This window comes from Cyprinus carpio, chromosome A24 (genome assembly GCF_018340385.1).
Source record: "Cyprinus carpio isolate SPL01 chromosome A24, ASM1834038v1, whole genome shotgun sequence".
Lineage (NCBI taxonomy): Eukaryota > Metazoa > Chordata > Actinopteri > Cypriniformes > Cyprinidae > Cyprinus > Cyprinus carpio.
Window position 1 is genome coordinate 17,186,674 of NC_056595.1, and position 245,540 is coordinate 17,432,213.

General features: G+C 36.1%; 18 protein-coding genes and 1 long non-coding RNA gene across 23 annotated transcripts; 7 read left to right on the plus strand and 12 right to left on the minus strand.

Annotated features, from left to right (window-relative positions):
• The first annotated feature begins 14,587 nt into the window (after positions 1–14,587).
• Positions 14,588–20,386, plus strand: pcyt1ba (phosphate cytidylyltransferase 1B, choline a). 3 transcript variants are annotated; one of them, XM_042714431.1, is made up of 8 exons: positions 14,588–14,902; positions 16,846–16,945; positions 17,654–17,770; positions 17,888–18,039; positions 18,119–18,197; positions 18,277–18,419; positions 19,404–19,592; positions 19,722–20,386. In XM_042714431.1, exons 1-8 carry the CDS (start codon positions 14,864–14,866, stop codon positions 19,929–19,931), a joined length of 1,029 nt encoding a protein of 342 aa, XP_042570365.1. In that variant the 5' UTR covers positions 14,588–14,863; the 3' UTR covers positions 19,932–20,386. The 3 variants fall into 3 exon arrangements, with proteins under 3 accessions (XP_042570365.1, XP_042570366.1, XP_042570364.1); XM_042714432.1 differs by having other exon boundaries at positions 14,595–14,902; positions 18,304–18,419; positions 19,719–20,383; XM_042714430.1 differs by having other exon boundaries at positions 14,599–14,902; positions 19,719–20,381.
• A 2,682-nt stretch (positions 20,387–23,068) lies between these two features.
• On the minus strand, positions 23,069–30,257 carry pdk3a (pyruvate dehydrogenase kinase, isozyme 3a). The gene is made up of 11 exons (XM_042714433.1): positions 29,906–30,257; positions 28,701–28,842; positions 28,564–28,620; positions 28,101–28,300; positions 27,926–28,015; positions 27,273–27,350; positions 27,060–27,136; positions 26,807–26,908; positions 26,613–26,720; positions 25,437–25,550; positions 23,069–25,352 (listed from the first exon to the last, which is right to left on the minus strand). The coding sequence occupies exons 1-11, from the start codon at positions 30,006–30,008 to the stop codon at positions 25,209–25,211; spliced, it is 1,215 nt and encodes a 404-aa protein (XP_042570367.1). The 5' UTR covers positions 30,009–30,257; the 3' UTR covers positions 23,069–25,208.
• A 601-nt stretch (positions 30,258–30,858) lies between these two features.
• slc51a (solute carrier family 51 subunit alpha) lies at positions 30,859–35,887 on the minus strand. The gene is made up of 7 exons (XM_042714434.1): positions 35,700–35,887; positions 35,340–35,413; positions 34,041–34,199; positions 32,311–32,422; positions 32,074–32,220; positions 31,868–31,973; positions 30,859–31,468 (listed from the first exon to the last, which is right to left on the minus strand). The coding sequence occupies exons 1-7, from the start codon at positions 35,805–35,807 to the stop codon at positions 31,314–31,316; spliced, it is 861 nt and encodes a 286-aa protein (XP_042570368.1). The 5' UTR covers positions 35,808–35,887; the 3' UTR covers positions 30,859–31,313.
• A 4,684-nt stretch (positions 35,888–40,571) lies between these two features.
• zdhhc20b (zinc finger DHHC-type palmitoyltransferase 20b) lies at positions 40,572–47,336 on the minus strand. 2 transcript variants are annotated; one of them, XM_042714436.1, is made up of 12 exons: positions 47,101–47,336; positions 45,619–45,713; positions 45,271–45,391; positions 45,029–45,098; positions 44,850–44,882; positions 44,630–44,750; positions 42,763–42,895; positions 41,783–41,909; positions 41,270–41,362; positions 41,064–41,179; positions 40,937–40,984; positions 40,572–40,842 (listed from the first exon to the last, which is right to left on the minus strand). In XM_042714436.1, the coding sequence occupies exons 1-11, from the start codon at positions 47,216–47,218 to the stop codon at positions 40,941–40,943; spliced, it is 1,071 nt and encodes a 356-aa protein (XP_042570370.1). In that variant the 5' UTR covers positions 47,219–47,336; the 3' UTR covers positions 40,572–40,842; positions 40,937–40,940. The 2 variants fall into 2 exon arrangements, with proteins under 2 accessions (XP_042570370.1, XP_042570369.1); XM_042714435.1 differs by having other exon boundaries at positions 40,572–40,866; positions 47,101–47,314.
• Positions 47,337–49,339: 2,003 nt separating this feature from the next.
• Positions 49,340–59,048, minus strand: nup58 (nucleoporin 58). Its single transcript, XM_042714437.1, is given in 16 exon segments — positions 49,340–49,375; positions 49,378–49,502; positions 49,724–49,829; positions 49,950–49,954; positions 50,565–50,648; positions 54,068–54,269; positions 55,871–55,955; positions 56,058–56,174; positions 56,268–56,359; positions 56,442–56,616; positions 56,685–56,750; positions 56,831–56,993; positions 57,078–57,347; positions 57,999–58,031; positions 58,142–58,272; positions 58,654–59,048. Coding segments are annotated over 16 exon segments (1,770 nt in total). The 5' UTR covers positions 58,734–59,048.
• Positions 59,049–59,975: 927 nt separating this feature from the next.
• Positions 59,976–68,786, plus strand: mtmr6 (myotubularin related protein 6). Its single transcript, XM_042714438.1, has 14 exons — positions 59,976–60,186; positions 61,980–62,099; positions 63,722–63,884; positions 64,139–64,296; positions 64,438–64,566; positions 64,954–65,088; positions 65,175–65,307; positions 65,400–65,509; positions 66,049–66,174; positions 66,255–66,304; positions 66,385–66,585; positions 66,659–66,793; positions 66,884–67,010; positions 68,083–68,786. The coding sequence occupies exons 1-14, from the start codon at positions 60,163–60,165 to the stop codon at positions 68,401–68,403; spliced, it is 1,932 nt and encodes a 643-aa protein (XP_042570372.1). The 5' UTR covers positions 59,976–60,162; the 3' UTR covers positions 68,404–68,786.
• Positions 68,787–74,172: 5,386 nt separating this feature from the next.
• On the plus strand, positions 74,173–78,055 carry amer2 (APC membrane recruitment protein 2). The gene has a single exon (XM_042714439.1). It carries the CDS (start codon positions 74,661–74,663, stop codon positions 76,629–76,631), a length of 1,971 nt encoding a protein of 656 aa, XP_042570373.1. The 5' UTR covers positions 74,173–74,660; the 3' UTR covers positions 76,632–78,055.
• Positions 78,056–87,365: 9,310 nt separating this feature from the next.
• On the minus strand, positions 87,366–118,884 carry phldb2b (pleckstrin homology-like domain, family B, member 2b). The gene is made up of 19 exons (XM_042714441.1): positions 118,349–118,884; positions 115,839–115,958; positions 112,692–113,435; positions 112,316–112,619; positions 108,590–108,934; positions 105,672–105,804; positions 104,300–104,437; positions 102,502–102,630; positions 100,739–100,894; positions 99,913–100,023; positions 99,709–99,798; positions 96,913–97,056; positions 96,242–96,347; positions 93,775–93,973; positions 91,337–91,427; positions 90,857–91,003; positions 90,327–90,546; positions 90,148–90,233; positions 87,366–88,718 (listed from the first exon to the last, which is right to left on the minus strand). Exons 2-19 carry the CDS (start codon positions 115,891–115,893, stop codon positions 88,578–88,580), a joined length of 3,339 nt encoding a protein of 1,112 aa, XP_042570375.1. The 5' UTR covers positions 115,894–115,958; positions 118,349–118,884; the 3' UTR covers positions 87,366–88,577.
• A 3,649-nt stretch (positions 118,885–122,533) lies between these two features.
• LOC109089821 (pleckstrin homology-like domain family B member 1) lies at positions 122,534–130,335 on the minus strand. Its single transcript, XM_042714440.1, has 3 exons — positions 130,030–130,335; positions 123,014–123,082; positions 122,534–122,943 (listed from the first exon to the last, which is right to left on the minus strand). The coding sequence occupies exons 1-3, from the start codon at positions 130,051–130,053 to the stop codon at positions 122,725–122,727; spliced, it is 312 nt and encodes a 103-aa protein (XP_042570374.1). The 5' UTR covers positions 130,054–130,335; the 3' UTR covers positions 122,534–122,724.
• A 2,708-nt stretch (positions 130,336–133,043) lies between these two features.
• plcxd2 (phosphatidylinositol-specific phospholipase C, X domain containing 2) lies at positions 133,044–140,924 on the minus strand. Its single transcript, XM_042714945.1, has 4 exons — positions 140,529–140,924; positions 139,029–139,495; positions 136,462–136,703; positions 133,044–133,728 (listed from the first exon to the last, which is right to left on the minus strand). The coding sequence occupies exons 1-4, from the start codon at positions 140,626–140,628 to the stop codon at positions 133,548–133,550; spliced, it is 990 nt and encodes a 329-aa protein (XP_042570879.1). The 5' UTR covers positions 140,629–140,924; the 3' UTR covers positions 133,044–133,547.
• A 2,205-nt stretch (positions 140,925–143,129) lies between these two features.
• On the plus strand, positions 143,130–148,140 carry si:ch73-264p11.1 (uncharacterized protein LOC100000923 homolog). Of its 2 annotated transcripts, none has more exons than XM_019099064.2 (4): positions 143,130–143,520; positions 146,543–146,606; positions 146,768–146,948; positions 147,150–148,140. In XM_019099064.2, exons 1-4 carry the CDS (start codon positions 143,387–143,389, stop codon positions 147,191–147,193), a joined length of 423 nt encoding a protein of 140 aa, XP_018954609.1. In that variant the 5' UTR covers positions 143,130–143,386; the 3' UTR covers positions 147,194–148,140. The 2 variants fall into 2 exon arrangements, with proteins under 2 accessions (XP_018954609.1, XP_018954610.1); XM_019099065.2 differs by having other exon boundaries at positions 143,388–143,513.
• Positions 148,141–149,063: 923 nt separating this feature from the next.
• Positions 149,064–161,570, plus strand: cip2a (cellular inhibitor of PP2A). Its single transcript, XM_042714442.1, has 21 exons — positions 149,064–149,497; positions 151,778–151,925; positions 152,037–152,149; positions 152,496–152,590; positions 153,538–153,634; positions 153,742–153,864; positions 154,003–154,148; positions 154,230–154,305; positions 154,476–154,703; positions 155,986–156,145; positions 156,357–156,498; positions 156,772–156,871; positions 156,969–157,087; positions 157,897–158,086; positions 158,272–158,346; positions 158,428–158,538; positions 158,694–158,890; positions 159,017–159,130; positions 159,658–159,740; positions 159,840–159,958; positions 160,765–161,570. Exons 1-21 carry the CDS (start codon positions 149,396–149,398, stop codon positions 160,915–160,917), a joined length of 2,691 nt encoding a protein of 896 aa, XP_042570376.1. The 5' UTR covers positions 149,064–149,395; the 3' UTR covers positions 160,918–161,570.
• Positions 161,571–163,377: 1,807 nt separating this feature from the next.
• On the minus strand, positions 163,378–170,712 carry hhla2b.2 (HERV-H LTR-associating 2b, tandem duplicate 2). Its single transcript, XM_042714443.1, has 6 exons — positions 170,556–170,712; positions 169,354–169,659; positions 165,025–165,282; positions 164,567–164,851; positions 164,296–164,399; positions 163,378–164,070 (listed from the first exon to the last, which is right to left on the minus strand). Exons 1-6 carry the CDS (start codon positions 170,599–170,601, stop codon positions 163,990–163,992), a joined length of 1,080 nt encoding a protein of 359 aa, XP_042570377.1. The 5' UTR covers positions 170,602–170,712; the 3' UTR covers positions 163,378–163,989.
• A 3,388-nt stretch (positions 170,713–174,100) lies between these two features.
• Positions 174,101–177,339, minus strand: hhla2b.1 (HERV-H LTR-associating 2b, tandem duplicate 1). The gene is given in 4 exon segments (XM_042714911.1): positions 174,101–174,265; positions 174,268–174,485; positions 175,237–175,425; positions 177,183–177,339. Coding segments are annotated over 4 exon segments (729 nt in total).
• On the plus strand, positions 176,754–184,612 carry LOC109084330 (gamma-aminobutyric acid receptor subunit rho-3). The gene is made up of 9 exons (XM_042714444.1): positions 176,754–177,493; positions 179,859–179,971; positions 181,108–181,175; positions 181,530–181,753; positions 181,831–181,913; positions 182,298–182,435; positions 182,559–182,711; positions 183,174–183,367; positions 183,979–184,612. The coding sequence occupies exons 1-9, from the start codon at positions 177,354–177,356 to the stop codon at positions 184,276–184,278; spliced, it is 1,413 nt and encodes a 470-aa protein (XP_042570378.1). The 5' UTR covers positions 176,754–177,353; the 3' UTR covers positions 184,279–184,612.
• LOC109057429 (mucin-17-like) lies at positions 184,408–194,196 on the minus strand. Its single transcript, XM_042714912.1, has 17 exons — positions 194,050–194,196; positions 193,834–193,948; positions 191,246–193,338; positions 189,695–189,955; positions 189,254–189,473; positions 189,011–189,167; positions 188,754–188,915; positions 188,336–188,455; positions 188,200–188,245; positions 187,980–188,083; positions 187,020–187,141; positions 186,573–186,844; positions 186,396–186,492; positions 186,031–186,314; positions 185,787–185,888; positions 185,547–185,675; positions 184,408–185,468 (listed from the first exon to the last, which is right to left on the minus strand). The coding sequence occupies exons 1-17, from the start codon at positions 194,162–194,164 to the stop codon at positions 185,365–185,367; spliced, it is 4,503 nt and encodes a 1,500-aa protein (XP_042570846.1). The 5' UTR covers positions 194,165–194,196; the 3' UTR covers positions 184,408–185,364.
• Positions 194,197–194,215: 19 nt separating this feature from the next.
• LOC109057432 lies at positions 194,216–210,933 on the minus strand. Its single transcript, XM_042714913.1, has 21 exons — positions 210,749–210,933; positions 207,508–207,608; positions 204,180–204,767; positions 202,508–202,561; positions 201,204–201,248; positions 200,981–201,049; positions 200,093–200,551; positions 199,843–199,890; positions 199,661–199,728; positions 198,519–198,564; positions 198,337–198,404; positions 196,032–196,124; positions 195,900–195,937; positions 195,682–195,812; positions 195,272–195,389; positions 195,074–195,132; positions 194,939–194,983; positions 194,777–194,844; positions 194,586–194,629; positions 194,396–194,438; positions 194,216–194,289 (listed from the first exon to the last, which is right to left on the minus strand). The coding sequence occupies exons 1-21, from the start codon at positions 210,817–210,819 to the stop codon at positions 194,251–194,253; spliced, it is 2,295 nt and encodes a 764-aa protein (XP_042570847.1). The 5' UTR covers positions 210,820–210,933; the 3' UTR covers positions 194,216–194,250.
• Positions 210,934–218,338: 7,405 nt separating this feature from the next.
• On the minus strand, positions 218,339–227,867 carry LOC109082447 (patched domain-containing protein 1-like). Its single transcript, XM_042714445.1, has 3 exons — positions 227,520–227,867; positions 224,561–225,224; positions 218,339–221,660 (listed from the first exon to the last, which is right to left on the minus strand). Exons 1-3 carry the CDS (start codon positions 227,865–227,867, stop codon positions 220,009–220,011), a joined length of 2,664 nt encoding a protein of 887 aa, XP_042570379.1. The 3' UTR covers positions 218,339–220,008.
• Positions 227,868–227,879: 12 nt separating this feature from the next.
• Positions 227,880–236,618, plus strand: LOC122135369. The gene is made up of 3 exons (XR_006153474.1): positions 227,880–228,015; positions 234,297–234,450; positions 236,145–236,618. It is a non-coding gene; the product is annotated as an uncharacterized LOC122135369 (long non-coding RNA).
• The last annotated feature ends 8,922 nt before the right edge of the window (positions 236,619–245,540 follow it).

Here is a 245,540-nt window from a genome sequence, read left to right on the forward strand (position 1 = left end):
TCATGGCTTTATTCCCATGCTCATGGGACAAAAAACACCTCTGCATTTTCTTGCCCTGAGGAAAAGCTGTACGTGTGCATCTGCATCATAATGCGCCATTTGTTTCACGTGCCATGTATACAAGAAAATTACACACTCCAGCTTTCAGATCTGTTAACATGATTGGCAAATCCACACCTCCTGGTGAATTGCGTCACATCTAAAAGCAGTCGAGGCTTGAAAGTTCTTAGAAGTTGGGTTTTTAGAGCTCTGCTACAATGTGCATCAAGTTTTATAGAGCTCCAGAGTAATTAAAGTGTAGGTTGTCGATTTCTCATGATTATCTCTGTTCAGTGAGCTGCAACATAAACGACTCCGTTGGCAATACTGAGGGAAGACTTCAATAGCGGAAGTGAAGTCATGACTCATGAGCAAGAAATGCACTGTGATTTACACTGCAAACTGCATTATATTGCAAACAGTATATCGCCACAGGACTGATGGACTGTACATACACTGTTTTCCAATATATAGCAGTTTTCCTTAAAGGAATAGTTCACCCAAAAATGAAAATTTACTCAACCTCAGGCCATCCAAGATGCAGATGGGTTTGCTTCTTGATCAAAACTGATTTGAAGAAATTTAACAGTATATATTAGGGCTGTCAAATGATTAATCACGATTAATCACATCCAAAATAAAAGTTTTGTTTACATAATATATGTATGTGTACAGGGTATATTTATTATGTATATATAAATACACCACTATATATTTAGAAAATATTTACATGGTGCCGTATTATATATAAATGGGATTTAATATATAAACATAACATATTTTTCTTAAATAATACAGCATGTGTGTGTATTTATATATACATATATCATATACACAGTATGCACACATATTATGTAATGTAAACAAACTTTTATTTTGGATGTGATTAATCATGATTAATCATTTGACAGCCCTAGTATATATATATATATATGTTATATATATATATATATATATATATATCACTTGCTCATGGATCCTCTGCAGTGAATGGGTGCCGTCAGAATGGGAGTCCAAACAGCTGATAAAAACACCATAATAATCCAAATAATCCACACAATTTCAGCTCATCAATTAATGTCCTGTGAACTGGAAAGTTGTGTGTTTGTTATAAACAAATTCATCATTAAGATGTTTTTAACTTAAAACCATTGCTTTAGTATAAAATAGGAGTACTCATAATATTACATTCTTTAGCGAAAAAGTTGTCTCATCTCATTCCAGCCCATCAAATGATGTCTTGTGAAGTGAAAAGCTACAGTATGTGTTTGTAAGAAACAAATTCATTAAAAAGATGTTTTAATTTTAAACCCTTGCTTCTCGCAAAATTATGAGTACGTAACCCATAATCACGCTTCCACCAGTGAAAAAATTCCATCCCCTGTTGTCGTCTCTCATCAAAATCCACCAACATATTTGTTTAGAACCGTTTTGGACTGTTTTCACTTGTATTGTAAATAGTGCTTGATCTGTGACTTTTCCACTGGAGAAAGCAACATTATGGATATAGGACTCTTATTTTAGCCAGAAGCAATGGTTTGAACAGCTTTTTGCTTCAGAAGACAAACTTTGATGGAGAGTATAGATTATTGTGATGCTTTTTTCAGATGTCTGAACTCTCATTCTGATGGCACCCATTCATAGCAGAGGATCCTTTAATTATAATGATTGTCTTAAAGGGACAGTTCATCCAAAAATTAGGGTGAAAAAATTATCACAGAATTTTTATTTTAGTATAAACTTTCCCTTTTAGTTTAAAATTGTGGTTAAACATTATCAGAAAAATAAACCATCAGCCCAGCTGTGAGATGATGTTTAATTTAGTCTGAAGTTTAAAAGCAGTCAGCCCAAAACCCTGAATGAAGGAGCTGGAGAGAAATTAAGGATGCGTTGCCTATGGCCATCGCTGTTAACCACCTTTAGAGCTGTGCGACAATGTAAACCTGAATCCACCGCAGTGGCATTCCCAGGAGCTCATGATATCTATAAAGCACAACAGGAGTTGACACATGGTTCCTCTTAACACTCTTCAAAGCAATGACTCACCAGCTTTTATTTAGAGTAGATATGCAAATCAGATGCCGCAGCCATCACCACATTTTCTCCTGAACCCTTGACAGAGCATTAATCACACCATCCTCGAAACGTCGCCCGCCGCCCATCGTAACGTCACAGACACCTGGAGATCAATTCATTGTGTTTTTGCGGAGCCAAAAGAATGTGTTAAATACGTCTACATGCTGGTGTGGATGGACACAAGAACATGATGCATCATGTGCAACTGCTGTTTTTAATATAAAGACGCATTTCAGTTGAAGAAATTTTTCACAGTATGTCTGTCAGAATATTACATAATCATACTCTAATTGACATAGAACTGGGGTGGAATTAAGATTTATTGCTGCATACACATTATGTTGGAATGATCTCATAGTAAGAAGAATAAAAAAATCCCCAAAATACTGACCTGGGGGTATGTCAGTTAAAGATTATTGGTGGGAATTTGTATTGTTAGTAAATTAGAATTATAAATGTTGATTATACAGTTTAATTTAATGTAAAATTTCAATACATTTTAGTCATAAATTAGTATACTTGCTAATAAAAGATTAGCATCAAAACTTTATTTCCCATCATTCCCTGTGCTAAAAAGCTTCTATTTGTCAGGAAGTGGAAAAGAATTTAAAATTTCCTCATTTTATTCTAAATTTTTTGTTTTATTGTAAATCATATTTTTAATTTCAGATTATAATTTCTTATTGCAAGATCTTAAGGGGGGACTTGAAGAGGGGGTTTGGAGATGTTTTAATTAAATATTGAAATCCATAGTAAGAGTCTACGATAGTCAGGGAAGGGTCAAATGTAAAGTTCAGTTCAACGAGCAGCTCCAAATCGGAAAATCCAAAAATAGTAAGACAAGAAAGGATAAAATGAAAAAAGAGAAACAAATAAGCCTGATTAATTAATTTACTTATGGGTACTGTGTTATGCGCAGTTAAGTTTTTGAGACAATCACTTGAACCATAATTGACATGTGACTAATCACAGGCAACATGGAAATGGTGTCATTTCTACTGATTGGCTGATGGGACAACAAGAACGCTCAACCCTCCACGACTATTCTGAGCTATGACATCTGAAGCAGCTAAGAAATGAAAAATACAAATCCATTATAAATATAAATCCATTTTATGCTTTCAAAAATGTCCCTCGCTTTTATAAAAAGTCAAAAAAATAATATATATATATTGTCACTATATAATAATGTATATATATATATAACAAATGTGTGTGTGATGTATTGCTTATAATATATAATATATATGTATATATATGCTGCTGAATGTGTGTGCTATCAAATGATTACAAGGAAGGTTTTTGCCATATATGTGTGTGTTCTGTGTATATGTATTATGTAAATAAATACACACACTAACAGTAACAAAAAATTTCCAGTCTATATCTAAAATATCATATAAAATAGACTGAAACGGGAGTTATTGAATTGACTTTTTTTCATCTACATTTTTTAAAAAATTTTGATTAATTGCACCCTTGGTGATCTCTACATAAAAAATAATTCTAAAATCTAAAAAATATTGTATTGTGTTTCTTTATTTTCTTATTATTTTTTTTAAAATGCTTCATATTGCGTATATGAGACATAATGTTTATTTAATGCATAGTTATTTTTTTATCAAGCAGTAAACTTTATCACATAGTCTGGGGTAACTGAAATCCTTTAATTTATTTATTTTTATGTTTTTAGCTTTTTTTGTTTTTTTATGTTTAATGGATTATGAATTGTTTTTAATTTGTTTATATATCAAGACCTTTTCAGAAGCATTATCTTCCTGCTATAACTGTGATGACACTATAACTGATCTTCAAGTGCTTTTTTCTGAACTTGAGCTCAATTTTGTTGGAAGCCAATTAAAAACAGAACTATGGCATGGGTCAGTCTGCTGTTCATCCAAGAATTAAACTTTTCTTTAGCAGTAATGATATTTGAGAAATATTTCTAATTTTAGTAGTGTTTTGAATTTTTTTTGTGTGTTGGTCTTATTTTAGTTAAAGTCTTCAGTCTCTCACCAAGGGGGTTAATGAACACTAACTTTTCCCAAGCACTAATTGTTTGGGCTTTGACCACCATTTAAAGCAGGAACAAACAAGTGCACCCAAGCTAGAGACTTTTTAATGAGGCATGCAATCACAAAATTATAATTTTATATTCCAAAATTATATTATTAAATTAAATTTTTACATTTTCTGGAGGGAAAAAATGCAACAATGCAGGGTTGCTTTCTAAGTTGTTCTAAGTCACTAGGGTATTCAGGGTTGCTTAGTGGCCTAAAGCCCTCTTCAAGGTCTCTTTGATATTCAGGTCCTTAGATAAGACTGTCTTTTTTCTCTTTTCAATGTCATGTCAAAAGACTTTGGGATTTTTTTGGTAATTTGTTATTTGTTTATTTTTTATCTTTTGTGTGTTTTGTAAGTACACCTTTCCACCAGCGTTGTTACTGTCAAATGAAACTGGCAAATACACTGAAAAACATTTGGAGTGGAAAAAAATCTCAGAAATTGATAGTAAATTTCATGAACAATTACAAAGAAACTGCTCATTAAATTAATCTTTTAAAGGAATTTTAAAGTAGAAATACTGAAATAGCATTTTCTTGTAAACATTCTCTTTATTTCCAATTTAAAAAAATAAAAATAAAACTGCAAATGAAATTAAATGTTTAAGTACTAAAGTTACTAAAACTAAAGCATAAAATAAAGCTAAAAAAATTAATCAAAACGGCAAAAGCAGATGACAAAATTGCTTTAAATATTTTTATTACAAAAAAATTACTAAGTTTATATTAAATTACATGATACCATAACATGATGACATAAACTAAAATGAAAATACAAGCTAATACAAAATATAAATAAATGCTATAATAGTAAATATTACTAAAATAACATTGCTCTCTGCAACAAACAGCATCATTTGAAGTATCATTCATGTCTGTAGGACAAACTGTGAGAGACAGTTGTTCAAACCTTTAATCATAAATGTGAGCAACATTAATATTAATGCTTTTTTAGTGCTGAACATTGCACCTCCTTATTCTTTGAGCACTTTAGTGACCACTTTTTAAATCAATTACCACTGCATCTAGGAACCCACTGCTAATTGAATAATGTGTGATCTTCAACTATTCTTAGATTTCAAAATGAGGCATTAACTGCTATGTGTTCCACAAAAGTGAAGCTCACAGCACCTGACTTCTGCTTTTAGCTCTGTAATCCAATTTTGAATTATGAATTAAGTTGAAGTTGTCATTTGCATAACAGGATGTCTTGCTTGCACATAATCTAAATTATTTATGGCAAACCAGAGTGGCACTGGATTTCGCATAGTTCGGGAGCTTTCATGCTCAATGAAAGTGACGGTTCAGCAATTTAGTAAATGTGGCGGCTTGTCTGAGCCAAGAGCATTGCATTTTACATTAATCACTGCCAGGAACTGATCTGGAATATTTTGTGCCAGAATATCACAGGTGACACTGAAGTGCAACAATGCTTGTTAAGTGACAGTCACTGAGGATAATTGCCTCGTTCTGTGGTTTGACTGGCTTCTGAACTCTGACAGGTACTGACCATGCAACTGACAGTTGTTCAGTGGGACTTCTTTAAATGATTACATATACAGTAGCACATAATCGTGTTTGCATGTGGGCAGGTGCGTGCCTGACATGACAGAGAGACCAAAGCAGCTGAAAAAGGTCAGGTTTGTCACATAGCATTGCGTTTGCAGGGTTGTTGCCGGTCCATGTAGCCAAACTCCAGCTGTGTGGGAGTTTTGTGAAAATATGCTGTTTAATTAGCTCGGTAAGTGCATTAAAATAGACCATTCTCACTGTGAAGGGTTAAATTTCTTTGGGCTCAACTCCTTAGGGGCTTCTGTCTTAAAATTAGCTGTTAATGAGGTATCAACAGAGTCTTTCACATTTTGAGTTTTTTTAATTTATATTTTTCTGATATTAGTCACTTTGAAGTCACCACATAAATTAACAGATGGTCTAACAAGTGCAGAAATACAGCACTTTTTAAATCCTCAAAGGTTCATACATGAAAAGAGTTGCTTTTTTAGAGGACTGGAATGACTTAATGAAAAGTTGCAATCAAACTGTCTGCATACTTGATGCAACTTTGCATGAATTTGAATGTGGAGTGTAGGGTGAACGTCACTTTGTGAGCGGGCTCCTGGGGATGCGAGAACCGCCGTAATGGCCTCAGTACATCTCTCAAAAGGCTAATTTGTCACTTGTCAAATGCAGATTTGGTGAGAAGTAATTTCTTTCAGATTTGCCTGTTCCCAGTGGTCCTAGTCTGTCAGTTCACATAGTGTCAGAAGAGGGTGTGCTGAGGACCAATTAGATGTTTAAAACTCTCAAACCCCCCTCCCATTTAGATCGCTGAGTTAAAACGACATCTTCGCATGATTGATCACAGCTCAATCAAGTTTCTTTGGCTACTAACCAGGTGTTTAATATTAGAAGACTGGAAATGGTCAATAGCTTCTTTAGATTGCATCAACTGTTATTTTTGCATTCAGATTTTTTCCAATGGCAGCAAAAAATTTGTTTCTAAAAATAGCTGAATAGCTGGAAAAAAAAAATATTATTATTATAAATATTCTTACAAAACAGAGTGCAGTTTATATGGCATAAAGCGGTACTTTTAAACAAATACACAACAACTATACACTTTGTAGTTCAGGGTTTGGTTAGTATGGTCTGATACAGTGGATGCCATAACTACATCACTGTTTAATTCAATTTCATTGGCCAGATTACAATCTGATCATACTCCAATTAAACCGCAATTAATAATGAGAGCTTATGACGTCCTTCCTGGATCTTTGGTTTAGCATGCTAGGCACTTCAAAGGGAATTTCTGTGGGCTCTCTTCCTAGAGGCAAACACTGAATATTTGCATGTGTGATATTTCCATTTTGTCTTGCACTCTGGCTGAGATTATGAGAATATATAAAGAGTTTAGCCCCAAGCTTTTTGACAAGGTTGGGTAATAATAGTCTGATTTCTCAGCTTTATTGACACTGTGGAGATTAGTCACAGTGTTTGAGAGCAGAGAAAAGTGGGGGGAAAGTTAAAATTTGTCTTGTGGCTAAAATATTGAGCTTGGTGAATGATGTCACTGTTTTTTAATGAGGCCTTGAATGGCGGAGGGGTTGGGGATGACCTCTGTGATTAATGCAGCTTGCCTTTATAGTTAGTCCAGGCCGCAGCATGGAAGCTCATGACTTCCTGCTGTAGCAGCATGTCCTAGATGGATGAAAAAATGTTAGAAAAACCTTGGAATGTAATTTCAAGGACACACACTTGCATGCTGGGATTTTCTAGGATACCAGCCAGATTGTAGAGGATGTTAGCCATGGCAAATGTGGACAGAGACTCTTCCACTTCATATCTAATTATGTGAGAAGAAGCAGGTGCTGTAATACCCTATACCAAACACATAATCATGAGAGAGAAGACTGGAGCTTTCTTAGGAAGGATTCAGATGTTATTTTCCTCAGATCTTTCCATCAGATGTTACTTTCCTCAGCTGGGAAATTTAAAAAAATGCAAGTTTTAGTCAAGAAAGGAATGAAGGGGATTCAAATAATTGTCCAAACAACGAATTTGGTAGATTAAATTAAGCAAATGTTTTCTGATTTTATATTCTGGGTCTTTTTCAGGAAACTTTCAGCATTATCTATTTATTTGTTTGTGTGTTTTTTTTTTTTTCATTTATTCATTCATGGTTACAACTGAAACTTCTGCAACAAGTTTTTACAATTCCTGATGGACAAAATCAAATCCAACATTTTTTTTTCTCATTAAATAAGCTGTTTTACTCACAATAAGGAAGAAAAGTTGGCTGTGATTTTAACCAAAAAAATAAATAAAAATAAAAATGATGTTACTCTCCTAAATATGATGTCAGAAATATCAACCATTATTTTTAAAAGGTGAAATCTAAAAGCATGTAAAACAATGACATTTTAATTTTAATAAAGCATATTTCCTACATAACCCATTATAATGCAATGATGGTGAATGCAGACATACGAATCCTGGTATTCTGATTAAAAAAACACATTTTGGAATAAAATAAAGTCCTTTTGCATTACACATTAAACAGAGTTAAATCTATCATGTGTAACATTAGTATGTCATAGGACACAAATGGCACAGTTCCTGATGTAATCCAATGCACCATTTTTACAAAATAAATGTCAAATTTCCTTGTAAATGGTTTGTATAACCATTCTTACATAAAGCATTGTGTTCAATTCAATGCAACAATGCATTTATGTGCAATTCTGATTATGTTTGATGACCCAGTGTTTGCAGTGTGACTCTATTCAAAAATATTATTTTTGTGACACCTTAAACTGGTTGCTCCAATGAATCTGCTTAGTTGATGGAACAAATATGAGATATGATTCAGTGGGAAATCACGATCTGTGGACATCCTGACACAGTTTTTCGTTCCATGTGATTCCATTTAATTGGATGTCCCAGGACAAGTGGGTCGGTTTCATTTACATAACACTGGACTAAAAATACAAGAACACATCCAGCTGAGAGTCTTTTGTTATATGGTCACTTGGATTAAGTCAGACGGGCATGAAATCATTGCCCTTTTGTTTGCTTCTCTTCTCTGCTCATCATGCCCTCTGTTTGTGACAGGTCAACAGCAATCTCCCTGAGAAGTGGAAAGCCAACACAACAACACTTTACCTTCCATTTAGGAGACGTCGGCCCCTACCGTTTCATGATTCATGGATCACCGAAGGTGCAACCAGTCAGAAAGTGTTACAGGGAGAGCCTGATCGCTCCCACCACCAACAGAATGACAGCGTGACCTTCAGGTGTATGTGCATTCTCAAAACTGATCATGTTCTGCTGCGGAAATATACCACTTAAAGGAATAGTTCACCCAAAAATAAAAAACTGCTAAAATTTACTCAGTCTCAGGCCATCACAGATATAAATGCAGTAAATGGGTGCCGTCACAATGAGAGTACAAACAGCGAATAAAAACATCACAATAATTCACGAGTAACTCACACAATTCCAGTCCATCAATTAACTTCTCGTGAAGTGAAAAGCTGCATGTTTCAGGCATTTTAACTTTAAACCTCTTTTTCTGGCTAAAATACGAGTCCATACTGTATGTCCATATTTCTCTCCTGATTCAGATGAGACGACTATTTCACTGGAGAAAGCAATATTATGGATAGACGATTCATATTTTAGTTGGATATTCTTCACTTCACAAGATGTTAACTGATGGAGTTATGTTGTGGATTATTGTGTTTTATAGCTGTTTGAACTCTCATTTTCATGGCACCCATTCACTGAAGAGGATCCATTGGTGAGCAAGTGATGCTAAATTTCTCCAAATCTGTTTAAATGAAGAAACATATCTTGGATGCCATGTGATTGAGAAAATGTTTAGCAAACTTTTATTTTTGCGTGAACTTTTCCTTTAAAGCCATGATACATCCGATAAAATAACACTCAGGAAGCCTTAGGGAAATTTATTTGGCATCACACCTTGGGAACTCCTAGCCTGCAATAACATAAATTCACTAAACAAACCACATGCACATGAGTGCTGTGATTACAAAACAAGCACTCAATAACCCTTTGCTCAACCTTGCGTGCATCACCAAACAGTTGGTGGTGATGAAAACTCCTCAAACAACAGAACATGGGACTTCACACAAGGACCTAAACAAAAACAGTTTGCGACTTTAAATATTGCATTCACTTCTCATTAAAATTCTCACCGTCACTCTACCTGCAGGCATACGCAAGAATGTCACTCCTGTTCTCATTTCCATAGCTGTCGGAAGCTTCACTTTCACAGGAAGCATTCCATACCGGGTGTAATTAGTGATGCCCAAAATAAAACAGTGCCATTTGGTGATCTGTTGACATTGTTAAATGCAGAATCACAGCTTTGGGTGCTGTAACAAGATTCTTCACATACCTGTAAGCTATCTATAGTAAACAATTAGATGCTGTTCAGCTTTGGGGATCTCATTAAACAAATGGCATGTGATGCTTTGCTTGTTGCTTTTTCATATAATAATGCTTAACTACACAAGTCAGATGTTGGTCATAATTAAGCTACGTTTTCACGCAGAGCATGTGTGTTCAGGCCCTTATAATCAGGAAATTGCTCTTGCTGTGACATGAGTTTTATTTCAAAGGCCCTATATCGGGCATGTTAATGAATTTATTGCAGCTTGCTGAGATCTGTAACTACATCAGTTGTCCTGTGCGCACTTCCCCACAGAGCTCTTCAAACTGAGACAGCCCTTGGAATCCATGGCTTAAGCTTTATCGCTCTCTAAATATATAGCCTGAATTGCTATACATAGGTCTGACAAAACAATGGGAATCAAAGCACTCTATAGTTGACATGCATGTCAGCATGAATTCACATCATAATGCTCAGACATCAGCTTTCTCCTGATTTTTCCTGCAATGGTCTCCCACATTACCACACTGTTAAAAAAGAAGAAATTAAAGGAATATAGTTACAAAAGGTTATGGTTTATTAACAGCATATGTGGCATGTTTTTGACTACCACAAAAAGACTATTTCAACTTTTACATCAGTTTGTGAAAAAAAAAATGGCACAGAAAGTCTATGGGGCAACCGCTGTACCGTTAAGTGCATTTATGTATACACATTTTGGTAACACTTTACAATAACATCCCATTAGTTGATGTTAGTTAATTCATGTATTAACTAACAATGAGGAATTTTTTACAGTATGTATTCATTTTTGTTAATGTACGTTAGTAAAAAATACAACTGTTCATTGTTAGCTCATTTTAGCTCAGGTCTAATGAATAAATAATATTAACAGATATAACTTTTGATTAACTTAATGCTTTAGAAGTATTTTTAATTGCAAGTTCATGCTAACTAGTTAACTAATGAACCGTATTGTAAAATGTTACCGATAGTATTTTTAATTTTTGGTTTATTTTATGTTTTTGAATTATTTACCTTATTGTAGAGTTTTTTTTTATTTTTTTTTTTTAGTAATTGACAGTTAACCAGAGTTGCTGTCAATAGATAATTTAGTCATATGTTGATTGATAATAATAACTTGTGGTTCGTCAGTGAAGTTCTGTTATTGTTTAGTATGTTGATTCTTATTGGTGAGTCTATTGGTGACCAATTCTCTAGGAGAACCGACTCATTAGCAGGAGCGCTTGCAGCCTTTATTATTATTCATCAGTACTGGCGCTCAGGCTCCCCCATCAAAAAGTGTTTCCATATTTTGATATTCTTTTTGAAACCGTTCTGGATATGTAGATTTAAACTCCTGCAGTACAGAGTTTGTTGTTTGTTCACAAGCTGCGCGGGCACACGATGATTTGATTTCGTTTTGGATATGTTGAATTCATTGCAGGTAAATATCTAATGCACCGATATTTTTGTTTTATTTTTTTTTATAAAGTATCCGTTACGGTGAGAAACCGCCGCAAACGACTCACTGCGTCGAATGATTCAAACTGAACCGCGAACAATTTCAAACCTCTTTACAAACCCATTTGACCAATTAGATCAATAGTGATTCATTCGCGAGTCGCTAGTTCTGACTCTGAAACAGCTGACAGAGAATTATTATTTAAGCATTATCAGGGAAAATGACTCTCAGATCGGTGTAATCTCCACTATCAGACAAGGATTTATTAGATATATTTTACAGGGGCTCGTGAGTCAACGGAAAAAGGTATAGCAACGCCCCAATTCATAAGAGTCATTTGTTCGTGATCGAACAACACAGGACAAGTGCATTTTTGCGTACAGCTAGCAAGGAGAGCCGTTGAAAGCTGTGCAAAAAAGAAATTGAGCAACTTACATTTTTGACACAATGTCGACAGTTGCTTCAATTTCACAGTAGAATGACCATGGCGTGTCTCAGTTTGATTCCTGAATGAATCATTGCTTTGAATGAATCGGTTTCGTGAATGATTCAATGATTGACTTTTCGCCACCTATTGGCAGAATGATTTAACCTGCGGAAAGAGCACCGTATTTAAATGATGAATAAAAAATAACTTAATACACATATATTTATGCTTCAGAATAAAAGGAAAAAAAAGATTTTTAATTTTTTCAGTAAACTGTTTTTACTGAACTATTTTAACTATTCTAACTTTTAAAACTTGTATGTAGCCTGTAATATTCCTAAGATGTGCCTTGAATTAACTTTCTCATTAAGAAAGAATGCTACAGTGCTAATTAACATTTAGATTGATTAGGAAATATATGAGCACGCATTTTCCTTGCAGTGTATTATTTTGCATGTCTAAATGAAAAATTAATTAGTTTGTTTTTAAATGTTTGAGACCAGAATGAAATGAATGTCATTTAAGCAGATTGGGTCAAACAATACTCAGGAGAATCTCAGTATTCAAGGGAGATAAAAGAATATCCTTAACCTTGAATCAGCACACTTATGTCGCATTGCAATTGCCTCAAAAATTAGATGTTTTTTTCTTTTTTTTTTACTATATAATTTCTTTGTGAGAGTTGCTTTTTTATGTTTTATTGTTTTTGTAAATGATTTTTTTTTTTATTTTGTTATGTGAAGGTAAGATTTTTTTTTTGGAGCACAGCTGCTTCACAAGCCGTCAGAGGAGAATCTATTAATTACGGCCACACTGATGGAAATGCTATTCTCAGTACTGTTGCCTTCTGAGTCTCCGGGGATATAGCAGTCAAAAGTACATACCCCAAGTCTAAGAGGAAAATGAGACTCGGTCTTCATGCTGATGAGGAGAGGAGCTCACAGGAAACACATAAGAGGATATCAAATCTTTCTTGCCAGCTCTCCTGGACCACACTGTTCCTTTTTGAGGGTGGGGGGTTGCTCTTCAGAGCACTTCTTGTGACTGAAATAATTGCCTGTGCTGTATGAGTAGACTGAATGAAAGCAACAATGGAGATATGGTTCAGGGAAATGGCAGTCAAAGGAAAGTTTTGTGTGTGTGTGTGTGTGTGCTGAACGAAGCTGCGTGACATGGTTTAGTTTTATCACTGTCATTGGAATGTTATGAAATTTTTTTATGTAATTTTATGTTAATTTAAATCAAAATGGTTCTTTTTGTTAACTTTTTTAGCCAATGGGTTGACAGCAGAGAGTAAGCTTTATGGGAAAATATTAACAAATATCGCAGATGCTTCTAACATACTTCTATCTAATTTACAACCCTTATTTTAATACTGTAGCTTCTTTTAATTTTGTGCCATTTTCAACAATTATTTTTTTAGGTATGGTGTTGTAATTTTTTTAATACTGTAGGACAAAATGTTTTAGAAACCGAAATAATCCCTGTGGGGGCGCCACCAAATGGATAACAACAGTTCAGAACTGTTGTTCTATCAAAATGTTTAATGAATGAATGTTAATAAAATCTTACACCAAATGGATAACAACTGAACTGTTCTCAAAATGTTTTAGAAACCGAAATTTTGTTAATTTGATTTAAAAGTTATTTTATGTATATGAATTTTTTGTAATTCACCATTCCTCCCTCCCCCAACACTCCTCCCTAAACATTTCTTCCTTCCCCAAAAATTCTTCCTTAAAATTGAAAAACATTTTGGAATTTAAAATTTTTATGACGTTTTTTAAATAAATATTATTTAATAATTGCAAACCAGCAATTGTTTTATGTTTCTAACTATATATCAAATTTGTCTAATTTTAGCAATTAATTATTTTAAATATATATTTGTAATGTGTTGTTACTATATATCAAATTAAATTAATCTCTATTTTTCCTTTTTTTTTGTATTTTGTATATGCAAACTTATAATACATATTAAATATGAACAGGATATTTTTTTTTTGTTTATTATGGTTGGTTCTAATTGTTGTTGATAGTTTGGTTTGAATATAGTTAATATTAGCACATTTTTTTTTTTTTTTAAATGTGTAACCTGGTTGTTTTTATTTGGCATGAGAAGGAAGATAAAATTTTACCTAATAAATTCCTGAACATATCAAGTGGGATTTAACCCTACTGCACATCCTTGATGATGATGAAAAGTGACGTCACTATCCACTATTTGCAGAGGCTTAGTGAGTCTCAACACAAAACCATAGTAAGGTTAAAAAAGCTAAAAAGCTCTTCTTGTTTAAAGAAACGGCCTTAGAGTTTATGCTTCATTGTCATATCTAAATGTTTAGGGCTGATAAATAATTATCATTTTAATTTTATGTTACTGTCTAAATTTAAAAACAGTGTTGTTGTCTCTTTCAGCAAGCCTTTGTGATGCACCACAATGATGAAGGAATATGAAGAACAATCAGAGATGCTCAGCAGCGGGGTTCACAGTGATGGTGCTATAGCCTGCTCAGCCAATCAGACTCTGGTATGTAAATGAGATAGGAGAGCACGTTTTCTGATTGGTCCTCCCCAGACTTGCCATTGCCCTCATCAACAGGCTCTCTTCCTTGTTGTTGTGCCATCATTGAGGTCCTGTGTGTGTGGGCACAGGGAGGAGCCGAGCGCCTCTTTCTATAGGCGGCTTCACAGCGAGGGGAGTCGAGGAGGAAGAGGCTGAGAGGAAGAGAAGAGTGAGTGGGCGGGATCTAGACCCAGGCTGGAGTAGAGCATCCCTGACCGTGGCTCGGCTAACGGCTAGAAAAGCGTCTCCAGGCTGATGCTGAGTCAGGTACAGGTGGAGTCACATCCTGTTTGGCTTGGACCCTCCAGAAATCATGGAGGAGCTGGAACATACCTGCCCACTGCCACGAACGGTGAGATATATGTGTTTTGTTGTCATCGAGGGCATCTGTGAACCATTGAGGATCCCTTTCTCTTTGTTTTCAGTCTGTGTTTATCTGATTGTGTCTTTTTGTGCTGCTGTCTCAGTGACGTTGAGCTTGTGAAACTGCAGTTAAAGTGAGCTGTTTTGCACTGACTATATGCGTTTTTCTTCTAATGCCATGTTATAATGCTGATTTTAATCCTCTGAGTCTGCCAGATGGTGTTTTTAAGTGTGAGAGCCAGCACTGTGGTGGGATGGTGCTGAGCTAATGTTACAGAAACCATCAAGATTTATTAGCAGGTTGCCCTTCTATGAGGTTGTTTTTCATTCTCAATTTGTATTGAATTTTTGGGAAGGTTTCCATTATGTTTTTTTATGTTGTCCTCCGTTGCTATGGGAATGAATTATGCATTGCTCCATGGAGATTTTTTCCTCCAATGAGTAATCAGATATCCTGCCTACATTGCATTGGATATGTAAATGCATATGTACCAGCTGGGTCTGTTTCCGGTTGAACAGCAGGAAGGCGCTCTAACTGGGCATTTCCTGAACAGACAGATGGTCACTATTGTCTCAAAGGTCACTGGAATGTTAACACAGAAATTACATCGGTAGCATTTCTGTAAAGTGTTTGCCCAGAATTCATTTAAACACATCTGGTGCCTCTGCCCACATGTTTACTAAAATAGATCGGGGCTACAGTAGTTGTAACACTAGGAAGTTGCTACAAGGGTGATTTAAGTAACTGTAAGGTTTTAAAGGGGACAGTTCTCCACCCCCTAAAAAAAAAAAGACAGTTCTGTCATTTACTCGTTCCAAACCTTTGTTAGTTTCTTTCTTCTGTTGAACACAAAAGAAGATATTTTGAAGAATGTTGGTAAGCAAACAGTTTCTGGTAGCCATTGACTTCCATAGTATGGAGAGAAATAAATATACTATGGGAGTCAATGGCTACCAGCAACTGTTTGATTACCAACATTATTCAAATATATATATTTTTTGTGTGTTAAGGAAGATTATATTCCTACAAGTAACACAATAAAAGCATGTTTTTATCCATCAGATATTGTTACCTTTTCCATTTTTGTTGTTTCATTAATTAATTTTCTCTTTAAATTAAGCAAAAACCCATATATAATATAATATAATATCCATTCGAAGTGAAAGTTTAGCTGTTGGCCACAATAAAACCATGATTCAATGGTCTGATATTATTGTGTTTGCTATATTTGTACCTTTTCTATTTTTGTTGTTTTATGAATTTAGTATATATTAAATATGCACATGTATCAGCTGTTGCATTATAATATATACAGACTTGAAATGGACAATGTTTTTAACTAGATAATATTTCCTATTTCTATATTAAATTCTTTTGATAACAAACCCCATTCTCCACCATTTAGGATATGAGTGGATCTCTTTTTGCACTTGTAGACTTTTCATTATAAACTCCTTTGAGTATTGTCTATCTGTAATTTTTGACTTGTAAAATGCAATAAAATGAAATGTTAATTCTGAACTTTTTTTTGTTGAAGTGTTTGTTAGGATATTTGATTTTCTATTGTGCTATAAGCCACGAGGAGGTTTGAATACATTGAAATATCCATGTTATGTACGACTGTATCTATCTCCCACTTTGTGCTGCTGTGGACGAATGATTTGTCTTAAGTCAGTGACATAAGAGAACCTTCTACTGGACAAATCAATATCTGCTGTAAAGAGGCTGTTACACAGATTGTCTTGAAATCAGTACATCTGATAATAACCTCTATTCTTACAAAAACGAAAACATTTTTGAGAAGGTTAAATAGGATGTCATGTCAGCAGGATCTAGGCTTGTTTAAACAGTATTTTATTTGTAAAGCTGCAATGTCTATTTATTTCTCATAATTTCTGTCAAATTAATATATTCTTAAATCTTCTCTGCAGACTCTTATAGAACCAGCCATATTTACCCCGGAGACGAGCTGTGAGTGCCGGGCTCCACATGAGAAGCTGACTGTAGAGCAAGCTCGACTTGGAACGCCTGGTTAGTCTGTATTTTTTCTGTTCAGTTATCATAACAAAACCTTTGTAATAAGGTCATTCCTGTTAGGCTATAACCTAAAAAATTGAATATGCTCATTTCATAAACTACCAGATACTAAGAAATATGCACTTAAGCTCTTAAACATTAAACTTAACTTTTTTTTTAAAGCTTGTAACTTAAAATAAACAGGATTGAACCTAACCGGTCACACTCACACACACCCAACCATTCAAAATATTTGGAGTCAGAAAAAAAAACTGAAATTAATACTTTTTGTTATACAAGTATAATATTTTGCCCAATATTTTGCTCAATATATTAAGACAAAATTGCACTTTATAATGCACAATCAGCGTAGCGCCATTTTGACAAATCTGAGCAGTACGCAGACGGTGTACACTCTTCTGTGTCAGCCGTGCCACAAGGATACATTTTTTACGTGTATTTACGCTTTGGTTTGAAAGAAAACAGTCGGTCTGCTGCTTAGTCCGTCCCATAGCGCAAAGACACATGACTTTTTTGATACGCATGGAGGATTTTATTCGGTAAATGTGTTTACATCGTAGTTTATGCCCATTTTTTTATAATTTCTTAAAAAATAAAATAAACAACGGTTTAAATTGAACAACTTTTTTTGTGTGTGTTTTCAGAAAGCTTCATTAGATCTGTAAATGATTTCTAAAAGTCTCATAAATTTTCCTTTCTCAGTGGACCGGCCGGTGCGAATCTATGCAGATGGCATTTTTGATCTTTTTCATTCTGGTCACGCTCGTGCCCTGATGCAGGCTAAGAATCTGTTCCCTAACGGCTACCTTATAGTCGGAGGTATAGACACGTTTAATTTACTGATCCAGACTTATCAATATTCTGTAGATGTTGTTGAATTATGAATTCTGTGGTCCTAATCTGATGAATTATCTATGTGTGTGTGTGTGTGTTAAGTATGTAGTGATGAACTCACTCACAAGTACAAGGGCTTCACCGTAATGACAGAAGACGAGCGGTACGAGGCATTGAGACACTGCCGCTACGTTGATGAGGTTTTGCGAGATGCGCCCTGGACTCTGACCCAAGAGTTTTTAGAAAAACACAAGGTCAGTTATTTGGTCTCATCATTGCACAGTACCGTTCACATAATTCCCTGCGGTTAATCCTGTGGTTGGTGTTCTCTAGATTGACTTTGTGGCGCATGATGACATCCCATACTCCTCTGCTGGATCTGAGGACGTGTATAAGCATATTAAGGAGGCAGGTAAAGAAAAGCGGCTTTCGCTTAAGAGCATGTGTGTGTTTGTGTTTCAGACCAGATCTAACATATATGAGTGTCTCAGGTATGTTTGTGCCCACTAAAAGAACAGAAGGGATCTCAACATCTGACCTGATCACCCGGATAGTGAGAGACTATGACGTGTACGCTAGACGCAACTTGCAGAGGGGCTACACCGCTAAAGAACTGAACGTCAGCTATATTAATGTAAGTAAATGAACTTAACTCAGATGCCAGCTGTGTGTTTTGCTTCAGTTTTGCTGACTAGTTGTTCTGTTACTAGACAAATGGATATTTTCTGACAGGATCTGGTCTCTGGAGCTGGATCTGATATTTCTGACGTGGAGGCGTGATCTAACATAAATATACTTAAATGTTGAATTCATTTTCATTTTTTTTTTATAAATAAAATTTATTGTTCACCTAAAGGGTTATCACTATAACTTAAACTAGAACCATAAAAATGTATCACTTGAAGTAAAATAAACATTAACTGAAATAATATAAAATAAAAAAATTATTTAGCTATTTGTCAGCAGCTATTTGTCAGCACATTTCTAATTTTTCATTTAAAGTTCAATTACTAAAATAACTAAAAATTAAAATGTGATATAGACATATTTAAAAAAAAGAAGAAAAAAATAACAAAACACACAAAAAAAACATTAAAACCAAAACCAAAAATCTGATTCAAAATATTAACAAAAACAATAAGAAAATAAATGATACTTAAATAACACAAATTGATAAAACATATTTTTTCTTAACCATTATTCAGAAAAAAATATGATAGATATTTAATTATATATATATATATATAATTTATAATAAATATTTTATGTTTTTGCAAATATCATCAATTATTATTAACTTTTTTGGGTCACATCACGTGACATTTTACAACCCGAACTAAAAAAGAAAAATTCTAAATAAATTATTTATCATAGAAGTGATGTAAGTCACTGTTTAAAAACTTAATAACTTAATTTGAAATGTAGTTTTGAAAAAAAAAAAAGATTAAAAAACAGACCAAAAAAAAATTGTTGCATAATGTAAATAAAATCACATTTACATTTTGTTCTTCATTAAAACAATCCTGATTTACTTTGAAGAATGTCATATATAAACTAAAATGTGTTTCGTATAACATAAAAAAAAAAAATGCTTGGTGAACTAACTTTTTTTGGACAGGAAAAGAAGTACCGTCTGCAGAATCAGTTGGACAGGATGAAAGAGAAGGTGCGGACGGTAGAGGATAAGTCCAAGCACTTTGTGTATAGAGTGGAAGAGAAGAGCCATGATCTTATTCAGAAGTGGGAGGAGAAATCACGAGAGTTCATTGGGAACTTCCTGGAGCTCTTTGGCCCAGATGGGACATGGGTAAGCAAGGGTATAGGTAGAGTATATGTACCTATATAATTATAAAAAACAAAGACACAAAAGAAAAGATGTAGTTTTTTTGTTTGTTTTTGAATCTTTGAATATGACTTTTTTCATTTTTTCCAGAAGCAAATGCTTCAGGAACGTAGTGGACGTATGATCCAAGCGTTTTCTCCACGCGGCTCACCCAGCAACAGCCCACCAAGGGACTTTTCCCCATCCCGCTCTCCGTCACCTCCATCCCGCTGGGCCATGCCCCGAACCTCACCGCCCTCGTCCCCGAAGGGCGCCTCGGCCTCCATCAGCAGCATGAGCGAGGGCGACGAGGACGAGAAGTGAGGAATAAACCATCACAGACACACACAATAGACTGCACTTTACCCACAAACACACACACATTAGCAGCGATGACAGGTCAACTACCCTCATGGGAAAATTTAAAGTACTGTACACAGCACAGGGTTGTTGAAGTCCTGTTTAGTTATGCTGGTATTACAACAAATATTTGAAAGCCATTGCAGCCCTGAACAGATCCTGAGAGAAGATTTAACAAATTCACTGAATTAACTGCAGTCACTATTAGTGTCTGTTCTTTGCACATACTATTTGTTGTTTTAGCACCCAAATTGTTAAAAAATATGACCATCAACAGGAATGAGCAATATCAGTATTATAACGGCTATTGGCTGTTATATTTAATTGTTCATGATTGTTCAGTTGTTTGGTTTACCGTATTTTTTTTTATTTTAAAATCATCCAACATTCACTTAAAGCAACACTATGTAACTTTTTCTTTGTTAAAAATTTTCAAAATGTATATAATGAGCGAGTACGTCATAAATTCATCTACCAAACCGCCTTTTTGTCTTATCCCAAATCACTGCGGTACATTTATAATAAGTGATTATTTTTGGACTATTGTAGCCTGTTCGGGTCATCACTGCTGCGGAGTAACACATACCTGCGTGAATCGCCATAGACATCACTTGGAGAAGTAGCTCCGGTTAGAATGTTCTTCCGCGGTATGCATGCAGTTCTGTTTATTAATTGCTAGAGCACCAAAATTTACATAGTGTTGCTTTAAAATTCATCTTTAAACCCACTGATAATTTAACAACACTGTTTTTACCAAATCTAATAATTACCAAATCAAAAGAATTATCCTTTTTTTCATACCGTTCATTATAATGTTGTGATTTATTTATCAGTTATCAGCCATAACAAGAGAAATTATTATCAGGTTATTTAATTATTGGTGCATCCCCACAAATTAGGTTAATAACACAAAAGTGGTCAAATAAGTGTGGTTAGTAAAAAAGACACAGATCTTTGCACTGAAATATTGTGAATAAAAAAGTGGTGCAACTTGGTAGTGAATTTGCCCTGAAGTTTTAAGAGGATGTGGACTGATTCTGAAGTCCATTGCTCAGGTCTGAATGAAACATTGGGACTGTCCTATTGTAATATACTGTATGTGCATCAATCCCTGTTTATTGTTCTCAAAAAATGGTGTCTGATCCCCCTCATGAATGTGTGTCAGAGCACACATGAGGAGCTAACGCTGTCTGTGCATGTATGTGTTTAGTTCTCATTAAAAGTCAATAACCTGTGTGTTACTGCAGCCTTAACCTCAAATTCACCCAGAATTGAAAATTTGCTGAAAATGTACTCACTCTCAGGCCATTCAGTATGCAGGTGAATTTGTTTCTTAAGAATTCAAGAAATTTAGCATTACATCACTTCCTTAGCAATGGATCCTCTGCAGTGAATGGGTGCAACCAGAATGAGAGTCCAAACAGCTGAAAAAAAACATCACAATAATCCACACGACTCCAGTTCATCGATTAACACTGTGAGAAGTGAAAAGCTGAGTGTTTGTAAGCAACAAATTCATTATTAAGGCATTTAAACCATTACTTCTGGCCAAACTACCAGTCTATAGTCCATTGTAATTCTACCTAAAGTTTAGGACTGTTTTTGCTTAACATATTTCTCTCCTGATTCAGATGAGACAAACACATAGCTTTTTGCTTCACAAGGCATTAATTGATGGACTGGACTTGTGTGGATTACTTGTAATGTTTTTATCAGTTGTTTGTACTCTCATTCTGACGGCACCCATTCACTGCAGAGGATCCATTGGTGAGCAAATTATGTAATGCTACATTTCTCCAAACCTGTTGCAATGAAAAACTAACTCATTTACATCCTGGCTGGTCTACGGTGAGTAAAGGTTCAGCAATGTTTAATTTTGGAGTGAATTATTCCTTAAAATCTGTGCTGCTCAATCTACCAGCCCTACATCATGGAGAATGCCCTTCTGTCTAGTCTAGGTATGCCAGAGCCACTTTAATTTACATAATCGGTGCTCTGTAAAAATAGTATTTTTTTTTTTATATTGGTTTTTTTTTTTGTTTATTGTTGGCTTTTAATTTAAAACTTGCTTAAAATGTAAGTAAATTTGTATGATCCAAGATTCAAATACAAATTCATGAACACGTACTGATGGTAGTACTGGAAGATCTCTTTATTGTTCTTCTTTTATAGGTACTTCAGATGGAATGTCAAAATATCAATATCCTCATTATAATGATTTATGTGTCAGCATCATCTAACACATATTGTATGTTTGGAACAGCATTTACCTGTAAGCAGTACTGTTTAACTCGTCACAACAAAAAGAAAAAAAGTCCAAAACACTAAATGCCCATTTTGCAGATAAAAGATGGTTGCATGACAACACTAAAATATCAGGTTTTTCATTGTAGGTAAACAGATTCTCCTTATGTGTTGAACATTAACACACTGTATGCATGCAAAAACGAGAGTATACTTGCAAAATCAATGACTATTTGAGCTTGACGATGACAGAAAAGGTTGTGAAGGCTTGTTTTCACAGGAAAATGCTTGCATACTTTAGTCTGCTCTTCTGAATGCTTGGAGCTCAAGGCATCAAAGTGCATTCTTCATTGACTTATTTGAACATAAAAACTAATAAACCAAGTTACAAATATTTTAAAATAAATACTGAAATCTAAACTTCAATAACATGAAAAACTGTAAGGTGTCATCAAAAGTGACCCCCCCACCCAAACACACTCAAAGGTATCAGTAGACCCCCAAACACAACACCAATGAGTGTTTTTATATGTATAGATTGTGACACAAGGAAAAGTATAAGAAGATTTGATGATGATTTTGATGTCGGTCTGTATTAAACAACAGCATGCCCGCTGAGCTCCAATGGATGAATCTCATTAACATAAAAATGTACAAGATCATATTTTATCATCTCAAAATAAAAAAAGTATTCAATTATATTTTACATAAAGAATAATAAAATCAATTGTTGCACCATTAAGATTTTTTGACTGACATTAAATTAGAATTAAATTAATTTCTCAATTTTCAATACTGTAAAATCTCCTTCTAAAGAATAGGTTTAAGTTTTATCATGCACAGTAATATTTTTTTGAAAATATGATTTAGACATGTTCTTGACAGGTTTCATGAGATTCACCCTGGAGTGTTGCAGTAAAAACAAACTACTAACAAATGTTCATCTTATGGAGTTTCAAAAAGCGAAAATTCAAATAATAGACAAAACTCACCTGACTATAGAAATATCATTCAGGTTCGACTAAATATACTTGTGCGTACAAAAGAATCACTATTTTTGAGATAGGACACAGTGTAACAGACCAACAAACTATTCTGGGCAGACTTAAGCTTGTGGTTCAGCATTGGTTCCTGTAAACCACACGAGCTGTCCTGTATTTCATCTTCATAGACCCCTTTACACAATCACTGCACTCAAAGAGTCCCAAACAGTATCTGTGTTAGGAATTATTTTAAGATGATGTCCTCTGGAAAAAATTAATTCCATTAAAAGGAATGTCTGAGAAGTAGTGGTATAATAAAAATCAATCTTAAGCTAAAACTTTGATTCGAAAGTTAGCCAATTCATGAAGCTGCTTCTTTGAGTTTATTTCTAACTGGATTTTCTCTCAATGAAGCTGAACTAAACTTTCTGTTCCAACAATGTCTATATGCAAATATCTTTCTATCAACTCTATTAAACATCACCATGCAGGGGCTATAATGTCATAAAAGCAGTATCTGCTTTTTTTTTTTTTAAGATAAAAAAAAAAAAAGAATAATGATTGATTATAGCACTAATGCTATAATGGGCTATAATGGTACATTCTTCTTCAAAGTTTACCATTGTCTCTCTCCATTTACATTAGCAGGAGGTTCTACTGACCTATAAATGAATGTAGGTAATGTACTACAGCTCCTCGCACTCAGTCTGAATCCCAGCTCAGAATCAGCACAGCCCTACACAGATGCACAACTTGGGAGAAAACACCAAATAAATGGGGGTCAAATAAATAAATAAATAATATTTGAAACTACACTGATTTGTTTTAAAGTGCATTTCACCATGCTTGGAAATATCACTTTATCAGCATACTCCTCTGCTCCCAAAAAACGTTTGGGTGCATCTAACAAGCAAACATCTGTTCAGATTTCACCCAAAACATTAAAAGAAAAATAAGAATGATTTTGCATTAAGAAAACTGTTTTTAGGACCGTAAAAATTGTTTGCATTATGAATTATGCACATTTCCCCCCTCAAATTGTCATTACTGTCATACAGTAATGAAAATATTTTTTTCACCCAATTAAAATCAGTATAAATTAAACTCACAAATTATTATTGTTTAGCTGAAACACATTTTTTTTTAAATACCTTAAATTATAAATATATTATAAAAATATAAATACTAATACATTTATATAACAAAAAAAAATCTTGTGTTTATATACATGCAATAATTTTAATTATTAAATATAATATTTAAAAAGGCTTTATAATTCAAAATAATAAATTTTTCTTAATTACCTACATTAATAATGATATATTTTAAAAGTAATTTAATATAAAATGCAATACATTAACTTAAATTATGCCATGTCATAATGCAAAAATGACTAATTGTACTATAAATTAATTTTCTTTATGCAAAATATAATTTCATATTTTTCTTTTGATTTTAGGGTGAAAAATAACTAAACTTAATAACTAAGTTTTGTGTTTAACCAAATTTTTTTCATTTCTTCAGAGCCTTTTCAAATAATTTCTCCATTAGTCCACAGCCAAGAAAACAGGAGTTGTAGCCACAGAAACCCTCTCTCTAGTGCCTGTGAATTCGTGAATGGGGAAAAAAGAAAGTAAAAAAAGAAGTGCTCTTTGTTTTGACCATCTCAAACTCCAGGCATCCCTCTCTGACTGTTTTAGAAAATGCAACAGGGAGGCTACTGTGTCGCACAATTAAAAAAAGTATCTGACACCCCAGCCACAAACGTTCACTTTTTGTCCTCTAACTGCAATGGAAGACACTAAAAGGAGGTTCTGTATCTTACATCGATAGCTGCACAAAGGAGGAAACAGCAGAGACTTAATGACACTTACATCATCAGCTCTTCTGCTCTGGAAATGCTAACAAGTATAGAACACTCAGCATCGATGTGATGTTGCCATGGCAACTGAGGCTAGACTAAAGATGGTATGTCTGTAACGGGTGCAGTGGAACATGGATGGGATGAGTGCGATTATCTTTTGGCCTTGTATTTTGAAGCATCTCTGGGCTCTTTGCTCGGGTTGCTCCAGTCATCCGCTCCTGGGCCTCCTTGATAGTGTCGCCAAGCAGATTTGTTAAAGACGGGCAGACGCTCAAATGATTCGCTGGAGAGAGCCTGGTCAGAGAAGATGACAGGGTGGATGTCATTCAAAACCTAGTGGAATAATTATGTAAAGTGCAAACTGAGAGCTGTTTTTACCTTCAAGTAGATGACGGCATCGGTCCCTACACCTTCCATCGAGTACAGTTTCAGGTCCCCTTGAAAGTAGCGGGCGTACAGTCTGGATATCGGCAAACCATGTCCAAATCCAGCCTAGAGACGCGTGGAGATCAGGTTTCAGAGGACAATGCTACATTTAGAACTGTTGTTCAAGGTTAAAGTTGGGTGGTTCTTTCCTTTACTCACTCTAATGACATTCCATTTTAATTCTTTCAATGAATACAAAAAGAGAAGTTCAAAAAATAGGACAAAACAAAAAAAAACTAAAGTACCATAAATGGGTACATATGATTTTACAGTCCTGTGCTGAACAGTGTTATTTTAGAATTATTTACATACTATTATAGTAATTGAATTAGCTTTTATCTTCAATTTTAATTTTTTTGGAATTATTTATATAGTATTTTAGTTATTTTTTTTGTTTTTTTTTAATTTTAGCTTTAAGTTTTAGTATTTTTTATTTTGTTTTTGTTATTTTTGTTTTATTTAATTTAGTGGCCAGGGCTACCTTTCTTAATTTTAAGTTTAAGCTTTTCATCTAATATTTATATTTTATTTTTATTTTAATTAATGAGATGATTTTAATAGCATTTTTAGTTTTAATTACCAATAGCAACACTGGTTCTAAAATAATATGATGGCTTTGGATAAGGAACAGACCGAAATTTCAGCGATTAATTGATGAAAAATGCCAGGTTTGATGTCAATAATGAAGTGTTACATTATATAATTGCCACATATAATATATGCATTATGTATAATGCAATAATACACTGCAATATAATAAATTACTTTATAAATACATTACTAAATTAATGCCTTTTCATAAAATACTAATTGCACTGCAGAGCTTCATTTTCTTTATGCAAAATACAATTTCATATTTTTTTCTTTTTATTTTGGGAACAAAAATAACTTACATTCTTGACAAGTTTTATGAAATTTTGAGGTTCAACTAAAATATTTAAGTATAATAGCAAATAACTTAAATTTGGCTCTGTTTGGCTTCAGAAGACTGGAAAGTCATTTTAAATACATGTTTTTTTTTCATACTGGCGGTTTGTAGCCATTACAAGTGATTAAGTGATTATGACAGGATGAAGTTTTTTTTTTTTTTTTTTTTTTTTTAAGAATATTGTAGCCACACTTCTTTACCAATGGCACTCGTTTCGAGTCCAGACTGGGTGTTGGTGCAGTCGAGTAGGTGTAGTTAAACAGCCTGTCAATCTTCCGTAAAGCCACACCCCCTCCTCTGTCACTGATCTATGAGGAAAAACACAGGAAGATTGGGATCAAGGCATGCCATGTGTACATGTTTGCAAAGAAAACCGATTTTTAAATAAACTGACCTTCACAGAGAGATCTTCCTTCCCCAGGGTCACTTTTGCTTTTATAAGAGGAAGGCCCTCCTTACTACCCTCGTGGAGCTCATTGGTGGCCCGCATTGCGTTCTGAAAACAAAAACACAAGCTATTACAACAATACGTCAGGGCCTTGGGAAAAACAAAAAAGATAAGAACCGCTAAATATTGAATTGCGTAACACATGCCGGTACTTTGATATATCAAATTCAATATGTATCTGCAAATTTTAGAAACATACCTTAAACAGTTCAAACAGCATGTGGAAGAGGTGTGAGGGAACGTACACAGCCTGGATGGGTTTTTGAGGAGCCTTTGCTACATAAAAAAATAACATTTATACTACTTTGAAGCTCTAGACGTTTTACATGAATTAGACATTAACTCTGAAATAAACATTATATATTGAGATTTGTGAGAGAATAAGGACATTGAACAACAAGGACATAAGTACCATTGAATTCCTCTATCTTGAGTTCAGGGGCAGCTGAATAATATTGCTCACACACCATCTTAGCGGTCTCATATGCATCTGAAAACAACATCAAGCTGAATCAGTGGAGCACAAAGTTCAAACTAAAGATAAGGATGGTTTTTCTACACTGCCATTCAAAAGCTTGGGGTTGGTAGGAGTTTTTGAAAGAAGTCTCTTATGCTCACAAAGGCTGCATTTGTTTAATCAAAATACAATAAAACCAGTGATATTATGAAATATTATTGCGATTTAAAATAACTGGTTTCTATTTGAATATATTTAAGAATGTAACTTATTCCTGTGATGGCAAAACTGAATTTTCAGCATCATTACTCCAGGCTGTAGTGTCACGTGATCCTTCAGAAATCATTCTAATATGCTGATTAGCTGCTGAAGAAACACTGTGCTGCTTCATATTTTTGTGATACATTTTTCAATATTCTTTGATAAATATAAAAGTTTAAAACAAGAGCATTTATTTAAAATATTAATCTTTTTAAACATTTTAAATGTCTTCACTTTCACTTTGGATAATGTGTGCATGTTGAAATGAAATGAAATGAAATGAAATACCCCAAACTTTTCTATGGTAGTGTATGTGACAGAACAAAAAATAAAATCTCTGAACTTACCAGTCACCACTTCAGTAACATTGCAGTTGGGATCAATACTGCCAATGTGTTTTGGATGGGCTGGGTTGATGTCATTGCCAAAAAGGAGAGCTGTAATAAAGAGGAAAGGCAGTTATTTTAAAACTCTATGAAAAGCTATGGTCCAGTAAGTGGTGTCTTTTTTTGCGTGACGTACTGTGCTGGTTGATGAGCATGCGAAAGGAGATTCGGTTGGTGTAGAAGCGGTCCAAAAAGTACTGGATGTTGGAGCTGACGAACGGATCGAAACCAAACTTCTCTTTATATTCGATTACACCCTGGGCCATAGTTGGGACCACATCATTGTGTCTATTCCTGATCTCAATGAGAGTCTCCAGAAAGCTAGAAAAATGTTGATATTGTTCAAATTAGGGAATATATGTTTGTGTCTTTTTTTGTTTTCGTTGATTTTTTCTGGATAGCCATTTTTTTTTTTTTTTTCAATTTTAGGGGAGGTTTTAGTTAATGTTTTATTCCTCTGGTCTCAACAGCCTGAATTCACTTCACGTGAAAATATAATAGCATGCCGTGCAACTGCCTGCAGAACAAGAACGTTTATCTGGCTCACAAAAAAAAGAAAAAATAATGAATAGTGTAATAGTCATTCTTTCTGTTTATGTGGGTCTTCTGGTTTCCTGTTCTCAAACTCTAGAAGTTCGAAAAAACTTTGCATGTACCTGTGGAGAGATTTGACAGGGCTCAGGCTTCATGAAGGATGTGTATCTAACATCCTCCGTTTCAAATTCAGTTATATTACCATTTCTGCACCAGTTTGACTGAAGGCTGACTGAGGAGCCTGTCAGGCAGCAGGTTGACCTCTCTCATAGTGTTAGCCAGACGCACTGGCAGCTCCTTCCGCAGGAACATGTAAGACGTCTTCTCACATGCATTATCCCTACCTACAAATCCAGCAACCAGAAACATAAACAACTGAGAAAACAGGAGGGCCTGTCAGTGTTTACAGATGGGAAAGTGCTGAAAAATGCTTTATCGTCCATACCTGACACCTGCAAAGTACTGCACAACTCATTAATCAGGCTCAACTATAAGCCTTGACGATAATAAGATATTAGAAATATTAACATTATGTAAAACTCCTTTGAAACTATTATGCATTCTGAAACGTATTACACAAATAAAACAAACTGGTAAATATTCACTCTTGCTGTAGGCCTTCAGAGCACACCAATATGATTTCAGCTCAAACATCACAAGAAGGTTTAACTATCCCTATAATTTATTTAAGATTGTAACTAATATCGTAATTAGCCTTGTTGCATAAGCCTTTCTTCTGACTCATGTCATTATGACAGTCCCATTACTCCTATTGTTCACTGGTCTGCTCACTCAAAAATGACAATTCACAAACCTTTTATTTTTCCACAGTCATAGGTTTAGGATGATATATGATTCTGTGCAAGGATTGTCGTGTTTGGGTTAACTATCCAATTAAAAACCTTCAAATTTATTATGACTAACGTCACCTAGGTGTAGTCATAATAAATATCAGACACTTCATATTATAAAGAGCCTCTCCCTCTTATTAAAGTACTTAGAGGGAATTTAGTTTTTTTTTTTTTTTTTTGACATACACAGCATCAATGATTCTAATGTGTGACTCTTCTGTTTAAACAGTATCTGAGTTTAAACATCTTTAAATGTTAACTTTGGAAATGATTAAGTGTCATGTCTCCTACTGTCATAAAAACAAACCCAACTTCCTCAATACTATAAAACAAAGACGGTGAATGTTTTCTTTCCCAAATGCACAAAGTTCTTGTTTAGCAGATTTGTCGCATTTACAATCAACGGATATGAACACTAAACATACACTAGAACAATGATGGGTTATAAAACATAGTCATTTTATGAAGCGATCAACATAATCATGCTGCGTCAAAAGTAACAAGTGCCGCTGTCAGCGACTGTCAGTTTTCACGTGATGGATGCTCTCGCACTCACCGAATTCCAGAAACTGTTTGATTGACAGCGGCGACGGTGAAAACCTTGAATAATATTCTATTTTCGGTAAATGGTCCTTCAGAAGAAATGCGTACAGTCTCATTGTGGGGGGAAATGTGAACCGACTGAGGCCAGGCTGTTTATGAAAGAAAAAGATATCTTTATATTGGGATCATGGCTGGGATCGTCCAAAGAGTAGAGCTGACCGCAACATCCGTATCCGAAAAATTCACCTCCGTTTCATGTTATTTATATTATATATTTATATAACACCGCGTTATACGTGTGTACCGTGTTTTCCCGCACGGCCACTGCTGCGCTAAACAGCACGTACACGAGAGCGAGAGCACAACCGACCGTGATTTAAACAGCGAGCGCTGTTGTTGTTTGATGAGAAGAAGGAGGGAAGCCGTAGTGCTTTGCAATTGGTCCATTCATTTACCTGAACGAAACGCCTCTTTGTAAAGTTAGGTTGCAGAACAGCGGTTATGTTTGTTTGTTTGTTTGTTTGTTTGTTTGTATTAATAACATTTTGTGTATTTCATCTGTAAAACCAGCATTTTTGCGTTTATTATTAATTCTGAGAGCCACATGACACGGTTCTTTGTCCATAAAAGCTTCAATTTGTTGCTTGCTTGCTCTGAAAAAGAAAAGTTCTTAATTGTGTGCAGATAAGTGTTATTTTAGTATCATTTATATATTATTATAGCTGTTATAATATTGTAATATTTTGGGTCAGCTTTTATTATTATATTTTCAGTTTCATTTTAAGTTTAGTTAAATTTGATGTGCTTTTGTCATTATTTTGAAATCACTTTTTAATAAACAATTTATTGGTTTAGTTTTATCAATTTTAGTACTTTAGTACTTTATATTTTACTTTACTTCACCTTTATTTCAATTACCTATTTTAATAGTTTTAGCTGAACAGTAACAATATCAGACAAATGACATGCTTACTGAAAAAAATCTGTATTCAACAGAAGGAAGTGACAGATTTTACAGTACAAAGGGTAATATATCAACATACAATTTAGCAACATAAATGAATCCTGACCTTTATACAGTTGTAAAACTCTTTAATGCAGCCGACCATCAAGCCTTAGAAAAGATTTTATCTCACTTCATCAGCAATGTGCACCATGACTCACAAGATCTACTAATGCTTTGTAGTTCTGATTCCCCAGACTGATGGACCCAATAAAAAGTGTAAACATCAATATCAGGGCCCTCAAAGCAATGGCTGACTCTACAGTCAAATTCTGCGGCCCAATAACTCGCAGTGACATCAATAAAAAACAGATCTGGCAAAACATTAGATACTAGCATGTACATACATATTGAAAATGCAACGTTAATGACCGTCATTGTTCATCAAATCTCAATCACATGCAACAGTCTGTTCTTCTCAGGCAATATCTACAACTTTCATTGAGGTGAGGACAGTCTTTGTCTCTTCATCATCATCCAGATCTGGTATGGGGTCATAATGACGTCTATATAAAATACGGGTCACTAGCGTGATGATGAACATCTCCACGATCAGTAGCTGCTGACTCATCACTGTGAAAAGAAATTGAGGGTGTTTTAAGGAGCCATTAAAGTCTGACATACTACTTAAGTGGGTGTAGGCAAATTAACCAAGAGTTAAAGGAAAATTTTGCCCCCCAAAAAATGAAATGTCTTTCAAAACCTGTATGACTGTCTTTCTTTGTGTTGCTTTTTGTGTTTCTTTACTTTAATGGATGTCTTTATTTACACTTTATGATACTTTTATGCTGCTTTTTGGAGCTTGGCAGCTGCTCATCCACTTAAGAAACTCATACAGGTTTGGAATAACATGAGGGCGAGTAAATAATGACAGAATTTTAATGTTTAGAATGAACTATCCCTTTAAGTCCTGTGCTCTGTGATAATTTAACAGGATTGTTATGTTACATTCTGCCACATGATGGTACTCACAGTATCCACGGGCCTGGGACGTGTAGGGTGGTGTGCAGGCAATAGTCCCGTTCATTGCCAGTATGTTGATGACAGCAGTTTGCAGCTGGCTGAGAATCAGCACCAACTACGTGTAGATGTAATAATTGTTGAATCACTGGTAACATTCATTCCAGCAATACTAAACACCAAGGATGTTCTAAAAATTGCAAGGAATAAGTACAAACCTGATACATGGCATATTTAGGGACCATTTTAAGGGTGCGTAATGCCTCTCGCACATGCATGAACATGATTGCAACAGGCCAAAGGGCGATAATGGTGAGAACGCCTATAAAGGAGTTTATCCATATGGATGCTCCGGTGGACGAAACCTACAGACCAGAGAAAGAGACACTCTGCAAATCTTTCTCAAATTTAAAAATAAAATTATGTATTAAAATAATTGCACAGTCTGTACTTACTTCAGCTAAACTGAAGTTGCCATTCGACCAGAGGACTATAGAAAGGATGGTTAAGACCAATTTCAACAGCGCAAACTGGTAGGACCCCAGTTTCAATATGAACAGAGATTTTCTGAAAAAGCAAAGCACAATATTTGAAGAAAATTAAAGAAATTTTGTTTTGTTTTTCAGATTAGACATTCCACGTCACATGAGCCCACCCACAGGTACAGCGTTCAGCTGTTTATGTTGAGTTTGATAATGGAAGTTTATAATGATTCCAGGAGCTGCAAACTGCTCCTTTCTTCCAGATAGCAAAGAGTGCAATGGCCCTGATGTGCACATTTTAGGTTACACATTATGAATGATTAATGTTTGATGTTTGGTTGAGTGTTGAGTGGAGAGGTGTGCACTCATCCAGTCAAAGATATGGGCAATTAATGGCAAACTTCAGATGTCAGTTCAATTTAGTTAATATAAATGATTCATTTATTTCTATACAGGCTCCTGTGCAGGATGTTATTATTGCGAGAGGAAAACTTGCCCCCTGACTGAGTCTCGTTTCTCCCAAGGTTCTTTTTGTTTTTTGTTCTTGACTATAGTCACCTCGTGGAATATTGGTTTCTTGCCACTGTCACCTTTGTCTTACTCAGTCGGGGTTTAAAAGACATTGACTGCACTGACACTATTAGATGTGAACAAAATTTGAACTAAATTGAACTGGATAATGACAGTTAACTTTCATAAATGAGCTATACAACACTGACACTGTTATTGAACTGAACTGAATCAACATTTAACTGACTTGAGCTGAATAATGACAACATTGCCTTCTGTAGAGCTGCTTATGGCTGAATTAAGCTTGTTTTGATTAACTTTACATTATTTTTGAACTAAAGTGAGTTGAGTGGATACGCTATTGCCTTTTTAGAGCTACTTTACAGCTGAAATTGTATCTGTTTCATAACTGAAGAACTTTAATTCTGTTGTTTTCCTGTTTATAACTGTGAAGCTGCTTTGAAATATTATTTGTATGTCGAATTTAACATGGAAAATGAGGCTCACAACTTTTAAAACACTTCTATGGAGTTTTTGTCTATTTAAAAGTTTTTTTTCCTCAAATAATTTTTGTCAGCTGAACAATTGGTGTGTTGTTAAACAACAGAACAATCCACTGAATGTACCATATTTTATCCCTCATTCCTGTAAATATATATATATATATATATATATATATATATATATATATATATATATATATATCCCTCATTCCTGTAAATATATATATATGGTACTTCCCTGACTAAGGTCTATTGTCCACATCAATATTTTTTCTAAAACATAAAACATTTTTAAAATCATTGGCTAAAAAAAAAAAAACTTTCTACCTAAGAAAATATTATGGAACTTTGATTTTTTTAATTGACTTAACTTTTCCAGGTCTAGAAATAACAATTAAAATCAGGTAACAATGTTTTCTTTTTCTTAAGCGGTGAGGTGAATTAAAATAAGTTTTTAGTTATTTTAGCTTTTAATAGTACTTGTTTTTTATGACGTTAAATCATTTTAAGTCCTCTTGAGGCCACCTTGGATGTTTGCTAAGGCCCTGAAGTGGGCCCTAGTCCCCAGTCATAGATACAAGAGGGTGGGCTATTTTGATTATTTGAGTTTTATAGCAACCACCAACAAATGGCTCACATTGTGGCAGTGATTTTTGATGGCGAGACAAGCTCACGCTTAGGTTTGCTTACCGTGTGATGGGGACGTTTGGCAGACACGGACAGCAGCAGCAACAAGGTCCCGTGCTGATCTTAAATGACTTATTCTCTGAGCGCTTGAGAAATGCATTGTCTCCTCCGACCTCCTCAATCATGAGAATCAGGAATTTGAAGACCACAATTGCAAAGTATCTGCCAATTAAGTCAGAAATATGTTCATTTGTGTCACGGTTGCACACACACCCACAAATTCTTTCAAGCAAATCAAAGTTCTGTACACTTGAAAATATCCGGGACAGTTATATAGGAGTGAAAACAATGACTGACCACTACTGAATAACATTTAATACATGTTGGCTTGAGAAAGCCAACTTACTGAAATGCTATTTAAGATCTTCTTCTACTTCTGAGACTAAACTTTAAAATGTATCTCCTCCTAGAGCTTTCAAGCTACCACCACCAAACTTGTGTCAGACCTTCAGACGGGTCTGACACGGGTTGCTGGTTTTAGGTGGTTTTTAGCTGTTTTTTATATAAATCAGCTGGATTTTTCATTCATGCTAAAAACATGCAAGCAACATGCTAAAAGCATTCTAATCATGGTAAGAACATGCCAACAGTTTGCTATCAACATGCTAGAAACATGCCAGAAACATGGTGGAAACATGCAAACAACATCTTAACATTCTAATCATGCTAAAAAAATGCTAGCAACATGTTAACAGCATGTTAAAAACATGATAACAAATGTTAGCAACATGCTAATCATGTTAGAAAAATGCTAAAACATGTTAGCAACATGCTAATCATGTTAGAAAAATGCTGACAGCAAGCTAATCATGGTAAAACATGCTAGCAAAATGCTAACAGAATGCTAATCATGCTAAAACATACTAGCAATATGCTAATCATGCTAGAAACATCCTAGCAACATGCCTATAACATGTTAAACGATTAAAATACTGCTAGCTTATTTTAACCTATGTTACAAACATGCTAATAACATGCTATTCATGTTAAAACATGCTAGCAACATGTTAATCATGTTAAAGCATGGTAACAACAAGCAAACAACATAATAATCATGCTAAAAACATGTTATCAACATATATCTATTCTATCTAAAGTTTCAAACTTCAAGCTTTTACAACTGCTTCAAACATTCAGGTTTCACAAGCCAACATCAAAGTTTGATCATAAAATGTACTTGTTTAGTTTTAGAGTTGGGCAATATACTCTAGTTATATCGTCCTATTGTCTATTGGCACAACCTAGTTTATACTTCATTTTTTCATGCATTCCACACTGGGGAAAATTTAAGAGTAAACTCACGTGGCTGATGTCATATCAGTGAACATTGTGGCCCTTGGAACCCACATGCCCAAACAAGACATGGTAGCAATGACCTAAAAAAGATAAAGATAAACATAATAGAAGAAGATGAACTTGAGACTCATAATCACTCAACCAGGCAGTAATGCACTAGAAATAACTAACTGTACCATTGCCTTAGTTGCCGTCTGGGTGGGATAGAGATAAAGCTCATATTTGACACGTCAGTTCTAATTAGGAGTGATGAATTATTAAGAAAACTAACAGACTGTAAAATAACAAGAGGCAGGGAGGAATATAAGTAATAACCATGAATAACAGAGCAGACAAAAGGACAAACGTTTGAGTGATAGAACTCACCGGTGCTGCTCCGGTTACCCAGATGATTACACTTTTCTTATTTGGAGGTACTTTCTTATAGATGTAGATGCATTCTTCGATGAAAACCAGCATGGACACTGTGGCCATTAAAGTCAGTACAGAGAAGAGGACAATGCCAAAGATATCCAGCTCTGAAGAACACAAACAGCACCATCAGAAGATCCAAATGGCTACATCAGTCATACTATACTTTAGCGTTATATTAATGCCAGTGTTGTTATAAAACTATTACTATTTTAAATAGTTTTTGGCTATATAAATAAAGCTGAAATAAAATTAAAATCTAAATATTAGATGAAAACTGATTTAAATCAGTTAGTTGCAAAGGCAACATTTAGAATTTTTGTTTCAAGTTCAATGAAATGCACACATACACACATTAAAAAAAAAATTTACCAAATAAAACTCACCGCATGCCATTCATTTATCAATGCTTTTATCTGAATAATTATGGTCTGGCCATCAAATGTAAAATTACCTGACATTTACTATCTTAAACTATCTTAAATACCACTGCTTAATGTTTTTTTTAGTAGTGGAAAGACTACAAATAATGATAGATGATTAAGCTTAGGTTTCACATTTTACCAGTTGTCTTAATCACCTTATTTTACAAATTTTGGAATCAATGAAAACACTGCATAATCAGTTAAAGGCATACAGCGTGAAATAAAAGGACAATTCTAAAATTATAGAGGGAAATTTATAGAAACCTTATAAACTATCCATGTGTTTTCAGTCTGAATGAAGTACGCATGAAAATTCTAATCAAAGTTAAATTGAGAATTTCAGGAATAATGGTTTCACAACCTCGCAAACAAGCCATTTCAGATTACATCACTTATTATCGGTCTCATTTTAATGATACTTAATGTCTGGCACATTGTGTTTAACACAAACCAGGTGTCTGGCTTTTTATTCTGTTCACTGATGTGATGTTATCTAACTCCCATGTCCCAATCGCTCTCCTAAAGCTTTAGTCACAGTGCATGCACTTTCTTGTATGTTATTTTAACAAGAACACGTACTGTAATTGTGCACGTACACAGTTCTTCTAAGGAAAAATTCAACCCTTGCATTTACAGTCACAACTGATACTCTTATCCCTCCCTCTACTGCAACTATTAAAACAAGAATCAGGGTTTGACACAAAAATAGTCTTCTACAGTTGAGGGTGGCAACCTGGAAAGAATCCATGTTAGTGCCATTCAACATTATCATATGCAAACTCAAGTTCAAGAGCACTGAACCACAGAACAATCACTTCTTATCAGCAATGAGTGAGTAGCAGTCGAAGATATTAACTATTAGTTTGAATGGGATTTTTGATGGAATTTTTTTTTTTACACTTTTACACTTTTACACTTTTAGTTTTTTTTAATGCCATCCATTTATCAATCAGTGCTTTTATCTGAAAAATTAAGGGATGTCAAATTCAAAAGTAACTGTAAATAATATAAAAGATATCTTAACATAAAAAATGCCTTGCTAGAGTACATTGAATATTATATTCTGATTAATATGTTTGATTATACAACTCAGAAGAGTTTATGTAAATGCTGTTTAACGGTTTTTGGGGAAATAAATAAATGTGATAATACATATAATTCAAAATAATACTTGAAATACAATATTCAAGAAAAAAAAATCAGAATAATACTTAAAATACAATATTCGAAAAAAATAAAATAAAAATAAATAATGTGTGTGTGTGTGTGTGACCACATTAACATATGCCAATCTGGAGACGGCTGCATTATTTACATAATATGAAAACTAACGTTTTATGTTTTCTATTCAAATTGTAAAAAATCTGTAACTTCCACCATTATAGTTATTGTTAATAAAGTAAAATAATAATAATAATAGATTATGTTTTCACTGCTGTTTTAAACACAAGTTTCACGGAGAATAATTTTAGGGAACAACTTGTTTGTAATTGGACATTTCCATCTTGACACTCAGCGTTTATTTACAAGATCCAGGGCAAACTTTAATCCGTGAAAACCCCACTGTCCTCACCACAGGTTAGTTTCAGCATGCATGAAACTAATAAACTGAGAGGAAAGCAGGCTGGTGTTTTGTAGACTTGGTGTGCAGAGGAATCAATCCCTGCACTTGTTAAAGGGGCCGTCCATGCAAGGGGTAAATATTGATGGATCACTGACCAATGAAAATCCTCTTTCATCCGACTACACTGCGCCTGCGCAATAGCGTCAAACTCATACATGAAGAACAAACAACTCCAGAATGCTATACAATGATTCAGTAAAGTAGAGGATAGGAATTTTATTAACTTTAAAAAGACATACTATTGTATAATACAATCGCGTTTATAGTTGTGCCTATACACGTCAGTGTATAAAAAATAAAAATAGTAACAATTGTGGAATTTTTGGTTTCCATATTTGTTTCTTACTGTATTTCTAATGGAACTAAGGTTAAATCGGTTCAGAGAAGGGATGAATAGATAGAATGTCGGCTAGAAAGATAATAGTGCTATATACAATTCTGAGACTTCAAAACACGTGTGTTAAACAGGCAAGAACAGTAGTGAGGTTTTAGGTTACAACTCAAGACAGACCAAAGTTCACAACACTGACAATACACACACACATTTTGACAAAGATTGTTAAAGGAGTATGAGAAGAGTATGTTTAGTATGTTTAACTTGTTGTTTTTGTGATTTGAATGGGTTGAGTGGTATTGGTGTTGAGAGAGTTCAAGGTAAAGAACAGCCCTTGTGTGTGTGTGTGTGTGTGAGAGAGAGAGAGAGATTGTGATTTAGAGAGAGGTGTTTGTGTGTGTCTGGGGATAGAGAGAGAGAGAGAGAGAGAGAGATTGTGTGTGTGTGTGTGTTTGAGGTATAGTTGTTGAGGTTTATTATTTTTGTTGAGGTTTTTTTTTTTTATTGTTGAATTTTATTGTGTACTTCATTCACAAAATATCCATGTTAAAATTAAAAAATGTCTTTGTTTTTACATTATCTGTAACATATGCATTTTAAAAGATGTAATTAAAAAAACAGACTTACACATCAGTAGATCAAATAAGTAACTGTTCTTGACATGCATTGAAGCATAAGGTTTTTATTTGATTGTAACAGAAAAAAAGAAAATGATACAGGACACCCACACCAAATGTTCAATAATAATTTCATTATGGCTTCATGTTTACTTTTTCCTTATTAATAAAGTATAAAATGTAATGAATGCCAAAAAAAGCAAGAAAATATGAACAATATTATAAAGGCTGTGTAATTCATATAATATTCATATAAGAAGGCTGTCCAAAAGACAAAAAAAAAAAAAACATTAAAACATTCTTTACCAGTATACACATTCCTTAACACCACAAAAAGAACTACAACATTTCACATACAAAATTACTTCCTGAAATCTTATAAACACCAGCAATCTTCGTAACTGTGCTGAAAGTCAAAAAAATGGTCACTGATGGTAAAAGTGATTAAGAGATAAACAGATGTTCTCGGCCCATAAACAGTCAAAGATGTTTTAAAGAACAATAAAACTCATCTAGTAATACTTACAAGCCATTCAGAGTCAGATCTGAGACAGTGAAGTTTGCCATAAAATGCTGTATGTGTATAAATAAAACTCATCATCTATCTAAATTCATGAAAGACTCCTTTATTTTTCTATATGGAGATATTTTGTCTTTTTACTGGTTAATTTACTTGTTTCACCCTAATTACAACAAACATTCCAGAACAGCAACACTCAGATGCGCACTTGCACGTCTTGATTTGTCAAGGCATTTCTTTAGAAAAGTCAGAACACAAATGAAGCAATCACCGCAGTTCACTTTGTAGTACATAAACACATCTGGATTTCCACACATCAGTTCCACATAAGCTCACGCTACAGTCACATAGCTGATGGGCACAATTGTTATTCCACACTGGACCAAAGTATACAAATAATAACTTGCAACAAATATAAATACACAATTTTCACCGCTTTGCAAAATGGCTTAAAAATAAGTACTCTGAATCTATAGAGCTATTCACAATGCTAATGTATAAAAGGAAAAAGGGTAAAAACATAATTTAATTGAGACTAATAAAGTCTGGTGGTACAATACCAAAGACCATTGACCACATAATACAATATCAAGCAGTGTAAATGCCACCTACTGGCCAGTTCTGATACTGCAGGAGGAACCTACAATGATTTCAGTTTGGTTTCCGAGATGACACTGGCTACACTGCATGAGCAGAGAGGTATTACTGACATTTTGTAAACACTCATGTAGAGTTCAGAGCTCTGGTATTAAGCCCTTTATTTGGCATATGTAAAATGTGCACAACATTTCACACCAGAATCATCTCAAGATGAAAAACAAAAAAAAAAATCACCATAAGTGGAGCAGCTTAGGAATACACAACAAAGAAATTCAGTCATTTGCAGGCATTTTTCCTCCACCTGGACACAATCTGTTGCACTTTGTGAACATGTGTGTGTGTGTGTTTGTATGAAGTTAAAAAAAAAATAAGTGGAGCAGCTTAGTATATATATATATATAATATATATTAAAAAAAAAAAAAAATAAAAGTGTAAATGAGCACCTTGCACTCTGAGGTGTCTATTAACTCTGGAGCCATCGACACACAACGCTCAGTCACACCGTTGACTTGGTATGGATCCAGAAAATAAAACATTTCCCATCTTCCCCTCCAGAAAACAGCAGTTGGTACCAGATGTGGCGCATTTCCTGGTTAACACTTGGAGAACAGTTTTGAAATGTCTAGCGCCTGTATCAATTCACATGCACATGGAATGTGTATGTTTAGTTGAGGATTGAGTATGCATGTCTCGTGAAGGCCTGAGCAACATGGATGTAAAAGACATGCGTGCAAATCTCTTTGTTAAAAGAGTGCAGCTACTATAGTTGAACGGAGACTGGGAGCATTTTTACAGATGTGAGGACAGATTTGGGACACTTCAGAAGCGATGGGCAAAGGAAAGTGTTCAGGAGCTTTCAGAGAAAAAGAGCTGTTTAAGGCATCAGCTTTGATGGCTGTGATTCTCCTCAACAGCCCCCAATACTGGGAGTCGAAGGCACGAGACCGCTGAGGATTCACCCCTCACCAGCATCAGTCCTATTGAAGGGAATGACATCATAACTACAGTGGGGTCAGTAAGATTTTTTTTTGTTTGTATCAAGGGTGCATGCTTTGTGTGAAATCACCTTACCTGGCTATGACTCGCTCTCAATGGAGATAGTGATGGCCTCACTTTCATCTGAAAGGCAAGATGATGTTTTTCTTAGAACTTTTTTTCTGTCATTCCTTGCTAGAATGGTGCAAAATATGTAACCTACCAGACTTTAAGATGTCTGTCTCTTTGTGATCTTCTTCAATGTGGTAATCGTTGCCTAACAGACGGTTTTGGGACTCACTGAGGGGCGTGGTTTGCTCAGCAGACACTTCCACAGCACTGAGGGAAAGAAGCACATTGAGAGTTACTGCTATTCATCTGGTTTTGGTTAGTGCCAACCCAATAGTGAAAGAAGAAATGGCTCCTCACCCTTTATCCAGCCCGCCAGGCTGGAGACAATCAGTGGGCTGCTCTGGATCAACAGTAACCAACCGTGTAGGAAAAGAAAAGCCATCTCCTTGACTACAGCAGAAAAAAAAATATCTAAATGTATGTTTTAATGGATACTTTATCCAATTTTAAACTAGATTTTTAGAGGAAATTGTCCTATTTGACCATGCAAGTAGCCATTACTCCAGTCTTCAGTGTCACATGCTTAACATATTTGTGGAAAATGCAATAAATTTTTCCCAAGAATTAAGAGAAACCTTTGTAACATTATAAATGTGTTTTGACCAATGTAATATATCCTTGCTAAATAAATGTATTGATTACTTTAAAAAAAAATTGATTGCACTGTAGGGAAAAAAAAAAAAAAAAAAAAAAAAAAAAAAAAAACCCAATTTGTAATACTTTGGGTTTTCAAAGGCATTAACCCTAAGTATAAAGCAAAATATGGCCTTAGAAGGTGCACTAATGAAACAAGTTAATATTTAGACTCACCTGGTAAAGACAGGAAGTAGCCAGTACAGCTTCTGGTCCCCAAACACTTGAGCAATGTTCTTGCTGAAGCCCAGGGAAAATCCATTTTTATCAGGGCCGTTTCTGAAGACCGGGGCTCTGAACGCTTCTGAACATAAATAACAACACAGAAGTGGGTTAAAATGCATACGCTACTACCTTTTTAAAAGTTTGGGTTCAGAAGTTTTTTGTTGTTGTATGTTTTAACTACTTTTATTCAGAAAGGCTGTATTAAATTTACCAAACGTGACAGTAAAGACACTAATAATGTTACAACAACTTAACATTCCACAAAAATATTCGTCAGCACAACTGTTTTCAACATTAATAAAAACATTTCTTGAGTACCAAAATCAGTATATTAGAATGATTTCTGAAGATTTGTGTGATGCTGAAGACTGTGAGAATGATGCTGAAAATTCAGCTTTGCTATTATATAAATATTACATTTTAATATATATTTAAACAGTAAACAGGTATTTTAATTAAGAATAATATTTCACAAGATTAAAGTTTTACTGTATTTTAAATGCACTCTATGTGAGCACAGGAGATTTTTTTAAATCATTTTTAAAAAATCTTACTGACCCCAAACTTTTGAATGGTAGTGTAGATGCATGGCAGACCACAACATGAAATCATGAGTTCTTGTGACTGAAGCTGACTGAGTGGATTTATGCTTTTTCAAAATAAAATTACAGGGCCTGATGGAAATAACAAGCAGGGAATGCTTCAAAGACTGCTGGACTGATCTGGTCAACACAAGGAAATTTGAATGACCAGTTTACCAAAATAAATCTGAACAAGGTTTAGCCTGTGCACAGCAAGTCTACTGTTGTTGCTATGGTAACAAGAGTGAGCAAGTTGCCTAGAGGCATTACAGCTTTGTTAGAAACATGAATCTATCTGTACAGTACATGTAGACAAATATACAGAGAAGTGAGTATGGTCAGGTGTGTTACCTATGGTGGACCTGTTTTTTCCCACAAGCCACAAGTGGTAAGTGAAGAGTGAAAGAATGCTGATGCAGAACATGGCCGCCACAAAAAAGAGAAACAAGACATGGAATTTGGCGTGAGACTCTGGCAGGTCACTCTGAGAGAGGGGGGAGAGAGAAAGGAGAGCTGTGAGACAAAGATCAACAATGAGCAAGACATGGGCAACAGGTCACTCTGAAGCAACTTGACAGGTAAGTTAGGGTCACAGGGTTAAAACGACAAAAAACAGTCAACGTAACTTAAACTTAAAAGTTTAATGTTTACTATGAGGTGTTGGATTTGGTTTGTTCTCTGCCGATTTCCTCCGGCAAAGTTAGTGCAAACAGAGACAGACTGTTAGACACAGGAAGAGCAAAAGCTTCGGGTGCAGAGAGACACGGGCAAGAGGGGACTACAACAGCAAACAACTGCTTGTCGAAACATGTATACTACTGTTCAAAAGTTTTTTTAAAGTTTTTTTTAAGATTTTTTAAAGGGATACTCCACCCCAAAATGAAAATTTTGTCATTAATTACTCACCCCCATGTTGTTCCAAACCCATAAAAGCTCAGTTCGTCTTCGGTACACAATTTAAGATATTTTGGATGAAAACCGGGAGGCCTGTGACTGTCCCATAGACTGCCAAGTAAATAACAGTGTCAAGGTCCATAAAAGGTATGAAAGTCATTGTCAGAATACTCCATCTGCCATCAGACGTGCAATCTGGGTTATATGAAGCGACGGGAACACTTTTTGTAAGTGAAGAAAACAAAAATGACGACTTTATTCAATAATTCCTTTGTCAACGGTCTCCTCTGTGTCTCTCCATATCACCGTATGCTGTATATGCTCTTCTGTGTCATCCGCGCCACAAGGATGCCCTGTTTTCTTTCAAATCAAAGCTAAATACACGTAGAAACAGCGCATCCTTGTGGCGCGGATGACACAGAAGAGCATACACAGCATACAGTGATATGGAGAGACACAGAGGAGACCGTTGACAAAGGAATTATTGAACTATTGAAGTCGTTATTTTTGTTTTCTTCGCTTACAGAAAGTGTTCCCGTCGCTTCATATAACCCAGATTGCACATCTGATGGCAGATGGAGTATTCTGATGATGACTTTCATACCTTTCATGGACCTTGACAGTGTTATTTATTTGGCAGTCTATGGGACAGTCACAAGCCTCCCGGTGTTCATCCAAAATATCTTAAATTGTGTTCCGAAGACGAACGGAGCTTTAAGAGTTTGGAACGACATGGGGGTAAGTGATTAATGACAAAATTTTCATTTTGGGGTGGAGTAAGCCTGTAATGTTTGAAAGACGTCTCTTTTGATCAAAAAAGTAATACTGTTAAATATTAGTTCTATTTTAATATATTTTAAAATTTCATTTGTTCCTGTGATGGCAAAGCTGAGTTTTCAGTATTATTACTCCAGTCTTCAGTGTCACATGATCCATCAGAAGTCATTCTAATACGCTAAAGAATTTCGAGAAATATAAATCTTTTATATCATCATAAATGCCTCTAATGTGTCTTTTTTTTTTTATATTTTATATCTGTTGTGTATAAGAGTTTTTGTTTTTTTTTTTAATATATATTTTCCTGACTTTTGAAGTAGTCTAAACAAACGTATGATATGTGAAGGGAAGTATGTTTGGTGGTGGGAGTGTGTGAAAGACAGAAACTGATGCATGACTAGCACGTGGAGGAAATGCAGACAGGAACCTGCTGAAATCTCATATCTATCTAAATAATGACCTACCTTCGTATGACACAATATGGCAATGAAAATGTTTGCAAAAATTTTCACAAATGAGTATGATGAAAGGTGGGGGATCTACTCACTGTCCAGAACTTTATGAAGTACTGGAGGACAGAGGCGGCGATGAATAAGCAGTATACAAGCGAGTAAGTCAGGAACAGGATGAAGAACTTGTAGTTGGAGAAACCCACACAGTTATTCACCCTGTGGAAGACGGAGGGAAAGAGAGACGTGTGCAGGGTGTTGTTCAATTGGTTTTCAACAAATTACATTTCAGTGCCAAACAACCTGCATCTCACTCACCATGGACAGTGATGATCCATCTTTAGTACACACCTGTCAGTGACAAGAACAAGCACTGAGTTTAAAGCCCATTCAAAAAAGACAAAAAAATATGGTGTACTGAGTAGCTAAAATGAAACAAATTAAACATGAAAGCAAAATGTGAAAAGAACTATTCATGAGACACTACAGTAACTTACATGTCACATGCAGAACAATGATGACATCTGTCTGGCTTGATGACCTGGCAGCGGTCACAGTACCGGATAGCTAGAAGATGAGGGGGAAAAATGCCTATTTTTATTGCAAAATCCAGAATAAAATATACAATAATGAGAGTAATAATAAATTGATAATAATAAAAATAAATAAATGTGTATGTACAATCTTGTGGGTAATTCCTTAGTACATCTTATTTCATGGGTTTGACAGTGTCTCTAACCTCCTGCCCCGGTGCGGGTGTAGAGGGGCAGACTGGTGGCCACTCTCTTCAGGATCTCCTGCTGAGTTTCTGGACGCTGTTCTTTTTCATACTGCTCTTTCTCAGATTTGGGTAGACAGAACTGATGCACAATTCAAAACAATCAGCTCACTGTATGACAAATCAGCAGCATGTTCCATTTTAACAATAGTGTGTAAAATGATACGTATAAAACACTAACTCAAATATTGTGTGCATTTATTCATAATGCCTGGATTAACATGTTAATATGCATATCACCTGTGTGGCATGTTACCATGGGATGCATGTACAAAACAAATAAAACTGATTGTATTATACCCGCTGTACCTCTTTGGAAGGGGTGCTTGGTCTTGTAAAGATGGTTTTCCAGTACGACCACACAAACATGATGAACGACACATGAAACACAGCCAGGTAGACAACTGCATGGAACAGAGAGAGTACAGGCATTAACAACAAGACTGCGTGAGCCCGCAGAGAAAAGCCTGCCAGAATCAGTCCGAGTATAAATCAGTCACGTTTGTGATTGCTGATGCAGTCTGACTGAGCTGGAAGGCCGAAGTCAGCACAAGCTCGGACCAAATAAACCCGTAATAGCCTGACAACTGTGCCAAAGAAACCCTGTCCCTTTCTAAACATATATACAATTATCTTTAACTCTTGAAATAAATTAATTCCATTGGTGTGATACATTGAATAGTTATTTGGTTTGTGAATTTAAGAAGATTTTTACAAGGGTCTTTTAAATAATTGATTCTGATTGGCCAGTTGGTGGTCATTGGTCAAAATTGTTGTCCCAATTTATGCCACTTTTATCATTCCACGCATTATTTTTATTATATAATAAAATAATTTCAACTCAAATCAATATTTTCTATTCATTTATGTATGCATTAATTTGTTTAATATGTACCTAGAATGCAATGTAAACTGCTTTCAATAAAATTGTCTAGCAAAATGCAAATGCATAAATGTATGTATGTATATATATATATATATATATATATATATATATATATATATATATATATATATATATATATAATATTAATGAAAAAGAAACTGGATTATATACAGTTAGTTCATAAACACCTTAAAGGTGATGCAACATCATGGGTTTATAATTTGCTTAATTTCTTTTTTTGCTTTTTAATTAGTGAAGGTTTAGTTTTATTTTTCTTTTTTGATGGTAATGGTAATTGTAGATGATATAAAACAGAAAGAGAAAAGAAACTGTTTAGCAGATATGACTGCTATGATATGATATGATCTGCTTTATCACACTTCTACTTCTATGGACACTGCTGAAATATGAAATACACTTTACCTAGACACGTGACAGAAGACTTTTGTGAACATGTTTGTTTATAAACATATAATAAGCATCTTTTCCATAATAAAAATACAATTTGTGCTATTATTTCTCGAAGAAATTTTCAACAAATCTGATTTCTAAAGAAGAACCTGGACGCGTCACTAAACCTTTCACAGGTTTCCTGCTGTAACACTGTAAATATTATTTTATAATAATATAATGCTGCATGACTAACGTACACATAAATATTAATTTACATTAAAATGATTAACTGCAAAATAAACGAATACAGTTGTCACCACCCAGCTTATAAACACTTGCTGATCTTGAATATTTTGATTAACATTATTAACTGTAAAATTATAATCCTTGTTGTTTGCTTCCAGTTTAAAATAATTAGCCAGCTCATGTAAACAAACCATTCATTGATGTTTCAGTTCAGTGACTTCCGGTAGGCGCCTGCCCCTCAGGTATGAATAATAAAGCGCACTTACACAGACACAGCTCCACCACGTATGCATAATACGACCAGCACACCACTAAGGCAATAAATATCACCGGTATCCACGCCAGACCCCTCTGGCAACATCTCAGTACATGTGTAGGCGCCATCTTTCTTCTTCCTTGACTACAAAAGACGGGAAAGGAGGGATGTAATCTGTCCTTCCGTGCCCCACCAACCCCGCCGGTTAGGCTCCGCCTTTGCCCCGCCTCCCATTCGCTGTTCAACGGTGAAAGGTCCACAGAGGTGCCTTGTAAGACACTCTTTGGTTGTTCGAAGTTGTAAGTCCGAACGGTAAATCCTTTGAAGGGATTAGGAAATGGTGAAGGGAGGTTAGATTGTATAAAAACAGGATTTAAACTATTGGATGGTATGGGTTCGAACGTAGGGTTAAGTTTGGAATGAAACGGGAAGTTTTAGAAATATTCAATAGATTTTTGTTTATATTTGCTTTGGTCTTGGGTGTTGGGCTGTTGAGGTTTTTGTTGCCAACACAGCCAATAGCGTTTTGTTTATATTTGCTTGGGTCAGAGCCGTTAAACAAAACAGTGATATTTGTTCAAGCTGAGGCTGTGTTTTTCGGTTTTAAATATATGGCAACTAAATAAAGAATTTTTTTGATACGAAAGAGTGGTGTTTATAGTTCTGTGGCTGTGTTTTTTTGTGAGTGTTTAATATGTTGGAGTTAGAGAGTTTTTTGGATACGCACGATCGCGTCTCTAGATCACTCGAAAAAAAATCGTATTTTACACCGTCTTAATCGTTCCCTTCTTTTAATAACTAACACATTCTTTCCGTGTAGTGTTTACTTTTTTGATAAAAGTCTGTTTTTTTAAGTTGTTTTTTTTCTTTTAGTATGATTAAGTTTTTTATTTTTTTCACTATTTGGTAACAAAAGGAGACAGAAACAAAAATGGGTATACAAGTTGAACATTCTTATACAGGTTGACATCTATTTGGTACAAGTAACCAGAAAAGCAATAAACATAGGTCATCTTAATGGGATGTGATGACACATTTACAATCACAGAGCATGTGGTTTAAAAATAAATCCACTTAGACACAGGTAAACTTAATTCAAGAGTATCTTCAATACCGAGAGCATCTACATTGAAATCCCTTCACGGGTATTCTGTGCATCACAAAATATGCTCCATTAGATCTTACGCAATTCAGACAACGATAAACCCTGTGCATCACAAAATATGCTCCATTAGATCTTACGCAATTCAGACAACGATAAACCAAAGAAACTCCATTTTGAAAGCCGGTGACGAAATAAACGCTTTGTATGCTTTTATTTTTCTGAAGCCATTTTCAAAAGTGATTTTATATTTTTAAAAATACTTTTATTGTATCAGAGAGAGTATATATGTACACATACACATACATGTTTATATATAAAAATAAAGATCTGAGACACACACTTTACCCATATATCAACTTAAATTACTTCTTTTTTTTATAATAATTACACTAGTTTTGTTTTTTTATCTTTTTTTATTTATTTGCTGTTTTATTTCTTGCTGGTGTTTTTTTGAGCTGTTGGATTTTTGATCTTTTGCAGTGTCCATGATTTTGATATTGTCGTTACTTTAATAAGACTTTTAATTATCTTAAAGTTGTTTAATGTTTGTTTGTACTTGTTTTTATTAAGTATAGAATTTTTTTCAAACACTTCTTTCAAGTCGATTTAAGCAAACACAACTATTTGGTAACAAAAGGAGACAGAAACAAAAATGGGTATATAAGTTTATATTTGTTTATAGTGGTTGAAATGTAATTTGGTTAGGTAATGTTGATGGAATATGTGATGTTAATTTTACATATTTGAGATGACATGTTTTTTTTTATCAATGAACATGTGGTTTAAAATAAAGCCACTTAGACACAGGTAAACTTAGTTTATGAGTATCTTCAATATTGAGAGCATTTACATTGAAATCCCTTCATGGGTATTCAGTGCATAAAAAAATATGCTCCATTAGATCTTATGCAATTCAGACAACAAACACAGCATAGTCACAGGGGTAAAAGGGAGAACTGAACAGAATCTCAAAAATCCTTTAATGGTATCCAACAGAGAAAATATATATGTACACATACACATACATATATAAAAATACATATATATATATATAAATATAAATGATTTGTGAAATTTTATTTTTATGCTATATTTTATCTCTTGCCCCTAACTTAAAAACTGCCGGAACCTTTACCGCTATATTTTATCTCTTGCCCTTTTTATTTTCTGGGGGTTTTTTTGTGATGCAGCAATGGTCATTCTGGCTGATCCTGTCCCAAATCCAGGAGTTTGTGTGTTGGAAACCCCAAAGGTCAATCCAGCTGATGCATTGATGCCGGGGTTACTGAAGTTGAAGCCAGAGGTGTATTACATTGATTGAGGGGTTAATGTGTTTGAATGTGGGGGTTTTATATGTTTAAGTTTTTTAGAAATATAGTTCTTATTTTGTGTTTAGTTTATATTATATGCAGCGTTTGCCCTTATGCAGCATGATGTTGATGCATTCTGGGGGAAAGGATGATTATAATTAAGGGGGGAGCTGTTAGTAACGGTTAACTTTGTCGAAAGAGGGTAAGATGGAGGAGGGTGCTAACGAACACACCTGCGCTCAGGCTCCCTCCAGATGGCTTGCTAGAGGAAAACCCAAACGACAAACCTCCTGTTGCCACGCCCCCAAACCCAGGGCCGCTTCTCTTGCTACAGCTGTTCCAACCCCAGGACACTTATGAAGGGCTGCCAGGAGACGCAAGGGCGGGATTTAATTTTTGCGAGACGAATATGTGTTTTATTTAGTTGTTGCGAGTGCATATTTTAAATGCTGCCGAGACACTAAAAAAACTGATGAAGGAAAAATACGGTTAGGGAAATGTGAAAAATACAAGTTCTATATACAGTACAATCTAACTAATAATAAAAAAAAAGTCTGCATTTTTAAAACAATAGTGCCAAATCTTAGATCTACAGGAATTTGCCATCATACCATATCTTGTATTATTTATTTTCTGTAGTTTTCCAGTACAACTATTATACAGAGCACCAAAATGCAAGTTGTTAATTTTTCTTAGAATATTGTGAATCCAAACGATAGTTTTTATGTGAGGAAAAGACCAACATTTAAGATAATTTTCCTCTCATTTATTATTTTATGAATCTTATGAATATATGCGAAAGTCATGATTTGATACATTTTGAAATGGACATGTTTCAGAAAAAGAAGTAGTTGTTTATTAAAGATAATTTTGATCTGGTTTCAACAGAGAAAATCAGTTTATGGGTATTTGCTATGGAATTTTTATTTTTTTTTACAAAACTAAAGAAAAAAAAATAGATTTTTAATTTTTGGGTGAACTGTCTTTTTAAGATTGAGACTTAAAGACTTAAGAGTGCAGAGATGGAAAGGGAGAGGAGAAGTTTATCACAGGAAGTACCTCCGAGGCTGGATGAGCCCATGCTAGTGCCAATACCCGAGGAAAAGGGAGTGCCAAAACTTGCCCCCAAGGGCGCCTGTGGTCCTGGGACAAAGAAAGAGAGCAGAGGAACTTACTCTCACACACTCTCATATATAGATCCATATTATCAATATGCATACACTAAAAAAAAATTGATCAAACAGTCATGTGAGAGAAGCACATGCTTTGAAAACATCTTTTGTCCTTATTGAAAGTAACTTGCACAAGAGCTACATAAAAGCCATACCAGCATTCTCTAAAAGATTGCTCATTATGATGTTGGAGCAAATGCAATATAATTGAACATCAAAACAATACGCCCTATTGGCAGCAAATATATATTTTTTCTATTTATTGTGCTAATCTGCTTCTAGTTACTTACCTTGGATCAATACTTTATTATTTTGATGGATTTTCTAAATCACTTAATATGACGAAAGGTACTTATTTCCTAAATGACATCTGCAGACCTGCTGTTACTTAATGCATTACTAAATTAAATTGTGCTCCTGTCTCGTTTCCTTTTAGCTGGTTTGAATTTGATTAGATTATTAATTTAGAGATGTGGTAAATCAGCATCTCAAATGCAGTCTTTTAATCCAATTCATTGAGAAAAAAAATCAATGATTTATCAGTCAAAAAGAAACAAAGACAAGGGCTTTTCTTTTAAGAAAAACTGATTTATTGTCAATTCAAATTACATTAAACATGACAAACAGTTGAGGACAAACTGATTCCTAGTAGTAGCTATGGCATTAACACCGTTTAAAACGATTATAGCCAACCTGTGCCAAAAATGCATTTTTTAAACAATGGTTAAGACTAATGCTGTATCTAATTCAAAAGGCACACCATTTCAAATGCATCAACAAGCATCATCTAAACAAAAATAATAATTAGAAAAACAATCGATTTATAAGTTAGATTATAGAATTCACTATGTTACTATTTGTAAACAACCAAAATAATAAGCCCCATTTGTTTTCCAAGGATTGGAAACTTATACCAAGAACCAGACATGTCTATAAACAGACATCCTGTTTAAGAGCTTTGATAAAGTACCAACACACAAAAGCCACAACTTCCTAAAAGCGTTTTTTTAAAAACGTGACATGCATTAAGATCATTCGTTTGTATAGTAGATTTGCAAATAAAAGCAAAAGAAAGCCTGTAAGATCTGAGATTAGCAATGGCCCATAGTGGAAGTTCACTGACGGTTTGATACATAGCTTTCCCATAAAGCAGAAGATGTGTTGCTTTCGTCTTTTGTGAGAGAAGCTTTTTGAAAAGGGATTACCGTCTCCACTATCACTCAAACCTTTGAATTATGACAGCTATGGTAGAAAAAGACGGATCTAAGCATGAAATAGCAGCTCTGGGCCACCAAAAAGGCCAAGAATCACAAAAACTGCATTCCTCAATACTGAAATTTGGCACAATCCTTCACCACGGACTCTCAACAGTCCAATAAAGCAGCATGTTCACTCAAACTGAAGGCTTGAACAATGTAGCCCTTAAATAAAGTAAAAAAAAAATGGATAACTAACATCTGTGTAGGATTTTCATCATTAACAGACTTTACTGCAGTGTGTTGTGGTTGGGCTGGTTCTATAAAGAAATGCCAGCAATTGTATCTCACAACTTGTGTGTATATACATACAAATACTGTGCAACTAAATAAGCCATGCCGTTGGTTTAGCGCACTACATATTTACAGTTAATTTAATATGCAAAAGCACCCACAACAGCCTAGACTTTCTTAGGCACAAAGGCACAGTCCATTTCCAAGAAAATATTATAGTACTACCGATAATAAAAACTATTAACTGGGGAAAACAACGAAATGTGAATGACTAACAGTCAAGTTTTCAATCAAAATGATTTTGGCTTATGGATCACACTGATACAGCCCTTTTGTTGACTTATTTCTAGTAAAATCCCAAATTTAAAATGTCTGTAATTTGATCCTACTCTGTAGACCGAGAAACTAGAATAAGACAAATGCAAATCAATTCTGTACCATATAAGTGGAACATCTAACACCATCTCTCACACCTCCGACCTGCTATTATTGCCAAGAAATATCCATGGGAACCATAAATGCAACCATGGTTACAGACAGAAGGAGGGTGTCTCCAAAGCAAAGAAACCTTTAATCGAGAACAAAAAAGGACACATAAATTGTATCATATTCACTGAGCTGTCCAATGAAATACAGTAAATGACCTTAATGCACCTCAGAATCAGTAGCTTACACACGCCCTTCTACATATGCAAACCCCATGGAAATCTGGTTAATCAAATCATCACGACCACAAAAAGTATATATTTTGGAATAAAACAGTCTTTCCATTTCTAAACCAAACATGCATGGTTTTGATGCAAGACAAAATGCTGAAAATATTGATGTAATTGTATATGTTGAAAAGATAATCTAAATAAAAATACTTGCCAAAGCTACCAAGAAAAACAACTGACATGCATACTTGTATTAATACATATTTAAATGAAATTCATGCTATTAATTGTAATAATCTTTATACTTTTGATTATGGTGATTATTTTTATTTAGCAATTGAATTTGTTTAGTATGTTTATTTTGAAATTCATGTTAGCAGTATGGTGCCACCAACTGAGAAAAATATGGATAGAACCAAATGTGTTTCTATCCTAAGGTACCGTACAACGACCTCTTTCCTGAATAGCATGTTTATCATTTCCCAAATCACTCGGCTTTTTTCTGTTTTTTTTTGTATATTAAAATTTGAATATTGATATGTTGGTTTGAGTGATTGCGGTCATAGTGGGTCGTACTGAAAGTGTTTTTTGGCATTTCAAATTTTAAATCTTTCATGTATGGGATACAGGTTTAGTTGATTATGGGTATAAAAACGGAAATAAATGTGAAAGCATTTCAGTCCCGTATGTTTTAGTTGATTATGGTTTTTTTGGTTGATTTGTGTGTTGACGGCTTTATGTGTGGTATTTTTGTTTTGTTATGATTTTAGATGCCACTCAAAATAGAAGACCTGTCCCTATAAAACACAGACAGACCACCTCAAGATGACAACCCCCTTTCTAAACCTCGAATAGGTTTGGAATGTGCCCGTAACCCTCGAATAGGTTTGGAATGTGCTTGTTGCTTTTGGTTTGTATCTGTTTTTTATTGGATGATCTTGATTTAAGTATAGTTTTTTTTTGTAAGACAGTCAGCATCTAAAATCTCACAGTACACTAGTTGGCACACATAGAATCACATAATGTATGTTAAAAGAACCCTGTTGCTCCATATCTCCAAAAGAGACAAGTTTTGAAAAAATAAAAAAAAACAAACAGACATGGCCCTGGATTTCTTCTTGAATTTGTCAGCTCTATCTGGCCCTCTCTGTCATTCCCCCTCCCTCTTTTTTTCTATTTGTCCCTCCCCTCATCATTCTATCAGTCTAGAGGTCAAGAGGTCTAGAACTTGAAGACGGTCAGACCTGGAGCCGGCTGCTGCTGCTGAGTGAGAGTGGCAGCCATGGCAACGGCTGCTGCGTTGGGAACACTGCCAAAGGGTGCGGGGCCAGTGGTGACGTTCGGAGAGCTCTGCCATTTCTTTCCAGCAACACGTTTTGACTCGAATATGTCAGTGGAGTCGTCGAGGAAGGCTCGTCTGTAGCCCAGATACTGATGTTTGAGAGTCTACAGAGAACGAGAGAAGAGACATTTCAAACATAATAATTGTGCTTTAATTCTGTCATGAAATCTAAAGGTACTGATGTATGTGTAGGTGTATAATATACAATACTAATAAAAGTTTGCTTTGAAGAAATTAACAATTTTACTTAGTAACTAACAGTGACGGTTAAAGACATTTATATTGTTACAATAGTTTTCTGTCTCACATAAATACTGTTGTTTTGAATTTTCTTGTCATCAAAGAATCCCCAAAAAATGTATAACAGTGTCCACCAAAAATATGAAGCAGCAGAACAGTTTTTAAAATCAGTTATTATATTTTAAAATATAATAAAACTGACACTAGAGCAGATGTGTTCACTCGCTGATGAGTCTCGGTTAAACATCACTGTGAGATCCAGTGTGAAGCGCATGAATTCAGCGAGGAACACAAATAACTCTGTTTACAGCAAGCTGATACAGCACTGACAAACACTGTGCGCAACGATACAGTCACGGTTTTTAATCTACAAATCGCCATCATTTACCATTGATTGGGTTGCACTAACTGCATGGTATTGAGGTGCTATATTTATGGTTTTAACTGTGATTATTATAATCTAAATGTATGCTACTATGGAAAACCAATGGTTATATAATAATAATTAAATGTATGCTACTATGGAAGACCAATGGTTATATAATATATATCTATATATATATATATATATATATATATATAATATATATATATAATAATAAAATTTTGCCATATAAAAATGAGATTACTACAGTTTTTACAGATATTACTGATTTTAATAATGAACATAAATCTACATCTGTATCCTAACTCAAGCTGCTATCAAATGTATATTTCAAAAATGTTATATTATTAATATTATCAGGCAACACAAACCTGTTTCTTGATTTGAAACAATATTACTCATTAGACCATGCAGAACTAAGAAATTATTTTTTTCTATTAGGAAAAATGACCGAAAGTGTAAATTCAGTGTTTGACCATAAGAATACTTTAAAACTACAATTAACCGTCTGGTTTTTCAACTTTCACATTGGAGCAAAAATCGGCCTTGTCATTAATTGTGATAATTATCGATATCGGCTGATATTACATTTACATTTAGTCATTTAGCAGACGCTTTTATCCAAAGCGACTTACAAATGAGGACAATTTAAGCAATCAAAAAACAACAAAAGAGCAATGATATATAAGTGCTATAACAAGTCTCAGTTAGCCTAAACGCAGTATACGTAGCAAGGGCTTTTAAATAATATAATAAATAAAAAGAAAACAAATAGAATAGAAAAAGAATAGAGCAAGCTAGTGTTAGAGGTCTTTTTTATAATTGTATAATAAATGAAAAGAAAATAGAATACAAAAAGATTAGAAATATAGTTAGTTTTTTTTTTTTTTAAATAGAATTAGAATAGTGAGTGCAAAAGTTAGAGGGTCAAATAAAGATGATATGAAAAAAATTATTGTGATAATTTTTAGGTCATATTACCCAGCCCTAATATATATCTCGGTGTGGTGCGCAGGTGCTCATTATCAGTATTCATATTTAAAAACATTATGGTTCATATAAGAAATGTTCAGAACTTACCTTAACATTCTCATGAACTCCCTGCAACTGCGCAGCAAGTGCAACAAACGTCTGGTAGAGCTTCTGCATGGCCTGGGACAAATCTACATGAGAGATGACATCATACATTCAAGAGGATACCCAAACTATCTTTCTATCATGTGAATCAAGGCTGTGCTTTAGCTGACAGAGAGAGTTTGGTAGCATTGAGGGGTTGTGTGGTGATGTGGTGCTCTGGGTGGTCAGATGATTCTCCAGTTCTTCAATCTGCTGACGGTACTGCTGTAACTGCACCTCAAATTGCTCCACCAGAGCCCGGAAATAACTGGAGAGACAGATGGACAGCGCATTGGCGGACAACAATTAATAGTAAGCAACTTTTACTGCTGATTGTTGGAATTTACGAGTAGAACCACACAGGTTTTTACAAGTAGAACTGCATGTGTTCTCATGTTGGAGTCCAGGAGGGGTCTTTTGGGTGCGAAGTGCGATATCAGCATTCTTCAATTCCTGCATGAAGAAAAGGATGGATTACAAGATTGAACAATCCTTGAACTGTATAGGATTGTCTGCGTGACATTTTTTGCCTAACCTGAGAAGTTTCCAACTTCAGTTTGTCTATGGAGAGTGAATTTCTTTGCAGCCCACTGGCGCAGACGGACAGGAGCTGTCTGAGTGTCTTGATGTCCTCTTGCACTTTGAGAATGGCTTTGGAAGACATCCTGCTGATCTCTTCTTGGACTTGCTTCTGTTCCTTGACAAACTTCCTGTGGAAAAACACATATTAAGCACTAAATCAAATTCATGCAACTATCACAAAATGTGGTAGACTTACTGAAAGTTGTCCACATCTTGACAGATCGGACCTGGCAGGTTTTCATCTTTGAGGGCTTTACTGTCTCTGTAGAGAGAGAGAGAGAGAAACAAAAGCAGGGTAAGAACAACTCAAATGATCTATAAATGAAGTCAAACGGTTCTTACTCTGGTCTGGTGCTGGATAACTTGTCAGTATTTTTTTCAGAGGAAGTACTGAAGTCTACTCCACCCAGGCCGAGACTGGGCGCAGGTGCGGAGGTGGTCGCGATAGAGGTAGAGACTAAACCACCCAGACTCAGAGGTCCACCTAAAGTGGACTGTCCCAAACCTGAAACACATATTAAATGAGTATGAGAGCAATACCACAATTTTAAACTGAATGTAAATTGATTACAGTGGAAAAAAGGCTGACCTGTCAAGGAGGGATTGGAAAAGAGACTGGAACCAAAGGAAAAGCCTGAGGCAGGAGCGGAGGAAGTGGTGGCAGCTCCTCCTAAGTTGAGGGAGAAGCCAGTGGAGCTGGTCTGAGGGGCTGTGGAGGTCAGGATGGATCCCAGAGTCAGGCCTGTGCCTGTAGCTGCAGAGGTGGTGGCTGTGAGTGAGAAAGGTGTAGCGGAGGCAGCTGGCTTTCCGAAGCCCAGGCTGAATCCAGTGGAAGCAGCGGTAGAGGTGGTAAGACTCCCTAACAACACAAAAAACTGGAAATCAGTGGTGTGGTGGAGGTTGCTGTATTTACACAAAAAACTGGAAATGATTTTTTGATTGTCTTAGGGTTTTGTGCAGTTTTTTTTTATTTTAACGTTAATGTGGAAGTCAGTGGGGACAGACAACTATTTTGTTATCCATATTCTTTAAAATATCTTCTATGTTCAACAAAAGAAAGAAACTCATACAGATTGGAAACAACTTGAGGGTAAGTTAATGATGACGATTTTTATTTTTGGGTGAACTATCTTCTTAAATTTTAATAATGAATATGCATATACAATTTGTATACAAACGTATAAACAGTTTTCAACAGTACTTTCTCCAATAATTATTTTACTTACACATTTGGAAATTAGTTTTTTTTTTTTTTTTTTTGTGTAGTTATGTCAAGCTCTAAAATATTTTTTTTTTACAGTGTAGTTATGTCAAGCTCTAAAATAAGCTTTTAGGTAGAAATAAAAAAAAAAAAAAAGGTTAATATATATATATATAAGCTTATATAAAAAAAATATATATATATATATATATATTTTTACAGTGTAGTTATGTCAAGCTCTAAAATATTATTAGGTAGAAATGATTTGTTGAAAACTGGACTAGATTGTTTTCTTGAAGAATTGCTTACCTAAAGTAAGGCCTGTAGTGGATGCAGCAGCCCCTAAGTGTTAAATAGACAATGAGTTAAATTATGTTATTGTTATTAACAACAAATTATGTGTCATAAAAGCAGCCAAGTAAAAATGATTAAATTAGTGTTTGTCAGAGAACCTGAGGCAGCAGGTGTGTTAAAGGTGAATCCAGTTGCTGGTTTTTTTGAGGTGGTACTGGTGGCGGCCGGTGTGGATGTTGGCGTGCCAAACCCTCCAAATCCAAATCCACCCGTACCTGCAGCAGGTGCACTGGAAAAAGATCTCAGACATTAAAAATCGTAACATTAACCCGAACGACATTAAAATTTATCTGCATTTTAAAAAATAATTCACACACACAATTTTTTTTTTGTAATTACATAATATAATGTATATATATATATATATATATATATATATATATTTATAACTAATACATTTAGACAACCATTTAGTAAATACTTTTTTTTATTATGGTAGGCCATTGAAAATGAATGTGAAACTAAAATATGAGCTTGAATTGTAAACAGCAAATTGTTATTGACCATCCAATTAAAGTTAGCATTATAAGCTGTCATTTTAGACGTGTTTCTGCACATCTCATTAAAAAATTAGCACACTCTTGAGAGCTGCCATGATGTGTCCTCATACCTGGTCGCGGCTCCCAGTGAGAACCCTCCGCCGGTGCCGGTGGAGCCGAGGGTGCTTGAGCCGAAGTTAAAGCCGGACATTCTGGACTTAAATTTACAAAAACTGACAGTCAGAACAAAGCGGGAACGACCTCGTGGAGGCCCTGAAGCCACTTCTTATGACATAAGTTGGATAATAAAAGTAACCATCACGAAATTCTGATGCGTATAAAGAAGATATTAATAAAAGACTCTAAACGAGGTAATCGAGGTTTGGTTTATTTTTAAAATTCCTGTAGGTTTCGAAGTATTGAAAACGTTGCAGCTCCGTGTTTCCGCGCACAATCTCTTCTTCTTCTGTCTCCTTGTTTTTTGCGGGAAAATTCAAACGTATTGCCACCTACTGGCTTGGAAGGTCCATGCAGGCACATTTTATTGCGGTGTGATTTATTGAACTAAATAATCTATTATTTATCTACTCTGATGTTTGTTTTGTTTCTGTTGTTGGGCTTTCTATTAATCTATTCTATTTCTTTCGACCCTTACAGACATATTTTCACTATTTAGTTAATGTTAACTAGTTATGATGATATTATTTTAGTGGTGTTGCATCCATGAAGGAATCTGTTTTTGAACGAATCTTTTAAAGACACAGTTCACCCAAAATAAACCTTCTGTCATTTTTTTCCCTTATCATTTACCTCAAGTTTTTCCAAACCTGTATGACTTTCTTCTCCTGAATACAAAAGAAGATATTTTGAAGAATGTGGGTAACCAAATGTGGGTCCCCATTGACTCCCATAGTAAAGGAAAGAAACTTATTTTATATTTAGTATATTTTCAGCTAATTTTAATTTCTATTCCTTTAAATGAACCAAGTGAAAGAATTATGATTACCATACACAATTAATAAAACATGCAAAACACAAATACGTAATTTAAAGATCAATCAATCAAATAATCATGCCGTGCAGTAATATAGGCTATAGTAAGTAGAAAAAAATTATAATTTAATAATTTATAATGTAAATGATTAGGCTACTCAGTATCAGAGTATAAATATTACACAGTGTCAAGGTATAAATGTGTCTTTATGCATATATATAGCTGCATTATAAATTTAAGGATGACGGTCTTACACAGTATTGATTTTTTTTTTTATTCTTATGTATATGAATTATTGAAAACCTTATAGTTTATATATTATGAAATGTTAATATGTTAAACGCTTTTTTTATTATTACCAACATTAGGTTACACTGAAAGTCAAATGAAAAACTAAAAGTATCAAGACGCGTCAGAAAACTACATTTCCCAGAATGCACCTGTCTGTTTTTCACACAGACACGCCCCAAGTAGGAAGTGCTGAGTAGAGCAGCAGAAACTGTTAGCTGCTAGTAGAAGAGATGTTTTGAACGTGGCTTCAAACGGAGGCGGATTTATTCTTCACCTATTCATCCGATGTGTGAACGCATCTGTTTAGGATTTTGTCATCCATTCCTTGTGCTGACCACGCTTAAACAGCGACACCATGGAGCACATCCGGACACCAAAGGTAGAATTTACTAAATAGCTTTTTGATTGCTTTGCCTTACCATGTTAAAAATGCAGCACAACTGGTTAAATGCAATTTAATTTATGCATCTATAAATGTATCTAACACATGACGTGGTGTCACCATATAGACAGAACGCGCAGCTATCAGCATTGTTTATGTTCATCTATATCTGCTGGCCTTATATACATTTTATGTTCATCTATATCTGCTGTATATATATATATATATATATATATATATATATTATACTATATCTTATGTATTTATATAGGCTAACATTTGTTTTTTACCTAACATTTTATATATATATTATATATATATATAGGCTAACATTTGTTTTTTAATTTATGTTTTTGTGGCCATTTTGACAGATTTCAAAATCTGTGCTGAACTGGTCTGTCCTGAAAGCTTTGGGCCTCAGAGGCTGATTCTGCATTTTTATGTTGTCTGAAGGAATTAGAACAGTGATGTAATGAATAAGGCTCCCAGAACAGCATTTGAATGTATACTGTAAATGGTCTTATTTGTTGTGACATCATGAAGTAGTTTATTGTTATAAAATGTTAGATAAAAAACAAATGTTAGCCTGAATGCACTGTAAGTCGCTTTGGATAAAAGCATCTGCTTAATGCATAAATGTAAATAAAATGATACTAAGCTTTATCTTTTTCTATTTTCATCATCTCATCTTATCATCTTCATGTCAGGGTTTTCAGCCAGGGGTCAGAGACCCATAAAGGCAGTCAAGTGGGTCTTATAAAAACTTTTTTTTTTTAAAGACCCACATGAGTGCCTTTATGGGCCTCGGACTCCTGGCTGAAAATCCTTAAAAAAGTATATATATATATATATATATATATATATATATATATATATATTATATATATATAAATATTGTATAAATAAATAAATATTGTATAAATAAATTTCTTTATAATACAATATAATTCTAAATAATAAATATAATAAAAAAAAAAGTTATATATATATATATATGTTAAAGGTATATACACTGATATATAGACTGTATCTGACTTTTCCTTTTTTAATACCTGAACTAGTGTCCTTTTAAGAATCATACTCACTGTTTGATTTCTGCTGTCTGCTGATTTTATTGCAGTCACAGGAAGTGTGTTGCTTAGCTGCAGGCCAGTTGCTGGGATACAGAGGCAGATCTTTTTGTAATATACAGTAGTTTTAGATAATATGAATGAATGTCTATTGATGTCTATGTTTGGTGTCTCTGTTGTTGTTGTTTTCTTCACTAAACTGACCCTCTAATAATGTTTTCCGTCTTAATGTGAAAATATGTGGTAGGATAGCATTTGTGATATGATGTCGACTAATATGACTTGCACTACCATTTAATATGATTTTAGTTAATGTAATACAAAGCCTTTTAACTGTAGGAGTCTGTTGTGCCATATCAGCTAAAAAATGACTCAGCATATGTATGCGACACCCATGAACACAAACTCCTCTACATTATTTGTGTTTGTTTATGAAATATTTTGAAATATGTGATTATACTTGCAGCTCCAAATAAAAGTGTAGCTTCATGTAACACATTTTTGCCATGTTTAAATAAATTCCTCAGGTTTTCCCTTAAAATATATGCAACCAGAAAATGTGAAAAACATGAGTAGATCTTGCTTGGTCCTGCCAGTGAAAGTCCATTTATTTTGGATTAAGCCCTAATTGCTCATGGTTAGGTTCATATTTACAAGGTAGAATATATATATTTAATCTTAATGCATAAAAAAAAATGTAACGTGTGCTTTCCTTCACAGGTAGAACAAGTGAAGCTGCTAGATCGCTTTAGCAACAAGTCTGTCACGGGAACCCTCCATCTGACGGCCACACATCTGATTTTCGTGGAGAGTAATTCAACCAGTGCACAGGAGATATGGGTATGAAAAGCCCCTCTTAACGGTCTCTAAATGATCTGTTATGACGTGATAAAGAATTCCTGTGTGACCGACAGGGTAGCTTGGATATACAGTACCACCCTTTTTGTTTACAGGATTATAGTGAAGTAGATCATGGGAATGAGGTTACTAGTTCCTCACGTTGGCAGTAGGGATTGTTGCTGTGGAAACCTGTCAGCTGAGCTTGCCCTCGAGGCCAAGTGAATACAAGAGTGTAGGGGAGGCCAGGAGAGGACATGAATACCAATGACCCACATAGCTCAAGACGTGATCTACCACGGTTAGAGTCCACTGATCGCTCCGTCTCTGTGTGTGAGCGTTTGGGAGATGATTAACTTTATCTTATAATCTTCTCTACAATGGAAGAAGTTGGTATGTGAGTGTGCTGACTGACACTAACCAACAAAGTTTATCATTATAATACTCTTGAGAGGTTTTATGCCTTTAATTCTCTAATTGATCAAACTTCTTATTTTTGCCTGGGTTAAAGTTCTTTTTTTTTCCTTTTTTAGAGATGAAGTTCAGTAATTTTTTTTTTTTAGGAAAGTTGTTAATACTTTTATTCAGTAAGGACACTTGCTCATTAAATTGATCGAAAGTGATAAATTGATTCACTTTCTAAAAACTAGCTGGCTGGTTGGAGTAACATGTTCACATGAGTCTGAAATAAATTCTGCACCCTCACGTGTAGCTTCTTCACTCTCGGGACTGGCTCACACAAAACGACTCTCTGTCTGCCTTCTGTTCCCTATGCATTATGCATTATGTACACACTTCAGTGATCAATAACAACAGCACACTGAGTCACGAAGATGCAAATGGAAATGCAGATACATGCGCGTTTTTTTTTATTACACCCCATATTTTGACCTTCCAAAAGTGCTGTGTAGTTCATTTGAATATGGTAATAGTGTATGTGTATGTGTGTGTATTAGATTCTCCTTGTCATGTTCTTGCACATTATATTCCTCTTAAAGATAGAGGAACACAAGACGAGGAAGGAAAAAAAAACCAAGAGATTTCAACATGTCTTTAAAAAAAAAAACAGATGCTTGAAGACCAATCTGACTAGGCATTGTGGCAGGAAATATATTTAGAAAAACAGTAAACTATAAAACATTTGACTAGCACAGAGTGCCTTTTTTTTTAATAACACACATTAGGATGGGACTATATATCAGTTACCAGCCGATTTTAGAATTTTATTTATCAGTATTGATCGATATTGGATATTTAATTATGCATGCCTATTTCCCTATTTTTATATTTAAATTGCCTTTTCCATTGTCTAACGCTCACTTAAAGTTAATCTTCAAAAACATTTGTTTTTCACTTTAATAATTTAATTGGAGGCTCACTGATGTACAGCCAGTGTTTTCTAACGGATGCTCGATGAAGAAGCGTGCTTTAGAGTAGTTTGTGAGGATCAGTGGTGTTTATGTACAAATGGGCACCAGACGCTCCAAACTCAGACACAATCACTTGATCAAACAGAGAGAACTGATGACGTCGAGCCTTTATGTACTTGTAAGTACTTTTAAGTTGAAAAGAATATCAGCTGAATTCTGTAAATGAGTTTTGTGTTTATGTGTTTGTGTGTTCAGATCCTTCATCACCACATTGCCTCCGTGGAGAAGCTGTCCCTCACAACCAGTGGCTGCCCGCTCCTCATTCAGTGCCGGAATTTCCGGCTGGTCCACTTTGTGATCCCGCGAGAGCGTGACTGCCATGACATCTACAGCTCTCTGCTCAGGCTGCTGAGACCAGGTGCGTAAACTCACATGTCTGCCCTCATCAAGAATAAATAGACTGCAAAAGTTTCCTGAAAGTCACAGGGGAGACCCTTAGGTCATGGCCACCCTCTGTTCTGTGACTTAACAAGGGATATTGGGGTCATGTGTTGTTGGCTGGAGGTCAGGGACATGTGAGCATCAGTAGCAGCTCCAGATGGTCGCCTGAATACTTTGACTTTCATTTTCGCCTTTTGTAAAGTTTATTAACTCGTTTATTTTGTACACCAGTGTCCTACGACGAGCTGTACGCGTTCTCCTACAACCCAAAGCAGAATGACCAACAGAGAGAGGAGGGCTGGCAACTCATAGACCTCGCAGCTGAGTTTGAGCGGATGGGAGTGCCATGTGATCAGTGGCAACTGACAGATGTTAACAGGGAGTACAAGGTATGATGGGACGGAGAATTTGTCAAATATGTTCAACATCACTTTCTCTTTCTGTGATCCAGCAAAGGTACTGCATGTTTTTATGTTTTCTTTTCTTTAGTGTGTATTGTTAATGTGACTGACTTTAAATTGTGTGCTTAGGTGTGTAAGACATATCCAAGAGACTTATACGTACCCATTATGGCCAGTAAACCAATCATAGTCGGAAGCTCCAAGTTCAGAAGCAAAGGCCGCTTTCCTGTCCTAACATACTTCTACCAGGAGAAGAAGGTAAGAATGGTTTAATCCATCTATACTAATAAGAAAAGAACGCCAGCGACTGATAAGAAGGATTTAGGCCCTTTGTTAATCTTTAGAGTTCATTCAAACTATTTTATGTGCAGATGTCTGGTGACACAGTAATGGGCGTAAGTTGTTTTTTCTGTGCTGTATTAGATAAATGGAGCAGAATGGTAAACAGGTAATGGCTTGTCAACACACAGAGGATGATTATGTTAAACAGTAGTTTTACTGGCAAGTCAGGGCTGTATGCCAACGGCTTCCTCCCAACATCTGCATTGGTCTTGTTAAGTCTGTCGTTCCTCACTTACTCTGCTTTTCTAATGTAGCCTACTTCAGGGTGATAAGCATTTATATTTGTTTGTGTCATGTCTCCAGGCGGCGGTGTGTCGATGCAGTCAGCCTCTCTCTGGCTTCAGCGCTCGCTGTTTAGAAGACGAACACATGCTTCAGGCCATCAGCAAGGCCAATCACAACAGCAGATATATATATGTGATGGACACGCGGCCTAAGGTAGAACATCATGAAGTTTTTTTGTGTTCTTCAAGCTAGTTGGGTGATCATAACAGGTTCCTTAAGCACTGTTTGTGTTTTTGTAGTTGAATGCACTGGCGAATCGTGCGGCAGGGAAAGGCTATGAGAATGAGGACAACTACCCTAATATCCGCTTCCAGTTTGTGGGCATCGAGAACATCCATGTGATGAGAGGAAGTTTACAGAAGCTTCTTGAAGGTCTGAGACTGCTGACATATGGGAATTTGGTTTATTCTCATTTCATTTTGTGGATTGTCAATATCTCTGTTTTTTTTGTGTGTCTCTAATAGTGGTGGGAACGCGCTCACTTTCCATGACTGATTACCTGGTTGGACTGGAAAACAGTGGATGGTTGCGTCATATCAAAGCCATCATGGATGCTGCTATATTTCTTGCTAAGGTAAAACTGTAGTCTTCTTGCATGCAGTATTATGCCCCTGATTCTTCAGTATCCAGTATTATTTTAGTATTATTTATATATTTTTGTAGTATTTATAAATTTTTTTGAATTAGCATTTATTTTTATAATTTTATATATATATTTTTTGTAATTTTCATTTTTATTATTTATATATATATATATATATATATATATATATATATATATATTATATTATATTTCTATTTACTTTTTTTACATCAGTTTTAGTCACTTCAGTACCTGAACTTACTTCAGTTTGTGTCCTAGACATCATTCCTAATTTTTTATTTGTTTTTAATTTCTAGTTTTAGTTTGTTACGTTAGTACATCAAAGTATTTATAATTTTTTATTAGAGTTTCAGTTAAACTAGTATATATATATATATATATATATATATATATATATATATATAAAACAATTAAAATTTATTTTATTTCAAGTAACAAAAAGTTTTTTTTTTTTTTTTTTTTTAGTTAACTAAAATAGCCGTTTCTTATAAATGTTTTTGTAATACCAGGCTGTGACTGATGAGGGCGCTAGTGTCCTAGTGCACTGCTCAGATGGATGGGATAGGACAGCTCAGGTCTGCGCTCTAGGTTCTCTGTTGTTGGATCCGTACTATCGCACCATTAAAGGTTTCATGGTAAGAGCTTTTCATTTGTTCAAGCTGACATTGTTGTTTATCTCTTTCCACCATCTAATATATCTTCCTCTTGTTCTCAGGTACTTATTGAAAAAGACTGGATCTCTTTTGGGCATAAGTTTGCAGACAGGTTAGCATCATTCACTGTTTAGTTCTTGACTCTAGATGCTTGAAGAGTCTGGAATAACCTTGAGGTCTGTTTCCTTGCAGGTGTGATCAGTTGGACCCCGACCCAAAAGAGGTGTCACCCATCTTCACACAGTTCCTGGAGTGTGTATGGCAGCTGACTGAACAGTTTCCTCAGGCTTTCGAGTTCAGCGAGTGGTTCCTCATTCAGATCCACGAGCACGTCCATTCTTGCCAGTTTGGCAACTTCCTGGGCAACAGCCAACGGCAGAGAGAGGACCTTCAGTGAGTAAAACTAACATGCATTCGCTTCCTTCCATCATCTCAAACCCCTTACTTCATTTGTATATCATTACAGGTTGAAGGAGAGGACGTATTCATTATGGGCTCACCTTCTGAGTGAAAAGCAGAACTACTTGAACCCTGTGTACAGCCCAAGCTTTGCAGAATCACACCCGGTCTTGGAACCGTCTACCCAAGCCTACCACTTCAAGTACAGATGACTAACCTCTTCTGTTTATAAATTACTCCTCATTTGTTTAGACTCTGCAATGGTTTAATCAGTGAACGGTTTGTGTTGCAGGTTCTGGAGAAACATGTATCATCAGTATGACCGTTCCATGCACCCTCGGCAGTCCATTCTCAAACACGTCCTCACCTTGAAAGACAGCAACCGAGAGCTTGAGGGCACAGTGCAAGCCCTGAAGACTGTGAGTTCACCTCAGGAATTTGGTTATCGGTTAAAAATTAGGCCTTGAACACTCATTTCCCATGAAAAAGAATTAGTCATGGATTTGTGTGTTGCAATACAACTGAGTTTCCCCTTAGGGATCAGAAGATGTTAGTCAGAACAAAATGCGACTTTGAAGGACTGATGTACAGTTTTCTCAGTGTGTTCAAAAAGAATGTGTAAAATTGACAGCCTTCTGTTTGAAATGCTTTTTGGAGTTCTGTGTCGTCCCCCCCCAAAATAAATCTACACTCCATACACCATAATGGTAAAGCAAAAAAACAGGTTTTTAACATCTTTGCAAATTTTTGCAAGATTCTCTGGTCTGATGAACATCAATTCTAAGCATCATGTTTGAAGGAAACCAGCTCTTTTTGTACCATCCCAAAAGCTTGCTGGGAGCAGCCTCATGCTGTCTGTTTTTTTCAGCCTCCGTCTCCGTGTGGACGGGGCCTCAGTGGCAGGGACTGAAGGACTCATCAGAGTGGTATTGAGGTTGAATTGATAAAACATAGTCCAGAGCATTCAGAAGCTCAGACTGGGCAGAAGGTTCACCTTCCAACAGGACAATTACCCTAAGCACAAAGCAAGAGTGGCTTATAGACAACGCTGTGAATGTCCTTGAGTGGCCCAGCCAGAGCCTGGGATTGAACCCAGTCAAATAAAATGTGCATCTGCCCCCATCCAACCTGACAGAGCATGAGAGGTGAAGAGATGAGGAGAAGGATGGCAGATAATTGCCAAATGCTGATAAGCAAAGGTTGTACAAAAATTTAACTGTAAAGGTGCTTAAGCTAAATATTTAGTTCATTACAAGAATACATTGCAAGTACTTATTGTGTTTTTTTTTTTTTTTAATAAATTTACAAAGTTTTGACAATTCTGTTTTTGCTTTGTAAGTATGGTGTATGGAGTGTAGATTGATGTGGGAAAAAAAGTAATTTAAAGCAGTTTAACAAGGCAGCAACATAACAAAACATGCTTTTTTTTTTCATTTGCTTCATTAATCTGAAATGACACATGCTTTCCTGTGTCTTTGTGTGTTTCCACAGAAGCTCCAGAAGTTCAGTGTGAGTACATCTCCACTAAAGCCCCAGACACCTCCAAGAGAGCGTAGTCTCCCTCCCCGACCTCAGTCTCTTATCCTGGGAGCTCCTCTTCTCAGTAGGAAGGAAGTGCAGCAGGAGGAAGATGAGGAAGTTTTCGGAGAGGAGGCCATGGAAGATGCTCCAGCCATCACTGGCGGAGAACGGACTGTAGAGGGTAGCAGTGCCACGGAGAACGGTTACGGAGAGCTGAAGGGATCGTTCGACTCCAAGAATGAGCCGGCCGTGGTCACCTTGGAGTTTGGAGTGGCCAGAATGACCTGCTAAGGACAATTGAGAACTTGATTTTGGAAATTTCATGAATCTAGTGGGACTGAAAAAAAAAAGATTTGTATATTCTGATGTGAGAAAGAAGTATGTTTGCTAATGTGTGTGTGTGTGTGTGTGTGTGTGTGTGTGTGAGCACGCCCAAGTGCGCAGTTGTTTACTCTACGTGATGCCACTGTACTCATGTACGATAGACAAAGAAATAATTGGGGGGAATTCAGAGATGGATCCGTTAATGTAAATTCATTGGTATATCTGTCAATTCAAATGTTATTTCTGTCATCAACTACATTTAAAAAAGCTTGTTTTTTGTTTTTGTTTGCTCATTTTTTAAATAATGTCAATAGCACTAAAAAGAAAAGATTAAACAAAGAGCTGATGGACTTGTGACTCAAATCCTCCATTTTTTTAGGTGTTCCGATTTAAAACATAATTTATTCGATGTCACTTGCTGTTATCTTGAAGGGTGGAAAGATTGATGCTGTCCAGAATGAAGGATGACTTTAGAGATGCCCTACACACAAGTGTCCTATGTGCAGTCTGGTTGATTATGGGGGTTACGAGTCCAGAGGTTTAATGTGCAGTATTGTCGTTTGTGGGGTATGGTTTATTAGGGGGGTTGGTTAATGTGATGTAATTGTTAATGGAAAATTTTATTTTTTGTTTGTAGGTGGTTATGTTTGTTTACAGTTGATTATGTGTGATAAAAATAAGTTACTGGTATGAATGGATAATTTATAGTAATCTGTATGTGTTTAAGTTTATTTGTAGGTGTTTATTTGATATTACAATTTAGGTATTTTCTATGTTAATATTTTAAAATGCAATTTATTCCTGTGATCCAAAGCTGAATTTTTAGTAGCCATTACTCCAGTCTTAAGAGTCACATGATCCTTCAGAAATGATTCTAAATTCTAATATGCTGACAAAGGATTTCTAATTCACATAAATGCTGTTATTTTGTTATATCTTTTAATTAATCAAAGGATTCCAAAATCAGTAAAACTTTTTACTCAAATTACATTTTAAAACAGTATATTCAGCTTGAAACTGCTCATTTAAACGCTACAATATTTCACATTATTATTGTTTTAGCAAATAAATGCATCCTTGGTTAGCATAAGAGACTTCTTTCATAACATTTAATTATTCCAAGCTTTTGACCAGTAGTGCATATTAATAAAACAATACTGATATATACAGTAGTTTATTTGTTGATTAAAAGTATATTGATTTATAATAAATTATTGTATTAGATAGTTTTATAAACCTGATTTGGGATGGTTATCTGTCTCATCCCAGTTAACTGTTTTCAACATACTTTGATTTGGGACATAGTATAATTCTAATCTGAGATAATATTTAGAACAGATAGAATGTGAATTTGGCATACAGTACTAAAGTTAAGGTGATTACAAAAGTCTTATATTTTTTCATACGTAGTCCACTGAGGGGCAGTTGCTTCTTTCTGTGGAGAATCATCTCATTATGGTGAGAGGCTTTCTGTGTCTTACAACATTTCCAGATGTAAGTACTCGTCCGTCATCCATCTTGCGTTTGTAAGCATGTCCTAAAAGTGATTATTGGGCCCGAACCCTTGGGACTGTATTACTGACTGGAAGAGGATCACTAGGCGAAATGGGAATTAGTACTAATCCCTGCAACCGTGGGTGTAGATGGATTATGTTGTGTGTGTGTGTAGAGATATAAACAAGATATAGAGTGTGTGTGAAATGTGTACACTCACGTATTTTGTCTTTAATCCAAACAGGCATTACTCATTGAACTTGATTTGAATAGTCAATTGAAAAAAAAATCAATGCAGGAAGAAACAATGGTGAAGACAGAATAAATGGTTGTGTTAGATTTAATTAAATGTTTTGTATTTTATAAATTATTAGGTTAATTATAATTACCCTAGTTTTATAAGAGGCATTGTCTAAGTAAGTGTTTATGGTGGTTATGGACCTGTATGTGATTCTTTATGAAGTCAGACTATTATGGAACAACTGAGATGGCTCAGTAAACAAACTTTGTCACTTCCTTTGATTTCCCCACGGAATATCCCTTTTCATGTTCGTTTTAAATGTTTTGGGACGTAAAAGCTTTCTATATCCGTCTATATTTCTTACCAATCTGGTAATTATTGTAAGCTTTATTGTAAAACTCACCCCTACCAGAGGTCACAATAGGATGTAAAGCTGTGTCACGTGACTCTGTAAGCAGGGTTTGTTTTGCAAATCTGAGAACCGGTGATGGGACGCGTGAAATACATCCGCGGGACAGACTGTATTATTAATGAGAAGTTTTAGTAGGTCATATATTAGTTCAGGTATTATTGAATTATTGTGGGAGAGCGGGGCCTTATAAAAATGTACCGTGACATATTTCTCAACGTTTATGAGCCACGGGTTTCCTCGGGAATTTCCTATGGGTTTTTTTTACTATGGGTTTTTCAGTTTTCATAATCATTCATATTGTTGAACACAGCGTGAACATTGTTTCAGGAAACGTTATGCACAGACCTCATTGTAATCAAAGACGCTTTTCTGAAAACCACTGGGTTGGCCTACTAATTGACGTAATGACAACGGAACAGCACAAACATTAGTAACTACCATAAAAAAACACGCAGATCACATATTAATTTATTATTATTATGTACTAAAAAAAAATCTGGTTTTGGCTGTAATGCGACATGTAATTGTTTTTTTTTTTGTTATAGATGTGTATTTTATTTATTTTTTATGTTTTATATGTCACTTTTTATTTAATCTTAATTGTTACCTTATTTGGATTTGGTTATTTGTTGTAGCCTATTTTTAATTTTAAATTATATCTCATTTTTAATTTATTTTTATCTTTTTTTTTTTTTTTACGTTTATTTTTTTTGTTGTGGTGTTTTTATGTAGAAAAATTAATCTTAATAGCCTATACCAAAAATATGACTGAATTAAAGCTGGGTTTTCAAACAGACATTGATTGGTTATCATAGAAAAACAAGTCCCTGTAAGTACACAACACAGTCTGAACTTCATGAAAATAAGCTAATTTAAAAAAAGAAACTGTTCTAAATTGCCAAACCATCTATCTATTTTTACAACAATGGTACATTTTTGTGGTTTCAGATGATGATGTGGATACATATGACACGACAACAATGTTTGAACAATCCCTTTTTCAATTGCATGTTAATCTTGTCTGTGGGAAGGTTAAACACAGTTTGAGGCTAAATGGTTTATAGCACTCTTTGTCTTCTATTTGATTGCCAATTGCATTATGTCCCAGTTCATGAGAAGATTGGTCTTTGGCTTAAAACACTGCCATTATTGATGTGACTTGTCCATTATGGATTTGGGCTTTGATAATTTATGAGATATTTGATTTGTATGATCTGAATTTTGTTCTTTTCATTTTCAGCTGAAGATAATGTGGGGGAAAGCAGCATTGTAAAATCTGGGCAACACACCCTTATCAGCAAACAGTCCAGCTTTATTCTGTTCAAATGTCCTAGTTTGTTTCTAAGGAGAGTTTTGTCCTTGGCAGCAGCAGGGATGTCACACTAGGGGTGGATGATGTGAGCACTGTGTTTATCCACCGAGGTATGTTCAAATGTTGTGTTTTTCCACCGAGGTAAAAGCCAAAGTTTTGAACTTTCTTTTTCTTCCTGTTGGTCTCCTAACTTTACTCATGTGGTTCTGGTTAACTTTTCTCCATGTACCCTCAAGCAGACAGGCCTCCCATGGCCCAGAGAGAGAAGAACGAGTATACAAACCCACACTGACCCAAAGAAACAACGGGTGTGGTGGCACATTACATTGTGACAGAGATGGAACGGGTGTGGTGGCACATTCCATCCTGACAGAAATGGCAAACACAAGTTGGGAGTTGTGCTCCAGTGAGGCTCGACCTTGCTGAAACGGCTGCATGGTAGCTTACCTTCACACATACACACACTGCACACTTTCGCCCCCCTGTACATTGTGTGAATGTAGACATTGTTTCATGCCAGTGAGGTGGAAGAGGAGGCCTGTATACAGATAGGGGTGGATGGTTTCTTCAGGCTGAGGAAGCCTGTATACAGATAAGGGTGGATGGTTTCTTCTGGATGTATTGGGAGGGTTTCAAATAAATAAAGATATAGGTATTATTATTATGCACTTTGTTTCAGAGTTGTTATATGTAAATATTCTCTAAATGTAAATTTATAATTGTGATTTGTGTTCTAGGCCTGTGATTTGTAGACCTGGAAAAGTCTTAGAAATTATTAGAATCTTAAATAAGTCACAGAATTTTTTATTTATTTATAGTAAATAGAATATATTTTTGTATTAGTTTGTTTTTTTTTTTAGTATGTGTATTTATTTTAGTTTGAATATCAAACAATAATTTGATGTAATTTTATTTAGTACATTTAATATTTGATTTTAGAATTAATTATTAATTTTATTTAGTTAATATGTTTAATATTTTATGAATTTTTATATTATTTATAATTTAACTATTAATAAATGCTGCAAAAATGTTTATTGTTGGTTCATGATTCTTGAATTGAGCAAATTTAGGTAAAATTGAGTTCATGAGACCATGAACTGAGTTTATGTTTCATGAATGTTTGTATTTAGTTAAAATCTGCTTTATTTCATATACAGAATTGTGTGTGTGTGTGGGTGCAATCTATATAAAGTTTTTTTTTTTTTTTTTTTTTAGATCCATATCATGAATATTAATTAGGTGATGTAAGTTTCACTCATAGTCCTAAATGAAAGGTGAGGGCTAAGTAAATTACCACTTGCTAATTGCAAGTTTATGCATTCTACTGCCAAAGCGACTGTCTGTTGGAGACCTTTGCTTCATTCTTATTTTCATGGTGGTTGAAATCTTTGACAAATAAGGATTATTTCACAAAAAGTAGGGGAGGCCTGTCTCTTCAGTTATAATGGTTGCACCACCCTCATCCATTATATATGAACGACTAGATAAGTTATGGGAAAGTCACTGAAATACATTGGTCAAAAGGTATGGGAACACAGTTTATTAGCTCTGCCATAATATTTATAACATATAATGTTTCTTACCAAATGTCACCCCTGATGTGTATATTCAAACCACTAAAAAAAGAAAACCCCAAAGCTTTCAGTTGTTTAGCTACTATTGCACACAATTGGACTAACTAATTGGTGTTGTGTAACAGTGGAGGAGTGTGGTAACTGGAGTCCCCCTGGGCCCATATGCTGGAGGCAGATGGACTGCATGTTATTAAGGGGTAAGTTGAATATGATCAACCACTCCAGACGGCCTGAAACAGGTGAGGACCACCAGCGTGAGCTGATCTAATCTCATTTAAATTTCATCAGCCATTTCTCTAAACAAGATTCATGTGTTTTTTGTTGTTGATTTATTTATTATTGGTGGGAGTGATTTATCTTAATCTGCCTCATGTCTTCATACTTGCAATTTCTCTAATCAACAGCTTTTGGTTAAATCCTAAATACAGACGCTACACACAACTTGGATGTTTTCTTGAGCCTTTTCATCTGAGGGGGATTTTCAGTGGCTTATTTTCATTTATACTTAGAGGTTTGTGCACATTCCTTTTATTTCCCCAACACACTTGAATTGTTATAGCATTTCTGGACATGTTCAAAACCATGGTACTTTGTATGTTCCATGTGATTTTTTTTAAAAAATGGTTCTTTGTTGTTATGTAATTCCATTATGACCCCCATAAAAACATGAGTAAAGAATGCAAAAACTTTCTGTCTATTATGTATACACACACATACATATTTGTACACTGTTGCACTCACATGCACATGACGACAATCATGATGTCAAAAAGCAATACACTCATTCTTCACAGCCCGCATGTAGATGCATATCACACCTCTTCAGTGAGATAGAGAGAATAATTGAGGCAAGAAAGAGGAGAAGGATATGTGATGTTTGCAGTGCTGGGGGATGAGGGTGTGTTTGTGTGTACGGGGGGGGTGAGATGTGGGGGCGGAGAAAAAAGTGCTGGCTCGCCTCCAGCACTGACGAAAGCTGCTTAACCCTCCCAGTTACCATAGAGACTGTCAGGCACAGCCACCAGTGAGAGAGAAAGAGAGCGAGGCAGGGAGAACACCAACAAGCGAAGGCAGCGGATAGAAGTGAAGAGGGAGAAGAAAAAGAAAGAAGCAGTTAGAGACAGGGTAAAATAAAGGGAGAAGAAGAAAGAAAGAAAAACAGAGGGTGCAGTAGAGATAGTGGCAGAGATGGAGGTTCAAAACGAATGCAGTGAACCGCCTCCATGTGATCCTCAGCCACCAGGAAAGCTAAACAAAGCCGCCTTCAAGCTGTTCGGCAAGCGTAAGTCCGGCAGCAGCATGCCAAGCATCTTCTCTGTCAAGAACAAAGGGGAGTCCACCGGTAAAGCCACTGGCAAGACGCTGGAGCTTGTTAGGAGCAAAACCCATGATGGCTTAATAACGGACACTGCTTCAGAGCTTGACAGCCACCGGAAAGAGGAATCTGCCAGTAGCGATCAGCTCCACGCCGGCACGCCAGATGGTGTGTCCGCTGCCCCCCTCCGCAGCTCCATCACCAAGTCTTTCAGCTTCTTCTCTTTACTGCGCCGGAGCAGCAGCCGTGCAGGGGATGGAACTACTACAGTGGGACGGCGAGGACGAGGACTTAAGGGGCTCTTTAGCAGCATGCGTTGGCGGCGGAAGCCCCAGGTTCAAGAGGACTCCTTAGAGGTGGCCAAGGAGGTGAAGGAAGGAGACCTTATAGTTTCCTCTAGCTCCGGCAGTGTGAAAATGGAGAAGGACATGACACTGACTCTTGAGCCCCTGCCGCAAGTGTTTGAGGAGACTCCTCTCCCAGGGGAAGCTGAGAAATGGAAGGCGATGTCTGTGCAGGAATTACAGGGTACTAATGAATTGGAGTGTGGTAACTTTGGTCCTCCTCTTTCACAACAGCATATAATCACTGAGGAGTCTCCAGCTCCATCTCCTTCTCCACTCCGAGCCCAGACAGAAGGGCTCCAACATGATAAACACAGCAGTTCGACAAACTTGTCCTCTATTCCAACCTGCGCTTTGACCCCTCCAATGGAGCACAGCACAGACGAACCACAATCTGAGCAATCTGTGGATCGCCTATGTTCCATGTTCACCGATGTTACTTCACTAAAGAGTTTTGATTCTTTAACAGGCTGTGGTGACATCATTGCTGATCCAGAGGAGGATTCTGGGAATGGGGGAAGTGCCACAAGCAGTGGAACCGGTAGCAGTAGTGGGGGATGCATGGGTCGCAGATTAAGTGGTGCGGGGACAAATTCAGAGAGATGCTCTCCTGCCAAGCCTCCACTTCCTCCTCAGGTCAGTAGTATTACATCTATCCATGCTTCTTGCTACATGCCAGCCCACCAAAGACCACGTCCAGCCCCTAAAAAGCCACAAGGTAGTGGAGTTGTTGCCTACATGGGTGGAGGGGAGGAAATGGCTAGTCCAGAGGCGGTTGATGATGCTGACATGCAGGGTCTATGGCATATGTTGCCCCAGAAGGGTGAAGACTCCCCAGCCCTACGACGTGCAGAGCCTGTCTTGCATCATGCACCAACCCGCCTTGAGAAGAGGCCACCTCAAGTAAAGGTGCTTGGTCTCAGTAAGATCCCTGTGAGTGGAGGTAGCAAGATGGGAAAGCAGCAACCCTCACTTCCCTCACCTCCCCCTGTCGATAAAGAACTCAAGGATGCCCCACCAAGTGATGAAGGCTACTGGGATTCTCCCACACCTGGCCCAGAGGATGAGGATAGCACCTTCCTATGTCGGGAAGGTTTGCTAAGGGATAGCTGCTCTGGAGATGCACTTTATGACCTCTACGATCCCGACAGCCCTAGCGCTGCTGGCTCAGACGATGACGTGAATTCACCAACAAAATCTGCAAGTGATCTAAAAATGAACTTGCCTTCCCCGAAATGCTCGTCTTCTGCCACTTCCTCATTCCGTTCCATGAAAGGCAGCACCAGCCTACCTCGAGATTCCAAGATCCCTATTAGTGTGAGGCAAACACCACCTTCCCATTCTTCCAGCCAAGGTGCACTGTCTTCCAATCTTAGCCCCACTTTAACCACCCCTCCTAAAAAGTCTGATGCCCCACCACGCACTCGAATCCCTGTTTCGAAGGTTCCTGTCCGTCGTTCCGGCAACAAGAGCACCCCCACTTCTCAAAGCAGGAAGTAGAGAGCTTGGAGGCCCATCATGTTTTTGACAATACAAATCTATCACAAGAGCTTTAGGCCAAAACACAATGTTTTTTGATATAAAGCAATCAATTTACAATTCTTTGATTTCACCCATCTACTGAGGACTATATCTTTACTGTGTTTTTATATCTTCAAAATTAATTTTCGTTATGTGTCGCATATTACAGCCTAATGTAATTAAGAGTTTTGTAGAATGCACTGCAATATGTAAAACGACATTCATAATAATGTTATCTTGAGGTTTTTTTTTTTTTTGTTTTTTTTTACACCAGACTTTCACAGAGAAATAATAAGGTGAGAATGCTGATCCTAAGAAGAATGTTAAATATCACAAAGCTTCTCATTCCCTTCCATTGGATCAATGAAACTGTGCTAATTTCTTGCTTTGTCATCCCACAAGCACTGTGTAAAACGCAGCTGCAGTCTTTTATCTCTCCAGTATTTTACATGTAATGAATTCGGAGAACTGTGTGAGATTAAACCAAGCACTTCAGACAATAAAGCTGCGTGGAGTCTTGTACATTTAAACTGGATCAGGGAACAGCCTTTTGTTCAAGACACTTTCGTATCACACAAATTGACTTCCTGTTGATATTGATGAAAAGTAAAACATTCTTTTTACTGAATCTTCACTTTTCTTACTCTTTTATATTGGACAATGACCTCCCTGTGACCTCACTGTGGATATGTGTGCACTGCTTGTTTTGTCTTTTGGAAAACATGACTTGCAAAAAATAAATCCCCGGATTGTGAGTATCCTCCTTTTTCACAGTGATTTGTACTACTCTCGCTAACCTGGACATATTGAGCTGGATATTTTTGAATGTAGCATGACATCACTACACACAAAGGTCTGTTTTAATTTGCCTGCTCACTACTCAATAAATAAAGGAGAGAGATATATGGAGAAGCTCATCATGAATTAACTGTCTTCCCTCATGTGACCATTCTTCTGGAGATGTTATCATCCTTTGGCTCTAAGATTTGGACTGGGCTTCCATAGGAAGAGTTTTCAAGTGAACAATCACTACAGAAATTGTCTTCTTAATCAGTATTTTTTTTTTGAGTTTTCCAGTATAAAAATGACAAAAATAACCTTAAAGCAACATAAATTGACATTTAATTAAAACAAATAAAAAATAAAAACATTTTATAAGAAAAATAGTGATTAAGAAATAGATTTTATGCAGTATTTGGCTTGATCCACCAGTCAGTAATACAATTTTTACTCTGTTTTTCTTAACCACTAGGACATTTTATTTGTAAACTGTAAAACACTTTTCTCTTCAGAAGGCCCATGACATGCCTTCTTTCTTTTATATACTGTACGTCTGTCTTTAAATTGTTCTTTATTTAATAAATAAAACAACTCTCTGTGTATATCCAGGAAGTGGACATATATTCAAGTGTGAATGCATGCAATTTTCCACACACAAAACAGGGCCATGTGGGCAGCTTGGATGTTAGCTTTTGTATTCGCAAAGATGTAAAGAGCATCATGGTTGTCTTTTTTTGCAGCCAGCAACAGTCTGCTGGGATTTAAATCCCATTCGTTAGGAAGGAAGAAGAAAGGTCTGGGTTCAGCTGTTGGTGTGAATCCGGTTGACAAAGGGAGGTGTTTACTGAGGGTTATCGGGGAGAATTATGGGCTTCCATTCTCATGGATCTGTTATTGATGTAGTTTTGGGAGAGTCAGGGTGAAAGAAGGAAGTGTGTGTGGAGTGAATACAGATAAGAAAGAGCTATGCTCGATTTAGTGCTTGTTCATTAAGGCCAAGTGGATAGAGACATGGATGTGTGTGAGTGTATGTGTGTGTGTGTCTGAAGGGGGGATTTGGTGCAGTCCCAACAGTAAGGGTGCAGCAAAAAACATTCACTCCTGAGCAGCTCTTGCTGCAGTGTGGCTTCTTATGTAAAAGCCTTATGTAACACCATAACCCTCTGATATCATCCATACACATGAGAAAACTGCTTTAATGTGTGTATGTTTGTGTATGTTTGTGTGTGCAGATCTATTAACTGCAATGGTCTAAATAATTAGTTAGCATTAGCCATGACTGAGCTGTAATTGGGTCAGCTGGATTTACCCTTTAAAAATGTGTTTTATCTCTCTCTGTGTGTATAATAGCAGAAAATTAGACTTTACTGCTGTTTGCATATGCAGAGATGACTGATTGTGTATGTGTGACTAATGGTTGGATGGCCTAGTTTTAAAAGACCTGATTCTGTGAATGAGAGAGAGAGAGAGAGAGAACAGGGTCAAAGGGAGAGAGACATGGTTTATTTACAAAAACACTGGCACTACTATACTACAGTGATGGTAAAACCATGGTACTTTGGTATACTGTGATATTTTATATTCATATACCACATTTTAACTGTGGTATGTGTGCTTCAATGAATACTATGGTATGGTGGAATGCCCAAAAAACATGGTAAAACAGTGTTTACAGTGGAAAAAAAATGCATTGTAAACATTGACAGCAGGTCTACAATAAGCTACATACTGGTGGTTGGGACATGATGTGTTGGCATATCACTGCTCAGTAAGACAGTTAGCATGTGGCTGACGGAAGGGGGTGGCTTAACCTGATGATCCCTTAGCTCATATTCTCATTAGCTCTCATCGTACCTTGGAGCCGGATGGGATACCCCAGGGCTCTATCCTCGGTTTGACACCTGCAGGGGCTTAGAGGGCCTGTTTAATAAGCTCAGAATCTGTTCCAAAACTAGGGCCAGAGGCAGAATAATTAGTGTGGTAATTCAGCAATCTTGCTCATGGTATACCTTGAGTGTTCGGAAGTCTCTTAGGCTCTCCAAGGCTGCAATTATTTGATCTAAAAATCTGTAAAATTGCAATATTCTGAAATATCATTGCAATTTAATATAACCTTTTCTTTTTCGAATCTATACAGTATTAACGTATTTTAAAATGTATATTTCAATTTAATATAGTCTTTTCTTTTATTTTAATTTAAATTAATTTATTCCTTTCATGGCAAAGATGAATTTTTAGCAGCCATTACTCCGAGTCTTTTGATCCACATGATCCTTCAGAAATCATTCCAATATGCTGAACTGGTGATTAAGAAACATGTCATATTATTGTCAATGTTGAAAACAATTGTGCTATTTTATATTTTTGTGGAAGTGATTAAGAAACATGTCATATTATTGTCATTTTTGTATATATTTGTGTTTTTTTATATTTTTGTGTTTATATTTGATTGATTTTGATTATATTTTATTGATTTTCTTAACAGTAGTTTATAGTATTTTTTTTTAAATTACTTATTTTGATCACAAACAGACAAATATGTACATTGTATGGGTAAAATGGCTATAAATATTGTTAAAAATGTACTATTGTATAATGAAATATCTGTGCATTACTGTACATGTTGCTTTTGCCCACATAACAGTGTAGTTATGGCATCTCCTTTTTCCATGTGCTTGTATCCTGTATCCTGTGGCTTTTGTTTTGCATGTGCTAGTGTGAGAGAGGGGTAGAAGAGAGAGAGAGGAAGTGAAGACAAAAAACTGTTATGGAGTGAGTGTAAGCAAGGGGTCTATTTAGAAGGGGCTTTGCTTGGGTGGAATTGTATTGAATTTGATTACAGTGAACAGAGAGAAGATACATAAGAGTGCATTTATACAAACAAGTGAAAGAGAGGGAGAGAAAGAGTGCTGTATTTCAAGACTGAGAGGGGGATTGTCTGATGTAAACCCAAAATGTCAAAGGCTCTAAGAGGTGTATAAGAGGTGAGAAATGCAATAAGTTTGTGGTATGTTTTGGTCATGATATGATCATAAAAGCTAAATAATTAATGTATATACATTGGTCATTTAGGGGTTATCCTCTGAACAGCTCGAGTTAAAAGTCCATGGACGGTCTCACTCACGCCCCTCTTTTCTCAGAAACACTCTTTCCTTCATTTCCAGGGGAAACTGGAAGTGGTTGCTTGAAAACTTCTCAAGGGTTTTCTTGCTGTCCTAGACTGAACTTTTGTTTTGTACTTGAAGTGCTGTGAGTGAAACGCTCCCTGTTTTTCCTGTTTAACTGCTTTTAGTTGACAGATAACCTGATACGGAGTAAACATAGACATCTAATATCTTTCGCTTTCTCTGCTTCCTCTCTTTCTCCCCTTTTCCGTTATGTTTCCTTGCTAAAAGTGTCACACAGAGGAAATTCCTGATTTTCAAGCCAAGTGGTTTCTTCCAAAGAACATTATTTGTATCTTTAATAAGTTAAATGAATGGCCCAAGTGGTTTCTTCCAAAGAATATTATTTGTATCTTTAATAAGTTAAATTTATTGTGTGTATATTTGGTCAATCTATTTGATTTTATTTTAACTGATCTCAGCCTCATGTTTAATAAAAAATCTCCTCCCCTGTGGAACACAGGTTTACTTACATACAATATAAATGCATGGTGATCACTGGATGTCAAGTTGAATCCAGGTAGATTTTCTGGAATTTATATATATATATATATAGCATGCTAAATGAAAATTGCATCACTCAACAAACATGTCTTAAACAAACAAACAAAAAAAAGTTTTTTTTTTTTTTTTTTATTTGTTGTGTTTTTGTGAAAAGATCACTTCTCAATAAAGATCAGATCATGCTTTGGGCCACCAGGAAGAAACAAGAAGAAGAAACTAACTGAGATGTGGCTGCATCACTGCATACATACTAGGATTGCGTGATCAGAAATGTGTGTCTGCGTGCATATGAAATTATAACACAGGGGGTTTGGCCATTCAAAATCTGCACCCTTCATTTCACACGCTTGCCCTACTACACAAATCTCCATGGTAACCTCAGTAGGTCATCCAATGAGAGGTGGAGGTGGGGCCAGGGGGCGGGGGGTATGGGTGGCTCACGGAGAGTTTTGAGGACACTGATTGGAGTGAGAATGGTGCAATGTGAGTTTGTGCAAATTCGTACACACTTAGGAGACTCAAATCTCATTTCTCACACTCGCACTCTTTCATTTGCTGCAACCTTGTTAGAATATCACACCCTTTAGTTACTCTTTAGTTTCATGATTTGAAAACAATATTTTCTGGTTGACTGTGTTGTTCATATTTCTTCATTTTTACACTAACTCTGACATTCTCTACTCAATGGATGATGTCATTTGCTTACAGCTATTTTTTTTCTTCCCAGGCTTCCATCAGCATCAATAATAAATACACATCAAAAACTGTCCATGTATAATTCATTCTATCTGAGCCTCCATTTCTGAAACAAGAGGAACAAAGTGACATTTTTCAAAGAGTTTGCAAGTGAAAAGTGTTGTGAATTTTGTCTTGTCTGTGGTGTGAGATGCTAATATACACCACAGTCACTCAAGTGCAGTCTGAAGTCAAGCATGAAGATGAGGAGGAGCCTCCTGAGGAGGATAAATTTAACAAAATCCATCTAATCAATATGCTATCAATTAGCCTCATCTGCCATGTCAACTTAACATTGTTAAATCCTTCGTTCTGGAAAGAGAGAGAGAAAGGGCAGGAAACAATTAATCTCCAACCTATTTGTGCTGAACCGTCAATTTAGCAGGCACCATTGCTGACATTAATGTGATGTTCCTTTGACAAAAGAACCCTCAGTAGTGTCACTGATGGATCCCTGTTCATGGTTCAATGAATATAAATGAACCATGGAACAGTAATTCAGTCATGATTGCTCAGCATTGTGTTTCCTATCACTGCCACTGACATGGAGACTTGATCTCAAGAAACAAAAGTTAGAAGGGATCATAAAACTATAACCTATTCGTTCATACTGTTTGGTAAAATATTTTTTTTTCTCCTTCATATGTGACATTGATAGTTGACAGCAAAAATATACACACAGTTAGTTACGGTCCTTGAATCTGACTGGATGATATCTTCTCGTTATTTAGAAGAAAGAAACATGCAGACATTTAGTCTACACTTATTATATTGTGAATATACATTACAATAAGGATAAGCAGAGTAAGCACTTAATGTCAAAACTAGCTGAGTTATCAAGTACGCTGTTGTTGTATCTATTTGCAGAATGAACGAGTGTGTCCTCCTGTCCACGGACATTTGCATTCCTGAGTCAACCATTCCAAGTCCAAACTACCAGGACACCAGTACCAAATAGGTTGAAATTACTTTTAAAGGAACTCTCCACCGTTTTTTGAAATAGGGCTTATTCACATTATTTCCTACATTTAGATAGGTGGGCAAATGCATTTTTGTGTCAGTGCATGCATTGTTTTAGTTTGACTGGGTCGGCGTTAGCTTAGCTTAGCACAATGAATGGAATCCTTTGTTGCAAGCTAGCATGGCCTGAGTAAAAGTGATCAAAAAATTAAAAAAAACCCCACCTAATTACTTCTTGTGGCCTGCGTATTCACAACGAGTACAAATAGCGATCCAGATTAACACTAGGCGATTTCCTAGGCAGATATTGACTTGGGACTATATTATGGGGAAGCACAGGTGAAGCACTGCTGCTTAGGCGAAGCACTGCTACTTCGGCGCAGAGATATCACGCAACACATGAAATCCCACGACTTCCGTCAACATACCGGTGTGCATATGTTGGCATATTCCCCCACATTCACACCACCAGTTCATGTTGGCTCTCATCCTCACGTCCTCAGGCTGTTGAGCGATCGCAACCTCCTCCTCCTGTCGTTCTATTTCCAAAGCACGCAGCTCGTCTTCTGTAAACTCTGGTTCAAATAGGTATGGTTCTGGTTCTTGACTGTCTGAGAAGTCACCCTCTTCGTCTATCTCAAAATCAGCCATGTTCATCGCCATTCGTGTACTGTAAGGAAAAATAGCCAGGCAGTTACTATTCACGCCGGTATGTTGACGGAAGTCGTGGGATTTCATGTGTTGCGTGATATCTCTGCGCCGAAGTAGCAGTGCTTCGCCTAAGCAGCAGTGTTTCGCCTGTGCTTCCCCATAATATAGTCCCAAGTCCAATATCTGCCTAGGAAATCGCCTAGTGTTAATCTGGATCGCTATTTGTACTCGTTGTGAATACGCAGGCCACAAGAAGTAATTAGGTGGGGTTTTTTTTTTTTTTTTGATCACTTTTACTCAGGCCATGCTAGCTGGCAACAAAGGATTCCATTCATTGTGCTAAGCTAAGCTAACGCCGACCCAGTCAAACTAAAACAATGCATGCACTGACACAAAAATGCATTTGCCCACCTATCTAAATGTAGGAAAGAATGTGAATAAGCCCTATTTCAAAAACGGGTGGAGTGTTCCCCTGAGTCAACCATTCCTAGTCCGAACTACCAGGACACCAGTACCAAATAGGCTGATATCTTTATGTCAATTTCACATCCTCCATCGGTATAGAGGTGTCTCTTCCTATATATTTATTATATGAATTTTGTTCTTTGGCTTGTGGTGTGAACACAGCTTTATGAGTGTTTTTGAGGGAACGATGCTGCTTGTCTGCTGGTGTTGCATGTGCTTAATCACTTTCTCTACAGAAAAGACCCACTCAGCAGACACCAGTCAAACACAATCAAAGTGACGTGACGTGTAGCCAAGTTCGGTGTCTCATACTCAGAATATGTGCTGTGCATTTCACCCATCCAAGTGCACACACACAGCAGTGAGTAGTGAATACACACACATACACACACTGTGAGCACACACCCGGAGCAGTGGGCAGCCATTTTTAGTGTGGCACCCGGGAAGCAGTTGGGGGTTCGATGGCTTGCTCAAGACTCTCACCTCAGTCATGGTATTGGGGGATCACTCCCCCCACCTACAATCCGTGTTGGTACTGAGACTCAAACCCCAGACCTTTGGGTTACAAGTACGACTCTCTAGGCCACGATTTCATGGTCGCATTCAGGTCAGGACAGGGAAAGGCTTATTTGACACTGCAGCTGGACACCAGCTGGGCCCCCCACCATATATGCGGACCACCATGAAAACATAAAAAAAAAAACAAAGGTGGGGCTAAATTACACTCCATCTACACATACATTTACTAACTGTAGTCCCTCCCCCACTGAGTCAAACCCCTGAAACGGCTGCTTCACAAACAAAAGCTTGAGGTCAAGTTCACTTGCTGATGATCTGCCTCAAGTTAGTAGACAAGGCAGTCACAAAACAGCAGCTGTGACGCCTGTGACATTGAGTCATTACAAAGCGCAGGTCTCTAACCTGTAATTTCACCCGCTAAAGCGTAATGTGCTTTCTTCCATTAACTAAAAAAGCCAGATTAAATATTTATGATTTGTGTGAAAGTCAGAGGCTCAGGAATGATGTCATTTCAAGTGCTCACAAAGCTGTCAGTGTCCATCCTGACGTTCAAGAACATAGTCAAATAAGTATGCAAATGCAAATGCAAATGCTAGCAAGTGTGTGGTTTTGTTGTTCACACATAGCATGTGTTCTTGCGTTACTATAGAGGTAACAAACTCCAATACTCAAGCAGGCAATAGAAGTACCTTTAAATGTCTGTGCCATTCAATTGCTTTATGATTCTAGTAACCAGCTACTGTATAAATATGTCAACTAGCAAGATTTAAGTATCTGATCACAAAAACCTTGTGAAATGGTTTGATGAGCAGTTTTGTTTACTGTATTGGAATCCTTTTGAAATAAGTTAATAAGGGAAGTATCTAAGAGTTTACCTCTTTCTTTAAAAAAGCTTTTTGGAAGCCCAAAGTATAAGTCGGTTTTTAAGCGTATGGCATATGTGTACATTACATGTGATGTAAGTTTAATCATCATGTCGCAGTGATGAGCTCTTGAGAGAGGGGGTTAACACATACTCTCAACTCTAGTTTAAATGCGCACAACAAAAAAATATTTAGATTGTTTCGCTTGTGGGTTGAGGTTGGAAATTGAATGTATGATGTCTGAGGTTTATAGTTTGTTTGTTTCTTGTGTCTGTGTTATGTGTTAGTGCATGCTATCAATCAAAGTATACTTTGAAAAGCTGATGCCGGACATAATGCCGCTTTGACTGTTGGGTAGAAGTCTGCTGCGGAGCTCGCCTCAATGCAGGCTCGGCAGAAGTGTACATCGAGGGCGCATTGCAGCTGCAAAGGGGGGTGCTCACGAGCACCCTGCTAAAAGTGCAAATGATGAATGATGATGATGCATTTATATTTGATGAATTGATATAAATGATGAATTGGACACCCTATGGTCTCATGGACTAAACGGAAATTGCACACGGCGGCCAGTGTAAGTCTGCAAGACTGCAAGTGCACATGAAGTGTGCCATTTGGACAGGGTGGAAGACCGTGAGGGTTTAGTGTGCGATTTAGGACAAGGCCTTTGTTTTTTCGATTGTAAGTGCATCATCCGGCTGTTTAAAGTGCAGTGTGAGTGCACTGCTTGCACTATTTATACTACAAAATGTCATAGAATACTGCATACGTATGCGATTTGGGATGCATCAAGTCTTTAAAGTGAGGCTTGCTGAGAAATTAATTAATAATTGAATTCTGATACATTATGTACTCAGTGAGGCATTTCAAGTACAGCTCTATTTCTGAACATGAATACTAACGTAATAGACAAGAAACAATGTGAAATGAGTATTTATGTCCACAAATTTGTAATGTCTGCAAAAAATAAAGCGAAAAAAACCCAGATGGCCTACTACTTTTACAGAGATGCTGAAGCGTGCATCAATTACACACTTAATATTTTTGTGTGGGTATTTGTTTCATTTGGTGGAGTTGTGTTTTTAGGAATAATGTAGTTGGTGAGTATGAATGTGTGTGTATAATCCCTCGGGATCAACCCTAAGGAAAATGACATGTGTAATGTATTCTTTGAGGACATACGTCACCGAGTAAGTGCATTTGAGCGAGAATCTCTCCAGCATCAATTATCCTCAAACAGACAGGCCGACGCTTGACAACGTGGGGTCCAATTGCTCCTTCCCCCTCTAATATATTAGGATGCATTCAATTCATTAAAATGATCATGCCAGAAGTGAGGGCACACAAGTGTGTCCACATGCATCTCACTGCAGGGAGAGCTATGAAATAAATTTTGATAAAACAACGGGAGGGAGAAATTGGGGCAAATGAAAGAGGAGATGATGGACTACTCAAAGTACGTAGAGATGGAGACAGGATGTTTTAGTGGGAACACCTCAGCCCAAACACCTTTCTGAAAACACGGTTTTTAATGGGAACTGAGAAATCGAGTTTGCACCTCCTCGTGGGAGAATCTTGTGCACACTGTATTCGCTCAAAAAGAAGGACAAGGGCGGTATTCCCACAAATGGAAACCAAATATAGGACATTAATCATAGCTAGGATGATGTCAGACAACCTAAAACCCAGCATTCACATCCTAACAAGGCTGTGCATGAAAAATTAGAGCAGGCCTGCAGGGCTCGATACTCACGCACACGCCTGCTTGGAGGATGTTTAGGCTGAAATGATAATGTGCATGTAAATATTAGAATTTGCAGAACGTATGTTTATATAGCATCTTTGGGAGAGCGAAGCGAGTTATCAGACCTGGAAGAACACTCAATCTATGCAGTAATCCTAAACAAACTGACTAATCTACTCACCATCTTGTTATTACTCAAATCCTTAATTTGATTTCTGTCCAGTGTGTCTTGTTTGCCTGCGGGAAACGAGGTAATATGTCTACATGGACTGCTATACTCACAGTACATAATCAAAGGTTTACCAAGGTCATCAAGTACATTAGACAGAGATCACAGACAATATAATACATCTGCTTTATTTTGTGGTATGCAACAATAAAGGTGCATGCATGGTAAACAAAAGTATAAATATACATCTCAAATGAGTATTAACAATATTTAAAACAAACTACTGGCTAATTCACAGATGAAAGCTTATAAGGCTAACTTGTTCAGCACGTGTAAATGTCTCTGGTGGCTGTCGCCCCCTGCTGGTGATAATGAAATTACACTTGAAATTCAGTCTGATTGGACTTGTACTAATAAAATCGTACTAACACAAAATTGTATAAACACAAACCGGAAATTAAGGACACGTTGTGTTGTAGTACTGGCTTAACCTGAAGCTTAATTATAAGGATAATTTTTTTCATCTTGTTTTCTGATGACGTCAAAACATATACAAGTCATGATAGCCTAAAAAGGGCCAACAGCATTAAATACGGTTCATAAAAAAATCAAATGCTACATATGCATTATGATAAAATGATCAAGTATTATAAAACATACAAAAAACCTTGTCTTTGTGTAGTATAATACAAAACAGGATGCTCTGTCCTTTAGAATCTGTGTAATACCTGAATGGCAAGCAGCTTTAGGTGTTTCGGAAGTGTTTCGAAATAACTGTAGTGTTAAAATAGACACAAATGCGTGTCTTATGGCACCTTTGATTAATCTGAATGTTGAGTATAAAGGCATCAGTATAATATAGAACTGAAGGCACTGGTAAACACCAACACACGCATCTATACATAAACTCTATAGCGTGTGGTCAGTGTGCATTTCATCTTTGGCAGAACAGCTGACAGCTGTTTATATTATAATGTGTGTGTCCCTGAGGCCCTGTACACAAGGTAGCAAACAGACCACACACAAAGTGGCACCATTGGCACTGAATATCATTTAACAAGTCTTTTTCTCTTCACACAATCAGACAGACGAAATTCCAAAAGACATATGCACAAACATTTACATAAAGTTATAGGGTATGTGCTCCATTCCATCATCTGGGCCAACAAGTAAAAGTTCATGTTGCATATACATATAGTTTCAATACTGTGGATTCAAATCGAAAAACAGATACAAACGCAAAAATAATAAGAGCAGTCCAGCGTTTGGGGGAATCAATACTGAAACCAGCATGTGAAAGACGGCAGATCAAGTCCGGTGGTTTTTAATTCCACACACTGCACATATTATTCCTTCTCTGCTGGCAGAGAACATCTAAATCATGAACTGAGTGTAGCCCTCTGCCCCCGTTACGATAACGTCCATCCATATTCTCATAGCTTCTGGAGAGGGCGCCACCATGTAGTATACGCGGTCATGAGTCTTTACACTGAAGGTGAGTGAAGGGTTTGGACTCTGAGAGAAAAAAGGAGAGAGGGAGGGGTAAGATTACAGTTTGCCCTTTAGGGGGCAGCACTGCAACATTAAAACAGGGGTGTCCACTCTTGGTCCTGGAGGGCCAGTGTCCTGCAGAGTTTAACTTTAACTTGGAGCTAAACTCTGCAGTGTATTGGCCCTCCAGGGCAAGATTTGAAGAACCCTGGTCTAGCATGACTAACAAGACTTTGATTAGCTGGTTCAGGTGTTTTTAATTGGGGTTGGAGCTAAAATCTACAGGACAGTTGCCCTCCAGGCGCAGGATTGGACAAAAATGAAACTTTATTCTTTAATTCTTGTTTAATAATTACTAAATAACAATAATCATCTTATTACAGACTTTAAATTTATTTTGTAAGTCAGTAAAGCATCACTGAACTATGGAAGCCTGTTTCTTCCACTGAGTTATTGCGACTTTTTATCTCACAATTCTGACTTTTTTTCTCAGAATTGCAAGATATAAACTCATAATTCAGATTTTTTTTTTTTATGATTTGTGTGTATAACTCACAATTCTGATTTTATTTTCACGTAATAGTTATTTATTTTTAAATTTGTGTTTTGTTGAGTTTGTATTGCGATTTTTATATTGTCATTCCTGAGATTTTTTCTCGCAATTGCAAGTTTATATCTCGCAATTCTGACTTTCTTTTTTCTCACAATTGCGAGTTCTAAATAGGGCTGCACAATTAATCACATGTGATTGTCATGCGTGTCTTGTCAGTAAAGCCAGTTCTGTTCTGTTCTGTTACAGCTGACAAGCTACGCAATATCGCGTTCATATACGAATGCGATTCATCTGAGACTATGACGCGATATTGAATAGCTTGTCAGAGAACTACGGCTCTGTGTAGTAAGTGCCACTCCATTTGAAAGCAGGTGATGGACATTTAGTATTAATCACAGAACAGGCTTTACTGACGAGACATGCATGACAGTCACATGTGATTAATCGTGCAGCGCTAGTTATAAAGTCAGAATTGCGAGATATGAACTCGCAATTCTGAGAAAAGTCACAATTGCCTTGTTTTATTTTTTATTTAGTGGCAGAAATGGGCTTCCATACTGAACAGTAGCCATTTATAGAAAAAATATTTATAGAGATGTTTTTTTTTTTCATAATAAATGTCATGGGCAAATGTTACCTGTTATTAATTATTTTAAATGTTTAATAAATTACATGTTATTAATAATTAATGTCAATAAATTATAAAATCAAAATAATGTTATTATGAAAAAAAAAATGTTAAAAAGCTAAATCTGAATTGACATTAAAATTAACATTAAAATATTTAAATTGTTATAATTAAATATTTAAATTATTTTAATTTATTACTTAATAAAAGCTAAAAAATACTGTATATAATGCTTATTATCTTGATAATTATTAGTTGCAGAGGAAAAGTACCTTGTGGGCGCTCTTTAAGTGGTCGTAATATACTTCCTCTATGGCCTGGAAATAAATCACTCCTTTCAGTTTGGCCTCATGTTTATCTGAAACCGTACAAAAAGTACAAAAATCAATACTGATATCATTTCAATCCACCAACTTCATGAGTGAATAGGTGAAGTGAAGGGAAAAATCACCTGCATAGTAGCTCAGTGTCCTGCGGTTACGGTCGAAGACAAACCAGCGCTTCTTCCAGGTTCTGATTTTGCCGCCCATTTTGACGAGGAAGCCCCTGCAGGTTTTCTCTGTTATGGAGACGTGGTAACAAGTCTCTGTGTTGTGGCCGGCTGAGTCGATGTGGCCACGAAGGTCGAAGTCGTCCTTTCTTACAGGTAGGTAGCGTGTGAGGGGACGAGACTGTGGCAGGGTCACATACAGTATAGAACATTAAGTATTTGTCCATAAATCAATCTAAAAGTAGATGTGTGTTTTAGCATGTTTCCATGCAGTTTCTAGTGTGTTATGTGGTTGATAATCTGTTCTGAGTGTTTTAGTATGTTGCTATGTGTGTAAGCATATTCTTATGTGGTTTTAGGTTTCAATCATGCCTGACGTTACGAGGCAAGTTAAAAAACAAAGTTATGACTTAAAGTTAGGTGTTTGTTCAAATCTCTAACCTAAATATGAGCACTAATTATAGCGATGCATGTCTTAGCACAGAACTCACCTGTGCTCTCTGTTTCTCACGAAGTTTCACCTCTCTCTCGATGAGTTTCTGCCTCCTGCTGGTTTCTTCCTGCAACCGTTTTTCTAGCTCTTCTCGCCGTCTCCTCTCCTCTTCAAGAGCCCTGCTCTTATTCTCCATCTCTCTTTCCTGAGACACATACAAATGACACTGTTCTGTACCAAAACAAGTTGCTTTTTAAAGCTGCACACAATTAGTACTCTCAGTTTAGCATAAACTCCCATGAATGACATCAGAAACAGGAAGAACGACTCGTTTCCCACAGCGTTCCTGCATTTCAAGCCAAATTGGTTGCCGTTTATGGTTCACCGAGAAACTTCTAACAGAGCAAACAAGCTCACGGTTTAATATCCATGCAGCCAAATGGGGATAATTTGGTTTTATGGTGTGCTGAAAGACTGGATTGTGAAACTGATGCCAGCTCTAGTATGAAGTGGCAGGTTTGTGTGGCCGTTTCATTACCCTGTGTTCCAGGAGCTGGTGCTTCTCTGCCTGAGCCTCCCGGAGAAGACGTTCCATCTCCTCCATCTTGGAAACATTGGAGGTGCTGGCGCTGCAGAAAAAAAAAAAAGTGTTATTGATTTTGGTTTTATTTTAGGTGTTGGTGCTGTGGAAAAATCATGTTAAAATTAGTTATAAGAAGGCACATAATTTTTATTTTTTAAGTGTCGTATGTGCACTGGCATGTCTGTATATCTGCTGGAGAACACAGAAGGAACCAATAAAGCTGGTCAGCACTGGAACACATTAACAGTCCAGGCATAGAGAGCTTGAGAGTGCGGCCCACAGTCTGACGTCTGATGCTTTCCATTTAGACTTCAAAAAGAACACGTGGAATAGATCTGACCAGCCCCTCCTTTCAGTAAAACTTCAAATTTCCCCCTAAAACCTATTTGGCTCCTCAATATCATCCCTAAAACCTCCACCTGTAAAATTCCAACTTTTTTTTTATTACTTCTATTTCAATACACATTCCTCCATCTGTAAATGGACAACGGCTACAGCAGTTCTTGTTAACTGATAATGGACAACGGCTACAGCAGTTCTTGCAAACTACAAAAGAACAAAATGCAGTGCCATCATCATGGCAATCAAAACGCATAATTTTCTGTAGATATGCATAAGAATCAACACATAGGAGTTGTAAAGTTGGCTACTGATGGTTAGACGAAAAAAAACAAAAACGGCTACAGCAGTTCTTGCAAACTACAAAAGAACAAGGCAAAGTTTAAGTTTAATTAGTTTCGCATTTATGAATCTAAAGCTGAAATCGACTGATTTAGTTATGGAATCTGACAGCTGTCAATTATTAACAAGATGCCTGTGCATGCATGAAGTAGTCATCTTTCTGGTTCTTAAAGCATAAAAAAGGAATCTTTGCTTAAGAAAGCTTTTTTTTGGTTCCTTGTTGGTTAATTCACAACTTTTTGTTAATTTTTTTCTTGGTTGTTTAATATAATGGAATGGTTTTGTAATTTGTCTTCCTTGTTTCCATATTTTCCATTCCTCTTCACACACTGTATTCCTCTCATGTCCTTCATCAATCAGTTCTTTCATCTTTATGGTATCTTACCAGTGATGCCGGAGATGTACAGAGGTCATTCCTGATTTAGAACCCAATGAACCAGTAGAGAGAAGTGGAACATAACGCACAAAGACCCAAGAACAGCCTGAACCCGCGCTCTGCGGCTGATTACATTCAAACTGGGGGGAAGAAACCCTGAATCTGTTTCCTCTAACTGTTCCTGCTGTAACCTGAGTGGATCCATCCCTGGAGCAGAGGAGGGGGTACCAACGGTCCTTCTCAGGCCCCTCAGAACTCACATTATTCAAGCAAACTACTCAAATTACATCAGAACTCACATTATTCAAGCAAACCACTCAAATTACATCGGTTTCATACAGAAAAAAACACACTCATAAAGCCAAAACACACATCGCTCTGAGTAATGACCTCATGTGGTCTCATCTGTCAAAGTCTTTTCACTAAGGTCTTCAACTAGTCACTTTCAAACAGACTTGAGGTTTATGGTAACCTACATGAAACCAGTCAGCAGAGCATTCAAATATGGTTCCTGGATTTCAGTTGCTCTGTCTTTCTTTCTGTTCTTTCCTCACACGTTGCCCTTGTTCTCAATATTTCATTCATTGTACACCAGACAGAACTCTTGGCTTGAACTACAATAGGAGTTGTGGAAATGTTTTCAATTACAAAGAAATGGTATGTGTCATGGGTTTATATGATCCATCTGTAGATCTGGAGAAACACACTACGGTTTGAATCTAAGTGGGGACATACAATAGTTTTCTACTGTTTTTATATAATATAAATACTCTTTATATACATTTTTTTTCTTTATAATTAAATTTAAACCACCATTAAATAGTTTGGGGTAACATTTTTTGTTTTTGAATAAGTCTCTTAGACTCACTGAGGCTGCATTTACTTGATCAAAAATACTATAAGAACAGTAATATTGTGAAATTATACTATTTAAAATATCTGTTTTAATATATTTTGAAATGTAATTTATTTTTGTGATAGCAAAGCTGAATTTTCAACAGCCATTACTCAAGTGTCACATAATCCCTTAAAAATCATTCTAATATGCATTTGGTGCTAAAGAAATAGTTATTATTATTATCAATTTTGAAAAAAAGTTGTGCTGCTTAATAATTTTGTGGAAAGTGATTTTTATTCAGGATTCTTTGATGAATAAAAAATCCAGCATCCTTGCTGAAAAAAAAAACCTTAAAAAATAAATAAAATAAAGCATACTGAAACTTTTAAAAGAAAGTTTATACACCACATAAATAATTTTTCCAAAAATCCCCAGATGCCACCAAAAAGTTTTTGTCAGACCCAGATAGAATCAGTGGAAAAAAAATAAATCCCTCACCTGGAGAAGTTGTCGGGCGAACAGGCAGAAATGCTGGTTTCCATGCTGTCTGAGCTGTCCACACTCAGTGTATCAAAGGCACGGCCGTTATCTTGGTAACCAAAAGAGTCTAGGTAGACGTTGGTTTGTGAGGATGAGCGGCCACCGAGATCACTTAACCTCGTTCGGTGCTCCTCGCCAATGTGCTGCTGACTGTGCCCTGAGAAATATGCCAACCATTCAAAGAAAACATGGATTTAGCAATAATGAACACTATTAAATAACACTGTTTATTATCAAGCACCACATGAGTCTTCCTGTCTGTTTTCAGGGCTCTCTCAGCTTTACCTGAGAGTGCAGCATCACTCCCAGGAGCAGATTCTCCATTCTTGCTGCCCAGCTCAGTTTCCTCTGGCAAGGCACTGCTCGGGGCGCCCTGGGGCCCTTTACTGTGCTCACAAAGACCAGCCACCGTGCAATATTATCCTGACAACATACACTACTGTTCAAAAGTGAGCAATGAGTACTTGAGCTTCTGTTCAAAAGTGAGTGAATTTGTGATTGATCATGTGATAATGAAAGATTGATTTATGATGCTGAAAATTCAGCTTTAAAATGGAGTGATTTTGTTGCATTTTACAATCAATTAAGATGAAAACAGTTGAAACATTTTAAATGGTAATAATTTCACTATATTTCTTTGTTTTGATCAAATAAATACATGCAGCTTAGGTGAACAAAAGAAACTTTAAAAAACACAAAATCTTTCTGAAGCCAGACTTTTGAATGGTAGTGTATGTGACAGAATGCATTGTTTGTATTAATTGAATTGTTTGTATGAAACTAATGACACCCTTCTTCAGCCACAAGTCAATAACAAAGAGATGGATCCATATATTTGAGCTTAATATCGATTTAGGAGCTGTATCCTGGAGATAGACTGTTTAACTTGTTGCCAGAACAACTAGTAGTGCTAGAATTAGCTCAGTGGATATGAGACTTGACTTCACTACAACTTTGATAACATCAACCACATCGAGAAAAAGCAGAGACCCGCCTCTCTGATGATCCTACCCAAGGGAACCTTCAGATAAAACATCTGACAATACATTCAAGCTTTTCATCTACAACAGTAAACTCATAATGCTCACATAAGCCTTGTTATAAAAGATATTATTTTAATATAGATTTTGTGGAATTAAAAAGAAAATGTTCACAAACAAGCTGATGAGGTTGAAAAGAACACAGAAATTTGTTGAAAATATAATGGAAGCCTTTCCTGTCCTTCATCTTCCCAACATTCTTTCACTATCTTCACAAAACAAATAAATAAATGCTTAAAGTTTCCACCCAGATGGGATAAATGCTTCTTATTGGAGGACATCAAGTCCTTATAAGTAGACTCATTTTAATTGGTCTTGATTTGCTTGTTTTGATGGTCGAGAGCCTTAATGTGGCAATGGTTACAGAGTTACTACACAAACAACTGCTAAAACCATGAGTGACCACGGTGTTGTTGCATGCTTGGTAATACTTTAATTGGTCTTGATTGGCTGCTCTGCAGGCATCTGAACAGTAATCTACTCGATAGGAAAATTCACTTGAGGGTTAAAGACTTCCCTAGGCAGATTTCGCAGTGGTTTCAGGTTGATCACACAGAGTCATCATGTTTCTATTGGAAAGCTGTTCGGATTGAAGGTGATTCTGTGTGAGCTGTGCTTCATACATCTATACACTACTGACAACATACAATTGACCTTTTTTGCCTGCATAATTTTGCTAAAATTTCACTAATGTGACTGCACCTAAACTTCATATTCTGCAGAGGAACTTTGAGGAATTTAATAGAAGCCATGCCTCATTCCTGTCAAAATACCCATAAACACCCACCATCAGCTCTCTAGACCATAAACAGCAGGGTGACGACATAATTAAAGTCTATGAATAAAAATACAACAAAAACAAATGACTACAGACACACCTCATCATGCAGGACTGAATTACTAGAATAACATCACACCATTGTATAAATTAAATCATCTCATGCTTTTGTAATGTGTTTAAAATAGCAGCCATATTTTTTTATTTATTAAGAGATTTATAATAGTACAGTTAGAAGGATAATGGTGAGTTGGTGAGTGAATAAGTTTAAAGAAACACTACAGGTTTCTCCATTTCAGAGAGTCCAGACACATTAAAAGCAACAAGAGTGGGGTTGATATCAGCCAGTCACCAAGCAATGAATGTCTCCCAAAGGAGGACATTCTATGCCAGAGAGGACACGCTAAGAGACTTTGACGTTATTTGAATGGAAATGATCTTACAGGCACATTGAGACTACTGTAGGAAGACTACTGTACCTTTCTTAGATTTGCCTGCAGGATAGAGAATGTATGACTTATGAAGCATCACTTTTGATGTGCATGATGTAATGCTACATAATAAGACTGCATATTTTAAACTGTGTGTTTGAGGTGGAGAGCCCTACCTTTGAGCAGGCGGTGTGTATCCATGTGTGTCTCTTTAGGGGAGATGGCAAGGGCTCGGTTCAACACACTCCCACAGCTGGAGCTTTGAGCTAAAGGTGGATGGGACTAAACACAGGGGGTGATGTTAGAGTGAGCTTTTACTTCATACAGACACTGTCGTTCAAAAGTTTGAGGTCAGGAAGAAGGTTTTTGGAAAATTATTAATGTAAAATTTTGTAACATTTATTGTAACTTTTGATTAATTTTGTTTATTTTTGCTTATTTAATGTTTTAATTTATTTATTTATTTATAATATTATAGTATTGTGGTGTTTAATTTTTTTTTAGATGTTTACATTTTTTGACAATAGTATATTATATTATATTATATTATATTATATTATATTATATTATATTATATTATATTATATTATATTATTAATGAAGAAGATATTTAAATGAGCTAGAAATAAAACAGAAAAATACATAAAAAAAATTCAGGAAGAATTATATGTATCAATGCACCAAAATAATATAATTTAATAATAAACAGCAACATTTACAGATATATTTTTAATAAAACATTGTAAAGCATGCTAGGACAAATATATATCAATAAATGTCATAATGTATATAAATGTCATAAAATGCACATTAGTGACTTCTATGTAAATGTGTAATTGATTCTTACTTTAGAAGGTATGTTACGGCCCAGGGTGGCACAGGTGAACTGTGGGGTTATGGTGGGCAGGGTCTTCTTCCGAGGAAGAGTGTCGCTCAGATGAGCTCCGCCTTCCTTACCGTACCGCTTCCTTTCTTCTAGGGTGCGGAAATGCTGAGGAACAGAAGGTTAAAGGTAAGAAATGTCTCTAATAATTGCACTTACACCATACATACATACATACTCGCAAGGTTTACCTGTCTGTAATGGTGCTGTTTTTTGGCAGGTAGAGGAGTAGGAGGAAGAGAAGAAGGGTTGAGGAAGGTGACCATGTCTTCAGGCCAGTAGGCAGAGGGAGGTTTAGGATTGGGATGAGAACATGCAGTAAAAGAGGAAGAAGGGATAGAGGAGGACAGTGGACAGGAAGAGAGAGAGTGCTTTGGCAAAGAAAGGAAAAGAGAAAATCAGAAAATAAGAATGCTAGAAGTAGATGGGCTGATAAGCTAGTTTGTTTAAAGGGGTCATATAATGAAATACTGAAGTTGCCTTCATGTTTTACACTAAACTACTAACACCAAGATAGTAATATGAAATTACCTCTTAAATTGAAAAAAATCTAAGAGGGAAATTAATATAAAACAACAAAATAATATATATAGTATTAATATTAAATTATTTAAAAATTATTAATATTTATTATTTTATTAAATTATATAAATATTATTATTATTATTATTATTATATAGTAGCATAATATGACATCTAATTAAAAAATAAAAGAGAAAGGGTAATTAAATAATGATAATAATTATAATAATATTAATAATTATTATTATTAATAGTATTAAATAATTTAAAAAATACATGAAAAAGACACAGAAATGGTACTCCCATTTAACTTGAATGTGATAATAAATTAGTATAATCCTGATTAATCAATTATTATTATTAATAGGACTTATTGGGGAGGGGGGGCTGGGGTATCTTGTATGTATGTAACATATGAACCCCTTCGGAAAATTTAGGAAAAAACATACATTCAAGATGTTAAAAAATGATTAATGACAAGCATATATAATCAATAAAATAAAATAAATAAATACCATCAAAAATAAAATCATTAAAACAGTGACCATGTAACATGAGAATTCACTAATGTTTCCATAAAAACAAAAATGTGCACACTAAGCACTGATAAAACTAAATCCTGGAGGTTATTTTAATTCCTAACACATGTTAGGAGGTAAACCATCCTGATCAACACACATGTTACCTCACCCTCATTACCCAGCATTTTTGCATAGGCGGGGGCAGTGCTCTCAGCAGGTCAGCAGGGAAGTGGAGACAGGGTTTGGGGGCATTCACTATGTGTTGGGGTCAAGTCCTGTGGCACGGTGAGGGGCAAACAACTAGAGTCAGGATTTAATCGAGGAGTAATGATGTCGTTGCTAAATAATTTTGGGTGGGGAGGGGGGCGGTGACCAAAGTGGGGTGAGCCACCGGATTTTACCCCCCAGCTGAGAATACAGTTCATTGATCTCATTGACTGTAACATAGCCCTGGAACAAACCATATTGGTTTAGTTTACTGTTAATTGGTCTTGTTGAATGTAATTTGGAAATTGGGGGGGAAGTTTGGTGAATGGGGGGGCAGAGGGGTGCCTTCAAAAAAGAAGAGTACCTGTGTAAAAAATGTTTAATGCGGCAAGCATATCCTTAAAAACAGATGAATCATTTGGAATGTTGACCTTTTTGCACTGCAATGCAAAGTTTTCTCAAATAATGAGTGTGAATAAAAAGTCGAATTCCTTCAAAAGGCATAAGCTGTTTTGTAAAAATTTTATCGCTTTATTAAGTTTTGAATTTTGCACTGTTAAAAAATATTAAAATGAAAATCATGTGCAAAGATGTGCAGATCTAGTACAATGTTGTTGTTGCAAATGTTTAGTCGTAAAAGCTGATAACATTGCTTTTTAACAATTCACATTTAAAGCTTTGTCGTTTTACCAGGGATAAATGAGAGAGGTTAAAAACCTCCAAGGACTTTTTTTTCTAAGTACACTGCTCTTTTTCAAAACAGGTTTTTTGTGTGGGAATTATTTTTCTGGACAACCTTAGATGTTATTTTAAGACATAAATTTTACTTTAAAATGTGAGTTCCCTTCAGGTTCATGCCATTGGCACTTTATTCGAGAAGTGGCATGTCACAGCATAAGAGGTAAAGCTGTTTCCAGGAAAGCAGCTGTGTGCAACAACAAAAATTATAAAATGCATTTACTGCACATGTTTTATTCTTATTCTTTGTGAAAATATGTTCTAAGATTTCCTAATAAGCTTTTTTGACACCTCAGAGTTTTTGGAAGAGATGGTCAGATAGGAAGGTAACTCAGCGTTTTTGGTGGTGAGAGGGGAGGGAAGAAGAGAAGAAAACATCAGCAGGTCAGCAGGAAGTGGAGACAGGGTTTTGTGGGCATGGCAAAATTCACTATGTGTTGGACACACATCGCAATCCTGGGGAAAACAGGGAATAAAGTACCCGTTTCCACGGTGCTTTTTACGATTAATCGATTAGCAAAATAATCGTTAGTTGCAGCCCTACAAACAACCCTCTACAACTGGTGATTTTGAGGGTCATGGATGAAAAAGCTATCAAAGTGAAGACTTCCTTATATACTATAGTTCCATTCATGATGTTATAGTAACCTTTTGGGGCAGCCACACATGGTTGAAGTGCTCAGGCCCATAACACATGTGCAGTCCAAGAGAGGATTCCATAGTCCATGTCAAGAGAAGATTTGCAGAGAACCCACAATCCTGTCAGACTTACCCCCTTCATACTGATGGGACTGACAGGGAAACCCAATGCCCCAGTGAGCTCAGAATATTTCTTCTCCAAGTTGGCGAGATTCTCTTTTTCCTGGGAAAACACAAGAAATTCTGTTATGATTCAGAAGCACCAATAACGGCTTTCAATGAAGGGTGCAAAAAAGGCAGTGTAGCATGGATTTGTAGTAATATGACACAGACATACCCGCTGTAGCATCATCTGAAGATTGTTCTTTTCCTTCACAAAGTTGTTTTTGTCCCTCTGAGCCTGCTGGGAAATCTGGGTGTGCTGTTTCTTCAGGGCCAGGAGCCTCTCCTAAAGGTGTCACACATATAAACGTGTTGGAATGATCATATTTACATATTTTCTTTGAGCCTCAACTTTGGAGACGAGTCAAATAGACACTTTAAGAGGCTTGTGCTAAAACGTTCCCATCGTTCTCCGTGGCAGCACTAGAATGATGGTCAGTAAGATTTTTAAAATAATTTTATTTAGCAAGTATATTCTTTTAAAGGCTGTTCTTTTAAACCTTCTTTTCAAAAAGAATCCAGGAAAGAATGTATTATGTAAAATATTAAGCAGTTAACTATTAATAATAACTGTTTTCAACATTGTTAATAAGAAAAAAAAATGTTTCTTAAAGCATCAAATAAGCATATTAGAATGATTCCTGGAGGATCATGTGTCATATGAAGATTGGATTAATGGAGGCTGGTAATAATATTTCACAATATTACGGTTTTTATGTGTATTTTCGATCAAATAAATGCAGCCTTAAGCCTTGGTGAGCATAAGAGGCTTTTTTCAAAAACATTTTAAAAACTGTATCGAACCCAAACGTTTGAACTATAATATTGATAAAACATAAGTTACACTTAATTCACATATTTTGCTTTTTATTTTTCTGGACTAGTGCTTAAAAGCTTTCCGTCTTTGTAAGAAATGAGAAAAAGCCTTCTCATAAGTAAGAACTTTCCAGGATGACAAGAAGGCACCAACAGGCTGATGAATGCATATTCAGGAAACTCACCTTCCGTGTGACGGTGCTTCTCTGGTATTCTGCGATCTCCCTGAGAATATGTTGTGTCTGAGTCTCTTTCTCCTCATCCTGACGACTCTCTCGTTCCAGCTGTTGAAACTCTAGGTCTTCGAACCGCTTGGTCTCCACCTCTAGTGTCTCTGCATCCTGATACACAAAGACATGATGCTCTGAATTTGTGCTAGTTCTATATCTTTAAACTGAAAAGGAAATGAAGTCGTAATACTACCACAGTTCAACAAGCCTCAATCAAAGAAAAAAAGTTCAGTTCAAACCAAATCTGCTCTGGTAGAGTAGTCTGTGATGGATGGAGACAGGGGTTAAGGCTTAACCCTGCTGGAAGCAGGCCAATAACTGCTATAAACATGCGCCGCTACATGCCAGTGAACAGAGGACCAGCCACAACTTTCACCCGTCACCACTGACCTTTAGAGATCAATCATGTCAACACTCATATAACATGACCTTCTGTGACAAAAAGAAGCTCTGCAGCCATTCCATTCCATTGCAGAAACAGCTACTGTACTCCACACTTTCATTCAAGGCCTGCCAGCTTTAAATAACCTCGTCCCTTCCTATAACTTCATTTACATCTTATGTGGTCACTATCAGAGACTGTGTACCAGCCTATCGGGGTGAATCTCATGAAACGTATGAAACATGTCTTGGGCAAAGAAATAATAATTTGGATTTGGATTTTTAGCACTGTGACATTTATTTATTTATTTATTTTTTGACAATTAAGCACCCCCTTCTCCAATTTCTCAATATTGTAATGCCAAAAAAAAAAGAAAGAATGAAAGAAAAAAAAAAATCACCTTTATTAGGGTTAGGGTTAGGGTTAGGGTGTGTCATCATAATAATACATCATCATCATCATGATTATTAATATATATTTATGAATATATATATATAGATAGTAATTCATATAAAGAAATAATTATAGAAATTGAAAAATTAATTTGGTGATTAAGATAATAATGATTTTTATTATATAATTATTTTATTAGATTTTGGATTTATGTGAAGAATAAAGATTGTTTTTTGTAGTATAATATTTAGATTTTTTTTTTTTTCAATATCACATTTATATTTGTTTTAGTTATATTGATTTATTTATTTAAAATAAAATTTTATACAAACTACATAAACATACTTAAACTATTAAAATGATAAATTAAAGTTCAAATGAAAATGGGAAATATAAAAATAAAACTAAACAATAGATCTCAATGATGCTAAAATAACATAATAATTACATAATAAATAATAATATCAATGCATTATAATAATGAGGATGAGATTTTTTGGATTACAGTAATGTGAATTTGGGGGAAAATATATTTAATATTTGCACATGAACAAAAATCTGTAAATATTTAGACTTAGAATTACTGTTAATTTTTTTAATTAAATTAAAATTAAAAATGTAATAAATTTATTTCACTTAATAATTAATATTTAATTTTTATTTAAAATATTTTTAAAAAATTATTTACAATTTTAGAGAATCAAATATTACCCAGTGCCAGGAGCAATATTTTGATTATACCAAAAAAAAAAAATTATACTTTTTTAAAATTCAAAACCATCATGCAATTCATAACAAACATACAGAAAGCGCACGCGATACAAGAGTAGGAAGCCAGCTGAAATGTCTCTCATGGAGGTAAGACAGATGCAAGCACTAGGAATGAAGAGAACAAGGACATGGTTATGAGGAAGAGGTGGATGAAGGCTGTGTGAGTACTGACCCTGCAGAGCTGCAGCTGAAGTTGCTCTTTCAAGGCTTCAGGGCAGGTGTCCAACTGAGTCTTCTGCTCTGCAAGCAGATGCGCCAGTCGCTCTAACTTTACACGCTCCGCATCTAGCTTGGCTTTTTCCTGCATGTACGTGCATATGATGCAGGGAGAGAGGAGAGAAGGGTTAGTGCAGGGGCAGGTGGGGTGGGCAGGGTTAGTTACTACACAGTCAGTAACAGCACGAGTGAGGCATGATGGATGTGAAGGTGTTGAATTAAATGAAGAACATGAAAATGCAGGAAAATGAAAGCTAACATTATCAACACTCAAACAACTGTAAAATACCTCAGCAATCAGTTCGAATTGAACTGAATTTGACAAGTGGCCACTTTGCATGTTAACAACACTGCAAACAATGGCCTCAATAGCAATTTGATAACAGACACCAGTGTTCAATGCAATTCTTGCATCAAGTAGTCCAACCATAGACAGTTTATGGTTGTCAAACAACAAAACGCAATAATATCACGAATCTTGCATCAAGTGTCAGAAATGGACCCCGTCAGCTAAAGGTTTTGTATCTCAAGTGTCTCAGACTGAGAGGCTGCCACAGTGTGTGTGTGTGTGTGTTATGCAAATGAATTTAAGGCTCAAACAACAAAATTGTAAATGTAACATTCTGTACACAAAGGTGCTCTGGCAAAGATACTAATAAGATATTTTGAAACCATAGCTTAGCATAACTAATTAAAGCTACCTTTTTTTTGAAACCATAGCTTAGCATAACTAATTAAAGCTACCTTTTAAAAAAGCCATTAGCAACACGGAAGCATCAAAAGCATCCTAATCGCAATGGAACATCTCAATTAGGGTAACACAAATCTACAATAAAAATTAATAATGAAACGTGCAAAATTCTATAACAGACTCAAAACCAATGATGAACAAAAGCAATTGGCTACAAAATACATCACAAGGACCTCTAGGGCCTCAAATCAGTGTTTCATTTTGTTGCACTGAAGTTTGGGTCAGTATGATTTTCTTTAAAAGAAGTCTCTAATGTGCACAATGGCTGCACTTATTTGATCAAAAATACAGTAACATGATAAATTATTATTACCATTTAATTTAAAAGAACTTTAACTGTAATTTATTCCTGTGATGGCAAAGCTGAGTTTTCAGCAGCCATTAGTCTTTAGTGTCACATGATCCTTTAGAAATCATTCCAATATGCTGACATGATGCTCAAGAAACATTCTATTTGGTATTATGCTTTATGGTATTATGTATTATGGTATTTGGTATAATGCTGTGTTTTTTTTTTTTTTGGAAAGCGTAAAGCTACAGTGGATTGGGAACATGCTTGTTCTTAAAACTACAGTTGTACTGGGAACATTCTTGTTCTTAAGGCTATCTGGTTTCTGTTAGAAACATGCTTATGAGATTTTCGCTGTCAGTTTGTGTTGGGGGATATCAGCATATGGTTTTGTTTTGCGGGGTTATCGCTGCTCTTATCAATGCTAGCCTGCTTGGATGCACAGGGAGTTCTTGCCAAGAACAGAACCAAACCGCCAATCCAAACTGTATGCTAATTGTCAATCATCTTTGACGAAAGTAGTCCTGACAGAAACAAAGTAGTATACTTTTGATATTTATATGAACTGTCTAAAGGAACTAAATCCTTAAAAATGAATCTGACTACTGAACTACTGTAAATACCAAAAGAATGGACAGTTTAGGAGTGCGCATTTGAGTTCATTTAATAACTTCAGTGTTAGGTACTCCCTAACACTGATATACAGGCACATACCTGAGATTTTTCCATCTGTGCTTTGTTCTCAGTGTCAGCCATCTTCTCTTTCAGTTGCTCCAGAGCGTCTTTCTCCTGCTGTAGCTGAGCCATCTCCGAATCCTGCTCACCTTCCAACAGAGCGCGCTCCACTTCCAACTAAACACACACACAAACTTAATTGTACTTAATTTTTTACTCTAACTAAAGTTCTGTTTTAAAAAAAATCCATCACAAAAATTCACTCTCACTTAGAGTAACTACTGCAACAAATTCAATGATTTTGTGGAGAACAGTGATGTCATGTCGCTACGATCTGGACCACCAAGGTGCCTCATTTCACACAAATAAAAAGGGGCCCACATTCTAAACCCATAAAAGCCCAACCTCATAAAACTACAACACTACACTGACATTTTGGGTTTACTGAACAGAGCTCTAATGGAACAGCTGACACAAGACCAACCTACCTACGTATCATTAATCAAGACACAGGAGTTTCTGTTTAAGGCCAACTTAGGCCAGCTTTCTCTTGTGCCTTGGACCTTGGGCTTTATGAACAACTTTGCAGTGTCTAAGAGGGCATAGAAATAGGATACATTCTTATGTTCAGAACCAACCTGACAGAGTGAAAAACAATGGAACAGAAGCAGTTTGTAAGGATCAAGACACCATAACGTTGGCTAGATGGAAATACTGTTAGCTACACACTTTTAAAAATAAAGATACTTTCCTGCCATCTATGGATCCATGAAGAATCTTTAACATCCATAGAACTTTCCATTCTCTATGTATATATTGAGAATATTTTTCTTTAGAGTTTTAAAATGTTCTTCACATTAAGAAAAATTTACAATTACAATTTTTTGAGAACTGTTGACTGAAAGGCTATTTGGGGAGCCAAATTTGGTTCTTCTATGGCATTGCTGCGAAAACTTTTTGGAACCTTTATTTTTAAGAGTGTACAGCTATTTTTTACACCACTACGAAGAGACTACTAATCTAATTATTGTTAATTTTAGTGCATGATTGTAGCATCCATTCTCTGACATAGATAGACACCACTCTAACTCTAAGTGCAAATTTAAACATCAGTAGATCGTTAAGGAGAGAAAGGTACAAATAGGAAAAATGAGGATGACAGGAAGGAAAAGTGCATTACAGTGGAAATACAGTGAAATCAAATCAGAAATGAAGAGCATAATTTAAAGGGAAAAACAGAGAAAGTAAAACAGATTTAGTCTTGGCAGTTTGGACCTCCTTGTCTAGCTGTGGTCCTCATCACAGCTCCTGATTACACATGCACAACTCTCCCACATAGACACTCTCCCTTCTCTACTCCCACCATTCCTGATCTCTCCTACTTCCTCCGTGACCTGTGTGTCTACTGTACCTCTCTGATGGACTCCTCCATCTGGTTGTCAAGGTCTTTGATCTTCAGCTCTAATTCTTCCATATTGTTCAGGACCTGGATCCTCTCCTCCTCTATACGTCTCACGTCCAGCTTCAGCTGTGTGTCATCCTCAGGCACCTGCTGAAGACAAGATAATGTAAGTAACCTCCAACTATACTGAACAATAAAATAAAAAGCAAAACACATAAAAGACATTAAGTTGGCTTGGTTTAAAATTAAAATGACTTAAAATAGTTTTTTGAAATTCATATAAAGCTAAAATAATAATTTTAAAAATTAGATGAATGACAAACTTGAAGCACTATAATTACTAAAACTGAAATAAAAATAAATTAAATAGAAATAGAAATATTTGAAAATAATAAAAATGACAGAAGCACATAAAATTACTAAAACTTAAAACTAAAACTGAAATGAAAAATATTTTTTTATTATTATAAAAACTATTTTAAAATATTAATAAATACTACAATACTAATGTAACACTAAACACTCTAAATGTTAATTAAAATAAATAAATAAATAAATAAAATTCAATTACACGTCACTTCCCTAAAACTTAGAAAGGTTGCCTTAGCAACTAACTGAAATAAAATATGTTTAAAGTACTAAAACTACCGAAACTCAAACTTAAAATAAAAATAAATTAAAGCTAAATATAAACATTTAAATAAAAACTAATAAAAAAATGACAAAAGCACATAACAAAATAAACTTAAATAAAAACTAAAACTATCAAAATAACATTAAATTATATATTAATGAATATTATAACAGTATATAAATAATACTGCAGCAAACTTTGAGTGGGAAGCACCAGAGCATTTCAAAGCAGTCTTTTATTAGGTTCTGTATTCGTTACGATTCTTATTTAGAAGTTAGCTGCCTATGTAGACAGCAAAAAGCAGGGCAGTTCACTAGGCTTTGAAACAGAGCTATCATGTGCATTTTGTCCCCTCGTTCAGGTATGTACACATTTATCAGTTGCTATTAGTGAATGTTTAACGTTCTAAGCTAAACTTATTAGTAATGCTTGGTTTTGAATTGATTCCTAATGCTACTTTTACAACTGGGCTAAATGTCAATGCAAATAGTGTAAAGCACTTTAATGCAAGCCATCTATAGCCTCTGGCAGCTGCGCTGATCTTTAGCTCTGAGAAACAGGATTCACTGAATGAACACTAACAATGAGTCCAACGGAAACTTCAGGGAAAATTGGGGTGGAATTACACACTCCATTTCCTAAACCAATTATTTATCTAGGTTTTCAATATCCGTGGAAGGAGATCTGCTTATTTTGAGTTTTATAAGCAAAAAGTTGACCTTTGACCTGGAAGATTCCACATGTAGGCCTTCGTGCATATATGATTAGGGCAGCACATATGGGTGAGAAGACATTTTTCCACTGTGTGAGGCAAAGATCGACCAAACACAATGCGCATGACCCTGCTATATTTGGACAGTGATGTTTATATCTGCTCATCACAGTTTATACTATGGAGGGCACATCTCTGAGCTGCTTCAGCTGTTTCTTTGTGGGCTAAAAGGGAGAAAGAGGGCCAATACAGATTTATAGTTTCTATAAAATGGTTTCCAAGGCTATTTTGTGTTTTATAGCATATCTGTAAATGCATAAATAACAGAACCAATGAATGACTTCTACTCCTACGCAGAAGACTAATTAGATTAGTCCATACAGGAGTTAAAGGGAAGACACCCCCGCATTCCTTCTTGGATTAAAGTGTGCGTGAGGTTGTGTGCATGCCAAGGAAGGGTGGTAAACTCTTATAACCTCTTAGGAATTAGCAGTATGGAAAAGGACTAGCTTTACAAATGATTCAATTACCTAACAAGATTAAAACACACTGCATGCAGAAAAGACTTGAAAATATTCATATGTGACCCTGGATCACAAAACCAGTCTCAAAACGCGGGGGTATATTTTAAAAATGTTATTTTTTTTATAATTTTATATTTTTTAACACTTGTTTATCTGAAAAACAATGCTACAGTCAGTTTTGGTTTGTCAAACCCGCCCACTGCCAGTTTACCAAACTGTATTTCAGCACCCCGGGTTGCCAGTTGGCGAACAACAAAGCATATTTAATTTCATTCATCGTCAAGTGCGCTCGTTGCTGTTTGTGTCGTCAATCTGGCAACCTGCATGTGAGTCAAGTCTGAGGAGGAGGGGCCGGGTGAAAAAAACCCTCTCCAATATTTTGAATTTGGACTGCAATACCTAGTTCAACCACTCGGTGTCAGTCCTACATACAGCACCTTTAATTTTTGATTAATAATATGCATTGCTAAGAACTTCATTTGGACAACTTTAAAGGCGATTTTCTCTGTATTTAGATTTTTTGCACCCTCAGATTCCAAATTTTCAAATACCTGTATCTCAGCCAAATACTGTCCTGTCCTAACTAACCAAACATTAATGGAAAGATTATTTATTCTGCTTTGAGATGATGTATAAAAAAAAAAGACCCTTATGACTGATTTTGTGGTCCATTGTCACATATATTACCATTTCACCCATTAATAACAAAATATCTGCAATATATAATATAATATAATATAATATAATATAATATAATATAATATAATATAATTTAATTATTATTTAATATAATTAAATAATTTTTTTTTTGATATAGTTTTTTAAGAGTAGTACATTTCCATTTCAGCAATTTTTATTTAATTTATTATAGTGTATTTTATTTAATATAATAGGAGTCATAAAGTATTTTTTGGTTTTTTATGTTTTTTTGCAATGCAAATGCAATGACTGTTAACCAGACATTCGTAAGATGGTGATTTTTAGTATGTGTGTGGTGTGTTTTTCTCTTTTTTATACTTTTATGAGTGTATTTTGTGTGTTTTGGGTGGGTTTTTTAATTTTATTTTTTGTATGTGTGTGAGGAGGAGAAGGGGTGGGAGCGGAGCCAAGGACAGCTGTCTCCACCCTGGCTTCTCTGTGTCCACTATTCTTGCGCTGCCGTACCTGTCTCTCCTTGCTGGCTTGGGTCTCCTGGGCTTTAAGCCCATAGTCATTTTCAGCAGAAATGCTGGCTGACAGACTTGCAGAGTCTGAGAATGTAGACTCATCATCTGACACCTGTAATTTCTCCAGCTCCTTGTTGATCTTCTGCAAGTCTGCAACGGCCAAGCCAGTTTTGTCCTGCTCTGCACGGCCCAGCCCAGAGCACAGATTAAGGATAGTCTCCAGACGCTGACGTTCCTATAGATCAGACAGAGACAGTATGAAAAAAATGCATATTTGGACACATGCAGTATCAAAACTCACAATCAGACAGCTGGAGGGAATGATAGTTTAGGACACCTTTCTCAACCTTTGAAATGCAAACAGATTTATCTGCAGTAGTGCAGAACATGTTTGTTATTTGGAGAGAACTCTCATGCAGACATTTCACACTAATAGCCCATGGTTAACTTGAAGAACATTACTGCTATTTCTTCTTACATTATCGAGAAGGTCCAATATATAAACATCTTTGATTTCAAAAGCACTTTTGACAGTCCCAAACTGCGATCAGAGAAAGACCAGATGAACACAACCAGGAATATACATCTAAAAACAACCCGGGCCATGGAGGAGTGCACTTGGCCTGAAAAAAATCCCTGTATTTATCGACTGATATGGAAATGCAAACAGCAAGTTCAGGCGAGCATTTCCAGAGCCAAGAAAAATGATCTCACAGGTTCATGTAGCTGAGAATGAACAACCTGCCCTGCATCACAGGCATATTAACAGTTATTAAATCTATAATGAAGATATTTCCTTGAGAACTGAAACCTAGTCCATAAAACAAGCACAGCATTTTTATGCATTTTTTATGCATTATTATTTAGATATTTTTAATAGTGATATCAATTGTTTTTGTGGTTTGGCATGTAACTATTGGTGACCTCCACCTCACAGGATGAGATCATGACCTCAAAAAAATGCCAGTTTTAGTTACGTTCCTTAGCACAGCAAGTACAAATTACTGAGAGACATGAACTCATCTTCAGCACCACACTAAGCTGGTGATAGAAACACAAACCCTCTGATGGGAGGTTGATGAGTCGGTAGGAAGGGAGATTGCAAATGGAACAGAGAGAGAGGGAGCTCTCAGAAACTGGGCAGAGGAGTGAAATTAGACCCAATAAAAACACTGCTGGCACTGGACAGGAAAGTATATACAAATAGGAGCAATGTGATTCAATCCTTCCGCTTTTATTCATTAGACACGCTACCAGCCCCTGTGCATGAACGAAAGGGAAAACTTCACTGGATCCCCTCCCATAATCCTAATCAGTTTCTAAAAACTCTCTGTATCAATGATAGGATTGATCTGTCAAATGATAGTTATTGCTTGGTGGTGTATTTATTCTCGAAAATATAAACATGTTGATGTTATTTAAATCACTCTTCACATTATATAACCAGTGTTATTTTTAAAAATATTTATACTGATAGAGTCATTACTAAATAGTTTCAATTTATTTTTATTTCTCTTTATTCTTAGTACTTAAACTTATTTCAGTTGGTTGCTAAGTAAACATAAAAAAAAATCCTAGTTTAAGTTTTTCTTCTAATAATTGTATTTTATTTCAATTAACAAAAATGTTTTTAATAGATACAATTACTGCTAGCTTAGCATAGCACTAACGTGTGCTAGAAAAAGTTCTAGTTAGAACAAGCAAATAGAAATTTAATGGCACTACATTTGTGATCAGGCATTCAGGAACTGGAGCAGGATTTTCCATGGGAATAAAAGCGGGGAAAAAACATCTATATGCACTTACAACCATTCAAAGTCATTGGCAAAGCAATTTATATCTCTGCGAGCGACATATAAATTACCAGTAGATAAATAGAGTATATAAGTATATAAATAGATATCAAATGCATGCAATTAACTTTTTCACAAAGATTTTTTCCAATGCTGCTGCCATTTGGAAATGCTATTGGATAGTTTTTCTCCCAAAATTTTAGACCTCTGAAAAAGAAAAAACAAAACATGCTACGCAACTGTGAAATGAGTGTGTGTTTTCTGGAATGTACAACATGGCTAAAGTCTGTAATAATATGTTTTTTAAAGAAACCCAGTGAAAGTCTATGTGTGGATATATTTTTTCATTTTTTGAGGAATTGTATTGAAAGTCTGTGTGGATACGATTCTCCACCTGTATGTGGTTTTTTTGCTAACTAATGAGTGGGCGGCCTACGATGATGGTTTGGCCTCTGCCCAGCAGGGCGGCGCCACAGGTGGCCTCCCTTAACCACAGTGTACAAAAACTCTGTTGCCTTTCATTTGAACCCCATTGAGAGCAGCTGAGAAGCAAAAATGGGGCATGTTAGTATGGGCAATTTGCCAGGATCATCTGCAGCTGTGAGCGGCCTCCCAGAGAGAGTGTTTTCGAGAGGCCTGGTTCAGTAAAAGTGGATGTGGTTCTGGGCTGTCGAGCTGTCTATTAATAGGAGGTTTATGCAGCCACACCTCTGCTAGAGTCTTCCACCGCATCCACTACAGAGAACCAGAGGGGCCTTCCTGCACATAGTCTGTTTGTTATAGCCAAGTGAAATGCCAGAGCGCAAGTTTGGCAGGAAGATTAATTAATCTGCATGTGTGGATACCCCATATCTGAGGTCCCACAAGATCCAATGTTGCAAGGAAAGTTGAATATAATGTGATACCCCCTTCAAAATGAGAAAAGAAAACAGGGTAATGGAGGAGGAATTTTAAATATTCTAGATGAAATCAATCATCAAAGTCATTCGTTTTTTTATATTGGGTGAGTCTTAAGAAGAAATATGCTTATAAAAAATTATAATAAAAATGAAACAGTTGATTGGAAATGCAGATGTTTGAGTACTTCTATAATGATATGCATATTTTGTGTTAAAGTCAACATAAAACAGAATTTAAAACCCATTTTACTTATGAAATGTGACATTTTGAGCTAACTAGGAGATTTGATGAGAAAAAAGTAGGGTGGGATTTGAGTCATTGGGAATTGGTTAGATTATGAAAGGTATGGCAGTCACAACTTAATTAAATCAACTAAAACTAACTGTCAGTAAGTTATGGTTAACTATAATCAAGAGTTTGTAAAGATTGTAGTTCATACAAATAGTAGTTAATCCAAATTTGGCTATTGGTTTACTTTAATGCACCTAGCCTAGGTGACATCAGCAGAAAAGGAAAGTCAACTTGGAGGTAGAGCAAGTTCTTGCATTTGAACAGGATACAAGGAACATGTACAAAAAATAAAAAGTTATGATGTAATCAAAGTATTGGCAGATATTTTCTTCCATATCGTGATGTACAACTAAGTTAAACGGATTATCAAAAAAAATGAAGGGTGGGATCTTGGTTCAGTCTTTTGGTTGTTGATTGGATGGAGGCAGATCTGAATGTGAGCTTGCAGTCAATTGAAAGACAGGGGCAAGGTTTAAGAGGACAGCAAAGTCCTGCATAAGTCACCAAAGAAGTCTGTTGTTTAACTGTAAGATCTATAACATGCATTTAGAAAAATGGATAGGGTGAATTTTCATGTATTTCTTGCTTTATTTAAATAAATGCATGAACATAATGTGGTTATTGTATTTTATCAGTATTTTTTCTTCCTGTTCCCGCAGTCTTTCATCCCTCTGTCTCTGATGGTAGTCTTGAAGCTCTTCCTTTCCACTGAGAGAGCTGATGCTGCCCTTTCTCTCCCTGAAGCCACTCGGCGGACCCAGGCCTGCCTTTCCAAATGACTGCCTTCTCTCCCCGAGACCAATCTCTAGAGCTGGTGAGGGACCACGCATGGCTTGCCTGTCCAATTCCGAGTAGCAGCTGGTGGATGTCAAACTCACCTTCTTGGCTTGGCGGGGGCTGGTGGCTTCTCCCGATGTCATGGTGACATCTGGAGGGGCTACGGTGTGTTTGATAACAGGTCTGTTGGACAGTGAGATGGAGACTACCTCAGAATGACCATTCTGGTTGCTGGCACCAGTTGGACGAGAAAGCTGCCTGTCAGGAGACCGATAACTTGGCAGGAGGGTAAGCTGAGTGTCAGCAGGTCGATAGAGGCGTGGTAGGGAGTGACAGTGTGAACTCATTCCAGTAAGTGACCCAGCGGAGTACTTTCGTTGCCGTGGAGCGGGTTCGAGTCCTCCATTGCGGCCTGCATCTGGAGTCTGGAATCTACGAGACAGACGAGGACTAGAAGGCATGCTGGCTGCACCACTACCGCCTACTGGTGTTGGTGGGAGGGAATCGGTCGCAACAGTGGATGAGCCATTCCACATTGAGAGTGCTGAGCCTGAGGTCCAGGCACGGCGACTGTCTGATGTATTGAGGAGCAGACTATCCTGAGATTGGTTCCGGGTCATGGGTCGGGAATAAGGAAGTGGTGTGTCGCGCTCTCGGGGGTCGGAACGGCGAGGAGATGGAGGCATGCTGCTGGATGAATGTGCTGGTACTTTGGCAGCAAGTGGTGGCCTTTCGGAGCTGTACAATCGGCGGGTTTGTTCTTGATAGGATATTGGGGAGGGTGTGGTGGGAGGAGACTGCGTCATGCTAAAGTAGGAGGGGCTTGAGTCCCCATTGGCTCGCAAGCTGTTTTCTAATGCCTGCTTCTTTTTTTGTAAAGTGTCCATCAAATCCCGCAGTTCAGAGACGGAGCGCATCCCTCTAGAGCCAGAGCCACCTAGACAATGACTGAAGTCACTGCTGAACTTCAGATAATCTAAAAATAAACACAAGAAAGGTTCTTCAGAAGAATAAATGAGAGTTTATTACGAGCAGTTTCGTTTTTGAAAAGGTCAGACTATTACAAACATGAGAAAGTGGTTACAAGGAGTTATATAACTGTCTGCTTGGTCCTTGTTAACTCCTGGAATTGCTTTAATTGTTTGCAGGACTATGGGGAGCTCGGACTGCTATACCTGAGATTCGTTTGACCTGCAATGAACTGGAACCAAAAGATCATCAGTTTTCTCTCAGGGGCCAATAAATTGGGTGAGTATGGGTTGCTGTGAATTTTTTAAATGTGTCTCGTCTGCTTTGATTTCCAATTTTTTAGTGTGTTAGTATATTTTGTTGAAAACAGAAACTGACCAAAGTCCAGAATGTTCTAGAAACAGAAACTGACCAAAGTCTACTCTACACAAAACACTGCACAATGGGTTGAACCAGGAATACAAAAGACACAAAACTTCCTTAATTAACGTAATTTGTTTAACTTTTAAAATAACTGTAGATGATCCAGGCTAGGAAGAGATTAGACAAAAGATGTCCATTTTTAGTTTGGCCTCTATGTCTGCTCTTCTATCTCCCCCCTTCAAAGATACACTTTTCTCATTTGCTTTCTGGGCGAGAGGTAAGCTTCGCTCTGCCACGTGCCAAGACTGCGAAGATCAAAGAAATCCCACTTCAGATGACTGACGTGAATGCTCATAAAACACATAAACCTGCACATGCCAAGAAAAATCCCTTTATCTCTTTAAGGTGCATGTGTGTACATTAGGCTGAAGCAGAACTTAAATCATGAAAGAATCTCTCATGTGAAGGTAACAAAGGAAGTAGATAGGGAAGTTGTTGGATGTTTTATAAGGATGATGGGGTGGTGGGGTGATATGTTTGAAAGATCACACAAACTTTAACCATACATGGGGAGGTTCTGGCTAACCATTTAGTGACAAGCTTCACTTTATATGGCTTCTGATGCATGCTGGTGTATATACCACACTGGTAAGGCCCTCACCCCATAAACTAACTAGACAACAACGTAAGGGTTAAAGTTTAACTTATACTAGTATACTGAGCACAGTGAGGCCAAGAGTGTGTGTTTGCTATGTACAATGCACTTTGAGTGTGTGGGTGCACATTTGTTTATGTGAAGATTCATTCCTGGAGTCTAGCAACACAGTGTGAGTGAGAAAAAGACTGAGAGGAGGTGGCAATGATTTATGTTACTCTCTACACCTCACTCAAAATGTTCAATCAATCAACAGGGAGAATCCAAACCACATCTGTGTACAGATCACACATTCCATGAGACAGACTGGCTCCCTGAGTGTGTGTGGGTTTACTTAGATATACTCTATGTTAAATCGGGCAAAACTACACTTGCGGATGTACTCAATGGTAAACGTCATTCATATAGATATATAGTTAAATTATTTTTTTTTAGGTTTCACTTTGGGTTTAAGTTAGTCCAGCAATTCATACCCTTAGAATTATAAGGTTCTATCTGACATTTTTGTAAAAATTGAGTTATTCACATATTTGTTTTCTGTGCCAACTTATTTACATCATGTGATGTTTTTTTTAAATTGAAAGTTGTGTACATTTTTTCAGACTTTTTATTTATAAAACAAAAAGGTTCTATCTATTAAGTATATGAAACGCAAAAACTTTGAAGTTCAATATCTCAAAACCGCTCAGAATGCAGATAGAACAACATAATTCCAAGCTGCCAAATTGCAATGAACTTAATAATAAAAAATTATTAAACATTATTCATTAATGCTTTATTTGTGGCACTTAAGCTGCATATATACCATTATAAAATGTTGTTAATAATAATAATAATATTTTTTTGTTTTTTGATGCTGAGAGGAGGAGGCTTAATCTATATTCAGTTTAAGAATATGGAAAAAACTAAAAAAATCTGAAGTTATAAATAAAAATATAAATGCACATTTTTATATATTTTTAAATCTGATACTAGAGGCTGAGATGAGTCAGAGCTGCCTTATTTTACAATGGCTTTTAAGTGGCATTTTTATACAGAAATTGGAGCAGAGATTGCTCTGAGCAGACTTGTCTGTAAAGTAGACATTTAACACTCTTAAAAGAATTCTGCTACATCAAAGGTTTAGAGGATCCTATTTCAGACTGCAAAAGAGCTGTGACAGATAACTGAAACCATGTATTACACATACACACACACAGACAGAGAAGATCATCCATGGAGGTTGAGCTGGAATGTTGTGATATAGGTTACACGCCGTGTGTGTGTGTACAAAAGATTTGTGGTTTCTGTTTTTGAGGGGGTTTGGGTGAATAAGATGGATAATTAAAGTTTGAGGGGGTTTGGGTGAATAAGATGGATAATTAAAGAAAGATGTTAAGGAGTAAAGGTTACCTGTGCTGTAGACCAGTGGAGAGACAGGACTCTTCTGAGGCAGCATGCTTTTCATACGGTTGGCCTCCTCGGGATGGTTAAAGCGAAAGATATAGGATTTACCCAGACAGAGCGTGTAACCTGCAGAGAGGAAAATAAACACACGGATCAATCTGAGAAGGACCAGATTAGTGTTCACGTTAGTTATTTACGTAGTTTATTTCAGTATTTAATTTAGAATTTAAAATATCTCTTAAATCTACACTTTAAATGCATCTTTCAACCTCATTATTCAATTACTCTGGTTGTCAGTCAGCAAGGCTGTAAATTCTGAATAAGAAAAGCTTGATTCACCATAAAAACTGATTTATACATCAGTTTTTCCTTATTGTCTCTTTGCAGAAGACTACATCCTGAGGGTCTGGGTCTGCTCTTTCCACTAATCTGAAATCAGAGACCACAGAACGGCAGATGGATGCAAGCCCGGAAAAAAGTCATAGAAAGCGGAATAACAGCTCATGGAAAATATGTAGGACCTCTTTTTCCTCCTCAGTAAAACCCCAAAATATTTGCCTCTGTGGTCTTTTCATTGTGAGGGTCTAGGAGCTGGTGTGAGCAAAAACAATTCCATCAAAACAAGAATTTTGAATGGGAACTGTCTTTGTTCAAAACAAGAATTTTGAATGGGAACTGCCTGTAAGTTATCAGTGGATTCAATGCATGAGCAGCTTTACAGAAGCCTGTTTTAATTGAATTAGAGTATTTAATGTGTATTATTGAAAGAAACATCTAAATTATTTAACCAGCTTGATGTTTTTGATTGTTAAATTAGGTAGATTTTCTTACAGTGCATATTATTTTCCAGCACTTTAGTCACTGACTGAACCACATGCTACAACAATGAAAAGCTCACTGAACGTCCAGTCGTGTGTGTCATTAACATGCCAGACCCTTGACACTCAGTCTTCTAAATCTGTCTCACACATTCCTGGCTTCGGTACACTGGCAGTACATTTCTTCAAAGCTTTCTCTGGACTTCCCTTTAATGCATCACAGAACAGACAAATACAGTTTGAGCTGCGGGATGTGCTGATTTCATAACAGCAGATGGACACAATGTGCAGGAAAATAAAACCAGTCAGTCAACACACTTCCATAGGCATAACACGTCCAGAGAAACACTCATGAAACAGAAACATAAACAGGCACACGTGTGTGTGTGTTTGTGCACACTCATAAGTGTTTAGTCTACACAGCTGTGCTCCTAAGGCTAAATAAATACACTTTCAAAAGAACAAAGATGTACACCTCTAAGCCTGGCACCAAAGGTGACTGTATTGCAGTTCTGTTTCATGTACTTCAATGCAGAATACATTTGTGTATGTTCATAAAAATGTTTCCTAGACTTTTATAAAAAGAGTTTACACTTGTAGTTTATTGCAAGTCTTTTCCTGCCCTTCTGCCCCACAAATGAATCCACAAACACAGCTGCTGCGTCTTATAAATGCTCTCTTCTAAAGTCAGGCATGGATTAAAAATAAGAGTCCTTTGATCACAATCAAATGTGCATGTTACTTTATGAACAGTGCCCTGCTCAAATTATTGGATTAACCCAGCAGCACAAGGAAACAATCTTCTGGTACAAATAAAACATTTAATATCTGTTTAGTGTTATAAATTAGAGGGGAGAAATAGTTAAGATCATAGCACGGATATTAGGTAAATGTTATTTGATAGATAAGAAGAAAATCATATCTGGCCTTTTGCTCAGGAAAAATGATGGTCACAGTTCATGTGCTGACATATGCAAACACTAAGAAAACAACAATCACATACTACAGTCAACCATATGACACTCTTAACAATTTGAGGAAAGTTAAATTATAATAGGCCTATATGCATGCATTTATTATTAAAAAAATAATGTTTATCATTTTAAATTAAAATGAGATTACCAATTTAATTAGATTACCACAATAAATCTAAATCAGCCAAAACATTATATTTTAAAATATTTATTTTATTTTATCATATTGTTACAGTCCACCCTGACTAACAGTGTAATAAGTTGTAGCAACAGCAGTCTTTGTACTTGACAATCATTTACATACAGAGATAAGCTGTGGATTTCTAAACGACTTGTAATTTGTAATAGACAAATGTGGGAATATTATATAAAAGTTACACATGGCAAAAAAAGTGGTTTCCCTATAGCCTTATATGACGTCACGCACGTCAATAAAGTACCATAATATTGACATTTAATTTAAAAATTATACAATTAAGAAAAAAGCAAGATAAAAACTAGTCAGCTCACTCAAGCATATTCAAAAACAAAGTTTTAGGCTATTATTAAAAATTAAGTGACACTATGACGTGATACAACAAAATACATTACTGTATTAACAACGCTGTGAGGCGGCTTCAATGATTGTAATAGAAACGTTCGCGTCCTTGACTTGCAATGTAAGTCTAAACCACATCTCTAATCAATTTGCTGAGGAAACGATAAGAAAGAAAGGAAAACAAACCTTTTAGGAAGTCCCATTGAGCGAGTACCTCAGATGACCAACGGAGCTCTGCAGTCAATTAGTGTTTGACGCCGAAAGCTATGACCCGCGTGCGTTTCACTGTATGATAAACGTACTCGAGTCTCACGCGACCGCTTCACTTTCCTCTCCTGTCCTGAGGTAAATGAGAATAACCCAAACGCTCCACACCCAACCTAAAGGGGTGGTGCTCTTTACATACTCAAGTACAAACGGGCGGGAAGTAAAGCTGTTTCACAGAAGATGTAGCTCGCTGTTGAAAGTAAGTCAAAGCGTTTAGTTTCAATGATGTGTTACTATGAACACTGGTAATCTCGAAATTTACCTTGTTTGTTATAGCAAACACTTTAAAAGTAAGTGAAAGGGGCGATTTAACCCCACCCCTCCATTTTCTTTGTCTACCTTCTCAGAGATAAAGTTACCTGAGAGAACCCCCAATGAACGACTTGAGGTGAAGAAACAACCTACAAAATGTAGATTATAGAATCAACCAGGTTTATATGAGTTTTTATGAGATTTTTGTAAGGTATTTTTAAGGATTTTTGTGTTGTTTGATAATTTGTTAATATTTTGATGAACTCTGGCTGAAACCAATTGAAATCAATTGTAAGACTGAGCATAATCTCAGTTTTCAGTTTTCTGACCTTTCCACATCACCAATGTCCAGCGTCCATCAATCATGATGCTATACATGAGACAATGAGTAGCCTAATCTGATTTCTGTCTGGTTCAAAAGTCAACAACATTGAAAGTAACATTGAAAATCTATCTATACACAATTTCTTCCCCCAGTATTCTTTCAAAGCCAGAGTCTGTTTTCAATAGCAGGATTTCTGCTGTTTACATACCACACACCTTAGTCAGTATTAGATAAACAGACTCGCATAGTCTGGAATTGTCTAATAATGGACTGAGTCTGACACCAGTCAGAAAATTTGCCAATCAAATGAAGTTTTGCAATTGCCTGGGGTGAAGTGACGTCCCTTGTTGCATCACAGTTAGTGGAGGAGGTGGAACAGACCTCTAACTGAGCTCTGCTGATTATTACCAGCCCTGTAGCTCACGTGCTCTCAGTTTTAATCTAATTGACTGAAAGCATTTAGTGTCAGGGGAGGTTAGCCTCAAATATGCCTCTATTTCTCATTAACAGAGCATTCTTTTTTAACTAGCATGTGTCTTCTTTTTGCAATACAGATGTATAAAATGAGTTCTTTCAAAACTGGTCTCTCTGTAGTTTTCTAAAAGCATTCAAAAACAGAAATAAATTTGTTTTCATTTGCATCACAGTCGTGCCTATTGGCAGTTCCTCCCATAGAAACAAAGACAGAAGCGGATGACACATTTCGCAATCCTGTTAATATTTGCACTTCATAACTGAAAAGTGTCAGAATAAGTCTGGTCAATGTTTATCTGACTCGCTCTCACTGAGATAGAAAATAAGCATAGAGAATGAAGGATCGTTCGTTGAGGAACTCAGTGAGGCTAAAGAATGCAGGAATTATGGGAAAATACAACCTTGGGGGAAGAAAAGCTGAGCTCGGTAGCTCACTCTAACACTTCTGGAAGCTCTGAGTCACAGCGTCGCATTAAGAAAATATCCAAAACCACTCTAATTAAACTCTGTGTGACGTCCAAAACCAAGACCCTGCTGGAAAGACACATTATGCATTTCCAATATATAATGCACTTATTTCCCAGGTCATAAATCTCTTCCCCTTTTCATTTACTCAGACACTGTGTTTTCCAAAGTAAACAAACAAAAAAAATGCATGCTGTAGATGCATTTTCACTGAAGCGCTATCATAAAACAAAAAAAATGCATGCTTGTGGCTGGCTCAGTCCATCGAGTGAACACATGTGTCCGCATGGGTCAAGAGTGACGACCCCTCCTCTGTTCTCAATCCTGCAGTGTTCGGCTTCAATCCCGGGACCCTCAATAGTGATGTCCTGAGGTACAGGAGCATAATAATGTGTGTTGTTTGTGTATTATGTAGTAATTAAAAAGTTTTTCAATTTTAAGTTGTAGGTTTTAGTGCCGCAGATTTAAAGAATGTTGGCGGGAAATGGACTGAGTGAATGTGGTTATCTATATTTAATCAGTTCATCCATAAATCCTGCATATTGTGCTACAGTTAGTTCAGCCAACATTTGGTTATGTATATTTTGTTAGTTTTTGTTTAGATAATGGGTTTTTTGCTACAGTTAGTTCAGCCAACAGGTTCTTGAAATGCTTTAGAGTTTCAGTGTGTGCAATGTGTAAACTGTGGATGGGTCACTAAACATTGCTAGGGAAAAAGCCACGCTATATTTTTATTTTGTTTCACTTTAAACACGGTTGGCGCTAGGACATTGTCGGGGGGGTTATTTCTTAGGGGGGCGTGGGAGGGCTGTGTGGGTGTGGGGCGTATGGGTATTAACTAGGAACTCAGTCAAGTTAGGTAAGGTATTTAGGTCCGCAATGGGTAACTAAAAGAGTGATGACTTTAATACATCCCTAACATTGTTCGAACCATATTGTAAAGTGTTACTTATTTTGCTGTACACAAAGACACTGGGACCCTTGTTATTAAAGTATATATTTTTTAATGATTTGGTGTTTTAGATTAATAAGAATAGTAAACGTTTGTTATGTTTTTGTGTTTAAAGTGCATTTGGACCAGCCTCGGTTGCAGAATAATATGTGCTTCTGAAATTATTATCTTTTTCTTATAGTGTAGTAGTTAGTTTGTCTGTAAATTAATGTGGCGGCTTGTCAAGCATGAAAAACATAAGTTTTATTTCAACTGAATATATTATCATATACAGCATGCAAAGAGTGCTCCCTTGGTAAAATCAGTCACTCATTTCACAATTTCACAAAGTTCCACCTACGAACGTGAAATCCTACACATCTTTTTGATATCTTGTGCAAAAAACAGCTGTTAGTTGGATTCCAACCGACCTCTGATTGGTCTATTTAGAAATCAAAAAATTCTGTCATTGGCTACATTGCTCACCTCTGCGAAAATGCATTGTAAAATCATTTGACGCTTTCCAAAGCAGAAAGGCAGATACACTGGATTTTTTGCCAAATCTATTTCGTTATGTTTTTATTATGAAGAAAACAGATCCTAGACCAGGGGTTGGGCAGCTTTTCCATGTCAATGGGCAGTTGTATGCAAGCAATGTTAAGGCTAAAAACCGACTGGCGAAAGGGCCCCCCCCCCTCTGGTGCCAGGCCTGCATGGTACCTAGTCTAAAAAACGTATTTGAATATTGTATATTGATAAAGGTTGATTTTATTTGATTTTTTATAATAATAAAATAAATAATTCTTCATAATAATTTAGATAAAACTGTGTTGTGAACATATATTTTTAATTACATGGTGTCATATGAACAACCAGTCAGTAAATACACTCAAACCTGTGACAGTAATACTTGTGAAGTAATAGTTCTGAATGATTTTAACCTATGAGTTAGAAACCATTTTGTGTTGTTTTTTGTTGAATGAATTGAACTCTACGGCTCATGCTTGTGTGTTTGTGTGATTTTATTGTTTGAGTTTGTTTATATTTTTTGTTATTTGAATTAATTTGTTTTGTTGAATTTGACTAATGGTCATCAGCATTTTTTTTTTTTTTTTGATTTTGATTTTTTGCATTTGTGACATTTTTGTAGAGTTTTGGATTTTTTTTTTTTTTTTTTTTTTTTTGTTTTATGTTATGTTTTGTTTTTGTACTCTTCTCTGACCTCTGCTGGCTCACACACTCAACCAGTGACGCAAATCAGCCCCTTACAGCTTTACTTACACAGTCTATTACTAACGGATATGGTCAAATATTTTCTCTTTTTATATCAAAACATGATTAGACTGCCTTGAAATAGCAAGTTTAAATCAGTCTTTGTGTGTATTCAGTACTGTGGCGGTACTGTAATACTTGTGACTTTATTACTCCATCCCACTGGGAGGAAGTCAGCTTGATTCTTTTTGTTTGTTTGGAGATAGCTTGAGTTTGACTCCTTGTCCTGTCTCCATTCTCAGATTGCATTCCAGCGTTTACCATGGTGACCGTGATGAGAGGGGCGAGGTATGAGCAAGGGCCATATGCACAGACGTGGTGTCATCAGAACAAGTCTGACACCTGTGTGTAATCAGAGACAGGTGGAACTTCTTATTGCTTCTTTAAGGTAAAGATTAAATAAGATTCACTGGGTTCTGGCTTTACAACAGAAAATCCCCATCCATCCACCCTCTTCCTCTATGATAACCCAAGTGCACTAACAATAAAAGCCACATGCATCCAGTGTTTCATGAAGGCACAAACAGATAGATGGTCTTATTTAGAGATCTATTCTTTGCAGGCTATTGTTCATGGTTATTTGGGTTTGTGTGTGAGGGAGGAAGATCGGGAGATAGACAGACTCAAACAAAGAGAAAAAAAGCTCAAACAGAGAGAAAAAATCACATACCCTCCTTTAGAGGTAAGTAGAGTTATGGCTACACTGAGTCTTCCGCTGCCCAGGCTGACTAGGTGAGGGGTCGTGGTTTGTACTTTCAGTCCTTTTCCTGTGTCAATCAGGTCCAGTGGTGGACTCTAAAACAGTGCATTACAGCTCATTAACAGTTCCTACCTCAAAAAACAGAAGAACAAATGGTCCACTAACCTTAGGAGAACCGAGGCTCTGATCTGACTCTGGTTTGAGGACACTCACCGGGGAATTTGGCTCTGTATCCTGTACCACACAAGAAGAACAAAGAGCTGATATGTTTAAACATATACATACTTGTTGTATTATCATCAAATTTTTAGCAGCCATTACTAGTATTCAGTATCACATGATCCTTCATTCTAATATGCTGATTTGGCACTCAAAAAATTTCATAATATTATCAGTTTAAATTTAATGTTCTGCTAAATATTTATGTGGAAACTGTGCTACATTGTTTCAGGATTCTTTTACAACAATTTATTTGATGTGGAAATCTTTTGTAACATTATAAATGTCTTTTATAATGTTAAATTGAATGTATGGGAAATTTAATGTAAAAACTGACCTAAAGATTCCTTCTATATTCCATGTGTTAACCATTGCAGTATATGTGAATAGGTTTTATTATTGCTCTGGTGGAGGAAAATATTTTTCTGTAAATAATGAGATACATTTGTGGATTCACAACACCTGCAATACAGTGCATGAGTACTTTGATACCTTTTTAAAGTCTAATGTATATTGTGCTTTTTTGTCTTTATTTATTTATTTTTTTTAGAGGCAAACAGTGCCTGACAACCTTCAACATTCACTGTATGGAAAAAAGCAGAAAGAACATTGAATTCCTTCTTTTGTGTTCCAGAATGAATACTTTAAGAGTATGGAAAAGCATGAAGGTAAAGTAAATAACGACAAGAATGCAATTTTAGGGTTAACTAACCCCTTAAAATAAACATAATAAGTTCTAATCAATTGTCCTTCCACTATGTCTGTATGATGTTTAGAAAATTATACTTTAATATTCACTCCAACATGATGGTTTAGTTCATGTAAAGCCAACATTAGGAAACAATTGCTGGTTATCTATTGGTATCCAGATAAGAAAAAAGCTATTATGTTTAATGGCACTCTAGTAACAAGATAGGTACAGCAAAGACACTCACAAACAGCCCCTGAGGGCCGTAAACATCAGAGCAAACATATCACACTCTCTAATCCAGCTGCCACACGTAACATAGGTTGGAATGTGTGTGAAAATGATCCCAAAGGAGTAAAAAACAGAGTGGGAGGAAAAGGCAGGAATGTTCCATGCCTATTATTTCCCATGAGTCACTGGGAGTGTTTGGCATACCATGCCAATGGAGTTATGGTGAGAAATGGCCTTTGCTTTGGTCCTGCCACCCCAGATTTGCAGTTACCATAGAGATTTGCAGTTACCATAATCCTGCTCAGATATATACATATACATAGAGAGAGATGGAGCGAAAAGACTCTAGAGTTAAACTCTAATAATTTCATTGCATTAGAAACCCAAAATATCAAACCATGTGCTTATAAATGCTAAATGTTGTTGGACTGCAGAACTAGTTCCAATATGATTTTTAATGGAGTATGTTTGACTCAGTTTAGGACCTTTTTGTGTTAATTGTTTCTTGAGTGTCCACATACTTTTTTTGGGTTCTCCAGACCTGAAAGCAGGAATTGCATGTGCCATTCCCGCTCAGTTATATCTTGAAATGTGTCATTATATTTTATTTGTTTGTTAAGTGTTTTCATATTTTTTGGGTTTTACTTACCTGATGAGTTAGTTGATATTCATGAACCATATTTTGCATTACGCTTTCCATGGTCCAATCAGAGTGCACCTACAACCATGCTTCTATACTACTGTTTGCCATGTTAGTAACATGTTAGCAGTACAGTTATGCTTGTACATTAATACACTCGGAATTTGTAACTTTTATATTTAAAGTGATCATAAAAATGGTATTTGATTTATTTATTTAGCACTGCCCTAATATAGATACTGTATGTGTTATCATTATTTAATAAACAAACACACAAGGAATGGGAAATATGTACAAATTTTTAGGCCTGCATAAGTGCACTATTTTGTAAAAAATGTTTGAGGTAAGTTTTATTAATGCTTTTGAACGAAGCATCTTTTGCTTACCAAAGCTGCAATTATTTAATCAAAAATAGGTATTTAATAATTTTAGTTTTAAGTATTAAAAATTTTTTTTTGTGATTTATATTTTTTTATGCAATTATTTATTCAAAAATAGGTATATAATAATAATAATAATACAATTTTAACAAATGGAATATTACAATTCTCAACATTAAAACTATGTATTCTTGTGATAACAAACCTGAATTTTCAGTACAATTACTCAATTCTTCAGTGTGGAAACTGTGATACTTTTTTCCATTATTGACCCAAAACTTTTGAATGGTAGTGTATATAGACAAGGTTATTTAATAAATAACTCTATAAACTCTCTTGATTTAAAGTGAACAGAAATTAAACAACACTGCATTCAATTTAAACTGAGGATAATTTACTTATGTAAAAAAGTTCAACTTTAAGTTCTATAAGTCCTTTTAGATATTTAAGACCCTAAGTTCACGTCTGGCCATATCCCAAGAGGGCACTTGACAATAACATGACCTACTTTACAGCTCAACAACAACTGCACATGAACCATAAACCCCTTACTCAACTTTCTTTGTCCTCTTTCCTGACAGGTAGACAGGCATGTTCCTGCAGGAATGTCCCAGTGTTTTGTTTCTGAGAGGTACTTTGGTATGTCACCCCAGGATCAAAATATCATCTACATTCCTCTCTAGCACCTCTCCATCCAATCTTGAGATTATAGATGTGGGCAGCTGTGGGGTGATAAGGGCAGGTTTGCCGTTTAAACACTGGCTGATCTTTGTAAGATGACCCTGACTATGACTTTGGTTATCAAGACCTCTTGATTCAGGTGGAAGCTGCAATTTTCAAGGCATGTTCAGACATCTACAGAAAACAAAGAAGCCAGAGAGTTCATAAAGACTGTGGAGGGTTATTTACATGCAGGGAAGGAAGAGGGGGAGAGTGTTAATTTGAAAACAACATTTATTTTATGAGCCACTGAGACAGGATGAAAGATAAGACTGTGAAGACAGACTCGGAGAGAAAGACAGGAGTGTTACAAGAACATTGAGACTTTATGAGCCACTGAGGATATGTTTTAAAATAACATTGTGAGTTTGGATGGCCAGAATTTGACACAAAGGGGTTTTTGAGTCCTTGTGCTTTACGCAAGACATGATGTGGGAGGACATTCCTGGCAACTCTATCGACTCAGCTGTAACGCACATGGATGATCAAAGAAGGATCACACATTCAAATCAGGATGGGTGGTGATAGCCTCACACAAGGTTAGCGTTTCAGCGGACGGGTAGGAGATTTAAAAAGGGAAACGGTCTGTCAGCCTCCCCCTGTTTTCATTCCTTTCCCTCATCAGATCTAACAAGAACACTGGCAGAAACACGGTCGCTTTCCAGGTCATTTCCAAATGCGTTTGGCGTAGGCTGTGATGGTTGCGTGCATGTTAATTTTTCTGTCCTACATATGGGCTGTGTTCAGAATGGAACACTAGCTTACTATTTACTGTATACCGCCACTCTTCAAAATAAAAGTTCTATATTGGCATCTACTGTATGGTTCCATGAAGAACCTTCAAAATCCATGAAAACTTTCCATTGCACCAAAGGTTCTTTGTAGTGGAAAATATTTATTTAGATTGTTCTTCACCCTATGAAAAAGATTTGCAACAAACTTTAAATAAAGGGATATATATCTATATCTCTGTCTATCTATCTATCTGTCTATATCTATATATATATATATATATATAAAATATACATTCTGAACATAGCCTTAGATACAAGAAATGTCATGAATGCAGGCTTTGTTGGCTCTGAATTTATAGTGTCATGTTAAAGAGACACTTTGACATGTTTGCCTTTTATTAGGGGTCATAATCTTTTGACTAAAGGTCACGCACTCACCTCTTTAACAATATCATCATAGAAAACACATCTGATCTCTCAAAGGTGGCAAAGCAGCGCTGCTTATTTAGTCCAGTCTGTCACATGTGACAATGATGTCATTGTGCCTGGACCTCAGCTTAATATGGGATTCCCTTCATGGCATGCAGCTCATTTACGAAGGGTTGAAGCAGCCCCCTTGCTTCCCCTGGACACACTCAATGATGCAAGATCTTTTAGGTAGACAAAACCCTCTCTGTTCTGAGTTTCCTCCCCTTCTAGTCTTTCAGGCCACTGAAAATCATTATGTGGCATAAGGAGGGTTGTATTAATGATGTTATGTTTAAAAATAACAATAGTTAACTATAAAGACCATAATTATGATAGCAATTTGGAACAGTTTGCAGCGGTAGGGCGAATGTGTCTTGCAGATATTTTGTTTTTAAATTAAAGGTGCGAGGAACTGAATAAATAATTGGCTTGCACCATGATAATGCAAGATTCAGAAAATTGTCTGAAAAAAACATATTAAGAACTTTTACATCATTAACCCCAAATTCCAAAGTTATCAAATGAAAGTGTGTGGAATGTTGTTACAGCTGCATCTGGCTGCAGGAATAAGAACGTAAGGAAATCCACATTAGGCTGCAAAACCTTGCGTAATGTTGTTCTGACAGTTTTCCTTTAAAGCACAGATTTCTTTTACCTTATTATGTAGAGCTTTTTACACATAAAGCCAATTTAAAAGGTCAGTCTATTTGAAAACTTGTCAAACTTTCTATACTGTACAAGTGTATGCAGTTTATTTCAACAAAAAGTTGGCATTACATTAACTAAAACCACTTGTTTATTATTAATGGTATAGAATTTTATATATGTAGAATATATGTAATTTGTGTTCAAAGATGAAAGTAATGTAATATATTTTGTTTCAATATTTAATTTTATATATTTTGTATTATGCAGCATTTAGTTAATTCTATATATAAAATACTACAAATGTTAAGAAAATTATTTGACATTTTACAGACATAATTACTTTTAAAGATTTATATAATCATCAAAGAATTTAGCCTTTTCTAATCATCCAATTTTTGTTCATATCCACCATATTTTTCCCATAAGAGTGGGTGCGGCAATTTGTAAAAAGTATGGGTTTGGCTTCCAGTGTCATCTGCTTCCAGCTATTTTTAGCTGTTCAAAACAGCTCATTTTGCTGCTGGATATTGCAAATTGGTGTGTCTTACCATATTATTTTAATGTGTCATCTTCATTATGAACACACTGGTTTGTATAGTGCAAACAGTTTTGCCGTATACTGTACATTGTTATTCTTCTCGCTATTTCCCTACAGCGGCTAATGAACAGGAAGTCTCGCACATTCACAGAAAACGGCTTCCACGTTGAAAAATAAGGTGGACAACAAGTGCCACAAAAGTCACTAAGTTTCATACCATTCAGATGAAGTAAAAAAAAAAAAATGAAAAATTGGAACAACAATTTTCCATCTGAAATGATTGAATGTCACCAGAGGGTTCACCAAATAGAGGTTAATTATTGGCATCTATGTTTCCATGAAGAACCTCTAACTTTCATGGAAACTATTTCATTCCACAGAAGGTTCAGTGGGACACTCAAAATGGTTCTTCTATGGCAGTTTTTGTTCACTGCCGCCATTATCACAAAGGGAATGTTGTTGGCAGTCGCCAAACTTGTTCCTGGAGGGCCGTTGTCCTGTAGAGTTTCCTCCAGGACCAAGTTTGGAGACTCCTGTTCTATGGCATCACTGTGAAACCAAAAGTGTATGTTTGGTCCATAGTAAATCACCTGACTCTGAGTTGTTTTTGGATGTTAACAGACCTCATGCAGATGTTTTTTCTCACTGCAGGGGTTATGCTGATTGCCAGAATCATCACTCAGCACAAGTGATTACTATCTTTGTAACATCTGCACCATCAACAACCTGTCTGCCAATGAGGACTCTGTGAGTCAGCTAGATCATAGGTCAACACACCTGAGCGCAATTGTGTGTTGAGTGGCAGGTCCAATGTTTTCACAACCATAGCATCTGCTTCACTTACAGCATCTAGCATCGCTCTCTGTGTCTGTCCACGTGTTTATTTCTTTTCATCCCCTCACACTGACTCATGAAATAATTGCTGCTCTTATGCATGTAACTAACAATTGTGCTCTGAGTGTCATAGACTGTTTTTACAACCTTAACATCTGGTTTGAGGGTGTATGCAGTTGTTTGTGAACAGATGGGTCATTTAAGTGAAATAAAACAAAAACAATGCACAAAAAACACAACTGTAAACCTCAAATTGTTTGTTTGGTTCAGTTTGATTATTCCTTGTTCAGTCAGGCAGCACTGTTTAGTAAAATCGCACCACATGGCACTGTTTGCTTTCAGGTTGTCTTAAAAGTGTCTCTGGTATTTGATGTTTACTGTATAATGCCTATCTCTCAGTTCAAGGTCATGATTCACTGCCCATGATGAATTCAACAGTCAAAACACATCTAGACCAATGCCATGACTTGTGCCAAGAGTTGATCATAGATTAAGTTAATTAAATACTGTGACCAAAATAAACCTTATCAATCATATTTATCAGTATTTAACTTACAAAACATTAGACATAAGCAAACAGGAGTGATTCAACAATTAGGAACACTTTTAAAAAGCTCATTTTTCAGTTAATTTGTTATTTACATTAATAATTTGGTTATTTTTTCTTTTAGAGAAGACTGACTGAAAGCTTTTACATTATGATATAGAAGAAGAAGAATTTTAGATGTCATAACCAAACTCAAAAAAGGAAGCCTATTTGTGATTTTAAATTGAGAAATTATTTGTGTAAGTTTTATAACTTGTTGTGTAGTGAGTCCAGCTTGATGAAAATGTCATTACCATCACACGTCACTATCATCAAAGGAATATTAAAAACCCACACCATCCCATATGTGTTCAAATATATCAACTTATGAATCATAGACTGATTTTCCAATATTTCAAATAAATATTCCTAATTAAAAATTGCACAGTTAGATATAGACAGACACTGTACGCTTATTTCGAGTAATTAAAAGAACAGCTTTCTATTAAATAAAGTTTTACTTTAAGGATTATTTGTGCAAAACATAAGTCTCACCATTGCCGAAACGACGTCTGTCATTTTGAATGGCAGCTCCAAAGGCACTTATACTGAAGGTGCGCAGCGCTCTTCCCCAAATATCCTTTGCGGTTCCAAATGACAGAAAGAAAAAGATCAAGCCAATTCAATATTTCTCTTTATTTGTAAACTCCACCTCGCTGCCGAGCGTTATTGATAAAGCTGATACAAGCACTCTGTTATAAATAATTATTTCCAAAGAAATGAAGCAAGTCCCGTGGCTCTTTGGTGACCTAAAGGCGCTGTCCTTGCGCTCTCGGCCAGCGGCGACTCCGCTGTGCTCTATGGAATGCACAACAGCTGGAACTAGATCGTGCGCTGATGTGCGCATGCGCACTGAAGACGGCGGCGCGTGCAGTTCAGCCAGCACTGACAATTCACTGGTTCTTGAGACATGGAACAAAACATTCAACCTGCTTTTCTTTTTTTACAAGCAAGAGTTCGAAATTAACCAGCGATTATTGATATGTATTCTTAACAAAGATATAGGCTGTTTTCATCTTCACTATTTATTTTATCAAAATGTTAACATTATATTAACATCTGTGTAAGTTAGGCTATAAAGTTTACAAGTTTACTTTTCTTGGCCAGTTCTTGAATTTTCATTCGAATAGATCAAATACCAAAAAGTTACAAACAATTGATAACAATCAGCCAGTTTTTTTCCTCTCACAAATTTGGAAAAAAATAAGCTGCCAAATAAAAATATCCACAGTAAAACTATTTGTTTATTTAACATACATAGTCTACAACGTGTGTCATAAATTTACACCCACCGCCGTTCACACCCAACATCCAGTTTGTGATTAGAGGTCAAGTGTGGCTGAAATCTTTTGGTAAACAGGATGCTCCAGTGCACACTCCTCCAGTTTTCTTTATCTCCGAAACAAGACGAATGCCATTTTGGATGAATTCTTTTGTTAAAAAGACACCAATGCTGCATTTCTAAAATTCTCCGAAACAAGACGAATGCCATTTACTAAATAACTAAATTATTGCTTGGTATCACCTGCTCTATGCATGTATACTCTAAATGAGCTGGACAAACAGAGGGAATGGAGAGCTGGATGACCTTTGGTCAGTTCACAGATGCCCTGTGTTCCCCATACAGCCTCACTTCACCCTGGAGACCAGGGGAACCCAGCAGAACCCTCAAACAGAGTGGCAGAAGCTACGAGCGTTAAGCCAGTTAGAGAAAACACTGGAGGAAGTCCACTGTACCCACAAGGCAACAGCTGCAGGAAATTACACTGCAGTTAGTGTCCTTTTATACAGTATGTTACTGCACTGGTGCCGACATGAAAAAAAGAGAAGAAAAACAACAACCCCTGACATTCTTTCAGGATCTGGAATGAAATAAAGAGTGCAGGAGTGAACAAAAGGAGAGGCGAGAGTGTGAGAGAGATGATGGAGAGAAGGAATATTGTTTGTCAAGTGAAGACTTTCATGGAACGAACAAAGAATGTCATAGTTTCAAAATGCAGCTGACCAGGTCTCTATGCCTTGAGCTTCTCAAAATTTTGGCAAGATGTTTTTTTTCCTTTTATTTGATATTTTTGGATTGCATATGACTGGTTTTATATGATTTGGGAGTCTGACCACTAAAATTCAGGTATTTAAAGCACAGGCTTTGTATTTCTTTTTGGAACTGATTGATGGTAGGCCTCATTGATCTGAGGTGATGTATTTCAGTTTTTGAGTGAAAAAAAAATTGCCTAAATTATCCACAAATAATGCTTTTACCACTCTGAAACTTAGGTGCATAAGCTAATGATCAACCAGTTCCAAAAAGAAATTCAAAACCTGTGCTAATTGAAAGTTTTGCATTATTTCTTGGTCACTTATCAAATCCGCAAATTTATGACACCTCGTGAATCCTTTGTACAGACAGATGTTCTTGCTTCCATTGAAGCTCATTAGATCATCTCAAATCACGCTGGAAAACATGATCATCAGATTTTACACAGACTTAAAGGATTCAGAGACTTTAGTTTCAATGCAACTTTTCCCTCATGTTGTTATGCTGATAATATAATTTATAAAGGAAAAAAAAGAGAAAAATGCAAATGCATAGACGCATTCTTTGGACCCTTCGGTATTTCTTCTGGTTCAAATTTTGGATGCATTTCTCATTTGAAGTTCACTATCAATATCCAAACTGAAAAACCGAAGGGGAAATATTCCCTTTGTGATAATGGCTTCAGTTTACGATAACTGTGGTTTTAAAGAAATGTAGTTTTAGAGCAGCTGTGCTGATTAGACCTGTCTCTATTTTCTTTCTCTCTTCCTAAATACCTTCATGCTTTGAGCACATAATTGTTTCTTCATTGAATTCAAATGCTCTGTGTGGACTGGTTCACATGATCCTGATCATTATCTGATGGCTTTCCCATCCCAGAGACCACAGAAAACATTCACTGGAATGTGGACATGGTCGCAGGGAATTGCAGGTGTGGAAGATCTGCAGACGCTCACATTGCTTCTATGAATACTGGTAAGAACCTTTTTTTTAATACTGAAAAGCAATAAAACAAGTTGAGATTTAGGGAAAAAATACAGAAGATGATTACTCCTGATTCTATTGCAGCATTTCATTTAAAGGGATTAGGTAAATTTCTAAAAAAAAATAAAAATTGAAATTGAACTGAAATAAGATGTTATTAAAACTAAAAATGAAATAAAAAAATATAAAGTTATAAATAAAAAATATAAGATGTTATTAAAATAAAATAATATTAAATAAAATGTTATTTTATATTTATAAGTTCATAATTTAATTTATAAATTGATTTTCTTTGTATCAATAAAAATTTATAGAATGTATTTACTAATAAACAACTCATTCTTATTATTTTAATGGTATTTTAATTGTAGATATAATTAATTATATATTAATTTATTATAAAAGTATTTTGTATTTTTTATTATTTTTTATACTGGCAAAATTCTGAGAAAATCGAGGCAAAGGAAAATCTGTTTATTGTTTTATTGCACTGGCTGTCAAAATAAGGTTCCTGCCGTGACCGTGTCCCACATCTTCCAAACACAAATAAAGACCAGAAACTGTTGATCACATCAGGAATACTTTACATACGAGTATTTGCTAAACCTTTTTAAAGTGCTGAGATATTATATAAAATATGGGAAACTTTATTTTTCAAGATGTAAGAAAAAAAACGCAATGACCCTGTTTGTTATTGCTCTGATATTGTGATGTAGAATTAACATTTAACATTTCTTAAAATGTTAAAAATATTATAATTAATCATAAATAATGACATTAGTTTCTTTTCAATACATGAAGTGTAGGTGAACAACAGCTGATGAAAAGATTACTTTTGAGTTTGAGTGAAATTAGCAAAACATGGGTATCAGATTGATGGCACTCAAAGCTGTAGAATTAAATATAATAATGACCAATTTAGAGCTCATATGGCCATTGGTATCTATCACGTTGTGACCCCATGTCATTCCAGGTCTTTGTGGTCAGCACACCTTCAGTCTTTGTTGCGGTCACTGAAAAGGTCATGGCCTGGCCGATCCTGAATGAAGAGGTTATTTAATTTAATGACATTGTTTGCGAAGTCCACAAGTTCTACAAAGTCTGAAGTGATAATATTTACCCCATCTACACCTGGCTTTTGTGCCTCCACCCACGTCATTATAGTTGGAAGGTTCCTGTGAGAGAAACAACAGAAGCACATGTAAGAATAGACATGTAGGATGCATAATTCAAATAAATGCTGTTCTTTTGAACTTTCTATTCATCAAAGAATCCTGAAAAATATATATATAACGGTTTCCAGAAAAATAAGCAGCACAACTGGTTTCATTATCAATATTAATAAGAAATGTTTCCTTAGCAGCAAATCTGCATATTACACTAATTTCTGAAGGATCATGTGACACTGAAAATTGGAGTAATGGCTGCTGGTAATTCAGCTTACATTTTAAACTATATTTAAATAGAAAACAGTTCTTTTAAGTTGTAATAATATTACTGATTTCACTGTATTTTTGATCAAATAAATGTAGCCCTGATAAGCATAAGAGATACCAACCCCTTTTGAATGGCAGTGTATAAAATTTGCATAAACGCTTGAATAATCAATGCAACAACGCTTACTTGTCTACAGGGAACTGTTAAAATATTAATAATTACTGTGTTAGTTCTATTTCAGGTCAGCTGAGTCAGCTCCGGCTAGAAATAAACTTCCCAAGCTTGACAGTCATCCTGGACAAAACCAGGAAATAGGAAGCTCAGACTGCGTTTATCCTGGAATAATAAACAATCCAACTTCCACACTCAGGCAGAATTAAACAGCTTCCTCCGAGACAGTTGTCTGATTAGGATGTCTGCTAAGACCCAGCACAAGGCTCCATACTTCTGTGTCGGTCAGTATATGTGCTACTCTGTCCTATTAATTCAGACAGCCTAAGTTCATAGAATAGGCTATGCCCAAAAGAACATACAATATATAGTTTTTATACTATATGCATTGCACAATATGCAAATGTTCTGTACGAATAGATCAAAAGCCAGCACTTTATTTCAACAGGCCTGGGAATTTTTATGAGGGGCGCCTTCAACTGGGGCCCAATGAGTAGGCTGGGACCTTAGTGCACAAACCCCACCCCCCAGTTGTGTCCTCAAGAAAGGTTCCTCAGAGCCCACTTACCAAATTTGGAGTGTTGCCGGGGCTGCCACCTAGTGGACGATTTTAACATTTTTTTCAACACACAAGCTCTCTGACTGATATCTCATTTAAAAAAATTTAATTAGATTTTCTCCTTTTATGTTAATTTTAGGTAAAGTTTTTTTGTAATTTTATTGTTTTTGTAATTTTTTTTTTCGTTTTTGTTTTTGTTTTGTTTTGTTTTTATTTTTTTTTTTTTTGTTTTTATTTTTTTGTTTTTTTAGTTTTTAGTTTTTTTGTTTATTAATGTTAATGTATTTGAATAAGCTTTTTAAAAACTTTTTTATATTTTATTTTATATTATTATTATTATTATTATTTTTTTTTTTTTTACACATTTTATGTGTGTGAAGCTATATATAATGTGTGTATATCAGTGTTGTTTTAGTATCACCAATATGCTGCCATGGTTTTTGTTAATATTTTGAACTAGATTTTATTTTAATATTTTATTTATTTAGTTTTAGTTATTTTAGTACTTCAACTTAAACGAAAACGATAAGCTAAAATAAGTTTTTAAGTTTTATTTTATTTTATTTTATTTGAAATTTTAGTGTATTTCAGTTCATTTTAATTATGAATTCAGGGCTGTCATCGATAAATCATGATTAATCGTATCCAAAATAAAAGTTTGTGTTTACATAATATACTATGCATAGTTATATGTATATATATATATATATATATATATATATATATATATATATATATATATATATATATATATATATATATATATATATATATATATACCCACATATATATATATATATATATATTCATATTTATATGTTATTTATATTATATATAAATATATAATACATACATTTCTTATATATATTTACATTTATGCATTTAGCAGATGCTTTACAGTGCATTAAGGCTACACATTTAATTTTTTTTCCTCAGTATGTGTGTGGGAATTGAACCCATGACCTTTTACGCTGCTAACGCAATGCTCAACCACTGAGCCACAGGAACTGTGCTAACTAAAACTGAAATATATACAGTTTTGTATGTACAGTATGCATGTGTATTTATGTATACATATAATTAAACACAGTACACACACATATGTGTGTGCCGTATTTTGACTGGACCACAAAACCAGTCAAAAGTTGCACAGATACTGTAGCAATAGGCAACATACATTGTATGGGTCAAAATTATATAAAAACAAAATGTTATGCCAAAAATCATTAGGATATAAAGTAAAGATCATGTTCCATGAAGATATTTTGTAAATTTGCTACATTAAATTTTTAGGAATAGTAATATAAATATTGTTTTGCTTAAATATATAAAAAAATTTATCTAATTTGTATAAAAAATGTAATACAATTAGTATATATATATATATATATATATATATATATATATATATATATATATATATATATTAGCACCCTCACATTTTCAAATAGTTGTATCTCGGCCAAATATTGTCCTATCACTATCATAACAAACCAATGGAAAGCTTATTTATTACAAAAATTGACCCTTATGACTGGTTTTGTGGTCCAGGGTCACATATATTATGTAAACACAAACTTTTATTTTGGATAATCGCAATGAATCGATTTGACAGCCCTAGAATTTATTATATATAGAGAGTGAGAGAGAGTGAGAGAGAGTGAGAGAGAGATTGAAGACAGCAGCCATAAAACAAAAACCAAAATGACAAAAAAAACTATTCCTCCGCTTAAATACTCACTTCTCCACCAGGTAGTTTCTTAGACCCCGTACCAGACCCCTGGCGATGGTCTTGACACGTGGGGTTAAAATGGCTTGAGACACATGAAAGCTGCCGTATTTGGCTCGTTCACCCAGAGTCGTCTCCAGGAACTGGATGAGCTTGGTGGCGTCTGTGGTATTGGCCCAGGGGGCGGGAATTTTACTACCAGGCCAAATCACAGGACAGCTCTCAGCAGTTGGATGGTGGTAGAACACTAGGACCTGAGAAATCAAACACAAATGCCAGAGACTGAACGAGCCATTATTCTAAAATTACATGTTGGGCACTAATAATAATAATATTATTAGTGGTGCCTCCAAAATACTTGCAATAGCTCATATTTAAGGTTAGAGAACAAACTGTATTGAAAAATTAAACTTTGGTGCACATCTCATACAGTCATGAATAATAACTTGAATTATCCAAATTATTAATAATTTATAATTTAATAATTAATAATATAGTCCTCCCAAAAATGAAAATTCTTTAACACTTTCTTTTGATGGTCCCCTTTAGAGATACTGTTGACTATAATTGACTTTGCCGTCTACTAATACTCTACTAACACTCTACTAACACTCTGATGAGAATTAGTTGACATGTAGTTGTGAATTCCTAAAGTGAACCATCAAAATAAAGTGTAACCGAAAATTCTGTCATTATTTACTCAACCTTATGTCATTCCAAATGTGTATGACTTTCTTTCTTCTGCTGAACACAAAAGAAGATGTTTTGAGAAATGTTGGAAACCAAAAAAAATTAGTTCTTATGGACTTCCTTTCTTTTATTACATTTTCCACAGAAAAAGGAAAGTCATAAAATTTGGGAACTTAATAGTAAATTATGACAGAGTTTTCATTTTTGCAATGAACTATCCCAGTTGGATAGGTGTGGAGAGGTGTGCTATTGCACTTAGCAAGTTAGCATATGCATTTAGTAACAAAATACCATAGAAAACATGGTACAATGTAGTAAAACGATTCAAACATCTTAGCAACCACATAGTAGCCACCCACAATTCCCCAAAAAAGCACTTCTCAACACAAGAAGAACACCATGTTGATTTGCATGTCAATATTAATCAGTTATGTCCACAAAAACATGAGAATCTGTTTAACCGAAGGTGTTCACAAAAAGAGTGCTCAGCTGGAATGCTGGTGTTGGGTTGTCTGTTTTTTTTTTTTTTGTATTTGTACATTTGTGTGTATGTGTGGGATTAATGATGTGTGGTTTTTATGGTATGTTGATTGCAGGGGTTTATTGCTGAGCTGTGGTGGATGAAATCTGAGACACTCAAAGAGACATCATTACCTAATTCAGACACAACAAGGGATATTATTCCTAGTTTTCAGTCACGGGACTGGCTCGAAGACCTGGCGGGCAGGACAAGAACTGCAGCACAAGCCTGTCAATCTGTTCCAATCCAAAAATATTTAGATCACCTCTCAAACGAATAAAACAAAGATATGTGCCATTAGCAATCCATATTGGAATTGAAACAATGATATTAAAGATTCAGTACTCACCTTATTTATGATTGTGTGATTTATACAGGCAAGCAAATGAGCCCGGAATATGAACGCAATGCATAAATAATAAAGTGTTTTCTTTATTATTTATGTTTTCTTCTTTTAAAACATTTAGTATTAAACTTTGTGCATTGCGTTTATATTCTGGGTTCATCTGGTTGCCTGTACAATGTATGCATTATCGATACGGTGTATACTGAATTTGGCCTTAAAATATCACAGTCTTACTACATTATTACTTAATGTAAACCTCATAAAACTTACTGGCAGTCAGTGGAGGAAAGCCTTGTTTTGCAATGTAAGGGTGGAAAACTATGAATAGTTCACATATACTGAAACTGAAACTTAAACCCAAAAATAATTTCCATGACTTCAAAAAAAAGTTAACTGAAATAAAAAATAAAATATATTTTATTACAGCTAGTTGCCAGTGTGACATTTTTCATTTTAATTTAGTTTAACTTGATGTACTAAAATAAACCAAACTAAAATTGAATACTGTAAATGAATAAAACTATATATAATAAAAAAAACCATGCAAATATAGATCAGATACACACATTTCTCTGACAACAAACTAGCAATTAAAAAAAATATTTTCATTGATTTCAAACTCTTGAGCTTTGCATGTATGAGTTTGTTTATTTGACGCTTTGAGACAGAACTAGCATTTGTTTCAGTAACAGGAAAAATGTTGTTTTCCAGTATTTGACAGCTGTTTTAGATAGTTTCAGTATGACTGATCAACTAATCGTTATGACGAAGGCTCTGCAATAATGAGTGTCTCTGTTTTTTCCTCTATCTAAAGGGCACTAACTGTTATCTCAAGTTCTCACAGAGATATTTTTATAGTATTGTTTATTTAGATATCATGCATATTAATCACTGATCTTAAAACAACAACACTTTCCATCAATTTTTGCTGCTTTTCTTTTCATCAAATCACATTTTAGATTTTTATCTTTATGTAAAACCATTGCTGTTATCATCAGATAGGTTGTGACATCCTGAGCTCACCTGGTACCTGTTCTCCCACAGATAGTTCAGAGTGATGTCCTCCACCACGTCAATCCTGCAGAGCTTGTGACCAAACACATCCTTCAGCATCTTGATTAGGTAATGATGATGCTCCTCGCTCATTGCATAATGATGGTTAAAGTCTAAAAAAACAACCTCCTTCTTGTGTATGTTCAAAAAATTGTTAATGTCATTAAGGCCATCACGTACATTGTGTCCAAACAGCCCATGGATAAAGTATATCTCGTGGCCTGGTTCCCCTGGTTTGGAGGAAACACGCAGGTCGAAATAGCGTATTCCTCCCTCAAGCTGTTCCCTGAAGGTGAGGTTCTGGGTCATGGACCACTTCTTCATCACCTTCTTGGCCAGAAAGCGAAATATCGCCACCAGGTGCTTCACATATGCTTTCTGATCTGGACCGACTGGAGCTTGCTCATCCACCCAGAAGCTGAAGGAATCATGAGAACCTACAGAAAGAGCATAAAGGCAGCATCAAGACAGTTATAGAGTTCATTTAGCCATTATGTCTTGATACTACAAGTTGGTTATTATATTATTAACAATATTAAAGATTTATTGGAAATATCCAGCTTTTAATAATTTTTTGGTTACTACACAAACTCATAGGAACAGGTTTGACCATGTAGGACTATCCTAATGAAAACCTAAAAAAACTAGATTGACAAAATTGACAAAGAGGGGGAGACTGTGTTTGTTCTTAAAGAAATAACATCCCGAAAGGATAATGATGTTATGATGACATCATTTTATTTGTTTGTTTTTTACATTACATTATTTTAATAAGGATGGATTTTAAGTCTAAAATTATATAAATTATTATATTAATATTAATACAATATTTATTTAATATATTATACAATATAATATATTAATATAAAATTTATAAATATATAAAGTATTTATTCTGTAATAACACAGAAAATATATACTTATAAAATAATAAAAATATATATAATGTATTGAAATATAATATAATATATATATATATATATATATATATATATATATATATATATATATATAATGCATTTTTAATTTACATATAATTCTATATTTAATTAAAACGAACAATTAATGTAATTATTATTACATACTATACAGTACTTCTACCACTAACAACAACAACAATAATAATAAATTATTAAAATAATAATATAAATGTTGTTATTACAGCAAGAAAATGGAAACAGGACTAGGGACAGGCCAAAAAAAGAATATTAAAAGGGAAAGAAAATGAAAATGATATTAAAAATAAATTATAAATAAATTATAAATTATAAATAATAAATTTCCGTGTTACGAAAATGCGTGTATTAACACATACTGTATAAGTTGCTGTTTATACATTATCCTATGTGCTGTATGTGCAATGTAACAAATCGTATAGGATTCGAATTACCTTGTATTTTGCTTTTACCTACACTTTAGTATTTAATTTAATTTCAGTTAAATGTCCAAAAGAAAAAGACATTCTCTTACCGGGGACCGCCAGGTGTTTGAGGGGCATGGATGTGAGAGCAGGGCACAGGGAGCCCATCCAGTCGGCGTTGGAGGTGTTTCCTGTGGGTCGCGTCTTCATTTCCTCTGGTAAACCGTTTCAGCTCTAACATTCACGATGCCAATTCAATACAGATCCAGGCCAAGCCAATCCAGCAATGCTCGTTATCCCCAGCGAAATCATAACAGTCATTCAGGTCATCAGCGCGTGATTTGAATCAAGATAACAATTATTTAGTCATCACTGGATGTGTGAGGCAGACTGCAGATGGAGAGCGAGCTCTTCTACAAAGTTAATCTTCTTAAACTGAAATTACAATCCTTATCCTCCTCCCTGCTTCCCTGCTGGAGTTTAAACGACTCGGTCAGTGCTGATTATCCCCGCCCTCTCCCTCTCCATTAGACAGGTAACAGATGGGACACTTCACCTTCAGTACTGCAAGTGGATATTGTCATGTTTAAAGAGCATGGCGGCCTAGACATTCACTTACTGACCACACCAATGAGTGTGATCTGTGGATAATTTCAAAATTTGCAGCAGTCAGGGCAGAACTTAGAGGAACAGGGGCCCCTGGGCATGAGGTTATGTTTGGGCCCTATACACTACAAATGCCCTCAACTAGAACATAATTATGGAGTAACACAAAATACACAATTGTATTTTATTATGGTACTGTTTATTGTACATTTCTGTTCGTGCAGATATTTAGAAGAACAGAACTCTTGTTTGTGTGATAGACTAGAACTCCTATATCATAGGCATATGTTATAAAAACAGAAACTCATTAAATGGCTATTTTTATTTTTTTTAATCATTTTGATGATATTTCTGCCCCACTATGTGTGATGGCAGTGAGATGGTAGAGAGTGCTCAGACATTCATATAATGTAGAATCATCTTCTGTACAAAAATGAGGCGTGAACGAGAATTTAGCATTATTTTTCTAAACGTGCACTCTTTTGGGCTAAAGGGTTAATGGAGCATTTTAAAGTAGCCATGTGATGACAAATTAATGTAGGCTTCTCCTACCATTGCTATGCTGATGACACACAGCTCTATCTTTCATTTCAACCAGATGATCCAACAGTAGCTGCACGGATCTCAGGCTGCCTGACGGACATCTCTGCATGGATGAAAGAATATCACCTACATCTCAACCTGGCAAAGACTGAGCTTCTTGTCTTCCCTGCCACTCCAACTCTTCAGTATGATTTCTCCATCCAGCTAGGTTCTTTACAATTATCGCAACAACTTCGGTCAGAAATCTTGGTGTAACCTTTGATGACCAGCTGACCTTCAAAGACCACATTGGAAAGACTGCTCGATCTTACAGGTTTCAACATCAGAAAGATCATGACCTTCCTAACGGAGCATGCTGCATATAGAACTGCCACAGGCTCAGCACCCGCCTATTTCCACTCACTTTTATGAATCTACATCCCCTTCAGAAGTCTGAGACGGGCAAAGGCGGGGCCCCCCTACAAGGTGGGGCCCATGGGCTGCAGCCAGTCAAGCCCAATGGTAAGACCGGACCATGGCAGCAGTGAATAATTAAAATATGTACTACAAAGAAAATCTTTAATTAAATCCTGTCTTCAGCATATTTTGATTTTTGGCACTGCAGTGTGCACCCAACGTAGTGGTTTTGATTCCCAGTGACTTGAATATTTTGAATCATTTCACTTAAAAGATTTAGTACACCAGAAGGAGGCAAGAAGTGATCGTGTCATTGAATCATTCACTCAACGATTCATCTCAGAGCGGATTGAAACAATGCGAGAAATCTACTGACTCAGAGACTCTGAAGTAGAGACCTGCGCAGGATTTTTCAGTCCCACATCCGCAGAAATATACGTTATCTTGTCCTGCTCCCACCCACAATTTTTTTTTTCAGTCCATCCATTAAATTTACATGAAATAGTAAGTTCCGTGTCGCCTAGACACAACATCCCAGCATAAACGCTCCCAATAAAATATTTATTAAATCATCAACATTCACAAACCACTGTTGTTTTCAACAGAAAATGTCTCTACTCTGTGCTTAAGTGTTTTCATCATTTTCAGCCAATCTATCTTTTTCACCTTCAGTTTTCGCTCATCCTTCAACTTGAACTGGAATTTATCAAGGTACGGGAAAAAAGATTAAGAGAAAAACAATTATAGCCAAAGCACTCACATGCTTTGCAACAAAGATTTGTTCACTTAAAAGATTCGTTCAAAAACACAGATTCGTTCATCTATGGCGTCACAGAGGCTGAAAAGCGCAGGTGTTCCTTTAAATGACTTTTAGTGAATAAAGCGTGATTTGTAAATCAACTGCGATTTAAAATAAAAGCTTTATCATACGAATGTTTACGTGACTGAAAACTTAATTTGAATGTGAAACGCAAAAGGTTTTGCATTAAACTTTTTCATTTTTTTTAATTTTTTTTTAATTTTGCTATAGCTAAGGTAAAATCGAATAATTTCAGTTTAGTTAAATTTAAAGAGGATTTTACAGAGCTTCAGTCCTGAACTTATGGTTAGCCTACTTAAAGATTTTGACATATTTACACTCCCTTTGACCACTAACCTACTAGTAACCAAACGAACGCACGCAAGCGGACTTCCTGTGTGACATTAGTAGGTTTGCGCATGCAGTATTTTTCATAAAGTCAGACGGAAAGATGCTTAGACTATCTCGCTGTGTATCATAATTTCTGAGTGTGGGCATAAAGGAATATTCCCTCCACTAAGTTAATTGTGGTCTTGTGGAAGAAGACGTGACGTATTAGTATCCTTTGAGCAAACAACAGTGACTCGCGCTGACAGCACGCTCCTCACACGTGAGATGTGAAACATGGATCATCCAGCGTATCATGGGCCGATAAGCAAACAGAGATGCGAGGAGCTGCTCGGCAAGAAAGGACGGGACGGGACATACCTCATTCGGGACAGCGAGACCATCCAAGGAGCTCTCTGCCTCTGTGTGTAGTGAGTATTTTTTTTAAGAAACTGATTGTTGTTGACTTTATCAAGGAGTCATTTTGGAATGAGTGTGTTCTTTATGGTGTAATCTCTCGGTTCTTCTAATTTCCTTGCCACCATCCGATACAAGATGGATAGATGGTTAAATCTCGTATACACTTAATTGAATGAATTGTTACTAAAGGATGGATCAAACTGATCTTATGCTTTATTATTAGTTTAGTAGCTACTACCACCAACAGAAAAAGTATTGTGAGCAGATAGTGTTGAAAAATAACTTGTTGCTGGCTACTATTAGGAACTACTTAAAGTATGTAAATACATATACGTTCCAGACATCTTGCTCCCCATTTTTGGGACAGAAAATATATGCATAATTACTTAAAATTATTATTATTATAATAAAACAGCAACACATACATTTCACAACTGTGGAACTTATTTCATAGCAGATCAAATATGGAAAGAATGAAGACTGATGTTGATAACGATTGGAAGGCCTATTAAAATTTTTTAATATGTGACAGTGTCGAAAAAAAAGCCAGGAGTTTTATAAAATCTCATAAACTGATGTGTAGTTTTAGCAGTAGTCAGTGATAATGTAATGTAAATTCTTTTTTTTCATATATATATATATATATATAAAATAATATCATATATGGTTCAGTTGTATTAAGAATATCATACTAATAATCTCTAATTAAATTGGACATTTTAATTACTAAGGGTAGGTTCAGTCTATATCAAAAATCGTTGACATTTTTTAATATTTTAATAGTTTTTTATCTTTTATAATGGGAATATTTATAGTAAATTAAGCAGTGAATGTTTAATTTGTAAAAAAGTGCATTTTTCATCCTAGTATTATTTCTAAATATCTCCAGTTTCTAGCCCTGATATTATGTCGCAGTCCAGTTTGACCTGGTTCAGTTTTTGAGTTGTTGGTAATGCTTTGAAACCAATGATGTTTTTCTTGAAATTTTGGGTCTTTTTGTCATTTAGGGTCATGAAAATGCCTGCAAAGTGTGGACAGTCTGATGTGTTGTGGAATGTGCATACAAAATTTAGATTTAGATTTTGATGTTAGTGGGTCAGTTTGAACTGCGTATTTAAGGCAGCTGCACAGACCCGAAAAAAAAGTGCGTATGTAAAATGTGTAAAGTATTTTGTGATGTCAGTTTCTTAACTATCCTCTAAAAGGTATTTACACTTGGCAGACGCTTTAATCCAAAGAAATTGACACGACATTGAAGTCATACATGTTATCAGTTCATCTACGTTTAGTACGCTGGGAATCAAACACATCATCTTGCAACTTCAGGATAACCACGACAGTGCTTTCCACACTTCTTCTTTTTAAAATCATATGTTCTCATTTATTTTTTTGGAATATGTGAAGTGTTAATGTTTAAGGTTTGCTGTTTTGTTTGTTTCTCAGAATGGTGAACCCAGTTATGGGTCAAAACACAAACACAATAAATACTGTATTTAGATATTTCTTCCTCCAAATTGTGGACTTTCTGAAAAAGAACAGCTGAATTTTGTTCAATAAAAATGCCTTAGGCAAGATAGGGTGAAGCATTCAGCAAATGCAGATTAATAAAAAGAGGAAATGTGCAGCTTGTGTCAGTGGAAAAAGAGAACTGTTAGATCTGGTAGATAAATTCATGCACAGTAGAAATGACAGACTATCAAGTGAAACTTTGCTCAGATTTAGAGTATAAATAGGAATCTGCAGTAAAAGTGGCTACTGCATGTTTACGGGCCATTCTAGTGATGTTAAAGTTGGAAATAATTCAAGGGGCCAAAGCAATATGCTGTATAGTCAAGAGTCATAGAATTCTAAATTCACAAAAAAAACGTGTTCTTGCATTCTGTTTGCATCTTTTAATTGTTTAGGTAGGCTCATATGGACATCTTTGGCCATTGCATTTTTTCATTGTTTCATGTCCTGAATGGCGCACATTTAATATGCTATTTAGTTAGAAGTATTTCAACTTCGAAAAACGTGGCTTAAGACACTTGCGTTATGTTATATTCTACTGCGATTAAATAACGAATCCTGTGCGATTGTATATTAGTTTCATATTAGTGATCCAAGTCTTACAGTTTCTAATTTCAGTGTATTCTGGATGTTTTCGAACAATATGCTAATACTGAAATTATCTCCAAATAAAAGTCACTGAATGGTAAATAAATGTTGCCGTATATAATGGAACTCTAATATAAAGCTATAATCTATATGTATTACTGTTATTATCAGTGATGGTAAAGTTGCCTTATTTGTTGATATTTCTTTTTGGCAGCATCTTAACAGTCTGTGTGTAGAATGAATGTGTGCAGAATGCACTGTAGATAGATAGACGAAAACAAACAAACAAAAATTAAAGGCTAAACTAAAAATAAATTCTCAGTTGTCCTCACATAACAGTTAATAATAATAAAAAACTTAATGAAAAGAGTACTAAAAGTTTTATCAGTGAATCTATGATCAACCCAAACATAGCATGATATTTCCTGAAGGTCACTTGATAAGAAAGTGTCTTCCAAGAATACACAGATTAATATACAAAATGATGTCAGAGTATACCATAACCATGTCATTTCATGTAAAAAGCTCTAAAAATATCATTTTTTAAATGCTAACCATTATGTATGTATATTTTCAGTGTTTTCATACAATCATTGGTTGTTTGAAGGTTTTATGCAGATAAATGTAGGGCTTTTAAAGACCTTTTTAAAATGAAGTTAAGAAAATTTAAGTAATGGAAAACAATACATCAATATGGTCTCTAGATGTAACTGCCTTGTATAAGCAATACTTCAAAGTAAAAAAAAAAAAAAAAAGAAATATTACTTTATGAATTTAAGACATTTTAGAACTTTGTGGAAGGGCTATTTAAAACTTTTTAAGACCCACATATGCCCTAACTATCAAACCCCAAAGGTCATGGTCTGACATAATTCAAGTTTTAAAGTTTTAATGTAAATAGACTATGTTCACTTATTTATTTATTCATTTTTACAGCAAAAAAAAAGTGGTCTATACTTATAGGATCCTCCAAACCCACACCGGAAACTTCACTCTACAGGTAGGATACACTGAAATAAGTATTCTGTGCTGGATAACTTTGGCACCTTTATTCACTGCCATAATCTTATCTGTTTGCATTGGTTTGTCAACAAATATGAATAAATATATAAATATAAATGAATGAAATTCATTATAATGTCACAACACAAATTGTTTCAGGCCAGCACAGGTGTAGAGGAGAAGTTTTTCAAGACGTTGAAGGAACTTATTCGCCATTACAAGAAAAAAAATCAAGGACTTGCAACACACTTATGCCGTTCGCTGAAAAGAAAAACGCTGCCAGATCAGCCTTTGCAACGTGCAGAACCGGTAGTGCCTAATGAGGACAATGACTATGAAAGTGAGTGTCGACTGTTACAATATAAGAGATTAGCAATCATGAGACATTACCAATGTCATTACAGTGACAAAACATTATAAAATAATTACAATTAACAGGAATCAGCTTTACTGATTTAAGTGCTTCTCTTTGAAGGAGAATCAAAACTGCTCCTTTAACTAAATTAACTGTGAACACTTTTATTTTTTTTGTCTCTTACAGATGTTGATTGCTCGGGGGACTATGTTGTTGTATTACCGGACTGATATAGTCACATTGTGACGTTCTGACTGGATAACTGGATCAGACAATATGAACAATATAGATGTGCTATTACAATTTCCAAGAACTTTCTGGGCATTTTCACCACAAATATAGGAATTGCATGTGGAATCCCATGACTTGAATTACATTTTATCATAGGTATGTTTTTGTGCATGGAAAATGCATAAATTGGGGATGTAAATTTTAATGCTGTAATGGTGTGAATTTTATGGAAGCCTGTTTCTGCTATGGATAGGATAGGATTTTGGTATCATTCGTTCAATTATGGTATCATAATCATTTAAGTGAAATGCTGAATTGAAAAATTAATTTGCCATTCAGAATGTGTTAGTGTTTGGTATTGCTTTAATGAAAAAAGATTTAATGTACAGAGGATTTCACATGGTCAGTGTCACATGTTTGATTTAGTGTCCTAGAAATAGTCCAAAATATTAAATATTGTTGATTTATTTTACAACAGTCTAGATGTTCTAAAACTTGGTTTTTAGATTTTTAATGTGGCCTCAGACTTTTAAAATCCATTGTTTGTCATTGACCAATAAAGTCTGGTTGAAATTGTAATACTAATCTGGATAGGAGAAAAATATTAGGTTTGTATTTTATGCTTGATGTTAACTCAAGGACAAGAAGAGATTTTTGATTGTATATATATGTTGTTGTTGTTTGTTTTTGGTAAAAAAATGTATATCTGTATATTGTATGTACAGTTTATAAATATAATCTAATTTTGTGTCAAACAGAGTATAATAACGTATGCTGTGTAAACATTATGTTCCATGAATGTGCTTCCTTCAGGTTGTAAGGGAAAGTCGTGGCCTAGTGGTTAGAGAGTTTGACTCCTAACCCTAAGGTTGTGGGTTCGAGTCTCGGGCCGGCAATACCACGATTGAGGTGCCCTTGAGCAAGGCACCGAACCCCCAACTGTTCCCCGGGCGCCGCAGCATAAATGGCTGTGCCGGGTGTGTGTTCACTGCTGTGTGTGTGTACTTTGGATGGGTTAAATGCAGAGCATGAATTCTGAGTATGGGTCATCATACTTGGCTGTATGTCACTTGACTTCACTTTGTAACATGTAAATATATAATTGATGGGCCCACATTAGACAGTCAAACAGGTTTTGTGACGCTCTTCCATGTGGTCAAAGACAGCAAATGATGTAGCCTGATGTTACTGTATAATTTTAAGTTTGGTTGGTATCTTTAATAAATCAATTCAAAAAATAAAATGACTTGATTGGATTGTATTTCTACAAGATAAATGACCAAATATTTTAATTTCTTTAAAAAGAGTAGAGGCCAGTTGGATAGGCACAGCCACTAGGTTAAAAGGCGTTTTAAAAACTAGTCTGACCTACTAGCAGTTAACCAAGGGATAATCAATCTTACTATTAAAATTTTTTGTAACTATAATTGAAAATTGAGTAACGGGAGAGAAAAAAGAAGGAAAAAACTTTACTTGTAAGACTAGTAAAAAGTAGTTTCTGCAACTGGAAAGGTTTTTTTTTTTTTTTTTTTTTTTTTTATCCAAATAGGCTACACTAAAATGCAAAACAGCAACTAATGCTTATGACGTACACGAGTCAGTGCTAAATAATGAATGATGAAGAGTAGATGACGTAGTTGCATAAGTTCGTCATCGAATTCTGGCTCTCAACATTCTTAGAAAGGGGGGTTTAAGCATTTCCAAGAAGATTTAAAAAAAAAGAGATTAACATAAAAGTGCAAAAAAACCCACTGAATCAATATTTAAACGACTTGTTGCTTCGTAAAAATGCTCTACCCTATGTTTGAAACGTAAATATTTAGACATATTTGTAAATGTTTCCATTGTCCCCCCATCCCATTTTGGATAATGAACACTTCCGGGGATTCGAAGTGTTAGCGGGAGGAAGTTGCTGTTACTAGCGGACAGTGGGGAACTGTCTTATACGTTTTTGAGTAAATACTACATAAAATAAAATACTAGTAACTATCAATATTAAAATAGAAGTCACCTCCATACTTGATGAAAACGTTGTACGGGAGAGAATACGATTTATCTGTTATTTAATCTCAGTAACTGCGTTTATTATCAACTAGCATAGCCTACTGTATGTTTACAAAACCTACCGAGAAACTGTTAAGATAGTTTCCCCATTCAGTTATTTGATTATTTTTGTTCATTGATCCTCCTTGGGTGCAAAGATGGATGTATCGACCTGTCTGAAGTCTCTTCTGTTGGCCATTCGTCAGTACAGAAATAACAGAAGCACTGTAAATGCATCCCAGCTGCAGAAACACATTGAAGTGAGTAAACACATTTTTTCTGTGGGATTATTGAAAACGAATTATTTGTGTGATCTATCCAATGCTGTCATTATTTAGTCTCCTTCAAGTTGTTCCCGAGTCCAAAACTTTTTAATTCTTATGTGAAAGTGAAACACAAAAGCAGATGTCGGGGAATGACAGTCAACATTGACTTCCTCTCATCATTTACATACAATGAAAGTGAAAGGTGACTGAAGCTGTCATTCATCTCCTTTAGTGTTTTGGAAGGGGGAAAAAAAAGCTGTTTCTTAAATATTCAACATCATTTTCTTCTGTTTATGGTCTAAATTTTGTTTATTTAATTATTTTTTAATCTTTTGAATGCCACAAACCCCAAATTATTATCATCCTCATGCGAAAGACCCCCATCCTTAAATTTTAAAAGCAGCAAAATATTATTTTATGTATGAAGACTCAAAATTAATATTATAAATGTTTAAAAAAAAATAGGAAAATATTTTGTTTCTATTGTTAATTTGTTACATTAATTTTTTTTTTTAAAACCAGAATCACTGATTTGGAAAAAAGATCACCCCCTTTTGTCAGTATTTTGTTGAACCACCTTTTGCTTTAATTACAGCTTTTAGTCTGTTGGGATATGTCTCTACTAACTTTGCACATCTAGACATTGCAATATTTCCCACTCTTCTTTGCAGAACAGTTCAATTTGATAGTGACCGTTTGTGGACTGCAGTGTTTAAGTCATTCCACAGATTTTCAATGGGCTTTAAGTCTGGGCTCTGATTAGGCCATGCAAGAACATTTACCTTTTTCACCTTCAACCACTGTGTGCTCAGTTTTGCTGTGTGCTTTGGGTCATTGTAGTGTTGGAAGGTAAACTTTCTTCCCATTGATTTTCCTCAAGAATTTCACAGTGATTTGCCCCATCCATTTTTCCTTCTATCCTGACAAGTGCTCCAGTCCTTGCTGCAGAGAAACACCCCATAACAGGATATTTCTGCCTCCATCCTTTACTGTAGGAATGCTGTTATTTGGATGGTGAGCTGTATTGGATTTCCGTCAGACATATCGTTTGGTGTTGAGGCCAAATAATTCAATTTTAGTCTCATATGCCTCAGAATCTTCGAGGTGCGTTTTGGCAAAGTGCGTGTCGTGACTGCATGTGTCCTTTCTTGAGGAGTCACCTTTTTCTTGCAACCCTCCCATACAAGCCACATTTGTGAAGAGTTTGTGATCTTGTTGTCACATGCACACAGTGACCACTCTTTGTCATAAATTCCTGCAACTGCTTCATAGTTGCTGGAGGCCTCTTGGTAGCTTCTCTGATCAGTTTCCTTCTGGCTCTTTCATACAGTTTGGAGCGACATCCTGAACCAGCGAGGGTCTGTGTTGTTCCAAATACCTTCCACTTCTTAAGCTGTTAGTGTTACACTGCTTGTTTTTGAGGGTTAACTTCTTGACTTCGTGTTTTTCCAGCTTATAGCTCCCAGCTATAGTCATCTGCAGGCATCTTATTACAAAAAATGTAGGCTTAATGTTTTTTTTTTTTTTTTTTTTCAGTGTGTTCAAATTTATATTACTCAATACCAGAAAGACTCACAGTGACACACTAAGGTCAAACCTCAAAGGGTCATCTTTCAAAAGAGACCAAAACCATGCATATACTCCAAATGGTTCAAGAACAGCATGCAATTTACTTTTGGTACCATATGCCTATTAGGCACATTTTACTGGAACGCTAAGGGGTTAATATTAGACTTCACCGTGCTTCTAGGCATTGATAAAGCCTTTAATTTTTTGTGTTTTTACTTTATTCTGGAGCTCTTTTGACAGTATTTTGCCACCCACAATTGATTGTTTGATTCAGTTGCTCTACCAAGGACTGAAATGATCTAAGAAAGCTCTTTTCATGCTGAGCCATTGTGAAGGTGATTTGTGGCCATTTTTTAGGAGCGGGTGATCCTTTTTTCAACTCAGTGATTCTGTTTTTTTTTATTTATTTTTATTTTTTTCTGACATGTTTGTGTTATATCTTTCAATTGGAAGTTATAAGTTGCACTGAGTAGTAAATACAGCTGATTAAAACACAAACGGTGTCTTCATTTCAGGCTGCAAAGCAACAAAATATGATTATTTTAAAGGGGTTGATTCTTTTCTTTACCCAATTCATGCATGTCCAAGATGAATTTCCCTCAAACGGGACAATAAAGCATATTCATTCATTCATTCATTCATTCATTCATTCATTCCCACTGTATAAAATATCCAATATTTTAATTGCTGTTTTTAATTCCACAGGATGTTTCAGGGCTGAAATGTGGCGGAGTGCTGTTTTCAGGTCAGGTGCTGCCCAGCGAGTGTCTGAGTGGACTCATGGAAGTAGCTGGAGATCCCAACACCAGTCACGCACTGACAGGATCCATTATATTCCTGCTGGCACAGTTTGGTATTAAATATAGTTAATATAGTTACACCCTTTAATATAGTTACACAGTCAGTTTATAGTTACATCACCAGTTGTTTACCCATGCATGTACACTTTTTAATGGCCCAACAGTTTCTGATGGTGAGGCTAAAGAGGCTTTTCACAGCAGCTACAACTTCACCGGCACATTGGCAGCCATAATCCACTGCAACAGAACCACACCAGAAGAGCCTCTTGTGCTGCAGGTGAGAGTCCTGCAGTTTAAGATTAAGTCTACACTTCACAGTTTTAAGTGCACATTTTTACTGCTGTTTATATATATATGTGTGTGTGTGTGTGTGTGTATATATATATATATATGTGTGTGTGTGTGTGTGTGTGTATATGTGTTTTATATATATATTTTTTTGTGTATGTGTGTGTGTATATGTGTGAGTATATATATATATATATATATATATATGTGTGTGTATATGTGTGTGTGTATATGCTTATATATTTGATTCAAAGTTTAAATTAACTTGCTTTTTATTTTAATATATGTTAATAATAATATGCTTAATATATTTTAAAATAATATGCTCTCCACAGTGCCTTAATGTGCTGCAGCGACTGACCTACAATGTGAAGACTCTGCATTGTGCCTCACACATCCATGAACTCATCAGCTTCCTAATGCAACATGTGTAAGACCCACGACATTCACTTTTCTGTTTTATGTATAGATGCTTGTTTGATGTAAATGCTACTTTTTAACAGAGCAGTCCTCATGTTAATAGAGATAATGTATATTACTGTACAATACCATTCAAAAGTTTCAGAAAAATTCAGAAAGATATTAATGCTTTTATTCAGCAAGGGTGCATTAAATTGGTCAAAAATGACAGTAAATACACATATAGTTTTAAATGAATGCTATTCTTTTGAACTTTTTATTAATCAAAGAACCCTTAAAAAAAATTTCAGTTTCCACAAAAATATTGAGCAGCACAACTGTAGTCATCATTAACAATAATAATAATTAGAGGTGTTTAATAAGCACCAAGTCATATTAAGAAACATATATTAAGAAAAAAATAAGAAAAGTTATTTTAAATTGTAATAATATTGTAAACAATATTACTGTTTTCAATGTACTTTTGATCAAATAAATGCAGCCTCTGTGAGCATAAACTTTTTAATTGTATCATGGAAAGTTTAATTTTTCTGGCCACAGTGTAAGAAATATAATAAATACTAATACTGTTCATATTTGAGGGATATAATATTCATCATTGAGGCCTGTAAATGCAATAATGATATTGACAAGTTATCTCAAGTCCTGCATGCAAAGCTCTTTTTAGTATCTTAAGAGGAAGCAGACATGCTAGAGGTTGTGTAGTGGAAAACCACAACACTTAACTGAAGCATAGTCTTTGCCTTTAATCACAGAGGCTGGCTGTATAGCAGTACTCTTTGATAGATGTGATATGCATTTAAATATTACACACCAATGGTTATGCATGCAGAAGTTTACAGAATTGTGAATTTGACACAAGTATACTTAGAAGAACAGCAGTTAGTTAAAACAGCCTGTATTTATAAATAAAAACTAAAATGCATAAAATATAACGCTTGTTATGATTGTCTTTAGCCAGTCATGTAATGATGACATTGTAAAGGCCTGCTTGGGCCTGATGGCCAACCTCTGTCGACACGACATCTCTGTGCAGTCACACATCAAATCTCAGGTCAGAATCGGCATCAGCTCTGCATGATGAAGTCTCAGTACGAACTCTTATACGTTTTATTAGTGACTAACCTGCTGATGACTATAATGCCTACCCTTTTTTTTCAGAGTAATGTGAAGGCTTTCTACAGAGCCTTGATTAATTTACTGGGTCATAACTGTCTGACTGTGGTCGTCTTTGTGCTGTCCATTTTATCAAGTTTGACTCTTAATGAAGAGGTTGGGCAGAAGGTAGGTTTGAGACATAGCGCTAATGTTGGTTAGCTCACGTATCGTTCTCGTCATCTTGTCTTGTGGCTGGAAACTTGTGGCCCTGTACTTGTTTTCCATTTGTGGTTGTTGATACAAAAAGTGTTTTTTCTTTTGCAGCTGTTTAATGCAAAGAACATTCATCAAACCTTTCAGCTAATATTTAATATCACAGTCAACGGAGATGGCACATTAACCAGGAATTATGCTGTGGACTTGTTAGTGGATCTCCTGAAAAACCCCAAAATTGCTGATAACCTGACCAAGTATGTGTTTATCGGAATCTGATGGCGCTGTTGTAAACGGCTTTCTTGTGGCACAGTCTCATCATTTTTTTCTCACGCTAGATATAAACATCTCTCAGTTTGTCTTTCCGAGGTTCTTGGGCTATTACACACCAAAGATCCTGATACTGCATCAAAGGTCAAATACATAATTTTTTCAATACAGTATTAGTTTTGTCAAGTAATTAATTTTTTAGGCAAAATATTTATTTAATTTCAAACCTTCAAACATTAGCTTCTAGATCAAAAGGTCTTGAATTCTTGTCCAAAGTTTGGTGCAGGCGAGTCATGAGCTCTTTGTCTGTGCAGGTTATGGAGTTGCTGGTTGCTCTGTGCTCAGTCCCTGTCCTGCGTAAGCACGTCTGTGAGACGGTGCTCCGACCTCCAGCCGCTCGACTGCAGCCTGGTACTAGAAAAGGTGTTCAGGCTCGAGGGTCTGAACCGAGTTTAGCACTTGTCCACTGGGTTTTGTCACCTCTGGATGGTCCAGAGCAGTGCTACATGCAGGCTCTGTCCCTGCTGGCAGAGCTTTTTGAAGTATGCTAGTGTTTCAATTTAGTTTATTTGAATAATGCTTTTCAAAATACAGTTCCAAGACAGTTTTAAGTCCGGTTCAGACTACACGATTTTGCGATTTCCATCACAACGAGTTCCGTCACATCTGTTACACTGTCCAATAGGAGCACAGAAGCCCCTTCGTGCATGTTTTGAAACAAGCCGAAACGAAAGAGAGACAATGGTATCGGTCCTGCTATCCAGATTTGTGTCCACTGTCAGGTTTTCTTTCTTTTTTGGGGCTTTTCTGATGGCAAGACAGGGTAAAACACGATGTTTGCTAGCCATTGTTTGTTTATGCTAATGGCACGGCAAGCGATGAATGGTTGGGTAGCAGCGTGAAGTCTGACATGTTTCTTGTTCATGACACCACAAGATTTTGGGAGTCAAAATCACAGAATCTGACACAGCTACTGTCTTTACAAAAAAAATCTTGTAGTCTGAACGGGGCTTTTAAACATGCTAGTCTTTCTGGGGGGACGTTGTGAAGCGTCGCGCACATGGCAAAATCGGGCTAAACTCGTGTAGTTTGAATGGGACTTTACAAAGAATAGTGCCTAAAAACACCCCACTGAATAAGCTAAATGTGAGAGTGGCAGGAAAAATCCCTAAGATGTTTTGTGCCCAAAAAAGGGATGCACAAACATCACAAATCTGGACAATATTATAATTATTTTATGTCTTATTTTGTTACCAAGTTTGTGGCTAATTACTATTATATTATGTTAGATATAAATATATAAATATATATATATATATATGGATAATTACTAAAAATTTATATACATTTTGGGATTTCATAAAGATTACATTTAACTGTAGTATAGACTTTTTTAAAAAAAAGAATTTACAGTTATTTTATTATTGTTTTTAAAGATTAACTAAATGAGAATTTGATGTCTTAAAATGTAATTGTTAGCTCAGGTCCATTAAATAATATTAACAGATACAACTTTTGATTTTAATAATATATTAGTAAATATTGAAATTAACAATAACGAGTGGGGGGTCGTGGGCTAATGGTTAGAGAGTCGGACTTGTTACCCAAAGGTCGCGGGTTCAAGTCTTGGTACCTGTGTGTGCACTTGGATGGGATAAATGCAGAGCACTAATTCTGAGTATGGGACACTATACTTGGCCATATGTCACTTCACTTATCTTAACTAATGTAGTTAACAAATGGAACATTATTGTAAAGTGTTACCATTTTTGTATTAAATATTCTCCCCTTTTAATACATATGTTTATGCTTGTCTTCATCTAGGAGGCAATTGATTCCTCTCTGTGCAGCTCAGCTCAGTCGTTTGTGGAGCTCCTTCTACAGGAGGTGTTGGTTTTGCTGCAGTCTCCAGACTCCACTGAAGGAGACCAGCTGCTAAAGAAACACTGTCTACGTGCAGGCCGTGTCGTTGACTTTCTATTAGATATCCTTAATTTTAAGGCACAATAATCACACTTCAGTACACCTCACAGGACAAGCTGTTTTTTGATGAGCTAGTGTTAGTAGCCAATCGGTATCAGCAAATATCAGATAATTATTTGGCCTGGCTTATATATGAATTGACCAGTAATTTGTTGTAGTATTGTGATTGTCTGATTCTACTGTAATGGTATTGATGTCCTTGACTCTTTCACTGCTTTGCGGCGATGATGCTCTGAGGATGCTGGTGTCCCAGAGGCTCAGTCCTGAGGTGTGTGTCTCACAGGTGGAGCTTCTGCTGTCCTACAATCAAGACCTCTCTGGGTCCACCTGCTCTACCTCCAACTATCAGCTCAGGTTATTAAATGCTTTGGAAGTAATACTGTTTGTATGAAAGCATTGACACTTATAGTACCAGTCCAATTTATTACCATTTCTTTATCTACGGTGCTCACCAAGGCTGCATTTATTTGATCAAGACATACAAATACAGTACTATTGTGAAATATTACACTTTTCTGTAACTGTTTTCTATTTTAGAATCTAATTTTATTACAGTGATGGCAAAGCTTTCATGTGATCCTTGAGAAATTGTCCATCAAAAAGAGTTGTCTCCTTGTGCATCTCTAGTAAGGTGTGCTCTCAGGTGGTGCTGAAGACTCTAGAACTGATGAGCCATCTTAGGCAGCAGATGCCAGAAATGGAGACGTCCTTCTACAGGATCTTACAGGTACAAGACCTACGCTGCCTTCCCCCAGACTTTGTTCATTCTGTATCAGATATATATAGCGCTTCCCTTTCTGTGATCTCTCTTCCGTTGTGTGCAGGACCAGCGCATGGTGACACCTCTCTCACTAGCGTTGACCTCTAACTGCAGAGAGTATGTGCAGGTTGCCCTTCGCATACTTGTTGAAGCAGCCCCACTCCCCGATTTCCCTTCTATCATGTGAGTCAACAGAACACACAGCCACAGTGTGACTGTTTACTCTGAGGTGTCAAAACATTCAGCTTGACAGTCCAAGCTGTTTATATGAAGTACCAAACATTCTGATTCTTGATGACTGAGTGAAAAAAAAATATTAATTTGAAAGTGTTTTAATTTTAATATGTGTTGCTTGCTAAGGCATTACTGTTGCTCATACTTAGAATTATAAATGTGAATAAACTGCTAATCCTACTATTAAAATTGTATGCATAACTAAGCATTTTTAAATCATGATTTGAAATGATAAAATGTGCAGAAAATTCCCTTAATGATTAAATATACATAAGGAACATGCTAAGACCACTCAAGCAAGAAAGGTTTCCACCTTAAATGCAGATATGTTGCATAATTGCAAAAAACTGTACACTACTGTTCAAAATTTAACATATTTTAAAATGTAACATATCCTTGTGATGGCAAAGCTGAATTTTCAGCACCCATTACTTCAGTGTCATATGATCCTTCAGAAATCATTCTGATATGCTGATTTGCTGCAAGAAACTTTTCTTAGTATTATCAATGTTGGAAACAGTTGTACTGCTTAATATTTTTGCATAATATGATGTGTTGATAAATAGAAAGTTCAAAAGAACAGCATTTATTTGAAATAATAAACCTTTCGTAACATTAAAAATGCCTTCATTAGCTCTTTTGATTAATTTAAAATAAAATAAATAAATAAAACCCCAATATTAGTGCCTTTATTTATTTAGAAATAAATATTGCCACTAAATCGGAAAATAATTGTTCTCTGTCACTCGTGTTTTAAGTCTGGGGGACAGTATTGCTGCCAATAACGCATACTGTCAGAGGGATGGTGAGCTGTCGATCCGGAGCAGTTCTGCTAGTGAAGATGTGTCTTTCGTGGGGAAGAGTTTTCCCATAATGCATGCTGAACCACCTGGTTCTGCTTACCAGAGTATTGATAGCCTCATCGAGAAGCTTCAGAGCGGAGTGGAGGTATTGCATTTGTCTGGGCATGAGAAGCTGACAGTGACTCAGTTCTGTGACCACATTGCATGCAGACATTCCATTGTGGGTTTGGGTGCATGTAATTCCGTACTGACAATAGAAACATGTCCACAAGTGGATGGTAATGCATGCTTGTTTTTTTTAAATTTTTTTCTAATGTTGGGGTGTTGTAGTTACAGGAGAAGGTCAAAGATGTACACATGTCAGAGATCATAGATGTGTATGAGCAGAAGCTTTCTGCACTAGCGGTAAGCTGTCAACAAGGAACTTCCTGTGTATATATTTAACATATGCAGACTTTGTAATTGTATTTTCTTTTGTGTATGTAGTGTAAAGAGAGCCGTCTGCAGGACCTTTTGGAGGCCAAAGCACTCGCGCTGTCACAGGCTGATCGACTCATTGCTCAATACCGCTGTCAGAGAGCTCAGGCGGAAGCTGAGGTTACACAGTTTTTTTTTTTTTTCTTTTTTCTTTTTTTCTTTCTGCAGTAAAAACTGACTACTTTCACATGACCGCTGTTTATGCATATTTGTTTTTGGGTTGCTATTATTGAGTTGCTGTTATACAGCTGTTTTCTGTTCTTTCTCCATTCTAGGCACGTAAATTGGCATCTCTACTCAAAGACACGGAGCGGAAGAAAGAGGATCTGCAGACAGAGTTGAATGATCATCTGTTAGAGGTTGAGAGACTGAAGTCTGACAGCCAGCAGCTCCTGGAGCACAACGGCCGTCTGCAGGCAGTCGCTGACCAGCATCAGGAGCTGAAGGGCACCTACAACCAGCTGCTCAGTAGGTCAGTTTTCCACACACACACAAACACACACACTCGGAAACAACATTTTAGTCCTCCAGGAATAAATACATCACATGTTTCTTATAGATAAGCAACCTCTTCTTTCTCCTCATCCTTTATTTTTAGGTATGACAAAAATGAAGGGATGCTGAAGGAACTGCAGGCTGCCCATATCTCACTTACCCAGCAGGCTGAGGGGCTGAGAAAGACCAATGAGGGATTAAAACTCCAACAGGAGAGGTCAGTGTTTGAAACGGTGGATTGAATGTCAGGCAATTTTGACTCATGAAGGTGACATGAAGTATAACCCAACTCTAATAACTATTTGCTTATGCTTCATTCCGCCCTTGACTGAGTCAATAATAATAATAATAATAATAATAATAATAATAATAATAATAATAATAATAATATTTTTATACAATCATGAAATATTATTAATAATAAAATATTATAATTGTCATTATTATTATTTATTGGAGTTAGGTTATGCTTGATGTCAATCTCACAAAATGTCAAAAAATTATATTGTAATTATTATCATGGAGAAAAACCCAACTTAATTTAAAAGAAGTAATAATAATAATTATTGTTATTAAAGTTATTATTATTTTATTTTTATAATACTACTACTAATAATAATTATTATTATTTATTGAAGTTGAAGTTTGCTTCATGCCACCCTTGAATGGGTCAATAATAATAATAATAATAATAATTATTATTATTATAATGGAAAATAATTGAATGACCTTTTATCTGCTCAGGACTGTTGCAGAGTTGACAGAAAAAGAACAGCAGATAAAGGGCCTGAAGACAGATGTGCTGAATAAAGAGCGAAAAATAACAGGTGAGCAGTGGAAATAATTTCACATTGGTTTTATGCTGTTTCAGTCATACACACTTCCATTTGGTATAAAGTGTACAAAAAAGCCCTGTTCTGTACCAGGTCTGCAGAATGATCTGAGGAGACAAGAAGAGCAGATCCATGAGATGGAGGAGAACGTTTCCATTCTCAGGAAAGAGCTTAATAAGACAGAGCAAGCCAGGAAGGACACCAGCATCAAGGTGCAATCAACATTCACACTAACTTACATTACATTTCCATTTAGTCATTAAGCAGATGCTTTTATCCAAAGCGACTTACAAATGAGGACAATGGAAGCAATCAAAATCAACAAAAGAGCAATGATATGCAAGTGCTATAATAAGTCTCAGTTAGCTTAATGCAGTACACATCACTAGTTTTTTTTTTTAATTGTATATTAAATAATAATAAAAAAAATAGAATACAAAAAGATTAGAGGAGCTAGTGTTAGTTTTTTTTTTTTTTTTAAAGAAAACAAGCAGTTAGTAAATAAATAGAGTGCAAGTCTAAAAGGGGCAAGTTTTTAAAAATTTTTTTTATTAAGAATATAATTAGAATAGAGAGTGCTAGAGTTAAAGGGGCAAATAAAGATGGTGTTTTTAGCCGATTCTTGAAGATGGCTAAGGACTCTGCTGCTCGGATTGAGTTGGGCAGGTCATTAAAAGGTTGGTTAAATTTTGTTTTGGGTTAAGTTGAAGTGTTTTTGTGAGTATTTGGGGTGAACCAATAAGGTGGTGTTCATTTGAATTAAAAGTATGTTATAGTGGTATTTGAATTTTTTGATAGTGATTTTAGGTAAAGGGGTGCAGGGCCAGTGGTGGTTTTGTAGGCAAACATTAATGCCTTGAATTTTATCAATCAGTCCTATCAGTCTCAAATCATATTGTCTCATGATTAAGCAAAACAGTCATAATTTAGCTTTACCAGTTTTCTACCAGTTATATAAGAGGTCAGGTAGGCTGCATAATGATCCAGTGTGTTTTCTGTTGTTGTACTCATCTTGCAGGCTTCCTCTCTGGAGCTGCAGAAATCCCAGCTAGAGGCCAAGGTGGAGAAGATGGAGGAAGAGCTGAGCAAACACACGCAAATGATCGCCATGATACACAGTCTCAGCAGCGGCAAACTCAAGGGGGAGATCACCGCCAGCCTCTCTCTGTGACAAGCACACATTCATGTACATGCCATCAAGCCATGAAATGCTTCACATGCTTCATGAAATGAAAATAACTTATTTTATCTATGTTTTATCATTTTTAGTCCGTACACTTTGTATGTTGTCTTTAATGTTTTTATGAATAAATGAATAAATTTAAATAGAGAATAGAATATTAACATTACATTTCACATTTACAACAGCGTGTTTTCTGCTTAAAATTAAGGGTCGTTTTTGGCTTTGGTCTAAACAAAGAGCAGAAGGGCTTATTGAAAAATGCTAATTCATTCTCGGACAAATGAAGCTCAGTACCTTATTTTGAAACTTGCAGCGCTCATATTTAATCAATTAAATAGCATTTTGAAGTGTAATCTAAATCTCATTATACATTTATATTTAGGTTTTATATAGGTCTTCTCCTCTCATTTCTACCAGTGATCATTGTTTCCTTCACGCGGTAATCCCTGCACACACATCAATAGCATCATTGGGCTGTAGGTTGCCAAGTTGAGGGGACAAATGGGTTGAAATTTGTATGCGTCGATCGTGTGAGAAAGATGCGTTTCTTACTAGATCTGGCAACTGGACAACCTTGGACAACCTCTAATGAGGTTTGGCCCATACAAATTACGGGAGTTTTACTGTGGCAGATTGTAGAAAACATAGGGTGTGATTTGTTGGATTTTTTTTTTATAGAAAGATTAAAAATACGGGAAAATATTTAAACGGGATGATAGCGGGATAGAATGGTAAGATATGGGAGAATCCCAGGAAAAAAGGGAGGGTTGAAAGAATCTGTGGCCACCAGAGGGCACTGTACAAACTGTTTTTTTTTTTTTTAATAAACAAGAATACTTGTCTACTCTCCCTAAGCGAAAATGTTCAGTGATCATTCCTTCAGTTTCACAATGATAAGGATGTGGTTTTTCAGCTCAGAGTGTGTGTGATTTATTATGGCCTTTCATGTGAAAGGTAATACTTCCTTGTTAAAACAAAATCTTTTAGACCCTGTAAAAATCAGTTTAAATCATAGTTTCTGTTTATTTAATGCATAAGTGTGTTTCTGTATTTAAATAATTTATTAGTTGGAAGCTATTAATGCTTTTATTTATTTATTTTTTGAGAACAAAAGAGTGAGAGACCTATATAAATTAATTCAATCAGGCTTGTACAAAATGCCATTATATATTATTTGATATATTTGATTTTTTTTTTTTTTTATGTCATGTCAATGTAAATTTACTCTTAACATTAGTTTCAGTATTTTAACCTGATTTGCTACATATTTTCATAGTTCTTTTGGCAAGTTGTCAGCCAATCAGATGGATGTGTCCCAAATATTCGGTGTGGACTGTAACTCTGCATTAGACATTGGCTCTTTTTTTTTTTTTTTTTTGATATCTTGAGTGTGAATGTTTTTTAAAGAGACACCTGTTAATCTTCACCTGTCTGTTTGAACATTCTCTCAAGATTCTCACAGATTGTCAGTGCAACAATTTTCAGGGGCAGCACTTTTTTTTGATAAATCAGTAACCACAAACAGCTGACTGAAAAGTAATTGCCGAATCATTTTCTTAATTTAAAGATGTATTTTGAGTGAAGCGTGATTCATGGTTTTGTTATACAGTTCAGGAGATGTCTCAAAACGTGTTAGACAGGCTGCACTAGTTGTAAGAAGTTTTTTTGCAATTCAGTACTGCAACAATCAGACCAAAAGCTTTCATATGTTGAGCAGTTATCTTTGTTTTGTTGTTTTACAGCTGGAGGTGTGCCTCAGTTTCAGGTTAAAGGTATGATTTCCTTTATGAGTTGATCATTGAGAATATGTGACTCAGAGTTTCTCATATTTTGTTCATTTATTTTGATCCACCGAGCCCTGATATGGAATGAGACAGCTCATTTTAATCAATATTTATTTACATCCTTCATAGACAAGCCAATCTTCTTTAAAGGGATACTCCACCCCAAAATGGAAATTTTGTCATTAATCACTTACCCCCGTGTCATTCCAAACCCGTGAAAGCTTTGTTCATCTTCGGAACACAATTTAAGATATTTTGGATGAAAACCTGGAGGCCTGTGACTGTCCCATAGACTGCCAAGTAAATAGCAGTGTCATGGTCCATAAAAGGTATGAAAGTCGTCGTCAGAATACTCCATCTGCCATCAGATGTGCAATCTGGGTTATATGATGCGACTGGAACACTTTTTGTACCTTTGTCCCGTTGACAAAGGAATTGTTGAATAAAGTTGTTATTTTTGTTTTCAAAAATACAAAAAGTGTTCCCATCGCTTCATAAGGGTAAGTGATTAATGACAAAAATTCCATTTTGGGTGGAGTATCCCTTTAAATTGAAGAACACTGCTATTTATAGTAAAAAAAAAAAAAAAAAGAAATTGAAAGGTTTTAGAATGGTTTGAAAATAAATGTAGAAGAACATGATTGAAACTTGTTTGGCCCTGTTGGTTAGTGTTTTTTTTTGTTTCTCAGGGATGGCCTCTGCTGTTAAGTTTATAAGTCTTTTTCTCTAAGAATGTGGTTTCAAAACTTGTTTTCCTGATTACTGTGGAATCCGCTAAAACTGGTTTTCTGCACGTCATGGCCCTGAGACAATAGATTAATGAATGGAATCTGATCTATTCGCTTCTGACAGAGCCAAAATATGTTAAAAATGAGAAAGTTCGAAGAAAAGCTTCTTCAGTATACAGAAAAGATTGTCTGTAACATTTGAGTCTAGGCAGTGACTGCTTCAGTGATGTTCACTTGAAATGTATCTTCAGACTGAAAACAAATCCAAAGCTTGAAAAAAAATTAAATGTGTTTCATAACCGGTTTTTGGGCTCATTGCACTCGCTGGTTCCTCCTGGCATGCTTTCACCTTCAAAAGTCTTCTTCATCTTCAGGCTTACCCTCATTTAATAAGTCCTGAATAATAAATATAAATACTAAAGATCAGGTAGTGGATTTCCTTGTCAGTTTTCATCTATAATATGTTTCATTTAGAGTTTGTAAGGTTTTGTTAATCCATCTCCATATGACTGTGGGCTTGAAGAGATTAGCCACGTTTGCTCTTTTTATTAGTCTTTGCTTTTATTCAACTCCTCCATCTCCTGGGCAGAATTGGATGTTTCTCTTGAATTTTCAGCATCATCAGGTCTCTGTGTGAAAACATATGGCAGTTTAGTTTCAGGTTAGCATACTGAGGTAAACACATACAGTTTCAAGTTTAAATATGAGAAAGTGAGGAAGGCAGATTCATTCAAATAACATGAAAACTATTTGAACTCTCAGTTTTTTTTGCATGTTTTTTTTTTTTTTTTTTTTATTAATTTAAAATAAATAACATTATGATACAACAACAAAAGAACAATAAATGAACTTACCCTTTTCTTTCTTTTCTTTTTTACAACACAAACAATTAGAGCAATAAGAAGAATGGCTAGGACTATACCAATGCAGATAATTATGTAGATTTCATTTCCCAAACCTGTACGGAAAGAAATGAGGATCAATTCTCTTTAAATGACATCTCAGGTGCTATGACCACGTTCAACACATTTTTGTCTGCTTTATAGATTTTCTTTTGCATCTGTTTGATTGATTAGTAGATACACCGAATTTAAACCATTCTAGACAGTAGAAATGTTGATATACCTCTTGATGACTGGACTTTGGTTTGTGTAATGTATCTGTACTGGGCTGTGGTGCTTTCACATGTGTATGTTCCCAGTTGCTCTTGATTAAGATGAGAGAGTTTAATGCTTCCATCTTCTCGATGAAAGGTAACTTTATCCCTCCACTGCTCAGAGATTTCTTCCATAGAGGTTTTGCGGTCATATGTCAGGATGGTGTTGGAAAACCTCAAGGTGAGACTGTAGTTGAAATCCTTAGTGACTGGACATTTGAAAATGAACTCATTCGCTGAGAGTTCTGAAGCAACTAAATACAAAAAAGGTTAAATTATGCATTAAAAATAGGAATTTGACAAAAAAATCTCTGTACTTTAAATGTAACTTTAGAATCATTTTAAATGTATAATTGTTATCTTACAGAACATTAGATATATATTCTGTGACACTGTAACAAAAAACAAAAAAAATCAGTGAATTTACCTTGTTGTTTCAGACTTGCTGTATAGCTATATTTATTAGTAGTTATTGAACAGTTATATGTGTAGGTATCTGTGATGGCTTCCACATTCAGTTGACTTGTCACTGTAAACAGCTGATCTTCTGTTTGGCTGACGTTGTTCGGCAGCTCCTTTGCTGGAGGGTCTGAGGACCACAAGACTTTTGGTTTTGGATAAACTCCACTGGTGCTGCAGATGACTGTATCATCATTTAATGTGATGTTCACAGATTTAGCTGGAGCTAAAAAATTAAAACATATAGCAAAACAGTTATAACAATTATTTTGTGATGTTTTCTCTAAAAAAAGAAAAAAAAAGAATAGATGATTTTAAATCATCACCATATTGGTGCTATAATTTTGTTTTAATAATTTTTTTTTGATGTTTTATTATGCAATTGAGATGTTTTCCTACAATATCTGTGTAGTTATATATTTGTGTTTGTGCCTGTATGTATGTATGTATCACTACATATGATATATATATATATATATATATATATATATATATATATATATATATATTATATATATGTATTCTTATAAAATTAAAGTATATTGTTTCTGTAGTTACAGCAAACAACTTTAAATGAATAGTTTTAAAGTGAAGTGAAGCAGCTACAGCAAAAGAGGGACAGGCTAAAGGCACAACTGGCAACACTGGGTTCCCAGTTCTCACAGCAGACACAGAGCCACTGGGCCCTGATAACAGCCCTTAAAGAGGAGATGAGAGAAAGAGGAGAAAGGCATCCATTGCAAAGACCTCACCCCCACAGAAGACACCCCCCACACTGATCACAACTCGCAGAACACAGTGGCAGAGCCCAGCCAAAACCTTCCTTCCTCACCAAACCCTCTACCCAGCTCACGGTCAGCCTCAGAATCAGACACTTCTCCAGCACCCACGGAACACACACAAAAACCAGAAATTGTTCTCCTAAATGGGAAGTTTATAGATACAAACACAGAGTGGCCAAACACACAAACTGCTGGACGTGGACAAACTTGGGTCACCAAGCCACATAATAATTCACACCGGCACAAACGACCTGAGAACACAACAGGAAAAAGTGGCGACAGCACTACAGAGGGTGGTTGAAAAAGCCACAACCACCTTTCCTAGTGCAAAAATCACCATCTCCACACTGCTGCCACAAATGGACTTCCACCAGATACAATTCAGCGGGTGAATGCAAAGCTCTCCAGAGCCTGTGAACTCCAACCTCGCGTACACCTGGCACATCACCCCTCCCTGGACATCACATGCCTCTATGGCCAGGTCCACCTGTACAGAGCAACTGTTCTTGCCTTTGCAAAGACACTAAAAGATGTTGCACTAAACCGTAGCATCCACACCACTCCCAGAAGCAGGAGAGCTAGGCAGAACCCAACCAGACCGGGAAACAACCATACAGCACCAGAAGCATGCCAAAGACCCCCCACAAAAACAAAGTATCCTCATCCAGCACTTGATCAAAGACTGCGATCAACTCTCTACCCCATCCACAGTCAACAGATCAGAGCACAGCCTCTCCTGCCTACACACCCCTCCCAGCACATGGAGCAGAGTCCTGGCAACCTCAGCTATGCCCAGACAGTGAGCAGAAACCCACCAGCATCCGCACAAGTCCCAACAACTGAGCTGAAAGACATTCACCAGATGCTCAACCTGATATATATATATATAGAGAGAGAGAGAGAACTCATCATCCCATCCACCAAACTGCCTGGAGTGGCTTAGGGAAGAGACTCAGGAGGAATGCTTATCTTGTATAAATCCAGTTTAGCACACTCTATTAATATTGTTAAAACAGGCCAATTTTATATATGGATAGAAATGAACAGGGCCATCACCTCAACGGAGAAGAACATCTTCCTGTGTGCAACTTACATACCTCCAAAAGAGTCTCCCTACTTCAACAAAGACAGTTTCCACACCTTAGAAGGAGAGATCAACTACTTCCAGTCACAGGGCAACATACTGATCTGTGGAGACTTAAATGCCGGAACAGGTGAAGAACTGGACACACTTCATTCCCAGGGAGACAAACACATGCGACATCCTTTCATCACCAACACAAACCTCAAGACTCAACCATGATAAAACAGCAAACAAAAATGGAACACACCTTCTACAGCTGTGTCATGCACTGGGTCTGTACACAGTCAACGGCAGACTGCGAGGAGATTCGTACGGTAGGTACACTTATAGCTCAGTGCTGGGTAACAGTACAGTACATTATTTCATCACCGACCTAAATCCAAATTCTCTCAGAGCGTTCAGAGGACCTCCACTGTCAGACCACAGTAAAATCACCCTCTATCTAAACGGATCAACAAACCTAACTCAGATGCATCAAAACAAACCCACCTCCACACCCTCAAACACACACATACAGATGGAAACAAAACAGTGAAGATACATATCAAACCGTAATTTGTGAACCAAAAATACAAAAGCATTAAATAATTTCCTAGCTACGGCATGAACACTGAAGGGGTCAATTTAGCAGTAGACAGGATGAACCAAATATTTGCAATGACTGCAACTCTATCTAACCTAAAAACCACACACACAAAATGTTTTTAAATAAACGGGGAGCATGTACATGAAAAATGGTTTGCAAAAACCTTAGGAAAGAAGTAAGAACTTTATCAAATCAGAAACACAGAGATGCTGACAATGTAAACACACGCCAACTCTACCACGAGAAACTTAAACAATATAAGAACGAAAAAGAAACAAAATATACAAAATCAGCTAAAAGTAATAGAACAATCTCTAGAATCAAACCGTTTCTGGGAACATTGGAACACACTAAACCCATCTTACCATGAAGAGTTACCCATCCATCTTCAGCAATATAAACAAAAACCATGAACAAAACTCACTATATGATAGACTATGTGTTCTAGAGTCAACCATTAAAGAGAACCAGAACACCCTAGATTATCCCGTTACACTAGCTGAACTGTGAGATAATATACAAACACTTAAATCCCAAAAAGCATGTGGTATCGATGGCATTCTAAGTGAAATGACACAGACTGTTTAATATCATCCTTTGTACAGGTGTATTTCCCAGCACCTGGAACCAAGGCCTCATCACCCAATTCATAAAAGCGGAGACAAATTCGACCCTAATAACTATCGCGGAATATGTGTAAACAGCAACTTAAGTAAACTCTTTCTGTACATCCTAAACAGCAGACTCCTTCATTACCATACTGACAGAAATGTCCTGAGTAAATGTCAAATCGGCTTCCAACCAAAATATCGCACATCAGACCATATATACTCTCTACATACCCTAACTGACAAAGAAACCAAACAAAATAAAAGAAAAATCTTTTCATGCTTTATTGACTTCAAAAAAGCTTTTGACTCCATCTGGGATGAGGGGCTTTTACTTCAATTAATCCAATGCGGCATCAGAGAAAAAAACGTCAAATATGACATCATTAAATCCATGTACACTAATAACAGATTTGCAGTTAAAATTGGCAACAAACATACAGATTTCCTCCCCCAGAGTCGTGCCGTGAGACAGGGCTGTAGCTTAAGCCCTACGCTATTCAATATCTACATCAATGAACTAGCAAGAGCCCTAGAACAGTCCCCAACACCCGGTCTTATCCAACTAGACACTGAAGTTAAATGTCTTCTGTTTGCGGATGATCTAGTGCTGCTGTCACCCACAAAAGAGGGTCTACAGCAGCACCTGGACCTCTTCACACCTTCTGTCAAACATGGGCCTTGTCAGTTAACCTTAAAAAGACTAAGATTATGATATTCCAAAAAAGGGCCATTAACAAAAACCAACATCACAGTTTCAAATTAAACAACATGCCTTTAGAACACACTAAAAATTACACATACCTAGGAATAAACATCAGTAACACAGGAAACTTTAACAAGGCTGTGAACAACCTGAGAGACAAGGCACGAAGAGCTTTTTACGCAATCAAGAAAAATATAAAACTTGACATCCTAATTGGAATCTGGCTAAAAATAATCCAATCAGTTATAGAACATAGGATTTAGTGTTTTAATAAAGACTTAAAAATTAAAAAAAATTGGAAATCTAAAGACTTTTAAAAAATGGGTGGGAATAATTACTTACATAAAAAACTGTGGGAGAGCTATAGAACTCTCTACAGTGATTGACCAATCAGAATCAAGTAATCTAGAAGGCAGCATTATACATGAAACAAGTGATGAAAGAGAATCTCCTAAGCAACACAATTTCCTCTGGGCAGTCAAAGATCTTTTTATTTTTTTTTTTAAGAGTTTCAGAAATTCCCATTCTCACCTTCCACTGACACATCCACAAACTTCTCATCATTAGTTTTTTCAGTGGCAGCGTAGCACTTGTATCTGCCTTCATCTTGGAGACTGATGTTTCTTATCAAGAGTGATAAATTTCCATTTTTAATTTCAGATTCCGGCAACAGGGATGTTCTTCCCTTGTAGTCCGCGTGCTGATGGCCCAGCTGGTCCTGATTGTGGTAGAATGAATGCACTGCATTTTTATCCTTGTACCAGTGGATGATATCAAGGTTGGTGGAAGTGCAAGGTAACATACATTCTTCAGTATAGATACAGGTGACACGAGTGTCTGTAAAAACATTGAAGAACAACACACAAACATCCAGGGTCATATTAAGACTATGTACAGTAGGCCCTACTGTATATATTTAGCCAGCATTCTCGCTTTCCTGTACAGTCATGCGTGTTGCAAGCCCTTTTATGAAACTGAAATCACAAATAAAATGACCTCCATGAGGCCATTGAGAAATATGCTGAAACAGCTTTTGCAAAATACCTTCGGATTTAATAGAACAAGTGATTTCAACAAGTCTGTAATCATTTACTTCACCTGTATCAAAGGTCAAATCTGAGTAAAGGAGTTTACCTTCAGCTGATTGTGGTTTAAATAGTCAAAACTGATACTAACTCATACTGTTCTTGATGTTGAATAAAAGCAATTTTTTTTATTTAACACACACACACACACACACACACACACACACACACACACACACCACACACACACACACACACACACACACACACACACAGACAGACAGACATAAAATAACAAATGGTATATATATATAAACAATTTTATAATATATATATATATATATATATATATATATATATATATATATATATATATATATATATATATATATTCATACAGTACATATTATTAAATCTGAGAAAACTATTATATTGAACTATTATATTGAACTCCGCAAGAAACACATACAAACAGTTCAAGCATTGACATTAATGTTATATACAGTTAAACATTTTTACAATTAAAGTTTCAAATAATAATTTAATTATCCACTTGATTTGTGATTGCCATTTCTTTTAAATAGACACTGAGGTGTTAATGTGACTGAAGGAGGCAGTCTGTTTTTGAGGTTGAGTTAATGAGTTGAGAGTTTCTGAGGCACATATCAGATGTGTAAATTAATGTCAGTAGATATTTTGATTTCTTACCTCCTAAGGTTAAAGGCAGAATCCACAGCAAGAAAAACAGCTTCATAGTCACACAGTTTAAAGGTAATAAGTCATTCTACCAACTTTTTTCTATTTTGATTGCTTCACATTGCAACACACCCTCTTTTGAGATTAACAGGCTTCAGGAGTTGCCACACTATTCTTAGAACCCTCCCACAAACTTTGTTACTTGCCTCATTTTGTGAATATCAGTGTGTAAAATATACTTTGTATTTTATAAATGGCATAAATTGCAGTGAATCACAGAAACAAATTGCCATTATTATATGGAAATACAGATTTTTATTGTAAAATCACACAGTATGATATTGAATTTGACAGGTGTTTGTGAGATGACATCACACCATACCTTAATTATGCAAAAGGCATCCAAGTCATGATTGTAAATGATATGTTGCCTCCAACTGGTTTATAGAGGCCTAACAGGAGTGCTTTGTAATTCTTTTACATTGACGGGTGTATAGAACCATTATTTACTTTTACTTGTTGCTAACTATGTTTGAAAACAGAACATTTGAGATTTTAGGACACAAGAAACTTTTTAACTGCAGATAATGTTAAATAAAATATTAAGATAGAGCTGGGAAGAGGGAGTTGTACATTGACTGTATAGACTATTTTTTTTGCCAATATTGCTTCTTGATCTTCAGCTTTGAATTATTAGATAAATTAAATAGGAAGTGCAAGTGCAGAATAGATACAGGTGACATGAGTGTCTGTAAAAATACCAAGGGTCATATTAAGACTATGTAAAGGTGGGCCTGCTGTATATATTCAGCCAGCATTCACACTTCCCTGTACAGTCATGTGCGTTGTAAGTCCTTTTATGTAAATACAATCACGAATAAAATGACCTCCATAAGGCCATTGAGAAATGTGCTGAAACAGCTTTTGCAAAATACCTTCGGGTTTAATAGAACAAGTGATTCCTATAATTCTGCAATCATTTACTTGTGTATCAAAGGTCATATCTAAATAAAGGTATACAGATGTGTTTACCTTCAGCTGACTGTGGTTTAAATAGTCAAAATTGTTACTAATTCATACTGTTCTTGATGTAGATATTGTTATGCAATATCAAAATGTTAATAAAAAAATAATATTTTTTTATTGTTTTTGACATAAAAGGGTTTTAGTATTAATTCTGAGAACAGTAACAATTATATGGATCTCTGTAAAAAACACAAAAAAAGTTGAAGTATTGACATTAATGTAATATAAAGTTAAAAAACATTGTTTTTTTGGGAATTAACACTACTATGTTTACTTCACCTCATTCCATGAATATCAGTGTTGTACATGTTGTAGTTTAAAAATGGCAGTGAATCACACAAACAAATTGCACTAATTATGTGGAAATACAGATTCAATTGAACAATCAGACAGTATCAGACAGCTATTGATAGGTATTTGTGAGATGACATCATATCTTGCACACATAAATCACAATCATGATTATAAATAATTGTAAAATAATTAGAAGATTTTGTAAATAATTGAACTGGCTTTTTATTTACTTTTACTTGTAATTTATGATTTAAAACAGAACATCTGAAATTTTAGCACAAAAGAAACTTTTTAACTGTAGATAATTTTAAACAAAATATTAAGATAGATTGTATATATACTATTGATATATGATTGTATTTATACTAATGATACATATAGCATTTCACATACACTTTTATTGTTAATTAAAATGGTTTAAATTTATGAAAGTTGATATTTAATAATTAATATAGTTAATAGAAATGACATTTACATTTACAACATTTAGTAGATGTTCTTATGCAGACAGACATACACAAAACATTTAGTTTTCATGTGCGAGGTCAACAGATAGCATGCATACAATTCAAAACATTATTTGAGAGAACATAAAAAAACAGTACATACAATTAATAAAAGTTAATAGATATTCAACACTGGATTATTTTTATGTCATTTTTACTGTAAGTATTGACATATTTCCTTAATAATAATAATAATTATTATTATTATAATAAAATGAATAAATACTTCTCGTCTCTCCTTTTGTCTTGGCAGCAAATCATTCAATTTTCAGGATTTGAAGGAAGGCCTAAAAGGTGGTTCGGACACCTGGAGTCTCATCAATGCTGTTTTAAACAAACTTTCCCCCCATGTATTCTCATATTGGTCTGTTGGCGATCTCTTCTGTTAAGCAGGTGTCTTAGATGCAGCTCCGCTGTTGGCAACAGTCACTGTAAAGGATAGAGATCTGTGAATTTGATGCAGTGATATGAGGAGGATTTATTGTGCAACTGCTACCACACACAAACCTCTGATTGGTTGCATCTCTGTTGCCTCTACATGGGTTTTACTTGATTTTGTACAGCCAGCTGGTTTGAAGTAGATACAGTTGTTGCACATATACATTAAGTATAAGTGTAGAGATTCCAAATATTGATTGACCAATGATTCTGGTAATCCATAGCTTTACATTTTATAATTCCTATGAATGCTGCGACTGCAATGCCTGTGATCACAGTAGCAGGAATCCACCACTGGGGGGCGCTCTCAGCCTTTTGTTTTTCTGCAGAAACAGTTTGTGTGGTCATTGAAATGTGAGGAAAATAAGTTTGTTAGCTAAAACAAATAAAACAAATTTCCTTAAAGAAATTGAATGGAATTTCAACATCCCCATCTTGCTGTTTCGTTAACTGAAGGAATCATCCACTAAAGAGATTTTTGCCAAACTTAACATGTTTTAATTTTTAATATAGTTTTAAATTTTAGGTTTTTTTAAGGTTTTTTTTTTGCTTTAATTTTAACAAAATTCTATATATCACTCATCATCATTCAGGAAGTGACATCATTTTGGAGGGAAAACAACAGCACAAACATAAGTACAAATGCATTTCATTAATTCTGTGATTGTGTGGTATTGTTTGGTTTGTCTCACTCTACAAAAAAAGTGATGCTTGATAAAATTACAGAAGCCTGGACTGACAGACTGCAACAGTTTTAGTTAAAAATCTCTGTTTTCTACTGAAGAAACAGTCACATACATCTTGGATGCCCCCTGGGGGTAAGCAGATTTTCAATTTTCATTTTTGGGTAAACTATCCCTTTAAGGAACTGATATAAATTAGACACCAATTTGCCAAAACGTAAGATAATAACGAATTGCAGAAAGAGTGTTTTGGATTTCAGAGCCAAACTATATGCTTCATAAAGGAAAATACTATTGTTTGGGAATTTAACTTCATTTTTAAATTTAGAAATGTTGAGCAAGTTAGAAATGTTTGCGCAAAGTGATGGTTTACAGGGTATGACATGCTCTCACCAGGCTTTAGTGTGATGTTGACTGTTGTATAGTCCTCATGTTTGGTCTGTGTGATGTTAACTCTTGTATGGACCTCATGTTTGATCTGGTGAGGAGACAGGATGCAGGTGTAGGTTGGTTCCAGTGTGCTCTAGTCTCAGCCATTTGAAAGGTCAGTAAGATGAACAAACATTGTGGTACATGATATTCTCTCGACTGCGTGTAACTGTTTGGTTAGTCATGGAAATATTTTGTGATGCAATGTCGTGTAATAATAATGATGATGAAATTCAATGTAACGTGTCCAGACATCTATGAATTTGCTCCGTGAGATCAAACCTTTCTCCTGCAGTGATGCCCTCCATGTCTGAGACCTGTAGAATGATTGGACGAGGCAGATGTACTGTAGGTCAGATTGTTCAATTTCTTGAGTTTGCTCTCCACCGAGAACAGGCCTTTTTTGTCAGCTGTTTTGTGTGTGATGGGTTCGAGGGAATCAGGTAGACCAGCCGGCTCTATGAACAGGTTTACACAGGGAGGAGGGTAGACGTCTCGACAGGAGCATGAGACTTCCTCAAAACCACTGAGATGTGTTGTCTCCAGGCTCACAGACTGGATAGGGGCTGGAATGACAGAGTTTTTTTTTGTTTTGTTGTTTGTGGCGGTGTTATCATTTTCAAGTCACATGTGGTTGTTTTGGCATATATAATTAAAATTAGGCACATTTTTTTCTTAAAGTTTTAAAAGAACAAACCTCATGTTTGTTAGACTTAATATTAAGCTTTGTCCTACTTTTGGCATTAAACTACTACTACTACTACTACGACGACGACTACTAATATCCATCCGTCCTGTTTTGTATCGTCTGGGATTCTGTGGGAGTTTATAAGCAACTGTACTTTGTGATGAGCAATTTTACCTTTGGATTTATATATATATTTTTTTTCTAAAATTATCTCCCAGGATTTTATGTCCAATTTATTTTATTTATCTGCTCCTTCTGTGGTACTTGAAATGAAAGTACATTTTGTTATTATTATTATTAACTTTGTTTAATTGTGAATGGTTATTGCTGGAATGCTAGAAAAAACAAAACTTTCAAACTTCATATATTTAATTTGACCACTTGAAGGTAAGTTCCTCTTTTCACGGCTCCTTTGTGTTGAAAAGGCAAAAAACTTACTTAATTTTTCAAGAGTTGCAGTCCCCGTTTTGTCCTCTATCAATGGAAAGGCTCTTTAGCAAACAGTTACAGTTCACTACATGATATTCGTTATTAGTCTTACACATCACATGGTAACTACTGACCCTATGATGTAAGATAATTTCATTTATGGTTGCTAAACTCTTGAACACAACTTTATGACAGCCCACCTTCCACCTTGACTATGATGAAGTGCTCAGTAGTTTCTCGACTGCTGGTGACAAGGCACCTGTACTTCCCCTTGTCCTGTGGGCCGCGCTTCTGGATATGAAGAGATGCATTACCAGAGGAAATCATTTCAGTGAATAGTGAGGTACTGCCTTTGTAGCCTTGATCCGGCTGATCTATCTGGCCACTCCCTTGTTTAGAACGATGTATAAGAACAACAAGTCATTTAAAAGTTTTTTTTACCAAATATGTCTAGTCACACAGATGAAAAACCCTGCTATAGGTCTCAGCGATGTTTCTTTTAGTTTAATACTTTCATATTTCAAACCATGTAATGACCTCATGGTGTGTCTGAGACTGTTTAGACCAGGAAATCATATAAAAAAATGTTCTAGAGATGATGAACTACACTGTTGGCCTACAGAAGTGAAGGTTTTATTGTTAAGTCTATGGTAAATGGCTATTACCTGGAGTTTTCCCATTTGTATCAGCAACAATCCACAACAATATTAGACAAATCCAAAAATGCACCGCTGTCATTACTCTCTCTTCTTGAAGACTTTAACTACAGTGGAAAATAATGTGGTCATTCACTATATTTATTAATTAAATGCTGCTTTTTGGCGGGATATCGGATTGATTGAAATTTTTACAAATACATTTTCCAGACACTTCATGCAACTGTTTAACCCAGAGAACAATAGATTCAGGTTAAGGTGACCAGACTTGTTTAAGTGAAGAGTCAAATTCAGTATTCTTGAAAATGGAGATGTGAAGATTTTGACATTACCCTTCAGTTCTATGATCTAAACATTTTACATTAAGCTTGAGCGTAATGTCGTTTGGAATTTACCGCTGATTAGAGCTTTACTGATGAGATGCGCATTAATTATCGGCCGATATTTATTGTGCACCCCTATAAAAAAAACACCATGATTTTTTATTTTTTTTTTGCTGGGTGCCATGAGACTAAGGGCCAAGGTTAAACTTCTTTTTTTATAACAGGAAGTGTTCTCTCATTTTTTTCTCTTTGATAAGTTGTCAAATTCCTCTTGTGATATGTTTAGCTAACCAGTCAAACTTAATGCAGCTACAGTATATGTGATGATGTATCTTGTCTCTACTGCTGATCAGGCCGTAATCCACCAGATTAGGCAACGCACTGGGATTACTGGACACATGGATTTTTTTCCCCCTCTTTGTATCTGTCCATCCTTTGAGCTTGCTCCCCCACCTCCCTTTATGCTTCTGTAATGTAATTGATTGCATTAATGTGATTTGATTGGTTAGTCTCTGAGCTTTTTATAATAATAACTGTCTAAAACTGGAGCAGATCAGGTGATGCCAGAGTGGTGCTCTACAAAACACAGATGCAAATTTTTTTAACCAGCACTACTACCTTCAAATGTTCATCTGTGATACCAATACTATTTTCTTGAAAGAAGGTAAACAAGAGGGCAATGACAGGATTACATCACCATATGACAATGCAACATGTCACTCTGATGTTTAGGTTAATCTTATTGTCTCTTATTTGTTCGCTTTGTATACTTTCCACCTCAGCATCAGTGAATGAAGTGTATGAACATGAATGGACAGGAATGACAAGTTTATCTTCAACAGTGATGACATAAAACTATAACTCCTGGCATGTGGAAATCCCGATTAGAGATGTCCCCATCCCACTGTGTAGGTTAAGGGAAGATCCACCAGCTACAGATAAGAGCTACGGATAAGAGGATTTGAGGAATTAATGTCATTCTTTTATTACTGTATAAGTTCCTGTTGATTTATGTTTGGGTTACAAAGCACCACCGAGCCAGAGTGTGTCGACAACAGCGACCAGACACATGCTGACACACACAATCAGCCCAAGTATGCGGTGATGAATGCTGAATATATGCTCTAATATGATCAAACAAACTAGATTTCAGATTTGCGATTGTACTGGGAGATGTGGGAACATCAGCAGATACGGTAACGTTTCCCAGTGCCGTCTCAGCTGAGGTTTGCTTGGGATGGCCAGGACCCAGGAACCATCCCGTCTTGGCTCCGTGGAAGATTTCTGGACCACAGCTACAGACGAAGGGAAACAGGTCTTCCATCATTGTGTCTGGACATGAAGCTGGTCCTGCTGACTCTCAGACTGCTGTGCCTCGCTTGTCTCTGGCCTGTCACCTTGCTCAACATCCCCTACCCTAACCGGAAGAAAAACAAGGATGTTTACTTGGCTGAACATGGCAAAAACAGATTACGAGGGTGAGTAATAAATATTTAAACTCTTTTGACTTCAGAAGTTTGGGGTCAGTATGCTTATTAAGCAATTAATAAAATTTATGGAAAAATGACAACAAAAACATTTATAATGTTGCAAAAGATATCTATTTCTAATAAATGTTGTTCTTACACGAACTTCATATTAATAAAAACTTTTGACAAAAATGTATCATGGTTTCCACAAAAATATTAGCCAGCACAACTGTTTTCAACATTGATAATGATAAGAAATGTTTCTTGAGCAGATAGCATATTAGAATGATTTTTAAAGGATCATGTGACACTAAAGACTGGAGTAATTACTGCTTTAAATTCAGCTTTGCCATCATAGAAATAAATTACAATTTAAAATATCTTATTTTTTTAATATAAATAATTTAATTATTTTAAATGGTAATTTCAAAATATTGTATTTTTGATTAAATAAATGCAGCCTTCATGGTGAGCATAAGATACTTCTTTCAAAAATATAACAAAATCTTACCAACCCCAAAATTTTGAACAGTAGTGTACATAACAGTAGGTTGTTTGATAGATTCAATTGAACTTTTTTATCTTCTGCAAATTTAAACATTTATGTATTGTCAGTTGTAATAACTCTAAAAGTACTTTGTTTGGACTTTTAGACATGTAATAGTATTTAAATATTAGATCAGTTTTGCATAACTGTGTTGCTAGTTTGTCATTTGCCAGCATGGTTCAGTGTGTGAACAGATGGGCCGTAATTAGGAAAGAGTAAACAGGGGGTTTAATTAGAGTGGAGGACACCAGAACCATGTTTGAAGGGTTTCTGTGTTACTTAGCATGTGGCTGACTGGAAAATAGTGTTCCATTGGGGGATTTCTGATAGACTCAGGTGTGCTATATTGGATATTACAAGGTAGATAAGTTGCCTCTAATAGTGAGAATCTGTATTATTTTAGTAACATTGTTAATATTTGGATTATTATTATTTTGTATTTTCTGTGTTCACTTTAATTTTAGTGAAAGTTTTGGTTTTTATTTATTTATTTATTTATTTATATGTCTATTATACAGTAGTTTTGCTTACTTTTCATTTATTAATTTATAGTTAATTTAGGTTTAGTTATTTTTGCAGTAATCAATCTAAATGAAAATGAAAAAAAGTTGGCTTGGCAACTAGCCGAAATATATTTTATTTAATATTTATAGTTTATTTTAGTTTATGTAGTATTATAGTCTATTTTGTTTAAAGTAATGAAAATGTGAATCATTGAATTGTCTCTGTAATATCTGTCTACATGAGGAATAAAGTCTGGCTTTAATCTGTTGTTAGTGGTTGCACCACAAAGCAATGAGTCACACACAACCACAGGAGTGAGAATGTTCTTTCATTCTGTAATTAAAACCATCCTGGTGCCATCATCTGCTCTTCCTTTCATAGTGGAGGATGGAGCACAGCCAAACTGCTGTTTGGCATTAAAGTCACGCCTGCAGTTTCCTAAAAAGCTTTTTTACAGTGTCAGCCAGGTTTTCAAGGTAGTTTTTGTTCATGTATAATGTGTCATTGCATTGAAAATTTATAAAAGCTTTATCATGGTGATCTCTGTTTTTAGAAAGAGGTTAATATATGGTAAAAAATGCATTCATTTAACTATATTTATATGTATTTAGTTTTTATAATTAAATTTTTCAGATATTCACAGCGGTGTACAGCAGCATGCATTGTGTCATTAGTCTTCTGTTGTGTTTTTGTTTGCATGATTGCGTAATGACAACAGTCATTAGTAGTTGTGTGGCTCTGTATTCAGTTTGAGGATTAATTTAGTAATTGCGCTTCAGTGTGCAATTAACTTTGCCATATAATGAGCACAGCATGATTGACAGTATATTTGGTGTTTCAATTAAACCATGCAGACGGAAAGGCTATGTTAGAGGAAACATTGTATGTCTACGACTGACCTTCACTAGTTACTGCTGTGTTTTTGGCATATTTCATGTCTCATCTCTCAGGGATCGGAAAACAGTTTGCTCAGGAGGCTTCTGGAACTGCTCTAAACTGTAGCTCATTTTCACAATCTGGCACACACAACCACTGTTGAACGACAAGCTGCTTTTTATAAATTATTCCTCTAATGGCTGAGTAATTATTTTTGTATTACAGATGCTGGAGCACTGAGGCAGATATTTAGAGTAATGTTCTGACATGGAAACAGGCCGGGCAAATGATTAAAACATGTTTTAGTTCTCTCTCTGTAATGCAAGGGACTCCTACTCACAGGGCCCTGGACAATTTTGCCGTTATTCCCTCCTGTTGAAATGCCACAGAAGTGCAATAATGGCCTGTGTGTGTTTTTCTCCTGAACCTTTTTTTCTCAATTTTCAGACGGATTGACTACAAATTAAAGAGAAAGGACAGCACTAAGTCCCTCCTGATCAAAACTGAACAGCTGCTAAGAATCGAAGACCATGACTTTGCCATGAGGCCTGGTTTTGGAGGTCAGGACTCACTGTTTATTTGCTCCAATTATCAGTTTTCATCTTGACCTTGAAAATCACTGTTAGAGTATTTTTTTAATAAGCCTGATTAGAAATGGACTGCACCATTTCACTGTGTCAGAGGGCAGAGCGAGGCGGATGTTGCCATCACTCTGCTTCGGGGAAAGTGGGCAGAGGTGACTTTGACACAGTGAGTGTGGTCCTAAATTCAAACATGACACAGATTGTGCCAAACACAAATTAGACAATGGGTGTTGAGGACACAGATGTGCTTTGGTGGACAGTAATCTGGATTACATCCCAGGCCTGTTAAAATAGATGGAAAAGTGCAAGATGCCACATAGACCATTTTCACACATATTTGAACACTTAATAAAAATATCAGTTATCATAGCAACTGCCTTTTCTAAACCAGGATAGTATACACATAAATATAAGCAAAATATTTAACAGTATATTGTATTAAATTAAGTTTATTCAGTTGACTGAATTTTATTTCTAAAACAGTACATATACTGGGAAAGTGACTGTATATATCCACTAACAATCACCTCAGATTGCTGTTCTGCTATTGTAAAGTTATTGTTTGAGGTTTTAATTAAAGTATGATATGGAATTTATGAACATTTTGCTAAGTAGCAACTTAAGTGTGTTGAGAAACTCTAGTCGCTCTCTTTAAGTACACTTGAGAGGCCCTTATTATTATCTGCAACTACAATCTTAAATCTTTTTTTTTTTCTCTCACTGTGAGTGGAGGCCTAGATGGAAGCATAAATCGTATCACTTCCTTTTAGCCAGCAGGGCGGCGCTCTAATCTGCCAGTGCTTTAACCTAAAGAGGAAGCAGGAGGATGAAGAGATCGATAAGGTTTTGATAAGACGGTAGTTTATTGGTGATTATGCTTTCTTTTACATGATTGAAGAAAACTGAGAAGTGGAACCAGGCTTTTAATGCTTTCCATTCAGTGGACCACTGTTAATTAATGAGGGGACAAATAGGATTAGAGTAACATTTTGAGCTCCATATGCTCACTCTGTAGGAATAACTGAGGCGGTTTCTCTCTAAGTTGATATCAAAGGCATTACTGTTGTCCTCCTGAACCAATATGCAAATGCATTGTGTCTTCTGCTCTGCAGGATCTGCCATCCCTGTGGGCATTGATGTGCAGGTGGAGAGTATAGACAGCATCTCTGAAGTAAACATGGTAAAAGTCCACATTGTCTTTTTGTGTAAATACAGTAATGGTTCTAGCTCTTTAAAAGTTCCATTATGATTCTTTTAGTCATTATGCGATTATTTCAGTAATCTCAATACAAACCTCAGATTCTCAGTTCTTAATTCTATAGATATAAAATGTTCTTTGCAAACTTCAATATTTCAAAATTTACAAAATTAAAGGCTTCCTACAAAGTAAATCTCAGCAATATAAAAGGTCTTTCTGGTTTATGTCAAAACCATTTTTTTTTACACCAAAATGTCAGTCACTGCCCTGCACTGTTGCCCTTAATAAGTTGTCATATTTATCTTAAGGTCAGTAAAATCTAAAGGTCTCTTTCAGGACTTCACAATGACCCTGTATCTGAGGCATTATTGGAAGGATGAACGGTTGGCTTTTCCCTCCAGTAACAATCTGAGCCGCACATTCGACGGCCGGCTGATAAAGAAGATCTGGAAACCTGATGTCTTTTTCGTCCATTCCAAGCGCTCCTTCATCCATGATACCACCATGGAGAACATAATGCTGAGGGTCTACCCAGACGGCAACATCCTTTACAGCGTCAGGTAGGTACCTGCAACCTCTGATGATTAATTTACTTTTTATGTAATGTTTTAATACTGGACTATTCTCTTTATTGCAGGATTACAGTTACTTCTCTGTGCTCAATGGACTTCAGTAGATTCCCACTGGACACTCAGAACTGTTCCCTGGAATTGGAGAGCTGTGCGTGCCCACCTAGAAACATCTTCAGTTCTTGTGTAATTTTTATTGAGTCCCACCTACGTTGTTTCTTTTTTTTTAGCTGATATTTTACAGGTTGGGAAAACATTGCAATTGTGGATTCAGATTTGCAGCTTTTTTAGACACCATTTAGACAGTAAAATAATGGTAATGATGAGAGGTGATCAGATGAGGACCGATTTGAAATGACTTTCTTCAGGAAGCAATATTATGCCACAAATGTTGTTTGAATCCAGAACATTAATAAAATGGTGCCATTATAGCACACTTCAAATGATCCATGTATATGAACATGAATTCAGCAAGGGCGCACAATCTTTTGCCTCTTTTCTTCATCTTTTGGCTTCTCTCCTGTATCCCATTCAGATGCATATGCTGAGAACGACCTCATGTTGTACTGGAAAAATGGTGATGACTCTTTGAGGACAGATGAGATTGCCCTCTCTCAGTTCTTCATTGAAGAGTTTCACCCGTCACACGGTCTGGCTCTGTACAGCAGCACGGGTACAGCACGCTTTCCTCTCTCTCCTTCTGTGTATTCATACTATGACAAATCTTATCTCTTTGTCCTGTTTGGTAATATATCAGTAGGTCATTAATTCCTGACTTTACATGTGTTTCTGTCAGGCTGGTACAACAGGCTCTACATCAACTTCATCCTCAGAAGACATATATTCTTCTTTATGCTGCAAACTTATTTTCCTACAATGCTGATGGTTGTGCTGTCCTGGGTGTCTTTTTGGATCGACAGGCGGGCAGTGCCAGCCCGTGTCTCGCTTGGTGCGTAACACATATACAAACACATGCAATGGTGGAAATGTTAGTTCATTAAATGCTGATAAGTGGTTGTTGTTTTGTTGGTGATTGTTGGTGGTGATTGTTAGTGATAATGTCACAGAAGTTTGGGTTGCTGGTGATTAGTATATGTTTGGTTTGGAATTATCAAGAAATTTCTTGGGCTATAAAGGTCAATTGTCTGGTGTCAATTGTGTAATGATGCTTTAAAGCATAGCTCACTCAGAAGTCACTTTCAAACCAAGCAGCTTTCTGTTGGTCAATGTGGCCAAAAGAACCTGTTGAGAAATCTGTGTAAGGAAATCTTTTGAGATTTCCAAACATTCCCAGTTGTGTGGATTTGTACTAAAACGACTGGATCTCAACCTCTGAACTGCATTTCAATTATCTGAACAATGATAAATGTGATTGCAGATGTGTGTCTCTCTGCATGTGTGTTCAACCCAGGCATCACAACAGTGTTGACTATGTCCACCATAATTACGGGAGTGTCAGCGTCCATGCCTCAGGTATCATATGTGAAAGCGGTGGACATCTATTTGTGGACCAGCTTCCTGTTTGTGTTTCTGTCCGTCATTGAGTACGCAGCTGTCAATTACTTCACTACTAAGGAGGAAATGAAGAAACTCAAGCAATTAAAGGTCAAAGTTCCCTTAAACATCCTAAGTTTCTCAATTTATTCACTCTAAATTCCATACAAATTGTCAGTATTTTCGGTGTAATGATGCATTCTCTCGACATACCAAGAAAAAACAGCAAAATATCAAAATGTCTCCCCCTGTTGATCAAATACTGTAATCGCTCAATAAATGCAAAATAAAAATAATAAATGGAAATTGGACTTAAGACAGCATAAAAAATGCTTTTAATAAATATTAAATATTTTATATATATATATATAAATCAGATATATTTTTATCCACATTGTCAAGTTCCAAAAGGACAAAAAAAAAAGTAACCTATTAATCATGTGCAATATAATTCTAACCTACTGTATATGATAGCTGTCTGTGAATGGAACAAGATTTGAGTGATTATTCATGGGTAATCTCAAATATGGCCCTTGTGGACCTCAATAACATCAAAATGTCTTTGGTCCTTGCTCGTCAGACATCTGCCATAGACATAATTTTTTATTTTGGAGCTAAAGAATTAAATTTTTTTGGTGCACTATTTCTTGAATGTCCAATATGTTGTATTTAAAAAAATCATACCACATAAATAACTGAAAAATTGTTTTTGCCTCCTACAGCTCTCGGGATATGATGCATCTCAAGCCATGGCATTTGATGGCTGCTTTCATGACCAGGACATAGAGCTCAGCGCATTTCCACTCTCTGACCTAAACACAGACACATGCATATCCTCCCAGAACTCCACAACACCCGACCTCCCTCCCGTTCTGGGCACACGCCTCCGTCGGCGGCGTTCTGTCCGCCAAAGTGTCAACCATATCATGAGCAACAGTTACAAGATCGACTCCTATTCCAGAATATTCTTTCCTTTGGCATACTTTCTCTTCAATATCATCTACTGGAGCATCTACTCCTAAAGCAAGAGAGAATGTTATCCAGAAAACCAGCTCTGAGTTTATAAGACTCTCATACACTTTGACTGCTTGAATGTGATCACATGCCACAATGATAAAATTCAAACTCACACACACAAACAAACACATCTGTATCATAGACAAAAAGTTATAAATTATTTATTATGTTAGAATCTCAGAATCCTTACTCTACCTAAAATGTGCAAATGTGAAATTTTCATAAATTCATAAAACTACAAAATTGTTAAATATATATCTATATCAAAACATGATAAACAATATTACTATTATACTATATTTTGCCTAAACAGAACCCTTACACTACTCAAAAATAATATCAGACAAATGCTGTTTTATACAGTACATAGAAAGCACATTTGATTACATGTAACAAATTTGTGATACATTAGCATTTTAACTTCATATTTCCTCCTTATATGAGAATTACAAAAGTGACTATAAAATGTGGAAAAACTAATAAACAACTCTATGGACAATGGACATATCTCAGTCTTTCTACAACACATCTGGCAGATTTATATGCTTTTTAAGACAGAATTGAGGATAAAAAAAGAGAAATCCCCCTTTTTTCCCTTCATTTTAAATGTAGTCCATCTATTATAAAACATTTTTAAGTACTATTTGATGCACTTGCATCATAGCTTTATATTATTATTTATTTATTTGCAGAAGAGTTGTTTAATACTATTTGTTAAAAATATATAGGAGTTTAAAACCCTTGACGCTGCAAAAGCATAATATACCATTTCCTCACTTCTCAGTATGTGGAGATACTTTTATGCATTTGCTCCCATAGGTGCATGCTTTTGCTATTCATTACTCAGCTGTGAGCAGCCCGATTCAGTTACCAATAACAAAATGTCTGGCTTTAAATCTGAATGCTGAAAGCCTTACTGCATATAACATTTATTCAGACAAACTGATGACAAAAGACATTTGTTTTTGAGCTGAGTCATTAGATTCTTATCTTGGTAATAATTTTTTTTTCAGGCATGACAGAAACAGAATATTTAGTGGTCTGTTTCTTCAACTAGAGTCGTGTCTGCGTTTATAACCCTCTTCTAAAAGCTATTCAGATCTGAATCGTGGACGGATTTGACTGTAGATCTCGTTTAGGACCATGTCGTCATTCATTTCCCCTGATATGATCAGACTGTCATCCATTGGTGAGCCTGTAATGTGAAATTAAAGAGTTAAAAACAGCCTTGACTTGAATAAATTGCATTTGCACATTTCTTGCCAGAACAGACCGATGCCTTGGGACGGCACTGATTCATCGCTGCTCACTGAGCTTCGAGGTCCACTGTGGATCCCTGATTCTGCCTTCACAATCGAAGTCTTTTTAGAGTGGTTGCTCTGTGTGGCTGTCCGACTCCACTCTGCAGAAAAAAAAATAAATAAATTTGAGAGTTTGAAAGTAGACACCCATAAAACATCTATTAAATGTAATCTGCAGCTAGCTTTTAGTTTGGTCAGTAATGTGGCGACACCTGAATTTTCAGCCAGTCGTAAACTGCCACAGCAAAGGTGCATTCTCCACTGTTTACGGACATTTTCTTTCAGAGCGCAGTGGAAAATAAAAATAAAAAATCCTGAGAGAGGAAGAGAACAATAAAAAATTACCCTTTTTCCATCAATTAACCAAGGTACTTGCATTACACTAAAAAAACTATACGTCCAACTGTATTATGTAGACTTTTTGAATAAAACAAAATCCATCACATTGTTTCTCACCCTGTAGGCAATTTAAAATTGTAAACAAGTACGTGAAGGCCAAACGGACAGGTCCCCAGGCGAAGAAGATGAAGCCCCATGTAAGCCCGAGCAGGAAAGTGAGTCCTGCGATGCTACGTAGGTCCTGCAAGCTGCTGCGATACTGATTATTGTGAGGGTTTTGGCGCTTGATTCGTCTCAGATGGACCATCACCACCACAAACATGACCAGGTTCAACACAAATATGATACAGAAGTACGCCACAACAGCCACGTAGAACGCTATGTCATTTTTCAGCCAACAACTAAAAGAGAGGATTATAGAAACATTAGGAGCAATGACGTAATGAAGACTGATACCTTTAAATGAGGAGCGGAATACTTACAAATCATTAGTGCCATCAGAAATCCCCCCATAGCTTATGAGGCCATAGTTCTCTTTGTTTACCGCAATCACAGTAATGACAACAACCAAAGGGACTCCTGCAAGAACACATCTTGAAATTAAATCAGGAATCATCTACAGCCACAAACCACAAGGTTAATTTAGCATCTGAACTCACCCCAGCCAACCAGGGAAAATTTCAGCATGTATCTGGACATGAAGTTGTTGAAGACTTTGACGATGGCCAGGTACATATGCAGAGCCTCCAGCCCCATCCAGGTGAAGGAGACCAACAGGAAGTAGTGCAGGAAGAAGGCTGTGGAAATGCACAGGCCTTCAGCATCTTTGTACAACGCCAGCCACGAATCCAACAAGAACACCAGGTTCAGCAAGAGCAGCCCGAAACACAAATGGATCAAGATCTTTGAAGGGATGTCACGGCGGATTTTGCTGAAGTGAAAAAGAAGAAATGGGTAAATAAATGTTCTTTGGGAATTGCAGATGGAAGTTAATTTTTGTTTACAGTTGAGAATAATTTTGTCGCATTTTATAAGATACATCACAGAGGGTTTTGATTAATCTCATTTTAGGGCTTATAAACACTGAGAAGGAGGATGCTACTCACTCAAATGCGAGGTAGGTGAGCAGAGTAACCGAGAGAAAGATGGCAGACACCCCACATCCGATGTAAGTGATGAAGGTAAGGATTTTGGTGTGTAATTTAGGTAAACTCTTCTGGCTAATGTCCTTTAAAAACAAACAAGTTGCAAAAGATTAATGAAAGCTTTATACTGTACAACAATCCCAAATATGTGTAATGTATAGCTAATCCAGTGCTCAAAAATAAGGATGGCCAGTTTAAAGTATATGTATACACTACCTATTTGTTTGTTTATTTAATTGTTTTCCCCCAAATTGTTATTTTAGGGTCAGTAAGAAATTAAAACTTTTATTCAGCAAGAATAAATCAAAAGTGACTGTAATATTGTAAAATGTTTCTGTTTCAAATAAATTCTGTAACCTTATATTCAAACAATCCTTAAGCAGCACAATTGTTTTCAACATTGATGATAATAATAAGAAATGTGTCTTGAGTACCAAATCAGCATATTAAAATGATTTCTGAAGGATTAAATAACTCTAAAGCCTGGAGTAATGATGCTGAAAATTCCGCTTTGACATCACATGAATAAATTATCTATATTAAAATAGAAAACAGTTATTTAATTAGTAATAATATTTCATAATATTACTGGTTTTACTGTTGCTTTGATCAAATTAATGCAGCCTGGGTGAGCATAAGAGACTTCTTTTAAATCTCACTGATTTATAGTATATACAGTTTATGTATGTGTATTCCTGTAAAAATTATTTTTAAACGTTGCTGAAAAATTTAAGTGAAAATGTTGGCAGGCCAAATAAAAATTCAGTGTTGAGGCCTGTGCTCATCACTCTTTGTGCTCCATGTATTTAGATATCAAGAATCTTTCTGACTTATAAATGTTTATTAGACATGATGTGAAACATTAATTAGATTAAAGATGTGGACATTTCTGCAGAAAATCCCACACACTGGCATACTTACCAGTAGTACAGCAAAGCTTGTCAGGTGATTGCAGCTGCAGATGGTTTCATTCTCTGTGCTGTTCTTGACATAACAGCCACTGGAATTCCAGCCTCCTAAACCTCCTAGAAAATCCAAAACACAGGAATTAAAAGACATTAGTTAAGTCATTAGACAGATCACACATTTCATTAGGCCTAATAACAGTTTCTAAGGAGTTCCTGTAGGCGTGTAATCTCACCGTTTCGGTCAAAGTCCCAGAAAACACAGGAAGCTACATAGTTCCCCTGTGGGAAAGGAGTTCAGGAAGAGATAGATCAGACAGGTTTCAGCTGACGGTGCGATATGATGTACAGTAAATATGTTAGCACACACACCACAGGCTGCTTATTCCTCAGAGTAAACTCAACGTTCTCTGTCAGGTTTTTGATTGACAGGTTAGCCACACTAGAGCCCAGAATGTGGCTGTTCAGGATCTGCTGACTCAGGTTTTTATCCTGTAGATAAATGCAAAATCAAAGAATCAACTGATGAGGCAGATTCATATCTGTCCGAAAATGTTATCCGGTCAGTGTGGAGTTTTTTTTATGGTGCTTTTGCATTCTTTGAAGCTTTAATACATGGTAATGGGAAAAGACAGAATGACATGAAAGTGAATATTTATTGACATAATTTTCAGTTTTCTGTAAACTATTGCATTTAATCTGAGTTTGATTGGTTTTCTTAAAATGTTATGTACAAACATTGTTCAGTGCTGCCACCTTAAATGTAAAACTCCAATCAACCCAGTTTTACCTGAAAAAATGTGTTTTTCTGGAAGAAAGTGAACTGGACTCTAGAAGCTATCTTCTTTTCTTCTGGAGAGAGGTTCTCTGTCAGGGATGCAGGTAGTGTTATTTTGGCCAGAGGGGAGGAACTTTCCACTGCCCTGACATGTCTCTGAAGTCCTTTTGTGACCTGTATAACCAGAAATATAAACACCAAATTTTGAGTGTGACTTCCAAAAACATCCAAAATGTTAATGGATTGCTTTGGACTTCAGTTCTTATAACCTGTGGGTTTAAGGGATCTGCAATTGAGAATGATGTTGTTCCAAAGTTGCTCCCATCAACTTTGGTCACAGTCAAAGCGAGTGAATCAAATATGATGTTTTCAGTCTGGTTGTGAATCACAAGTTTCAGACCCAAATTATCCACAGCTTGGATTAATCTACAAAACACATACATTATTTGCATGAAATATTTCACGTTTTACTGTTTCAGACATTGAATGCTTGTGTTGCACACGTATCTCACTGGTTAGAGGAGGTAGCCAGAGTATCTGTAGAGCTGTTAAGAAAGTTGTTGATGACGGACAGCACTGTTCGGCATAGATCCAGACTAATGTTGGGTGCGGAGATAACAGTCTCTAGCTGGCTGACCAGCTGACTGACCTGAGATGAGTTTAAAGATGCCATATTCTGTGTTTGATTCAGAAGATTGCTAGCCACTGCATCTGGGCTTTTAGTTGTTGCCTCTGAAAAAAATAAACAAAAATAAAGGAGCAGTTGTTGAAGATATGGCATGTAAATATACAGTGGCATCACAAAACATATTTTGCTAAAGAATTTTATTGCATTTTCAATGGGATCCAATGTTGTTCGGACCCCATAGATTTTCATGATATGATCAAAGAAAAAAACATTGAAACATTGTTCAAAGTATAATTTTGTGCAATGATACGAAATATAGTCAAACCTGAAGTGGTTGCAAGTGTTGTTGGCTCAGCAGGCCTTGTAGTGACTGTTGTTGCGTTGCTTTTACTGGTCGTTGGAGTTGGAGCAATACTTGGAGCTTTTGTTGTGGAAGTGGAGATGTTCTGAGAGCTTGGATGTGTCACTGATAGAGTAGTTGTGGAATCTGTACTGCTATTTGTGATAATGCTAATTATGGTAGTATTTGTTGGTATGATGTTCAGAATGCTAATTGGATTTGTTGTTGTAGTTGTTTTTGTTATTGTTTTTTATGTTAGTGTTTTTTGTTTTGTTGCATTTGACTGTATTGTGTTGAGGACACTAACTGTTTTGACAAGCTCGGAAGTGGAGTTGGTTGGCCCACTGGTAATATTTTCTTTTGTTGGAAAAGTTGATGTATGTATCTGTGTTGTGTTTGTCATATCAAACCGTGTTGTATTAATTGCAGGGCTTACTGTTGTGTTAAATTTTGACGTGTTATTGGAGGTCTCTGTTGTGTTGATGCTACGATTAACATCAATCCCATTGAAATTGGTTACATTCAATGGCACATCTGTTGTGTTAAACAAAACTGTGTTCATTGTAAAGGCTGTTGTATTTGATTGTGTTGTATTGAACAAGGGTTCTGTTATATTGGAATAAGTTACATCAGTTGTATTAAAAGTTGTGAAGTTAAACGAATACATTGTTGTATTGAATTCTGGTGTAGCTGTAGTGGTATCAGTTTCAGCATTTTTGGTCTCCAGTGTAGAATTATTCAGAAGTTGCCTTGAGTAATAAGAAATGGTTGTTGTATTGAATTCAGTTGTACTGTTAAGAGGATGAGTTGTGTTTGATTCATTTACATTACTTGGTGATTCTGTAGTGTGGGCTAGGATTTTATTATTTAAGGGTGTTGCATCTTTAAATAGAGTGGTTGTGTTATATTGTGTAACATGTGGGTATTGTGTTGTGGTATTTAAAACAGAAGAGCTCACATTTAAATAAGCTGTGTTTTTGTGGTTCTGAGTCATTTTAAGTGTTCCGTTAAATTCTGCTAAATCTGTACTATTTTTTATGAGAGTTGTTACACTGTGAGTGTATAATGTAGTGTTAAATGCTTTTGTGTTGTCTTGCCCAGTAGTGCTTAAATGTGTTGTGAATGTGGTGTTGTATTGTGTAGTGCTCAATGGGGGTGTTGTTGCATTAAGGTGTAATGTGCTTTGTGATGGTATTGTCAAGTTAAACAGTGTTGTATTTGGCGGAAAGGTTGTGGTGGTGGTGAACTCTACACCAGAGATTTGAGAACTACTTGTGTTAGATTGTGTCACATTTTCCACAGTTTTGGATGTGAAAGTTGAGTTGAGAAGTGTCACTGTTGTATTGAATGGCATGACTGTTGAAGGATGAAGTTCGGTTGTGTTTAGTGGCATGGCAGTAGTAAAGCGAGATGTGACTGTTGTATTTATTGGTCTAACTGTTGTAGTAAGTGTTTCACTTATCTGTGCCGATGTATTAAGTAGTGTTGCTGTTTCCACGTCAAAAGGTGGTATAGCTGTTGTAATGAGTGGCATACCTGTTGTATTAACAGTGATTGATGTGTTGAAAGTTGTTGTACTTTTATCAAGTGTTGTGACTGCAGCAGTTGTGTCATGTCCTGTGGCTGTTGTACTGACTAGAGGAGTTGTTGAACTGAGTCTTGTGACAGTAAGGTTGAGTGGTGTGACTGTTGTATTGACTGGTGGGGTTGTTATATTGTGTGTTGTATCTGTTGTACTGAGGTTGAGTGGTGTGACTGTTTTTTTGGTTGGTGTTGTTGTTATTTTTTGTGTTGTTTTTTTTTTTGTTGTAAGTGTTTTGCTGACTGATGTAGTTATTATATCATGTGACACATATGTTGTACTGACAAGTGATGTTATATTGTTTGATGTACCTGTTGTACTGATTGGTGGGGTTGCTATATTGTGTGGTGTACTTGGTGTATTGATCGGTTGAGTTGCTATATTGAGTGTTGTATGCATTGTACTGACCATTGAGGATGTTATATTGTCTCTTGTATCTGCAGTGTTGACCAATTGAGTTGATACATTAGGTGCTGTATGTGTTGTACTGACCGTTGAGGTTGTTATATTGTCTGTTGTATTTGCTGTGTCTACCGGTTGAGCTGTTACATTAATTGTTGTATGTGTTGTACTGACAGGTGAGGTAGCAATATTGTCTATTGTATCTGCAGTGTTGACCAGTTGAGTTGATACATTAGGTGTTGTATGTGTTGTACTGACCGTTGAGGTTGTTATATTGCCTATTGTATCTGCAGTGTTGATCAGTTGAGTTATTACATTGAGTGTTGTTTGGGTTGTACTGACCGTTGAGGTTGTAATATTGTCTGTTGTATCTGCTGTGTAGACCGGTTGAGTTGTTACATCGAGTGTTGTATGTGTTGAACTGACTGTTGAGATTGTTATATTGTCTGTTGGATCTGCTGTGTAGACCGGTTGAGTTGTTACATCGAGTGTTGTACTGACCGTTGAGGTTGTTATATTGTCTTTTGTATCTGCTGTGTAGACCGGTTGAGTTGTTATATTGAGTGTTTTATGTGTTGTACTGACTGTTGAGATTTTTATATTGTCTCTCGTATCTGCAGTGTTGACCAGTTGAGTTGTTACATTAGGTGTTGTATGTGTTGTACTGACCGTTGAGGTTGTTATATTGTCTGTTGTATCTGCAGTGTTGATCAATTGAGTTATTACATTGAGTGTTGTTTGTGTTGTACTGACCGTTGAGGTTGTTATATTGTCTGTTGGATCTTCTGTGTAGACTGGTTGAGTTGTTACATTGAGTGTTGTACTGACCGTTGAGGTTGTTATATTTTGTGATGTGCCTGTTGTTTGGAGCAGTGAGGTTGTTATATTGAGTGTTGTTTCTGTTATTTTGAATGGTGAGGTTGTTATATTGTATGGTGTACTTGTTGCGCTAACTGTTGGAGTTATTATATCATGTGACGTATATGTTGTACTGACCAGTAATGATGTTATATTGTGTGGTGTACCTGTTGTTTGGACCAGTGGGGTTGTTATATTGAATGTTACATCTCTTGTACTAACTGGTGAGGTTGTTATATTAGATGGTGTACCCATTGCACTGACTGATGGGGTTATTATATCATGTGTACTTGTACTGGCCAATGATGCTGGTATATTGTTTGATGTACCTGTTGTTCTGACAGGTGAGGTTGTTACACTGTGTGTTGTAACTGCTGCATTGACTGGCTGAGATGTTACATCAGTTGTTTTATGTGTTGTACTGACCATTGAGGTTGTTATTTCATTTGGTTTACTTGCTATATTGACCGCTGGTCCTATTGGCAGGCTTGCTGTATAATGTGACACAGTGTTTGTTTGAGTGACTGTACTGTTGATGGATGTATTGGATATTAGGACTGTTGTATTAAGTGGTGTATTAGAAGTGTTTCTGATAGATGGTGTGACTACAGTGAGGGTTTGATTGGTCAGTGACCAATCTGTAGTTACTGGTGAAGAAGTGATGTTTGGGAATGTAGCACTGCTCTCAGAGCTTGTTCTAGGAGGGACAGCTTGAGTTGGGTAGGACTCAGAAGGTGAGACTTCACAGCTCTCATTTAAAATAACAGCAAATGTCTGACCCTGTGCACTGAGAAACAAAGAGCAAGATTGGAAAGTTTGTTTGGAAAAGTTTTTTTTTTTAGTCCTGAAACAACATTCTTGTCAACGAAAAATGCTAACCATTATATGCTGCTAAAATGAGGAAATGATAGGTTGATAAGAATGTTGTTCTAAACCACAAATCTAGTACTAGGCCTGAAGCTTATGTCTGATTGGTTGACAGGAATGCTGTTCTAGGACTAACACTAAACACACATTAAATGGCTTTGTTCACACTGCCAACAGTTCTGATTTGCTTTTTGTTTGGACTGGTGTTTAATCATTAATCATTCAGTTTGTAATATAGTTTGAATGTTTTGTAAAAATAAAATTTGATTTGAATTTGATATCCAGACATTTTGATTTTCAGTGTGAATATAGCCCATGAGACATGGAAATATATTAACTGAAATTTAAATAATTGAAATTTGATACAAATGTGGAGTATACACAGTGTAAAATATGCACTAAATACAAGATTTACCATTTCAAACTGTCTTTGATGTCATCAATGTGACTGGAACTGAAATTTACAGACATCCAAGTGAATGTTGAGTTCAAACGAATGGTTTCTGAATCAGTGGGCAAATGACATATGGCTGTATAGTAGAGAGAATAAAAAATAATTGCATTTTTACTGTTTACACCACTTGGATAAGCTGTAATTGGGTAATACCAGTACATACAGTTCAACACTCACCGATTCGACTGAGAGGTCCATCAGAACTAATCTTGGTACTGTCCTTCCAAAGACCTGCAATAGCAGTACTAACAGTACACACATCCAGCTGTTTTGACAGCTGCAGAGTTAACATACACGTGTAGAGCCTGAGGAATTACAGACAGGTTAAGCTGTCTGTAAATGCATGCAGACACACATAAACACACATGACAGTACAACTTACCTTGTTCCTTCACCAAAACATTCCAAGTGCATTCCCTGAAAAGTATCAATCACAGCCTTTTAGAGCAGATACAGAAAACAAGATTCGACCCACTTGTAACAAGATTATTTTACTGAAGATGGAAAACAAACGGATGTTTACCTGATACAACTGGGATACTTCAGTAAAAGAATTACACAGAGACCTATGAACATGAAACATGACCGACCATAAATAAAGTGTATAATAATAATAATAATAAAGTTTCATATATATGCACAAAAATAAAAAATAAAAGTTTGACCCCAATATTTTGTATTTATGTTATTTTTGACAGAAATTGCAGACATACCCTTGCATTTTGGAGTTGTTGCAGGGAGTGCTCAACTGTATAACCTATTGGATGGAACAATAACCATATTTTGTCATTCATTGAGGTAAAACACTATTGCAACTTGCCAATCTTTATATAGCAGTGTTTCGGTAAAAGACTTACTAAAGGCATTTTACCTGTTTGCAAGAACCGTTTCTCTAAAAACTCACCATGTTCTGAATGTAGGAGAAATTCACATCTGGGCTTCTAATATTTAGACGAACAGCATAATATGTCTCTAAAAGAGAGGTAGGAGAGAGAGCTTGGTGTCTGATTGGTCCATGACACATGCTTCTACCTACTCTTACATAGAACAATTATGTTCCACTCACCGTTGTTGGTAGACACATGACACTCACAATGTTGTTGGTTCTCAACTAAAAAAACAAAATTTCATTTTTGAATATGATACTGGTATTAGTCAGAAAATGAGGACGAAAGTAAATCCAAAGAGTAATAACACTCACCGTTGCAGGATTGATTAGCAATCAAGTCTTTAGGAACAAAGCCATTTTCCTTATAAGAACTAATGCAAGAAAGAGCGGACATTGGGAAATGAGTAATACAATCTCACATAAATATTGTAAACACTAAAAATGCCAAAATTGTTTGCCGCAGGACTAATTAAAGAGTGTGGGAAGTCTTTAATTTGTAGCATATCCTACCATGTGACACTGACAGGCCCTTGGGTCTTGCAGAAATCATCATAAGACATTAGAGATGTGCAGTGCACTAAACCATCTCCAGGGGGCGACTTATTGTCCTCTGGGCACAAGCCTTTACCTATAAACAAAAGCCATTCAGTGAGACTTCAAAAACGAACAATTAATCATGCATAATCTTTTAAACTGATGTCTGTGATTGTAACATGATCAAATGGACCACATTTATTATGCTTTTAAGCTGCTTTTTGACATTTTGAAGCAAAGACCCAGTCTGCATTCACTTTCACGTTTGGAATAACAAAAGGGTGACTAAATTATGACAGAATTTTCATTTATGTGTGAACTATTCCTGAATAGTGAATGTGAGTTCCTTAATCAAGCCCATATTTATTTGTGTTTGTCACACTCACCCACTCTTTCTACATCTCCCAGAAGCTGGATCTGGATTGATGGGTTTACAGTCCCGTTTTGCACCAGCCTTCGGAGGATGCACATATTAACAGGTTGGCTCAGCTGTAGCAGCACAGTGCAGTTTGTTTTTCTGTAATAATTACAGTAGCAGTGTTACTTGATGTTGAATTACAATGAAATCATACTTGTGTAGCTTAGAGATTTAGATTTGACTTACTGGATGTTCTGCTTGGCTTCACATCTAACCTCAGCAGTCTATATTAATGAAAAATACATTTTATAAGGATGCAGTGTTGGACAACATCAAAGTTCAGCCCTGACCTGTTCTTTGAAAACAAATGATACTTACCACAAAGACTATGTGAGTTTGGCACGATGTTGTATTGATTCCTGTTGTTGAAACTCCAGCAGAACAGGTGCTTTTATTAAAAAGATCTAAAAACTGATTATAGAGGATTCAGGAATTTATTTAAAATTTCAAAAAGAAAACCCCTTTATTTGATAAAATACACTTTAGCTTCTAAAATAATTATACAACACAAAAATATTATGAAATATTATTATTAATATTAGGTCAACCATTATATACAGTGATGCTTGAAACTTTGAATTTTAGAATTTTCTAAATAATTTCTGCATAAATATGACTCCAAAAGTCATCAGATTTTCATGCAAATCCTGAAAGTTGACACAGAGATCCCAATCAAACAATTGAGACAAAAATATATACTTTTTCTGGAAAATTATCCAATATTACATATCTGTGCATGGTATGTGAATCTCTAGGATTAGCAGTTCATTTGAAGGTGAAATTAGAGTCCATCTGTTCAGAGGTGTTTTCAATAAATGGGATGATCATCAGGTGTCAGTGCGTGCCCTGTTTTATTTAAAGAACAGGGATTTATCAAAGTCTGATCATGTCTGTGGAAGTGGATCATGGCATTAACAAAGGAGATCTCTGAGGACCTCCGAATAAATGTTGTTGTTGCTCATCAGGCTGGAAAAGGTTAAAAAACCATCTTTAAAGAGTTTGGACTCCACAAATCCACAGTCAGACAGATTATGTACAAATGGAGGAAATTCAAGACCACTGTTATCCTCCCCGGGAGTGGTCGACCAACAAAGATCACTCTAAAAGCAAGATGTGTAATAGTCTGTGAGGTTGCAAAGGACCCCAGGGTAACTTCTAAATTACTAAAGGCCTTTCTCACATTGGCTAATGTTAATGTTTATGTGTTCACCATCAGGAGAACACTGAACAACCATGGTGTATATGTCAGAGTTGCAAGGAGAAAGTCACTGCTTTTCAAAAAGAACATTGCTGCCCATCTATAGTTTGCTAAAGATCATGTGGACAAACCAGAGGACTATTGGAGAGAGGTTTAATGGATGGATGAGCCCAAAATAGAAATTTTGTGTTTAAATGAGAACAGAAAGGAAAACACTGCATTCCAGCATAAGAACCTGAAGCACTGTGGTGGTAGTAACATGTTTTGGGCCTGTCTGCTGCATCTGGTCCAGCATGGCTTGCCATCATTGATAGAACAATGAATTCTGAATTATACCAGGAAATTCTAAAAGAAAATGTCAGGACATCTGTCCATGAACTGGATATCAAGAGAAAGTGGTCATTTTACCAAAGAATGGTTAAAGAAGAACAACGTTAATGTTTTGGAATGGCTGAGTCAGAGTCCAGACCTTAAAAGGTTACTCCACACCAAAATGAAAATTTTGTCATTAATCACTTACCCCCATGTTGTTCTAAACCCTTTAAAAGCTTTTCAGATAATTTGGGTGAAAAAAGGGAGGATTGTGACTGTCCCATTGACTACCATGTTGTTTTAAATGTCAACTGAGATTTTGAGATATTTTGGTTGGGAGAGGGGAGGATTGTGTGAATTGTTGAATAAAGTCGTTATTTTTGTTTTCTTCGCGTACAAAAAGTATTCTTATCATTTCATAACGTTACGGTTGAACCACTGATGGCAGATGGACTATTCTGACGATGTCTTTCATACTATTCTGGATCTTGACAGTGTAATTTACTTGGCAGTCTATGGGACAGTCACAAGCCTCCCGGTTTTCATCCAAAAATATCTTTAAATTGTGTTTCGAAGACGAACAAAGCTTTTACGGGTTTGGAACAACATGGGGTAAGTGATTAATGACAAAATTTTCATTTTGGGGTGGAGCATCCCTTTATTTTAATTTAAATGTTGTGGAAGGATCTGAAGCAAGCAGTTCATAGGAGCAAACCCACCAACATCACAGAGTTGAAGCAGTTCTATACTGAGGAATGGACTAAAATTCCTACAAGTTGTGCAGGACTGATCAGCAGTTGCAAGAAATGTTTAGCTGCAGTTATAGGTGCAAAAGGGGTCACACCAGATACCGAAAGCAAAGATTCACATACTTTTGCCACTCACAGATGTGACATTTTTCTCAATAAATAAATGACAAAGTATATCTTTTTGTCTCAGTTGTTTGATTGGGCTCTCTTTGTCTACTTTTAGGATTTTCATGAAAATCTGATGATCTTTTGGGTCATATTTATGCAGAAATATAGAAAATAGAAAATTCTCAAGAATTCACAAACTTTCAAGCAGCACTGTGTGTGTGTGTGTGTATTATTAATAAAATAAAACCGTTCATACCCAAATCTGAATCTCTCCCTCTGTCATATTAGAGCCATTCACCTCCACAAGCATCCAGTAGTATGATGCTGTGACGTAAGAAGTGCGATATTATTACACATCCCCTGGAATTACCACTTTGAATCTAAATGAAGTTGTCTGAGAATAAAATAGGCTTTGTCTAAAAATGTTTTCTTTCTTACATTCATTAGTGCAGTACTGGGAAAAGTTACACTGTACTGCAAATGGCTCTGAAACAAATGAAAAGACACATCAAAGCACTGAACCATTAGGATTAATTTTATAATGTATAAATTATGTAATATGTGGCAGAATGAAGGTAAGGAATTTAATTTAATATCCTTGTAATTATCACCGAAATAGAAGCCCATCTCTCTTATTACAAAAAAGAAGAAAAATGACATAATCAGAATGCAATGATAATAGCAGTAGCCTGGTGAATAATGCATTGGACATCATTGTTCGTAGAACCGCTGTCTGATTGGTTACTTGAGCCCATTGACTACCAAGTAAATTACACTGTCAACTGCCAAATGGCACTATGGTGATGCGGAGAATCACAGAGGAGATGATTCGTTGAATAAAGTCGTTATTTTTGTTTTCTTCACGTACAAAAAGTATTCTTATCATTTCATAACGTTACGGTTGAACCACTGATGGCAGATGGACTATTCTGACGATGTCTTTCATACTATTCTGGATCTTGACAGTGTAATTTACTTGGCAGTCTATGGGACAGTCACAAGCCTCCTGGTTTTCATCCAAAATATCTTAAATTGTGTTTCGAAGACGAACAAAGCTTTTACGGGTTTGGAACGACATGGGGGTAAGTGATTAATGACAAAATTTTCATTTTGGGGTGGAGCATCCCTTTAATCCAATTTAAATGTTGTGGAAGGATCTGAAGCAAGCAGTTCATAGGAGCAAACCCACCAACATCACAGAGTTGAAGCAGTTCTATACTGAGGAATGGACTAAAATTCCTACAAGTTGTGCAGGACTGATCAGCAGTTGCAAGAAATGTTTAGCTGCAGTTATAGGTGCAAAAGGGGTCAGACCAGATACCGAAAGCAAAGATTCACATACTTTTGCCACTCACAGATGTGACATTTTCTCAATAAATAAATGACAAAAGTATATCTTTTTTGTCTCAGTTGTTTGATTGGGCTCTCTTTGTCTACTTTTATGATTTTCATGAAAATCTGATGATCTTTTGGGTCATATTTATGCAGAAATATAGAAAATAGAAAATTCTCAAGAATTCACAAACTTTCAAGCAGCACTGTGTGTGTGTGTGTTATTAATAAAATAAAACCGTTCATACCCAAATCTGAATCTCTCCCTCTGTCATATTAGAGCCATTCACCTCCACAAGCATCCAGTAGTATGATGCTGTGACGTAAGAAGTGCGATATTATTACACATCCCCTGGAATTACCACTTTGAATCTAAATGAAGTTGTCTGAGAATAAAATAGGCTTTGTCTAAAAATGTTTTCTTTCTTACATTCATTAGTGCAGTACTGGGAAAAGTTACACTGTACTGCAAATGGCTCTGAAACAAATGAAAAAAGACACATCAAAGCACTGAACCATTAGGATTAATTTTATAATGTATAAATTATGTAATATGTGGCAGAATGAAGGTAAGGAATTTAATTTAATATCCTGTAATTATCACCGAAATAGAAGCCATCTCTCTTATTCCAAAAAAGAAGAAAAATGACATAATCAGAATGCAATGATAATAGCAGTACCTGTGAATAATGCATTGGACGTCATTGTTCGTAGAACCGCTGTCTGATTGGTTACTTGAGCCACGACAGTTGGTGCAGCAGAAGAGCTTGCTGTCGTATGATTGACTGTTGTTTCAAAAGTACCAATTGGATGGCTAACATGATTGCTTGAAAGTGTCTGGGCAGATATTGAAGTGCTCTGTGTAGTTTTAGTAGTTATGTAAGATGTAGATGAGGCTGGAGTTGAAGGTAACCTGTTTAATCCACTTGCATTTGACACAGTAGTTGTGTTATTAACAGCTGAACCAGTTTGAATAGTGGGTGTAATAGTGCTTAATGTGATAGTTGATGTGAGGGGAAGAGTCATTGAAGTTTCATAAATTGTTGTGGCGAGTCCTGCAGGATCTGATGTGGTTCTGGCTTGTGAAGTTGAAGCAGAGGGTATGTTTACAACCAGACTCGAAGATTGAAAGTTCTGTCCTGTGTGAAAGAAATGAGAAGGAATTCGTTTTAATTGCTGAACCATGTAAAATGCAGTTTCACTGCATGCTAAATAAGGCTCTGACTTATGCATAAAAATGTAAACACTGTAATTTGGAATCTTGGAATTGATTGTTGAAGGTGAGTTTAACAAATCTGAATTTTGATGACTGTAGCAGTGGCGCTTTAACAGGAATCAATTAATGCACGTTTCTCTAGTTACTGTATAAAACCCATGCTAAAACCTTCTCAGAGAAGTTTCTAGATTCATCTCCTTTAAAGCATTGCTGCTGAAAATCAACTAGTCAACTATCCTGACCCATTCAACACCAGTACTACACAAATTAAATGGCTAACTGACTGAAGTTGATTTGGAACTCTCTACTCCAGCCTTTTATATTCCACAGCATCTTACATCTGTTTACTGACCTTGACCTTGTTGGGTGGTGATTTTCTGTGAACCGGTAATTATTGAAGTCAACATCAAGTAGAGTGGACCTTAGAAAGGCAGAAGGAGGAAGAGACAAAGTGTCATTCAACACTGCACCAAACAAATTCCATGTAAAAATTTTAAATGCAAATAGACACACAGCACAAAGCTTTGTATATATGTTGTTGTCTGTAGGTCTATATGTAGAGATGGAACACTTACTAGATGTCGAGACAAACTCTCGGGTGCTGGCAGAACCTTGGGATGCTGTTAGTGTATAAAATATTACATTTTAACTTTAAACCTTAAAATCAAAAATTAGAGTTTACAGAGGTTACACCTTTCAATTTGCAGAACTTAATCTTTCTTAAGATGATATTGATATGCAGATACAGATGATTTCTACTCAACTACATACATTTTTCACGCAACCCTGTCCAATTTAACTTCAGACACCAACCAAGCACAAGATCATTTTACCCATCCGCTATTCAAAAAATCTGTTTGCACCATGCCTGGAACAAGCATGCCTTTTCAGTGCAGAATGCTGTGAGATCGAGGACAAAAGGAAGAGCTAAATTTGCAGAGGAGTGGAAAGGCCATTTGACGTAAAAGATAAGTCATACCTTCCTGAGAAGTACTGATTCCTGGAAACTATCCTAATCATTAAATAAATGATGCCTTCTAATTTTAAATTGTTAATAAATAATGCAGGTCATGCTCTGGATACTAAATCCAGATCTAGATCTGGTTATTACATTTTTGTTTAGAGGTTGATTAGATATTTCATTTTTTATATTTCATTCATTTTTGTTTCTTTGTGTATGTGCTGTTAAATTATAAAAAATATAAGTTATTAAAAAATAATCTCAATTAAAGTAGTTTCTCTGACTCATGTACTATATTCCAAATCTTCTAAAACTGTATAATATCTTTGGGTGTTTAAAAAATGAAATTCATTTGCTGAAAATCCTGTCATAGCTCTCAAATCTTATTTGTATACATTCAATTCAGAACATTCAGATGTGCCATGTTGTAATTGGTCATAAGAAAGCAGCTTGGACGTTCTGCAAAATATCTTCTTTTCTGTTCCTTGGAAATAAGCAAACATGTTATAATAAACTGTCCTCTTTCTCATATGTAGCCTTTGAAAATCGTATTCTTCTTTATATTGACTTGGTTCTGACAGTTATGTAAATAAGGTTTTTTTAACCATTGCTGGACATGGAGCCTCCCTTCCTGCACATTTTGGATGAATCCTTTTGAAATCCCTTTTGAAACCGCCTTATGTAAATGAGTCCTTTTTATAGGAAATATTTATTTAAATGCATTATTACATATTTGACTCTACAGTATCTGCTCAATTTTAATGCTGCCACTCTTATTAAGATTGATTTTGTGTTAGAAAATAGGCAACTTTAAATTCTGAATAGCTTATAGTTTGGGACATAACTTCTCGAAGACAGTGACCCACCACCACACTATAATACTACTCAGTGAAGTGAATTCACTTGCACTGCACTTACTGTATGGGGCTGTAGTTTTGTCTGCACTGCGTTTCATACGCAGATGCCTTAGACCTAAAAGATGAAATAAAGAAATAGAATTGGCATGCACAAATGATAGAAAGACAAGAGTGTCGTTACTACTGCCCTTCTTGAACCCTGCATCAACATCAAGACATCCAAGGTTTTCAATCCAGCCTCAGTGTCTGGATGTGTTTTGAAATGTTTCAAATATCCTGTAGGATATTTGAAATTGATTTGACTTAATTTCCTGTGGAGGAGAAAAAGAATATCTTATATAGTGAACTCATTCAGGTCTAGAGACAACAAGCCAGATTTGATCTGATGTATATAGGATGCACCTTTTCACTGATTTTTTTTTTTTTGTACTGTAGAAATGTATAATTTTTTTTATTCCAATCAGCAGGCCTATATTTGTTAAATCATTATGGGTTAAAAAATGTAAATAACAATGTCAATAAGATACAATTTTGATTCACAGCAAAACTGATTTGATTTCATTTAAATGCAGCCTAAAAATAAAGGTTCTTGGTGACATCACTTGAAATGGAAAGCTGTTTCAGAGGTAGGGCGAGTTATTACTTTTAGATTAAACATTACAAAGACCTCTTTGGAATAAAGGTGTGGTGACATTTACTGTTGTTAATCTACATAATCTGGAATTTCACTTGTGGGTGAACAATTTTTCACAAAAGATGGTCAGATGCTAGTTACCTCTGATGCAGGGAACAGGCAAGGCTAGGGACTCCCTTGTTGGAAAATCCATATTAAGCCAGTAACTGTGTGCTGAAACATGATAACTGGCTTCTAGCTGGTTCAAAATAGCCATTAGCCTATCCTAGCTAGTCATTAGGTGCTCTAAACTGGTCTTTAACTGGTTCAAACTGGTAATAAGTTGATGCTTGTTCATCATTAGCTGGTTCTACCAAGTCTTTAGCTGATCGTAGCTAGTCTTTAGGTGATCCAAGCTGGTAATTAGGTGGCTAGTCATTAGGTAGTCCAACTTGTTCATTAGCTGATTCTAGTTATTTATTGTTCAAGCTGGTCAATAGCTACAAGAACAAGGAAGTAGACCATCATGGACCAGCAACAAACTGGTTACCAACTGGTCATACTAGCTTAAGGTGGTCAAACTGTTTTTTTAAAATATGGGGACTAGTCAACCAGCTAATGACCACCTTAGACCAGCTAGGAACCAGCTACCATGTTCCAATATACAGCTACTAGCTAAAGCCGGATTTTCCAAAAGGATCATTATTTAATCTATAAATAATACATGCATGAAAGTGAGTTTTCTTGAGAAGTTAAATCATGAAATCATGCAACATCAAAACATCATGCACCATCTTCATCATGCACGTATATGAAGACACTACACACAAAATGTCCCAACCAATCTACACACTGGTCTTCACGAGCAAGATATGTCTATTTGGATGATTCAGACAGCAACATTAAAGCTTTAAATAGTTTCAAAGACTTTACAAAAAAAGTACCGTGCATACTTTTCAGAGTTCAGAGAGAGAAAGCACTTCAGGCTGTTTATGGTTTGCAGAGTTGATCTGATGCTGACTTATACACAGTCATTACACAAATTATCACTGCTATTTTCAGCCCACCTCTCGTATGAACTACTGGTTAAACAGGCTTTTTTGTGAATCCCTGTACTCACCACATTGCAACGTATAATCTTGGACTCTAGCCTGGGCTCGTGTGATGGCCCAAAGTCGTGAGTCCCAGCCAATCACTGTCCCGTCCTCACAGGCCCTGTGCTCTCCAACATCGTCCCATATGCGAAACAGGTAGAGCTCCACGGTGGCCATTTTCGCCACAAGGGAGGCTTCATTTGGTTGGCATCCCAGCAGAAGACGCCCTGAAGGAGGGATTGCTCGGGCAATGGCGGTCCGCTGGTATACTTCTGAGTTACCACCTATCGTCAGGCTGAAGCTTTTACGAGGGGCATCCCACCGTAGACATATGTGGTACCAGTGACGAATGGTCAGCTGGACAGTGAACTGGTGCCGTACACCCAACAGCCAGGCGTACAGGCTGTTTGCATCCCCTTGCAGGGCGAGTTCATAGCGGGGTGCAGGTGCTGAGACATAGCTAAATGCTGTCCACTCGCCTGGGGAAAGGACCTGTATGTCCACACATACCGTAGTTTGAAAGAGCACAGGCATACGCCCCTGCTCCTGGAAAGTCCAGTGGTCATCACACCCTTGCAGGACAGCCTTAGTGTCAGACATAAAGAAGCCATCCACTGGGGAGAGAGAGGAAGATACAAGGTTTTATTGAATTTTTAAAGTATGAGTCCTTTATATACGCAATTTTAATGTTAACAGTATTAGTCCAACAGGCCGATATATGCAAGCCAATAAATTATAGTGAAATGACCCAGCAACCTCACATGATTTCTATTATTTCTAGCATTCTTTTTTTTATATAAATAAAATGTTTTTTCTTAGCCACTGAGATTTTTTTTTTTTTTATTTGTTGTAAATAGGAATTTTGATTCTTTATGCCTTTTTGTATTTGTAAAGGTTTTACATTTTTACATTTCAATATATCCCAGAACATAACAATGTCCATAAGATCAAATTTGGATTCACAACCCAATTTATTTAATTAAAATGCAGGGGAAGGGAAGAAAAATAAGATGTTTTAGTGACATCACTCGAAAAGGAAAACGGCTTCAAAGATAGGGCAAATATATTATATATATATTTTTTCTTTTACTTTTTGATTTAATTTTTGATTGATTTTTTTGAAGATTTATTTGGAGTCATATTTACCATTATTCGAAAATTTTGTGGGCAAAATCTAGTCATTTCAATAGGAATGCATGCGATCTGGAAGATTGCTTGAGGGTGAATGATTTCTCCATGCAGTGAGTTCAAGTTGGTTACATGGCTTCACCTTGTTGCTCAGCAGAAAGCTGCTTGACTACAAAGGGACTTTATACAGTGTATCGCTACATTTTTGACAGTTGTAAAATTGATCTTTTGGCCTGCATAATTTTGCAGAAATTCGGCCACCACACCTGAACATGCACTATAATCTATTCACAATAAGACCCGGAACATGTATTAAGGAAGTACATGGGGTCAATTTTGATTTCATGTAGACTTATAAAGACAGTGTACCCTTTAATCTTTTCAAGACAATGAAAATGATTCTGCTCTGTTAAATTTTTACAAAACTTGCACACCTTCACATTAACTTTTAACTCTAATCCCCTCTGACCTGTCCAGTTTACCACTATCCCATAAGGCCTGTCAGTTTCATGAGCATACAACCAGCAAAAACAGAATGGCCCAGATCTCGCCTGAAAGGAACAAATCGACAGCCACATGTTCACAGATATGTGTGTATGTTTATGTGCACATTATATTAATTATGTGTGTATGCTAGTCTAAATAAAACTCGTGACAAGATGCTACAGTAATTCTGAGCAGCATTTACCTGACTTTAGCTATGGGCTAGACTCCATATTTAATTATGATGGATAGATGTTCATTCTGTTCTATACATGTATGTTCTAGGTCACATCTAAGTTGTTTGTCTACTGGAAACGTTTTATTAAGACATTTTTCTAAGGTCTTCCGTCTACACACAACTGAACAAATTGTAATTCAATCCCTCTTAGACTTGTTTTCATTTGTGTAAAATAAAATATGGTGTCTGCGCTGTCTGTTTTTTAAAACTCTAATGCTACAAACTTCTGTTATCCTGACAATGATTTACCTTTTAGCATTTAGTGTTGGGGCAAAGAGTGTAATAGCTAGCGAAAAGTAGTAAAGCTACTAACTAAATACATTTGTTCAGTATTTAATATCCACTTGTAGTATACAGGTATGGCTTTTCCACTCGCAATCTTCTTTTTCCAGACAAACACTACATTCCAGCATCTTTTAATCTCACAATTCTGACTTTTTAGAATTTCTTCTGACTCTGCTGTGTGTGTGCACTTGGATGGGTTAAATGCAGAGCACCAATTCCGAGAATGGGTTACCATACTTGGCAAATGTCACGACTTTCACTTTCACTTTTAACATTAACATCTCACAATTCTGCGTATACTGTAAGTGTCTTTACTGTCGCTTTTGATCAATTCTGTGTGTCCTTGCTGAATAAAAGTAATAATTTCGTAAAACAAATACTACTTCATCAAACCTTTCAAAGGTAGTGTACATAGCGTATAGTGCATCATTTGAAACACAATTAGTCACTTCCCCCCTCTGCTCTCTAAGTGTTGTGTCGGTGGTTTCTCTTGGGGAATGAGGAGAGAAATGGTCTGAATCCCTTTATCTTCACTGTGATCATTACTAATTAATTCATTAAAGCTAGGACAATCATGCTGCGGGCCACTGGACTCCTCCACATTATCTCATCCATTCTGTCTCTCGCTCTCCTTCAGCTAGACACCCTCTGGGTATGTGAATTCTCCTGGTATTACTGGTATTTATTATTAAATTCAATCTAAAACCTGATCAGATTTCATAATGGTATTAGAAAATGCTCCCTGCTAAAATTGTTGTGAGTTTGTCTTCTGCACAGAGTGACTCTTCTGCACAGCTGACTCAGTCCCTCCTTCCATTCTTATTAATCGTTTTACTACTTGGAGTTTTATAGACTTGTACGGGAGTGCTGGCAAGCAATTAAGCAAATGCTGTCTTAGGAGGATTTCTGGACTTGATTCTCAGCCAAACTGGTCATTTTCAGGCTCTCTCTGTAGATTGCTCATATAGAAATTGATAGAGAAATAGTGCCCACAGATATATAATAATTTTCATATCAACTATTTCAGTTTTGCTCACCTCTTAATGGCATGTAAAACTGTGTTTGGTTAATTTAAATATTGGCCAGATGGTCTTTTCTTGTGTAAAGGGACAAGCTGCCAGACTTTATAGCACAAGTTTAGACTTTAGCCTCACAAAATCTTCTGTTTTCTACGTTTTATAAGAAATAAATTTGGTAAAATAGTAGTATACTGTACTAACCTTGAGGCAGGAGGTGAACCCAAAGACAGAGGAGCCAGACAAAGTGATGTGCGGACTTCTTGTATCGTCCACTCAGGTGCTTGCTGTGCTTGTAAAGCATCCTTTAAAGAAAAATAAAAGGAACTATTTTGTTCAAAGAAAGAAAATAAGTAGTTTCATCTAACAGAATAACAGGGTGTAACTGACAGAAAATTTTATCAAAATAATAACAATTTACATATTAACTTAATTTCCTTTTTGCCTGACATCACAAAATCTTTTTTTTAAAACCCCTCCTCTCCAACTAACGTGTAATACTTATTCTTATGTAATGCCCACTTTTCACAATCCAGTCAGTGCCAGATTAATAAAATAAGATTGCACATATATGTTTGTATATGTTCTGTATATTCCACATTGCTTTGTTCCTTTCTAGTGCCAGTTTTTTTCTTTTTTAAAGTGGCATTGTGTGAATGACTGAATGTCACCAAGCAGAAAAACAAATTATAAGCTGCATAATTAGACTGTATCCCTGTTATATAGGAGTGAATGTAACAGTAAGTGTACATTTATATATTTCTGTATATTTGTATATTTTTTTAAAGTTTGCCGCAGACAGAAATTGATACAAGTCATTAGAGATACATTCATGTGCTGTCCAAAATGGTGCCCTTAGTCTGTGCCCATGCCTTAGACTTTTGTGCTGCAAACTCCATGGTGACTCAGATCTCTATAAAAGGGGATAAAAGCCCAACTTGATTTAAAAATGGAAAAGACAGGAAATGTTAAATGTCTGTTGCTGGTTTACAGTAATAAGACAGACTGAGGCGGCTTTGGTGCTGAGAGTGATTAAATGACTGCATGTGTGGAGTTGTTTGAATAAAACTCTGATGAAATGCTCCTGGTTTATTGTCTGGACAAAAGCAGACAGGCATTACTAACTGTGTAAGAGGCAGTAATTCTGTCTAATGTAAAGTGGCAGTCAACTTACAGCAGTCTCTTTCATCAAATCTGTCTGGCTGTTTAATGATTCAGCCACTCACACAATCTCTCTTGCTCTCTTCCTCTCTCTATATCTGCCTTTTCTTTTGCTTTCTATAATAGGCGTTATTTCCAACAAGGTCTAATACACCTGGCTATGCATTAGCACTCCAGGTTAATGCAGTTGTTCAGTTGCCACATTTGGAATTAATATGCATTTTGTCATAATGGCTATTTTGAGTGGCCATCAATGGTGAAACATCCTATTTGCCCACATAACTGTGTAGTTATGGTACATACCAGCAGGGACAATCCAGCTAAACAGATTGTTTTCTGATTTTGCTAATCTACTGTATAAATCTGTTTTGACATAAATTGTGAATTTGTTGAACATTTTGTAATTATATTCTACTGTATACAGAAATCAGCCCAAAAAGGCAGAGGTTAAAAGTTTGTACCATGTGCTTATTTAGCAAGCACTTGCATTCAGTAATTGTGATAACAACATCACAACCTGAGCTCAATTAAAACACATTTCTCAACATGAAAACAATAATCAGCTCAAGTGTTCACACTCCAATTATAATCTCAGGATGTATAAAATGCCCACAGGTGAGGTAATTTGCGTTGGAACAATGAAACTGAACAACAAAAAGAAGTACAAGTTAATATGTGTCTATCTATTCTTCTGCTTTTGGATGATTTATACTGTAAAGTTATCTAGTGCTTGAGAACTGAATTAATATTTACAAGCAAAATCTATGCACTGGAAGCTTTTTGGTTTTTTTTTTGTCCTCTGGATTTTTTATTTTTTAACACAAATATGTGGCAAGGAATGTGGCAAAAGAAGATATCTTTTATTCCATTCATTGCTGCTTACAAGTATCAGGATTCAGAGGTGTTTTTATCATTCGCTGATTTGTGATGGCCAAAGCCACTAACTTGCAAACTTTTAACTCAGCAGGTTTCTCACAGTCATGGAAAATCTGGAAATATCAGGCCATTGTAAAATTGTAAAATTGTGATTCCTGAGCCTGGAGAAGTCATGGAAGTTTTTGTGTTGAATATATTTGTCTAGAAGCTATATGGTAATGCTCAAGTATTTTTTATTTTTTTTCAGCTTTCTTAGAAACTCACTTCCCTTAATGTCATGGAAATATTTTATTCCATTGTAGTGTACTTTATCTGCATAGACACTGAGTTTAGAGGAACAAATGAAAGGCTTGTGGATTTGCATAAAGAAATATGAATAAGTTATGAATAACCTATTAACAGGGTTGCCAAAACGCTTCCAGGCTCTGTCTCACGCTCTCACGCTGCCCATGTAAGACTCACGCCAAAGTGACAACCCTGCTTTACGAAATATAAACAATAAAAACAGTTTTGGCGTATTTAATGTGGCATAAATCGTAAAATGTAGCGCTCCAGTTAAAGCCACAGCCATTGAAAAACAGAGTTGCGACAAGCTTTGATCTCGCCGGCGTCGCCGCGCGGTCACGTGGTTCATGGAGCTCTCCAAATAAATCATGGTTTACAATCCATTTAATCGGATTAAAGTAGAATATACGACAGCTTCACTTATCACTATACAGGCATTTGCAGCATTTTTTGGTAAACATTGCACCATATTATGCATTGATTATTACGTCGATACATTTACAGTATCATTTTATTCTGGAGAGTGATGGAGAGGCAACATTACTATGGTTTTCTTGTATTTTTCAGTTAAATAAATGTTCTATATTTTAGTTCAATAATATTTATTTAATATTTTAAGGGGATATTTTGGTACTAAATACTATTTGTGCAATAATTATGGTCCATTAATGACAAATAAAATAAAATAAAATAAAATAAAATAAAATAAATCTCATTCCAAAAGTTGGCAGCCTTGCTATTAAAAACCTAGGATGAGATTCATTTTTTAAACTTAAAAGTTGTCCAATGTCTCATCACTGGATCCACAGTGACCCATCATCTCTGCACCACTGTAGTTGATGATGAGCAGCATTAACGTACAATTTATATGTATGTTTAAGGGTAACTGTTTATCACAGTACATGCAACTTTTCACAGTTTCGTCACCATTTCCAATGGTCATCTAATATTACTCTTTTTTATTTATATATTTTCGTGTCCCCAATTAATACGAGCTTATAGAGGCTGCAAGCAAATTACATATAGTAGCATTTATGTTTCAAAATATCTACAAATACACTAATTTCTTGTCTGACTTGTGTAATACATCTGTCTGGATTTGTTCATTAAGTCTCGCGCTCACCTGATGTCGTCGCGCGTGATGCGCCTGAAGACATCCTTGATTCGCGGCTCTTTCACCGCTCTTAACTTCATCCAAAAACCTCCACGTGAAATAAATCTCAGTGCTGGTCGACGTGTGCTTCCTTTTTCAACTGTCTCGAATTAACAGGTAACGAAAATAAAACAGCAACGCAGTATCAAAACAGGGTGAAGTTAAAAAAGACAGCTCTTGGGGTTGAAAAAATGTTGTGACACTCCCATAATTGTGAGAACTTCGTGTTTCCAATAAGAGGATGACACTCCTTCCTCTATTCTACACTTGGCTGACTTTTCAGTCAGCAATACTGACATTTTTCTTTGTCATAGACCATTTAGTTATGATGTTGTTGATCTCTTCTGTTGCCTGATGAGTGGTATTGTTGCTAAAGTGTTTGCACTTTACATATTAAGGCTTAAAAGATTATCCCAAAAAGTTTGTTTTCTGAATTCTCTGACATTATTAATTATAGGCTGTGAATGAAACAATGACATAAGGAGATTAATGGTTTTTGAAAAGCACTCTTACTTTCTTTTACCATGGTTACTTAGTGAGAAGTGATCTGGTGGCAACTGGTTCTTTGAGGCACAGCAGTGACCAGGATGTGGACTCAGACATTTCCTGGACCCTCAGCAGCCTGTCAGTGGAGGTAAAGCATGCCCATCTGTGCATGCCTTGTGTCAGCCCTTCAGGGTTCTTCTTGCTCTTTCTCAGAGGTCAGACACCCTGGCTGTTTTCAGGATTGCTTGTTGAGAGTGATGCTAACGTCACACAGACAGCTCAAATATTCCATGACTTACTGTAGCAGGTGCCTGGAAAGACAGACACATATTTTTTTAGGCAGGAGAAAGTTTGTTCAAGTGAAAGTTCATCCAAAAATAGACATTTTGTCATTGTTTTCTCACCTACATGCTGTATGATATTGTTTCAAAAACAAAAGGAGATGTTATGCAGAAAGTGAATGTTGAAAAAAGGTTGAAGAAAAGATAATTTATTGTTGTGAAATTAGGTTGTGAGGCTCAATAGATATGTTAACTTATAATTTTCACCAGTCGAATGGATCCGAGCAAATTACAGATTTTAAAAGTACATGCGAATGACAATATATGCGCAGTGCCTGGTCACTGCGTTCAAAATTAGAGAGAGCCACCATGAGTATAATTGTCATTTTGCCTTGAAGACATATCCAAAAAGGAAGCCGACATATATGTCAGAAGAGCTTTTTAGCAATTACCGTATTAATAAATATTTAGTCTCCTCCGCTGACCAGTTTGTAAGATGTAAATAAAGAAACACATATTTGTAAGACTTCACTCACAATCACTCACTATGCATGTGTGCAAGGTATTTTTGAATCCAATTTAGAAAATAGTCAGATTCAAACCTTTACATGCCTATTTTATTCCTGATCTGATTATTTTAGGTCTACACCACCCCTTCCAATGCGATCTAAATTTCATTCAGACTGGATCGATTCATCAGATCGATTGCTGTGTTTTCATAAAGGCTATTCAGTCCGATTCAGGGATCAACAGTAACATACTATTTGGTTACATGCAAATGAGACCAATGTTTTTTTGTCTGTTCTTTACATAAAGTTATTGTATGGCTTTTGGACATTTTTTAAGCTTGACAGCCACTCGTCACATTTAGTTTTATTTTATGGAAAAGAGCAGTATGAATAGCATTTTTGTATTACATGGAAGCAAGTCATACCGGTTTTTTTTTTCCAACAACTTGAGGATGAATAAATGATGATTGCTTTAATTCTGGATGAACTACTCCTGTAAATAGTTTATATTTATATGTGAATAGGATGTGGTATGGGTTGATAGAAAAAAGGGACTTGAAATAGTATGGTGTTTATGGCTTTGTGGATGAAAGTGAGAGTAAAATGATGTACGGAGAAGCACAGACCGGTTTTACAGCTTTTCCCCCTCAACTCTCCTATTAGCCTCTCTGTAGTAGCCCTCTCTCTCTCTCTCTCTCTCTCTCTATCTCTCTCTCTCTCTCTCACACACACACACACACACACACACACACACACACACACACACACACACACACAAACAAAGAAGCCTGTGAAAATGGCCCTCACACTAATAGCAGATCACCTTTTCTATTATGCAGGGTGTGGATCCCTGGGGCCCCTTTATCTCCTTTTCCTCTCTTTTTGTCAAGTTCTGAAATAAACTTAGTACTGTATGTTGTTTATTAGTTTGTTTTTATTGATCTTTTCTTTTTTATACTTCTGTTTTGCAGTTTGGACCCTAACCAAGAGCTAAACTGTCTTGAGTAATTTTTTCTTCAATTTAGTTTGATTAAAGCATGTAAAATAGTGAAAATGCATCTAATTTAGTTTTTAATAGTATGTTTTTCCCCCATTAAATCATATTATGATCATTAAGTTATCTATAATTATTTGAAATTAAGAACCACAACATCTTATGGTTTAATAAAAGAAAAACATTAGCTTCTGTATGATTTATAAAGTATTAGTATTTATTGATATTTTGAATTAGCTTTTATTTTTATATTTTGTTTCATTTTAAAGTTTTTCATTTAGTGTGTTCTGATTTTAGAAAATGTATTTATTTCTGTTTATTTCACATTCAATTTAATTACTGTAAACAATTTTTAATAGTTTTGTTAACAGTACAACACTGCCTTGAAATAATCAATCTTAAGTATTTCAAATCATATATATATTTTTTAAGCATTTTCGAAATCCTAAAACATTGTTTTTTTCCAGGTTTAAATTTAGACCCCACTGTATGTAGGAAGTGAGATGTATCATCAACAAAAGCGTGAGTATTGAATAATGACTTCTTCTTTTATAACTTCCTTCTGATGGAGATGAGCTTTTCAGTAGACTGGGTTTCTATGGTTATGGATCATACCTGAAAAAATGCTGAATGAAAAAGAGTACTGGTGCACTTCTTTTTTTCTGACCTCTGTCTATTGAAATATCTATGGTTAGGTTAATTTGCATTTAACCTTCTCTTTTTCTATACATGTATCCAGCCTATTAGAATACATGGTGGCTGTTTCTCTGATGAATTCTGTAAGCTGTGGTTGCAATTCATCTGAATTGTATACTGAAAGAGAAAAACTGACCTGGACAAAACAGCATTAGGTTACTTTAGTGAGGAGGCACGCCCTTTTAGAACAGTATCCTCTTCTTTAATCTCTGCTCATGATCAGCCTCTGTGGTACTTATTACTGTAGAACCCACTTATAGACGACCAGGACTGCATTTGGGTATGCCACAGCATCTTCGTGACTGCCAGTGGCGTTAGACAGAAGTAAATGTGTCATGTGAAATGCAATACTTTTTGTGTAATGATTGTTTCAAAGAAGGGAAAACTCCCCTATTCTTGTGCCTTTTTTGCACACACTCTCACACTGTCATACCGCTGCTCATATGGCTCTTGTAGCTGTAGTAATGAACCCTTTACTAATGGTAATGACAGCCTAGCAATTTTCACAGCTCTCTACGCTAAATAAGTCCTCTGAGTATCTGTGCGCTCTCAATGTGTAGAGGCTGTTAGTAATGTCACAATGTGGGAGTCGTTTCCAATTATGTCTTCATACTCACTTGCCTTGTGTGTCGGTTCCTCTGGTTATACTGTAACACTATTAACCCTCATATAAAAGTTTCACATGGCATTGTATTTCATGCACTTTTTCCACTAGTTAACAATCTTGAACATTGCCATTTATTGACAATGACCACTAGAGGGCAGTATGCTTTAAAACTGAAAACAGGGCAACAATTTATCCTATTTACTGTTAATGCTTAATTTAATAAGAATTTATAATAACACAAACAAATGATGCAACACTGTTCTCTTTTGTTTCACCCTCTTTTATTTTTATTCTTCTGAAATTCATAGAAACAGATAAAAAACAACAATCATCTCCATATCAGTCAGGCAGAATGCATGAACTATAGGCTAAATTTGTGTGTGTGTGTGTGTGTGTGTGTGTGTGTGTGTGTGTGTGTGTGTGTGTGTGTGTGTGTGTGTGTGTGTGTGTGTGTGTGTTTGTGTGTGTGTGTGTGTGTGCAAGCCAGTGTGGGTGTATAGTGTATATACTTTTTTCCCCTCATTCATCCCACTGGCTTTGACATCTTCAAAGGGCCTTGTGCCAATACTTATTCACAGCAATCATATTTGGACTGAATAAAGTAGTGGAGGTGTATAAACAAAATGAAGGAATGTAAGCCTGAGTGAATCTGTATGTGAAGGGCTTTGCACTGAATGTTCAAATCCAGCAATTTTGACAGACAAGGAGGACAAATAAGAGATTGTAATGAACATGAACTTTTAAGCTTCATTTATAAAATGAAGATCATTCTAGGTCCATGATATTTCTCTTAAAGGGTAAACGCTTTCAAGTACAGTTAAGTACATAGACATAACTGGACTATTTTGCCCACATAAAACCAAGCTACATTCCTACAAATTGAAAGCTGTCCAATTAGATAGATAGATAATGGATTAAAAATGATTGATTCTATTACACTGCACAAAATCATTTGTTTAATGAGTATTTTAGTCTTAATTTCTTTCTTGGTCTTTTTTGTCTTGTTTCCATATCCAAACAAGATAAATGCACTTAACCAAATTTGTATTAAACATTAAGGCATAATTAAGATATGATATCTGAAAACATGACCGTTGTTCTTACTCTATTGGCAAACCCATAATTAAAAAAAAAATCATTAATTTTTCATTCATTTCTCATAAAACAAGAAAAGTACTATTTGTCAAGGGGTCAAGGGCCCTCTGAAAAAAAAAGCCTTAATATCTTATGCAGTTTTACTTGTGTATATATGCAAAAAAAGTATGGATTAAGAAAATAATTTTATTTTATTCCATATAGGGCCTGTCAAAAAAAAAAAAAGTGCTAAACAAAAAGGATGTTGCTGATGTATTTCAGTGCTATTCTGAGATCAGTGAAAGCTCTATTTACAGCACTGTTCTGAGATAAGACAGAGCTGTCTGAGTGCTTCACTGAGATCAGCAACAGCTTAGATCAGTAAAAGCTGCAGTTGGGTTGCTGGTCTGAGAAATTTTAAAGGTGCCATAGAATGCAAAAATCACTTTTATAAGGTGTTCACTTTTATAACACAGTTGTGTGGCCGCAGTGTGTGAAAACAACCAGCCTATAATGGTAAAAATCCACCCACTCATTGTTTTATAATCCTAATAAATCATAATCAGTCTCTCCACACTAGCAGTTCCAGATTTCTCACTACTATGATGTCATACTCGGGGAAAGTCACACCCAATTTTGATGCTCCCTGCCCTATTAGCATATACACAGCCCTGAGTGAGAAGCAGCGGTCCGTTTTCTTGCTGTAGCTGCTGGAGATACAATGTCAGCGCCAAAGAGCCATTAAAGTGTTGTGTGTTGGGATACACCAACAAACATAAGAGACTCCATAGACCGCTGAGGACAAATTGGTTAGATTTAATTTTCAAAGGAAATATCCCGGAAAAAAAAAACAGAAAAGTCCTATACGTTTGTGCTAACATTTTATGCTGGAATGCCTCACAAACGAGGGTCAGTTCAGCACTGGAGTTGTGCAAGGATTGCTTCTGAAAGAGGGATTGATAGCAACACTTCGTGCACAAACTTCCAGCCTCCAGACAAAGTAAGCATCATGCCTCATATTTTGTTTTCCAAAAGAGCTTCTTGGCTCTCTGTAAGGCTAATGTTGCTAAATCTACCATTGTCTCTGCTGGTTTCACTAATGCTGCCTTCACGTGCTACCAGAATGATCGTAAATAGGAATGTGGTAGTTAGAATTGCATTTGGAAGCAATGTGAGGTCAGTAACACGGTCACCACCAGTTAAACCGTAACACGTGCCCACGAGCATGAGTTATTGAAGCGCTGCAATCTTCTGGAGGTGGGAGCACCAACTCATTTTCATTTAAAGGATACAAACACAAAAACAGCACGTTTTGGCTCATTCGCTAAAAGTGGTAATTTCAACAAGCTATAAAAAATTATTTGTGGGGTATTTTGAGATAAAACTTCACATACATACTCTGGGGATATCAGAGAACAATTAAAAATATTTTGTATCAATGCATTCTATGGCACCTTTAATTAAATTGTTAAAGGGGTCATATGATGTTGCTAAAAAGGACATTATTTTGTGTATTTGGTGTAATGAAATGTGTTTATGCGGTTTATTTAATTATTTTCCAAATACTGTACATTATTGTTTCTCCTCTATGCCCCACCTTTCAGAAACGCGTCGATTTTTACAAAGCTCATCAGTCTGAAAAGCGAGGTGCACTCTGATTGGCCAGCTATCCAATGCGTTGTGATCGGCCGAATACCTCAAGCATGTGACGTACGCTCCTTAGCATACTGTGGTGCCGTGTTCAGTGTTGCCAAATCCGCGGAATTGGGCTACTTTAACACTGTTGCCGCTGGTTACTTTTCATGTCAGCGGGTTGAAGCGACCCCAATAACGTGATATTTAGCCCCTGAAATGTGAATTTTACTGGACGATCCCCGTGTAAAACGTGTATTTTACCCCCCGGAATGCGATTTTTTTACCAGGGAATTGAAATCCAATTAGGATAGTTTTGGGCTAGTTTTGAGTAGCAAAAGGAAAATTTGAAATTGCATCATATGACCCCTTTAAGAGAATCTTAAAGAGCACTAACCTCATATTAGTCAGAAATAGTGTGAAGTACTGGCTACTTCATTAAGTAGGGTGGCCATATGCGCCATTCATATGGGACACGTCCTGGCCAGGATTTTAATATTGCCTAAAATATCCAAAGCAATTTGACCAATAACATGCAGGTATTGTACATAATCGATCAGTCGTGGGGCTGCGTTTGAGAAGGTGAGATCTACAGGGAACGATCAAAGCGATGCAAATATGCGCATGTGTTTGTTCGTTCATTTGACTTAAAGTGTCGCTGTGCACCCATCAAAAAAGACACCAAAGTAGGTGCGAGAGCGATTCGAAAGCGTAAGGAGCCATCTGCTTTGCTCTCTAAAGCTCTCATGAATGTTACACAACGATCGACCTGCACAGTGCAAACAGCCAAAACCTGGATATTTTAGGCGATATTAAAATCCTGGCTGTGACGTGTCCCGTATGAACGGCACATATGACCACCCTACATTAAGATGAGTAAGATCAGCTGTGAGAGGCTCTAGCACTGTAAATATATTCAATTCAATTTAAGTTTATTTGTATAGCGCTTTTTACGATACAAAACGCTGCAGTGAAAATTTACAGAAAATTAAGTTTCTACAATATTTAGTAGTAGCTTTTCAATGGTGACTGTCAGTTTATGTACATATGGCAGAAATAAAATCAATTAAAGACGTAATCAAACAGACGATGAACACTATTAACAGCAATTATATGCTGTTATATTAGCCCTGTTATATTAGTGCTAGTATATATATATATATATATATATATATATATATATATATATATATATATATATATATATAATATATATATATATATGTATATATATATGTATATATATATATATATATATATATATATATATAATAGCAATTATATATATAGGCTAATTTAATTAGCCATATACTGTAGGTGTGTATATCTGAATGCAGTGATTCAGAAGTGCTTCTTAGGAGGAGAATGGAGTAGGTGAGGACCATCAAGTAGGTGGGGAATGGTCAAAAAAAGCCTATTTACAGTTGCCACATTAAGTGTGTGAGCAAATGTGTCCAATCATGTACATGTCTAACTGTCTTTTTCCCTTTATTGTCATTTATATGATTATCTGGACCAATGCATTCAACAATATTTCACAAGCTGCAACATAACCTTTCTATTATGCCACAGTCATTATGAATGTCAATGTCACAGTCCATGTGTGTGCTTGAGAAAGGGAGACTAGAAAAAAACATATGCCCCCAACCCCCACCCCAGCTGCCTTAAAGCACCAATCCTTGCACAAATACAGTAAGAGTTGGAGCTAAAGGGGATGCCGTTTTACTTCATGATTGATTTGATATCAATTGCTTTTGGGACTGAGGGGAATTTGAAAAGTAAGTGGATTTGATTGGCCAGATGCTCCTTTCTTATGCTCTCTTTCTGCTCCAGGTCTCTCTGTATCTATTTTTTTTTTCAAGCCTCTTATACACAGAGGTCAAAGAGGGTGAAAACGAAGGGACTCTGGCTCATGCATATTGATGAAGAGCATTGTCTGTGACAAGGTGATTTCCAACATTTTAGAGGCAAACAAAATAAACAAGAAGCAGCATGGATAAATCCTTCATAGATTATTCTTTCCATTGCAGTGTGACTTAATTGGTAACCAATGCCCTTATTGAACTAAGAGGGTAGGAAATTATACATACACTATGCAACTTAACTGTGATCAGAGTTACCATGGAAGCACTGCACAGCACACCAACCTGTCAGCAGGGTCTTGCTTCTGTGTATCTCTCAGACACATCCCCACCCCCTTCCGTCCTTTCTTTCACCCGCCCATTTTTTTCTCTCTTATACATTCCTTTATGGAAGATGAGCCTTAAATCCCTCTGAGACATTGGTAATGGTGGGGGAGTTGACCATGGTCACCATGGTCAGTGAAAATATTTTCGATCTTTTCAAATACTATGTATTTTTAATACCACCATATACCAAAAGACAAATATACAGTCCTGACCAAAACATCTAACCTCTGAGAAGAAATGACATTGGGCGCATTAAAGTCATGGCTGTCAGCAGATATGAATATGGCTGCTTGGTCTTTAGCTTAGTGCCCCATGAAAGTCTTGGTATGGTTCTTGGGGCATTAGAAACATTGTAAGTCTCTATCTATGCCTTGACAAAGCAGTTGCTTGTTACAGTTTCCGCTCTACATCTGCTGTAATACTGCAGACCAGAGGAGCCCCCCTCTGTGATTATCTGCAACTGTGCAGCAGTGTGGTTCATCTGGCCTTCCTCGCTCTCATTGAGCTGCAGGAAAACCTGCATAGGACTTTTACCATGACAACAATACACCCACTGTTAATGGCTCAAACTCATCTGCTTTTACCATCAAACATAAGCCTTGTTTAAAATGTGGGCTCATGCTAAAGAACACCCATAAACTGGAAGCCCAGCTGCACAAAGGCTAACTCTCATATCTCAGGTCTCCTTCTGCCACCCCCTGGGGGTGTTTTGTTTTTTCTCTCTTGTACATCCTCCAATCTACCTCTTTCTCAGGCACGTGGTCAGACAGTGGTAATCTGATCAACCACACGTGTGCTGTCCACCATCTCCACACACTCAATTTCCTCTCGGTTTTCTGCAGCATTCTTTCTCTCCCGACATTTTTTCTTGGAGGGAGGCAAGAAGGTGAGTAGGACAGGGAGAATAGCCAAACAGTGGAAGGCGGTGATGATGGCGGTGAGAAAGAGGCACCTGAAGAGTGTGCGGGTGAGATTCGAGGGCACAGCCGCGAGAGGGAGCAGAGCAGCCCCATAACACAAGTAACTCTGAAGGGCAGGAACTCCATGTCGCTCTAGAGCTAGTTTCACCCAGCGTGTACGTGTGGATTCCCGGCCTAGAGCAAATGCAGACACTAGCGGAGTGCTGGAGTCTACAGCATAGTTCACCCCATAGATCAGACACAGCACTGAGACGCAATCCAACTCTACACGCCATAGGGTCATGAAACCCACCAGCCCGAACTCAACAGAGGCTACTGTCACAGTCAACCAGGCATTCACCAGTGGGTCAGCTGCCAAGAAGGTGGAAAAGAAGAGCAGAAAGAGAGCTGCAATGCAAGAGTTCTTCAGGGGTGCTCCAACAGATGAAGCATAACGGTCCATATACACAAAGGATGGATTAAAGATTATGAATTTCACCCTGGAGGTCAGCGACAACTTCCTTAGTGTGTCCAGCAGGATAGACATCTCCTCTCGTTTGTTTTCTGTTGTCTTGGCCACTAGAAACATACGTGAGGCTACCACATCAAATTCCCCATCCGCACGTTTGGCAAAGATGATATCGTCCGAGAAATGCAGAAATCGGGGTTGCCGCAAAAAGCCAGACCGCAAGTGTTCTGTGAAGTTGCTGCGTGACAGGCTAGTGGTGATGTTCAGTCCATGAAGGTAGTTGAGGTAACTCTCAAACCAGGAGATGCGTTCAAAACCTTTGGTGTATTCCAGTAAGTCATCTTGCACGCTCGTGTTCCAGTACTCAATGGACTCGTAGATGTAGAAGCCAATCACAGGGCTGTAACTGCTGAAATACCGCTGCTGTGCATGGGTGTATGCAATAGTGCTTGTTTCTGTGGCAACCACATTACTAAGATCTGACCCTTCACTGACCTGAAGGTAGCCCATGAGGGCAAAGGAAACATAAACTAAGTAGAACAAAACCACAAATGGTTTGACATAGGTGTTGGTGATCCAGTCACAGTAGTACCGCTTCATAAAGGCTACCAGCAGGTGACTCTCATAAGCACGCAGTGGTCCTGCTTCTGTGGCCTCCTCGTTGTAATGTGTGTACATGAGAAAGCGATACCATGCTGGTTTCTGCTGCAGCAACTCGGGCTTTGGTACACGCCTGCAGAATAGACTGTGACGGTAGTTGTTTTCCAGGTAGCCGGCAAACACTAGGTTGGAGCCATAGAAGGTGAGGATGTAGAGGTAGTTGAAGAGGACTGAGATACAGGCGTTCTGACAAAAGAGACGTACAGCCTCAATGTTTGTGAATGGACTGGCCCCGATGCCGAAGGTGACCACATGCAAGGCCGTGCTAGCTGTGAAGGGCAGCATACAGTCAGAGAAAACAGCAGCAACTCGCTCCTTCACATGCTGGTCCTCGCGGGTACGTCGCCAAGACGACAGCATCTCAAATGTGCCAAACAAGCCATGACCTGAAAGAGATGAAAAGAGAAAATACGTCTTTCAGTGATTTATAAACCTTAAATGAAAAACGTGAAGTGGAATGGTCTAAGCATAGCTTAGAATGATTTTGGCAGGCAACTCTTTCAAGTGACATAAATGGCTGCTGGGAAAAGTGGAGACGTAAATAATTGAACAAAACGGTGACAAGACTCTGCAGCTGCATCGCAACAATGGATGTGAGGGAAAAACAGATGCTCTCTTTCTCCAGCTCTGGCAATGCTTTTTTTTTTTGGACAAAGCTAAGTCAAAAAGTGTTTTGCATGCATTGTAGCATTTATACATCCATCAATAAAAAAAATCTAATTATAATCCAGTTCAATTCAATCTATACAAACGGTTGCCTGTAGAAAACTCCATTCCTAGTTTATAGCTCATCATCATCACCAGTGCAGTTTACTGGAAAATCCATCAAAATAAAGAAAGGATTGAGTCTTGAAAGCAAAGCCATAGAAGCCTCTTGGCCACCACCACCTCTATTTACAGAGCATGATCTAACTATAGCCCACTCTCTCCTCCTCCATCTTCACAGCTGATGAATTTGTTGCTAAATAAATCTCAGTCACACTCACACACGATAGCCACATGTCATGTAAAATTGATCTGATGAAAGGAGAAAGCCTTACAGATGTGAGGAAGGCAAACAGCCCCTGTAGCCTTGGGACTTCATAGAAGCACAGAAGCCCAAGACATTAGGCAAACTGGGTCAGTCTACTTTTAGAAGTTGACATAAAGGAACCCGGGGTCCTACAATTGAACACAAGTCATCGTGATGAAGCTAACACTCTTACACCATAACATATATTTACATGTTTAACTTGTGCTTTCACATTGTATTGGTCTTTTTTTTCATTTCCGTGTTTTTTCCTCTCTAGCTTTCTGCATGACTTGCTCATGCAGGCAGAGTGAGCAGATGGCTCTCACCTACAGGGTTGCCACGGCATCAGTGACTCATCATTCATGACGGAGGTTCCCTCGGTCCGATATCACAAGTACTGCTTCTCACACAGGCCTGGGGTGTGTGTCCAGCACAATAACTAGCAGAGTCACCAGACAGCACTGGCCTGAGGTCGTGGCCTCCACGATTGGACTCAAGTGTTCTGATTTTCGGCAGGGCTAAAGGTCTCAAACTAAAATAATGGGCAGTAAGAGGAGATTGTTGCTAAACTAAACCATCAAGAACTACGAGTAAACAAAGAAAGTAAGAGAGAGACTGTAATTTCTAATCTCATGCTGTTTTCTCATTATCCTCACACCTTTGCCTTCGCTCTCTGCCTCTGCCACAGACGTTTTCCTCTTTACTAGTTAACAGACTATTTTATTTCCACTTAAACAAAATAAAGATTACCAATGTAACACACAGACTGATTCTCAGTATGCAAGTCCTTTATCTCCTGAACATCTTTGTTCATCTCCCAAGATGCAGTGCAGTCTTTTTCTCTTCATAAACATGACATTAATCTTAGCAGTTATGGCCTATGATATCTCTCCCTTCCATCTTTCCATTTTCATCAGAAGACTGTCAGATGATCCCAGCTGACAGCTAATGTCCTTGTAATGGAATTTGTTTTAAATAAAAGGCCGGTGGCCTACAGAGATAAGGCTTATTGTTTTGTCAGACACCCATTATGTTGTACTTATATCCCTGCTTTTCTCTGAACCCTATTCAACCCAGTATGAACAACCTGGAATTATATTAATGTGCAGTGACACTGGGCGGCTCTAGCAAGTTCTGTTTTTACGCTAAGAAAGTGCTCTCTAGGAGATGCTGTCACTCGGGCTGTGATTGGAAACCAGTGGGGAGAATTCTGAGATTGCTGATGTTAAGTTGCACAATTGCCAAGGTTGAGATTGAAGTGTAGAAACATTGTAAGGACGACACAGATGTCAGTCTTCTTAAGAAATGCAATAGTAATGTTGTGTAGTGGGTGGCATGGGGGTCAATCTAAATGCATTGTTTCTCTGTCAGCCTTCTTGTCTTTTTTTCCAAGCCCTCGTTTTTCTCTTCCATATTTTCTTCTCATTTCTGCCTTTCGCCCAAGCCTGTTATTTTCTCAACAGAGGCCTCCTCCCACACGTGGCACTAATTGCTGTGTGTAAGAGATGGCCAACGTGAGTGAGCAAGATGTATGTGTTCTGTCAGGATGCATGTATGCATATTGGTAATTAGTTGCAAGAAATCTGCTCGTGTGAATCTGTTCCACAAGCACACAGTTGATTCACCCAGAATGGCTCATGGACAGAACTCAAAAGAAGGGGGTGGAATTCCTCTGAAGGCTGTCTGTTGAGCTCTATTAGGAATTCCTTTGATGTGGAGCATTTCATTTTTAATGATACACCTTGTCAAAAGTGCAGTGCAGAGCTTTCCAGCCAGTCAAAAAGGTACACTCGTTTAACCTGACAGTCATTTAAAACACAAGCAGTCACAGTATGTAAACGAAAGATTGAAGGAACGGAACGAATATGCAGACAGCAATGGTGACTAGTGATTAGAGAGAAAAGAGCACAAATCACTGGGATGATGCAAATACACAATCATTTAAAAGTTTGGGCCAGTTATTCAGCAACTGATTAAAAGTGACAGTAACGAGTTTTACATTGTTAATTGAAAATTCTATTTCAAATAAACACCGTTCTTTTGAACATTCTATTCATCAAAGAATATAAAAAAAAAATAAAAAAAAATTTTTTTTTTATATAATAATATTTTATAATATTACTGTTTTTACCTTATTTTTAATTAAATAAATGCAGCTGTGGTGAGCATAAGAGACAAAACATCTTTCTAAAAATTTGAATGAACAAAACTTTTGAACTGTATAGTGTACATTTTTGTGTAATAGGAGGACAGGAAGGCGTAATATAATCTCACCTAACATGACAAAAGGGATACCCAGGTATGTTGAATTGTATTTCCCTCCTGTGAGGTTGAAAATGCCTGCAGAGGTGAGTGTAGCGAGGCTGATGGTCACTAGAGCCAGAAGACCCAGCCATGGCTTTGTACGCACACAGTCTCGCATTGAGCAGCACAGCATGGCCAGCGAGAGACACACAGCCAGGCTAAAGAGCAGCGGCCGTTCTGATACCCGACTGGTCCTTTGGAAGTCCCTCTGAAGAGAAGAGGAAGTGAAGGGGTATAGGCTAAGCTCTAGATGAGCCTTTCCAAAGTTCTCCAACTCCTTGCAGAACAGCAGCTCCCAGCTGGCCGCTACCACTTCGTTCAGTGGGCTGGCCGCTTGCAGGTAGTATGTGAGTTGAAGGGCTCGAGCAGTACGCACCCCGTCTCTCCCTCCACCTGCCAGGACTCCACCCAGCTGGTGCCCAATGTAGGCCTCCCGCCCGTCTTTGAGTTTGGTGATGGGATAATGCAGAGTGGGTACTGAATGGTTAGATACCCGCGCTGACCTCATCTCCTCCAGAACCCGCAGGATGTCATCCACGATGCAGCTCTTGCTGTCATCCAACAGGCAGAGGTGGGCAAAGGTGTAGTTGAATCCCAGCATAGGAACCTGGATCTGAGTGATTGTGTTGTGTAGTTGGGGTGGAAAAGAGAGGGATAAAAAAATATAGAATTCACTAATTAGTACAGGTAAATACAGATAAACAAAATTTGAATTAGTCAATGAATAGATATACACTACCATTCAAAAGTATGATCAAAAATACAGCAAGAACAGTAATACTGCTAAATATTATTACTTTTTTTGTATCTTTTATATGTTATTCCTTTTATGGCAAAGCTGAATTTTCAGCAGCCATCACTCCAGTCTTCAATGTCAAATAATCTCTCTAATATGCTGATTTTGTGCTCAAGAAACATTATTTTTTATAAATGTTGAAAACAGTTAACTACTTATTATTTTTGTGGAAACTGTGAAACTTTTTTCAGGATTTTTGGTGAATAGAATGTTCAAAAGAACAGAATTTATTTCACATCTTTGCTGTTTCTTTTGATTAATTTAATGCATCCTTGTTGAATAAAAGTATTAATTTCTTTCAAGAAAAAAAAAAGGAAAAAAACTGGCGAAACACTGACCATAAACTTTTGAATGGTAGTGTATTATGCTCTTGCAACATTAGAAATACATTAAAATGAAAACTTTTAATACACAAGCGTAAACTGTGATTGTCAATATTTCTTGCAAGTATCTTGTTGCCAGGCAACAAAAAAGCATGTGGCTGCAGGAAGAGTGTGCCCTTCCTTTTTTACTTCCTGTTTAAAAACACAAACCCAACATCAAAAAAAAAAAAAATCTGACTTTCTTTCAAGGCAATCCATGTGCGAGGAGGATTGATTGTCCTCTGAGGTCAGACTCTCTGCGTTGTTAATGTCAGACTGATTAGACTGTGTCAGACTCAGATCACCGGGGGAGGCTGGCCCCTCCAATGCTCCTCCGGCCTCCTCAAGCAGCAAAGAAACGTCAGACACACACCAATCAGGCCTCTAATTGCTTAAGCTTGATAATTAACCCTCAGTTGGAGACTAAAACATGTCATCTGCATGCCCACAGTCTCCGACGTAGACAGATGCTCCAAATGGGCTGTCTGCTCTTCATTTGTAGGAAACAATGGGCAAAGAAAAAACTATATGTATACTATACAGAATAAAATCACCTCAAATTCTTTGAACCATGATTTTTCCTTCTTTCAGAATCAGGTCAGATCTTGGCATACACAATTGTCACAATGCATTCGACTCTATCAAATCATGGCTCAGCAGAGAAGAGCAAACCTCTTGCCCAATGGTGGCCTGTGATACAGTAAACAATGTTATACCGAGACCTGTTGTGTTATGGTGCAGAGAGAATATAAAGAAGGTTCTATTTCTGGAATATACAATGCATTGTGAATATTAAAAAGTTCTTAAGACGTGGTTGCTGCCTACAGTTCTGGCTTAGTTCAGAATGTTTCCAGTTAGAAAGGATGAGTCTAAATGTACATGACGTGAGTACTTTGTATTTAATAATAAAGTGTCTTTGCTAGCAAAATGTCAATCTGGAATGTGAAGCCATAATTTCATCTACATTCCACAAAAAGAGGTGAAGTGCTTATTTGTTTTTTGCCTGAAATCAACATTTTTTTGCGAGTACAGTATAAGCAGAAGTTGCCAGCATCATATTTCATGTTGGTGGTGTTTGGGGGAGTGAATTTTGGAGCTGGATTGGGAAGCTGTGTTAAAGGAAGATAAAGTAGGCCACAAGCTAACACTCTGACCGGCACATTGCATTAAATATTTCTAATATTAAAAAAATATATGATCCAGGGAGAGATGTGGGAAGAGAACTTTCCTTTAAATCCAGTTAATATCATAGCACCTGTATTCCACAGGGGAGTTAAAATTACAGATTTGTTCAATTTTTAAAAGACAGACATTTTGACAGTTATTATCCCAGTGATTCCTGAATACTAGGAATAAATGAATGAATAAATAAATATTAATCACAGAATTATCTTCTAGCATTTATCAATGGATTATGTGACTTTGTTGAACTCATAACAGATTAAATATGAAAAGAAGAACAAAAAAGATTATTAAGTAATCACACACACACACACATTTTTTTATGCAAATATAATCTGAAAAGTGCTAAAAAAGCAGGACAAAGTTGTAAAGCCGATTAAGACGTATATTTGTCAAATTATCCCTGATTTCGGAAACGTGTGATTTCCTTTTCACTTTTTACCTCTATAAGAGAAAGACAAATAAGCTTTTCAAGGAAAGTTGGATCTCTCAAAAAGTAGCTAAAATGGATTCATGGAGCCCTGACAAAACTGTTGTAATAGTTTAAATTGTTAGACAAAAGCAATCACTCCAGTAAAATGTTACTCACTTTTAGGACTGAGTTGACTTGGTGAGGGTCCAACACGCTCCCCCTGCGCGAAGTCACGATGACCCGGCCATATCTGCCGGGTGTTTGCAAGTCTGAGTAGAGGGTGTGTTTGGATCGGTTCACGGGGAACAAACTATCCACCAAGTTCCCCTCGATCTTCGCCAGGCTGTGTTTGGGGGCTAACAGGTACTCCACGTTTTCCTCTATGCGGTATCTGCTGAAGCTCGCGCCCAGCAGGATGGAGATCAGCACGGGCGCGGAGGCGAAAAACACCGGGTGATTGGCGACAAAGTGGCCCAGTTTGTGGAATGACGTCCTGAGCCCTTCGTGCAACACTTGTCGCAACATCCTAGAATGCAGCAACAGCGCAAGGGCGATGAACCAGCATCAGCATCAGAGATCCGGAGCATCAGTGTTCAACCCACGCAGCTGGATCACTGAAATGATGAAGCGTTGCGTTGAATCTCATCAGGTCCTTCTGGTTCAGAGACATTTTGTTAGTAGGCTACTGCATTTACTTTTAAGAAAAAGATAAGTCGGAATGAAAATGCATTCGAAACGCTGCGCTGTTTTGCATGTGGCGATATCAGTGTGTGAGACTTTCAAAGGGTCGACTTTTCTTTCAGTATTCTGTCAGATATTTTGGGGCGCAGTTTCGCGCAACCCAGACTTTGGCGTCGCTACAGTTATCTATCTTTCAAATACCTCGAAGACGTTTTAAACAAAACGCCAAAAGGGTTTGTGATATGCAATGTATATAGCCTAGTATAATTAACTATAATTAGAATAATGAATAACTAGACTACTATGATTTATTGATGTACAATCCCATAGCGAATAGAGAAAGCGCTTGAGTAAAGAAACGTTGCTATGGTTATCTTAGAATACCGCGATTTCTATTTACGAGCGTTTATTTTAGCGCAATTTTAGCAAACTTTACCTAAAACGTCGTTTGAAATATACACTTAGCCTATGCATATTTTTAATAACCCTCAAATCATTTGTTTTTAATTCCTTAGGGGTTCAAGTCTAAATTTTGGGGGCACCATCCTAATCCCCTCCCCACCCCAAAATTCGCACCCTGTGCAATAGTGGCCACTTGAGTTACAGGTTATAGGCTATTCGTAGAAAGAAAACCCCTAAACCAGCACGACGAGCTGAAAAGTGACTGTTTTAAGGTTTGTTTGTTTTATTTTTTTCGACAGGGAAAGAAGGTTCTGAATTATTACCAGTCACGTCTTTGCAGTTTCATGCCATCTGAGAGACCCAATTTCCATAAATACGTCGTTGATCCGAGTGGAAGGAATGATATGCTCATTTCTCGTAACAGAAACGAATCCCCTTTCTCTTTGAATACCTCCACAGCGTCTTAGAGAGGATGAATCCAGTTCATATCGGTGTATTTTAACAGTGAACTGGTCATGTACTTACAAACAGTTTCAAATGCGCAAATACAGTTTTGTATATTCCATTATCTATGAGGTGCGTGTCACTGATCCATATTAATCCCGTACCGCGCCAAGCACGACCGCTATCCGCTGTTACCAGTCTGAAAACACGAATCTCCACCACCGACCCACGGTGCAGAATGCGTGCGGGCTCCGCGTAGCTCCAGCTCGGCCACTTGTGTGCATTTCCTTTCCGAGCTATGGCATTCGTTTGCTGCGCTAGGCAGCTCCACACAAAATATTCACAAACGAACGCGATGCGGCACTTAATTGCTCAGTTACGGAGCTAATTCAGAAGTTCAGGTTTCCTGAAGAGCCGGCCGGTGAATGCCGGTGGTGCCCCCACCCCCATTACACCTAATCACGAGAATGGGGTTTTGTAAAGGCGAAAGGAAAGCTTTTCTGATTGGTCTGTTAAAGTTAGACCATACAAGATATAATAACACACTTAGAGACAACGAATATGTGACGGAATGTATTCTGTGTGACAGCCTGTTAAAAACTGACTATAGAAACTGTTTGCAATTACTATGCTTATTTACACGTACAATTATTGTGTCAGTAGCCTACACACAGAGCATATATTATATGAGCACTTAATATTACAGACAAAATTACCACTTTTATAACAAAATGAATACATTTGACATCGTTATAGCTGTGGTGTGGACTCTGCTATTCTTTAATATTGAGAACGATTTTAAGAACTATATCTTTATTGTAATCGTTATAGTTATCGTCCTTGGTGTGAACAGGCCTTTACAGATGTAACATAATATTTAACTAATATTTGCCTCTACAGAAAGGGAAAAAGTGCTCAGAACCAAAATCCAGCCACTAGGATTGATTCAGCACCATGGACAGAGATGAACAATATACCATATTTACATAAAATATATTTTAGTTTTTAGCGCACGGGCACTTTTTCGTGCGTACCGGCACTTCTGACATGTTGCCGGAACTCGGAGTCAAAGCGTCAGTAGGTGATTAGAAATGACCCTATATAAGTCACACTACCCAGGAAGGGTCAACTCTCATCTTGACAAATCACGTGAATGAATGCAAGCGTATGAATGAGTACTGGCACTTTTTTTCCACTTAAATCACTGGGATCCAGAACACTTTTAAAAATGAATTTGGGAACCATTAAAAGAATAGTTTGGCCAAAAATGAAAATTTGCTCAAAATGTATTCACCATCAGGCCATTTGAGATGTAGAGTTTTTTTCATTGGCTGAGTTTGAGAAATTTGGCCTTACATCACTTGCTCACCAATGGATCCATCAGTGTGAAGTTAAAAGCATCTTAATGAATAATTTATTAAAAACATACAATTTTTTGTTTCACAAGATGTTAACTGATGGACTGGAGTCATGTGGATTACTTGTGAATTATTGTGATTTATTTTATGAGCTGTTTGGACCCTCATTCTGATGACACCCATTCACTTTAGAGGATCCACTGGTATGCAAGGGATGTAATGCTAAATTTCTCCAAATCTGTTCTGATGAAGTAACATGCTCATCTACATCTGGAAAGATTATCAGCATTTTTTTTTTTTTTTTTTTTTGGGTGAACTATTCCTGTGTCAATATGTTTGAGAGTTTACCATGATTTTTTTTATTTTTTTTATTTTTTTATTTTTACTTTTTGGTATCATTGGCACAATTTACCATCTTGTCCCTGAAATTGCACAATTCTCACAGTTTGCATCCTTTTGTATCCTTAGTCATGGCCAGGGTTACTGTCCCAGGTCAAGTCAAGTCATCTTTATTTATATAGCGCTTTATACAATATTTACAGTGCAGCTTTACAGTGTTAAACAGGTATTGTGTTGGAGGACTGTAGGAGGACTAAACAATTAAAGTCAATTCATCATTGATTTAGTGATGTCATCATCCATCTCAGTTCAGTTATCTTCAAATAGTGTCTGTGCAATCAAGTCAACAATATTGCCAAAAAGGAAGTGTCCCCAACTAAGCAAGCCAAAGGCAACAGTGGCAAGGAACCAAAATTCCATCTGTGACAGAAATGGAAAAAAAAAGTCTTCAGAGAAACCAGTCTCAGTCAGAGGTCCAGTTCTCCAGTAGCACAGTAGTGTGTTATGTGTATGCCAGGTTAAAGAGATGGGTCTTTAATCTAGATTTAAACTGACAGAGTGTGTCTACCTCCCGAACAATGCTAGGTAGATTGATACAGAGTTTGGGTGCTAAATAGGAAAATATCTGCCACTGTTTGGCCAGTTTTGAGTTTTGGAGTTTTTTGGAGTTTTGAGATAGCAGCAGACATAAAGGATTGCAATAACCATTTAGGGCTTTATAAGTAATTAGAAAGATTTTAAAATGTAAACAATGTTTGATAAGGAGCCCGTGCAGTGTTGACAGAACTGGGCTAGTATGGTCATACTTTCTGGTTCTAGTTGCATTTTGAACCAGCTAAAGTTTGTTAATAAAGCGCACAGAACAACCACCAAATAAAGCATTACAATAATCTAAGATAGAGGTCATGAACACATGAACGCATTAACATTTCTGCATTTGACATTGAAACCATAGGTCGTAATTTAGATATATTTTTACAAATGCTAGAAATGTGGAAATTACTAGTCATCTAGTTTTTTATATCAATTATGCATTCTGTTAGTTTTGCGAATTGGTGTTTTGTCAGGCCGCAAAGAAATAGAGTTCTGGGTATCATCAGCATAACAGTGAACGCTAACACCATGCTCCCTGATGATTTCTCCTATATGTAGCATGTAAAGCATGAAAAGCAATGGTCCTAGTACTGAGCCTTGTGGTACTCCATATTGCACTTGTGATTGATATGATACCTCTTCATACACTGCTACAAACTGATGACCATCAGATAAGTATGATTTGAACCATGCTGATGCAATTCCACTAATGCCAACATAATTTTCTTGTCTGTTTAAAAGAATGTTATGGTCGATACTGTCATATGCAGCACTAAGATACAGTAGCACTAATAGAGAGATACAACCACAAACAGATGATAAGAGCAGGTCATTTGTAACTCTGATGAAAGCAGTCTCAGTATTATGGAGCGGTCTAAAACCTGACTGCTAATCCTCAGATACCATTTTTCTCTAGGAAGAACAAATTTGTGATGATACTGCCTTTTCTAGTATCTTTGACAGTAAAGGGAGATTTGACATCGGTCTGTAATTAACTACATAATTCTCTAGGAGTGAGTTGTGGTTTTTTAATGAGAGCCTTAATAACAGCCAGGTCTCTCTGAATTCCTCAGACAGACCGTCTCTGGCTGACAGATCATTTAATAACACTGGAACAGTCTGCTGGAGTGCAGGGACATGGCTCTGGATCTACCCATGCATGTCTAATCAAGAATTGAGCCCATGATTAAGCACGGCTCCCCTACCTGGACTTCTCTAGTGCCTTTTGCTTTTCTCTGAGAGTTATTTGATGTCACATATCCAAATTAGCACAACTATATTTTGTATGTGGTTTACTGAAATCCACAGTGAGGTTGTTCAGATGGATGTTATGTTTCTTTTTCTTGCCTCTAACCTTTGACCTACACTATAGACACAAAAGCAGGACTTATAATGATCAACATTGATTTATATGGTTATTGCCATGGTAACCATTGCTGATGCCTCCTGTAGCCCATTCTTTGCCATATTGTTCCAGCAAACCGACAAAGAATGGTTTCCATGGTTACAGCTTTAGGGCACCATTGTGACTTCACAGCTGAAAGTGCTGGTTGTGTTTAGTGTCTGTAATACCTGTCTGAGTGCATGTTTGGACTCATGTCGTATTATTATTTCTCCTGTGGTATACTGTACTGGCAATACATGGCACAAGTAATGGGTTTGATTCCTAGGGAATGCACAGGCAAAATATGTACTGCAATTTGAATGTCAAAGCTGCTTTGGTTAAATGATTCTACCAAATACATAAATGGAAATCTACAAATGTGAAAATGCGACACAGTTAAGACTAAACTGACAAACACAAAAAGTGGAGAAGGTCTGGTTTTCACAGAGAGGTGGGAGTATGTCTCTAGTGATTGGTCTCCTGCAGTAGAAATTTACAATAGTTTCTGGAAAGAGTAAAAGATCAGAGCTCAAATCTCACTTGAGATGTACGGCGTTAAGAGAAAACCTGAACTGAATAAGGCTCAGTTTGCTAACTGTGCAGTGGAGTCTGGGGAAAAGTTGATATGAAAGTAAAGAGGAGGAGATCTGGATTGAGAGGAGAGGAGAAAAAGAGATAGTGGGTGGGAAAGAGAGTAAGAGTGATGGCAGGGAGAGAGAGAAGGAGAGAGATGCAGAGAAAGGCAGGGATGAGGGAAAATGTGAGCTGAATGTCAATGATGTAATTTTCCTTCCCTCAAACTCTATCCTTATTTTACCTCAAACTTTTACCAAATCATTTTCTTAAACACATTTTGTCTTGTTTTCTAGGAGAATTATCTAACATCCTTAGAATTGTTTACATTTTAGAATCTAAATTATGCAAGATAATTATAGATAATGTCTTTAATTCTATATTTAAGTTCATTTTCATTTTTATATCGTTTTTTTTTTTTTCTTGTTTTAAGCATAAATTTCACTTCAACATTGAGATATATTCTCTGAAAACAAAGGGATAGTTTTTCCAAAAAATAAAAACTTTTTCATCATTTACAGACCCTCATGTCATTCCAAACCTACATGATTTCTTTCTTCTGCAGAATACAATATGTTTTGAGGAATGTTAGTGTTTAGCAAAAGAAAAAAAAAGTTATACAGGTTTAGAACAACATGAGGGTGAGTAAATGATGACAGAGTTTAATTTTTGAGCATGCAGTTTTTTTATGATATTGAAGGGCTTTTTTCATAATTAGTTTTTTTCTTCAGTTTACTACAAACAGCTTTCATTGTATTAGCTCTTGCTCTATCCCCATAAACCATACAGGCGTTGCTAGGCTCTAGTGAGAACAGCAGCTGCAGTAAGCTATTTTTGTTTATTTCACTCTGATTCCTTGCCTTACTAGTCAATAAAAACTTCCCAATTAAATTACAAGCAAAAAAAAAAAAAAAATTCAGTCAGTGGTACTGTTATATGTCTACTCACAAATAGTTCACTGATTCACATCAGCTCCTGTTTAAGTAGGGGGCTGACTGAAATTCATAAACTATCCCTACATCTCTCCATCTGTCTATCCTTATGACGATTTTATCCCGAGAGGACAAACACAAATAAGGGAGAGATTGAGGGTTATGTGCATTTACAATGTGTGCACTTCATATCTGATGGCAGTAGACTATGAAACCACTCTATATGTCTCTCTGTGTTTCTCTGAAGGTGACAAAGTCAAGATAACTGAAACCAACATCGGAAGGAAAGTCTGCAAAGAGACATGACAGGAAAGGATGTACACAGTGAATGAGAAATGATACCATTCTGACAATATAAATCCTGCATCCCGCTGACTCAAACTGGGCACAAGAATTGCATGGTAATCCTCACCACATGCTCACAGGAAACGCTAAACATATTTACAAATGAGTCAGTTCAGGAATAAACACACAAACAGAAACACATTATATGTTCATATAAACTGGTCATCTTCATGTACTGTATATATCGTATGTGCATGGGGTCCAAAAATCTGATATTATTTTTCTTCAAGTTTTTTATTTAAGACTGGAAATAAACAGTTTTGCGATTTTCATAATATAGTGAAAATGTAATAAATTAAATTATACATTCTCACTATCAGATCTTTTTACCCCAATGTGTATATCCCTTAATACGTTTCATATACATTCAAGATCACTTGCATACTGCATTTCCAAGAAATAGCATTTTCACACAAATATTTATGAATTTGTATGTACCTGTCTTCTAAACACATATGTTGAATTGAATAATGAGAGAACTCTGTACCCACCCACAGTAATAGTACATTCAGCACTTCTTCTCTTACTGTACACTCTGAATTTTTCCTTTCTGTCACTCACTATTCAGCTTCCTAAACAATAATCCTTAGAAAATAGGCAGAAGACTTATATTCCTGATATTTGTTTTCCTGGCTTTGTGGTTTAAAGCAAAAACTACAGCAGAGGCACAGTTTGAAAATTTGCAGTAAAAAGTTGTTTATAATAATGGCCATGGTTTCATTGGCAAGGCAGTTAGATTGATCTCAGCGGAGGCAAAACGGTAATTTAGAGGGAGACAGAGACGTTTCTGCAAGTAGCACTGGGAACGCTGGACCAATGAGCCAAATAGTGTCTTTATCTTCTCGCTCCTTCTTTATTTTTTAATTACGGACTGTAAGAGGATAGCTTGGGTATTAAAAACAATACATGGCCACATGTATTTGGACACCTGAACGCCACATCTATATATGCTAGTTCAGCATTTAATGTTAGCACCACTGGAATTAATAGTAAGTTTTTCCTCTCTTTGCTTTGGCGTTCCAATTCATTTAATTAACAGGCCTTTTTGTGCAAATTTTAGGGCTGTCAATCTAAATTTAAAATGTAATTAAAATTTAAATTGGTATTTAATTGAAATTAAAATATTTTATTGAAATGATTGCATTATATTGGGTTGTCAGTGCAATCTACAATGTAATTTTAAAACATTTTTATTGTGCTGTATATTTTTTCATTTATAAAAGAAATTCACATACCAATTTAGTACATCAAACTGACCAATATACCTTCCCGTAGCAAGACGTCTTTCCACTCAGCATCATGTGCAAATTGCCTATTTATATTTTATATAGCTAATTTGGTGGTGTCATTAAATATTATGTCATTTGAATGAGAGACTATCCAGCTCACTGAGACAGTTGATGTCCTTGTTTAATGTGCCACACACACTTGTAAAAGAACGAGCCCAGGGCATGAAAAGGTAATCCACTGTCCCAGGAGGGGCCAGATATCAGGTTCCATTAAAAGAAAGCAATTAATGATTAATTAGGTAATAAGCAAGATAACAAGCAGTGCATGATTGTGATGGATATTGCAGATTATGTACCATTTAGTTTATTGTACAGGGACAGAGACTGTTTGTGCTGCCATCCAGGTTGGGCTACAATAAGATGGATCGAATCAAGCCATTCATCACTGTAATTCACTTTCTTTCCAGAACCTTTAAGTCAGGCTAATAATTCACTGTCTTATTGTCCTATGATTAATTCAGGTTTGTTTGGAGGAGAGCATACCCAAAGGGACTGTCTGAGTGAGTCGATGAACATGAGCATTAAAGAGGAAAAGCAGACGATGGATGATGAAAATGTGGATGGATGCGTGGAAGAGCTCTGGGGCTTTTCTGAGAGGAGACAATACTGTTACATGATCCCAATCCAGCCAGAAGCACACACAAAGAGGTATTTCACCAAGAAATGTCATAATTTACTCACCCTTATGTTGCTTGAAACCTGTATGTTGTCTGTGGAACACAAGAGTAGATTTTTTTTGACAGTTTTTAGTGACCGAAAAGGAGAGAAAGATATTAAAGCATGATGAAAGGATAAAAAAAGGTAGTCCTTTTGACTCATGCATGTGTTCCAAGTCTTCAGAAGTTGTATTATAACTAGGGGTGCACATAAGTTTCTGGTTCTCATGAGAGCACCTGGAGATTTTGTTTGGTACTCACACTGCACATACAGTAGTGTGACTCATTAAATATAACTATAAAATCATTATTAATTGTGATAAAAGTATTATTGCATTTATTTATTTTGTATTTTAATAATATAAATAAAATAATAATTAAAAAACTGAAATTTAAGTCATTATTTACTGATAATCTTGGTCTTTCTAGTGACTAAATGACAGAATCAACTAACCTTTTCATTCTCAACCAGTTGTCATTTGTCTTACATGCTTACTGGTACACAAACACTGGAGAATGTGTTAGTGTGTCATTCATGAATAATTCTAGCATTTACTGTTTTTAATGGATGAAAGTTAAATATGTAAATGATTCAGCTACAGTACGTCCCTCACATACACATCTAGACACACATGCAAAAAATTAGTAATTAACTATTTGAATCATACTTCTATATATAACGTGCCCATCGCTTCTACATTAGTCACCATTACTTCAAACTGTCAATTTTTTTAATGGAGAAAAACTACAACTGAAGCACACACACACAGAGAGAGAGAGAGAGAGAGAGATCTATTCTTACACAGTGACTCAGCACATCCAGTCTTACACACACACATACACACTGACACTCTATACTGCATTTGTACGTTGCAATTTCTCTGTCCTATTTTGTATGTTTTTGTTCATCTTTTGGAAAGGTTTGGGTGTCAGGTTTGTGAGAATCGCTCTAAAAGCTTTTTAGAGCACTCATAATCAGTGTATTATTATCTTTGTCAGTTGGTGCAATTCACTACTGCAAAGAAAGGTAATTGTGTAAAAGATAAAATAAGAAATACTTGTGAGATATGAAGTCACAACTGCACAATATAAAGATGAAATCATTAAATGTAAAGTCACAATCACACGAAATAGTCACAATTACAAAAAAGGTGTAATGTGACAAAGATATACTGTGAGGGATTGCATTATTATAACATTTTGAGATCACATTATTATAGTCACAATTATGTGAAATAAAGCTGCAATAAATTAAGAAAAATTTAAGGAAAAATCACACTTTAAAATATAGGCACAATTACGAGAAATAAACTGCACAGTATACAGTATATAGGCACTTTGTGAGATATAATAATATAAGATATTTTATTATAAAATAAAATAATAAAAAAACAATCGCAACTTTTAACCTTACAAATAATACAATTACTTTTTTTTTTTTTGCCAGAAACTTGCTTCCATTAGCTATGCTAATTATATCATTTGTCTTTTCTGTATTAAATTACGTAATAATTTAAAAAAGAAACATTTTCATTAGTGGACTTCATGTTCATTTATTAAACTGATTATCTAAAATGATCTCCTTCACATTGTTTACTTTACTGCATCAATATACTGATGCATTAGTATTTTTTAAGACGCAGTACCAGCTTTTCTGGCTTAGTTAAGTGTATAAATCGATAAAACTGACATAATCCAGATATTATAATCATTAGTATTTCTTAGCATGGAAATAACTGGGGTTTGGAGAGTCTGGCACAACTGACATAATCCAGATATTATAATCATTAAGTATTTCTTAGCATGGAAATAACTGGGGTTTGGAGAGTCTGGCTGTCTTTTTACTTCAAAATATCACGTTTAATTCAATAAGCTACTAGAGGTTTTTCGTTTTTATTTATTTACTTAAATACATAAGTAAATTCAAATGGAAGCCTAAGTAGAAATTAAAGTTAAAAAACTCATAAGTATATTTTACTTAGAACCGTTTGTTATGTTTACACTGATTCTTTAAGTAAATATCAAAGTTATGATCCCATATTTCCCATCATGCAGTGGGGGCATGAATAATTAAAAATGTACACTGTTTTATGGTTGCTTTTGTTGTTAGTTGTTTAGTTAGGTGTTAGGCTTTTGTTTTAGTAACAACTGTTTTGTGTGACACCTGGAGTTCATTTTTCTACTCAAAATGACCCATTCATACTCAAAAACACTATTCACTGATTATTACCGTCATTGTGTGCGGTGTACCAAGTATTGAGGTCTCTGTGTTCTTTGAACTATTCATTTTTTTATTGAGTAGGCATATTATCTTAAAAGATAACAGTCTGTCTACATGCTTACTTGCATGTTTGCAAGTGAATCACATGCTGTAACAGAATGGTGGTTTTCAAGTGTTGCCTTGTTAAAGTAAATTGCATAAACTTGCAGATTTTATTTAATTCAATGTTTGAGTTTTACTTAAAATATATGAGTGCAAAAGAAGGGAAAAATTTGTACACTTTTTTACAGTGATAAGCATTACAGTAAAATTTACAAACAAATAGTCAACAAAATTAACTGGGAATTTCCAAGTAAATTTAACTAAACCTACTTATAATTATGTTTAAGGCTTTTACTTGGCAAATGTTTGTAAATTTTACTAGCCTTTTCTGAGTGAAAAAAATTTGCAAAGTTTTTTCAAGTAAATCCTACCCACATTTTTTTAAGTGTATTATAATCATTAGTATTTCTTAGCATGGAAATAACTGGGGTTTGGAGAGTCTGGCTATTTTTTCAATGAGTGGGCACACGCTCGGCCCCGTCGCCCACTGCCTGCCACGTTATTTTTTAATATTATCAAAAAATGCTGAGGCTGAGGTCACCAGGCTTTTCATTTAAAATTCCTGTGTGTTGTCACACCAGTAGTTGTCTTTGTGGGTCTGTGTGTAGGTGTTTGATTCTATGGAACAGCGTTACTCACACGCTTCCATAGAAGCTTCTACTTGCCTCATAGCTCAGCTCTGCCTTCAAAGCACACGATAATCAAGTTCTCAAGGCTTTCTGCTGGTGACAATGCTCAATAGCACAGAAAACACAACAATGAAAAATTGCTCGGTTATGGGTGTCGAGTTTGATAAATTTTAGTCTACATCTTAAAGATAGTTGAGAATTATATATATATATATATATATATATATATATGTATATATATATATATCCTAAATAATATGTTTATTCATAACCTTTATTGAAACATTAAGTGATAAAGTAACAGAAATTCAATATTCATATTTTATATTACCTGTTACCTTTAAATTTACTTTTTTTCTGACCAGGATCCTGTCTAACATGCTTAAAACTGGAAGTGAAAGCATAAATTCAAACACACATTCGATTACATTTATTAACATAATTTCCATTGTTCTGAAACTAAACTAAAAACCAAACTAAAAAAATGATTAATTTTTTGTTCTTTTTTTTCTTAGAAGATTGTTGAAGAAACATCTAAGAAGTCTATATCTGAGCAATCTTTGAGGCATGTACATTGCTCTTCTGTGAGGTTGAATCAGAGATTGTCAAGCATTAAATGCATCAGCCTGAACCAGAGACACTTTAACTGTCAAACGGATTCGCACAAACAAACGGCAGAGAGTCCATCACGCCTTTAAGTCATTAAAAGAAACTACAACTAACCATTGAACGAGGTGTTCCAGTTTAATACTCACTGCTGTGTGTTTGTGTTTTGTACTTTTGGGGAACACAGTGATTGATCAGTGTTGTCAACATGATCAACAGTTTCACACTTTTCAAATGTGTCTGTGAGCACCGTGTTTGTAGTGTGTGTTATGGAGGGTGGGCGTATGGCCACGGAGAGGAGAAAAATGCCTCATTAGAACAGCTAATGGGAAGGCCTCCTAACACAAGCCCTTCGTGGCAGACCGGACATGGTCACCACAGCAACCATCACTACAGCAACCACCAACACAACTCTCACATACTTCCACTGGCTGCAGTGCACCACTGAGACTATGATGATCCTGATATTAACTCACACTTTATATGATAGAGACCCTAAAGGAAAGAAAAATCACAACTGAGATTTCCTCACCATCTTTTCTGGTGGTTCTATGGTCAGATTTGCAATTAAAAGTCTGAAATCTTACAATTTTATCATCAGATACTTCCAAATCCAAATTATACTTACTGCATGTCAACATCAGTGTATTTCAGGGAATTTTAAAACAAAGTACTTAATGAGAACTCAGTTACATATGATGAGGTATAATAAAGAAATCTTTGAGCAAAGGCATTTTATATTGGGGAACGGCAAGGAAAAAACCTATGAAGGATGAAGGAAAAGTGGACAGGTTAGGAGATCAGACTCAGTCCTTAGAGATTCTTGTCATGCTCCCTGTCAAATCAGATTGAAACAAATCACTCAAAAGAAAATCCTATTTTCCAGCTTGTTACTGTGGCCATGCTGCCTAAATCAAAAGTTTCAGCCGATGTACTCTCCCATCAATCATATCTCTGTTATCTGTAACCACCTGTCTCTACCTATATATGCACTACATATTGCTCAAAGTGTGAACAGGTAAAGCACTTCTGGTCAGACTTCTTCTGGAGTTACCAATGACAGTTAAAAGAGCTGCAAGGAGTAATGCAGTATGACTTATATAATCCACACTTTCTCATTTTATCAAGGTGAATATATCAGGTTCAGTCTGTCTGTTCCTGGCAAAGTGACATCAACTGTTCTGAATTTCAACCTGCATAGAATTTTGAGCTGTTAGATTTTACCTGATGTTAGAGCTTGGCATTTGCCATTATTCTGGACTCTTTTTTGGGGGGGTGGGGTTCTTTCTTCAGCTACAGGCACTTTTCACTCTCTCACTTGTTATTTAAACTGAGAATTATTTCCCCCTAAAGTCATAAACCTTTCTACCACAGTGTCATTTCTACATCTCAAATGATGCATTGTGTTCAATAGCATTCTGTGATGGAAATTACATTTAAAAAAAAAAACATTTTCTGAGTAAAATGTCTGACTCATATGCCTTGCTGCGAGATTCCTAGATAGGATTTAATATATCTTAAAACACACAAAATCGAATAATATTTTCACACTTTTTGCATAATTTGACAAAATTACAACTAGACTGGAGAAGGCACAAAGGATTATTCTGTGCAGAAGTGATGCTTACCTTGTTTTTTTCTATATTCTTAACATATTCTTAACGTGTCATATTTCTTAAGCTCTTCTTTTTTGTGTAAAAATTAAAAATTAATAATAAAAAAGTCAGTACTGAATAATAAATATACAAACAATTTATATATATATATATATATATATATATATATAGATATATATATACACACACACACATATATATATATATATATATATATATATATATATATATATATATACACACACATATATATATATATATATATATATAATATATATATATATTATTAGTATATATATATACTATTTATATATATATAGCATTATTGAATAAATGTCAATACTGTTGACTTTTTAATTGACTTTTTAAATATTAATTAAATTGTCATTTGTCATTTCCAAAATAACCAACAGTTTTTGCCATGTTTGCCCAACTTTATTTTTTATTGTATATATTGTGAAGTCTGAAATATTCCAAGACAGTTTTATAGCACAAATTGTTTGACACAAATCAACCCCTAAGGATTGATGATTCTCCTAAGATTATTTTTCAACTCATTTATTTTACCTCTCTGAGCCCTCTCAGTGTCTCTTCAGTGGAAAAACAGAAAAAGGGCGGCACTTGCTTTTAGCTGCTAAAACGGTATCAGGGTCCGATCTAGACCCTGAGGCAAAGTTTTTTGCCTCAATGAACTACTGACCCTCTTCCAGAGCCATGAAGAGTCACAGCTGACTTACGATGGCACTATATTCTAAGAGCAAATCTAAGGCGGGTGTTAAGTGAAGTCTATATATGAATATATATCTTGTCAATTTTCAAGGTAATTTTCAAATTGGAAAAATATTGTTATATGGGTATATTATATTTTGCTATAATGTCTATATAATATATATCTTTTCAAGGTAATTTTTGGAAAAATATTGTTGTGGGTATTTATTTTTGCAATGTATTTTCAAAATATTTTTCAAAACTATTTATAAGACAGACACCTTTTTTTTTTTTTTATTTTGCAGTGCAGAGGAGAATTCTTAAGAGAATTATTTTGTTTTTTTTATTAATTATTTTATATTTTTTTTTTTATTTTTTATTTTTTTTTTTTTTTTATTAAAATGATCATCATAGAGATGCATTCAAGTCATTCTGTGTATGAACTGCATTTTATTTTTTTTTAAATCTGTGAATAAATCAAAACATAAAAAATGATTATCACGTCATTGACCCTTAAACAAAACCTTCTGCCTGCCAAACCACATAAACCATGATGTTCATATAGTGGAGCATATGTCCATACCACCTAGATCGATTGAATGTGATTTAAGTGTGTCAGCATGTTCCACTCCAGATGGTATTTTTTAATGAGAGGTGGAGGCAATAATTTAGTTCTTCTGGACTGGCATTCATAAATCATACTTGAGATCACTCACATTCGTTCCCACCTGACAGCTCATGTGCTTGTTACTCTGATTACCCCCATAATCATTCCCGCCTCTGAGTCCATTCTCTGTCATTACTACCACCAAGAAACACGTGGAACGTTACTTCATGGTCACACTAAAAATCAGGCGATTTTTAGCAAGCTTTTATATTGTTTCTCAAGGACACAGATAAGAATCAGATCTCCACAATAATTCCTTAGAAGGTCATTCCTTAAATGACAGAGTACTAGAAGAAACACATATTTTCTTTCCTTGTGAACTTTCTCTAAGTAAATTATTTGCTCATATTGATACCTGCATTATTGATAGGGAGTTCTGCAGTGATAAAGTGGCATCCAGTCATGTTTTCTACAAGGAATTGCTCACAAAAAACGATTGGCTCCTGCATTCCCTAGGCTCATCTCTTGCTGCATTTTCACCATACACATCTATAAATAATTCTTCCATTTCTTGGCCGGTTCGCTTTCAGCATATCTCCAAGTGTATTTATTTTGGATAAGCCCGTGAGGAAAATCTGGCAACCTGACCTCTTAACGCTGAGGTCCCAGTTTAGCTCTTCTTTACTTGATAGAATATTAACGGTGAATCTATCTTCTACACTCTGCCGGGCACCGATTGGAAAACATAAAAACCTGTGGGCAGATAAACTGTCTGACCCAAATGTTCCTCCTGTCATGTTCTCTGGCTTAAATTCCTGCTGGTTCATAACCTGGACCACCTGGGAAGGATAATGTCAATTCTCTGCCACTTAAATGTCATCTGAAAGAACTGTGTACAATTTGAAAACAGCTGCAGTTTGTTATTCAAGCAACACCTCTCCTGATAGATAGATTTTCAGTAAACAGAGAGATGATTTCACTTTTTAGTTTCATTCCTACCATTTGAAGAAATTAGTTAATTCACAGATTGTTTCAGTACAGACAGATAGATGATAGATAGACAGTGTTTGCTCAGGTCTGGGTGTTTAGAAAAGTTCTGTGCACTCCAGGCTCATTCATCTGTGTATAATGCTTTCAGAAAGCTCTCAGTACCCATGTTTCTATCTCTGCGTGCTGCTCAGGGCTATTAGGATGCCTCTCAAGCCCAACATAATTAAACTCCAGAGAATAGACCAAAGTGAACCTATCTCACCTCAACAGGTAAGATCTGCAAAAAGCGAAGCATGGGCTATTTTTATTTGTATAAACTACATGTCAACCAGTGCAACATCCAATGTGTCTGTTTAAAGATGCAAACATACAAATAGGGTAAAAGACAAAGAAAATGAAGGCCTTTAAACACACAAACATGCTTAAAACTCCATCTAGTGGACAACTTATGAAAAACACTCTCTCACAGACAAACTCTAGTACTGTAATTGCCTACAATATCTACAGAAGCAATTTTAGTACTCAAAGACAAAGGATAAGTTAATGGAACTGGCTTTTAATTCACTATGGGTGTGATCTTTTAAAGACTGATGGGCCTATTAACCACTGAATTGATTATTGCTCTTTTAGCTCTGAGATTGTCCCGCATCCTCATTAGCTCAAGCCATCAGTTGTAGTGCATTATGGGGAGAGAATGTGATTGGTTTGACTAAAGATGATGCATGCCCTGATAATGTAATTATGTTCTTGCTCTCTCACAGACAGTGCAGACCCCTCTACAAACTCTTCAGGTTCTAGTGCACTCATAGTGCACTGTGTTACCATAGGAACAGTATACATAAATGCACATAATTAAGTTACCCTTGTCTCAAAGACAGAATGAGGGGGAGAGCGAGAGATAAAGAAAACACTATTTCAGTCTTTCTACTTCAAAATTTCATGTTTAATTCAGTGTTCCTTGTTGCTTCTTTGAAATTATGAAATTTACTAGCAATTTCTGAATGGAAATTGTTTCGAAACCATTTTTCCCCCCATTGTATTTTATTATATGCTGTAACTGGTCACCGTATCTTTCAAAAGGGTAGTTCAAATGAGAATGAAAATTCTGTTAATTTACTCTTTCAAAAGACTTAATGCTTCTTCCATGATTAATTTTTATAGGAAAATCATGGCCGCTATTTGACATATATACCTTTAGCTGATTTGCAAACACTTTTTAAAATTATTTTTAGTTTTATTTATTTTTGTAATTTTCATATTCAGTTTGAAAACCTTGTTTTTTTATGTATATTTAATGTAGTCTTAATTAATGGGTTAATGGGTAAAAAAAACTCCATGCATAATATTTATACATAAAAAAAATGTTTAAGATCATTTTAGATGAAGTATAGCATGTGACACTGCAGGGCACAGTTGTGTTTTCACATTCACAAGCCTTATGCTTCAGTGGACTGCCAATTGGCTGCCTCTGGCATTGTTCTACAAAACTCACTCTCGCCACCTCCAGCTTTCTCTCTCTCTTTCATCTCCAGTTTCCTCCAGGCAGAATGAAGATTTGACCCCCTGGACATTTGAACCCATTATACTTTATCACTCTCTTTCTCCTGCTCCTTAGAATGACAGCAAACACTACTACACACAGACTGACAGATGCATCTCCTCAGGAATTCTGGGCTATTTTTAGACCTTTCCTTTTTAGCACTCCAGTCAATGAAATTCTGT

Excerpts from the sequence above, each read along its gene's own strand:
- pcyt1ba (XM_042714430.1), top strand. The coding sequence starts at position 14,864 with ATGGAGGAGCTGGAACATACCTGCCCACTGCCACGAACG. Across the intron at positions 17,771-17,887 it reads CGGCTACCTTATAGTCGGAG|TATGTAGTGATGAACTCACT; the intron begins GTATAGACACGT and ends GTGTGTGTTAAG. Across the intron at positions 18,198-18,276 it reads TAAGCATATTAAGGAGGCAG|GTATGTTTGTGCCCACTAAA; the intron begins GTAAAGAAAAGC and ends TGAGTGTCTCAG.
- LOC109057432 (XM_042714913.1), bottom strand. The coding sequence starts at position 210,819 with ATGAAGTTAAGAGCGGTGAAAGAGCCGCGAATCAAGGATGTCTTCAGG. Across the intron at positions 196,125-198,336 it reads AGGGAGAGATTCAGATTTGG|TTTTTAGATCTTTTTAATAA; the intron begins GTATGAACGGTT and ends CTCTATAATCAG. Across the intron at positions 194,845-194,938 it reads TCATGTGTCTACCAACAACG|AGACATATTATGCTGTTCGT; the intron begins GTGAGTGGAACA and ends CCTCTCTTTTAG.
- LOC109089821 (XM_042714440.1), bottom strand. The coding sequence starts at position 130,053 with ATGACAGACGTCGTTTCGGCAATG. Across the intron at positions 123,083-130,029 it reads CAGACGTCGTTTCGGCAATG|GATACAGAGCCAAATTCCCC; the intron begins GTGAGACTTATG and ends TGTGTGGTACAG. Across the intron at positions 122,944-123,013 it reads AGAGCCTCGGTTCTCCTAAG|AGTCCACCACTGGACCTGAT; the intron begins GTTAGTGGACCA and ends GCACTGTTTTAG.
- amer2 (XM_042714439.1), top strand. The coding sequence starts at position 74,661 with ATGGAGGTTCAAAACGAATGCAGTGAACCGCCTCCATGTGATCCTCAG.
- cip2a (XM_042714442.1), top strand. The coding sequence starts at position 149,396 with ATGGATGTATCGACCTGTCTGAAGTCTCTTCTGTTGGCCATTCGTCAG. Across the intron at positions 153,865-154,002 it reads ATGAAGAGGTTGGGCAGAAG|CTGTTTAATGCAAAGAACAT; the intron begins GTAGGTTTGAGA and ends TTTCTTTTGCAG. Across the intron at positions 156,872-156,968 it reads CCTTCTACAGGATCTTACAG|GACCAGCGCATGGTGACACC; the intron begins GTACAAGACCTA and ends CGTTGTGTGCAG.
- slc51a (XM_042714434.1), bottom strand. The coding sequence starts at position 35,807 with ATGGCCACAGTGTCCATGCTGGTTTTCATCGAAGAATGCATCTACATC. Across the intron at positions 35,414-35,699 it reads GGGTAACCGGAGCAGCACCG|GTCATTGCTACCATGTCTTG; the intron begins GTGAGTTCTATC and ends TATCTTTTTTAG. Across the intron at positions 32,221-32,310 it reads GCAACTTCAGTTTAGCTGAA|GTTTCGTCCACCGGAGCATC; the intron begins GTAAGTACAGAC and ends TCTGGTCTGTAG.
- phldb2b (XM_042714441.1), bottom strand. The coding sequence starts at position 115,893 with ATGAAAAGCATGCTGCCTCAGAAGAGTCCTGTCTCTCCACTGGTCTAC. Across the intron at positions 113,436-115,838 it reads TCCACTGGTCTACAGCACAG|ATTATCTGAAGTTCAGCAGT; the intron begins GTAACCTTTACT and ends GTTTATTTTTAG. Across the intron at positions 102,631-104,299 it reads CACAGATGGAAAAATCTCAG|GAAAAAGCCAAGCTAGATGC; the intron begins GTATGTGCCTGT and ends ACGTACATGCAG.
- LOC109057429 (XM_042714912.1), bottom strand. The coding sequence starts at position 194,164 with ATGTTAACTCTGCAGCTGTCAAAACAGCTGGATGTGTGTACTGTTAGT. Across the intron at positions 188,456-188,753 it reads AGAAAAACACATTTTTTCAG|GATAAAAACCTGAGTCAGCA; the intron begins GTAAAACTGGGT and ends ATTTATCTACAG. Across the intron at positions 186,493-186,572 it reads ATTTTCCCTGGTTGGCTGGG|GAGTCCCTTTGGTTGTTGTC; the intron begins GTGAGTTCAGAT and ends GTGTTCTTGCAG.
- zdhhc20b (XM_042714436.1), bottom strand. The coding sequence starts at position 47,218 with ATGGCGCCTACACATGTACTGAGATGTTGCCAGAGGGGTCTGGCGTGG. Across the intron at positions 44,751-44,849 it reads ATGGATCATCACTGTCCATG|GGTGAATAACTGTGTGGGTT; the intron begins GTGAGTGAGATG and ends CGTCTTCCACAG. Across the intron at positions 41,180-41,269 it reads CCTGGCGGGCTGGATAAAGG|TGCTGTGGAAGTGTCTGCTG; the intron begins GTGAGGAGCCAT and ends TCTTTCCCTCAG.
- si:ch73-264p11.1 (XM_019099064.2), top strand. The coding sequence starts at position 143,387 with ATGGATCATCCAGCGTATCATGGGCCGATAAGCAAACAGAGATGCGAG. Across the intron at positions 146,607-146,767 it reads CCGGAAACTTCACTCTACAG|GCCAGCACAGGTGTAGAGGA; the intron begins GTAGGATACACT and ends AAATTGTTTCAG. Across the intron at positions 146,949-147,149 it reads TGAGGACAATGACTATGAAA|ATGTTGATTGCTCGGGGGAC; the intron begins GTGAGTGTCGAC and ends TGTCTCTTACAG.
- mtmr6 (XM_042714438.1), top strand. The coding sequence starts at position 60,163 with ATGGAGCACATCCGGACACCAAAG. Across the intron at positions 62,100-63,721 it reads CCAGTGCACAGGAGATATGG|ATCCTTCATCACCACATTGC; the intron begins GTATGAAAAGCC and ends TTGTGTGTTCAG. Across the intron at positions 66,305-66,384 it reads GGGCATAAGTTTGCAGACAG|GTGTGATCAGTTGGACCCCG; the intron begins GTTAGCATCATT and ends GTTTCCTTGCAG.
- plcxd2 (XM_042714945.1), bottom strand. The coding sequence starts at position 140,628 with ATGAAGACGCGACCCACAGGAAACACCTCCAACGCCGACTGGATGGGC. Across the intron at positions 136,704-139,028 it reads TGTGGGAGAACAGGTACCAG|GTCCTAGTGTTCTACCACCA; the intron begins GTGAGCTCAGGA and ends TTGATTTCTCAG. Across the intron at positions 133,729-136,461 it reads AGAAACTACCTGGTGGAGAA|GAACCTTCCAACTATAATGA; the intron begins GTGAGTATTTAA and ends TTTCTCTCACAG.
- LOC109082447 (XM_042714445.1), bottom strand. The coding sequence starts at position 227,867 with ATGTTGCGACAAGTGTTGCACGAAGGGCTCAGGACGTCATTCCACAAA. Across the intron at positions 225,225-227,519 it reads AAGTCAACTCAGTCCTAAAA|CTACACAACACAATCACTCA; the intron begins GTGAGTAACATT and ends TTTCCACCCCAA. Across the intron at positions 221,661-224,560 it reads TATCCCTTTTGTCATGTTAG|GTCATGGCTTGTTTGGCACA; the intron begins GTGAGATTATAT and ends CATCTCTTTCAG.
- pdk3a (XM_042714433.1), bottom strand. The coding sequence starts at position 30,008 with ATGAGACTGTACGCATTTCTTCTGAAGGACCATTTACCGAAAATAGAA. Across the intron at positions 26,909-27,059 it reads TGCTGTTTGAACTGTTTAAG|AACGCAATGCGGGCCACCAA; the intron begins GTATGTTTCTAA and ends TTTTGTTTTCAG. Across the intron at positions 25,551-26,612 it reads ACTCGAAACGAGTGCCATTG|GCTGGATTTGGACATGGTTT; the intron begins GTAAAGAAGTGT and ends ACGCGTCTCTAG.
- LOC109084330 (XM_042714444.1), top strand. The coding sequence starts at position 177,354 with ATGAAGCTGGTCCTGCTGACTCTCAGACTGCTGTGCCTCGCTTGTCTC. Across the intron at positions 181,914-182,297 it reads TTCCCTGGAATTGGAGAGCT|ATGCATATGCTGAGAACGAC; the intron begins GTGCGTGCCCAC and ends TATCCCATTCAG. Across the intron at positions 183,368-183,978 it reads AGAAACTCAAGCAATTAAAG|CTCTCGGGATATGATGCATC; the intron begins GTCAAAGTTCCC and ends TGCCTCCTACAG.
- hhla2b.2 (XM_042714443.1), bottom strand. The coding sequence starts at position 170,601 with ATGAAGCTGTTTTTCTTGCTGTGGATTCTGCCTTTAACCTTAGGAG. Across the intron at positions 169,660-170,555 it reads TCTGCCTTTAACCTTAGGAG|ACACTCGTGTCACCTGTATC; the intron begins GTAAGAAATCAA and ends ATGTTTTTACAG. Across the intron at positions 164,852-165,024 it reads AGCAAGTCTGAAACAACAAG|TTGCTTCAGAACTCTCAGCG; the intron begins GTAAATTCACTG and ends TTTTGTATTTAG.